The sequence below is a fragment of the Platalea leucorodia genome (assembly GCF_965183815.1).
Source record: "Platalea leucorodia genome assembly, chromosome: W".
NCBI classification, from domain to species: Eukaryota; Metazoa; Chordata; class Aves; order Pelecaniformes; family Threskiornithidae; genus Platalea; species Platalea leucorodia.
Window position 1 is genome coordinate 38,272,197 of NC_138859.1, and position 288,358 is coordinate 38,560,554.

General features: G+C 38.2%; 2 protein-coding genes across 2 annotated transcripts in view; one reads left to right on the plus strand and one right to left on the minus strand.

The window, feature by feature from the left end:
- Positions 1-31,000: 31,000 nt before the first annotated feature.
- Positions 31,001-201,092, plus strand: LOC309601852 (nipped-B-like protein). Its single transcript, XM_082335051.1, has 47 exons — positions 31,001-31,136; positions 93,790-93,933; positions 96,058-96,223; positions 97,390-97,520; positions 103,682-103,781; positions 105,430-105,581; positions 106,644-106,804; positions 110,029-110,122; positions 124,570-125,202; positions 137,802-139,340; positions 151,895-152,077; positions 155,859-156,056; positions 156,202-156,273; positions 156,359-156,448; positions 158,443-158,546; positions 159,907-159,993; positions 162,274-162,505; positions 162,813-162,964; positions 163,353-163,433; positions 164,522-164,622; positions 167,197-167,335; positions 167,541-167,623; positions 168,666-168,798; positions 169,715-169,858; positions 173,360-173,449; positions 173,697-173,911; positions 174,009-174,111; positions 175,055-175,153; positions 175,255-175,401; positions 176,590-176,724; positions 178,154-178,252; positions 179,437-179,490; positions 180,664-180,772; positions 184,915-185,051; positions 188,340-188,480; positions 188,806-188,899; positions 189,010-189,164; positions 189,425-189,515; positions 192,442-192,615; positions 193,150-193,340; positions 194,120-194,227; positions 195,589-195,789; positions 196,194-196,340; positions 197,811-198,106; positions 198,430-198,604; positions 199,184-199,369; positions 199,931-201,092. The coding sequence occupies exons 2-47, from the start codon at positions 93,870-93,872 to the stop codon at positions 200,294-200,296; spliced, it is 8,352 nt and encodes a 2,783-aa protein (XP_082191177.1). The 5' UTR covers positions 31,001-31,136; positions 93,790-93,869; the 3' UTR covers positions 200,297-201,092.
- Positions 201,093-276,581: 75,489 nt separating this feature from the next.
- The window catches only part of LOC309601968 (nuclear pore complex protein Nup155-like), a gene marked incomplete at both ends in the record, with an annotated part of 24,818 nt that continues 13,041 nt past the window's right edge, over positions 276,582-288,358 (minus strand). The window contains 17 exon segments of the mRNA XM_082335224.1: positions 276,582-276,720; positions 276,959-277,059; positions 277,844-277,980; positions 279,217-279,327; positions 280,267-280,387; positions 280,895-281,008; positions 281,277-281,406; positions 281,960-282,107; positions 282,110-282,113; positions 282,256-282,360; positions 282,643-282,796; positions 283,218-283,353; positions 286,413-286,513; positions 286,709-286,859; positions 286,970-287,032; positions 287,715-287,778; positions 287,782-287,803. Of these exon segments, the coding sequence (XP_082191350.1) occupies positions 276,582-276,720; positions 276,959-277,059; positions 277,844-277,980; positions 279,217-279,327; positions 280,267-280,387; positions 280,895-281,008; positions 281,277-281,406; positions 281,960-282,107; positions 282,110-282,113; positions 282,256-282,360; positions 282,643-282,796; positions 283,218-283,353; positions 286,413-286,513; positions 286,709-286,859; positions 286,970-287,032; positions 287,715-287,778; positions 287,782-287,803 (1,801 nt within the window).

The following is a 288,358-nucleotide window of genomic DNA, read 5'->3' on the forward strand; positions in this document are numbered from 1 at the left end:
GGTGTTCAGCCATCCCCAGGAAAGCAGGGCTCCATCACGCGTAATGGTTACTTGGGAAGGCAAAACACAATAACTCCAAATGTTCCCCCCTTCCTTCTTCTTCCCTCAGCTTTATATGCTGAGCATGACATCATATGGTATGGAATAGCCCTTTGGTCAGTTGGGGTCAGCTGTCCCAGCTGTGTCCCTTCCCAACTTCTTGTCCACCCCCAGCCTACTCGCTGGTAGAGTGGTGTGAGGAGCAGAAAAGGCCTTGACTCTGTGTAAGCACTGCTCAGCAATAACAAAAACATCCCTGTATTATCAATCAACACTGTTTCCAGCACAAATCCAAAACATAGCCCCATACTAGCTACTATGAAGAAAATTAACTCTATCCCAGCCAAAACCAGCACATTTACTCATACAGCTTGCCTACTAATTTGTAAAACTGCTCAGATTAAATCAACTGGTCTCTCTCCTCTAAAACAAAAAGTATAAAAGCAAAGCATTTCAGCCAGTCCCCCAAAGAACAGTGTTCCCTCCCAAAACTACAATACTTCATCATCCAAATTCTGTTCCAAAAGAATAACTGATATTGAGATGTTACAGTATTCTTTTCATAGCTAAGACTGATACCAGGTTACTCTTCTGCCACTTTGGTTTAGTACTATTGTAACCTGCACTGGTATTTTTCCTCTGCCTAGAAATTACAAGATGTACACTGAATATAAAGTAGTCTCTTCCTTTGACCTTTGAAAGAGAGTCATCATACTTTTTTAATGCAGAGCATCAGAAAATTATATGACTGAAACATTTTTATTTTGTTTCCTATTTCTTTGACCCTAGATCAAAGATAACTTTACTGGTCTGTCATAATTCCCGTAAGTTTCATTTCTTTGTAAATGCATGTGCTGTCTACATATAAAAAAAAATCTATGAACAAATGTTGATGTTCACAAATTATTGACTCAATTCTGCTTCTATTGATATCAGCCATTATTTTGCCATTGATTTGATAATATATATAATTATGATCTGTGCGATTACATAGGCATGGCACCTTCTCTTCAAATCTCTTCAGCAATTTCCACTTAAGGCAGATTACATGACTTTCTCAGCCATAATCAGGAGCTTCAACACTGAACTCTACCTAATCTTGTCCGATTAGAAATCTAATGCTCTGTGCTGGTGATTGATAGGATTTATTGTGTTCGAGATTTCAGCATGTGAGTGTCTCATGATAATTTCTCCTTTTAAATTCTCAAGGTGAAGATATTTTACTGCCCACATCATTAAATACAAGAAGAAACACTTATAAACTGCCTTCTAAATTTTCATGCAGCTGACAAATAGAATGATTTTATTCTTGATAATTAGTTCCTTCATTGAATTACAGGCTCAGCAACAGAATCTTCAGAAACCATGATTTGCTAATTTGTATGGGAGGTTTTGATAATTGTAAATATAAACAGAAAGGTAATCTATTTTTTAACAATATTTTAAAGGACTAAGGTATTTAGAAGATAAGATTAATTTTGTCTGTAAAATAATTTTTAATAATGTAATTTTTTTAGCTTACAGAATAAAGATAGTGAACACAATGCAGTATATAGTAAGATTTATATTAAAATTATGTCCAGTTAAATCTTCCTATCCTACTTGTCTTAGAAGAACTTCTGAGAAAAACATCCTACCACATTAGAACAGCTGTCACTCAAAATATGTGATGATCTACAACATTCTACTTGAATAAATATCCAGTTAAGAAGAGTATGCAAGTCCTCAGTGGAGTTAAACACAAAGCCATATTCATAATCAACAAGTACATTGGTATTCTAAATATGTTCTTAGGGCCTGTCCTGGTTTCAGCTGGGATACAGTTAGTTTTCTTCCTAGTAGCTGGTATAGTGCTCTGGTTTGGATTTAGGATGAGAATAATGTTGATGATAACACACTGATGTTTTGGTTCTTGCTGAGCAGAGTTTACACTAGTCAAGGACTTTTCAGCTTCCCATGCTCTGCCAGGTGCACAAGAAGCTGGGAGGGGGCATAGACAGGACAGCTGACCCAGACTGGCCAAAGGGCTATTCCATACCATATGACATCATGCTCAGTATATAAGCTGGGGAAAGAAGAAGGAAGGGGGGGACGTTCAGAGTGATGGCGTTTGTCTTCCCAAGTAACCGTTACGCGTGATGGAGCCCTGCTTTCCTGGGGACGGCTGAACACCTGCCTGCTGATGGGAAGTAGTGAATGAATTCCTTGCTTTGCTTTGCTTGTGCGCGCGGCTTTTGCTTTACCTATTGGACTGTCTTTGTCTCAACCCACAAGTTTTCTCACTTTTGCTCTTCTGATTCTCTCCCCCATCCCATTGTGGGGGGAGTGAGTGAGCGGCTGTGTGGTGCTTAGTCGCTGGCTGGGGTTAAACCATGACAGGGCCCTAACTTACATCACTGAAGTTCATGGAGTTTTAGTCATTCTGGTTAACATGAGCAGAATCAGCAGCTGTCACAGAGTTTTAACTCAAAGACAATGGTCTGTCATGATATTTATCTCAAGTTCATCAAAACCTTTGAAATTTTTGACAAAAGTATGTTACCAGTATAAAAGTTGGGTAATCAGGGAATATACTTAAACTTCCAGATTGAAAATTGACTCATTAATTTTAGTGAGGCAAAACCAACTATATATGAAGACAAAAATGATGATTATTATTTTTCTTATTCAGGAACAATTTTTGCTTTTCTCAGCCCCTAACTGAAAGTGTTTCTCACATGCATTATTCTTAATTACCTCAGTCTCCTTAGTTACCCTGCTGTAACAATGGGGATCATTGTTTTGTTATGGTTGTGTACAGCATTTCCCAGTGTGGGAGGGTATGAAGGAATGGGACTGACCTGCAACAAAACCAGTAAGCAGTAACTCTGCAGGAAACTTCAAACTATTAATTATGTTTAGGTGAAGTCTTGTAGTTAATGTTACTCCACCCTTACTTTTGGGTCTTTTCCCAAATAAGTTATTAACAGAAGAAAGGGATTCTGCTTTTAGCTTATATTTGAAAAATCATACTTTCTTGAATAAAATGTTATTGTCTTTAAAAATAAAAATAAAAGAAGGTGGACCTGAAGAAATCCATTTCTCAGAAACTGATGGCAGAAAAAAATTAATCCTTTCAAACAACAAAGTTCTTTCAAAATTCCTTTGCAGTAATCTCCTTATAAATTATAATAAAATAACTACAGTAAAATTAGATTATTGATAAAGAAAAACAGATGAGAAAATGGAAATATCAGAGCTTCATTAGCCAAGGCATTTGCATCAGACATTATCAGTGCTGGCAGTGGATGTCCAATAAAAAAAAAAAAAATCTGATTTTTTTAACAGATAATGTAATCTTTCTATGTGTCCAAGCATTGAATTTCACTTTGTAATATAATATAGTCTTCATCCACTCCTTGCTGTTTTGTAATATTTATAATATTCATAATATGTATAATATTATGAAACAATAAGGAAAGGCCAAAGACAAACAGACGGCTCTAAAGTGAGATCCAAAGATTTAGTTTCCTGGGGGATAAAGCACCATCACTAGTGACATCTCCTCTCTCACAGGTGCAAGAATCACTGAGAAGAGGATAAGATCAGAGAAGCAGAGGGAATAAAAATAAGAGATGGATACAAAAATTGGACTAGGGAAGGGGATTGTTATATAGATTCAAAAAAATTAGTACTCTACAAAAATACAAGAGAATTAAATAAACTAATATGGTCAGTCTCCCCAAGTAGCTAAGTAGTTTGTTTCCCAAAATTTAGGAAGGGCTTTTTTAAAGGATTGTTTTAAAGGGAGAACTGCAAGGTTGACAATAGGAAATACTCATGGAATGAATAAGGACTGCAGCAGAAGTGGAGGCAATATGAATCCACAGATTTAAGTTGTAGTCCAGAGGATAAATAAACAAATGGACACAACAGAGATGCTGAATGACAGAAATTTTGGGGGACTTGATTTTTCAAAAATATCATTAATATATGATCACAGATGAGTGAGAGTAGGGATATGAGAGATCAGAACCTTAATTTCTGAAGTACTTATTAGAAAAAACCTTCATAATATAGCAACCAGAAAAAGCAATAGGGATTAAACAATGATAAGCTGTACTTAACTGGAATGGTTATGTACAAAGAGCACATATTTAGATATCTCATGAAATATGGAGGTATCAAGTGAATTGCCCATCACTGCAAGCAAAAATTTACATATTTTTTTATAAATTAGTGGGACTGAAAAAGACATGCTTTCACTCTCACTGTTGTACCTTTATCACAAGATTACATGAGAAGCCCAACATTTCAAAGAATGAAACAAGTGCTGTCTGTGTTAACAAGTAGCACAGGGCAATGGGAGTCCATTTGTGCAGTGAAATCATTGATGCTGAGGACCAATGTCCTTTCTATCTGTGTTGCAGGCCTGGGTCCCGTGAACTGAATGACCATTAGTGGTTAGACTGTGTTAGGTGCACTGGCGTGCACATCCTGGTTCAGCATTCTCCAAGACTGTTTTGCAATGCAGAACAAAGCTAAATGAGATAGTTGCTTCAAAACTAAAAAAATAATGAAGGTGCACCTTTAATTTATTTGATGATGCTAAGTGAATATTGAACCAATACCATAGCCTAATGATAGAATAGTGTTGTAGAAAGCACTTTTTTAAAGAAACACCACCTTAATGGAAAGGCATTGTGGACACTGAGAAAATCAGGAGATGATGAAGGGAAATAAAAACCTGATAAGGTTTATCAAGGTTTACTTTTAAACGTGTCACTTCTCTACGGAGAAACTAATTCTTTTCATATGCAAGTTTAGGATTTACAGATTAATTTGAATCAAATTTAACTAAGTGCTAATGCACCCAAACTTGCTAACTTTATCCCTGGAAAAACATTGAAGATGCCCCAAAAGGAATATGATTAGGTAAGTTTTCAGACCAGATATTCAAATCATGTAAAGCACAATTTGAAGTCCCACTGAAACCAAGAAGGTGTCTCTTTTCTTGTTTACTATTATTATCTGGGTTATCTACCACCCAACAGCCTTGATCGTGGTCCTAAATAATGAGCAAAAATAAAGACGTTACCTGTTTTGAAAATATTACAGTATCACCTTCAAATACAAGGAAATTAAATAGATAAGGTGGGTGCAAGGAAAGGGACAACAAAGTAGCAGTTAAATAAGAAATAGTTATTCAAAATGATATAACTTGCTAAAAATGAGCACAGTATAGTCATTATAAGCATCATGGGAAAAGATTTGGAAAAGAACTGTGAAACAAATTACTTCATTGGTTTTGTCACAAGAGTTTTTCCCAATTACAGGGACCAGAGGAGAGAAAGCATAATGGATGCTGCCTGAAGGAGTAGATACTTGTTGGGCAGAAGAGACTGTGAATGTTGCTGGGGTGAAGACTGAAATCAGCTTTCCCATACATCTGTAATCCAGTGGAGCAGGACAGGTACTAGTAATAAAACCTCTAGAGGACAGGCAGTGGTTGTTTTTACTGCAATAAGTAAAAACTAAAAGAATATGACATGAGAATACTGTCCATTTTTTTCACTTCGGAAAATGCAACAGAACTGAGTTGCTACATAATTCTCTAGAAAATGTCTCCTCCTGTACTTCTTGAAGATGCATCCTCTACATTTGTGAAAAGTAAAATACAAAATAAGTTAAATATAGGTACTTAGTCATTTGCTTCAACTGGTCCACTGTAGGCACAAAAAACCTGTATCAAATATACAAAGAAATAAAATCAGATTAGTCTGGATTTCCTTTTATGGTTATCCTTCCTTGGAAAATGTTAAACAGCAGAAATAAAAATCATGAACTTGGAAAAAGTGAATTTCCATTCTGGAGATGACCCCTATACTCCTTGTCTTTCCTAATATCACAAACATACAAAGGCTGTGTTACACAACATGAGGGCGAAACTGTAATAGCTTGTTGGAATAATAGCTGCTCATTAAAGCCACGTTAACTTCTTTAGAGCCTAGCTCTATTTCCTTTTAAGTGCATAGGATATTCTTACTGACAGTACTGGATTTTAGGTCAGGCCCCTTATCATCCCTGAATGATTCATCAAGCAAATGCATCAAATACACAGAGCAAAACTACACCACAACCATAATACATACCTTAACTAAAACACAGAAGACGCTGAAATGTGTTATTTGAAATAGAATCCACCCAACACACACAAGAAAAGAAAGCAGACTAACCAGTGGGAGCTACTTCAATGCTTACGCAGGAAAGTCATCACCACCACCATTAGATTTAAAATCTACAACCCATGATTACCTTGGACAGTTCCAGGTTTGCTTACATCCTTAAACTATCACAGCTACCACACCACTCTTATAACATCTGAAATGTAGCGCATTAATAATAAAGTAAATATAACAATAAAGCAGAAAGTATCATAATCAAATTAATAAATCAAAGGCAATTTTTTATAGCAAACTCCTTACTGTTTTCAACTTGAGAAGGACTTGTATCATCTATATTCATGGGTTCACGAGGGGAAAGTCCTGCTTAACAAACTTAATTTCCTTCTATGACAAGGTTACCCACCTAGTTGACCAAGGGAAGCCAGTCGATGTAATCTTTTTGGACTTCAGTAAAGCCTTCGATACTGTCTCTCACAGTATCCTCCTGGACAAAATGTCCAGCATACAGCTGGATAAACACATAATGCAATGGGTGAACAATTGGCTGACGGGTCAGGCGGGTCAGACGGGTCAGGTAAATGGGGTTACATCGGGCTGGTGACCAGTCACTAGCGGGGTTCCGCAGGGATCCATCTTGGGGCCAGTGCTCTTCCATATCTTCATAAATGACTTGGATGCAGGACTTGAAGGTTTGTTATCAAAGTTTGCCGATGACACAAAATTGGGAGGAGCTGTTGACACTCTTGAGGGCAGAGAGGCCCTGCAGAGAGATCTGGACAAATTAGAGAGCTGGGCAATCACCAACCATATGAAGTTTAACAAGGGCAAGTGCCAGATTTTGCACCTGGGACGTGGCAACCCTGGATGTACATACAGACTGGGGAACAAGAGGCTGGAGAGCAGCCCCGTGGAGAGGGATCTGGGGATTCTGGTCGACGGCAAGTTGAACATGAGCCAACAGTGTGCCCTGGCAGCCAAGAGGGCCAAACGTGTCCCGGGGCGCATCAAGCACTGTACTGCTAGCCGGTCGAGGGAGGTGATTGTCCCGCTCTACTCTGCACTGGTGAGGCCTCATCTTGAGTACTGTGTGCAGTTTTGCGCACCGCAGTACAAAAAGGATATAAAGCTACTAGAGAGTGGCCAGAGGAGAGCCACGAAGATGGTGAAGGGTTTAGAGGGGAAGCCGTACGAGGAGCGGCTGAAGTCACTTGGTCTGTTCAGCCTGGAGAAGAGGAGACTGAGGGGAGACCTCATCGCGGTCTACAGCTTCCTTACAAGGGAAGGAGGAGGGGCAGGCGCTGATCTCTTCTCCCTGATGACCAATGATAGGACCTGAAGGAACAGCAGGAAGATATGCCAGGGGAGGTTTAGGTTGGACATTAGGAAAAGGTTCTTCACGCAGAGGGTGGTGGAGCACTGGAACAGGCTCCCCTGGGGGGTAGTCACAGCGCCAAGCCTGACAATATTCAAGAAGCATTTGGACAACGCCCTGAGACATATGGTGTGAATTTTGGGGTTGTCCTATGCAGGGACAGGAGTTGGACTCGATGATCCTTGTGGGTCCCTTCCAACTCAGGACATTCTATGAGTTGCTGTAGTCTGTGAAAAAAAAAAAAGTTAAGAGGCAAGAAAATTTATTATTCACTAATGTGTGTTAATGGCCAAAGAGCTTCTTGACTGCAGCTCCATACTTTAAATTTCATTTAATATAGTTTGATATTTTAAATGTAGTACCACAGTCAAGACCAGCCTCAAGACAGCCATTGCAGTGGCCAGGGAATCAGATTTACAAGTGATACTCTGCAGCTGTTGCCTAATGCAGAATCATTAGAAATAAATTATTTCAAGAAAGGTATAATCTGAAGGGTTTTAAATCAAAAGACTACATCAAATCAGTCCTCCTTGAGAAAGAATTCTGGCTTTACCTTCCTTATATTACTGTGGATCTACAGGTTACTTGGAGTAAATATATTCATATAGGCCACAAAAAACAAGTTCATCATCAATGTCTCATTAGGGAGATGAAATTTGTTTATATTCTTTCTTGCAAACTTACATTCCAGCTGGAACCTAAAAATGCAGGTGGTCTGCTTTTAAAATCACAATGCAAATCTTTACCTGCATTAATAGAGGACAATCATTCAGATAAAAACTATGTTTATTTACCTTGCCACTACTCTGTACCTTCTTCTCACAGCTGACTTCATTCTCTAAAGTAGATATAAAATCTAAGAATCATAAAGAATTGAAAGAAAACTCATTTAGTCCATTCTATTGCCCAAAGACAAGATCTAAACTATTCACAGCACCTGTCCTTAAACCTTCAGCGACAGAGATTCTACAATCTGACCAGGCCATCTACTCCAGTATTTAGCTACCTCAGTGTGAAAATGTTGGATTTTTTTTTCTCTAATGCTTAACTTAAATTTTCCTTCCTGCAAACTGAGCTGTTATTTCTTGTCCCACCCAGAGCAAACATTGGAGTTCCCCTTGCCATTTTCAGATACACTTTGCATATTTGAACACAGTTCTGAAAGCTTCCTCAAGCCATCCTTCTTTTGGCTGAACAGCCTGAATTAATTCAAAGTTGTTAGGTGGGTCATGTTTTCCAGCAGGTTATTCTCATTGATCCTTTGTAGGTTTTCTCCAGTTGTCCACAACTTTCTTGAAATACAGTGATCAAAACTGAACAAAATACTCCAGTTTAGGCTTTATCAGTTTCAAATACAGTGGACATATTACTTCATATATCTTACTGAGGATATTCTTATTTAAGCATCTAAATATTGTGCTTGATTATTGGACAGTAGCATGACAGCGCTGACAGATATTCAGGATAGCTACTAGTACTCCCTGATCTTTCTTTACAGATTTGTCATTCTCCACCCTGCATTTTGCATTTGATTATTCCAACCTCCTTCACTTTGAAATATTTCTCATTTATGCCCTTAATATTTTTTTTCTAAGTATCTGCTGGCATTCCTGAGCTGTTTTTTCCATTAGAATCCCTTCCTATGGGATTTTGTTTACTAATGGTATTTTTATTCTCTTCCTAGGAATCATGAATTCTAGAATTTCACGACCACAATCACCAATGTTGCTTTTCACCTTCAAATCCTCAAATAACTCTATACCCATGATTTCAACCTCAGATGCACTTCACCCTGTTTTCCTTCTTACTGTCCGAATCAAAAATTTGGCCAATACGTTCCAAGAACTTGTTCATACTTTGCATCCTGCTACATGCTGTACTTCTACCAAAGTTCAGCCTAGTCTGAAATGATCTCATTGCCTTGGATTGATGTTCTGTATTTGATTAACCATGAAAGCATCTTTGTTATTTTTCCCTTTTATCACCACTATGGACTTTAAACAGGTTTATCTCCTGACAGATTCTGCCTCTCAGAGCAAACATGTATGCCTCAATATACGGGGTAATATCTTCTTCTTCTTCTTCTGTCTGTCCTTCCTAATAAGGTTTACCATTCTATATTCATATTTCAATCATGAGACCTATCCTATGAAGTCACTGTTAGGCCAAACAGATCATAATCTTGATTAGGCAATAAGATTTCCAGCTTCTCTTTATTTTGATACTTTTTACGTAAGTATACCATACTAGAAGAAAATACTTAACATGGTGGTTTGTAAATAAAACAAACTCAGTCCTATTCCTATTAAATTGAATTTAATTCATCTTGGACAGTTAGTTTTTATCTGCTTAATTTGTTTTTGTTCTCACTGCACAAAAGGGTACTTTACCGACTAGGTTTCCAAACAGTGCAAAATGTTAGCATGTTTTTTAAACCTGTCAAACCCATAACACTAAAACAAATCATCCACATAAAAGAAATATTAAGGGTAATAGAACTTTTTCAAAATGAGAAAATGTCTGATGCAAATCTTAGATGCAAAATTTTTCAACAACTCAATAATGCTGGGAAAATGTCAAGCTATGTTAATGTCATTATTAGCCTATCACCAAATACCTATCCCAGTGTGAAAATATATTTATATTATTATGATGTTGTTACCTTAGGAAAAAAATATTTTGAAGTTGTTTTATAGACCTGTAATTCTAAAATATATCAGCTATAATGAATGGACTGTCTGGTACAATTTCAAAAGACTCCTTACACTTTCATTTAATTTCCCTTAAGATCATTTACAGCCCAACATGAAAACCTTTTAAGCCCACTGTTTCTTTTTGAGAGTTCCTTTAATTACTGTTTTAGTAAGATATTTAACTTACTAATATAAATTAGAATGTATCTGTCTTTTGTGGAAAGTGCAACTTAATTTGAATGTTATTTTAATGTATTGTTCATTTTAATGTATTTATTTTTATGTCTTGTTCAATGAATCATTTATGAACATTCTAGGAGGTAAATGATTTGGTAATAATAGTACAGTACATATATCTGAAGCAATAGTTACTCAGAGTCCTAGGGAAACTTAGGAAAATGAAATGGTCACAGAATTGCGAGCAAGAAATTTCTCTGAAAATCCACATTTCAATCCATAAGATTCCCTAGCAGGATATGCACTTAGTCAGTGAAATAGAAATTAAAGCAGTATGTCAGCATTTAACAAGCTCTTTTGTTGATCAGACTAGAGGGGAATCATACTGTCTGTAGCAGCTACTAAAATGTAACAATACAATTTTTAAATAAGCTTTTTCCTGGGTAAGACATACCACATTGTTCTTCCAAATTCTGAGGGCTGTTCATCACTGCAGGCATGCAGTATACAAATTAAACTTCTTTGCTCCAGCTGAGGCTGTACTATGCCCACAGAGTGATTCATCTTTGCAGGAGAGCGGGCAGTATTTGCACCATTAACCTTCCCTGAGATTTTACTGGAAGGAAGCTTTCTTCATCATTTTGATGTGATTACATAAAAGTCTTAGTATGGAAACTACCCTAAATAGAAACATCTTTGGATACGTCCTGGCCATGGACCTAGTATCTACAGTCTTATCCATTTGGGGCATAGCACAGACTGTATATGATGCTTTAAGACAATTGTAAACTGTTTTTACCCTTTCTTGTGACACTTTCTATTATCAGAATGCATCTGCTCTAAATTATATCAGCAGAAATTGACATAATTTAGGAGTATACATGAGTCCTAAAAAGTTTATTTGAAAGAGTAAGTTTATTTGAAAAATGAAAATCTCATAGTGAACACTAAAGTAACTGTTGCTCCCCTCCCAAGTTTGAATACTCTAATAGTCTAGAAATAAGATTTGTCTGGGGTACTAACATCAATAGATTATAGTCCTCCAAAATAAAAAAAATTCTCTAATAGAAAAAAGAGGATTTTTTTTTTTCCTCTTTAATATCTTGATTATAACCTTAAAGGCCCACATATGTGAGATCCCCTCACAATGGAATGTTCACAAACTAGTAAAAGGAAACAAAATACTCTGCATTTTTAAACTTCTAAGCAAAACAAAAACGAAACCCAAAACAACAACAACAAAAAATAAACAAAACAAACCTACAAAGAAAAAAATAGGGAACAAGCACATAAGAATTTAACTGAACTGCTCAGTTGTTCTACTTGCCCATTCTTTCTCATTTAGTCCTTCTTCCCTTGACTGTTTATCTAAACTGTAAACTATTTTGGGTGAGGGAGTTGTTTTCTCACTTTCAAATTTGTCAGTAAAGATTGCTGGCATTCTGTACTAACAAGTAACTGTTATAAACAACACGTATATTCTCTTTCATACAAACTCACTAGATTTATTAATGATCAAGAATGAGGATTAGAAAACAGATTCCATACTTCAGCCTAGAAAACTGGAAATTAGCCAAGATGAAAAGAATGAGAGCGCCAGATCCCAGGACTTAAGGAAGAGACGTTGACAGTGCCAACAGCAGCAGGAAGCAAATGTTAAAGGACTGGAAGGCACATAAAAGGTTGAAAATCGAACATGTAGCAAATCACTGCATGTCCCAAATCACTGTAGCATGAATGTGGCTCTCATTCACAAAGCTGAATGTTTCTAACTAGAAATATGATATTATGTAGCTCCCAGATATTTGAAATTGCCCAAGCCAAAATGTTGCTGGGAAGAAAATTTCAAGCTTTACAGTAACACTGTACAACAGCGTGCTGGTTTCGGCTAGGGTAGAGTTAATTTTCTTCATAGGAGCTAGTATGGGGCTATATTTTGGATTTGTGCTGGAAACAGTGTTGATAATACAGGGATGTTTTTGCTATTGCTGAGCAGTGCTTACACAGAGTCAAGGCCTTTTCTCACCCCACCCCACCAGCAAGTAGGCTGGGGGTGTACAAGAAATTGGGAGGGGACACAGCTGGGACAGCTGACCTCAACTGACCAAAGGGCTATTCCATGCCATATGACATCATGCTCAGCATATAAAGCTGGGGGAAGAAGAAGGCAGGGGGAGACATTCGGATTTATGGTGTTTTGTCTTCCCAAGTAACCGTTACGCGTGATGGAGCCCCTGATTTCCTGGAGATGGCTGAACACCTGCCTGCCAATGGGAAGTAGTGAATGAATTCCTTGCTTTGCTTTGCTTGTGCGCGTGGCTTTTGCTTTACCTATTACACTGTCTTTATCTCAACCCATGAGTTTTCTCACTTTTACCCTTCCGATTCTCTCCCCCATCCCACTGGAGTGTGGTACTTAGTTGCTGGCTGGGGTTAAATCACCACAGACAACAGTGACTGGGTCTGAAACACAGGATGTCCTTTCTCCAGTGGCCAGTTCACCAGTATCACAGAGAGACTATGACACAGTTATTTTACAGACATCACTATTTGCAGTGCAATCCATTTCTTTTTTAATGGAAAAATTTAGTATGTCAAGAGTACCCAAAAGTACTAGTAAATAAGTGATTTGGTTCAAAATGGAAATAAAGAATATGTGTGTGTTTATCACTGTATAATCAATAGATTATCGGATTCTGTGAATTGATTTAAAAAAATGATTATTTGCGCAATGGTATGTACTGAGTCTACTTAAGAGAGAAACATGATAGGGAACTTGTTCATTCATGCAAATGTCAGCTAGATGTTAAACAGAATAGCCACAATATGAGAATAATTAATTCATAGTTGTATTTATGGAATTTTTAAGAACATATTAAGAAAGTACAATTTGCATTTGCCAGTCTTAAAAATCAGGACTTAAACTGCATTGCAGAAGAGCATAAACTGGTTATTAGTTCTGAGTGGCAGTATTTATACCTGTTATGATACATAACCACAATTTTAAACATTGTGTTGATTAATAAGTTTGCCACTAAATGCAGCTGACTAAGGCTTGGTTCTCAGTGCATTTCTGTAAAATTTTGTGTAAAGCCATTATTTTCATCACTATAATTGGAATGATGTTACCTGCTTTATTTCAAGATAAAATTGTAAATAATTTTTCTTTTTTTCATCTTGTAAAAATCACATAATTCTCATATCACAACATAATCATCATCAGATAAAATTATTGTTATTAACTATTTTCCCAGTACAGCTCGAACCACAGCCTAGAAAGTCTGATGTTCACTGCAGGCAAATTGGTAGAAACAATACTAAAACATACAAATAATGGACACGTGGATAAATACTGGTATAGAGGGACGTGTGAACTTGGCTTTTTAGAGACAAATCACGTTTCACAAATCTTTTGGACCACTCTACGTATATCTCAGCTCTTAATTTTTCCATTACACGTGATATTCCCAGATCCAACTCTCCCTCATTCTTAATATACAGAATGCTCCTATACCCTTTCTTACATTATACTAAATATATTTTCAAATGCCAGCTAGCTCCTGGCACAAGCCCAAATTTGGCAGCAGGTGACACATAATTAAAAGATGGAAAAATCACTTCTTTGCTCAACACTGACTACTTTTTTTAATGCTGTTGCTTTACTGCTTTGTTAATTTACCTGCTATAGACTTTACTTTTTCACTTTTTTTTGCTACATTAAATCTGTTTCAAATTTGGAAATCTGATGTCCAAAACTGTGGTTCCAAAAATCATTTACTTCAGTAAATGTTAATTTTACCTGTATTTTTTTAATGGGAGGTATCTAGTGGTCTCTTGAAATGCTCTTTCTCAAATGCAAGACTACAGTACGTTGTAAAAATGAAGAAAAACTTTGGATTAGAAGCAGAAATGACTGTGGGAACTAAGTAGGGCATTAGAAAAATGTGCTAAAAATATACATGTTCCCAGAGTAAGAAGGTGGACAGGACCACTCTGCAGTAGCTGATGTCTGACCACTTGTATCAGTCAAGGTAAGAGGGGAAATGAAATTGTATGTAGAAATTCCAGCAAATATATGCCACAACCTTAAAGAAATGTCTGTATGGGATTTTTTTTGTTTGCTTGTTTTCCTTCCACTAGTGCAGCTCTATTGGTGTTTCTAACAGTGGAGGCTACAGTGGAGGCAGGATGAAGGTGTTATCACCATGTCATCTGGTCCTGCTCAGGGCAATACTAATAGAGAAAAATGCTTATCGATTTCTCTAGAAAAAGGCATTTTACTGCCTGTAAAGATGAGGTAATAATTATCAATGTTGTGAAGAGAACATTTTTACAATCATAAGAGATATGGTAGGATGGGATGAAGGATAACATCAAGGTACCTCTCAAGGAAGTCAAAAGGAAGGTCTGAACTAGTAAGGTTCAGACAGGATGCGTTGGTATCTGATGTTAATAATCATACTGATAACAAAACAATCCATACAGGCAAATCTCTTCTTTCCTAAAATGTCTTACTTCCTGCCTCTTTCTGATAGTAACAACTTGTACCAGGATGTTTTCAACAATTGCTAATATTTCAGAAAATAAAACTAGATGCTGACAAGGAAAACTGTAAAGCCCAGTTTAAATTTTTCAGTGCAGGAAGTGAAGCTATTGTTTGATTAGTTATCCACTCTGAGCAATTAATTTAGCCTCTCCATAAAAACTTCTAACTTACTAATGATTAATGAACTTTTTACAATCTGGTTTACAGTCACAGATAAAGTGTTACCCATAGAAAAAATTAATTAAAATAGCAGTAATTCTGTGTGTATACCTAATTCTGGAATGATAAATGCACTGATTTTCAGATAGCAGTATGCTGAAAGTGTAAACTTTTCTGTGGAACCTTTTCAGATGTTTTTAATTTCTCTGTAGGCAAGATAATGAAAACTAAGATATTATAAAGTCTGTTCTTCTTTCTAAACAGAAGTCTTTCAGATAACCTAATTTTAAGTGATTACAATACCACAAAAATACTAACTTTGTGGCATATATTTAACTCTAGTTTTCTCTCCACTGTTAATTTTCTGAAGTTGTACAGCATGTTGAATTCAGAGTTACCTATTGTTTAATTATTAAAATATCCAGTTCAGACTTAATCTATTTTACAAATTTAGTATATATTTGTTACAAACAGTATTATAAACATAAATATTACATAAACATAGATGTAACAGCATAAATATTAGCTATTCTTGAGGCCTTATGAGATGGGAAGGGAAATTAATGTCTCCATTATTTGGTTGACAGGATTCAGATTTCTTTTTCAGTCAGAGCAAGTTAAAGTAGGAATAAAACCTGATTCCCTATTTTAGAGATACTGAACTACTGCAGAGTAACATCTCAGATGTTCTTGCCCGTGGCTTGTAAAATTTCTCAGATTCATTTTTTTTTAGAAAATATGAATTATATCCTTGTCTCAGAGACAACCATGGTGAAAGTGCCCTTTGACTATGATAAGTTCTCAATTTCAGCCTGTATTTAGAGATTTCTCCTCTACTTAGATGATTTACTTAGATGCAAGATTATCTTTCTGGCCCAAAACCCAAGCTTTCCAAACTAATTTTATTATTCAATGCTCCTATATACCATGTTATATTTTCACAGGTGTAGCCTGCATCTCAGATAACCAACACCCTTTTAGAAGTACCAGGCCTTGAGAATAAGCACTTAGATAACATGTAGAAGATCAGAGGAAGGAGGAGGAAAACTACTGGGGAGTAAGAGCTGTGGAGTAAATCTTTTGTATGCAGCCCACACTTATAAAACTGCTCAAGTGAAGAGGATTTTTGTCTGTTTATTTTAAAGAAACTGAAATTCCAAATGTGAGAAAGAAGCGTGAGGCTTTGAATTGTTACCAGTTACTTTCCATATGTGCCATTACTTTCCCACACCCCTGTAACATCTAGTTGCCTAATGGTTATACTACGTATTTTTTGTTATAAATACATGTCTTCCTAAATATATTCATAGCTCCAGTTTCTGCTGCTGTCTTTACATACCTAAGTCCCTGTACAGGGACAACCAGTTCCACACACCACTCTTGGATATAACTAAGGCCCTTCCACGCAATCATTCATGCCGTATGGATTGACAGATTGCTATGTGCTGAATTAAGCCATTCTTTTTTAGTTAGGCAAAAGATTATGACTGATGCCATTTAGAATGCCAGATTTCTAAAATATATCTTCCTCCAAAGTGTCCTTATAAGTTTAAGTTTTACACATTAGTATTATCACCACACATATTTACACATTATTTTATTATTCAGACTCAAATACCTCCTCTCTCTTGAGCAAGTTCATCCTTCTTTATAATCTTATCATAGACTGCGCTTCCTACAAAACAGGAAAGAAGTTTGTTTGAAAGTACTTTTAATTGTCTGCTTACATCTAAGAGACTATGCATGAGTGAAAATATACTGCTTTTTGCTAGCCCATAGGAGATTAACCTGCTGTCCTTCAAATAGGGAAGCCAGAGCTTTTCCTCTATCACCATCTAGTGGGGAAGAAACAGGAAGTGCTGGAGGACCGTGCAGTGGCCGTGGACAGGCAGTCGGAGCGATTACTTTCTATTGACTACTCCTGTGAACAGCGCTTGGGAATACACTCAGTTCCTGTCACTTTCTACAGACATGCACATAACGTATCTGAACTTCATGAGTATGAAAGCAGATTCTTGACTGAATGCCCTAACTGATGGATTTCACATTACCTGCTTGTTGTGGTTTAACCCCAGCCAGCAACTAAGCACCACACAGCCGCTCGCTCACTCCACCACCAGTGGGATGGGGGAGAGAATCGGAAGGGCAAAAGTGAGAAAACTCGTGGGTTGAGATAAGAACAGTTTAATAACTAAAGTAAAATAAAAATAGAACAGTAGTAATAATAATAATAACAATAATAATAAAACCAAGTAATAATAGTACACTAGTAATACAAAGCAAGCGATACACTGTATACTTGCTCACCACCCGCCGACTGATGCCCAGCACGTCCCCCAAGCAGCGATCGTTGCCCCTCCCCTGGCCAACTCCCCCGCATGACGTCATATGGTATGGAATAGCCCCTTGGCCAGTCTGGGTCAGCTGTCCTGGCTGTGCCCCCTCCCAGCTTCTTGTGCACCTGGGATAGCATGGGAAGCTGAAAAGTCCTTGACCAGTGTGAGCTCCACTTAGCAACTACTTAGCACTACTTAGCAAGAACCAAAGCATCAGTGTATCATCGACATTGTTCTCATCCTAAACCCAAAACACAGCCCCATACCGGCTACCAAGAAGAAAATTAACTCTATCCCAGCTGAAACCAGGACACTGCTTTACCTGCATCTTTATATCCTGACATCAGATAACTCTCAGATAGGAGACTGAACTGAATGTTAGATCAGAGATGTTCAAAAAACAGCCCAACAGCTCTGGGTACATCACCTTTTTTAACCTTTTACCATTTTGGACAGAAGCTATCAGAGTATTTTTGAATGCCACAAATTCCATGCATGGAAGTTAAAAATTAGAAACTGTTCCCTAGCTGTTATTGGGAGTAAACATTCACTACAAATAATGGGTTTCTTGTAAATTAACGAGCCACAAAACTGGAATGATTATTTTAGGGAAATAAAACAACTGGACATAATTTGCTCAACCCCTGAAACAAGGACAAGAGGAAGACACTATGGAAAAACATGTCTTTGGGGTAAAAATTCAAAGAATAGAGGAAGACTTGTAACACTTATTTCCCTTTTGGCAACTTTAAAGCAATAATTCTAACAAAGTGGTAAAGGAAAAATGGATTTCAGGACAAATTTTATATCAAATAGGGCTAAAATTTAAAAGATTTATTGATATTTTCAGGGGCATTAGAGGGACATGGTAATTATTCAGAAACTTTTACTGGGGATAGGGTATTTTAGTGTACATGCGTCCGAACTAGATTTAAACTATTAAAGGGTGTCATTTCTCTCTTCACATATCAGTACAGAGTTCAGAGGTTTTTTTCTGACCTAGCTATGTATTTCCATACCTAAATTTCTTGTAAATATAATCCTAATACTGAATTTCTTGACATGAGAACTAGACAGAAGCTGACAGATGCCATGAGGGACATTCAGTTTAAAGCATTGCAAAAAAGCATTGGTATGGATGACCTTAAATATCAACCAAGGCCAAAGGCGGCTAAGGTGCCTTTTACAAGGAAAAGTTTATGGGTGTTCTGAAAGACTGAACCCAGAGTAGAAACAAAGGTTTTATATTATCTCCTTGTTTATTTCTGAAGGAAGAAAAACAAGTTGTGGATTTTAACCACCCCCCAAAGAATCATAGCCATCTGTGAGGCTGTAGTGTGAGAGAAAAGAAGTCCTTTCTGGAGTCTAACTGGAGGAGATCAGGAGGTCAACAGAATCAACCAGAACTTCAAAAGTTCCCTGTGCTCCCAACCCTTCCTCATATGAAAAGGAAAGCTCTACATTTGACTGAAGAGAACCAAACAACAAAATTCATTGAGTGAATACAATACCCTTGTTTACCTTTTTTTTTTTTAAACTTGCACAAGTTCTCCAAGCAAAAGCAGACATTTCTCATATGCATTGTATTAAACAAAATCTTGCAACTTATTGTTATTTTGCAAAATGTTTTCCTTCTCTTTTTACTTTTAAGGGTTGTGGTTGCAGTTGTACACCATGTGTGCTTTCTAGATTAGAAAACTAGGCCTAATGTTGAAATATAAACCAAATGTGCAAAATACTTTTCAGACAAGAAGTTATACAGATGTAATAAATTTAAATATTCTAATGCCTAGTTTGTTATATAAAATGTGATACCAGTATTCATGAATTGTCAGACACCAGTACAAGTAACTCACCTTGCTTGGCCTTAAGCAGTCTAGGAGCTGCAATTCATACATCCATTCATACAACTTAGGAGGCTTCTGGAAAAAGCTCTCCTGCAGTAGTGCAGGTGACATGAAGTTCTTGCAGAAGTTCTTCTACCAGAACTCTTTCCACATGTTCTCTGCTACCAAGACATGCCTAATAACCTAAATAACTTGAAGTAACAATTTTCTTCTGCATTTACTTTAAGCTATATGCCTCCCTTTCTTCCTAAAAAATGTAAATGTCTCTTACTGTACAGTTCAGTATGGTTCAGAACAGTATCCTTTGGGAATTAGAGAATAAAACAGAATGTAAAGAAAAAGAATGGTCCAAAGAAGGAACCTTGATCCAGCAAAGATGTCAGAGAAGGAAAATACTGAAAGAAAAACATTTAATTGCAGCCATTAAGGTTGGGGAAAATTCCAGAGAGATCCAGTGCTGTGAACCCAGGAGACTGAGGAAGGGAAATGGGGTTTCTAGAGAGTTCAGTACAGCCAAGAGACTGAAGAGGCTGAGAACTGAGAAGTCAATAGTTTTTTTTATACGCTTTATTTAGGATAACTGAAGCTTTTTGAAGGACTGAATTGCCACTTGAAGCTGAGGGGAAGCAGGAATAGAGAAATGGAGGAATAGTTGAAGAAACAGAAATTTTATCTAAATGACCCCTCACATTACATTATTTTAAAAAGTAAGTACATCTACTACAATTTTCTTCTGCAATTCTAATTGGGAAAGACTATATATCAAAATCCATAACATCTTACCATACACTTAAGTGCTTAAATTGAGAAATGCAGGTTAGGACCCCAGGTTTCAGGTCAGGACACCTCCATGTCTCCAGTTATTGCTCAAAAGGAAAAAAAAGTTGTTTCTGAAAGGTGACTTAACCCACCTGAGAGGAGCAATCACTCTCCACTGACTGAGGGAAACATATGTCCTTAAGGGATGAGAAGATTGCTGACCTGGGGCAGCAGGTATGCCGCAGGGTCTACAAAGTTTTCCACTGCAAAACTTAAAAAAGAAAGAAAAAAAAAAAATCAGTTTACCCAATCAATACTTAAGCACTGACACATATCTCCACAGTACTTACTAAGAAGAAAACACAATGGATGACTTTACCTGATGGCATTTAAGTCCATCTCGAGAGTCAGTAGTCGTTTCCCCCATTTCACACTGCCCATATGAGACAGTTCTTACAACCCTGACCTGTCTGTGGTGTTTAAGTGTGACAGAGCTTGAGACAGGATCCAAGTCTCTGAAAGAAATAACCTTCTACAGGGGGAGGTTGGGATTTGGCAGAAAAGGAGTTAAAAGTTGAGTGTCGGCGCCGAGGAACCCAGCGGACTGTTCCATTACCCGGGGAGGGGGGAATCTACTTCCACGCTATTAATTATTCGCTATAAAATTAATGACAAAATTTCAAAAGGAAAGCGATAAACAGTCATTATAAAGCACGAGGAGGAGATCTATGAATTAAAAGAGGTGAACCTGAGGTAAAATCCTGAGGGCACCTCTCTCCTTTCTCCTGCGTGGGCAAGTTCCACTCAGCAGCCGGGTTGGTGTCGCAGCCTGGTCTGAGGGAGGAGGCGAGGCGACACCCCAGTAGCGTGTTTGGGGCTGGCTGGGCGTTTTAGGAGCTTTTAGATCCACTTTTATTTCTCCTTCCAGCATCACCAGAATTTCCCTCCTCACTGGAGCAGTGGCTGCTCATAACAGGCTTCATTTACCTGAACGGGACTGGGAGGAAAGAAGAAAGGGAGGGCACGGGAGCAGTGATGGGAGATGGGGTTTGGAGTGACAAAGGCGCGGGCAGCGGCCACCGCGGGGGCAACCTGGGGTACCGCTCAGTCAGGAGTCCAGTGGCTTTCTTTAGTGCAAATAATAATATAATCTGACGTACCGAGACAAAATCTGCTCAGTAGAAGAGGTGTAACAAATAGGCTTGGCTAACGGGAGTCCTGAGCATAAATGCAAGTAACTCGACCAGATTTCATACAAAGTGTTTAAGAACTGGGGGCTGAGTGACTGAGACCCACCACAGGCAGTTCTTAGGAACATGCTCGGGCATTGAGTGCTTTTCCAGACATCTGATTACACTAATGTTTTGGAGTATTTCAGATATATTGATTGTGTTCTTTAAGATCGATTTAAAATGTCAGTGTATACAAAAAATACTTTTTTCTATTAAGTGATTATACTGTGGCATCTTTGATTTAGAGGCCCATAATAAAAATTTCCTCAAGAAAGTGAGGAACTGGGTTCTTTGATCTGCACCTAGACAGAAGGAAACTGAGGGCACTTAAAATGTTCATGAAGTAGCTGGTGTAAGAGCAACTATTAGTGATAAACATAAGATCTTTCCATACTACTAAAAATATTTCTGTTGAACCATAAGCATGTGCAGTGCTTCCCAGGCAACTATAAAATACCAAGCCCACTTCCTTTGAGAAACTCCGAAACTTAAAAGCAAACCAAAACCACACAGAATAAACAATTTAGGAGCATAAAATGAGGTGAATAGGAGGGGTATTGTCTTTGGGAAGCCCAATTAATTTTATGTGATATTTTCTTCTATATGATTAATAAGAACATTTCTTGTCTGCCCAATTACTCCTAAGTACCAGCTGAGTAGTAATACTGTGGTAACATGGTATATATGGAGAGTCCATGTACTAAAGGGAAAGAAGAGATTGAACTACATTATAACAATGGTGGTCCCTCTGTGGCACACCAGTGAAACAGCACCAGGAAGTTTGCATTAATCATTGTTCCTGCGCTATTTGGGTTGTTGGTTTGGTTTGGGTTTTTTTTGATAAATAAGGACTTCAGTGCACTAAGCTAGCAATCTGGAACCTTTCTTGAGCTCTACATTAACACATAACCAAAAATAGTATTTAATTAAGAAAAAGTTGCAGTATGTTTTTGCAAAGGGAAGTGTATACGCTGGAGGAAACCTATTAGATTAATAGTACTGTAACTTTTTGCTTGGCACATACATAGTTGTAAGAATTTGTCCTTTAAGTTTTTGCAGATGAAAAGAAAACATATTCCTAAAGGCAATAATTAGCTATTATTCTACAGCTACCAAAACATGTAGTTGTATTTCTATAGCCTGATTATTACAGCTCTATAACTTCCCTGAAATTACATGTGAAATTTTTTATTTCAGGCATTTTTGTCATCAGTATATAGCATTTTGAATGAAATTTTGGGGAACTGGACAAATTATATTTATTACATGTGAAGAGCACCAGCCATAAAGAAGTCTCATATAGACATCTTTGAACTGCTTTTAGAAGAGGGTAAAGCTGTTACAAGGCCTGGTAAGAAAAACCTTCATTTAAATATACACATTTGTTTTTTATTGTTGGGAGGGAAGATTATTAAAGGAGTGAGAAGGAGAAAAAAAGATCTAAGTAACTGCTAAGGATAATCAGTTTGATTGATAGATCGTGAATGTTCAACAGTTACACAGTTTTATACTAACTTCATAACACTATGAAGGTCATCAGAGTGCTGTGTAACACAATGTTCATGATAATGAAACAAAGCCTCAGAGGCTATAAAATATGTATGTGACACTCCTTCCCCCATAGGCCATGTTATATTTTTGAGTTAACCATCAACAATATAGGAATACTAAGCATTTTTCTCTTTTCAAGCTCTAGCTGGTATTAATGAGAAGATTTAGAAAATAAGGGGACCATAAGAATATCATGTGACTAACTATAAAATAAAACCTGATGCTTTGCATTCAAAATTCAAATGGACTAGAAAAAGCTGCATTTACCTTTATTAATCTAGATTCTAAAAACAAAACAAAACCCCAAACTTCTATTAGCACTTGTTTAGAAGACCATTTTTTCATGAAACTGCATTCTTAAGGAAAACTCAGATGAGGTTAACATCAAAGTACATAGCCTGTACAACTCTACTTAACATGCCCCTAGACTGGACAGTCAACTTCAGTACTTCTGAAGATTACGTGGAAACATCCAAGTTTTCATAGTATAAGTAATATGCTAAGCTCTTCACAGACAATCATAAACACAGCACATTTACATTTAAAATAAAAAAGAAATGAAACATTTGCACTCTATAGTCTAAATGAAGTTTCTGAAACTAGGTGTGAAAAACCTGAAAATAGAAAGATCATATTTTCAAGTCTGCACATATATAATAATTTTTCTGAAACAGTATTTTCATTTAAGTACTTTTTATGCTATACTATACCTTAAATATAAATTTTATATCAGGTATACATATTACAGCCTCTTTAGGAGAGCCACTATATCATCTTTCATACGAGTACTTGCACTGGATTGACATCTTTACTGGGAATACAGTAGAGAAAGTTGGGAAACCTACAAAATGGTCAACAGTAACTCAAAACTATAAATTAACAATGCTGTGCACACTAGTGTTCTTTCATTATATTCAAGATTTGTAAACAATTTCCACTTACCTATAACCTTTAAGAAAACTGCTCATGCTTATTCTGTTATTTCTCCAAATATATACCTCTTAAGCCAAGATTTTCTATGCTGTTCTTCTCTTCAAAGATGAATTATGTTTAGGGAACCTGAGGAAAGTAATGTAGGTATTTTAAAACAGCAGGAGGACAGAGAGAGACATTTAAACATCAAAAACTAGAATTTAAATACATCATGATACAGAAAAGGACATTTTTCATAAATAGATCATTTTGACTTGATTTTTAAGTTATGGTGTTACAAGCGAAAAGCAGGTGTGGATCCCCCAGGGATGAGACACAACACTCAGCAAGTGAAAGCTTTGGCTTTAATGAAAGTATAGCATTACCACGGTGGGATCCCCAGGACAGCGTGGCTAATCAAATAGGGACCCGACACAGTGGAGCCCTGCTAGGAAGTGAAGCTCAAAGGAAAGCACTGCAGGGGTGGATAATAAAACTTGTGCTGATTAACATATCATACACATGCAATGTCTTGTTTTGCTCATTAGCAAACTAGCTGATGTAATGCAGATGCTGCTGTTCGAATTCTGAGATCTACAGCTGGCCGCCCTTGTTGGCACCTGTGCAGGGGTATGTGCAGATGTTTGCGTGTGTGGGGAAGCAAACTATCCTGGGTTAATGTGATAACGAGATAAGACTTGCTTGGGACTCTACATACTCAGATGGGGGAGGCGAACTATCCTGGGTTACTGTAACAAAATCTTCTCGCACCCTACATATGGCTATTTGAAAATTCCATGCTAACCATTCCTAAAAGGTATATTCTTATCTCAGTCCTTTTTTTTTTGTCTACTGTAACTGAGTTGCACTACCTAGGCAGAGACATTTATCTGTATTTAATTGCATTGTAAAAGCCCGGGCAGCTTCTCCAAGTCAACAATTCAATTTTATGGACCACTTATTGTCCCCATCAAAAGTTTAAAAAAAAAAAAAAAAAAAAAAGGCTTTGTGCATCAGAATGCATGGTCTTGCAAGTCTGTGAGAAATTAAATCTGTGACAAGTTAATACTGGTTTCTGGGTCACTAATGGAGCACCCACACATCTTCTGAAGTGCTGACAAAGCAGATGAACTGATGTTTATCCCTATGATCACACTGAGAAGCAAGTTGCCAATATGTGGCCAGTTACAAAATGGATTTTTTTTTTAAAAGAAGTTATAAGAGGAATACTCAGCATTCAGAAAATACCCAATGATGTTTTATTTATCCTTATTCCTTTTCCATTTTTATCTTAAAATCAATAAATTACATTTTAGAAGTTATTTTCATTACAAATTGATGTTAACAGCCATAATTTAAAGGAGTGCAAAAGTTACTTGTGTTTATTTCATTTTATTGCACAATGTGTTTTCTGTTCCTGTTCTCACTGTAACATCCTTTCATAAGGGCCACAGGATGTCTAAAAGAAAGAGGGACATCTGCTGCAGGTTAAAAGGCTGTTTTAGCCACCATATAAGACTTTCTAAAATGTCTTCACATGAACAAATATCTAATTTGATAGCCAAATTCCAATCAACTTTCTTTTGTCAGGTTTCTAGATAAAAAAATTAGGTGATTAATTGCTTCAATAAAGAATTAATTGGAAATATGAACATGATTTATCTCTAGGTGGGAGACCACAGTTCCCTCTTACTTACCTTCCTTTTGGCTAATCGCTCCAAGGAGACTGCATTAGGTGTGTCTATAAAATGCAATGTAAATGAAACCACCACAAAACATTCACAGACATTGGAAATCATTTGTCTAAAAATTGTGTATTAAAATGTTCGAACAGACCTTGGCACAGGCTAAAAGCGTGCCAGCTAGTACTTTCCCAAACAATTCCTGGGCACAGTTTGGGAGTTAGTGTGGGTCAGGAGCCATTCCCAATGGGCAGTAGATGCATGTGACTATCCTGTTTTGAAGAATAAAAGGGTTTAATAATAAAGGCATAAAACATTGTATGGCTACCAGCCTCAATGCCAGAGAACAGTCCCAGGCATGTTTAACCTATTAGTTTATATGTAGCCATTTAATCTTTTGGCTGAGATGGTTAACACTTCAGTATCTGAAGAATGGAAAAGTTCTACTTTCTTTCAAAGAAGCAGTTTTTAAAGGCCTAAGCCCAAGAAGCTCTTTTAATATACATGATTTAGATAATCATCTCTCTGTCTTAAATCTTCTTTTTACTGGCAAGTTTATTAAAAAGGGAGTGGCAAGGCATTTTAAGCATGATATGATGTTCTCAGATTTCTTTAATCCATACAAGTGTGGCTTTCAGCTTGTGCTGAATACAACAGTCCATTAAGCCAATTTTTAACTTCTGTCCTTTGCCAGAAGATGAATGTCCACATTAACTTGCTGGCCCATGAAGCTGTATCGATTTACCTTTACACCTTAAAAAGTGAAAAAAAAAAAATTGCCTGAATGTTTTTATCTTCATCTCTCAAAATAATCCATAGTGGCCCTCACAGCTCTTGTATGAAATTGCACAGGATTTGTTCTGTAACTAACTGACATGCAGTTCTGTATCTCTATTATAAAACATGACAGTAAGTTGCTTTCCCAGTGCCTGTCCAAAACAAGACTTTTGAGAGGATAAAGTCATATGAGGCTCAGATTAAAGGAAAAAAAAAAAAAAAAATTGTGGGAAGTTCAGGAAGTTATAGCAGGAATGGTACCTGATTCCTTTCTGAAGTTCACCAATAGTGAATCCACAGAAAAGAGCCAAAAGAGCATCTTTAGCCAGATTTCAGATTTCTTTCAACGATAATGTGTAACTGATCATTTATCTTCCCTACAAAAACAACTGTTATTAGGTCTGTTCTTACAGCCCTAGTATAACAATACTGGGACAGTCTACTTGTCCAGAAGAGTAATCTATCACTGACCTCTTTTTCTGTTATATAATGTATTTTATTGTTATATATATTTTATAGTCTAAATTACATATTTTTACATTATCTATATTTTAACTTCATTCAGAATCCCTAGTGCCTTGCATAATCAAAAACTGACTGTAACATTCAAATGAAAATACTAGAGCTTTGTCTTCTATCATTTTTCCTCCATAGAGAACTGTTTTTTACAAGTTTACATTTTACAAGGTATATCTGCCATAGAATTCATATCCCTTCTTCATACAAACAGAAGCACATTCTTAACATGGTAGAGATAGTGCAAGTTTGTCACTTAGAAAAAAATAAAAAATGAAATAGTATTATTTCATTCCATATGAAATTCTTGTTGACAAATTATGCTAAATAATTAGAATTAGAAAAAAAACCAAACAAACCTCCATCTGGCTTACCAGAGAAAAAAAAAAAAATCAGTAGTCACCATCAAGTTGTAAACTTAGAGCAAGTACCAATACAAATATTTTACTCCTCAATCTGCAGGCTTCCTTGGCTTTTTATTTTACCTGTACCACTGAAGGCCTCATCTGATATTTAGGTTGCTTACTTCTCACAATGAATATTCCCCAGTGAATTAATTACATGGTGCTGTTATTTGCTCCTTTGAACTAAAGTCAATGCAAAGAACCTAACTTTATCTTACTTGTCATACAGCATTCATCATTACATTCTTCCTATTTGCTGTTGCAGTCCAGCCTTAACACCAGATTCCCAATTATTTGAATACTTAAATTTAGGATGATAGCTATATGTTTGCATTACTATATTACATTCAGATAACAAGCTGAGTTCTTTTCAATTATTTAAAAAAAAATTAAAAATATACCATCATAATGGTTTTTTATATATATATTTTACTGACACATCACATTTATTTAAAAATTCTGCCCAGAAATACATACTACCTATAAATTACTAACAGGTAAATATAACAATGTTTGTGCATCCCATTAACAACTTAAAATCACAGGTACCTGTATGTTATACCAGCCCTTAATGAGACAAAAATGGAAAAGCACAATACATTTTTCATTCATTCTATAGAAAAAAAAAATCAAATGACAACAAGCAACCTCTAAGAAAACATTGGTGTCAGGTGTGTTTTTACTGTAATATTACATGCTGTCCATAATTTATGAAGCTGAATAACAACATGTAGCTGTCAGGGAAGTTAACATCAGAATGAAAAGGGCAAAGAGGTCTCTTCACTATTTTCAACAGTGTACACACGCATACTGTCTTTGTAACTAGAAAGCTTTTTATCTCAGTACACAGTTGTAAACAGCAGCGAGAGGTACCTACAACTTAACATATTTTGTGAAAATTGCTTGAGAAATACATTTAAAAAACAGTACTGTCTGCATGAAGATCTTTAATTCCTGCCTTTTGAAGTTACACTAAAAATACTGAATTATTGGTTCTCTTTGAAGAACAAGAAGTTAGCATCAGAATAACTGACTGTGCAAATAGCTTAGATTTATGGGAGACCAATCATTTGTTTAGGGCAAAAGACACATTCTCCCTGGACATCGAAGGGAGCAGGATTAGGTTCTAAAGCTTTACCCTGAAACTTGCAGTTAATTTTCAGGACTATATAGGTGTAGATTTGTCAGGGGAATTCAGAGAGCTTTGCCTTCATTTGCACTGCCACCAGCTTTGTTCAGTGCAGTATATGCTCCTTAGTGTGCCACAGTCATGGTTGCATGACTGCATAGCTCCTCCCATACAGATTAGGACCACCTCCACCCCATAACTAAGGTCTGGAACAGAAATAAGGTTTAAAGTATCTTTTGATATGCTTTCTAGTAATATTCTGAAATACTTGGTTTTATCCCTTTTTCTGGGCATTTCAGGCATAATGAGATGAACCCCATGCATACTAAAATATTTTTAGGAACATAGTGAGCCTTCATTCCTTAATAAATTCTTGTGAGTGGACCTTTGAAGACAAAAGGAATACAAGGAACCACTTGTCTGAATGCAATTGAAGAATTTGCACTTTCCTTTTTAAAAGTGGATTACAGTAATATCTAATGGAATAATACGTATTTAAGTATTTAATTTCCCTTAATGAAAAAAAAAAAATCCTGATTTGCTCATGTGTGTTACAACACCACCTTCTAAAACAACTAATGACTTAAATTAGTTGCTTTCTTGTGCAGGTAATAACATCATAGTACTCGGACAAAATAGCCATTTCTACAAATTCTTTTAGTTGAATGAGATTTTAAAACCATAAAATGGTCCAGTGACATTCTCACTGGAAAATTCCAACAGAAACAAAGTAATCAAATAGGTGTTGTGTCTTATGATGATGTTTGTACTGGCTAAACCATATTTGATACAGAAGACACCTGGCATTTGAAAAGCAAAATTTCAGTATTTACATTTTATTTACACACTAAATCACCAATTAAGAAAAAAAATCGTTATATAAATAAGTTACTAAAGTCACATAAAGACTCCATCATCATGAATTGGTAACAATCAGAAGTAGATTGAAGTAGTATTCCTGGGCCAACTTTGTTATTTTAGCATCACATTTTCCTTTGAATTCATAGGTGTATATGTCCACATACATATGTGTATGTGAACTCTAAATAGGTAGTTTATTAAACTTTAGTTTGTTACCAAAAGAAGAAGATAAATATTTTCCCCCTTGACTTACAGAGTTGCACTGTATTAAGCACAGACTTATGAACATGCTTCATTTACTACACCAATTATTTCTCTTTATTTCAAATGGATAACTTGAAGTTGTGAATGAATAAACAAGGGTGTGTTTATATGTCACAGGATATTTAAAGTTAGCTGTGTCCAACTATGGCTGAATCCTGAAGTCCACAGACAAGGAAGGCTTCCTCTAAAAATCAAAGGATTTTTGTCCAAGTACTGAGGAGCAAAACAACATGAGTAGGAAAAGACATAGTTAATTCATGAGATATAAATGCTATTATCCCATTCTATGATTATTCACAGTTTTACCTGTACAGAGGAAAACCAGAAAATCTTTCAGATTAGGACATCCTCTTTCACCAAACACTCCTTCACGACCCACAATTAAAATATTTCCAGTAAATCTGGTGGTGGTGGGGAGCATCAGCCTCCAGCGAAGGGTCCTTCATCTGAACATCAGCATTTTCCACCGTGCTCGTCCAAAAAGGTTGTTTTTAAAAGCCACTCCGGTACGTCCACCTGGAAATTCCTCTCCCCGGCAATGCTTTCAGCATCAGGTGTTTCAGTTCCTTCGACGCGGCCTATTTACACCCACAGAGACGGACGTGAACGATAACAGTAACTCCAGCAAGTGTCCCAGGTCTGACACATCTCATCCGCTGGGGCAGGGGAAGTTGCCGCCTTTGCGGGTTCATTTTGAGACGCCTTTTTAAGTTTGCCTCCTGCGAGGTGGCATTTTGCAGTCCTCCTCCCCACCATCCTTAAGGAAGGCAAAAATAAAACCCAAAACGTGTGTTTTTTTCAACGGTCACTTCATCACAAATCACTGGCTGCCTTCCTCTCAGCGCAGGCCTAAGTGTAAACTCCGGTCTTGTTCCGCACACCAAAAGGGGAGAGAAAAGAGAAACTCGGGCAGCAGCTGAAGAGGTGGGGAAGGGGAGAGACAGCCACACAGCAGAGACTCAGCTGTGCCTGCCACTACCAGGCGAGGCAAGGCGGAGGAAACCACTCCAGCTGTAGCGAAGCTGGAAGGGGAGCGGCATGGAACAGAGCAGTAGCAGCGGCGGAAGCGATGTTGGTTGAACGAGTGAGAAGGAGGCAGTGGAGGGAAGGGGGAGGCTGTTGGTGTTTGGCGCCGGTGGAGGGAGTTATTCCTGCAGCTGCACTTCCGGTCGGCATTTTGTTCTGAGAGGGAGCGAGAGAGACACACACACAGGATCCTTTCCTTTTCCCCCCTCCTCCCCCTCTTCTTCTTTCTCCCCCCTACCCCCCCGCTCGGTACCGACTCACTGTGCCCAGGCTGCCACCTCCCCCACCCTCCTGCATTCGCATATACAGAGGGAGCGGCGGCGGCCCCGCGGCGGCGGCCCCTTGGCAGCTGCCTCCTCGGCCACCCCCCTGCGGCTTGGAGTGTGTCTCGGAACCGGTTCGGTTTGGCCCGGCCCGGGTTGATGTTGTGAAGCAGGCTCAGGGGGAAGGGATTTGTCTCGGCTGCTCACCCCCCAGCTCTACATGTTCACTGCACTGAGGAGGAGACGGAAGAGGAGCCAGCCCCCCTCCCGGCCCGGATTATTGTTTTTATATTATCTTCCCTCCTCCTCCTGCTCCGCGGCGGCGACGGCCTAACAGCGGCGGCAGCGGCTCCTCTGAGGAGGGAGGGGGCGGATTTCTCTCCCCCTCTCTCGGATTCTCGTTGGATTCAGACGCCGATTTGCTCAGGTAATCCCCCCTCCTTGTCTCCCTTTCCCCTCCCTGCCCTTTCCAGCAGCGGGCCGGGCCTCCTAGCCCAGGCGGCCTAGCGCTGCCGGGAGCAGAGGGGATTAGCTGTTATCCGGGGTAGAGGGGAATAAGTGGTAACCAGAGGTGTTTATTTCGCAGCCCCCCTTCCTGCTCGCTCGGGTTTGGCGGAGGAGATTGGTTCCTTCCGGGCTGCCGGGAGGCCTAGGCCCGGTGGAGAGCGCAGGCCCGCCGGCCAGCGCCTTTACTCTAGCTCGGGGATTAGAAAGGCGAAGCGGCTTCTCAGTGACAGGGCCTCAACCCGGAGAGGATTAGGAGGAGGAAACAATACAATTAGCCGCAAATGTGTACTGATCCTTTGCCATATTTACAACTTCACCAGGGCAAGGAAGGAAGGTCCCAGTGCAGACAGCCCTCTGAAGTGGGGAAGGAGTAAGCAGAGGAATAGGGGATGAGAGACAATGTAAATACCCAGAAACAAAAATACTAGCTCTCTTTGCTATTACCTTCTCCTTCTAACCAACTCCGTTCTGAACATTCAAAAGTTCGAGTGCACATGGATTTATAACGTGTAGAGGTTTAATCTCTAAATAATATAGCGATTGATTAGTGTGTTAATCACTTAGTATATTTATAGCATAAAACTAGCACTTGTGGGACACAACACAGACACCTGCAGACCCAGGAAATACAGATAGGCAAGCATATTGTGTCAGATAATACACACAATCTCAATGTTCATGTGCTGTATACATTACAGGAATATGTACTAAATTCAGACGAAATACTATTTTATACTCTTAACAAACAGAAAATGGGAGAGGGGTCATGTGTAAAGTGCTACGTTTATGACATTTCAGGGGCCAAGGTGAAGATGAGATCTTACCCTAAGTACTTGAGAATCAAGAGTAAATTTAATTAAGTGAAAAGTGTGGAACGCTTAAAAAGTGTCATCCTTTCTTGTCAGGCCATATCACTTTGAGATCCTGAGGTTGTTATTGGCTGTTTGTGTCCATTATGTTTGAATATGTAATTAGGTGTCATTTTAACAGGTCAAATGTGTTTTGTAAATGATGGTTGATTAAGTGTCAGGTCTTTATTTATAAATGGTAGCTAATTTACAGTAAAGTAAATCTTGGACTTACTGTATGGTACAGTTGAGAGTGTTATTAAAAATTGAAGTAGATTTAAAGCAAACACCCTGTGAACTAATAAAAATATTCCTACAGAAATTACATAATTAAGGGAAATTTTAAGATACCAAGTTTCATCTTTCATATAGAAAGGAAATTTGTAAATGGCAAGCAAGTATCAACATTACCTAATTTGTCTGTTTTTCAGTAGGTATTTTAGTTGTTCAGGCAGATCTGTTGTAATAATAAGTGGTTAATGTATCTAATAAAGTAATTTTCTGGTATATTGTGTTTAGAGTCTTATAAACTGTGCTATCATGTCTCTGAGTGCCCTGATACATGTTTAAAAGGGTGAAGTTAATATAGCTGTTACATAGAATGCATGTTTTTAATGCTGTAAATCCGTGTAGTAGTCAGTAGTGTGTCCGTGATTTGTATTGGTCAGGGAGCAGTTTGAATTTTAAAAGGCCTGAAGATCTTGCTGAGCCCCAATCCCGCCCTCCCTCCCACTAATCTCCTATTCCTGTCTTTGTGCTGCCTGGTCCTGTTAGACACTGTTTGCAACAGGGCCTCAGGCCTATGTGTGTGGAGAGGAACTATTTACACTTCGAAAAAGCAGCTTTTTATTTTTAAACTTTTTTGAATTGCAGAGGGAGCCACTAGTTGTCTCTAACTGTCCCTATCTCTGTGTGTAGATGAATTGCTGTTTTCTTTTGGTCGGTAGTATGCATATAGGCCAAGCGTAACTCTGCTTTACAGGAAAGAAAGGACTGTGCAGAAGTAGTTGTAGTTCTTGGGTAGTTTTCATCATCAGGAAGCGACATGAGCTCTATTGTTTCTTTTGTCATCTGTTTCAAACAGTTCTCATTTTATCAAAAATGGGTTTGTTAAGCTAACAGTAGTGAACTTCTCTGACTTATTTTTCATTTAAGGAGGTTCGCTTTAAATATACCAGATAAGAGCAGGAAATGAGCTACTGTAGTTATGTAGTTCCTGTCAAATTTATCTTGCCAGGGTTGTGTTTATGGTGTGCGCTTTTTTTTTTTTTTTTTATCAGAAAACATGCACTTTTCTGGTATGAAAAATAGGTGTATTTATTAATTTAATAAATTTATTTATTTATTTATTAAATTTAAGATGCTGCCTATTTGTAGTGAGTTCTTTTGGTTTTGTTCTTCTGAGCCATATATGGTTAATCCTGAATTAGTTGCATTATCACAGTTTATGTAGTTGTAAATTTCTTTATCTCAGAAAAATATATTTAGCATACAGAAATACTTAAGTCATCTTATAAACATTTCCACATTATTTTTGGTTTAGATTGTATTTTTAGCATGTTTAAGAGTGTGTGTGTGTGGGAAGCAGGACTGTCACTTTCATACTCCTTTTTCCCTAGTGTTGGGACCTACTGGTCCACTCACAAGCTAGCTGCTTAAGGAGGATGTAGTTATTTTATTCATGTTATAGAAATATAAAATTAATTATTCTCGAGGTGTTAGTTGTAACAATTATTTTAACTGAAAGAGGAAAATATTTTCTTCTTGTTATCTTTTATTTTGTGCTTTTCACTACCTTGTACATTTTGAATGTTTCCTGTGTATGGGGTTTTTTTTGTTTGTTTGTTTGTGTGTTTGTTTTTTTTTTTTTTTTTTTTTTTAGCCTTTTGCTATCTTTTAAAGCTGTTTTTATACTTTTTTTTTTTTAAAACATACCACTAAAAAATTTTTGTTTTGCATTTGAAATGTTTAAATTTTGATTTAGGAGAAACAGAACAGGATCAGAGAAGCAAAATTGTACCACTAAAACCATTTGCAGATCCCTGTTCTACATAAGAGTACGTGTACCCTGGTGCAACCTCATTGCATGTTTGAGACTCCATGTACATTAATGTTCATATGACTCTTCTTGCAGAATCAAGGCAATAGATGGTTCTAACCCAAGGAAATGACTATGTTTTTTTTGTTGTGTTTGTATGATGATTAAGGTAATACAGCCTTAATCCTAAATGTTTCATGTATATATTCCTCTATAATATAAATAAACTATATTTTGAAGGATACTAGATGAAAAATAGTCAAAGTGTGAATTAATTTGAGCCAGGAGTTGGTATAACAAGTTTCCTACTGCAATTTTCTGTGTGTTCAGTGGCAAGTGTGGTACTTTTATGTGTGTATTATATTACAAAGTGTTAAAGTCATGATATTAAATTTATATTAACATTTACTTCATAACTATTGCACAGAAATGCAAAGTTAGTGGACAATTGCTAGTAACTAGAAGGAAAAAATATACTTCTATGTTGAATATCTAGATGTAGAAAAGAAATTAAGTCCTCAAATTCAGAAATTTATGCTTTCTAGGAATTATTCTAGAGGAATATATAATATTCATCAATGTGTGGACATTTTGACAGCAATTATGGGCATACTTAATTAGAAAAATACGAGTCGTGATAGTTTTAGAGTTTGGTGGCTGGTAGGTGTGTGGTGGATCATCCAGTGTTAGAATAGCTATTTAGTGTTGCAAAATACATCACTAGAAATATTTAACGCTTGAAAAAATTGTCCATTTCAATATGATACTGCTTATTTTCAGTCTTGCCTTTCATATGCCTTTATTAGAAGTAGTACAGGTTAGGTTAGCTTCTGATTTTGAATCATCAGCAGTAATGAGCACTCAGTTGCACAGATACCTACAAGGAAATGCTCGAAATTGGTGATACGTGTGTATTATTGCTAATAACCCTGTATAATAATGATCCTTTTTAATAATTGAAAAAGGATGTCCTTTTGAAATGACAATTGTTAAAGGCTTGTATTCTAAAACCCTTTAATATAATTTGTCTATATTTGTGTTTTTATTTTATTAGTGTTACATGCATATTTCTTCGTAGCTGATCCTGACCCCCCAAGTATGTGGGAGAGAAGTGCTTTATATTGACATCTGATGCACCCCTGGAGTGAGGAGATTTTGCAGGACTCACTTCCTGTCCCTACTGTTCACTATGGAAAATCTCACTAGCAAAAGGGAGGGGAGAAAGGATTTTGGCCCAACTGTACGTAGAAACTAAAAGGAATTCCAGTCAAATTGAACACAGTTGTTGATACTGTACTTGAAGGTGACTACTGAGTTCACACAAATAACTAAAAAAAAAAAAAAAAAAAAATTGAAGAACATTTTTCATGTTAAACTCTAAGTTAGGAAAAAGTTCTAGAAGAGTTTATTGCTTTTAGTATGTGTATCAGTTGGTTCTAAGTGGTTTTCCAATCAGAGCTCTCAAAATTCTTTATATAGGTAGATATTTTCATTTTTCAGATTATTGCTGTGGTGATTTGAAGCACTTTGTTTTTTGCAGGAGCGTGTATGTGTAGACATGCAATGCATTTTACAGGAACAGTTAAAAAACGCTAGGCTGCAAAGTCAGGGACTCGGATAAGGAAACAGCAGACTAAGATTGCAGAAACAAACGTAGTCCAGCCCCCTTCTCCATATGCTGGGCCTTTAACTACATTACTGTATTTCCCCCTTACCCTTGTGGCCCCAATTCAATGCCTCATACAGTGCATGGGAAATTGTAGCTGACTAGTATACTGTTATAACCTAGTTTATATATTTGTTTTTCTTTGTCATTCAGTGTGCAGTCTACTGCCTTATTACCTGCTGTATACCATCCAAATCTTTCATGAATGCTGAAGTGTTTTCATCTATTCATTTGTAGGGATTATCTCAAAATACATATCTGCACTTCACAAACATTAGAGATTTTTTTTGCACATCTGTAAAATATTATTTCTATTTTACAGATGGAAGACTGAAACTGAGTCAAATTTTTAGAGTTACTTTACAGCACTTAGGAAGTTCATAACATTGTTTTCTTTGACTTTATTTGTGGTTGTGAGTGCCCTGCATTTCAACATATCATGCTCATTGTTTCTCATGGTGGATTCCTAAGAAGTATAGAACGGGTTTTTGCTGATGGCCTTAAACATCTATTCAGTTTCAGCTGTCTTGATCATGCCAACAGCTGGACAAGAATAGATTTCCTGTCCTGAAAAATTAAAAAGAATCATCCTCCATATTGTAAAGAAACCAAAATCTCTTAAAGTTTATCAGGAAGAACAGAGACAATAACTAGATAATAATCCAAATCCCGCAAGTAATTAAATGGCTTGCCTGCAATATTGGAGACAGAGATTCAAAATATTACTCTGTTAACTTCCAGCAGGAACTAGCAACGCTGGAGAGTATCCTAAGCATTGGTTATTGGCTGTTAGGGGTAAAACTCTGCCTCTTAAACTGATAATTGTTGCAGTTGATGTAAACTGGTTGAATGGAAACCTCTGCAGCCTAGTGGTCAGACCATTTCATTGCGATGTCAGTCTGTTGTCCAGCTGCTATATGGCTCTGTTAGGAAAGCAAGACTGTTCAGAGGTGTAGTAAGCGTGTTCCTAGCCACAACATTGCTTTTGGGATGTAGGAAGTCCAGGTTCAAATGCCTGATCTGTATCAGGCAGAGAAGTTCTTGAGCTTTTCCTCCCCCGTATGGCTTTTTATGTTCTAATCGTATGCTCTAGGCATGACCCAGAGGCTGTGGGTATATTATGGAACAGGTAGAATTTTTATTTCTTTCTTTCCTTGTGATGGAAGTTTTCTGTGAAAATAAGCTGTGTTTTGGTGGCGTTTTTTTTTTTTTTTTTTTTTGTTTTAAGAAGAGTTGTTTTTTACAAACTGGCAGTTTCCAGCAAAAGATCTCTTGGATGGGAAACTTTTTAAATTGATTTGATTTATTAACTACGTTTTATTCAAATTCTTTAGTAAAAAAAAATGTAATGTCCCACAGAAGGCATCTCCTTTTACTGTGTAACTCTGATTTGTTTCATGACATATGTCATGTGCCATATATGAAGCAGGGATCCTGTGAATAACAAAACCAATATATGGTCATTTAATGAATGACTATTAAAATATACAAGGGACTGAATTGTAGGTGTAAGCAACCATAATTCTGACACTTCTTAATACTTTAATTCTTGGTTTTATAGTTCTAACCCTTTTTCTCTTTTTTTTATAATGTAATTTATCAAGCTCCTTGAATGTAAACACGTGTCTGTGATAGTGCAACCCCTATCTCTCATGTTTGAGCTAACAGTCTCTCCTCTATGTTGACCGGGTACTCGGAAAGGATGAGGTTACAAATACTTTGTCTCTGAAATTTTGTTTTCAGATCTTGGGTTTTAATAGAGACTGTCCCACTGTCTTGTATGTTATTTTCCATTCAGACATGTTGCTTCCTCTTTTTCTTCAGATATGCTTTCTGGATATTAATGATGGGGGGGAAAATTTAGAGAGCCCTCATCGGATGCTATGTACAGCAACTACCTTAACACCCGTAGAAAAAATAAGCTGGAACATACTTTTTGCAGTCTAAAAGCTGGGAAAATTTTGATAAGACTCTAATAAGACTGTGGTGAGAATCATGGACAGTGATTTGTGGAGATCTAAAATCAGTTTAACTTTGATTTTGTTTTCTGAAGGGAAAATTAAAAATCTGCCTGATGATTTGTTTGTTAAATTCCTAGTTCAAACTAAGGAGATATGATTGCTTTTTACTACAGTGGATGCTAGTTTTTTGTTTTGTTTTGTTTTTTAATAATGGGAAATTAATTTTCTTCTGCTAGCGTTCTCAGCGATGACTGGTTCCTCCTGGCAGGTTCCTTAAAAGCTCTTGTTGAGGCATAACCTGTAACATAGAAAAATTTCAGTATATCCTATGAAAATTTGGCAGTTATAAGCAACTGAAACATTGCTTAACAGAATTGCTAGTCAACTTTAAGAATGCATGTTGCTCCCTGCTTGTTTTGTATAGGTGAGGCTGGTAGTGACTTCTCTGTTTCTTGACACTTACTAAAGGCACTGATTTTACTTCTGACTTTGCTAAACTTCAGTCATTTGGGCCGAAATCTTCTATGCTGGGTGACTGCCCTTTATTGACCGACTCTTTTAATAAAGCTTAAAGCCAAAATAGTTCAATGTCTCCTAAGGGTCATGCTAGAGGAAAAAAATGTTTAAAAAATAATTTCTGACCTTTTCTTCAAGTCATTCAAACACCCCCATTCTTTGGGAAAGGAACTTAAAATTTGAGTGAGGTGATTTTTTGCATTAGGGACATGCATTCTGTTGCCATTTCAAAATCTGTCCAAAAATTGGGCAAGTTATTAGTGCCTGAAAAATTAGCTGACTTCTCTGATTGTAGGCATTAAAGTTGAAAAATTTTGTATGTGCAACAGGACTTTCCTAATAAGTATAGTTCTAAGCAGTGAGATGTGGTACAGATTCTTAGTTTTCTGGTGTCCATTCCCTGCTTATCCACAGTGCTGATTTGTTTGAATGTGGAAAAGACAAGAACTGAGGTTGCAGGTGGCTGGAAGGGTGAACACATGGAGGAGAAGAGTGGTGGACTGGAACCAGATTTACACAGATGGGGAGGGAATGGGAGTTTGAAGGGCAGGAATTGGGAGGAGAGTAGGAGCTTGGAGTTCCTAAGGAAGTAATGACTGAACTGAGAGGGCTGGATAAAGGAGCTGGTGGGACAGATACAAGTGACCTTAGTGAAGATACAGGAAGAGCTGAGAAACAGCCTTAGCAAGAAACTGAGACAGAAGGGTACTCTGGAATTGGGTGTACAGTCAAGGGAAGCAGTTCAGGGATGGGAATGAGTGGGAAGTATGTATTGAGAGGGGAAGAAGAACAAATTGCCTGAGAAACCAGAAGTACAAAGCAAGGATTGGCTGGGCAAAGAAGCATTATTTCACACACAGGAATTTGTTGTTTGAATTGTATTTTTTTTTTTTTTTCCCCTGAGGAAATTGCATAGTAAAAAAAAAAAAAAGCTCAGAAATGTGGGATACTTCTTGTAAGAGCAAACAGTAGGGAATTCTGTAGTTCAGATTACCTGTATAGTCTGCATTTGGCATCTTTGTGAATGCATTGTGGTAATCTTTAAGTCTGTTGTCACTATTTTTTCCTACAACAGGATGTCTGTTTCACTGACTGTGTGGAATGAATGTAGCTTCCTTAACAGAGATTAAAAAAAAAAACAAACCCAAAAAACCCAAACCAAAACCACCAAACCACACCCCCTCCAATACAAAAAAAACAGATTATATTAATATCTCCTAGGATTGGCTTTAGATATTGTTGATTCTGCCTTGGGGAAAGGGATAGACTCTTGAGATTGCTTCCAGTCCTGTCTTATGATTTAATATTTTGATTTCTCTTTAGTGTTCAATGTGTGCCTTAATCACTTCACATCATTAAACCTTACTCCAGAGACAGAATTCTTAATTTCCTCATGGGCTTTTCTGTGACGTGTATTGTAATATTGGAATGCTTCACAAATACTTATTTGTTTAATGTTTTTGAGGGGACAGTATGTAATCATGCAGGTTGGGAACTGAGATGTAAAAGTTGGTCTTTATAACTTTGGAAGTCCAACTGGAGCAACTGTAGGACCTGAATTTTAAATTAACTTGACTTTTTTGTATCATAATGTGTGTGATAATATTAGAACAGATTTTGTTAATTTTGGTTATAAATATGCCTAATCAGTGCTTCTTCAAATAGGGCTTTGGAGCATGCAGGAAGAAAGGAACACAGAAATATTTATCATTAGTAATAGAAATAGAATCAGATTCCCAAGAGCGGCATTTTTCTGTTTCCTGTTATCTGATCTGCAGCCTCTTTCACTTCATACTTCTCTTTCATTTTTACTCGAAGTTGGAGAGTCATGTATACAACAGACCATACAGCCTTATGAATAGCCTCTGATTCTCTTCCAGAGCAGATCCTTCCTGTAAGCTGAATGAAGATTGGGCCTGGGGGTGGGAGGGGAATGTTACGCAATCATATAATCCAAAGACTGTGTCAGAATTCTTGAGCGCAAGGGGCGTTTATTAACTTTTGTCTGATTTTGCAAATGTGATCTTTCAGCTGGGGGGCATGGGATTTCCTGGTAGAAGTCTAGAAAGCTTTGAGTTGATACACAGAAAAAGTAATGTTTGAGTATTTGTTGATATTAACTTTTCTGTGTTGAATGTTCTGTTTTAGAGGGCTTTTAAAAAGTCAGATCTTCAGCATCATTTGTAATGATATGAATTTAACATACGGAAATGCATTTAATATATCTTTTTAAGTATTGGCTTGTAAAGTAGCTGTCACAGTGCAGTAAGTAAAATTTGTAATCTTGATTTCTGCATCATAAAAAGGAATTGGAGTGAGATCAAAAAGGGATTTTGTTGTTGTGATACTGCTGTTGAACAGATCAGCCCCTGAGTGTCAATCACAAGTTTGAGATGTGTGAGCATGCAAAATGGAACTCTCAACTCCTGTGGTGCTGAGCAAAGGATCCATATTGGCTAGTCAATAGAAAACATCGAAGATATTTCTACCTCCTGAAAGAGAGTTTAAATCAATTTATTTGATAATCATATTCTCTCAAGATTTTTCCCTGTTCTAATTAATTTTCTTTGCACTGTGATGTAGTACTCCATCAACAAGAGGAGAAGGGAACGCTTGCTACCCCATAAAATCTTAGAGCCAGTCGAAGACTCTAATGGATAGTGACAAATGCATGTTTGAACCTCCTGCTACTGAGGAGGATACTAGAATCTGGGTGTCCGATATCCTGAGCAAGTGCCCTTCCTCTGTCCTGCTGAGATTTTGAGCGAAGGGATGGAGGCGGTGGCTAGTACGCAGTGTGAAGTACTCAGTTTTGTGTGTTAGACGTGTTCAAAGCATGTGTGTATGACTGGACTTTCCTACTCTGAGGATCTTGCCCAGGCTTAGGTGTAAAACAGGTGTCGAACTGTTTAGTTCTGCAAAAATAGTGGCAGTTCTGGCATACACTGAAGCAAAGCTGTAGGTGAACTTTCCTGGTGATAATTTAGGTGACTAATGGCTTGGAGAGTTGTAGGAATACACTGTGCACTATTATAAAAGATTATTTAGAGTTACGGCTCTGCATATTTACTCGCTGTAGTAATTCCCCCTGGTTCTATCTAGCATGATGTAAAGTTTAGTCATGTTATTTACAGAAATAGATAATTTATTTTTACCAGGGAAAATATAATTAAAATATTTTAGGAATTGCAATAAAAATGGTATAGTTTAAACAACTGTTTTGTCTGTAATTCTCTAAATATCATTACACAAACAAACCATCATAATACTGCAAGGTAAACATTCTCAGTTTTCACATCACACTGTAATCTTAGCCTGCAACCTGGAGGAAGAATAATGAAAGCTACTTATTTAATTTAGTGACACATTAAATAATTATATTGAATTAGTAGACTTCAGAATAGGAATTCTCTCTTTTTCTGTAAATGTATGTTTATTCCTGACAAATCCTTTTTCTAGGCTCAAAGTAGACATATGATGTCATGGGATTAAGCAAATTCTTAATCACATCTTGATAAATAATTAGCCGATGAAGTCTTATAAAAAGCTCTGTAGATGGACTTCTGAGGATTCAACATAACTTGTTAAGTCCTGGCAATTTGAAGTTATTGCATGCTCAGCTACAGTGAATGTTCAATTTTATATATGTAGTCTGTGGCAATTGCACATAACTTGATTTAATTTAACCCTGTTTCATTGCTGGCTAAGGAAGGTTTGCATTTTTCATGGGCTAAGTGTATATGTGCAATTATTGAAAGTCAGCTGATGCACAGTAACTTGAGAGTCTGGGCTAATCAACTTGCCCAAATGTGGCTGAGACTTCATGTAACCCTATGTGAATTTTGGGAGAGAACAATATTTGTCTGAATCAAAACTGTTGAAGGTCTCCTACCTGCACCTAATTACTGATACAGGTATAAATTTGAACAAGTGTTTTGGGAAGGACAGTAAAAATGGATGAAATATCTCATTGTAAAATACACTAATTTTGAAATCCTGTTAGAAGATATCATAAAGCTTGTTATAGATATATGCAGATAACTATTTTAAGCAAGAACAAAAAAACCTCAAATGTTTTATGATCATGAAGCTTACATGCTTATGCTATTTTATAATGAAAACCAAAGAAAAATTAGAAGATAGTAGTTTATAGATGTAGTTTAGTTTTAAAAGTGACCCTATAGAAATAGCATCAGTTATCAAAGACATTAAATTTGCTGTAGAGAACTTCAAGGTTTTATTAGTAAAATGACATTCACCTTGATAGAAAGAATTCAGTTTAGTTTCATGTGCATGGTTATGACAAACAAATATTCTGTAAATCAAGTTGCATACAGGTTCATTAGTGGAGTTGTGTGTCAAATAACGCTTTAAAATTATACTTCTGCAAATGCATTGCCTTCAGTGGGTTTACATAGGTATAATTACTTGAAACTGATATATATCAACATATTTGCTTCCTGAAATAAGTTAGAATTTGAGTTGGACTTTAGGTTAGTCCCTAAATCTTAGGGTATTCAAATATAGTAAAATATTTATTCACTGAACTCAATGATTATAAATTGGTGCACACAACTACTTCAGAAGCATTTTTGGTTTTCTTTAAATAATATATAATAATTTTGTAGATTAGATTTACCCCATTAAGACCAACAGTAGCTTTAATGATTCTGTCATAGTTACTTAGCATTGTTCTTGTGGTTGATTATGACAAAACCCAAATTATTGTTAAGCATTTTATGAATCTTTGTGAGTTAACGATGTTTGTATTTTTGGGAGGTGGGGTAGATTGTGGCCTGGAGTGCTAATTGCCAAGATGTAGTGGTAGGCTCCCACTTGTGATGATTTCTTTGCAATAACTTTCTGAATTCTGAACATAGTTTAATAAATTCAGTATTCATGTAGCTTACTAACATACTTATCAGTGGTATGTTAATGTAGATGTTAATTAGCTTCAGATAACTTGAGAGAATTTTTATAATCACCTGTGTAAAAGGCTTATATATATGATTGGGTAATAACCCAGATACTTTTCCACTGAAAAGGACAGAGTCATGTTTGAAAACTTGCCTTAAAATCTTTTAGAAATAAGAAACACCTACTTGACAACCAATATCTTAGAAGATCTAGAAAAGGATGTTTGCTGTGAGTAAACATTAGGAATAATTAGCAGTGGGGGGAGCTCAAGTTCTTTGTAATACGAACCTGCAAAACACAAATGTAAATTAATATTGGATAATGTGAAATAGCAGTTTAGCACTCTACAGAATACTACTGTCAGTATAAATTTGTGTCTCAGATATAAATATTATCATGTGTGCCAAAGCATGCAGACAGTCATGTCAAATGTGTGGACTGGGAAGGCCACTTGTGGTTCTGCAAGCTCTAATTTATGGTCTCCCATGGCAACTGTTAAAGAGAGAAAAAAGGATTCTGAATTGAGATGTCTCCCTGGATCATGTCCTGTGCGTTTAATGTGAAGAGTTTAAATTTTTTTTTTTTTTTTTTTTATTGAGGAGGTAAACAGCCTGTTGTCACAGGAACAGATCTTTTCCTTGTTGCTACTTCTTAGCTGCTTTCCTCTCAGTTGTATGTTTTATCACAGAGGTTGGTGGTAAGTTAGATATTATACTACTGGAAAACAGGACAGGAACTCAGTAGTTTGAAAGCCTGGGTGAATAGGTAGCAAAAGATAGTGTCCTTACCCATATAGGTGCCTCGGCATCAAATGAAAAAAGGAAAGACAGGGAACTGAGAACTAGCTACTCCTTATTGCTACTTGAGTGTATATGTCAGTCTTGATGCAAGTTTAAGGTAGTTGAGGCCTGATACATTTCAGCTGCTTCTGGTCTCTGTTTAAATGGCATGTGAATGAAACTAGCAAGGTATCATGCGTCATTTTTAATGCTTCTGTATTGCCAGAATATTCCCATAAAGATGTGTAGTCTCTGGGTCTCCTTTGTGCTAAAGTAATTTCCAATTTGGAAAAAAAGCAAATTGATTCTATTCCTTCTACAATAGCAAAGCTGCAGAGAACTGAGAATCTTCTCCAAAATGAGCCTGTGACTTATGAAATAATGTTAATGTTTCACACTAGAAAGATTAAGCTACCTCTCTAAAAGGTGGGTGTATATCACCTGCATCCCAGGGAAGACTGCAAAGATCAGCTTTAGTTTTCCCTTGCAAATACTGCTCTACATATATATATATATCTATCTCAGTGCTGTGCTTCACATCTTATTTTGTACATACTTGTTTTCATTTGTCAGTGAATGATGGTAAGCAAAGAGCTATAACTGTATTTTTCTCATAACAGGATGACCTGAAATACATAACACTTACTTTAGGATATTTTTAAATGTTTAATTTTTAAGTAATTAAAAGATATAGTGATGATAATCCCATTGGGTTTTTATGTTTTATTTCAACATATGTAAAACTCTGTGACACTTCAAATATAATTTATCTGCATTTTAAAATCCATCCCCTTGCTAGGAAAAAGGGATACTTCATTGCAAATTGTTGCAGTTGAACAAATTACAAAAATAAAGTGCTCAGCATGCAACTGTATAAATTCTATTAAAATTAAAAAATTAAGCATGACCGAGTAATCTAGTCTTCAGTTTATTGATTTGATTTGATTTATCTGCATGGTCAATTGTGGCTGTTAATGGGCCACATGGGCTGTAGCATATGGGCCACAGTTCACCTTTGCCTTAGCAACAGCCGGGACAATAGTGCTGTCTGAATTCTGTAGTAGAAAGCTTTGTATTAAAGCCTCAGAGAAATTGAGGTCTGTAATTAGCCCTCTCTTTCACAGTAGTGAGTTTTAGATCCTTAAGAAAAGATGATGGTTGTCATTTGGAGTGAAGTGCCTGGAGAATAAGGTACATAGAAGATAAGCAGAACATCTGTAGGTTGGATACAGGCAGAGATGGAAGGATTCAGTGTAGATTGTCTTGGTGTGATCCTGTGAGGACTGATCTAACTTCATGGAGCAGTTCTTGGGCCTTTTCCATCTGCCCATAACATAGCTTGGCAGTTCAGTCAGTAACTTGGAACTGTGTCCCTGGCCTAAGACTTGCTTCTCTTTTAGCATATCAGTTTAGAGATGTATTTATAGGATGCATGTGGATTTTTATTTAATCAATAAAATTATATCTGTAACTCGTACAAATAAAGAAAATTCACAAATGGGAAAATGCAGTTTTTGCTGTTTCAGTCATTAATTGATGACCAACTTTCTCATATTGGAAGGTGTGACTTATATAAATCATGAAAAAATGTGTGTCATATATTAATGAATAGCAAAGTAGTAGCAATGCATTTATCCTCTCTGAGACTTTACCAGTCATTTCTTTGAAGAAGTAATTTTAAGAGCACTTTTTACCTTTTTTTGCCATATTTTTTATTTGTTAACCTCATTATCTTCTTGCTTTTGTAAGTGAGAGCTTGTATGTGTGATATAATTTGAATATGCTTTCTGGAAAGTCTACATGAATACTTCAGTAACTGAAGTTGGAAACAGGTTTAACTAAACCAAAATAAGCTGCTCTTACACTGAGACTTAATTTCTGTATTTCGTTGATGATTTTAATATTCTACTTAAATTTTTTTTATCCTTTTTCATTAGTAAAGGCTTACTTATCTCTCCCCCTTCCCACCCTCCCCCCAATTTTGAAATTGGCTGTTTAATCACTAACTCTCATAAGGCAGTGAAGAAGCCACATCATGAAAGACCTCTCGGGGGGGGGGATAAAAAAATTCTTGTCCTGTTTTACTTTGGAGCATTGACAGAAGAGGTTAGTTGGGTGGAGTATGAATGAGGCTGTCTTTCTCTGGTTTGTGTGTTATAAGATATTAGCAAATGAGAGCTTTGCAAGCGTGTGAGGTGAACAAGATGGAAAGGCTTTAGTCCCTTTCTCACCTTGTAAAATATGTACAGACATATTTCAGCTTGGGTGAGTTGGGTAAGTTTGTGGGAGAAGACTCGATTTCTGAGGGTTTTCTGAGGAGGCATGTTTGATTTGCAATAATTTCATCATTTGTTTTACAGTATTGCATTGTTTGATTAAAAATATTTATAAATGATTTAGGAATACTGACTTTCAAAGTGTGTTACTAAAATAGGTCCTGGGAAATGTTTTGGCTGATTGGAAGACGTTAACAACTTACAAATTTTAGTATAATAGAACAGATAGCTCTGCATGGATCTTTTTGTTTCAATACATCTCTTATTTCCTTGGCTTTTGGGGAAGTATGGATTAGCATATATGAATATGTTGTCTTGTTTGCTTACTTGTATTTAGTTTTAGCAGTAATGTGAACTAGTGTGAACCTTCTCTCTGTATGGTATGTTGTACGGTTTTCAATGATATTCTACTCCAAAGCAAAATAAAACCAATGTATGGCATATCTGCTCAAATTTCTAGAAAAGTTATGTCAGTAAAAATATTTAGATTGACATTTGAAAACAACATAGTGATATTTGTGGAAGAAAATCAAATCAAAGTGTACCAGACCTTAAATTACAATATAACTGAAGTGTTTTGTTTTTGAAATATTTTAATGGTATAAAGCTGAAACACCTTAGTTCTGTTATTTAAAAATAAAGTCTGTTTAAATGGAAGCATTTTTTAAGCTATGTCCACTTTGACAAATGACAGTTTTCAGTGAAAGTTTCTAATTTAAAAATTTCTCATTCAGTTTAATGGACAGCTGTCTGGGGGTGAGGATCCACATAAATCTTTTCTCTCTAGCCATTAATGGTGAAGGAAGTGGGATTTTCACCAGTGTCTCTCCCTTGTACTTTATTTTTAGGGGCCTTATATGCTGTAATGTAATCTGAATAATGTTCTTAAACTTCTGGCTATCAAATGATTTCTCTTTTGTACATGTATAAGATAGTAGCTGTTAGATCTCTTACAGATCTTGCATGTGCTTCTTGCTTTTCCTGTTATTTTCTAGATCCTATCACAGTTCACTTCAGAGAGCCTTAGACAGCTTTGATCTCATGGATTATTTTAAATTTTGCTAAATAAGCAGGTATACTAAGAAGATACAGGAGATGGCTAGGAATTTTGGAGGAGGTTCAGTCATCTTGGCGCTAATGTGGATTTTTTGGATATTCCTTTAGCAAACAAAAATTCTCTGTTTACCAGATGTGAATTTAGAGAATGCAAGACACAGAGGGTTAAGATGCCTATAGTTCAGTTTATCACCTCTCATCCATAACCCTACTCACAGTGCTTTATTTGTCAGGTTCATATGACAGGACGGTGGTCACATGGTTGTACAGCTTCCTGCCTTCAAGACTGCTACATCTAAATTTCTTTAAGCTTAAAAAAATACTATATGTGCAGTGATTATATCGAGGCCAGCTAGGGAAATTATGGCAGTCAATGAAGTATAGCTTTATAGCTGAATTTTCTAGTTTCTTGTACTATAAAATTGGCAGTTTAGTTATACAAGTTTGGCAGTGTAGTACTTGGAGAGCATAAAAACCATTAATATAAGCTTTTGTGGATAATGTGTGTTGTGGTTTCACTCCAGCCAGCAACTAAGCACCACATAGCTGCTCACTTACTCCCCCCCGGTGGGATGGGGGACAGAGTTGGAAGGGTAAAAGTGAGAAACTCATGGGTTGAGATAAAAACAGTTTAATAATTGAAAAGAAAAAATAATTTTTAAAAAAAGTAAGGGGGGGGGGAAGAGAGAGGAAAATAAAACCCAAGAAAGACAAGTGATGCAAATGAAAACAGTTGCTCACCACCAACCAACCCATGCCCAGCCAGTCCTGGAGCAGCGGCCCCCCTGCCAACCTCCCCCTAGTTTTATTGCTGAGCATGACATCATATGGCATGGAATATCCCTTTGGCCTGTCTGGGTCAGCTGTCCTGGCTGTGTCCCCTTCCAATTTCTTGTGCACCCCCAGCCTGCTCACTGGTGGGGTGGTGTGAGGAGCAGAAGAGGCCTTGACTCCGTGTAAGCACTGCTCAGCAATAACTAAAATGTCCCTGTACTATCAACACTGTTTCCAGCACAAATCCAAAACATAGCCCAATACTAGCTTCTATGAAGAAAATTAACTCTATCCCAGCCAAAACCAGCACAATGTGAAATTAAGTTAGTATCTGTTTTCAGAGTATAGGGGCTTATTAGGAGTGACCATGCTTAGTCAGTACACACCCTATCCTAAATTATTGAATAGTTAATTTGTTTAGTCAGTTTACCTGAGCAGTAATGCTTTCTCCACAATAGGTAGAGCAGGAGTTTTGAAAGTTATTAAAATTGTATAAATCTAGTTTATTCAAAGCTGTTGAGTTGTAGCGAGAAATAGTTGATATACAGGGTCATGATCTTCTGACTCTCTAGAACTGGAAAAGTAAGGAAAAATGCTTTTATTTAAAATTGATTAACCTCTCTGTCAAGTTTTATTTACTTTTTGTGGTAAGAACCCTCCTTAACACTGCAGTTTAATTTATATCTGTGAAAAGGACAGTCTTTATCACAGATTTTTAATCTACTTTTTAGTGCTGCTGCACGCAATTGTTACATATTGACTGAAGTGTCCATTCTGGATTATCTATTTCTCCCTTCCCTTGTTTTCTGTTTGAGGTGGAAAATATAGGGTTTTATGTTCATTTGTTTTAAATCATGTCACCAAATAGGTTGTCATATGCAAGAGTTTAACTGAGAGAAACACTCATGGAATCTGAAATCCTCTAATGATTTTCTAGTTTTGCAATGCTTTTTCTCTTAAACCTCGTTTTGATATTGCTCATCCAGCCACGCCTGTAACTACAGCTTTAATTTGCCTAAACTAAAATAGTTGTTAATTTAGGTACTGTTACTGGGGAGGTGTCACTGGCCAGAAACTTTCTTGATGGACTTGATAGCATTAATCCTGCTTGTGTTACCTGAGTGTGTGTCTATATATAATACAAAAAAACCTAACAAATGTATAATTTGAAAAACAATTTGAGTACCAGGCAGGAGAAGAAAGAAAAAAAAAAAAAAAAAAAAACCAAAAAAACAAAAAAACAAAAACCCAAACCCAAAAACCCCCAAAAAAACCCAACCCAAACAAAAAACAACTGGCAGGGAGTAGAACTGTGTCTCTAGCAAAAAAATGTCCCTTCTGATTCATAAAAAATAGCCTTTCAGAGTATTTGATTATTTTAGTATGATGTCAGTTGCCTTTCAGTCTGCTTTCTAAAACTATGGAGGACATGTCTTGGTGCATTGGAAATGACTTTTTTTTTTTTTTCTCATAAGGATTTGTCTATCCGACTGAATGTATTAAATCACTGAGAGAGTACAAGACCAGACCTTAATATTAGCAGTAATCATGTAACTCTTCTCTGTACTTCAAGTTACCTGTGCAGTATAATTTCTTAGCTTTTCAAGTTCCTGGCTTGAAGAGTAAGTGGCTAAAACATGGTAAGATGATGTAGAAGGTGGCAGTGTTATAAAAGAAAAAACCCAAAGCCTTGCAACTTTTAAAGTTTCCAGCACCTTATCAGCAGAGAGCATTTCTGCACCCTTTGTCTAGTCAGGTATCATACACAGCTTGTGCCTTATGACTCTTGAAATTGGATGACTGATATTAAATTGTAAAGAAATGCCTTTTTCCACCTACTGGTCGAGAGATCTCAGTCTTGTTGTGGCAGAAATCCTGACAACTGGATAACAATTTTTTTTTTTTTTTTTTAAGTTAACCAAGAGTTAACTTAAAAGAAAAAACAAACAAAAACCCCAAACCCAACCAAACAAAAAAACAACCCCAAAAAATCCCACCCAAAAAAAAACACCCCAGTGAATTGCAATACACTGTTTTTGGGAAATGGCATACAAACTGATATTTTTAAAGAATGTTTTCTTATAGTCTGTTGGTTAAGATTTGCCTTAACCATATATTTTGGATTTAACTTTGAATTTGCCACTTGCTTAGTAGGTCTCACTGAATTTCCTGTGTAAGGTTATACCTTAGATAAATTGTACCTTGATCTCCAAAACTGTCGATGGTACTTGATCTAGGCAGTTTCAAAGATTCTCTCAGTTTCTACAACCAAAGACTGACTTATAATGCTTGCTCATAATTTCTCAGAAGCATCAGGTGCTGGAGCATACAGGCTGAAATTGGTAAAAGTGAGGGAAATCTTTCTTAGCTGACCTAGGCAATGAAATTGCTTTTCAGAGAGATTAAAAACACAAACGAGTATTATAAGAATTAACTGGAAAAAAAAATAATGAAAAGCTTTTGGATAAGAAGGATGTTTTCCTTTGTGTTGTGCATTATCTAACATGTGGGATCTGTTCTTAATTGGACTCTGTTGTTAATGGGGCTGTATCTGATTGTGAGTAGTATAAAAACTGACATGGCCTATGATTAAATCATTTGCTGGACTAATGCAGTTTTGTAAAGCAGTCATAATTCTGAAATTAAGTGCCATATGTGCCTGGATAGGTTTGAGGTATCTTTGTTGATCCTACTCAAGCAAAGGCCTCTGTTTCTTCTTACTGCTCATGCCGACTGAAAGATTAGTATTGTTTTGAATATGTCATGCTGTGGTGGGTTGACCTTGGCTGGATGCCAGGTGCCCACCAAAGCCGCTCTATCACTCCCCTCCTCAGCTGGACAGGGGAGAGAAAATATAATCAAAGGCTCGTGGGTCGAGATAAGGACAGGGAAGGATCACTCACCAATTACTGTCACAGCCAAAACAGACTCGACTTTGGGAAATTAATTTAATTTATTACCAATCAAACCAGAGTAAGGTAATGAGAAATAAAACCAAATCTTAAAACACCTTCCCCCCACCCCTCCCTTCTTCCCAGGCTTAACTTTACTCCCAAATTCTCTACCTCCTCCCTCTGAGTGGCGCAGGGGGACAGGGAATGGGTGTTGTGGTCAGTTCATCACATGTGGTCTCTGCCACTCCTTCCTCCTCAGGGGGAGAACTCCTCATGCTCTTCCCCTGCTCCAGTGTGGGGTCTCTCCCACGGGAGACAGTCCTCCATGAACTTGTCCATCATGAGTCCTTCCCACGGGCTGCAGTTCTTCACCAACTGCTCCAGTGTGGATCCCTTCCACGGGCTGCAGTCCTTCAGGAACAGACTGCTCCAGTGTGGGTCCCCTGTGGGGTCACAAGTCCTGCCAGCAAACCTGCTCCAGCATGGGCTTCTCTCTCCATGGGTCCACAGGTCCTGCCATGAGCCTGCTCCAGCGCAGGCTTCCCAGGGGGTCACAGCCTCCTTTGGGCACATCCACCTGCTCTGGCGTGGGGTCCTCCACGGGCTGTGGGTGGATACCTGCTCCACCATTAACCTCCATGGGCTGCAGGGGAACAGCCTGCCTCACTGTGGTCTTCATCATGGGCTGCAGGGGAATCTCTGCTCTGGCACCTGGATCACCTCCTCCCCCTCCTTCTTCACTCACCTTGGTGTCTGCAGTTGTTGCTCTCACATATTCTCACTCCTCTCTTCTGGCTGCTGGTGGTTCTCATGCAGTTCCCCCCCCCCCCTTCTTAAATATGTTATCCCAGAGGCACTGATTGGCTCAGCCTTGGCCAGCGGCAGGTCTGTCTTGGAACCAGCTGGCATTGGCTCTATTGGACATGGGGGAAGCTTCTAGTAGTTTCTCACAGAAGCCACCCCTGTAGCCCCCCTGCTACCAACACCTTGCCATGCAAACCCAATACACATGCTACAAACAGCAATGCAGAAAATATAAGCAACTGCAGGTATTAATCTTTCTTTTAATAAGTTACTTAACAGGCAGGTCCTTTAAGTAATCAAGTTTTGCTCTGTTATGTTCATAACTTATATTTTTAAGCATTTGGTACAGTCTGTCTTTCTTACATGACCTATGTTAAATGAATGTAAGAAGATGAGAATTATGCATTCTGTAAGTTTATTTTTGTAGCTCTATCCATGCTTGTCAGTCTTGTGCTGAAGTGCTTTTGCTATTCAGAACGTGAGCCTGTTTTGAGCTGCGACTGCTAGTGATGTTTAATATATATGTTTAATTTATATGGTAATTTTTAGTTTGTGGTGTGTACAGGCTGCTATCTTTCAAGTTAGGGTATGATCACTCAATTCGGATTGCTCTGTCATTTGTTAAAAGTGGGATCACTTAGCTGTTTAGGTGGAGTGGCAAACCTAGGAATAAATTATTTACTTGCAATAGGTTATTCTTACCTCTGCCACTAGTGTGGCTTACAGCTTTGACAATTTTAGACAAAGAATATGAGGAAAATTCTGTTTAAAAAAAAAAAAAAAAAGGTACAAATGTAAACAGACAACCAACCCCAAACCTTGATACATTAAATTTTCCTTTATGAATGTGTTATATTAATTCTTTGGCATATTTCCCTGGCTTTTCCTGTCATCATTATGTTTAAATTTGCATATGTTTGGGGTTTTTTTTTCTCTTTTACTATCCTAATTGAGATGGTGATGTCATTTCTTCTAAGGCTTCCCTTTATTGGCTCGGGAGAACCTTGCTTTAAGAATGGTTTCCAGTATTTTGCTGTTACTGAATGCACTTTGAATTTTTAACACCGTGACATTTTCATGTGCAATATTTTTCTCTACTATTTTTTTCTTTCCTGAATGGTAAGAATCAGAGAAGGTTTTTTTTTTTTCATATTTTAATATTACAACTTTTAGATTGCACATGTTGTGTTCAAAATTATCCCTTTGTAATTGAGAGGAAGAAAAGCAACAAAACGAAACTGTATCAGAAGTTATGGAATTTGAAAATGCTTGTTCTTAGTAAATTTGATCATATGTTTAATTTTGTGATGGTAATTTCCAAAAAGATGGAAAGGAGAGAGAGGTTTAAGGATGCTGTCATTGTACGAGCCTTATTCCTTGTTCACAGAATTCAAGCATAAGAATTTTTTGCTAAAAGCTGGAAAGAACTACCTGCAGTTTAATGGACAAGTGCCTCTCCCTGTCCACCACATCTTATATTGATCAAGCATCTTTGCCTACTACCTTCTAAAACCCAGACAACTTTCTGCCCCTTGACAGGCCAGTGAACAATTCTGCAAGACCCATAAATATTTCTGAGAAATACTGCTACTCAAGCCTGGGCCTCTTCATAAAAGTGCTACTTATTTTCTAGTATTTACTAGTGCTGTTATTCGTGAATCATAAATCATCTTGGGTTCTTAAGCTTTTTGAAGAGGATTACCTGACAGTGTTGGAGGCATTGCCAAAGTATTCCTGAAGTTTCACCCAGAAGCTGTTACTGCTTTGAAGGCATGTATGCATAATTTGGAGTTGGAGATCAGGCTGTCCACTGAATAGAATTCAAGAGAAGAGCTTACCCTTAATATCTGAAATAGGAACCTGAACAAAATGAGCCATTTTCAGTGGACAGTGAGGATTAAATTTGAAGTATGCTATATATTAATGAGTGCTGTCTACACAATGTTACATAATGGGTTAACTATCTACATATATACAGATGTTTTAGAGGTCATCTGTGAGTTGTTTTCAGTCAGTCTGTTCAGTAGACCAAAACTTCTAATGAACTGCTATGGGTTTGTTGGCAAGTGAAACATGGACTGGAGTTTGAGTTTGTTGGTTTGGTTCTCCAGAGACCACTACAGGTAATTCTTGTATGGTATAAAAACAGAAGTAACTTGGTGAAGTACTAGATGTTTTTTCTCTACAGTAGTACCAGTGAAAATGGCCCGAACTTGCCAGTGTTATGCTGCTGTATTGCAGAAGGTGTAAGGTAAGGTTTTGTGGATTCTGCAGAACAGCATTTTAGAAATTCTTCAATGACCTAAGTCAATTTGAATAGTGGATGTTATAGTGATAGTATGTTTTTATTTTGATGTGGATATAGTATATGGTGTTATTTTAAATCCAGCTTATTTTACATGGTTCTTGCACATGATTTTTGACATACTGATGCTTGTCATTATATAATTATCCTGCTAGAGGTACAGGTAACCCTAGGATTGGGCTAGAATAGCTGAAGGCTTTTGTCTGGTGCAGTAGGGTGTTTAACAGTGGACTGAACGTTTGGATGTGAGTGTTTGAAGTGACCAATTTCCCCATGTAGACCAACTCTTGATAAGATGGTAGCGACAGGTGAAACAAAAAGAATCTATTTTAGATCACCCGATAGTCTCTGTAGTACTTGGAGATGAGAGGCCTTTCATTAGGGAGTAATTTTCATCATTGATTATCAAGTTCCCATGACCTTTCTCTGTGCTTCCCCCCCCCCTTTTTTTTTTTTCTTTGTAGCTTTTTGCCCATATATATCTGGGGTCAGGTACACATCTCAAGTTTAAATTATTACCGTATAATATTTATGAATTTGGAAATATTGGCAGACTGGGCAGAAGAATTCAGCATATCTGTGCTCTTAAAGATAATATCACTTTCTCACCACTGTTTCTACTAATACTTATATTGAGTACAGTGTTGCTCTCCTGTCCTGAGGGAGCAAAAGGAGCAGGATTAATCCTATTTTTTCTTGATATTTCAGTAGTAATAGTTTTTCTTGATCTCTGCATGAAGCAGTGAGGACAGCGTGGAAGGAAACCTGGCTAATGAATAGAACTGAGAGAAAAGGAAAGCAGTAAGACATAGAAGACATGATTTTGAGGAAAGATTTTTTGCAAAACAGTATTTTTGAAGAGTTGCCAGTAGCAACAGTAGTAGGAAAGGAGGCATATTTGGTTTCGCTTTAATGGTTGAAAATGCACAGAAGGAGGCAAAGGGAAATAAAGAAACGATTAGTACTTTTCTCCTGTTTCTCAATCTAACTCCTAATTGCATTAGAAATTTAAAAAATAGATTTCTTCTTGAGTTACCTCCTTTCAGGATAAGATTAGGTCATCTCATTCCTACCCTCCTCTTTGTTTACTATATCATCCTTTCTCGTTGAAATGAATAACAAATCAGAGAGAGTGCTGTGAGAGCAATAGCTTTCAGTGGCAGTAAGCCACTGAAACAGTTCAGCTGTTACATGGAACTTTATCCTGTGCTTTATGTCAGCACCTTTAATGCTACTACTTTTACTCAGCATCTTTGATTCTCAGGTTGTCCTGCATTTACTGTTTTTTATATTAATTTCTTTTTACTCTTCCTGTTTCCTGATGCGTTAATTCAGAGAAAGTAATGGGACTAACTTGTGTCAACTGATCATGCTACTTTTTGCTCCAGTTTTTCTGTTTCTGTACACAATACGTTAGGCAATTTCAATTAATTTATATTGTGAATGGTCTAAATTGAAAATAAGTGGGGGTGATTCAGGCTCCTGTGTCTCTTCTTTAATCCAAACTTACAATATGAAATACATATTTTAGGGCCAGTGCTCTTCAATGTTTTTATAAATGATCTGAATGCAGGAGTCAAATGTACATTAAGTAAGTTTGCCAATGATACTAAACTAGGAGGAGCTGTGGACTCCCTCGAGGGTAGAGAGGCCTTACAGAGAGATCTGGATAGACTAGAGAGCTGGGCAATCACCAACCATATGAAATTTAACAAGAGCAAGTGCCAGATTCTCCACCTGGGATGGGGTAATCCTGGTTATACATACAAACTGGGGGACGAGAGGCTGGAGGGGAGCCCCGTGGAACTGTGTCCTGGGGTGCATCAAGCACAGCATAGCTAGCTGGTCGAGGGAGGTGATTGTCCCACTATGCACTGCACTGGTGCAGCCCCACCTTGAGTACTGTGCGCAGTTTTGGGTGCCTCAGTATAAGAAGGACATCAGACTATTAGAGTGTGTCCAGAGCAGGGCAACCAAGATGATGAAAGGCTTTGAGGGCAAGACTTTCAAGGAGAGGCTGAGGTCACTTGGTTTGTTCAGCTTGGAGAAGGCTGAGGGGTGACCTCATCACAGTCTACAACTTCCTCAAGGGGGGCAGCGGAGGGGGAGGTGCTGATCTCCTCTCTCTGGTGACCAGCGATAGGACACGAGGAAATGGAATGAAGCTGTGTCAGGGGAAGTTCAGATTGGACATTAGGAAAAGGTTCTTCACTGAGAGGGTGGTCGGTCACTGGAACAGGCTCCCCAGGGAAGTGGTCATGGCACCAAGCCTGTCAGAGTTCAAGGAGCGTCTGGACAACGCTCTTAGTCCTATGGTTTAGTTTTAGGTAGTCCTGCGAGGAGCAGGGAGTTGGACTCAGTGATCCTTATGGGTCCCTTCCAACTTGAGATATTCTATGATGTTTTGATAATATGGATGGGAATAATATGGGCTATGGATGTGTTAGAAACCATGGAAGTGCCTGAGAACGGTCACATAGGAATTAGGACTTCTCCCCTCAAAAAGGTGGCAGGATCAATAGCCCAACTGAAGTGCATCTACACCAATGCACACAGCATGGGCAACAAACAGGAGGAGCTGGAAGCCATTGTGCAGCAGGAAAACTGACATAGTTGCCATCACGGAAACACGGTGGGATGACTCGCACAACTGGAATGCTGCAATGGATGGCTATAAACTCTTCAGAAGGGATAGGCAAGGAAGGAGAGGTGGTGGGGTAGCCTTGTATATTAAGGAGTGTTTTGATTGTCTAGAGCTTAATGATGGTGATGATAGGGTTAAATGTTTATGGGTAAGAATCAGGGGGAAGGCCAATAAGGCAGATATCCTGGTGGGAGTCTGTTATAGACCACCGAACCAGGATGAAGAGGCAGGTGAAATATTCTATAAGCAGCTGGGAGAAGTCTCACAATCCCTAGCCCTTGTTCTCCTGGGGGACTTCAACTTACCAGATGCCTGCTGGAAATACAATACAGCGGAGAGGAAGCAGTCTTGGAGGTTCCTGGAGTGTGTGGAAGATAACTTCCTGACACAGCTGGTGAGGGAGCCAACTAGGGAAGGCACCCTGCTGGACCTGTTGTTTGCGAACAGAGAAGGCCTGGTGGGTGATGTGGTGGTTGGAGGCTGTCTTGGGCATAGTGATCATGAAATGATAGAGATTTCGATTCTCGGAGAAGTAAGGAGGGTGGTCAGCAGAACTGCTACCTTGGACTTCTGGAGGGCAGACTTTGGCCTGTTTAGGGGCCTGGTTGAGAGAGTCCCTTGGGAGGCAGTCCTGAAGGGCAAAGGAGTCCAGGAAGGCTGGACTTCCTTCAAGAAGGAAATCTTAAAGGCGCAGGAGCAGGCCATCCCCATGTGCTGAAAGACGAGCTGGTGGGGAAAGAAGACCAGCCTGGCTGAACAGAGAGCTTAGGCTGGAACTCAGGGAAAAAAAGGAGAGTTTATGACTTTTGGAAGAAGGGGCAGGCAACTCAGGAGGACTACAGGGGTGTCATGAGGTTATGCAGGGAGAAGATTAGGAGGGCCAAAGCCCAGCTGGAACTTAATCTGGCTACTGTCATAAAAGACAATAAAAAATGTTTCTACAAATATATCAGCAACAAAAGGAGGGCTAAGGAGACTCTCCATCCTTTACTGGATGGGAGGGGGGAAAACATAGTGACAAAGGACAAGGAAAAGGCTGAGGTACTTAATGCCTTCTTTGCTTCAGTCTTTAATAGTCAGACCAGTTGTTCTTGGGGTACCCAGCCCCCTGAGCTGGAAGATGGGGACGGGGAGCAGAATGAAGCTCCCATAATCCAAGGGGAAATAGTTAGTGACCTGCTATACCACGTAGACACATACAAGTCTATGGGGCTGGATGGGATCCACCCAAGGGTACTGAGGGGGCTTGCAGAAGTGCTCACCAAGTCACTTTCAATCTTTTATCAGCAGTCCTGGCTAACCGGGGAGGTCCCAGTTGACTGGAGGTTAGCAAATGTGACGCCCATCTACAGGAAGGGCCAGAAGGAGGATCTGGGGAACTACAGGCCTGTCAGCCTGACCTCGGTGCCAGGGAAGGTTATGGAGCAGATCATCATGAGTGCCATCACGCAGCACGTACAGGACACGCAGGGGGTCAGGCCCAGTCAGCATGGCTTTATGAAAGGGAGGTCTTGCTTGACTAACCTGATCTCCTTCTATCACAAGGTTACCTGCTTAGTGGATGAGGGGAAGGCTGTGGATGTTGTCTACCTGGACTTTAGTAAGGCCTTTGACACCGTTTCCCACAGCATTCTCCTGGAGAAGCTGGCTGCTCATGGCTTGGACGGGCGTACACTTTGCTGGGTAAAAAACTGGCTGGATGGCTGGGCCCAAAGAGTGGTGGTGAATGGAGTTAAATCCAGTTGGCGACCAGTCACGAGTGGTGTTCCCCAGGGCTCAGTACTGGGGCCAGTTCTGTTTAATATCTTTATCAGTGATCTGGATGAAGGGATCAAGTGCACCCTCAGGAAGTTTGCAGGCGACACCAAGTTGGGCGGGAGTGTCGATCTGCTGGAGGATAGGAAGGCCCTGCAGAGGGATCAGGGCAGGCTGGATCGATGGGCCGAGGCCAACTGTATGAGGTTCAGCAAGGCTCAGTGCTGGGTCCTGCACTTGGGTCACAACAACCCCATGCAACGCTACAGTCTTGGGGAGGAGTGGCTGCAGAGCTGCCTGGCGGAAAAGGACCTGGGGGTGTTGGTTGACAGCCGCCTGAACATGAGCCAGCAGTGTGCCCAGGTGGCCAAGAGGGCCAATGGCATCCTGGCTTGTATCAGGAATAGTGTGGCCAGCAGGCCCAGGGAGGTGATAGTGCCCCTGTACTCGGCACTGGTGAGGCCACACCTCAAGTGCTGTGTTCATTTTTGGGCCCCTCACTACAAGAAGGACATTGAGGTGCTGGAGCGTGTCCAGAGAAGGGCAATGAAGCTGGTGAAGGGTCTGGAGCACAAGTCTTAAGAGGAGCAGCTGAAGGAGCTGGGGTTGTTTAGTCTGGAGAAGAGGAGGCTGAGGGGAGACCTTATTGCTCTCTACAACTACCTGAAAGGAGGTTGTAGCGAGGTGGGGGTTGGTCTCTTCTCCCTAGTAACAAGTGATAGGACGAGAGGAAGCATCCTCAAGCTGCGCCAGGGGAGGTTTGGGTTGGATATTAGGAAAAACTTCTTCACCGAAAGGGTGGTCAGGCATTGGAACAGGCTGCCCAGGGAAGTGGTTGAGTCTCCATCCCTGGAGGTCTTTAAAAGACAGGTAGATGTGGTGCTTAGGGACATGGTTTAGTGGTGGACTTGGCAGTGCTAGGTTAACAGTTGGACTTGATGATCTTAAGGGTCTTTTCCAACCTAAACAATTCTATGTTTTTATGATAAAATTACCATGCTAATACAAAAGTAAATGAAACGGAAAGCTTCCTGATGTATAAAGCAGATGTTTTCTAGGGCTAAACTTCCATTGTCAAAGTATGATAGCATAATTTCTTTGTATATTGAGAGAGACATATTTGCACTTTTACTGTGTAAAAGTTGTAAAGCTGCCTGAAGTCACATGCAGTTACCATAGCTCAGCTGATGCACAGTAGCCTAAGCCAGAATACTGACAATATATGGATAGAGAAAATCTTGATGACTACAGTTCTTGTACTGAGCTAAATTAAAACTCACTCAGCAATTCATCAGGGAAAATAATAAAATCTATTCCTGAAATAAGCGGTTTTCTAAAATGGCTAGAGAGTAGCTCATTACCTCAGCCGTGTAACTGCCTTCTAAACTAGAAGTTGCAATAACCTTTCAGGAAAGATGGGATCATTTGTGGGGACATGAAATAGGTAAATACCATTATGTTTACAAGTTTATATAAATAGGGTATACAAGTTGTACCTTGTGTATGACAATCAACAAATGTTCCATGCTTTTCAAGGAGAATATTGTTCACAGGAGATTTAAGGGTGGAGAATGCCAAGGACTTGTGAATCTAGGAAATGTGCTTTGTATACAGAAGACAGAACAAAGCCTTTGACTGTTAGTGTGAAAGGGGCTAATGGTAGAGGGACGTGGCCTTATTGACAGCATGGAGGAGGTGGGATGGAGCATGATGTGAGACAAAGTGTGTAAGTGATATGTAACATCAAGTAGAGAAAAGTATGCCAAGTCTTGTAGCTCTAATATAGTGGGGTAGAAATGGAAGCTGCTTGAAGGGACAAGATGAAAAGGTGGACTCAGAATGCCTATAAGACAGTTGTAAGAACGAAGTATGCTGTAGCCTGTGAGGACAAAATGGGTCTGAAACCAGAATGTAAATGACATGATCAGTTTAAAAAAAAAAAAAAAAAATGGTGACAAACTGGAGGGACTGTGACAGAGGGCCACTAAGATGGTTAGGGGGCTGGAGCATGAAATGTAGAAGAAAAATCTGAGGTAGCTGGGTTTGTTTACCCTGGTGAAGAGAAAACTAAGAGGGCTTGAATTGCTGCCTTTAACTAGCTAATGAGCATTTATATAGATAAAGACAAGCTTCTCTGAGGTGCACAACAAAAGAAGCAACAGCTGCTGTTGCAGTAAGGGAAATACTGATTAGATTTAAGGAGAACAAATTCACAATGAATCTCCATCCTTGGAGATATTCAGAACTTGACTGGGGAAGGCCCTTAGAAACCTGATGTAACTTTGAAGTTGCTCCTACTTTGAGCAGAGGATTGGTCCAGAGGTCCCTCTAAGCCTAAATATATCTATGATTTTGTGGTAACTTCTGTTTAGAATCATTATCTATGCTTGTGTAGCAACAGGAGTTATTGAGGGAAAGCAGTGTTAAAATACCGGACCAGCTAAATCTTACTTGGATGACATATTCAATATAATCCAAGCGTGAACGTAAAGTTTCATTTAAGCACAATAATTGGCAGTTATTCTCTGGTCTAAGATGAGTTATATGGTACCTGTTATGGATTTGATGAAATTAAATATTTCTGTTAGATTAAGATGTTTATCGAAAAGGTAGCTTTTAAAATGTATTTTCAAATTTCTGTATCTAATTTACTGTATTTGCGTATCCAGTTTTTGAAATTCTGTGTTTAAATGATGAAAGAAAGAGTGGGACTAGTTGTACTAAAGTATCTTGCGCAGAGGTGTTTTCTACAAGGTGTTACTCAAAGCAATCGTAATTACAAGTTCAGTTACTACATAAGATTTTTATTCTTTGTCTCCTGTTCCTATGGATGGACTTTTTTTTGTAGATAGAGGCTGTTGTATAGCTTTAACTCAGTGTTCTTTCACAGTAGTGATATTTAAAGAATATAATTTGATCTTTTCTAAAGAGCATATTTTATTCTCTTAACTACTGAAAAGTTATATGCTGGTATAGGATCTCATTTTGTAGGTAAGTGCAGGAAGGAATGCGCTTTTATTGTATAGCAGTGTTAAACATTAAAAGATTGTTAATAGTAAATACAAGTTCTGAAGATGGATCTACGAGCTGTTTAAAATTGTGGATTTGTTAATAAGCCATGAATAAAAAAAATAAGTTTATTGTATCAGTTGTAGCTTTAAAGTTGCTAACTATTGTCAGTACAAGGAAGGATGGGAATACCTGTCAGGAAAAATTTGATGACCTTGACAGCTGCAGAAATAGAAGTAGAATGAAATTTAAGTGCCAAATGTTGATACATTTAGAGATTCGTTACTAGAATTTCTGCTGTAAGCAGATAGCTTTTCAGCTGTGTATGAAAGCGGAAGCATAAGATCTGTGTATATTAATATTATTATAAAATACCTAGTCAGTCATCAGTAAAATTAGACTATCAAAAAGCATATGCAGTTTTTGAATCCATTAGGAGAGAGGTATGTCTGTGTAGAGATATTCAGGTATCAGAATATATGCATCGAGATTGCATCTGTGTGTGGTTCCTTTTTGCTCAGGAAAAAATAATCAGATGGTATCTAATGTAGAGGCTAGAAGATTGGGAAAATTTATTTTATGTGAAAACTTATTTTGTAAGAGGAGACTCTCAGCATAACTTACAGTGCAGCAGTCCGAACTAATTTGTTTACGTGGCTTTTGGGCTACAGCTGACTCATGTCTAACTAGCTCAGAGTGTTTACTGAGTGATACTCTAATATTTCACCTATTCATGCAACAATTCCCAAGCTTTTCTTCTTTCTTTTTCCATTTCTGAGCTTGTGACTGTGGTGTGTGTTTGTTGGGTTTTGTGGTGTGTGTTTGTGGTTTTTTTTTTTTGTCGTTTTTTTTTTTTTTTAACTGATTCTCCCGCTGTTAAATTTGTCATATCTGTAAACTGCATGTGTTCTACAGCTCCATCTTTAGGGGGTTGCTGAGGGGTGGTACAAATGAGCTCCCTAAATATTCTGGAAGGGTTCACATCTGGAAAGGAGAGGAGCTACAGGCAAAGATGATGGAAGAAAAAGGGGAATATAAGCTGGCTCTGAACAATTCTAGTCTGGAAATTGATATGAAGCTCTAAAATGCAGAAGAATGAGATACCAGAATTACCTTCCAGTAAGAACGATGAGGGCAAAATGTTTAACTAGTTAAGGAAGAAAAGTTGATGAAATTACTAAATGCTTGAAATATATTATGTGATATTATTGATAAGGGTGTAATAAATTGTTTAATAATTTCTGATGTATTTAATGTGAAAAAGATAAAATCTGTAAATAATGAAAGTAACAAGAACCTGAAAATTACATTACAGGACTGCTATATTTAGCCATATTCAGTGTCAGGGTATTACTGTTACACCTCCAGCTCCTGGTAGTTTTAGACTGTACCTCTCTTTGAAAAGGAACTTTATAAAGTATCTAATTTATTCAGATGACTTTCTAAAGTGTATTCTGAACATTATATTTTTTACATTGATAGCTAAAGTTTCTGTTCTCTTTTTTTCTGTTGGGAATATAGTCATTGCTATTACTAGGTGAGATGAATTTGTCCCCCTCACTTTGCTCAGTTGGAACTTTACTATTCATGTGTAAATCCATTGGTGCTAATAGGATTAAGGTTTTTGGATACCTTAAGGTGGAAATGAAACAAACATTTATAGTGTTGAACTGTTTTCATTGAAGGATTTGTGCAAGTGTAATGCAGAACCTAAAGAAGTGGTGTGCTTGAAAGGAAGAACCTGATTTGATGCTGCGGTTGTAGGTGGATGCTTGAAAAGACAAACCTACTTGCTTTGCATGTTGCTTTTTCTTTGAAATTAACATAATAAATGGTGGTGTTGATTGTAGTCATACTGCTATAGGAGCTATTTGTTCAAGATATGAGACTGGCATTGTGCCATGTGATTCACAAAAACATAGTTAAGACCCTGTTTTGGAAAGCTTACGTTCTAAACGTATATTGTAGTATTTGTTCTTTTTACCAAAACTATTTCTGTTGCTAAGGTGCATTCCTTAGTTTCAAAGGAATAGGCTTGTCTGTTTCATTTCTAGTCCAAAATAGTTTTAGTCTGTCCTCATGACTTTTCAGAGGGGATGTTTGTGAATGCTTTTGTGAATGACCACGTTTGATAGGTGTTAGAAATGTAAGTGTGTGGAGGGGATGAGGGAGGCTGAGGAGTTTTGTGTTCTGTTTCCTGTTTAACTTATGGCAGAAGTTTCTAGAGCCTCGAGCAGGCGTACCATTCCGTTTCTCTTCAAATTTGAAGAAATATAGACTAAAGGGATAAAGACAGAAGAAAAATTGAGGCACCAAGAGGCAAATTTGATTAGATCAAAATCACATAGCAAATTAACTGATAGCCAGAAAAGGAACCACGGTCTTTCTAGCCCAATTTAGAGCCCCATTCTTTTGCTATGATTTCAGTCCAGATGCTTGGAGCTAAAGAATGGGTTGGTTATGATCGAGAAACCTATAATCTATGAAAATCAGAGAACATGAGTTTTATCACCACCTTGGACTGCAGCCCTATAACAGAGGCGAAGGACTTAATGATGAATCTTCCCTTCTTTCCCCAGCAAGGTCAGAGCTCGTCAGCTGAGGAGTGGAAGACACTTCTCCAATTTCCCTATCCCAACAACTTACTAAAGAGAGTGAATAGCATCATGATACTTGGCTGTATCATTATTCTTTACTCTGTGTTAATATAATGAAAGTTTCAGATAGTATAACTCATTTTGTCTGAACCACTTGCAGTCAGCAGTACACAATTTCTGTCCCTGGCAGTAGAAAAAGCATGAAAACTTTCAAGTACTAACTGCTTCTGTTTTATGCTTTTTTTTTCCCCCATAAGTTTTTTGATTAGTTGGAAATTATTTGGAACTGGTTTGGAAGAAAAACTTTTAAGTCTGGCAGTTACAGAAAGATAAATATTTCAAGTTCTTGAAGTTTATAAAATTCATGTGAAACAACAAAATTTCTAGGTTTGCAAAAGTTCATGCAAGCAGTTTCAGTTGTATCAGTGAAGTAAAGCTACAAATGAATAGGGGTTGAATGAGACTGATTATATTACTTTAACATTCTAGGTTACCATTGTTTATACCATCTTCATTTTCATGACTTGCTAAATTGCAACAGCATTTCATCATGAGCCCTGTTCTTTTGAATCGGGGATTTGATAAGTCACCTCTAACTCTGAGTTAAATTGCTGGTATGTTAAACTTGCTGACTGTCGTATGTCACTTTCTGTAGTATTTCCCTATCTATCAATTAAATGTTTCTTAGGATCGTGAGTGCTATGTGATTCCTTAGCTTGATTTCTTACAGAAAGAAACACAGTTGTACCAAATTCTGAACTTTCTCTGCCAGTATCAGCTGTATCTGGAAGAGGAGTGCAAGTCTTAAGTTTTAAGACAATTTGTTATTGCAGGCTTCGTGAAGACTGTCTTGGCTGAATGTGTTATAAGCTCTAATTAGTCCTCCCCTGCCATGTTACCTTAGAATAAATCAGTCATAACTTCACTTTATAGCACTGATCAGCATCCATGTAGCACTGAATTAGGAGTAGGATGTTGTGTGTCTATATGTAGTATATCTAGATAGATAAGGGTTAAAGGGTGATGTTCAAGTTAGTGTGAAGGTAGGATATAAAGCTGCATGAAACAAGTTCTCCTTAGTTCTGCTGCATGTGGAACAGCTTGTTTTGTTCTTTGTATCTCCCTGTACCAGGGAGAGAAGCAGAGAAAGTGTCTTGGGTCATATCTAGAGCTTATGATGATAATGCCTTGCTTCTTTCTATCCCTGGCAAAATATTTGGACTTTATGAAGTGTGCCAGAATTCTCAGATTACAGGCTTAAACGTTAGTTGGTTTTAAACTGTTCTGGCAATACTGGGACACCACTTTGAGAGGGCAAACCCTACAATTTTAGGCTACTTTGTTACCAGGAGGTATGTTTAAATAGTAAAACAATCTTCCCCCCCCCCCCAGCAGTTTGGCAGAGCTGAAATACAGTTTCTAAATTCTCATGTGCTTTCTTTCTAAAATCTAAAAAATCCCTTCTAGTCTGTAATAAAATTGAGTCTATAATGGAGAAACATTTCTGACCAAAATTATGAAGACATCCATTTCCATTATTCTGGTTACTTTTTTTACATACAGAGTTCTGCTCAACTTGATGAGGTGTTTTTTTTTTTTCTTTTTGCATTAAACTCTTAAGTGGGTGTTAAAATTATAAAAAAAAAAAATCCATTCTCCTTTACACCTGTGGAAGTGACTACTATCAGTTTTCATTGGTAGCAAAGGGTAATTTATAAGGTAAACTGCCTTGACTTGCCTTTCTCTCCTACTCTGTGTAGTGTTTGTTGCAAAAAGTAAGTGCTTCAGGTTTTCATGATGTTGAAAACTTCCCAGCACTCAGCTTGAGCAAGAATGAATTTTGTGGCACTTGCAAGGTGAAGGTTGGGAGATGAGTTGACTGTGCAATGGAGGAGTACAATAGCTGACTTTGAGGAGGAGCAGATGATTTAAAAAAACTGTGGATTCTCCAACAGTGGCTCCCCTCACATTAAAAATCTTCAAGAATTATTGGTAGATACTCACCACTGTCATTATCATCTGCGCCATCCATGGTTTAAATCTGCTTTAGCTGTCATGTAAGGTAGAACTGGAAATGCTACATGGTGTTTCCATTTCCAACATGATAATGCTGCACTATATTCTTGAAATCTTTCTTTAGTTATCTTAGAATATTGAAATTGCAACAATATTGCCATCTTACATTAAAAAAAAAAAATCTGGATAGCATGAATTTGTGCAAGTTGTATGTTTTACTGATACTCTAAACTGCTTTGATAATATGTATAATTTCCATTAGTTTTTACTCTGTCTGGGATACCCACTGAAAATTTCTGTTGCCAATGACTTTGAATTCTGTAGTCAAAGTATGCAAGTTTAGTCTTCATTTTTTTCCACCATAAATTCCTCCCAGCTTCTAAAATCTTGAGTTGCATTAGTTTCCTCAGTTTTGACTTGTGATCAGGCAGCTGGAACTGTGTGAGTTATCATTAGTGTAAACTTCATGATATGTAAAATATGTAGCCTTATGGTCTTAAAATAGTAAACAAGAAAAATGAATGTTTTAGTTTTAAAATTATCAGAATGAAAAATATAGACTGTCATCATCCATGATGGTATACCTTTTGCATGTAGTATGTATAAGTTTAGATGGTGAGAGGATTAAATCTAGTTTACTTGAATTATTTTTTAAATGTTATATTAGTTACTGTTTTCAAATGTTACTGGGTTACTTAAAATTTATTTAAAGTTTATTTAAAGTTAAAATGTCTTAAAATTAAAGAACTGTGTCCAAAACTAAACCAAAAATTCTCAAGATTATGACAGTCATTTCTTGAGGGAGATTCTACATGGAAACAAAATTCAGTCCACACGGATTGAGATGAGGGGACAGACCTTTAGAAGTTGCTGCAACAATTGCAGGAGCTAAGAGGGACAAATGAGAACCAGTGTTATAGGGTCTAAAAGTTTGACTGCTTTTTGTTTAGTCCTCAGTAATCTGGTAAAGAAGAAAAACAAAATTATTAGTCTGTGCTGGTTATTGGTCAGTTCTGTAGTTTCTTACAAATTGTGCAAAGTATTGCTGAACTATGTCAAAAACACAGAATAATTTGTAAAAAATTCAGTTGTGTCCACAGGTAAAAGAAAATGTTAATATATCTCAGTATCTATACAGTCAGTACAAAGCAGCAGTACAGCAGCTGATGGTGTAATTCTTTGCATCCAGAAGCTCTATAGCTATCATTTAAAATTGAATCTTGGATAACTGAGTAGTTAGCTTAAAAAAAAAAAAAGTGTAAAAAAAAAACCAACCAAACCCACAAACAAACAAAAAAAACCCAAACACAACAAAACAAACAAACAAACAAACAAAACCTGTACAACCACAGAACTATCAGTTTTGCATGGGCCAGTATTTGTTTAGCTTTCTGAGGCAGAATTCCATCTGAAACCAATAGGAAGTGTGTAAAATAAGTGTCAGAGAATCATACATAGTTTTTTATCTTGACTGCCTAATGCATACAGACATTTCTTTTACAAAAAAAAAAAAAAACCAAAACCAAAAAACCCAACAACAAAAAAACCAAAAACATTTAAACTATATCTGATGGCTTTACCCATACCCAGAGAAGGAGCCAGTGCTGCGATTTGTAGGATAGGCATTTATTAAAAGAAGATTCCTGGGGATTATATCTTCAGAAGATGAAAGGATTTAACGTTTTGTTAATCTGTAGATAACTGATACCTGAAAGATGGAGAATGAAGCTTACTATAAGTTGATCAGCATCAAACCTGAGGAGGCACTTAATTTCCCTCTTATAAGACATTCTTTATCATAGAATCATAGAGTGCTTTGGGATGGAAGGGACCTTTAAAGGTCATCTAGTCCAACCCCCCTGCAATGGTCAGGGACATCTTCAACTAGATCAGGTTGCTCAGAGCCCTGTCTAGCCTGTCCTTGAGTGTTTCCAAGGATGGGGCATCTACCACCTCTCTGAGCAACCTGTTCCAGTGTTTCACCACCCTCATCGTGAAAAATTTTTTCCTTGTGTTCAATCTAAATCTACCCTCCTTTAGTTTAAAACCATTAACCCTTGTCCTGTCACAGCAGATGTTGCTAAAAAGACTATCCCCACCTTTCTTGTAGGCCCCCTTTAAGTATTGAAAGGCTGCAATAAGGTCTCCCCGTAGCCTTCTCTTCTCCAGGCTGAACAACCCCAGCTCTTTCAGCCTTTCCTCATAGGAGAGGTGTTCCAGCCCTCTGATCATTTTTGTGGCCCTCCTCTGGACCCTCTCCAACAGGTCCATATCCTTCCTGTGCTGAAGACCCCAGAGCTGGACGCAGTACTCTAGGTGGGGTCTCAGGAGAGCAGAGTAGAGGGGCAGAATCACTTCCCTCGACCTGCTGGCTATGCTTCTTTTGATGCAGCCCAGGATACGGCTGGCTTTCTGGGCTGCGAGAGCACATTGCTGGCTCATGTCCAGCTTTTCCTCCACCAGTACCCCCAAGTCCTTCTCCTCAGTGCTGCTCTCTATCCCTTCATCCCCCAGCCTGTATTGATACTGGGGGTTGCCCCGACCCAGGTGCAGGACCTTGCACTTGGCCTTGTTGAACCTCATGAGGTTCACACAGGCCCATTTCTCCAGCCTGTCCAGGTCCCTCTGGATGGCATCCCTGTCCCTCAGGCGTGTCAACTGCACCGCTCAGCTTGGTGTCATCTGCAAACTTGCTGAGGGTGCACTCGATCCCTCTGTCTATGTCATTGATGAAGATATTGAGCAGCACTGGTCCCAGTACGGATCCCTGAGGGACACCACTCGTCACTGTTCTCCATCTGGACATTGAGCCATTGACCACTACCCTCTGGATGCAACCATCCAGCCAGTTTGCTATCCAATGCGGCCATCCAGCCAGTTTGCTATCAGATGAGATACGGAATCATAAAAATAATAAAAAATTAAAGGATCTCTCATCCAGTTCATAGAGGTTTTCAAAGACAAAATTTCAGTTGCATGGAAAAGCTATTTAAGAGGTTCAGCGTCTCAGAAGAAATCTTACACTGAGATCCTGGCTGTTCATGATTGTTACTAATTGTGTTTGTGTTGCATTTATCTGCAATTAGAAATTGTGTATCTATTACATAACAGCTGACATGAAGCATGGGACAAAATAATTTTGTACTGTAATTTGTAGAATGAAATAAGTTCTGAGAGATGCTTCTTTTTTTGAAAGGCACATTATAAATGAGTCAATATCATTAGTCAAACACTTCAATGAGATTCTTTATTTTTACTAGTGTTTCTGTATATTAGAATTTTGCATTTCTTTCACAGTGCTTTCTGTTTTTGTTTGATCTTTGGTGTATTAAAGCCTGAGATCTCATGCACGTTGCAGAAGTATTTCCCTTTTTCTACAGTGTTTTTGATCTTTGGTTTTGTTATTTGCCAATATAACCAATGCTCTGTTGAAGTGAGCAATTTTATTTTCTAAACCATTGGTGATCAGTGTTTTCATTAAATTACATTTTTATTGTGGGAAAATACTTTAGTGGATTACTGAGTTGGTGGTTTTTTTTTTTCCCCCTCAAATGATCTTTAAAAGGTTACTGTTACCTCTTTCCTTTCAGATTACCTGTTAAATTTCATTAAACAATTAAGGAACTGAAGTAGTTCACCAACTAAATATTAACTCTGTTTAAGCCAAAGTACCTGTTTTAGATGGAGTAAGTAGGGATGTTAAAATTTAAAATAGTGGCTTTGATTCTGTCCTGATCATCCTGGCCAGGAAGGGAGGATTGCTATTCAGGGACAGGCTGGATGTCAGTTGGCAGGTGGTGAGCAATTGCATCGTGCATCACTTGCTTTGTATATTCTTCTTCTGGCTGGGGTTAAACAACAACAGATTCCTGTTTTGCTTTACACATTCTCCCCCTATCCTCCTTATGTCAAGCCTTTGTAGATAGTTTTTGTACTCGCTGTGTGTTCTTTTTATACGTGGCTTTGCTGTCTTGATGAAGCGTCATGGTTTAACCCCAGCCAGCAACTAAGCACCACACAGCCGCTCGCTCACTCCCCCCTCCCCGGTGGGATGGGGGAGAGAATCGGAAGAGTAAAAGTGAGAAAATTCATGGGTTGAGATAAGAGAAGTTTAATAATTGAAATAAAATAATAATAATAATGATGATGATAAATTGTAATGAAAAGGAAAACAACAAAAAAAGTGAGGAACATACCCCAGGAAAAACAAGTGATGCAACTGCTCACCACCTGCTGACCGATGCCCAGCCTGTCCCTGAGCAGTGATTGCTGCCCCCCGGCCAACTCCCCCCAGCTTATGTACTGAGCTTGACATCATATGGTATGGAATAGCCTTTTGGCCAGCTTGAATCAGCTGTCCTGGCTGTGCCCCCTCCTAGCTTGTTGTGCATCTTGGCAGAGAATGGGAAGCTGAAAAGTCCTCGACTAGTGTAAGCACTACTTAGCAACAACCAAAACATCAGTGTGTTATCATCAACATGATTCTCATCCTAAATCCCAAACACAGCACTATACCAGCTACTAGGAAGAAAATTAACTCTATTCCAGCCAAAACCAGGACATGAACTTTGCATTGTTGCTTCCCTGTGTAGAGCAAAGGAAGCGTACATACTGAGCCTGGGTGCCTCTGGATTATGGCCAGTAACTGTGATGTCATTCTTTAACAAAAAAGGAAATTGTGAGAACTTTGAAGTCAAGTAGAAGACTGTACCTTATGATGGATTCTCTTCTTTCAGAAGACTTGCCATGTGCATTTCAAGACACCATAGATTGTGTTTAGGAGACCAATTTATTTCCTGCATACCTACTGTGATTTTTTGCTTGTCTCTTTGCATAAAGTCTTACTTTAAAAAAAAGTATTTGCAGTCAGCAGGTTTTCTGAATCGGCACTGTAGAAGGTGTATGTGAGGATTTGATGATGTTTTGAAGAGCTGTGATGTGCAGTACAGGCACAAGGAAGGAAAGATAGCTGCTAGAAGATGTTATACTGTACATGTGTAGAGATGTTTTCAATAGGCTTACATGGACCTATGCAAGTGTGTTTGTGGTGACATGGTAGTGGCTTCTGGAAAGGAGCTCCTTGTTTTTTCTCTGTACTTGTTGACCAGAAAAAACTGCAGTTAAATAGAGTTTAGGTAATGCACGTTTTGTCATGGCCTACACTTACAGTTTATTGTCATGCAGTTTTATCTAACACAGGGTTGCAACACCTTTGGGAGAAGAACATAGGAAGGAATTAGTATGATTTCAGTTAATATCTGAACCTAAATAAAAAATAATTTAAAAGAAAAACTGATAGCGGATGCACATCTTTCATCACTATTTCCATATAATAATAATAGAATAGTTTGGGTTGAAGGGACCTTTAAAGGTCATCTAGTCCATCCCTCCTGTAATAAGCAGGGACGTCTTCAACTAGATCAGGTTGCTCAGAGCCCCGTCCAGCCTGACCTTGAATGTTTCCAGGGATGGGGCATCTACCACCTCTTTGGGCAACCTGTTCCAGTGTTTCACCACCCACACTGTAAAAAAATTTCTTCCTTATATCTAATCTGAATGTACCCTCTTTTAGTTTAAAACCATTACCCCATGTCATATACCCATTTCCGTTTCTGAAATTAATGCCAGAAGCCCCCAAACCCATCTTCTTTGGCAGTAAAGACAAGGCAGTTTAAATGCTGCTCTAGAGTGTTCATGTATGGGTAAAGCCTTTCACCTCCATCAAAAGTCATCCTGTGCTGGAAGGGATAGAATGTCTAAAGCTCTTGACATCTACACCTGCAATTTTTTGGTTTGATAGCCAAGGAAAAATATCTTTTGCTCCCTGTAATTTTTCCAAGAAATTAGGGTGACATAGGATTGGTGGGGGCTACCCGGGTCATCAAGTTTAGCTCCTGCAATAGCTATAATGATACAATGGTTGTCTACCTCGGAAGAAGCCACGTAAAATTCACTCCATGTACCGTTTTGTCTCATAGTTTCATTCTGACAGCATTACTATACAGACAGTATTACTCGTAGAAACAGAATTATTAGTAGAGCAAGATATTAAACAATTGGGGATGCAAGTATAAAACAGTGGATAGAGAGGTGATGGATGGCAGGGTATTCTTGTAGGGTTGTGTTTTTTTTTTTCCTTCAGTTTTTTTCATTTATCTTCCAGCTCTTCTCTGTAAGAGCATTGCCCTTGCTACTTCTTTGCTGCTGAATTGTTTGGTACACAGCTATGAAAGGTCCTGACTGGTGGTTAGTAGTTCCAGTAGCTATACCAAAACTGTTATGTGGACCAGTAAATCTGTTCCTATTGCAGCTGATTGTTCAAGAGACATTTTCTTTACTAATTTTAGGGGGGGTGGGTGGAAGTTTCTATTTTGGGGGTGGAATATTTCAGTATGTATTTATCCTTCAAGTTTTAAAAATCTATTATAGAATCATAGAATCGTCAAGGTTGGAAAAGACCCTTAAGATCATCGAGTCCAACCATTAACCTAACACTGCCAAGTCCATCTACACCATGTCCTCGAGCACCACATCTATCTGTTCTTTAAATGCCTCCAGGGATGGAGACTCAACCACTTCCCTGGGTAGCCTGTTCCAATGCTTGACCACCCTTTCGGTGAAGAAGTTTTTCCTAATATCCAACCTAAACCTCCCCTGGCGCAGCTTGAGGATGCTTCCTCTCGTCCTATCACTTGTTACTAGGGAGAGGAGACCAACCCCCACCTCGCTAGAACCTCCTTTCAGGTAGTTGTAGAGAGCAATAAGGTCTCCCCTCAGCCTCCTCTTCTCCAGACTAAACAACCCCAGCTCCCTCAGCTGCTCCTCTTAAGACTTGTGCTCTAGACCCTTCACCAACTTCGTTGCCCTTTTTTGGACACGCTCCAGCACCTCAATGTCCTCCTTGTAGTGAGGGGCCCAAAAATGAACACAGCACTTGAGGTGGGGCCTCACCAGTGCCGAGTACAGGGGCACTATCACCTCCCTGGTCCTGCTGGCCACACTATTCCTGATACAAGCCAGGATGCCATTGGCCTTCTTGGCCACCTGGGCACACTGCTGGCTCATGTTCAGGCGGCTGTCAACCAACACCCCCAGGTCCTTTTCCGCCAGGCAGCTCTGCAGCCACTCCTCCCCAAGCCTGTAGCGTTGCATGGGGTTGTTGTGACCCAAGTGCAGGACCCAGCACTGAGCCTTGTTGAACCTCATACAGTTGGCCCCGGCCCATTGATCCAGCCTGTCCAGGTCCCTCTGCAGGGCCTTCCTACCCTCCAGCAGATTGACATTTCCACCCAACTTGGTGTCATCTGCAAACTTCCTGAGGGTGCACTCAATCCCCTCATCCAGATCATCAGTGAAGATGTTGAACAGGACCGACCCCAGTACTGAGCCCTGGGGAACACCACTCGTGACCGGCCGCCAACTGGATTTGACTCCATTCACCACCACTCTCTGGGCCCGGCCGTCCAGCCAGTTTTTAACCCAGTGGAGAGTGCACTTATCCAAGCCGTGAGCAGCCAGCTTCTCCAGGAGAATGCTGTGGGAGACAGTGTCAAAGGCCTTACTAAAGTCCAAGCAGACAACATCCACAGCCTTCCCCTCATCCACTAAGCGGGTCACCTTATCAGAGAAGGAGACCAGGTTACTGAAGCAGGATCTCCCTTCCATAAACCCATGCTGGCTGAGCCTGATCCCCCTGGTTGTTCCGCACGTGCTGCGTAATGGCACTCAAGATGATCTGTTCCATGATCTTCCCTGGCACTGAGGTCAGGCTGACAGGCCTGTAGTTCCCCGGATCCTCCTTCTGACCCTTCTTGTAGATGGGCGTCACATTTGCTAACTTCCAGTCATCTGGGACCTCCCTGGTTGACCAGGACTGCTGATAAATGATGGAGAGTGGCTTGGCCAGCTCCCTCAGTATCCTCGGATGGATCCCATATGGCCCCATGGACTTGTGAGCATCCAGGTGGAGGAGCAGGTTGGTGATTGTCACCTCTTTGACAACTGGGGCTTCATTCTGCATCCTATCTCCATCTCCCAGCTCAGGGGCCTGAATACCCTGAGGATGACCAGTCTGACTATTAAAGGCTGAGGCAAAGAAGGCATTAAGTACCTCAGCCTTCTCCTCATCCTTTGTGGCAAGGTTACCTTCTGCATCCAACAAAGGAGGAAGATTCTCCCTGACCCTCCTTTTGTCACTAACATATTTATAAAAACTTTTTTTCTTGTCTTTAACTGCAGTGGCCAGTTTAAGTTCCAGCTGGGCCTTCGCCTTTCTGATCTTCTCCCTGCATAACCTCATGACATCCTTGTAGTCCTCCTGAGTTGCCTGCCCCTTCTTCCAAAGGCAGTAGGCTCTCCTTTTTTTCCGGAGTTCTAGCCAAAGCTCTCTGTTCAGCCAGGCCGGTCTTCTCCCCCACCTGCTCGACTTGCGGCACATGGGGATGGCCTGCTCCTGCGCCTTTGAGATTTCCTTCTTGAATAACATCCAGCCTTCCTGGACTCCTTTGCCCTTCAGGACTGCCTCCCAAGGGACTCTGTTAACCAGACTCCTGAACAGCCCAAAGTCTGCCCTTCTAAAGTTCAGGGTAGCGATCTTGCTGACCCCCTTCCTTACTTCTCCAAGAATTGAAAACTCTATCATGTCATGGTCGCTGAGCCCAAGACAGCCTCCGACCACCACATCGCCCACCAGGCCTTCTCTGTTCATAAACAGCAGGTCCAGCGGGGCACCTCCCCTGGTTGGCTCGCTTACCAGCTGTGTCAGGAAGTTATCTTCCACACGCTCCAGGAACCTCCGAGACTGCTTTCTCTCTGCTGTGTTGTATTTCCAGCAGATATCTGGTAAGTTGAAGTCTCCCACGAGAACAAGGGCTAGGGATTGTGAGACTTCAGCCAACCACTTGTGGAATACTTCATCTGTTTCCTCGTCCTGGTTGGGTGGTCTATAACAGACTCCCACCAGGATATCTGCCTTGTTAGCCTTCCCCCTGATCTTTACCCATAAGCACTCAACCTTATCATTACCGTCGTTGAGCTCTAGACAGTCAAAACACTCTGTAACGTACAAGGCTACCCCACCACCTCTCCTTCCTTGCCCATCCCTTTTGAAGAGCTTGTAGCCATCCATTGCAGCACTCCAGCTGTGTGAGTCATCCCACCATGTTTCCGTGATGACGACCACATCATAGTTTTCCTGCTGCACAGTGGCTTCCAGCTCCTCCTGTTTATTGCCCATGCTGCATGCAGCATTATAGTACGTTACTGTACCCTAACAGTCATTTAATAATGAATTTATGATTTGGTAATTCTTGAAATTAAATTATGTGAAATAACACTAAAAAATTAAAGATTTAAATGCAACTATATGACCTTTTCATTCTTAGCTCCTTTACTTCAGTAATGTGTAACATTTGCTTTTATAGCTTAATAATGAATTAAAGCAACACTATTAGCTTTTAACCCTTTTAATTAATTATCTTTCTTGTTATGGAATAAGCATATTGCAATTCCCAGCTGCATTTCACTTTTTACCTTAGTGGTTACCTCTGCAAAAGCTTATCTAGAGACACACTCTCTGTATATACTAAATTTTTCCTCATGGTTATAACTTTGTTTATTTTGGCCTTTTTCTTTCTTTGTTTTGTAAAATTAGATTTCCAAATGGAAAGCAGTATTTCAGATAAGGAGACAATATTAATTTGCCATATAGTTTACTAAGATGGAGTATGCACTAAAAACTTTTGCAGACACATTTGTTATTAATTTATATATGTATGATGTTTTCTTGGTGGTCCTAGTAAAGGTGCAGATTTTGCTAATGGCTAATTTCTGTCAGTGATTTGGTATAAAATATATAAAAATATGCTCCTAACAGAAGTTGTTGAACTAGGGAATTGTGCTTTTTTTTTATAGCTAAAAGCTTAAATGCTGACTGAAGCAGTAATCAGAGGAAAACTGATTACTTTCTGACTGCCCGCTCTTTTTTTTTTTTGGACATTTTGTAATGATGTATCTCTCTTCCCTAGTTTGTATTTATTTGTACTAGTTAAAGACAGACCGGGAAGTTCTGTACTCTTCAGCAGTGGACTGTGAAAGAGGGAAACATCAGATTTTAGCAGTGAAGGATAGGCCATTTCCTCCTCACTTTAACCTCTTAATCATTAGTTTATAGAAATAACTTAGTCCTTCTGATTTTTATTATTATTATTCTTTTCTGTTGATCTCCATCTTTCATTCTGCTACTTTTCTAGTTTTGGAAAGACATTTAATATTGAATGATGTAGTTAAAGCAAGATAAGGGAGCAATGCATGGCAGATTTTGATAACGCCTTTAAAAGTATTGCTGAGTTCCTGATAAGTGTCTATGCTAAGCTCTGATCATTTATTCTTTCTTCAGTTTTTGTGCCTTAATCAGCTTTTAATTTATTTGTCTCCTGCTTGGTCGCCAGTTTCTATTACCAAGTCTCTTACAGGTTGTTCTAGAAACCATTTGAAATCAGTTGTATGTAAATTATATATTCACAAGTACCATCTGTAGTCATACTTCTCATGCTTACATAATTCTTGCAGTTAAAATGCCATGACTTGGAATCTTCATGAGTTATGGAGTTTGGTTTCTTAGTATCGTAGTTGCATGTTTATTAGTTTTATATTTTAATGGGCATTTAAACTGCTTTTTCAGATACTGAAAGTAGGACTTGGTAATATAAAAATCAGAAGGTCATCTAGTGCCTTTTTGAAAGAGCTATGCAGTTTTGACCACTATGCATCTCTTGAGAGACCTGTTCTTGATCATTTGCATTTTTCAGTTTGTTCTTTGATCTTCAGTCCTTTCAAAACTGTCAGATGAATGCCACCAAATCGTTGTCATTAATGACACTGCTTGAAGCAGCTCCTGTATTTTGGATGGACTCCTGTATTTGACAATAACATGCTAAGAAGTGGGAAACTGTCTTACAGTTCTTGTCAAGACTCTAATGATGGTGTGAAATTCAGATAGTAATCTAAATTCTTCTGTACCTGGAGATGTTTTTGATTTCCTGATATTTCTGTATAGGACTCATCAGTGCTGCTGTTATCTAAAGGCTATAAATCTATTTAGATGTTTTATATTATTCATAGAATCAAGGATTTAATTTAACTGCCTCCCTCTTCTTCATCGCCAGTTTCTATTATAAAGTCTCTTACGGGTCATTCTAGATACGACAGATTTCACACTGTATATAAGTTATACACTCAATACTTTTCTAGTAATACTTTTCGTGTTTATGTAATTCTTGGATTTAAAAAGTCAGGAAGAAGTACCAGCTGAGGCCTTCTTTAGACAACTAGAAGAATCCTCACGTTCCCAGGCCCTGGTCCTCATAGAGGACTTTAACCACCCTGGTATCTGCTGAAGGGACACCATAGTAGGGCACAAGTAATTCAGGAGGTTTCTAGAGTTTATTGACAACTTCCTGACACAGATGACTGACTGGCTGATGAGTGATATGCTGTGCTGGACCTTGTACTTACAAACAAGGAAGAACTGATTGGAGATATAGGTTAGGGCAGCCTTGGCTGCAGCAATATGAGATGATGGAGTTCAGGATCCCAAGAGGAGGGAGCAAGGCAAATAGCAAGATCATAACCATGGACTTAAGGAGAGCAGGCTTTGGCCTGTTCAGGGGTCTGCTTGGAAGAATCTCTTGGGATGGAGCCCTGGAGAAAAGAGAGATCCAGGAAAGGTGGTTGATTTTTCAAGGATCACCTTCTCCCAGCTCAAAAATGGTCCATCCTGACATGCAGGAAGTCAAGCAAAGGTAGCAGGAGGTCTGCATGGAGACCTGACAAAACTCAAATGTAAAAAGGAAATATAGAAGTGTAAGCAGGATCATGTGACCCAAGAGCATGCAGGGATGTCTGAGCATGCCGGGATGGGGTTATAGAAGCCACATCCTATCTGGAGCTGTGTTGTGAAAATGTGAAGGGCAACAAGAAGGGTTTCTACAGGTGCGTCAGCAGCAAAAGGAAGACTAGGGAAAATGAGGACCCACTGCTGAATGGGAATAGGGACCTAGTGACAAAGGGCATGAAAAAGGATTAAATACTCAATGTTTTCTTCGTCTTGGTCTTAACTGGTAAGACTGACCTGCAGGAATCTTAGGCACTGAGGCCAGTGGGAAAGTCCAAAGCAATGAAGACTTACCCTTGGTGGAGGAGGATCATGCTAGGGAACATTTAAACAAACTGGACATGCACAAGTCCACGGGACCTGGCGAGATGCATCCATGAGTGCTGAGGGAGCTGGCCAGTGTCATTGTGAGACTGCTCTCAGTAATCTTTGAAAGATCAAGGTGATCGAGGGAGGCACCAGAGAACTGAAAGAAAGCAAATGTCACCCATATCTTCAAGAAGGGCAAGAGGGAGGATCTGGAAAATTAAAGGCCAGTCAACTTCACCTTGATCCCTGGGAAGTTAATGCAACAACTAATCCTGCAAACTACTTCCAAACATATGAAGCACAGGAGGGTGAACAGGAGTAGTCAGCATAGATTTATGGAGGGAAGATCATGCTTAATAAGCCCGATAACCTTCTATGATGAGATGACTAGCAGCGTGGATGAGGGCATGTTCATTTTTTACTTTAATAAGGCTTTCAACACTGTGTTCCATAACATCCTCTTAGACAAATCAATGAAGTACAGACTAGATAAGCAGACAGTGAGGTGGATCAAAAACTGGCTGAACCGCTGGGCTCGAAGCATTGTGAACAGTTTCGTGAAGTGCAGCTGGAAGCCAGTCATCAGTGGTGTACCCCAGGGGTTGATATTGGGGCCAGTACTGTTTAGCATCTTCATTAATGACCTGGATAATGGGACAGAGTGCACTCTCAGCAAGTTTGCAGACAAAATGGGGAGGAGTGGTTGATACACCAGATCAGTGTGCTGCTATTTAGAGGGACCTCAACATGCTGGAGAACTGGGCAGACAGAAACATCAGTCAGTTCAACAAAGGGAGATGCCAAGTTCTGCACCTGGCGGGTGGATAACCCCATGCAACAGTACAGGCTGAGGGACAAGCAGCTGAGAAGCAGGTTGGCAGAAAAGGACCTGGGGGTCCTGGTGGATACAGGGTTGAACATGAGCCAGCAATGTTCCCTGTGGCAAAGAAGGGCAAACAGCATCCTGTGCTTCATTAAGAAGAGTATTGCCAGGAGGTCAAGGGAGGTGATTCTTCCGCTCTACTCATGAGTGGTGAGACATATCTGGAGTGCTGGATTCAGTTCTGGGCTCCCCAGTCCAAGACAAACATGGACACACTGAAGTGAGTCCAGCAAAGGGCCATGAAGATTGTTAAGGGATTGGAGCATCTGGTATTTGAGGAGAGGCTGAGAGAACTGGGACTGTTCAGCCTGTGGTGGAGAGCGTTCAGGGGGATGTTACCAATGTATTGATAAGATACCTGATGGGAAGGCAGTAAAGAAGATGGAGCCAGATCCTTCTCAGTGGTGTCTAGTGGCAGGACAAGAGACAATGGGCACAAACTGAAATACAAGAAATTCCATTTAGATGAGAAACTGTTTGGCTCTAAGGGTGGTCAAACATTGGAATATGGGGGGTTGTGGAGTCTCCATCCTTGGAGTTATTAAAAATCTGACAGGACACAGCCCTGAGCAACCTGCTGTAGCTGACCCTGCTCTGAGCAGGGGGATTGGATTAGACAGCCTCCAGAGGTTCCTTCCAACCTTAACCATTCTATGATTTATTTTTCTTTTTTCCTGGCACTTATTGAGTACTGGCACTTAAAGCTGGAAGCTGAATCTTTTCCAGTTCCATGAATCTCTTAATAGAATAGTGATGACTTTGTTGCTTCCACTGACCACATAGGAAGAAATGCCTCTGTCATTATGGATACATCTAATTTTGTTTAAAAAGACTATTCCAGTTGGAGATGTTGAGTTACCCGTTTCTTTTTGAAAGATGCATTTAAAAAGCCTCCGGTGGTTTGTGTTGGGTTTTTTTGTTTGTTTTTGTTATTGTTCTTTCTTACAGTAAAAGGTTTTTGGTTTTGGTTTTGTTTTTTTTTAAATATGACTATTCTGTATACATGTCAACTCTCTTCAAGCAAGTAACTTAGTTTCTGCCTTCCATCAAAGTAATACACGAATAGGAATAAAAGCCAAAAGTAAGAACTACAACATGGAATAGCTTTGGGAAACAAGTAAACTTAAGTGTAGACTTAATTTTTTGCAGAATTTAGTGCAATTTCTAGATTTCTGATGCTCTTTTCTCTTGTGATGACACTTATAGCTGTATGTACTCTTGGCGTGTGGTTATGTGTTAATTGTAACTTACTTGGTCTAAAGAGGTTAGTGTGGTGAACTTAAGGGAAAGTTTTTGCTTTGTTACTGTCAATGTCAAGATTAGAAATGTTAGATGCAGCTTTCCTTGGGGCCTTTGTAATCTAGAAGTCTCACTATTTTTCTTTAAAATTAAAATGGAGAAAATGCCTACTTTTACAGGAGGAGTTGAAAAAAATAAAGTATTCTGCAATTGTTGAAAATATTAATTTTGTTAATACAATGTTACTCAATGGCTTGTTTACACTTTTATCTTTGGAATAGAGAGCCTCAGATTTTGGGAAATACTTTCTTCCTCAGTTTAATAAAATATGTTGTCTAAATGGCTGAATTGTCTTTGGATTAATTTTGTTGTAGAGCAATTCAGGTAGTTATATGCCATGTATAAAGATTACTGCTAAAGAAAATAAAATATGTAGTCAGTTTGAGTACACAGTTTTTTTTTTTTTTTAATTTTTTAATCCCCCCTCCTGCTTGAGCAGGAGGTTGGACAAGATGATGTCCAGAGGTCACTTCCCACCTCAACCATTCTGTGATTTTTGGGAGAAAAGCAGTGAGATACGCAAAATCATGGATGCATGTGCACATTAGTAGTCTTCTATTCCTTCCTTCCTCCCAAAGGCGGGGGGAGGGAAGAGAGAGGGGAAAACGAGTATATGCAATGTCTTTGGTATTTGTTGCCATGGACTATCTACCTCATTGGTACTAAAAGGCATTGTTCAGTGCAGTGGAGAGTAGTTGCAGTGTTAGCTTGATAGTAATTTTTAGTCCTATCAAATTTAAAGTGATTTGTTTTCTGCTGTTCCTTGTGTTGCATACTGAAAAGGAGAGCTCTACAGAAATATCTGCATGGGCAGACCACGTTTTATGGAGGAATGGGATTAATACATAAATCGTGGACATGAGGAAAATGATAAGTCGTTGGGGCGGGAGAAAGGCAGGTCAGGAAAAAGTAAGATTGTGTGTTGTGCCTTCAGTCACCTAAAAGCTGTGTTCGTAAAAGTTTTGGGAAGTGTAACTGTCTTCCTTTTAACTCATTTGTCTTTGTGCTGTCCATTGAGTCAGCAGAAGCCCTATTCTGTAAGAGGACGGGAATCCCAGTTGTAGTTACTGATTGCATGTATTTAAACTCATTCTTCCATCTTCTTCCCCAGTCTCTGTACAAGCGCATGCATGTATGCACGCACACCTGTCTGAGGAACTGAGCTGCTGCTTTCTTTATTCTGGGTCTCAGCCTCATAATTGGGAATTGTGAAAGACAGCTGGCAAAACATAGATCTAAAGGAGCAGAGCAAAACCAGACTAGAATAAAAAGACATGAAATAAAAAAAAAAATCTTGGATAGGAAAAAGGACAGTGAAGGATAACTTGTTTTGGTTGGTAATCACAGTAAGTTTCATAAACTGTTCTCTAAGCTCTTTAGCCTTTTTTGTCTCCTCTAGCCTTGTGCCTTCTGAAATTGCTGTGGAAGGAGGAGGTAGCCATTATAGAAGTGCCATGTTCTGTGTTTTTTCAAAATGGTCTGCAAATGAAGTGAAAACTTTTATTGCAGTTCCTCAGGGGGAAAGTTTCTCAGCTTTGTGTCATGGATTATGGTCCTGCTTTGCTCTTTTCAGTGAAAATAAAATTCAATATTGATCGCCCACAGTCTAATCTCTTTATATGACCTGCAGTGTTTTTACTTGGTCTCCAGTGATATGCCTTGGTTTTGACATTTTTCTCCCTCTAGATTGACAATTGATCAATCTTGAAATGTCATAATGAATCTTCTATTTTCTTTTATTTATTCTACCCACTTTTATTCTGATTGATAATTTTATACCAGAAGTTATAGAAATTTCCAATGTGATACTTCGAATTTTCCCTATTTCTTGGAAAACCAAAATTGAAGCTAGATCACAGATGTATTATTTGTGTTCAGCTGAACTATTTCAAGATGTGTGACTGACTTTGTCCATGTAATTAGAAATAAAGGGATTACTCAAACCTTGTCTACGTAAAGGCACTTAAGGCTTTTAAAGTAAATTAACAGGAGAAATTAATTTAAAGTGGTTTAGTTGAGCTACGTTAAACATTTGAGTTGATATTCTCATTCAGAATTAGTAGCTTGAATTCAGTTGTTTTTATTTTACTGTAAAATTAAGTTGCATTGAATGAACTACTCAATTTGAAGAAAATTTCCACCTGGTTTGAGGTGGTTAAATCTGTTAAAAAAAAAATCGGATTAGTGGTTTTGGTAATTTCTATGCATAAGGATATTTTCTTCAAAGTAGTGTTCTTCATTGTACTTTTATACTAACTGGTTTGTGGTAGTCTTTTCCACACAAATATTTAGCTGTTGTTTTGCTCCAAATTATTACTTCTACAAGAATGCTTTCACTGTTAACAGCTATTCTGTATTCCTTTGTATTGCTGCTGGGCTTGATGCCTTGTAGAATTATTCCTGCAGCACCCAGTGGAGGTGAGCTGAGTGTGTTTAACATGGACAGGTCAAATATTAAAAATCTCCAAGCCTTTTTGTGCATGGCCATCATAATTTTTAGATTCCACCTGATTGTTATTGATGGAACATTTGTTTATGCTGTGATATTGATAATTTTGGAAAATTTGAAAGTTGGGAAGTTTAAGCTTGACTGAAGTGATCATAGCCTGTGAGCAGCTTTGCAAACCAATTGCTGCAATTGCCAGGTAGCTTTGGTTTAGATTTGTGACATCTGCAGCCTATCAAGAGTAGGATATGGAAGATGATCAGTAAGGTGAAAGAGACACTGCTTTAGAGAAATGCTTTTCTTGGAACTGCGTCCCTCTTTTCAGCATGGTTTGCGAGCTTAGGAAACTTCTATTGCATTTGTGCTGCAGACATAGAAGAAACAACAATAGCAGAAGTTCAGGATGACATAGGACACTTTCCTAGATAACCGTATGAATCCTTCCCCAGATCTACAAAGGCCATACCCCAGTATAATAATTTTCCTAGCTATTGAGAGATACCTGATTGTTACAGTCTAGCCCCAGTTGCTCATGGTGAGCTGGTCATCATTTGAACTTAGTTGATTAACAGTAATTCCAGCACAATACCTCTAGATGTCGTGTGCTGTATGCTTCAGGGCTTATTAACAACTTTGAATATGTGTGCTTTCCCAGCTGTAGTCTCCATTTGTTTCCTATGCTATGTCTTTGAGTTCATTGTGCTTCAAAAGTTTAGCTGACTATAATGTTCATATGAAGAAAAGCCTTTAGTCACCAGACTGTGTGTGCAGTAGGGAAAAAGGAATATCTTGACTGACTAGTGATATTGTTTTACATGCTTGTTGATAATCTCTTTATTTATAATGTTAATAGGAATGACTACCTGGAAGATAATAAAAAAAAATAAAATGCCATAAAGTAAAGAGTCAGGGACTCCTGACACTAATCATACTTTTTTAGTCACAAAATCATGGAGCTCTACATTTTTAGGATTGCTAAATAGGATAGTGTGTGCCAAAAAGTTTATGTAATCCTGAATTTTAGAATATAAACGCTAACTAAAATCAGTTATCAAGAGATGAAATTTTTCATGTTTGAAGTATCTTACACAATTGTTTTATTTATTAGACACTAACACTGCATTTTTTTTTTCAAAGTTACTTTTGCTCTCGTGTTCAATCTTTCCAAGCAATGTGTTTTTGCAAGATGTTAGTAATCTTAATTAAAATGTTAAATTCTATTGATTATTTTGGGATTTTTTTTTTTTTATATATATTAGCATACTTTCCTTTAGAGGGAGTATATCTTATCTGTATGTTGCATGAGCAATATAAACTACCTCTTGTAAAATGAACCAAACGGAACAAATTTTGGGTAGTGAATGCTATAAAATTATAAAAATAATTGCATTACCAGTAATTGTGCAAATGCATACAATAGGGCAGTACAACCAAAGGTCTTTATGTGGTTCTGCACAGTCAGTCAAAACACTGATTTATTTAATAATTTTCTGCCTAATGATCATGTCACTTGTTTAACTGTAAGTCTCTGTCTCTCTCTCTAATAATTTTGGAAAGCATCAGCTAATTTCAGTTATTTTACAGGGGGTGAAAGTCTCAAGACAGTTTAGTTTGTGAAAATTGGTTGTTGGATAGAGGAGATACTCATGTCCCCATTGAGGAAGAGGCTGCAGCATGTGTTGTCTCTTCCATCTAGCAGCTCAGAGGTGTGGGAGTGGATTTGATGTGAGGGGAGGAAACTGGGTATGTTACAGAGGGCTGTTGTAGAGCTTTTGGATGGAGGAATTGCATCATTGTGGTGAGGGGATGAGGGGGAATAATACACCAATCCAGAAGAAAAGCATCTTGAACACCTACAGTGCTGTACAGCATCTCTCTTAGATGTGCGTAGAGCTTAAGTTGAAAAACAGGCAACAAGATTAGGACAAAAGGGAATAACATATCACAGGTCAATATTAATTCCAATATAAAAAGGCAGTGAGCTGCTTTTGAAATGCAACACACTAAATCTGTTTATATAGAATTTTCCATTGGCATTTATTGTGGATCTCTAAAGAAATGTTATAGTTGTGCATCTGTTTTCTTACTGTGTATTAAAGAAGCTTAGAGGTATTTTAATTGTTTTTCGAAGCCAAAAAGAGGCAAAAATGGTATGACTGCAAGACTTGTGCAAAATCAGCTACTGCCTCAGCAGGTATATTTCTTCCCAGTTTTGTTTTATAAAGGTTATGAATCATCTGAGAGAGTTCAAGGACAGAAGTGAAAGATGAAAAGTTGGAAAAGGCTCCTGAATTAAATAGGTTTTGGTCCAGTGTTTAGTCACTAGGTTTTCAGTCTGGTTAAGATCCAACCTAATTAAAGAAAGAAAAGTCTTTAAAATATAAGCAGTGTAAGTACACAGTTGTTTTTAGAAAAGGGTAACGCTACTACCAGCTAATGTAAATGAGCCATTCCAGAAAAAGTTGGGGAAAAAAAAACCAACCCACAAACAAGTTACTACTTCCTCTCTCATATCTGTCACAATTATTTTGTTAACAAAGATGTGTGTTGCAACCTAAAGTGCTCTCCATTTGACAAAGCTAACCTACTGAACCCTTTTAATTGCTCTTGCTCTTCTGCACATCTCTTAGCTATTTTCTTTCAATAAAATGAACCGTATCCAATATCAGCCGCTGCTTGTGTGCCTGAGCAAGCAAAAGGGCTGTGCTCACCAAAAGGAGCACAATTACAGATGTACTTTCTCTGTTGCAATAAAAGTTGCACGTGGAATATGTAGTGCAGATGGGAAATAAATGTATGAACTACTGAAGTAGCTCGGGGTTTTCCCTTTGTTTGAATTTCTCAGTTGTGCTTAATATCTTGAGTGCTTCCAGGCAAAGTTAGGTTTTTACAGTTTAATTCTATGTTCGCTTCTGCAGAACAAAAAGAATTCAGTAGCTCTCAGTAGTGTCAGAATCTTTGACATGGAGAGGCTCATAAAGAGGATATTTATTGTTTAAAAAGATGTAAAAGGAGCAGTAATAAACTCCCTGAATAACTGGATTCTCCCTGACAGAAGTTTTAGCTGCTTTATTTTGCAGAACTGGTGAACATAACTACCCTACTAAGGTATTTCATGTCTAATAGCTATTAATGTTATTGTGCCTGCAAAAATAACATGTATTTTATATAGCTTAACTTTTTGAAACATACCAGTTCTTTGGTTTAGGTTTTGCTACCTTATCAGTAGGACATGACCTTGTATCTTTTCTAATGAGAAGGAGCCAGTAGTATCTTTTGGAGCCAGGTGCAAGATTTCTGTTCCGTTCACTTAAATTTAATCCCCATGTTTTAAGAAGACAACTGAGCTGCTTAACAGTAAGGCTCTTTAAACAGATTCTGTTTTGCATTAGTTCTCTAATGAAATAGCATGAAATACACTTTCCTTGTGGAACAGTATTCTTGGTTATTTGCATAGCTCCATCGATGCATTGGGCATTTTCCTTGAAAATCAATAATTCTGAGATTTGCATTTTCCTCTTTGGCTGAAATAATCTACGCTTGTTGATCATCACAACACTTTGTAAATATAATTTGGTTTTCTGCAAATTTTTGGGACAGGTTGTGTTGCCCTAATGAATAGACTTTTACTTGATGGTTAAATGGCTTATTTGTGTATGAAGGACTTGATATGGGCTCATTTTAAAGAGTTCTTAGTGCTAAGGCACCTGAATTAAATATTTGAGATGTTATTTTTAAGTGGAGAACACTGTTTATAAGTGCTTTTCAATTTTTATATAAAATTAAAAGAATAAAAAGGAAAAGCTTCCTGTGCTTATGAGAAGGAAATGGCTTTAACAGAAAAAGGTACTAATGCTGTTGGGGACCTATTCCTTCTTTTCAGGAAACTGTGTTCTAGTGAATTTTCACCCTTTGTGATTGCAAGGTAGCAAGAAAGGTAAACATTTCCTGCTAGACGTTCATGTAGTGTAGATCAGGGAAGCCGCATACTGCCTATAGGTATCTGCTCTCTGCACATGGCTTAGTCTGGTTTTTTTTGTTGTTGTTGTTTGTGTGTGGTGTGGTGGTTTTTTTGGGGGTGTATGTTTTTTTTTTTTTTTCCTTGGTTTGTGGGGGGGTTGTTTTTTGTAGTTTTGTTTTGTGGTGGTCCAGTTGTGTCAACTCCTCTCCTCTCCCAGGAAGAGTTATTACAGGTGCAAAGCACAATTATGCTTTATTTTAGTTTGCCCTGGTAGAAACTGTGCATGCACTCCTGCATTAGGGGGCATCTTTCCTTGAATCCACAGACCTCTCATGCTGTGTATGCTTCCACTACCTTTACTGGGATTTCTCTTGCCATTTACTGTGGTGTCACTGCCACTACTAGCACATGGGCAGCAGAGGCATCAGTGTCATTGTTATCAAATAGAACAGCAGAGACCAAAGGAATGTGGCAGTAGCCACAGAGGAAGAAGCTGGTTGCTCTAAAATATTTTTCTAAAGGTTGCTTTATATTCAGAAGCAACTTACACTTGGCCCAGTACAGTACTTTTCACTAAGATTTCTTTTCTTCGGTAGTTGTAGTTTGTAATTATTTGAGCAGCTACTACTGGAATAGTTTTAGGAAAACACATTATGCTAATACTGATTTAGAAATTATACTAAATAATTTTTATCTAAAACTTTTTAATTTTTCACTTGCTTTGTCAGCATCACTCGGATTCCGCTGGCTGATCACTTTATGAACCAAACATATGGATTTCACTAGTACACTGAATTTCATCTGGTTTTGTGCTTCTGGGATTTCTGTATCTCTATTTTCAAACTTAATTTTTTGTAGCCAGTATTGTAGAAGGTGAAACTATTCTGTATATGCTGTGAACTTCCTGGTTTTATAAATGCCGATGTGTTTTCATGGGCTTTTATCGTTAATAATGAGTCTTCTGGATTTCTGACCCCCACCTTTCTCTTTGCTTCCCCTCACATGCTGCTGCCCCCCTCCCCCCCTTTGGTTGTTCAAGTTAGGTTCATATCAGGTTTCTTGCATTACTGTTTTAACCTTAGACAGCTGCATCAGTGATTAATTACTGTTCACTTCCAATACTGACTTTTTCTGAGATTGAATTAGTGTTAAGATGCTTTATATTGTGAATGTGTATGCTTCTTTTTTCCATGTAACTTAAGTGTTAGGCTATGTTTTGGCAACCATATCTTCTTCCTTAGTACTTTAAAAAGTATTTTTAAAAGCATTTCCCTCTGGAAACTTGTAACAGAAGTACTGTCATTGTATCAAACTGTAGCTCTGGTATGGAAACCAGAAATCTGCCCTCTTGTGGGTAAATCTGTATTATGTACTCAGTCATGGTATCTTATTTGAATGAGAACCAGAGGATATTAATTCATTTTCTTTCTGTCTCTATCCCTCATTCTTTAAGTGATTTATTTTTTTATTATTATTTTTTAAGACAGTTTATGGACTGATAACTAGCAGAGCTTCATGTAGTATCTAACAAGAAAGGTAGTTTATTGCAAAATGTGGAAGCTTAAAACTGGCAATGAGGCAAGGCTTCTTAAATTTATAATAGCATGTTTGCTGTTTTAAAAGAAAAGTCCACTGCTCACCTAAATTATAAAGTAGCTAATAAATGAGTTGTACTGGTTTACTTTGTGCAGCTGCACAAATCAACCTTGATCATGGTGCTGCGGTTACATCAATACAATGCTACTCAACATATAAGAAATGAAAACCACTTTTTAATGTATTTTCATTCTGACTAAAGATTTCATAATCTAAACTAAATAAAACATAACTGTATTTAAAGTATTCTATTTAATAGAATGCTTTTAAAAAAGAAAACTATAGAGACCTAATACCCTAGCCCTTCTTTAAAATTTAATTTTAATCCACCTAATTTTATCTCTCATCTTCTTCTCAGAAATATATTAGGTTAGTCATATATAAGTTATTTTTTAAATCTAAAGATATAATAAGTTAAAGAATGCCCTGGAGTATGGAGAATGAAACATTTAAACGTACATACTAAATTTCTGAATCCTGAGGTGTGTTACTTATCTTTGTGTTACTACTGAGCCTGTATATTACTGCACATAAACAGATTTTTCCCTTTATTTTATTTTCCACCATTCTCATGCATGTACATAGCTAAGCCATGGAAGAACTGGTATTTTTGTTAAGGAGACAAGAATGTATTTCAACCAAAAGGAATGTTTCATAAATGCAGAGCTTGAACCTTTGTATGATAACTAGTCATCAGAGTCCTCTGGTTGTTTCATTGATAGTCAGATGCTGCAATATCTGAAAAAAAATTGCAGTTTGTTTCTTTTTTTTTCTTGGCTTTTTTGTGGGTGTGTTTTGTTTGGTGGTGGTGGTTGGTTGGTTTGTTTGGTGTGGGTTTTCTTTTTGTTTGCTTGTTTTTCTTCCCTGGTTGTAGTCTGTCTGTCTTTTCACTGAGTGATCACTGATTCTTTACCTGAATTGTTCACAACTTACTTTCATCCTCTCTTCCTCCCTTAATTTTACCCATGCCTGTCAATTATCTCTAAAGAGATTTTTTTTTTTTCCCCTGTTAGTTTTCCACTCTGCCATTAACACAATACTATGGTGAGAAATGCAGTATATGTAGAGAGATGAGTTGTTGAAAGGATCCGCATGACATGTCCCAAACCTTGTGCCACTGAAGGCAGTCAGTATTTTCCATGTCCATGTTATGGACTGGTTTACCAACCACATATTTACTTTCTACTTTAAAAAAAACCAACAAAAAACAAAACAACCTCCCCCCCCCCCAAAAAAAAACCCACAAAACAACCCACAATATTTTAAATGTGTAGTTATTATCCATAGCATAAACTTTTTAAATATTACTTTCCTTGCTATCTTGGCTTGGCTTCACTGTTTTAATTGTGTCTTACAGTGATAGCTTTTTATATATGGTTCTCAATATATGCTGCCCTTTCACTGTTTTCCTTTCACTAAGGGTTCTTTGTATCACTTCCTTTGTGCACTGTAGTTCCTTCCTCCCTGGAATGTCTTTTACAATATCCGTTGTTTCTTATAAAGCAGCAAGTCTAAATATGTATATACCGAATATGCAAGACCTCCTTTGCATATATGTAAATTGGATTTCTACTTCTCTGTTTGAACTGCTACATTCTGATGCATTGTTTAAAAGCTTTCCAATGCAGCAGTTCTTCGATTTCCTTAATTCAGCTAATATTAACTAACAGTTTCATTTTTTTCAATCTAGAAGTAGAAATGCTGTACTGGTACTAGCTACTGTACAAAGCTGATAATGTAAAATTTTCTAAATATTGATAAATGTTGGTTCTTCTTGACTAATTGTGAGCTGCTACAATGTATTACCTTTAACTCTTGTTACAGTTGGGGAATGAAAAAACCAAAACACAACAAAACTTGTCTGTTGGTCAAGCCATTAATTGTTGCATGCTGTTCTGATGTTTTGTATGAAAGAATGTATCTGTCTTGACCTGTCGGGTTTTTTTTCCCTAACTGCTTGATATTTTGAATTCACTAAATGAGTGAGTTTAGTAATGTTCGCAGTGACATCAAATTAAAGTTCTAGTTTCACTGGACCTCAGTCTCTAGTTCTGGAATTGAATCCCACCTTGTTTGCCAGCTGTATAACAGATGCAGTTTTGCTCTCAACAGATGTAATATTTGGACCCAAATATTCCCATGTGATTTTTTTCATATTGTGTTTGTTGTATAAACTAATCCCATCACTTAATCCCATCAGTCTCTCTTTGTCTTTTGTTTACTCTCATCTGTTTACCCACATCCTCATGCGTACAAAAACTTCCTAGTGTAAGAAACAGACAGGCAAACCACATCCTGTCCCTTCTGTAACATCTGTATGATCCAACTTTAAAGTAATGGTGTTGCTTATCTATGCTACTACTCCTAATGGAAGGCTGTTCCAGAAAGTGGCAGCTCTGATGGTGAGAAGCTCTGTTGTGATTTTCTTCTTGCTTGCATTCATGACCCCATTTATTGTTATGTTAGCATTGCCCTGTAGCTTTCTTCCTTTGTAACCTTCTTTGCCTTAGAGAGAGCAACCACGTCCCCTCTTGACCTTTGTTTTGTTAGCTAAACAAACCAACCCCTTCTACTCTCCTCTTAGAAAGCTTACTCTTCACCTGACCTTCCTAGCTCTCTGCACTTGTTCCAGTCTCAGATCTGGATCTTACCAGTTCAGGTTTCTTATCATGTATCCATGGAGAAGGTTTCTAATTTAAGTGTCTAGTTTTGGAGGAATTTTTCCCATTGCATATCTATATAATTTAATTATTGTGGCAGTAATACCAGGAAAGAACTTGCATTAGTAGTGACTGCCTCCTGATGTTTACAGTTTTCCCAGGTGTTGTGGTTTAACCCCAGCCAGCAACTAAGCACCACACAGCCGCTCGCTCACTCCCCCTCCAGTGGGATGGGGGAGAGAATCGGAAGGGCAAAAGGGAGAAAACTCGTGGGTTGAGAGAAAGACAGTTTAATAGGTAAAGCAAAAGCTATGCACGCAAGCAAAGCAAAGCAAGGAATTCATTCGCTACTTCCCATTGGCAGGCAGGTGTTCAGCCATCTCCAGGAAAGCAAGGCTCCATCACGCGTAACAGTTACTTGGGAAGACAAACGCCATCACTCCGAACGTCGCCCACTTCCTCCTTCTTCCCCCAGCTTTATATACTGAGCATGATGTCATATGGTCTGGAATAGCCCTTTGGCCAGTCTGGGTCAGCTGTCCTGGCTGTGTCCCCTTCCCATTTCTTGTGCACCCCCAGCCTACTCGCTGGCAGGGTGGATTGAGAAGCAGAAAAGGCCTTGACTCTGTGTAAGGAGTGCTCAGCAGTAACGAAAACATCCCTGTATTATCAACACTGTTTCCAGCACAAATCCAAAACATAGCCCCATACTAGCTACTGTGAAGAAAATTAACTCTACCCTAGCCAAAACCAGCACACCAGGCAATCAGGAAGGGAAAGTGAACAGATTTCCCCCCCCCTTGTTTCTGTGTTATATACAGGATTTCCAGTAATACTGATTAGTGACTGGCCTCAGTCAGCTTTGATGCAGTTTCAGTCAGGAGAGGAGAGATCATCAGACGTGACCTTTTTCTTGTACATACAACTTATGTGTGAAAAGGCGTTCTTTACCTACTTATCTTTCAATGAAAACTTAAATTCTAAAAGTGTTGTTAGCTCTTGTGGGTTTGTTGTTGCAGACTCATTGTGGGAAAAGTTACTTTTTTTTTTTTTTCTTTAAGAATTGCTTATTTATGGAACTAAAGAAATCACTGAATTTCTATGTATATTGGTATTCGTATTGGGTAAAGAAACTCCAGTATTGAGTAGTATTTGAAACTCCTCTGGGTGTTGGAAGGCTGTTTTCTCCTGGATTAAAAAAACCCCAAACACAACAGCCCACACAGCATATCTATCTGTAGCAGTTTCCTTAACTAGATTTCTATACCTGTACTGTACTATATTTTTAATAAACAAATGTAATTTAGTGGTGGGAATGAGCCTGTGGCAGGTGCAGCAAAGGAAGTCAACTCAGTTCTGTTTAACCTCACTGTTGGGTGGGGGTTTTTTGTGTGTTGATTGTGTTGTCCCCTGTCACCACCCCCACCCCCCAAAGAATTCAGTTGTGTGTAGATAGGGAAACTTTGAAAAGTTAACTTCAGTGGTTCATGAAAACTTTGAGCAGGAAAAAGACTTATTCAGTTTCCTTGTCTTGCTTGGAATCTGTACATATGTATTAGTAGTGGTGTCCTATATATTGTCATTGGTGTGGCATAAGAAAGAATGAGATAAAAATTACTAAGGAAATGACAGTGATCTTTTGGTTTATATATATTGTATACATAATTTGCAAAAATGTTGGCTTGTAAAGTAAGTGTAAGCAAATCACGATTTCAGCATCTTCAGTAGACAACATAAATGCTGACAGATATCTTTCACGAACTTTTAACATAGGAGCATGTCTATAATAAGTAAATGTATATATATCAAGTTCCTTTATTTTGTTTGTCTTCAGAAAATATCATGCTCAATTTTTGTCATTTCATTAGTATAACAATAGTGGATTTTAATGTGTGATCTTTGTAAATTTTTGTTGTTTTGGAACTGCAGTTGAAATTATTGTGGGGATCTCTTTTTTGGGGGTTTTGGGTGGGGTTTCTTTGGTGGGTTTTTTTGTTTGTTTGTTTTAATAATGTGGACTTCCTTACAATTGGGATCTTTATAGTTAGTGAAAACTGGATGAACAAATTCCTTTTCAGTAGTTGAATATAAGCTGTGCTGTTTTACAGGAAATAAATGAGCTAGTTCAGCGGTGACTAAGATTTTGTGTTTGTCACTTTGTTTACTTCTTGACTTTTGCATCTAAAAATTGTTCCTTTTGTTTTTGCTAGCTTCTTATATGAAAAATATTTCCTTCTCCAAAACTGTGAAGTGAATATAGCAGCTAATTACTTAAACTGGTTATGCGTTAAGTGCTGTCCACTGCAGTGTGAACCAACAGAAGTTTTGTTACCAGTTTTTGAGTTGGTACTGCATAACCTGAGCAAATTTTCTTTTGATTGCCTTATCTTGCATCTTTTTTGGTGAAGTGCTCTGCTGCCAAGACCAAAAATTTGACTTTTGATTGTTTAATGCCATTTGATATTTAAATTCTACATTGTTCTACTCGCTTTTGACAAAATTTACTTAGTATGCAGCTGTGGTTATGGTCTGTGTTTCATTTATGTTATTGAATTTAAAATTCTTTTAAGTAAACTGAGAATTTTAATTTGGTTTTGTGTTTTTTTTTTTGTTGTTGTGTTTTTGTTGTTTTGTTTTTTTGTTGTTTTTTTTTTTTTTTTTCTTTTTTTAGTGCTTGAGAGATGGGAAGTAATGATAGCTGGCACCTGAACTAAAATATCTGTGTAGGCGCTACCATCCCAGAACTTCAGGATGAATGGGGATATGCCTCATGTTCCCATCACTACTCTTGCAGGGATTGCTAGTCTTACAGACCGTAAGTACTCTTCTTTTTTTCGTCTTTGCTATGTTCCCTTCTACCTCTTCAGTAAATACTTGCATTTTCAAAATACTAAAAATAGTTTTATTTTTAAAGTTCTTAAAAGTAAATCTGTTCAAAATCAGATTTGGTATTAAAAATGTTAATATTGTCATTGCTTGAATTTTAAAAATATATTCAAACAACATATGCTAATTTAAACATGAAATGAAATGTAGGTTAAAAAAAAAACCCTTAAGTAAACCTGAATCATAAAATATAGGAATTCATTGTTTGTTTGGAATATCATTCAGTAACATATCTGGGTACCCCACAAATAAAGAAAAACATATAAATGATAAAATACTTCTCTAAAACATATATATCATCATTTTCACCGAAGAGAGAGAAGATTAGACTGATGTTCAGCTAGAGAGAAATATGAAATGTGAAATATGCCAAATATACTTGAAACCTAGTTCCTTAGTTTTGGACAAAGTACAAAAAAGTTGCTCCAATTAACAGGTGGAAAGAATAGCTTCTAGAATGGAAATAAGCAGCTGAACCTATGAGGCTTCTTTCTTGTCTGTTGAGCCTACAAAAGGAGCAGATGAGGTGTGTGTGCTGTCTTTAAATACGTCAGGAAGACAAAATGCAAGGAAAGGAAAAGGACTGTTTACATTAAAAGCTGATACTGGCACAAAACCAAATGGTTATAATCTGACCAAAAATAAACTTCTAGTGGAAACTAAGAGGAGATTAATCATTACTATAATGAGGTCCTAGAACAACCATTCCAATAAGAGAAGTTGGGACAAAGATGCATCTTGTTTATAAAGCGTAAGCAAGAGTTTATAGCTCGGTTGTCTGTCTGAGGATAATTGGACTCAGTGACCCGAGTGCTTCTTCTCTTGTTTTTATTATTATACTGTTGAAATTTAGAGACTTTCCAAGAGACACCGAAAGTATAATTTAATTGCCTACAGTGAAAAAAGCAGATGTATTCGAGGGGAAAAAACCACTTCTTCATGTCTTTCTGGTATTCTGAAATATTAAATTGGAACATGCTGCATATGTGTATATATGTATCATTATGTGTGTCTAATAATGGGCCAAAAGATTATTTTTCACAGTTGTTTTTTTCTGAAGCTATTTCTAATGTAATCAGCTTGGGAACTTGAAGTCAGAGTCAGCTTGTTTTCATGGACCCATGAAAGTGACTTTCCTATGTAGCAGGCTTTTTGGCCTCTTCTGGCTTACTCTCATCTCTGTAGCCCTGCCAAATCATGTGGTCAAGGCTTCTTATTTGGTACACTTCCTTGTTATGCCTGTAGACCTAAGAATGCCCTCTGAAAGTATAGTATGCTCATTTATAATCTGATTGAAATATTGTGATAGGTGTTTTCATTAAAAAAATCTTTTTACCAAGATTTGCGAATAGGTATATTGACTGAATTGATATTTTAGTGATCATTCCAACCAATCATACTAGCCTTTTCTTGAGAAGATTGCTTACATAGAAATGAGTACAACAGGAAAAGAATAAACTGAGAATATAATTAATGGCTTAAATTGGTTGTTGGGTTGTTTAGTTTTTTTGGTGGTGTTTTTTTGTTTTGTTTTGTTTTATTTTAATCTACCCTCACTATACAAAGTGGAAACACTAATTAAATATGAAGGTCAGAGTAGAAAACTTAAAGTATATGATCAGTGCACTTACAGTACTGCGTGCAACTACAAGGATTTTGCATTTCCTTCCTTCTCTTTATCCATGCTTTCAGCTCCAAGAGAAAACTGCCATAACATTAAATAACTTAATATTCTGGAATGTTTAAAAGTATGTTTTTATTCATAATACTTGCCTTAGCACAGATAAATATTTACAATAATATAGTAATATAACTTATGGACTTGACTGCATTACTTTGTTTAAAACAGAGTCGTGTGTGTGTGTGTGTGTGTGTGTGTGTGTTTGTTTGTTTTCATGATTTAAAAAAAAAATATCCAGAAATCTTCCCTATATTTCAAATGTAGTTGTCAGGTTTTCTTTCTTAATCATGTGAGGGAGTAAGAAGGTGTCCATCTTTGTATGCTCGTGTTTCATGAAATGATTCTGAACTCCTTTTTGTTTTCTGACAACAGTTTTGAACCAGCTGCCTCTTCCATCACCTTTACCTGCTACAACAACAAAAAGCCTGCTTTTCAATGGACGGATAGCTGAAGAGGTGAACTGCCTTCTGGCTTGCAGGGATGAAAATCTGGTTTCACAGCTCATCCACAGTCTCAATCAGGTGTCAACAGATCACATGTATGTATTTTGAACTTCAGCTATATCAGATCACCATCCTTATTCCTTGAAATTAAAATGAGCTGAATTGAGAAGGGTGTTTGTGAGAATCTGAAAATTAGAACGTGCAGGGTTTTTTATTAGGCTTGCTTAGCAGATTACCACTGTATGAGTCAATTGTTTCAGTCAATCAGAATGTTAGTAATTGTCCGACAGCTCTTATGCATAACTATTTTTTTTTTAAATAGATCTGCTACTTGTTCTAGTCTTTCTAGTTAGGAGTGCAAACTTTGTGGTATTGATTGTGCAATAGTTGTTTGTGTTCCACTTTGGTTAATAATGCACATAGACAAATCATATACCCAGTATTACACAAAAAGATACTTTTTTGACACACCCATGTGAGATCCATGTCAGTTCTGATTAGATATTGAACTTAAATATTTTAAGAATTGAACCAGCAAGTATGCTAACGTATTCTCTTTTTGTTAATAGATATTTTGTTTTTTTCATTTTTCCCTGGTGTCCAATTTAAAAATTGCCTTATGTTGACAGCCCTGTCTTTTTCCTACATGTTCCAATCAATTGTTTTGACCAAATGGAAGTAGCTCTTAAAAGTCCTCAAAGCAAACAATAAGTGAAAGTACGGATGCATTTATAGAAAATCCATTACATTTTCGATGGTTTGAAGGGAGTCCTGTGATGTCAAAGATATGCCAATTTTCCTTTTTAAAATAAAAGATTCTCAAAGTGTTGGGCTGCAACCTGAATGTTATACATTCACACATATCTTATTTTCACTACAATAATACTTTCTTGATGTTATGCCAAAGCATTGTTCTTTTATGGAGAAGATCATGATACAAAAGTAGGCAGAAGAAACTTTTTATAATAGTCTGAAACTGACAGCCATGTATATATAAGTGCTTATTAACAGAAAATAATTTTGAAGGCTAGTTGGAATACCTCTTCTTCCATTCCTTAAACAAGAGAGGAACAGTGCTTTGCAGACTTGTTTTTTTTCTATTTTAACAGTAAATTGTTGTCTTTTTCGTTTGGTTTGATTTTGGTTGTGTGGTTTGGGGTTTTTTTTGTTTGGTGGTTTGGTTTTTTTTTTACTTGACTCATGATTTCTTATAATTTGAAAATGCATTTGCCTCTTTATTTGCTTACTTCCACAATTCCAGAGAATTGAAAGATAACCTTGGCAGTGATGATCCAGAGGGAGATATACCAGTCTTGCTGCAGGCTATCCTGGCAAGGAATCCTAATGTTTTCAGGGAGAAAAGCATGCAAAACAGATACGGGGTACAAAGCGGTAAGGATTTTTGATTATTTATTGATTGTGTTTTATGTTGTTCTGTAAGTTTAGGGGACTGATACTAACCACAAATATATATGGAGCACAACTGTGATATTTATGCCTTATCTTGTATTTGATAATGATATAAAGCTATATATCTTGACATCTTCTAAGAGTGATTGTATTAGAATAAGCATGGAAATAAACTCTACTGGGTATTTTTGTAAAAAATAATGCTTAATTTCACTACAAAGTTTAATTTCTGGGATGAGTGATTGGATTTTATTTTAAAGTAATTTTATTTGAGTTTCTTTATGGCTAGGTTCATATGTTTGTCTTAGTAAATAATTGAAGTTGGGAAAATATGCCTTGATATTACAGAAAATCTGTACTATTATAGTGAATCATTGTAGTGGTAGTTCTTAATAGTTCTGGGGTAAGGAATAAAGTTGAATGAACCATACTTAACAGCTCCTCCCTGCCATTCCTATTTACAGCAATTTGTGATGCCCTACAGATTTTACTGTTTCGACAGCTAATTCTTTCCTGAGGTTTAGTGAGATGTACTGCTGGATAGCAAAGATGGAGAAGAGGAGAGACCAAGCAAAGGATTAATCAGACAGATTCTACTTGTAGATCTGAAGACTTCTTTATTTGCATCTGAAATCTTTTCTTTAAATACTAAACTATGAAATGAGTAGGAGAATTTCCAGGAGTTTTGCAGTGTGAGAATAAAGCTTTGCTAGAATTGTAGAGATATAGATGTGTTACTGGAGTCCACGGGGGATAGAAAGTGTAGGGTGTTTTTGGAGGGGAAAAATAATAAAATGAGATTTGTTCACCTAGGCTAGTGAGTAAAAAGCCATACAGTATTTGAAAAGAACTTGCTAAGGACAGAACACATAATGTTCCTTGAAAGAATGCAGAAATTTCCTGGAATGAAAATGTGAAAGGCAGTGCTAAATATTTAGTAGCTCATTGATACATATATCCTGAAATTTAAGCTCTGAAAAGTCTCCAGATTCTGGGTTTGGTGGTAGCCGTGGCAGAGTATGATTTTTCCAGCTGTGGGAAGAGTTGTGACTGTCCTGCCAGTTTGCAGAGTGGTTCCACAAAGAATATATGCTTGAATCAGAGTTTTCCACCAGTTTTGTAGAGTAAAATATTTTTTTGCCAGTGCAAAAGGGAGACATTGTTTTTGAACTTATTTGTTCCAGCAGAGGCTTTTGAAAGAAAGAAGATAAAGCGAGTTAATTTCTTTCTAATTTTTGCTAATTCTGTGCCTCAGAGGGGGAAACACTTTTGCAGCTTGGTTCAATAGGTTAAGAATAATCCTTAATGAAATAAAAGCACCTCTATCTTTAGTAAATGTGCTTTGGCCTATGCTTGAAGGAAGGTACTAGTACAGAATTAAAAATAGTTGTCATGGTTTAACCCCAGCTAGCAACTAAGCACCACACAGCTGCTCGCTCACTCCCCCCTTGGTGGGATGGGGGAGAGAATTGGAAGGGTAAAAGTCAGAAAACTTGTGGGTTGAGATAAGAACAGTTTAGTAATTGAAGTAAAATAAAGTAAAATAGTAGTAATAGTAGTATTAGTAATAATAATAATAAAAATAATAATATACAAAGCAAGTGACACACAATGCAATTGCTCACCAACCCACCGACCGATGCCTAGCTCATCCCCAAGCAGCGATCACTGCCCCCCCGGCCAACTCCGCCCAGTTTATATACTGAGCATGATGTCATATGGTATGGAACAGCCCTTTGGCCAGTCTGGGTCAGCTGTCCTGGCTGTGCCCCCTCCCAGCTTCTTGTGCATTGGGCAGAGCATGGGAAGCTGAAAGGTCCTTTACTAGTGTAAACTCTGCTCAGCAACAACTAAAACATTGTTGTGTTATCAACATTATTTTCATATTAAATTCAAAGCACAGCACTATACCAGCTACTAGGAAGAAAATTAACTCTATCCCAGCCGAAACCAGGACAAAAATTCAACATGAAACTTAAAAGAATAGTTGATGATATTTTAATAAAGTTAACAAAGTGGTTTCAGAGAACCAGAAGAGATCAGACTTTAAAACTTCCCTGAATGTTTAATTTTATTTTACATAATTCTGAATACTTGTACCAGTGCAAACATTGCAATGTAAGTGTGAAATTGGAAAAATTGAAAGAAAGGGGGAAGAGGGGAAAAGCATAGCTGTAGACCAAGTATTTTGAGAAGGCGGCAGCCCTAGAATGAATGTTTGGAAAAGCTAGACAAGTGTGACTATTTTCTATGGAAAAAGGCCACACTCTTACCTGGGAATAGGGGGATCTTTAAGCTAGATGCTGGCAAATTGTGGTAGCCTTATTAGCTGTTAATATATCACATTCAGATCTCCAAGGCTAAAGGAGGATATACTGATGTGTTCTGGCAGCAAAGGTTGGGTTTTCTTCTGCTTTCTGAAGAGATTTTTTAATCTCTGTAGAGTCATGATTTGTAGAACAATTGGGGGTTTGGTAGAGATCTCATGTAATGCATTTTGCCAGCTAGAAGAATGAAATTTAGGTTCTTTTCTAATATTTCAAATTCATCTCTTCTGCTTTCCTTACTGTCTTCCTTTTGAATATTGTCCTTCTGCCTTCTGTTGAGCCCAGCATGCGGTGAAGTCAGTGCTGGGTACTGTAATCCAGTATTTGTAATGCCCAGAATTGAGAAGGAACAAAGGCAGTGGGACTCCCTGTCTATTTACTCAGCCTGGGGTGGGCCTCTGCACCATGATCTCTTGAGTATAAGGTAAAGCACAAGCAGAATTCTGTGCTGATGTTTTTTTTCCAAGGTCATATTGATTTGTAGCTCAACACTAAGTTTAGAGCAAGAATTGGTTTTAGTTATGATGAACAAATAGTGCAAGAAAGATATATTATGTGGACACTTTTTTTGCTTTGTGTCCTGGGTGCACTCCCCCCCCCCCCCCCCCCCCCCCAAAATTGCTGGCATATTTCATTTCAGGTAACGTAGTAGCAGTGTTCAAACTCTTATTCCCTGTCTTTTGATAATAGTCCCATTATTGAAACAGTTTTCATACAGATTAGATTTTTAGTTAGATTTTTCAGACTGTTTTCTATTATTAGGTTGTCTGAACAGACTGAGTCACAACACCATGTGGCATCAGGCCTAACTTTGTACAAGGGCAGCATGTTAATTTTATTTTAGACCTTTTTTATCAGATGACAGAGAAAGTTCTGGGTGCCATCTTTCAACTACATCTGTATTGCATCTTATAGTGTATGAGTGAAGTGGATTTCTTTTATTTATTTAAAAATAAGATATTATTTAGTTTCAGTTTTCATAATAATCTATTCTCTTTTTTCTCTCAATACTTTGGCTTTGTGTTTCAGCAGATATGTGTTGGAAGATCATCTAAAATAATGTATTGCAATAGGTTAGTATTCATAGCATAGCTTAGGGTGCAGAAAGGACTTAAAATTCACTTTAAACTATTTACCACAACTTGTGCATTTTTGAGGATTAATATCTTATGCATCTTTACATAAACGTCAATTACTTAGATAATTTTTTTCATTTATACAAGAATCCAAGTGCACATGTGCCTGTAAAAGGGAAAAACTTTGTAGATGTACGCTTTCAATAAGAGTGTACGTTTAACTGAAAAATCACCTGTTGGTGAGCTGTCCTAGCTTAAGCATGCATGATGCTGTAATACAGTTTAATCGTACAAGACTTTTTCTGTGATCTTCAGCTGTGTTTTTACATAGCGTGTTCTTTGGCATTTAGTAGGAATGCTAAAATGGATTTATGCATATCACTTTTTTCCAAGCAAAAAGAAAATTATAGTTAAGACTGGGAGTATGTGTTAAGGAAACTCATTCTAGGAATGTTATGACTAGGATGATGTTTTCTCAAAACTGAACATTGCCAACAATCAAAATTCAAGTTCCATTTAAAAGAAATTCTTATGTATTTTAAGGTATGGAAATGCAGTGCCATAAATCTGCTGCTTAGTGATATGACAACAATGTAAAAAATGTACAAGAAGATATTTTAGTGTTAAAGGCCACAGACTAATTTCAACTCCTTTTTAGACTAAATGTTTGGGGCTTATTTTTACTCCTTCCTCATTAAATCATTACTAGGAAGACTTATTATCTGTTTGGAAACTTTGGAGACACTGTTGTGGTGGGGCTTTTTTGTTTGTTTGGTTGGGTTTTTTTTAAGTGTTTTTTTTTGTTGGTTGGTTGGGTTTTGGGGGGGGGAAGGAGGGGTTGTGGGGGTTTTGTTTCTTTTTTTAAGTTACCTAGATTGCGTCCCCCATGTTGCCCCCCCCAACAGAGATAGAGAGGTGAGAACTGTTTGCCACAGAAGTTGTTTTAGGGTTTTTTAAATGGCATTAAAAATGGATTCATTTATATATTTTCTGTCATTCTTTTAAACCAAAAACTACTGCATCTGTGGTTCAAAACGTGTTTTAAATTTAGGGAGGAGAAAACAAATAGATATGTTTTTAAAGTATTTTAAAAGTGCAGTCTTTGCTTTAAGCATAAAATGAAACTTCGCCTGTGTAGTTCATACTCATACGGGCACATTCTGTCAGTTTTCTGTACATGAATGTTAAGGGTTAGTAGTTTGACTAACTCTCACCACGGCTAGGTAGTAGTGGCTGTGAGAGGCAAGTGGGCAGTGGGCAGGCCGGGTGCTGCCTCCAACACAAAACCCCGCGAGTTTCTTCCTCACTTGCCTCTGTGCGAGGCAACCAGTGTCCATTTAAACAAATTTTGCAGGAGTTGAGGAGTCTCCTTCTGTTACTCGGGACAATGAGATGTCCTCTGTCCTGAAGTATGGAGGTCTCTGATTTTTTTTTTTTATTTTTTTTTCTTTTTTTCCAGCACTACATGGGACTTTCACTCCTGCTGTGGGCTAGTTTTCATGTGCTAATGTACTTGGAATGCAGCACTTCATACCTACCGGGAGGTAGTAACTGCTGCATTCCTGGGGGAATATCACATTTCTTCTCTGCTTGGGAGAGGGGAAGAGAAAAGAGGGTTACAGGGAGGGTTTCTGAAACTAGCTTTGCTTGTGTGAATATTGCAGTAATTGGAATCGGTGATAGTAATTCAAGGGTTGATGGTTCCCAAACACTCTGGATTGGGGACTACTGTCAGCTTTCTGTCTAACCTTTTGTTTAAAATATTTGCATTACTGATGTGCTTTTACCCATGGCTGTGGATCACTTGCTGTGGCTTCCCAAGCTGCAGTGTGCACGTGAATTCTGACGCTGTTTTAGCTGCAAGACATTCAATTCTGTCATTAAAATCACTTGGTTAAAAGTCATATAAGTTTTTGTGTACATGCACCACTTCAACTACCAGTGTCATGTGGTGGTTAGGAAATTCTTTATACCTGTATCGAAGAGAGGAAAAAAAAAAACGATTCCTTTAAATTCTCCCTAATAAATATGTGAGTTAGTTTCAAGCACATTGGTACTTGTGGCTTGCCATCTAGTACAACTCCTGAATTTCCAAAGCATGACTATGGGAATCTACAGGCTGTAGGAGTCTACAGGTGGGATATTGGTGGTTCTTTGCAATTGAAAATATTTTAGCACCTTCTTTGATAACGTTCCTTATAAGCATGGTGGAGGTAGAATAGAAAGCTTTTGTCCCTGGGTAGAAAGGAACCACTAAGACGTTATGGGAGCAGGGAGAATATCTTGCACCGCTCAGCCCGAGATGATTGTTTGCTGTACTTGTTCTAAAAATGGGAGATAAGTTTTCTGTGTTCTTCTGACTTGCTGTGAAGTTTCCAAATCTTTTACTTATTGGCACAATGAGTACTGTACACACCATCCTGGGGTATGGAGTATATGTCCTGTTATAAAATGTTTCTATTTGCTAGCAGGTTTTTTCTAAGGAACAGAGGAAGGAACTACCGTTGATATTTATAATCGAATTAATACTGCTTTAGGGAACACTCTTTTTGTGTCATGGTGTAAAATGGACATCTTACATGGAATCGATTTATTTTTAATGTTTTCTAACAGTTGTAGGTAGAAGATGTTAATGACTGTAAAGTTTATAATCTCCTTGTATATAATAATTTCTGAAATGAGAGACTTCATTGATTAAAAAGGAAATGCATGTAAAGTAATGCTGCTATCTTCTTAATAGGGATGATGATGTCGCAGTTTAATATTTCTCAGAATTCCATGCGTGGTAGTCCTGCATCTTCCAATTATCAACAAACCACTATCTCACATAGCCCTTCCAGGTAATGCTTTTCTTTTAAATGGGGTGGGATGGGCAGTGAAATGCAAATTCTACCTACAGTGACAGTCAATTCTTGTTGCAAGTATGTGAATGGAAGATGATCAGTGTCAAGACAAATTTTGCATTTGTCTGACAGCAGGGTGAGTTTCTTCAGCTGGCAAAGAAACATCTTTTTGTTAGTGAATTAATCTTTGTATTCTAAAGGACTAGTCATGATTCCCTGCTCTCTTTCCCTCCCATAATTTTGGCAAACTTTCTTTCCTGCTTAAGGAATCGTCCTGCCTCCTGTCACTCCTCCAGCTCTTCTCTACCTGTAGCAGAGGCTGAGTGGTGGCAGGAGGATAGGAGAGAAGAGGCTATGTGTTCCGGCATGTGTAACAGTACCAATGTGACAGGAGGGTGGGAAAAAAGGCTTGTAAAAGCATGGAATACTGCTGTAACAGTTATACAAAAGGCTGCTCAGAGACGGATAGGCTCAGTAGTTTGTCCAGTCTTCCAGCAGCTTCCTCATCAACTTTCTGATTCTTTTTCAGACTTTGAGTGTCGGCAAGTAGCATGTACCTATAATCCAGGCCTTTGTTAATATAATAAAGTACTCTGGACTAGAAGAGAGTTCTGCATGTAGCTTCAACCCAGTTACTGGGCTTTAACAGATTTCATCTGCAGTTATTAGATATCATTATTAAAATAAACTTATTTCACTTCAAGTTAGTGTAATTGTTTTGGCAAATGAAATGCTCTGTATCTGCACAAAAAACAGTACACTTTTTTACTTTTATATCTTAAAGTGATATTGAAGAAGGTTTTTTGAATTGTGAATATTACAATGTGCTAAGTCTTCTCGAAATCCTTGCAAAATCCTTGTGTTATATACTTTGCTATTTCTTTCTATGGAAGCTTACCTTCATAGAGTTGCTATCTAGAACTGAAAGCATGTATTGTACTTTCTGAAGTATTTATTTGGTTTATTTTTATTTTGAAAAGCTGATATAAGAATGTAAGTTATAATGTACATGTATTATTTTCACAAGCCTATTTTATTTTTATGGCTTCCTATTTTTCCGATGAGTCTAAGATAAGGCCAGTGAAAGAATAAGTTGTATTCAGTGGACTTTGGGTCAGGTCCTACCTACCTACCTATCACATTCCTATATCTTGGCAGTATAGTTCTGTTAGATTAAGTTCTTTGAAATCTTACTGGAAAAATCCTATTTAGAGTAGATGGCTCCTTGTTAATCCTAGCGAGCTAGTTATATGATAATTAAACCTTAGCTGTCACTTTCATTCAAACTTCTAGGACTAACTTTTGGAAAATGCATATCTTGTTTTAGTAAACCTGAAGATCTTATTTTAATAAATATTTCTGTCATTGTTTCCTTTCCCTAGGTGGAGGTCTTAAGAATGCTTTTTATTCTGTTCTTTACTTTTACTAATGCAGTACTCAAGCTGTGGCTCTTAAGTAATAATTGAAGTTGGGAAGGTATCGATAGTTTAAAATACTGCTTTTGAAGGGGTTTCTTGATTGCATTGGAATTTTGTCTCTTACAGAAGTTATAATGTTCCAAAGGTATAATATTCCAAAAGAAAGAATAAATTTGTCTAAATTTGCTTTTCCAACTTAAATTTTTTTTATTTTATTTTATTTTTAGCCGTTTTGTGCCACCACAGACAAGCTCTGGTAACAGATTTTTGGCACAACAGAACAGTCCAGTGCCTAGTCCATATGCTCCTCAAAGTCCTGCAGGATACATGCCATATTCACATCCTCCAAGTTATACACCACATCCTCAGATGCAGCAAGGTAAGTCTGTGATGTTTATTTTATTCTCCTATCTCATGTCAGCTTTACCTTCATGTTCATGTTTCACGGCTCTCTAATTTCTTTGAAGGAGTCACATGCTTAATGCAAATCTTTGAGTTGATAGGGATTTTTTTGAGTATGTTTAAGCTTTGCTTTCTTGACTGAACAGAGTGGTATTATATACTTTATTAAAAAAAAAAGGGAAGAAGAAAAAATAAAACACGTGTTCATGTTACACTGTTCCTCCCCTATGTACACCCATTTTGCATAGTTGTCACGTATACATGACAATAGAAAAATCAAAACAACCAAAAAACACTTATTTATTAGCCATGGCAATCATTTATCTGTACTAGTGAAAACCTATTTTTTGACAGTGTAACGTAAGTTTTGCTGCCAGCTTATTTAGCCTTACCAAACCTTTGTAGTGTAGACTAGACTAAGTTGGCTAGAATTATGCTCAAGGTATGCAGTAACTGGCAAAGATGACCTTCAGAATGAATGGATTTCTTTGTTCTTCCCTTTTCTACAAACAGTCTTGAACAACATGAACACTGTTAAGTATCTAGGCTTTTTTTTTTTTTTTTTTTTTGGTAAGTAGAATTCTTGTTGGATTCTTTTAAATCATCTGTTCTTAAAGTTTAGCAATGTGCTTAGAATTTATATAGCTGTTCTGTATGTAATGTTGTGTGTCCATGAATACCTTGTAAATTACTAAAGGTAGTGAATACAAATTATATAGAGGAAAATAAAATTGTCTATAACCTATAAGAATATGATACTGACTGTAATTAGGATAAATGTGGAGAGAAGCTTGGCTAATCTGTACATGGAATTTAGTTGTTAAATCCTCTTGAAAATTCAAATCTTAGATGTCTAATTTTATTCAAGGTATTTGTGGCAAAAGGATTCAATCAAGAAAGTTGAATTCTTGTTCAGATTCCAGACCTCTTGCATCCAACTCATTAATATCCAATGTTATGGTGTTTTCTGTGAAATTTTTTAGAGTTAACGACTGTGTGAATATATCAGTATAGTTATTTATATTTTTTTGTATTTCAGCTTCAGTATCCAGTCCCGTTGTCACAGCTGGGATGAGGAATCTCCATGAAAATAAAGTTTCAAGTCAGTTGTCTGGAAATTCAGCTAATCATCATGCTGATAATTCTAGACATGGCTCAAATGAAGACTACCTACAGATGGTGCACAGGCTAAGTAGTGATGTATGTTACCTAGATCAGTTTATTATGATAAAGCAAATATTTACTATGATAAAGCAAGTATGTGTTTAGTTGCCTTAGAAGTCAGATATTTTACTATGTTGTTGTTGATGTATAAAACCACTGAAAATTATTTCAGTTTCAGATGTGTACACTCAACTGTGCAACTTTAATGTGTGAGATTTAATTTTTTCTAGATCTCTCTTTCCTTTGGAATGGTTTGTAACATTGATTCTGATGAAATTATGAAAACTAAAAAAATCTTACTCATGTGAGTTTATTTTAAAGAAATGGTAAAGTTTCTCTGCCATTATTGTAGCAATATGTTGATGCAAACAATACTAGATTCTAAACAGGTTTATAGTTAACTTGTCTTTCTGAAGATTCCCCATAACTGTCAATTAGACTTGACATATTTGAATAACCTATTGGGTAATATAGTAGTGTTGACAAAGGCAAAAATTACTTTGGATGCTTTTTCTTACTGGTCTATTATGCGCTTTTATAACCTGGTTTCTTTATAAGAAGTTTTCCCTTAGTGACTTTAGTTCACGTGGGAGAAATTCTTTCTGAAATTTTGAGTGTAAAGGGAAAAAAACCAGCAACTTTCTGTCACAGTGTTTTGAACTTCTTAATTTTGTTCTTAATGAGCATCTCATCCTGTGGATGAAGCATGTTGGGATTCTTCTTTATAAGTTTGGCACACAGTCTCTTAACAGCTCTTAAGGGGAGAGCACTGAAGTTTCATTTTTATTTTTTGACTTTAGCTTTTTGAACAGTGTGGTTATAGTGATGCCTACAACATAACAGTAGTTACAAAACTTATCAAAACCTGGTAGCAAGTAGGCCTTTGTGTGTGTGTGTGTGTGTGTTTTATTTAGCTTACAAAAACTGTGGGCAAGTCTTGTCTTCCTAAATTAGTTTGTGGAAGCAAAAAAGGGTGTTGTATTCAACAAGTGTACTATTAACACCAGGCTCCCTAAATCCCTTACCAGGATTAATACACTAGAACTCCAAGAGAGTTATTAGTTTTATTAGTCTTCTTTTTTTTAAATGCAAGAATTATGCTGATTAAAAATATTAGCTAAGAAGTAGTATCTTAAACAAGAGAGTTTTGTAATGAAGGAATCTATCATAATACACAATCATCAGATGTTTTTCTCAGTCTCTGCTTCAGCAATGCAAATTCTTCAAAATAAGAAGCTGTTCTTGGCATTAAGTGTACGTATATCCCCCAACTATGTTAACGGTACACTTTTAAGAGAATCTTGGTTTTGTTAAGACAAGATTTTTGGAAAACTTTTAATATTAGGATAATTTAATTCACAGTGTTTAAAGAGGAAGTATTTAAAAATATTCACCCCTAATTTTGTGATCCAAGCAATGCAACTGCATCCTAGTTCATGAGAACTTAGAAATGAAACTCATTCAAAGCTGACAGAATATGAAAACATAAAACATACCCTCATTGTTTGGTTTAATTGGAGAAATACTAAAGGTAAAAAGTAATTATACCTTAAAAATCTGATTTTAGTAGCTATCATGCAGAAAACAGTTTGAAGAATTTGGATTAATTAAAGCTTTGCATCTGTGTATGAATAATAAGCTTAATCATAATGTTGCAACCTTTTCAGAAGCAGTGTGACCTTTGGCATAGATAGTTATGAATGAGGATTATTAAATCATAAAACTTAAAAACTTTAGTTATTGTTTAGTCTTTTTCTTAGTTTTAGGATTTTGTTGCTTTAAAAATTATGAATAGTTACAGGATATTGTGTATTTGCAATATATGATTTTGCAAAATCAGCAAGTATACCCTTAAAGGCTCGCTGCGCATGTACTCAATTTAAGGACCATTTTTTGATAAACTTGAGAACGTTCCTAGAATATTAGTTCGTGCTTACATTTCACCATTGGATGAAGTTCTGAACTAGGAAACAGTAAATGAGCACTTCTGACAATTTGTCAGCTATGGTAGGAATGGCATGTGTACCTGAAAGGTCATTTACCTAGTTAGTCTCTTTAGTTAATTTAATAAAAGGCGGCTTTGCCTGTGTCCTTGACAATTAGTAGAGAACCTCTCCTGTCCTAATAAAACATATATACTAAAAAGTTACTAAGCTTCTTTCCCCCCCATATTTAGGGGTTTTTGAGATTTATTACAATTCAAAGATAAGTCAGGTTTGAAAAAAATCAGTTCCATAATTTCAATGTATTAAATAAACGAGTATCTCGTACATCAGGAAATTAATTAGTTTTGACTTGCAATAAAACACATGTAAGTTTAAGGTATAGTTCTTTTTATTGCATTGAATCTGAATATTAGATTACATTGCACATGAGTGCAAAAATAAGTGTAATTAATAGCACAGCATGAGTTTTAGATTCATTTTTCGGGGGGGGGGAATGGAATAGAATTGTTTTCTAAGTGCCCATGGATGGTGAAACTGATGAAATCTGGTTTCTTACGGATTTATATTCTTTGCCTTGTAAGCACCTTCAGTCCATAAATATCAAACTTTTTTTCCTTTTCCCTAAGCAGTGTGAACTATGCCTTCACAAGGCGTAACATGTACGATGACTAGTCTACTGCTATGCATGTGGAAATTGGCTGTTTGGCCATTGTCAGAGGGAGTGTGTAGTTGCCATCTGTCTATCTCAGCTGCTGCAATGGGAGTGCTGCAGATTTTGTTCAGTTGTAATGTGTGTATGCTGGAGGGTATAAATATGAAGTGTTAGTTTGCTTAACTGTAAAAGTAAGATGGCATTCTAATAAACTTTAAGGGTAGGTTAAGTGAAAAAATGGTGAGTTTGTTTTAAAAAAGCTACTTTTTATGCTCAATTTCTTTCAGTTGATATTGTATAGAGTTCATCTTTCTGCTTTTCAGATCTTTACTATGAGTGCATGTAACAAAAAACTTCTAAATGGGATCTTAATGTCAACCAAAAGTGCTTATTTAGCTAGAAGACATAAACACAGATTTATTTTTGTGTGCATGGTCTGGTTCTAGATTCTTCTTAAGGCTGATTGTGCTCTGGAATGTTGCCTACATAGTAGTATAATAGCAGTCTAAATTACAAAGATTTTTATATAAATAAATATTTTTCTAATATTTGTTGTATGTTTTTTCATCCAGTCCATTTAATCAGCATATGTACTAATTTCAGTCTTTATTTTATCAAGTGTTCATGTTCATAATGTTAATTTTTTATCATTGTCGCTTTAGGATGGTGATCCTTCAATAAGGAATGCTGCATCTTTTTCCTTGAGGTCACCACAGTCAGTCTGCTCTCCAGCTGGAAGTGATGGAACCCTTAAAGGTAGTCTAGCAGTCATATATATCAATGTATTTTTTTCCCAATTTTAAAGAACAGAGAATTTAAAGAGGTATTTAGTTACTTCTCCTGACTTCTGTATTCAAATAGTACTAAAGAGTATGTCATTAAGTTTTGGATACAAAATTATTTTGAGCCCTGATCCAGAAGAAATTTCTGAAGGTCCAAAAATTGACTAACCATATTTCAAAACAAAGCTCAAATTCACGGAGGACAGAAGAATTTTAAATCCTTTCCAATATGAGGATTAAATTCTTTATAAGAATGGTTTCAGTTGCTCTACATAAGAAATGGTTTAAAGGCAGCATTACGAGTATTGAACTCTTAACCAGCTCAAAAGTGTTTTAACATGCAATGCTTGTCTTGATTGCAATCATCAAATTTTAACAACGTGAAATTAAAAGTAGTTCAATGAACACAATATATATAGCATAAATGAAGCCTGAAAACCTTAGCTGTGGAGAAGGAATAGGGTGAACTGTCAGTCAGCTGAGAAAATAATTCTTTATGCTAAAATCTGGAATGCATACTGCTGTGGTAGGGGTTTGGGCATATTCTTGGTAATTTAGGTTTTCAGTGCTTATGTTTTTGCATGGCAATAGTAAAAAGATGCAGCAGTGCTTTCTTCTCTTTAGCACTGAAACAAAATTAAGTCTTTCTGGATGGTCAGGTTAGGTGGAGAGGGCGAACAGGAGATGGGGGAGATTCCAGAGAAGGTGAGGATATTGGGCTTGTGCAGCCTGGATGAGAGAAGTCTTGGGGGGGGGGGGGATGAATGACGGATGGGACAACACACAATGGACAGACATGACCTTAGAGCAGTCATAGAATCATAGAATGCTTTGGGATGGAAGGGACCTTTAAAGGTCATCTAGTCCATCCCCCCTGCAATTGGCAGGGACATCTTCAACTAGATCAGGTTGCTCAGAGCCCCATCCAGCTGGGCCTTGAATGTTTCCAAGGATGGGGCATCCACCACCTCTCTGGGCAACCTGTTCCAGTGTTTCACCACACTCACTGTAAAAAATGTCTTCCTTATATCTAGTCTGAATCTACCCTCTTTTAGTTTAATACCATTACCCCTTGTCCTGTCGCAGCAGGCCTTGCTAAACAGACTATCCCCATCTTTCTTGTAGGCCCCCTTTAAGTATTGAAAGGCTGCAATAAGGTCTCCCCGCAGCCTTCTCTTCTCCAGGCTGAACAACCCCAGCTCTTTCAGCCTTTCCCCATAGCAGAGGTGTTCCATCCCTCTGATCATTTTTGTGGCCCTCCTCTGGACCCTCTCCAGTCTCCTCATACCTATGAGGAGATTATCAGGAAGACTTGAGTCAGGCTTTTCACAGTTGTGGAGGAAGTATGAGACACAATGGACTTAAATTGAAATGTAAGGTTCTGACTAGGTATAAGGAAAAACCTTTTCACTATAAGGACAGTCGAGCATTGGAAAAGCCCAGAGAATCTGTGCATTTTCTATCCTTGGAGGTTTTCAAGACCAGGCTGGATAAAGCCCTGCATAATGTGGCATTGCTCACCCTGCTTTGAGCACAAGGATTGACTAAAGACCTCCTGAGGTCCCTTCTTAACTAAATTATCCTATGATCCTGTGACTGCTAAATGATCCTGTGACTGGGCCACCTGTATGAGATTCAACAAGGCTCAGTGCTGGGTCCTGCACTTGGGTCACAACAACCCCATGCAACTCTACAGGCTTGGAGAGGAGTGGCTGCAGAGCTGCCTGGCGGAAAAGGACCTGGGGGTGTTGGTTGACAGCCGCCTGAACATGAGCCAGCAGTGTGCCCAGGTGGCCAAGAAGGCCAATGGCATCCTGGCTTGTATCAGGAATAGTGTGGCTAGCAGGACGAGGGAGGTGATAGTGCCCCTGTACTCGGCACTAGTGAGGCCCCACCTTGAGTACTGTGTTCAGTTTTGGGCCCCTCACTACAAGAAGGACGTTGAGGTGCTGGAGCGTGTCCAAAGAAGGGCAACGAAGTTGGTGAAGGGTCTGGAGAACAAGTCTTATGAGGAGCGTCTGAGGGAGCTGGGGTGGTTTAGTCTGGAGAAGAGGAGGCTGAGGGGAGACCTTATTGCTCTCTACAACTACCTGAAAGGAGGTTGTAGCGAGGTGGGGGTTGGTCTCTTCTCCCAAGTAACAAGGGATAAGACAAGAGGAAACGGCCTCAAGCTGCGCCAGGGGAGGTTTAGGTTGGATATTGGGAAAAACTTCTTCACTGAAAGGGTGGTCAGGCATTGGAACAGGCTGCCCAGGGAAGTGGTTGAGTCCCCATCCCTGGAGGTATTTAAAAGAAGGGTAGATGTGATGCTTGAGGACATGGTTTAGTGGTGGACTTGGCAGTGATAGGTTAACAGTTGGACTCGATGATCTTAAGGGTCTTTTCCAACCTTAATGATTCTATGATTCTATGATCTCTGTGGTTCATCTTCTGTAGGCATATACTGTGTTAAACAGTGATAGAAGAAATGTGGCTCAAATGCAAGTGAGAACTACTTGTATAGCATGCCAGCAGCATCAGTATTTTAGGAGGTCTTGTGCTAAAGGACTTGTAAGACTTGTGTAAATGGCAAAGACTAAATGTGGTTGTTTTTCTTTAACTCAGTACACAAAATCCACATTTGTTTGAGCTTATCATTTTACCATTGTGAATCTAAGCTACTTCCACTCAAATATATGATTACTACTCAGCCAGAAGAATATTTGAATTATGTTTTTGGTTAAAGTTGCTGCTGTTTCAGTTGGTTGTCTCGGAACCCATTTTGAAGGGATATCTTTTCTTATTATTTCTGAAAAAAATCTGATTGTACAATTCAGATCGTAATGTTTCAGCATTAGAGGGGCTGAAAAAGTGCAAGAGGAGCTTTTTGATTTATTCACCTGTATGTTAGCTTTACTTTTCTCATTGCTAAAGCACACAACTGTGAAATACTGTTACTAATGGTGCTACCATTTTGCCTTCTTAAAGAGATTAATGAACCCTGATTGAGAGAACCAGTTCTTGATGCTGCAAGAATCTTGCCAGACATTTACTTCCTCTAATCTTGCATTTTAGAAATTTATTGAAGGGGTGTGGATAATTACAGTGTTACTTAGAATATGTGATCCCTGATAGTGAGTTTTTGGCCTATGATTTGGAGTAAAAGCGATTGGTTATGCTGATAAATTTTCCAGTGATGAACAAACAGCAAGTATCTATGCTGAGGTTTTTGTTGCTACTCTCATTAGTCCTTGAAAGTTTGGTGGACAAGTCGCAAACTTTGATAAAGAAAATTAGCAAAATATTTAATTTTTTGTTTGGGAGGACAAAAAGAATGTCACTAGACATCATCAGTCCAGAGAAAGATCACAGGAAGGGTGTTATAATATCTAAGCTTTCTTATATAACATAGAAATGTGAGGCAATTACCGAAGGTATGGGTACAGACTGCATTTCTGTACTTCTGATATGGAAGTAGCAAGGACTTCTGGAGACTTGGAGAATATGATTGTACAGCCTTGAATTACTTTAAGCCTGAACAATAGCTGTCTGACTGACAGAATCTGAATGAGGAAGAAGTTTTGTTTGCAACTCAGGCAAATATTTGAGAGATGGCAGAAGTTACATTTGTTCTTTTGGTTGGTTATTCATTTATGCAATGGAGTAAAATTTCTCTGTTACAGAAATTTTTGCCTCACTTCTGCTCCAGTAAAGGTACCAGAGCAGCTGAAGTTTTATCCAGAAGTTCTAGGCTGGTCTTTATCCTTTCTTTTTTATGTAAATTTTATATTTTTAGCTATGCAAACAGAATAGTGGCTCTGCTTTCATGCAGTCATCTGTTACCACATCTGCTTTCATAGAAAATTCATTTCTATGAATTCATCTATGAAGAATTAACATGAAGTATTTTCCTTCTGTTGTGCTCATACAATATTCTGTGGTATCCATTACCCAAGATCGATTAGTCATCAAAATCCTTTATCCATTAGTTCTACTTTCCCACTACTCTGGAATCTCAGAAAAGAATTTTTGTTTTGTTTTGTTTTGTTTTGTTTTTATTAAGACAACTTCTAAAGATCTATATAAAGGAAAGCCTTCCACAATGTTTTTAGTCCATTGCTTTCCAAAGAGAAGAGTTCATATATTTACAGTCCTGTTTCCATGCAGTTTCCTAAACTCCTGGGAAAACATCTGTAAGAATAGCAACAACCCTTATGAAACTATAAAATTTTGCACTCTTTTCCAGAAATAAGTTGTATTCCATCCAGAAATTTTTAATGGGTACTTGATTATTTTCTGTATAATTTGGAAAGATTAGTTTTATTTTCTTAGGGATTTATAGGACTTCTCCAGAGAGATTCCTCTACACTTGGTCTTTCAATGTATAGTGGGTGGCAAGAAGAATTAGGAATCTTCTCAAATCGGTAGTACAGACTTCAGTGCTTTCAAAGGTACTTGTTAAGAAAAATTATCATGTCACCCTCTCTCCTTCAAAAGAAAGGTGGAAGAAATTTATTCAAAGGTATTTTCTGACAGGGCCAAAATAAACATTCATTCTTGTTTCTTTCTTCAAGTCTTAACTTTTTACACAAGGATGCTTCTGAATACAGCAGTTCTAAGCTAGAACAGCCAAAGCTTAGGTTTTTCATGAGTCATTTGAAGCTCTGGAGAAAGTGGGACTCTTCCCTGAAAATTGTTGAAAGAGTATGTAGAAAGTGAATAGAATTTGTCCCAAAAAAACTCCCAAATGTATGTTGTTCTTTGTCTCATATGCTATCCCTTTAAGTTTGAATTTTAAATTAAGTTATGCTCTTTGAAAACAAATGTCAATATAGTCTGTTAATCAAAATAAGTAATAATTTCTTTATATCTAGTACAAAACTTGGGAAGATTTCCAGATTTTTAGAAAATACAGCAGGAAAGGGCTTGGAGGCTTCCCACCTTCTTACCTGCATGTTGGATGAGCTGTACCAGTATCGCTCCCAATAACTTCCATCTATTTTTTTTTTTTTTTGTTAAAATGTCAGTAATGGAGTTTCCTTAGTTTTGCCATGCAACCTGTTCAAATTCTTAGTGCTAGAAAGCTTTTCTCCTAATGCTTTGCCTGAATCATTTTTGTTGCAGTTAGGCATGACACTTCTTGACTTCTTTCCAGTGGGCAAGGAAGAACAATTCACATCTTTTATTATTTTTTTTTTTAATAGCAATCATTTACATATCAAAGAATGTTATCATGTCTTGCACTAATCAAATCTTCTATAGACTGAACAGTGCAGTTTCTTTCTGTCATCTTTACATAAGTAATAATTTCTGAGCTTTTAATTGTCTTTGTTTTTATCTGAATTCTAACTGGTCTGCATTTGTCTTGATATTGTACTGCCCTAAGTCATAGCTAAAACTCTATTTGAAGACTTAAAAGGATGAGTAGTCAGAAAAGTACTGTAGACGACCTTGTATGATACTACTGTTATATATGAATATAGCTGCTCTTTGGTGATAACTTAGATTTGTGTTGCAAGCTGTTATAAACATATTGCTGTCTTTCTGTAGAGCTTATCTGTCTTCCTCTCATGTTGTTACAATTGCTCTTTCTCAGATGAATAAAAAGTTTGTGCTGCTTCTTACTGAATTTCTTTTGTTTCAAAAGGTTATTCCAATTAATCAAGAAAACTGTAAATTTTGATTCTGTTTTTAAAAGCAGTTGTGGGCCCCTCTCTCAAACACTCGACGCCAAAAGCTCGTTATGATCTTCAGATTAATAAAATACTCTTTAATTCTGTTACATGACAAATATTTTATACTACTATTCTTAAGACAGTGCTCTGGAAAGCTGCACTTGCTCACCTATACTCTGTTCATCCATTTTTACCAAGAAAAACTGATATTCCGAACACAGTTTTGCAATAGAGGTATACTGCAATCTTGCAGTATTTTTGTCTAGACCATACTTCCTCAGCTTGTTAATGAAATTGTTATGAGAAGCTATATAGAAAACCATGCTAAAGTCTAGGCATGACGCTCAGTTCTCCTTAATCCACAAGACCTATTGCTTTACGGAATAAAATTATTTTGATTTGATGATACTTATTCTTAACAAATTCACTTTGGAATACTACCTCTTTGTTATTATCTCAATCCTTATAGAGAAATTGTTCTTCTAGTATGTACTTAAATCATACAGACTATATATAATACTCTGGGCAGTCCTTTACCATCCTTTTGAAGGGACCGTTTTTCCCTTTTTGAATCTGCCGGAGGCGCAAATTCTCCAGATGATTATTACCAGTTCTGAGATTGGTTTAGTCAGGGTTCCAGGGTGAATTTGTCTGATCCCATTTCCATGAAAACACTCAATTTATGTGAAGATGGTAAATAGGACCATATTAAATTAAAAAAAAGGAGACTTTTCCATTTACACATTGTAACTGCAGCCTCTTAAAATATTTGGTAATACTGTGTGAATGTTCCTCAGGAACTGTCATCACCAGGTTCTCAGCTTTTTCCAACAGACAAACATCAGTATGAGTGCAATATGGATACTCTACTCTTCTCCTTCTCCAGCTTCTGCCTTCAAGAACTTACAGAATAATTACTCAGATGCAAAGTCTAATAATCCACATGTAGAAAATATGCATTCATTAAACCCTCTTTCAAAAGACTTTTTCAGTAAAAAGTCTGGAATGCTGTGTCCAGGTTTGACGAACAACAATTTGGTACCCACTTAAATAATGTTCCTGAAGTCTCGAGGATCACTTTGCTGTGGATTTAAAAAGGCGTAGCACTTGAATGTTCCTGATGTTTCTCTCCAGTGTGCTATGAACCAAGTATTAGCCATCAGTCTTCATTTTGTTCACTAGTAGTTTTTTTCCGGCTTTCATGCATAGGGAACAATACTTCTGGCAAAAGAGCATGTAGGATGGGTGAAAGACTTTATTTCAACATCTGGGAACCTTTACCTGCAAGGGATTTAAAGGAATGTGGAGATATTATTTTGAGTGACCTTTTTGAAGTTGTTGTTGTGCAAGTGGAAAGCTAATAATTCTTTAAAATTCTTATGTGAATCCTAAGTTCGTAGTAACATTAATAGTTGGGTTTTAACCATGTGGATCACAACAAAGACTGCGACCAGTGGTGGGACTTTGGTGCATTGGCTTTAAAAGGCGAGTGGTCTTTGCTCTGAAGAGGCTCAGAGATGATCAGAGAAAGTATCATGAATGTTTAAATATGATGTGAGTATAATAGAATATTCCAGTTGGAAGGGACCTACAACAATCATCTAGTCCAACTGCCTGACCACTTCAGGGCTGACCAAAAGTTAAATTAAATTGTTAAGGGCATTGACGAAATGCCTCTTAAACACTGACAGGCTTGGGGCATCGACCACCTCTCTAGGAAGCCTGTTCCAGCGTTTGACCACCCTCTTGGTAAAGAAATGCTTCCTAATGTCAAGTCTGAACCTCCCCTGGCGCAGCTTTGAACCATTCCCACGCATCCTGTCACTGGATCCCAGGGAGAAGAGATCAGCACCTCCCTCTCCACTTCCCCTCCTCAGGAAGCTGCAGAGAGCAATGAGGTCTCTCCTCAGCCTCCTTTTCTCCAAACTAGACAAGCCCAGAGTCCTTAGCCGCTCCTCATGGGACATGCCTTCCAGCCCTTTCACCAGCTTTGTTGCCCTCCTCTGGAAGCATTCAAGGACCTTAACATCCTTCTTAAATTGTGGGGCCCAGAACTGCACACAGTACTCTAGGTGAGGCTGCACCAATGCTGAATACAGTGGGATAATCACCTCTTTTGACCAGCTGTTTATGCTGTGTTTGATGCATCCCAGGATGCAGTTTGCCCTCTTGGCTGCCAGGGCACACTGCTGACTCGTGTTGAGCCTGCTGTTGACCAGCACCCCCAGATCCCTTTCTGCAGGGCTGCTCTCCAGCCACTCCTCTCCCAATTTATACTTGTGGCTGGCGTTACTCCGCCCCAGGTGCAGAATCCATCATTTGGTCTTATTAAATTTCATGCCATTAATTGATTGCCCAATGCTCCAATCTATCTAGATCCCTCTGCAAGGCCTCTCATTCTTCACGAGAGTCAACAGCACCTCCCAGTTTGGTATCATCAGCAACCTTGCTAATGGTGCATTCAACTCCTGCCTCCAGATCATTGATAAAAATATGGAACAGAACCGGCCCTAGGATTGAGCCCTGAGGAACACCGCTGGTGACCGGTCGCCAGCCAGATGTAGCCCCATTCTCTACAACCCTTTGAGTCCTGTCGTTCAGCCAGTTCTTCACCTAGCGCACCATGTACCTCCTCATCTCACAGCTGGACAACTTGTCCATAAGAATGCTGTGAGGAACAGTATCATCAAAAGCCTTTCTAAACTCCAGAAAGACTACATCCACAGCCTTCCCTTCATCCACTAGGCAGGTGACCTTATCATAGAAGCATATCAAATTAGTTAGGCAGGACTTTCCCTTCATGAATCCATGTTGACTGTGCCTGATGACTGCATTGTCCTTTAAATGCCTTTCAATAGCGCCCAGTATTATCTTCTCCATAATTTTTCCAGGTACTGAGGTTAGGCTAACAGGTCTCTAGTTTCCTGGGTCTTCCCTCACACCCTTCTTGTAAATTGGAATAACATTGGCTAGCTTCCAGTCAGCAGGGACCTCCCCAGACTCCCAAGACCTGATCAAGAGGGGTCCTGCCATAACACTTGCTAGCTCCTTCAGTACTCTGGGATGAATCCCATCAGGCCCCATGGACTTGTGAACATTCAGCTGATGATACAGCTGGTCCCTTACAATTTCAGTGTCCACAAATGGAAAGTCACTGCTCCCGCACTCGTGGTCCTCCGACTCAGAGGACCAGGCAGCCCAAGATCTACCAGTATTATTAAAGACTGAGGCAAAAAAAGCATTAAAAGCCTCCGTTTTTTCTTCATCCCTATTTGTCAGGTGACCATCTTCAACAAGTATTGGTCCAATGTTTTCCTTAGACTTCCTCTTGCTATTAACATACTTAAAAAAGCATTTCTTGTTGTCTGATGCAACACTGGCCAGTTTCAACTCTAGTTGAGCTTTGGCCTTTCATGTCTTCTCCCTGCATGTGCAAACCATGGGTCTGTAATCTTCCTGACCTCGCTTCCAGAGATTGTACAATTTTTTTTTCCTCTTGAGCTCCACGAGGAGTTCCCTGTTCAGCCAAGCTGGTCTTCTGCCCCACTTGCTTGACTTTCGACACAATGGGATTGCCTGCTCCTACGCTTCTAAAAGGACCAGCACTCATGGACCCCTGAGTCCTCAAAAGCAGATTCCGAGGGGACACTGCCAAGCAGCTCCCTGAGTAGCTTAAAGTTTGCTCTCTTGAAATCCAGGGTAGCAACTCTGATGACCTTTTTTCTCATTAAATCATTGAAAATTTTAAACTCAGCCATTTTGTGATCACTGTGGCCAAGAGAGCCACCTACCATCACATCTCCCATGAGTCCTTCTCTATTCACAAACAACAAGTCTAGGAGGGCATCTTTCCTAGTTGGCTCCCTGGGTACTTGTGACAAGAAGTTCTCTTCCACAAACTTCAGGAACTTCCCAGACTTGCTTGTCACAGCAGGATGATATTCCCAGTTGATGTCTGGGAAGTTGAAATCTCCCATAAGGACAAGGGCTACCAATCCAGAGATTTCTCCTAATTGCCTATAGAATAACTCATCAGTGCTGTCATCCTGGCTGGGTGATCGATAGTAGACACTCACTATGACATTTGCTTTGTTTTCCACCCCCCTAATCCTCACCCAGAGGCTCTCAACCACATCTTCCCTAACTGTAAGGGCTGTGCAGTCAAACCTCTCCCTTAATACAGTGCTACTCCTCCACCTCGCCTGCCCTGCCTATCCCTCCTGAGCAGCCTGTAGCCCTCCGTCCCAGCACTCCAGTCATGGGACTCATTCCACCAAGTCTCACTAATACCAATGACATCGTAGCTCTGGCAATGGACCAAGGCTTCCAGTTCATCCTGTTTGTTTCTCATACTGCATGTGTTGGTGTACAAGCATTTCAGATGTGCTCCTGAACCTTCTGTGCTCCCAGGAGCAGCGTAAATGTTGCCACTAGCATTGCCACCCTCAGGGGATGCCATGCCAACCCTTGGCTTACCTTCAGCTCTCCTGATGGTATCTCCTTCCCCCATCGATTCTAGTTTAAAGCTCTCTCTATCAGTCCCGCCAGCTTATGAGCAAAGACATGTTTCCCCCATTGGGACAGGTGGATCCCATCAGGCCCCAGCATACCTTGTGTTTGAAAGACTCTTCTGTGGTTATAAAACCCAAATTTCTGGCAGAGGCACCAGTCCTGGAGCCAGGTATTGATGTCTTGGGCTCACCTGTTTTTTCTAAGGTCTCTCCCCGTTACTGGGACATTTGAGGAAAACACTACTTGTGCTCCCGAATCTTTTAGCATTCTTCCTAGGGGCCCTGAAATCTCTTTTGATCAACCTTGGACTTCTTGTTGCGACATCATTAGTGCCCACATGAAAGAGCAGGAGTGGGTAATAGTCTGAAGGCTGTACTAAGCTCGTCAGTCATCTGGTGACATCCCTGATTCAGGCCCCAGGGAAGCAGCAAACTTCCCTGAAAAGAGGGTCCAGTGTGCAAATGGGTGCTTCTGGTCCCCTCAGGAGGGAGTCTCTGATGACCATAACTCATCGTTGTTTCTTCTCGGTGCTTGTCTTAATGCAGGTCTTGTTGCAAGGGCTTGGTTGATCTGATTTTGGTGAGAGTACTTGCATAGGTTCCTCTTCTTCTATCTTATTATGTGCTTCGTCTACCATACCCAGGGCCTCGTACCTATTCTGTAAAGGTATCTGAGAGGGTAAGGAGGGGTTTCTCTTACAGCTCCGTGCAGAGTACTGTGGCATAATTAGAAAGTGTGCAGACAGAAATTGTAAGATTTAGATGTCAGTGATGTGTGCAGTCTCCTGGACAGAAGCTTATTTATTTGCTATCCAAGTTACTGATGTACAATGAGCAAGTGAAGCTATTCCATGGTAAACAAAGAAGAAGTGTTTTTGAAACTTTACGTTTTTAAGAAAACTAAGTTACTGTCAATGAAATGCATGTTATAGTTGCTTGCATTATAAAGGAGATGATAAGAAATCAGTCATGAGTCACAGGAAAAAAAAGTGTTTACAAATTGTTACAGCAGTTGATAAAACTTCTTCCATGCTTAGTGCTATCTACCACTAGGAATCAGCAGGAAAACTAATTAGTACAGAGAACCAGTCCCAGGGATTATCATGGGTGCTCAGGGTGACTGTTACTGAAAGACTATGGAGGTATTGTTGATGGGTGTATTTGTTCTCTGTAGAGGCCTTATTTCCTATGATGTTACCTGCTTCGCAGCTACATTTGGCATTATCTGGATGACCATCAGTATTTGCTGTTCGGTAATGATACAATGACCTTCCCAAATCAGTGGAGAATCTCTTTTTATCTCACAAGTTTTACGTATTCCTGCCATACAAAAAGAGTTTGGACAAAGTTCTTTTACTGATACTATGGAAGATCAGCTACAGAAAGTCAGTTATTTTTTCCTGATTTACTGCATAGCCCTAGATTTAGACTCAAAATCTGCCTACATATTTGTCTATTCTAAAAGAATATTCTGAAATTCGGTTCATTCCCAAAGATAATTTCCGAAGATCATTGTATGATTTACTACATTGACAGCATTTTGTAGAACAGACCTTCTCAACCTTGGAATCTCGACTGGTTCAGCAAACAAGGTCATACCTGTCTGTCTGTGTATTCTTTCCATAAAAACATTTCTTCTGTTATCAGCAAGTCTTTTAAGAGCTTTGTTCTCAGACACATAATGGCTCAAGCCTTTTCCCATAGGAAATATTCCAGACTGACTTCAACAGTAATAGGCAGAACTCTCTCTGTATAATGGGTGATGTTTTGTCTGAAGTCTAAGCATCCAACACAGTGTGGTACATGTTCAATGTGTGATACCTGATCAAAACTGTTAATGTCTGTGGTAGAATGAAACTGTTACAGAATGCTTCATCTTTTTCAATTTCTTTTCACTTCAGTACATAGTTATTGTAGCTTCTAAGCCCCTTTGTTGCCAGAGGCTTAGCCATCATTAGACATCTCGGAAATATGTAAAGTTATTGCCGGAACATGTACTCTTAAAATGCAGCTTATAGGCCTTACTGTCAACACCTTTCAGGAATTTCCTTTAGGAGGAAGATACTTTTAAATAGCTATTTGTAGTGCTGCCTAGGAGAGGGAAAACTTTACTTTTGTATTTTCATTTACTGGATTCTAAGTACGTTCAATGGAATGCGCTGAAATCCTTCTGACTTCCTCAAGTCTACCCAAAGATAAAAAGAACCACCTTATCTGTTGCTGCAGTGTTATTTTTCAACTTGAGGAATATCAAATGAATACAAATCAGAACAATCTTGTCAAATTTACTTAAAAGTTTAGGACAAGGGCGAATCAAATCTGTCTCCTCTATTTGAAGTGTAGCTGTGAAAAACGGTAAATGTTCCATTGTTGCAACTTCAGAAGTATTCATTTAAGAGATAATTCAAGAGTAAGATGTCAGTAAGATCTCTCTGAAAAGTTTTGAGCTGCCTCTACTATTTGTAGAAATAAAAATGCAGCCTGTATTTCCACTGAGTAGTAGTCATTGCCTTAAAAGAAATTAGTAGCTAACAGTTTCTGCTATTCATTACACTGAGACAATCTTGTAAATTATTGTCTAAAGAGACAGTAATTCGGAGAAGTGTGTATGTGTGTGGAGGGGGCATCACAAGAATAGGAATCTGGTGGAAGGCAAGTGAGAGATCTTCATAGGGTGTGTAGCCAGGTCTTCAATACTAGTGATTGAGTGTGGTGTCTAATTTGAGGAGGGGAAATGGAGTAGCGAAAAGATCTTGAGAATCAAGATGAGTCAAAACAGGGCTTCCCAACATTGTGGATTTTATTGACAGAATATGGAGGTGTTGCTGATGGTCAAGAAAGGGTAAGATAAACCCATTTTATACCCTGCTTTACATACAGAGGTTATAGGTCTTCTCACAGAATGTACTAGGGAGAGAAAATAAGTATAGTAGTCTGTGCAAAGAAGTCATCAGTAAAGGCATGCCTTTCATTTGAATTGAAGCTTTACTAGAGGTATCCATTATTTTTTTCATCTACAGGTCAGTACATTACTTAATGATTCTTAATATTTCTTAAAATATGTGATAGAAATTTAAGCTTCAGAATAAAGCAGCTTTCTTGTTTAGTGGTGTGTCTTGAATGAAGTACACGGGGACTTGTATTCCAGTTAGTTTTTGAGTGTTGTTAGAAGTATTGACCTATGATGACCTAAAACAGAATGACTAATAATAATCTCAGTCACTGCTTTCTGAACATCAGTATTCCCTAGTGGATGAATGGGATCAGATAAATGTTTGCTTTGTTTAACAAGAGGAGGCTGGCTCTATTGGTCCAGCCAATAGGCTTTTCTTTTTTTTTTTTTTTTTCTTCACACGAGTATTCCTTTTTAAGCCAAAAATTATAGCTCAAAATTATAATTGGGACAGGTTGAAAAGCTTCTCTGTTTTTCAAAGCTTTTTCTGGGCTAACAGTTATGGGGAGCTGGTTTAATTTGAGGAACAAAAAATTTAATGTGATTAATTGGAGAATGTTTTTAATAAAAAATGTCCTCTTTTAAAAATTTCTCTAGATAAAGCCTGAAGTAGGTGCATGTAGAAGTAAAAATTCATACATTTAAAAAAAGGAAAAAAAAGAGGGAAGATAAGGCAGGGCATGATAGAAAAATGCTCTAAGACAATTAGTGTTTTCTAGATAGTAATGAATGGGGGAGGTTGGAATGAGTTTACCTAAAATTACAAAAAGAACCAAAACAGTTGAAAATGAACTGTCAGAATCGAAGTTAAGGAGGTTGTGTATGTTTTGATTTTTTAATATATATATATTTTTTTAATAAAAAACGTGTGGCTGAAATGGCTAATGCCTATACACTGATCATTAAGTCTTCATCACTGGACCTTATTAAGAATCTTTTTGATATTTCCTTTTTCTGTAGTCAACTTGCTTTCATTAACTATTTTCTAATAGTTGATACTCTGAACCTGCAGGTACTATTTTTATTTATTCTTTTTTGGTGGTGGGTTTTTTGTTCCATCTTCTCTGAAATGATCCCTTCTCTACCTGCAGTGGATGGCTAAAATTCCTAGGAAATACACTGCAACTATCTGGATTACATCTTGATCTAGGAATGATGTGCTTCCTACCAATCTTATTTAGACCTTTTGTGAACACAGATATATGTACAAATACATATTAAAATTATGTAGGTTATATTTAGTGTGTTTGTATATAAACATGGAACAACATAACTGTTCAGTTTTTCTGAATTATTATTCTAGGATCAAGACAACCTTTAATCCAACAATCTCAGCCTCCACCTTATTCATCACCTAGAGATGTTCCCCCAGACATATTGTTAGATTCTCCAGAAAGAAAGCAAAAGAAACAAAAGAAAATGAAGTTAGGCAAGGATGAAAAAGACCAGACTGAAAAAGCTGCAATGTATGATATCATTAGTTCTCCTTCCAAGGACTCCACTAAGCTTACATTAAGACTCTCTCGTGTAAGATCTTCGGATATGGACCAGCAGGATGATATGCTTTCTGGTTTGGAAAACAGCAGTATGTCAGAGGGTGATATTCCTTTTAATGTGCAGTACCCAGGACAGACTTCTAAAACACCCGTTACTCCACAAGATGTTAACCACCCACTAAATGCTGCTCAGTGTTTGCCGCAGCACGAACAGACAGCTTTCCTTCAGGCACAACAAGTGCCTGTTTTACAGCCGAACACTTCAGTTGCTGCAAAACAACCTCAAACTCCTGTGGTACAGACACAGCAACAGGTTTCGCAACAAGGAACTATAACGTCATATGATGAAGTAGAATTGGATGCATTGGCTGAAATTGAGCGGATAGAACGTGAATCAGCTATTGAAAGGGAGCGATTTTCAAAAGAAGTGCAAGATAAAGGTAAAAGGATTGTGTGTGTATGCACTATATATATTATATAAATATATATGCATATAAAACCCATATATATATATATATATATAAACCTTCCTGTCACTGTCATATAGTTCAATTCTGTTTATTCAGTGTAGGTGGTTCTATGACATTCATCTCCATTCCCCTCCAACAATGAACTGTAATCTCTCATATATGCATATTTTTAATATCCAGTATTCTTTATTTGGGATCTTAATGGATGGAAAAATGAAGTTCTTATGTTTCAAAATTCTTTTTAAGCTGCTCTTATTTTGAACCATGAGACTGAATGAAGTACAATTTACGTTGTTTATAGTTTCGAAAATCCCAGCAGTACCATAAGTAAAAATTTGTAATAAGTTTTGGTAGTTGAATTATTAATTATGTTGCCTAATTTAAGAAAATACAGGAAACCTCTTTTATGCCATTTCTATTCATATCCTAATGTGAAGGAGGTGTTAGATTAAAATCACATCTATTCTTTTAAAGGCACTGTAATGATTGGGTAATATATACTGCTATATTGTCTCCAATGTTTGTTTAACTGGATGTTCATTATTATGTAGGCATTACAAGTTTTAGAGAACTACCATATATCTATATGGTCTCTAGCACAGAACCAGATGAGCCTCTGAAATGTTTGCTCTTCAGTAGGTGTACTGGTTGTCTTAACTGATTTCATTGAATCTATCCTCTTTGATTTTTTCTTTTTTTTTTCTTTTTTCCTTTTTTTTTTTTTTCTTTTTTTCCCTGTTGTTAACTGGTTTGAAGGTCTTAAGCTTCAGAAATATCAAAAGTGGATGCAAAACCCACATGTAAATCTTGAAGATAAGATGTGGTTTATAAAGTAGATAGTGATAGGTTAACAGAAGTATTTTTCAGAAGCTTCCTCTGCACTGTGTTTAACTTCTGAGAAATAAATCTTTTATAGTATAATGCTAATTTACTAGATACTCCCAAGAAAAATCTTGCAGAGTGGAAAACAGCACAAATTCTGATTTTGGAAGTTCATAGGTGAAAATGGTCGATTTTGGACATACTTGCGTGGAGGCAACTAAATTTACATATGGTTTGGGTCTTTAACCAGCAGAGAGAGCACAAGTTTTCTCCCTATTCAAAGATTTTTTTTTTCTGTTTTTAAAGATGCTTGAGGAGGGGAGGGGGGGAGAGAGATGGATGGGGGGGAGAGAGAGAGAGAGAGAGAGAATGAGTTTGTTGTGTTTGTGTGTGTGTAAATGTTCTTGTTGCAATTACTAAAAGGATTAACTTTTTAGGTATTTCTTATTTGGTAACTAAATCAAGTCTCGTTAGAAAACATTGTTTATGAATATACGGAGAAAATGGGTGCTCACCTCAAAAGAGATCTCTACTGCCTTTAATTTTGATTTAATGAAATGATGGAATTTGTTACTTTGCTTGCATCTCTTTACTAGTTTAAAATTTATTTATGGAGAGCTTGTGGTTTGTCTCCTACTACTTAAAAAGCTACTTTTATATCCCCACACTTCGAGTAGATTCTCTAGCACATTTTATCTGAGAAGCATCTCAAAAAATGCAGTGTATTTTTGAAGGTGCACAGCAGCCTTCAAACACTTAGAGCAAGACTAAAACACTCTTTCTCTTTTGTTCTGGTTTTCAGATGTTGAACATTAGTTGTGAAGTTTGTTTACCATAATTACATAGCCATGGGCAGACTCCAATTTGTTTCTTTTGGGGAAAGCAGTGATTTTTATAGAATGGGATCTCTCCCTTTCACCACTACTCAATAACCATCTTACCAAATAAGGATTCCAACCTTATGCTTCCCTTCTACCTGCATCCTCTGGCACGTCTCAGTTCTTCCCGAGTTCCTGCAATTGCTATGGATCATGTGCAAGAGTTGCTGCCTTATATTGGGACAAATGATCACCATTTATTCACTGGTGGTAAATTGCTCCTATGTTAGACAGCAGCTCTTTTCACTTTAGCTGCTGAGGTTTCAGCCATGAATGAATAGTATTGAGTAGAAGGATTTTCAGCAGTCTTGGGACACATTTCTTGAAAAGCTGTTACCTTGGAGAAATATGATTCTTATTTTTTGGTAATGCTTTTGCCATTGCTTGTAAGTTTGTACTATGTCTACAAGTTGATACACTCTGGGATTGTTCTAGTTACAGCCATTTGGTTTGGTGTGACTGCAGGAGGAAGCTTCCTCTATTGTTCCTATGGGAATATGTCTGTTAGAAATATATCCAGTAACTTCTAAATGTGTCATTCATTTTTGTGAAGTTGTTTACTGTATTTATGCAAAAGCCTGGCATTTGTGCATTTTAGTACATATACTGTAACTTCAGATCACATTATGTCAAGAAAATAGTGTGATTGTAGCATGTACTCGGTCTAATTAGAATGGGAACGTATAGTGCTAGCTGATGCTGTACATAGCAAGTGTCCCTCTAGAGATCTTACTCTAGATGCTAGCACATGCTAAAATCTGCATGAAAGCATCTTTGCTGCTTTTGTAATTGAGGCATGGGAATACATATTACAGTCACACTACACTTTCTGTGTAGGCATACGTTGTTGTCTTCCATAAATTACTTTGAGTAGAATTGTACTCACAAGTTTTGATAGAAGATTAGCAGTCTCTTCTGTCCTTTTTTTAGACATGAAATCTCTACAGTACTATGCTTCATCAAAGGTTTTCAGATGCTTCTTTTTTAAGAGTAAGGCTTTGGATAGATATGACATGTTCTTTCTGAGGTTGGGAACCAGTAGTGCGGTGGAACTGTTTATTCCAGAGGAGAGGCGGGGGGGTTCTTGCTAAAAATTATACAACTACTACACTTGCCTAAGGCAATGCTAAGTTCTTTTTTTTTTTAATGCTGAGGTCCTTTTATAATGTTTGGTACAGGTGGGAAATGGAGATTGGAGTCCTTTAGAAATTTATAGTACTTTTTGTAATAAATTCCTAATTCTAACAAGACTGTTAAAATATTTAGCTTCCACCAAACAAAGTCTCTCAAAGTAGGAGGCAGTCTCCATTCCAGAGGTGGAACTAACACAGGGTTTTGCAGATGTGCCACCTTCTTTGAAAAGCAGCGAATCTTTCTGGAACTTGATTGTCATGCTTTTGCTTTCTGAAAAAGGAATTCTTAGTGCAGAAATCACTAATGCAAAATCTGGCAGATTTGGCCTAATGTCTATCCAGATATGCATAAGGAGAGATTTTATGATATAGACCTTTTGCCTCCATATCTGGGTGCTTTTCAGAGCTCTGTTTTTATAATTCTATTCTTTTGGTCTATTTAGATCTTGGATTAAGTGGATTATATGGTCTTTTCATCATGATGGAGAGGTACAAAATTTGAAAAAGTTGGTTTTGTCCATCTCCTGTTCCTACTTTTTCCATCAAGGAAGTCTCTCTGTATTGATTAATTTTGCAAGTAATTTGTCTGTATCTGTTAATGAAAGGAATAATTGGAGATTTTGGAGATCAAGGCACTCGGCACCGAAAGTTGCATTCTAATACATTTATTATGTTTAATAGCCTCAGAACAAACAAATAAGTCCATGGAACATGACAAGCCTCAGGTTTTCAGTTCCAATTGCCTCCTTCACAATGGCCTCTATACCCTCATCAGATACAAGTTGTCAATCAATACTAGATCATATCTTCTCTTTTGAAAGGATGTGTAATATCACAGATAGATCCAGCTATTGTTTATCGAGACTCAGATTATTTGAGTTGAAAAAAAGTGATTCGGAAGGGTTAATACAGAAATCATTTTTCCACGACAGTCAACAACAAGTGAACCATCCTCTGCTTAGGTACATCAGGATACCTTTCTAAAGAAATTAGAAATAATGAAGCTTCATGCATGCTTTCTTCTAATCACTGTCAGTAGTCACATTTCCTGTACTACTTGGTGCTCTTGAATGCTTTCGAAACAAGCAGAGGTCCATATTCTGAACCTATTTTATTCACTTAACTGGAGCTGTGCTTAGTTCACATTCTGAAGTTGACTACTCCAAGAAAGTACAAGAAATCCTGTGGAGTTTTAGAAAATTATGTCCTTCTCAGGAATTTTTTTTTTTTTCGGGGGGGGGGGGGGGGGCGCAGCGTGGCTGTTGAGGGAGAAATTTCATTTTGGTAACCTCAGTTCTTTGCATTACCTCGTGATTTGCCACTGTTCAGATACAAGTGGGTTATTTTTGTTTATAGTCAAGTAGTTTAAAGCTAGTCAGTCACTTTCAGTCTAAACCTTTCCCAGAACATTACATTAAGTTCTTCTTGTTCTTCAAGATTTAGACCTTCTACTGAATTAATTTTCAGGTTCAAGGTTTCTACCTCAAGATCTTTCATGCTTTTCCAAAGACCCCAAATACTGTGAATCAAAAATATTTAAGATATTAATGTTAAAAGGAGCTCTGAGTCTTCTAGAAAGGGGAAAAGGGAAGATAACCTTGAAAATTACTTGAAAAAACAGAAAGCAACCCATCTTTTTTCAGAGACACTTTTTCAAATTGCATTAGTTTTTTATTTTATTCAGATTTGCTAAATTTTAATTTGAGCTCTTTCACACATAGTATTGTGTGTTCACTGTTAGATTTTAGGCTACTTCAAAGACACTTTTATATAATGCAGCTGCCTTAACAGATTAAGGGGTTCTACTTGTAAAAGGCACTGTTCTCTGGAGTTTGTGAGAAGAGTCATGAAATCATTAATCACTAACCGTTTCATTGGGAGGCTAATATATATATATATTTTTAAACTTAAAAGAATTAGAAGCATTTTTTAAATGAGACAAACCTACACGTTTCTGTGGGTTTTTTCCCCCTATATATTTTACCTCTGAGGATCCATTTTACCCACTTTGGAATCTTACTGTAGATTCTTTGAATTAGGAAGAAGGGAAGCTATAATAACTTTATTTCCAATAATTGGATCAGTTAGGGGGCATTTGGATGCCTGCTGTGGGCCCTTCATTTTTTAGTTCATTCCAAGCCCATAGCAGCAGACACACACATCCCAAGAGTGTGAATCTGCCGGAGCAAAACTCAAAACTACAGTTATAGGTAAGTAAACTTTTTCTCTTACCTTTTAAGTTCTTAATCCAGCTCCTCTCCCTTTCTCCCCATTACCCATCTCCCCCCAAAAGTCCCCCAAAGAGGAGACTAACAGAAGAACACTATTAAGAATTAATAGTTTGTTTATATCTAATTTTATGTAGCCAATGAATGAAATGACAGAACATGTAATTATAACCAGTATATTACCATTCATTTCCAAAAATATGTTATAGGGGGTTTATTTACTTAAACATGGAGATGTGAGTGTAGTCATTTGTATAGTAATCTTGCAGAAAATTGCAATCACTAATACCAGAAGATGAAATGAGACAGTGTAAAATATAAATGATTGTGTCTCTATGTAGTAGGACAGTGTGTGAATCAGGTATCATGTATTTTGTATATTCAAACTTTCATTAGGTCTGCATTTTGTAGTGTTATGTAATGGATGAAACTGGCACCTCATGTAGCTTTCCCAAGAAAAAGCAGGTTTGTTCCTATGGATGAGAGACTTTTTGTGTTCAGACGTGTTTTAAGAAAAGTAATGGGAAGAAATTCCTCTTCTATCTAGAGAAATTGCAATGAAGTGTTGCAATGTTTCCATCTATCTAGGAAAAAATTACTTTCTTTTATATTTTTTTAAAGAATGAAATACTGATTGAGTTAAAAAAACTTTTTAAAAAAAAAGTAGAGGCTTTATTTTTTAATGATGTTTACTTTGTTTTGGTGCTCTTGTGTAACATGAAAGCAAATTCCCATGTTTATCCCAGGTTGTGTTTTACGTAGGGTAGTGCAGAAACCTGCTCTTGTAAGCAGGTGTAGAAAATAACTAAAACCCAGAAGTTTGGTAAGAAGCGTATTTTATTTTTATCTGTAGCGTAAACTAAGATTAGAAAATTAAATATAATTTGCATGTAGTATATGTCCTTGATTGTACCTGTTAAATGGATGAGAGGATTTATAATATTACTTACCCAGTAAAGACTTCATTTTGTTCTGGGACAGTCACTTCTTTATAATGGATTTAAATCTTGCTAAAGAAATGGCATGTATAATTAATAAAGTTTATTAACAGTTTAAGCCCATCATTTCTATATTTCATAGTCACTAAGTTCACTCCAACATCAACCTAAGATGACACAGACTTTTTTTTCATTATCATCCCGTATAAATGTTACTGGATCTAGTTAATTGAAGATATTTTTGAATGCAAAGTATGATGTCAGAATGAAATCAACATCTGGAAGGGAGATTAAAAGTGTTCACCAATAAATTTCAAAGTCATTTGCTTATTTCTAAAGTTCGTTGTTCCTAGAAATGAATTTGAAGCTAATTGGATATGTTAATCTGTAAGTGATGCATAAAATAAGTAGTTTTCATTAAGTCTACTGTTAATGTGTTGCATTTTTCTTGTGAAATTAGGTGCTGCATTGTGTATTTCAAAAGTAATTGCACTTCAGGTTTTGCTCAGATTTTTTAACAATTGAGTTTACAAAACTATAATTCTTCACAAAGCAATCACATCAATAAAACCCACAATTTGTGTCAGAAAAATCTCTCATAAATAAATTGAAATCATATTGTTTGTAAAAGCAATATTAAATTCAGGGAGGTTAAATTACAGCTTCCAGTCTCTAAACAAGTGGAGATGCTTGATTATAATTTGCTGTAATTCAATTCTTGTTATTTTCTAGTGTAATATTTCTTTTGTATTACTATAGTTGACAGGGAATAATGAGTTACCAAACATCCTTAAGTAGAAAAATTCGTAAGATCATATTTCATTCTCCAGTTATGCTGATTACGTTATTGTCATATTTAAGAAAACAAGCAGGACTTTACCAAAATGAAGATTCTGAATTCTGCTATGCCCTAAGACATGTCAGAGACTCCTGTAGTCTTTTGGGGTTTTTGTTTCATGTTTGTTTGTTTGTTTTTTCCTGAAGAGTTTGGACATCCCTCCTGCTGGGCTTTCTTTTTTGCATAGTGACCAGAAGTTTGATAAAGTGGAGGAGCTAGTGCTGTGGGAATCTCTTCTACTGATAGGAAGGGGTCTCTTTGGTTGTTTAATTCTTTGCTTATTGGAATATGGTTTTGGGGGGAGGTCAGGTGAGAGCAAACTCTCATGGCTGGTAATGCTGAACGTTCATGAAAGAGTAGAAAGATAAGAATGGATATTTGCCCTCACTCCATTGATAGGTCATCCATCAGTACCATTAAAGTAATTTTAAATCTTCCTTGTATCCAGATTATATTGATTGGTTTAGATTCTTGTGGTCTACACAACACAGTTGGGGAGACAGGGCACTTGGACAGCTTTGAAGAGATCTGTGAAAAATAACTAGGAAAAGAAAACAGTTGTCAGTAAACATAGATTTGTTATTTAGGCATATGGTTATGTGTTATTTGTTGAAAATTCCTAGTCTTGACTGTTAGCTTAAATAAGATAAGCTTGTAATTAGCCTCTGGCTGGCTTGTCTTTGATGTTGTTCAAAAATGGAAGGTTTGACAATAAGTAATAACTGCTTAGGACTGGTATGTTTGGTATAAATTTATTCATTGTTGATTTAAATAATGCAAATAAATGGTATTTCAAATGAGTGGAGGCATATCCCAATAATCTCTGAAAAGTGTTAGAGCTTTAAAATATTAAACTCTTAATTGTTATGCTTTAAAAAAAGAAAGTTTGTACTGGAGTCATCAAAATGGTTCATCCAGAATTCAGCATTAGAGGATTAATCTTTGTGGTTCTGAAGAGGAGTACATTCACATTTAACCATCTTGGATATGAAGTCTCCAACCGAATCCCTTACAAGGTGTAAATGAGGAAGTGGTAATTTATCTGTTGTGTCTTCAAGATCATTCAAGATCATTCAGAAATCCCTGGATTTTAAAGTCTACCAAACAGTATTAATAGAGTGGAGTGTTACCATTCTGCTAAAACAAAGCTCAGCAACCATGCGTGTGGTTCTTATTTAGACTCATTACCTTTTCACAGGTATTTACAAAAGGCCCATTTCAGTTTGCTAGGACAAGCAGTTCTAGAAGCTTTTAGGCTATCATCCTATTATACTCATTTGTTGAAAGAGTTTAATCTGGGACTTAAGATAATAATCAGGTTTGCAAGAAAGCAGTAACATCGGAGTCTTCGGCACTAGTGGTGTTCTGGCTGCTGCTTTGGAAAGATTTCAGATTAAATGGAAGAATGGAGATACTTCTTTAATACAGCTCCCTTCATTCAGCTGCTGTCCCTAACACTTGCTCAGCTTCCGAGTACATCCATTTTCAGGATGGATATTCTTCAAATCATGATTGACTTGCAGTTTCAGCAGAAATGTATTCGAAGGTATCTGTGATTATTCCAGTGCAATGTGTTTTTGCACAAAGGTTCTGCAGTAATTAATTTCTAAATCTGAAAGTACTCATTGTTTTGACACGCAGATATTTCCAAAGATGAAGGCTACAACCTGTCTCCAGGAATACTGTTCATAACAGAACAGGTGAGACATAACTGCTTGGAAATCCAGCTAACCTTTTTTTCCATTTCAAACTTGTGGTTCCTGTAATAATTTTCTTGCACCACAGTGACCCATTTAATTTGACAGAACATCTCTGCTATTTTTTAGAATAAGGTAGCTTATGATCTTGCTTTGAGTACCAAGGTACTGCCTTTTGGTGAGCATGTTGCAATATAAAGAGAACATCCATGCAGATTTGCCAAGCCAAAAGAATGCATACATAGGAGAATAACTGGGATCAGACTGTACTCTGAACTGTCATAAATTTATTCAAGGAATTGAACAAAATGTAGATACTTTTTGGATGTATCTACATTCTTGGGGGGGAGGAGTGAATAATGTTTCTAAAAAGAAAAGAATCTGAAAACAACAAACTTGGATACCTGGATACCTGATCTCTAATATAGTCAGAAAGCTCTTCTGTGGCTTACTACATATTCCTTTTATTACGAAAACTGTTACAAAGAGTGAAGCAAAAAGATCCTGATCACACTTTATTGGTCTCAAGAACTTGTGAGCCTACCTGTTCAGAACTGTGGCAAGCTTTGAACCTAGGTCTGCAAGATTTGAAAGAAAAATATTAGTCTGATATTTTGGCAAAGTCCTAGATCCTGATAATAAAAAGAAATTCTACTGTCTATGGAATGAAGTGGATGAAGCTTGGATACTGATGCCTTGAAGGATATGAAGTATATTTGAATGGATATTGTAAAAGTTCCTAAGTTCATCTGTTCATTAAGACCCTAAGGGGTCTTGGGTCTCATGCCTTAACAAGGCAGATTTATGCAAACTTGCATATATTTGATTGTAAAAGAGAAGACCTGAAGACATCTGTTTTCAGAGGTTAATTACTCTCTCCTCACTTCTCTGATACTCTATTGATTATTCTCATATAGTTCAAAGTGAGTTCAAGATTTGATAAAGCCCTTGAAGCTCGATGGTGTTTTTCACCTTTCATATTTCTGCAGCTATGATGGCAACCTAAAAAGTTTTTGTGCTTGTTCAGTGGAGTTTTTCAATTATGCTCAATGACGATAGTGGTACTATGTACTCATCCTACTCATGCCCTAGTTCAACCTGATATTTTCATATGCTTGGGCCAGCTTTTTTGTCCTAGATCCAGAAATTTCATAGAGGCAAAACAGTAATGATCAAGTCTAGTTCTGAGGATCGCCATCAAGATGCACTGGAAATATGAAGAAATCTGTGAGTAATCTGCAACTCCATCTGCAATCACCTTGCCATTTAGGAAAAGAAAACTTTGAAGGCATCCCTTTCTTCTCAGATAAGATGTCAACAGGTTGTGGTTATAACTTACTAAAACATCAGTACTCAGTTGTCAAGAGAAATGAAGAAGGTGCATCAGAAGAGCTCTGTATTTAGAGGGAATATGCCAAGTTGTGATGTGATCATCTATTTATATGTTCTCAACTTAAAATTTGACATTTTGAATGATGATGAAGAGCAGCATTTTGAGCCTGGTCAGTTATGGAAGTTCAAGAGAGAAAATTGGTCCTACTTGAATGGTTTTGGTTGTTTAATCTTGGAGCCCTCAGCATGAGGGCTCTGAAAGGTGAGTTTTGGTTGATCCAGCTACAGCGGTTTAAGGCATCACAGCTCCTGACCTTTTGCCTTGCTCCTATAGTAGGGGTAGCAGAAGGAAACATTTGCTTGGCTCTTAGCTGACTTGTTCAGTCTGGTAGGTTAATGCAAACCATCTTCACTAGTGCCTTAAGCTGATGCACTGGACAATGAAACACACTTGTGGAAATGTGAATGTGTGTTCCTTTCTGCTACAGGTGATAACCTCAGTTAAAGGAATGGGGCAGATAACTGGTAACAGTAATGTCTTAAAGGCTACTGTTAGATCCACCATCAGAGCTTTACAGGACTTTTTCAGTGTGGCTGACATTTCTGGGTTAAAATGAAAAAGCCGACTGACTTTTCCTAAGAACACAAGTTTTTCAATTTGTGTTTCAAAATTTAAAGAGTTTTAATTGAGAAATAAGGTAGTGATATGTGTGTGTATGTATGTATATTAATGTATATGTTTTAAAAAAATAATCAAATTTGAAATCTATTAGTCTGGAAGCTTCTACTTCATGGCCATTCCTAAGACCTGCCATGAAGCTCAGTGAGGTCAAAGCCCTCTTAGTCACAGGGAGAAAAAGAATTTTTGTCACTGCATGAAGGTTTCAAAAAAATACATTTGTTTTAATAAGTAGTGTAGGGAAGTTAATCTATATAAGCTCTCATATGAATCCAACAGTTGTTGTACAGAAAAAGCAAAAATCGCCATGCTAAAAAGCTGCACCTTCGATTCGGCAAATTTATTTTGCTTCACATGTCTACCATAAAGTTGGCAGGTGTTCCTACAGGTTTTTGTTAAACTTTGAAAAATTCCTTATTTGCAGTTGACCAATTTCTGCATGGAGTTTATTGTATCTGTCTTTACTGTCTTCCAGCCATTAAATGTTGTACATAATTTTGGAGTTTTAGGAAGTTAGAGATGTACAAATAGATTTGAGAATGAAAATGATGGGGAAAAAAAAAAAACCTGTTCACATCACTGAAATTGACCTTGTTACTACTTGTTACTGTGTTCTAATGTTAATTTTGGAGATGATCCTTCAAAGTTTTAATTCTTCTGAATAAGAATCTTCTACAAGTATAGAAGAAATTGGAAGTCATATGTTATAATTCTGGTCTACAACTTGAGATGTTGGGATGTTTTTTCCTTAGAGTTTAATTCCCTCTTCCTTGATTGCATCCTCCTTACACTTCCCCTGCTCCCAAAAAGAGAGCTGGCTCATTGCATCTGGTGATAAGGCACCACAAATCTAGGCACAAAATAAGTTATTTTCCTTATATTGCATTTGTGGTTTAGACATTTTGACAATAGATCTACAACAGAATTTCCAACCTATTTAGGTCATTACTTAGACTTAAAATCATATTCCCTGATTACAGAAAAAATCATTGCTTTTTTTGACAAATTACAAAATGATAGTTGAGAAATGAGAATATAAGCCTTAGTGCAGGTAGGGCTTTTGAGTTTCATGGCAGAAATTAATTTTGGTTTAGAGTACCACGTTGCTAATATAAATAGGTTGTATTTTAAATGAATAGAACATACTCTTTTTGATATTTCCATGTGCTTCTCATTTCTATGAATTCTACAAAATTACAGGGTGTGTGGTTGGCTCGCTTTTTATTTTTTGGTATTCTACTCTTAATAATTTTATTTTTTTAGTGTAAACTGAAAGCATTATTAAAGAGTCAAGCTCTTGACACTACATAAAATTATCACTGAACTTTTTATTTCATCCATTAAAAGCATTATGGTTGCAAAGGGAAAATACTCAAACTTTTAAGTGTGTAGTGGCCCCCTACCTAATACATATGTGTTATGGTATAGACTCCAACTCTTGATATACTCCTTGTTTCAAAGAGAAGCGTGGAGTGTTGGAGTTATTTTAATCATTTTTGTTCATTGTTTGTGTGTTCCCTGGCTACAATATGTGTGAAGTCCAACTGATGCACTGAACCAAGTAGGGAGAACCTCTGTCTTAATCATTGCAGATCCTTGCCTAGTTCATGTATAATGAAGCAGGCTGAATCTGCAGAAGAGAATCTTTTATAGTAGTATTCCTCAAAACTTGCTTCAAGTGTAAATTGATTTTTTTTTTGTCGTTATGTATTGCAGCTGCTTTATTAGATGGTTCTCTTGGGAATTTTACAGGGACTTTGATTTCATATGTTTTGAGGTGTTTTTTTAATGATTAATTGGCATATGTGGTAGACTGACAATGAATGATAGTCTGAATACGTTAAAAAGTATTAGAGAAGTTCTATTCTTGCTTTTTTTTGCAACAAAACAATGGATTTTGTTGTGTGTGCACATACATGCTGAGGAGGATTAATTGGTGGGGGTGGAGGGGAATGGACATTTTTGCTTGGACATTTACCTGTTTCTATATATAGCATTTGTGATTTTTCTCTTTTAATTTGCAGATAAGCCTCTGAAGAAGCGAAAACAAGAAAACAAACCACAGGAGGCTGGTGGTGCTACTGGAGGAAATAGAGCAGCTTCTCAGGAGACAGGTTCTGCAGGAAATGGGGTGAGGCCAGCGTTGATGGTTAGTATTGATCTGCAGCAAGCAGGAAGAGCAGACTCTCAGGCAACAGTAACTCAGGATTTGGACACCATCAAAAAACCTGAAGAAATTAAGCAGTATAATGACGGGTTTGTGTGTGTTCCCCAAGAAGACACTGTTGGAGTTCTTAAATTTAAACCTGAAAACCATCCCGAGATTTTTAGGAAAAAGTCAGACTTTGAGGGTCAAAAGACAGATATCCAGCAAAATGAAAACAGACAAATGGAATTTCAGCAAAATGTGAGCAGGCGGTTGGAAAGTAAACACAATGAGAACAAACAGATAGAAGCTAAACATGAAAGCAAGCATGAAAGCAGACAAATGGAAGTGAAATACAATGAGAACAGACAGACAGAATCAAAACAAAACGAGAGCAGGCAAATGGAGATGAAACAAAATGAGGGAAAACAAAATAATGGCAAGCAGGAAATAAGGCAGAGGCCCGAAATGCCAAAACAGAAGAGTGAAGGCAGGCCTGAAACGCCGAAACAGAAGAGTGAAGGCAGGCCTGAAATGCCGAAACATAGACATGATAACAGGAGGGACTTGAGTAAACCATTGTCAGATAAGAAAATGGAAATATCTAGGCATAAACTAGATGTGAAATCTGATCCTTCAAGGATAAAATCTGAAAGTAGATCTGATCCAACAAAACAAAGGCCTGATGGGTGTTCAGTTTCTGATACACCAAGGCGTGACCATGATAGCCTTAAACAAAGATCTGAGGACAGGGAGGAATCAGAGAGATACAGAGGAGATCCATCCAAGATTAGAAGGCCTGAATATTTGAGATCCTCAAACAAAAATGAACATGATTCTAAGCATGGTATTAAATCTGATGGTTCAAAAATTGAGAAATTTGAAAGGAAACATAGACATGAGTCTGGTGAATCAAGGGAAAGGTTTTCTTCTGGGGATCAAAAATCAAGACCTGACAGCCCTCGCATTAAACAGGAAGGTAAAGGAGATTCTAGTAAATCAAGACCTGATAAACCTGGTTTTAAATCACCCAACAGCAAGGATGAACGAAGGACAGATGGTAATAAGAGTAAAATAGATAGTAATAAAGCACATGCTGACAATAAAGCAGAGTTTCCCAGTTATTTGTTGGGGGCAAGATCTGGTGCATTGAAACATTTTGTCATTCCAAAAATCAAGCGTGATAAAGATGGCAATGTCACTCAGGAGTCAAGGAAAACTGAATTTAAAGGTGAACAGAAGGACAAAGTAGAGAAGATTGGGCTAGTTGAAGATCTAAATAAAGGAGCTAAGCCTGTAGTTGTCCTTCAAAAGCTTTCTTTGGATGATGTGCAGAAATTTATTAAGGATAGAGAAGATAAATCAAGGGGCTCTTGTTTTAAACCTAACAAGAACAAGTCATCCAAATCTAATAAAGGTAAGATTTTTTTAATGTTAATTGCATTATATCTTGTACACTCCTGTTCTTTTAGATTTGCTACTCCTGTGGTTAGAAATTAAATGCAAACGTTTGATAGTTAGTTTATATGCTTGCTTATATGGTGATTTTGGGGAAAAAAGTGAAACTTGTCTATGGGATTGTCATTATTGGAAATCTTGCTACAGCGTAACTGAAATTATTTGTTTACTCCAATGCAAGTTCCTAATGTGGGAACACTTAAATGGTCTTAAGCTGTACGTCAGCTACATTAGTTTAATCTGGTAATTTATCTAGTTAAACATAACTGCTATATGAATGATTTAAACTGGTTTAAGTGTGTCTGCATAAGGGACTGGTACTACTGTAACTAAATCAGTGTAGCTGGAATGGTGGGAAATACTATGTATACAAGCCCTAAGATTCTTTTCTGTTTTTAATTGGAAATGAAATGTGGTTTTCCAAGGGATGTTTTGACATGATGAAATAAGAAGGAAGTTACAAAGTCCCATCTGCCTCTTTTACACTATAAATACAACTCTGTTGGGAAGCCTCTACACTTTAGGCTGTGTGACAATAAGCTTACAAAAAGGTTCTGTCTTTAGGAGAATTCAGATATTGTTGTCTCTAGGGTCCAGTGTATGTGGAAAGAGGAAAGGAACTGGTAAACAATGGGCTGGCATTTTCAAATTAGTAATATGAACAGGAAATTATTCAGAATAGTGTGTAGGTTTGATATTTGATTGATTGTCTCTTCTGCAGATTTAACACTTTTTTTTATAAGATTGCTTTTCTTCTTGGTGCTATAATTTTGGCTTCTTTGGTTTCAGACTAAAGTAGATCATTTGACATTGTGAAATCAATGTTACTAACTGGTCAGGGTTCCTTTCTTTTTTAATGTTTAGCATTTAAAGCATTTAAATTTCTTACATAGTTATGTTTATAGAGCTGTCATGTCTCAAAAATAGACAAATAAAGTGGTAGGGGAGAGGATTTCAGCTGTATACAGGATTATTTATGAATGCAGTTCCAGGTATATCATTGCTCATGAATTTGAGATTAAAATGTTCTCTTACAAAGTTGATCTGATAAGAAATGATGTGGAAATCATCTTTGTGAATGTATAACTATGTTTATGTGCATGTGTACAGAGTTGATATCCGTATAATGAATTTATTGTGCTACGTCTGTTCTCTATCTACTAACCTGATTGTATTGACTCTTAAAGACTTAATAATTCATGATGAATATTACTTATTTGTAAAATATTAGCCTCCTTGTTAAATGTTTTCTGTTTATCCTGGAAATATGAACATTTCCCCTCTCCCTTTTTGAGGTTCAGAACAGGAAAAATTTCCATTTCTAATCATAATAGGTATCTAGAGTTGGACATAAAATTATGACATCTTTGCTGTCAGCTTAGTCTGAAGATTTCAGATGAAACTTTTATGTTCTTGATAGGGAATACTGAAAACTTTCTGATGGAATTCAGCTCTAGTCTCAAAAGGATAGACTTTGAATTCACACAATTTTATGTGCAGGAAATCAGTAATTTTTAGAGCCCTCAGAGCCATATACAGTGCATGTATGCTTTCTAAAATGTTTCTGAAGTAGACTTTTTTGTAGTCTGTATTGTATGTGGTTATTTATATAGTATATTTTAGTAATGTGTAAAGGTTTGAATGACTCTTATCCGATTGGCATGACTCTAGTAGCTGTGTTGCACATGAGCAATGCATTCATTTTAAAGTCAGGTTTATAACTTTTCTGCAATGTTACTGTGTATTTTGTGTTTTCTGAAGTAATATATTTCTTACATATTCTGAAATAACTTGGGACATATTTTCCAGGGGAAAAAAATGTTTGAATCTGATATCAGTCTCTTTGCTATTGTATCTAGAATAAGATTCTTACAATGATACTAGAAATAAGTTTCGTGGAAAGAATAATGTTGTAACTATGTTTCTCTTACAAATCAAGTTTTGAGTTTTCAGCCAGGCAGATTTCAGAGAAAGTTTCTTTGAACTTCAGATTTTTCATGTGTATTTTTAGTTTTACATTTTTTTGCCCAACTCCCTGTTAATGTACTTCCTAGGATATTTTATGCTAAATAATTAGGTGAACTCCAGTGTTTTAAAAGGCTCATAATTCATAAAGATATCTCTTCATAAGCCAAAGTCTATTTGTCAACAGCTGACTGATATAGAAAATATTCATGTCATTCCAACAATGTCCTCACTCCAATTGAGAGAAATAGCATTCACTGTTTTACTCTGTGCCATTTTTAGTTATAAACATTTTAATACACTAGGAGATGTAATTTTCATAAACATTCTTTATTTAGTTCATCCTATATTTCTTAAGATTGTAGCAAATCTTTTCTAGTGTTGCCTTTTAGCATCATTATTCCACTTCTCGCATCCCTCTTATTCCATGTAGCTTAGTATATTTCACTTTATCTTTCCTTCTTTTACCTCCTTGTATTTCTTGTCCTTTGTTTTTCCTTTTTCATCCATCCCTCCCTCAAGAAAATGTCTTCTCCTGGCTTTGTCATGTACAACATCATTCCTGTGATTTATCTGAAATCCAGTTTAAAATAGGATTAGTTCAGCTAGTTCAAAAGACCATTTAGATAGTCATTCTGTCTTAAGGGACTAATGCCCATTCATTATAAAACTCAGTAAAATTGACTTGTTTTAAGCTAAAACTAATGCTATGTATACTGAAAGTCTATACAACTTTTTACGTTGTTTCAATAAACTTTAAATTTGAAAAGCATACCTTTATTGTGCACGTGGATAAGCCTTGCATTGTACTGTAAAAAAAAAAGTAACATTTTAATCAAATTTTATAGACAGGTTTGAAATTTTGATATTATGTGAATGGGATAGCTGTAGTACACGATTGTTAAGATTGAACCATCCAAACAGTCCCTTTTGGCATTTACAAGGAAGAAGCAACATTTTTCTCTCTCTCCTGATCTTTGAGCAATTTTCTGAAAGATGTACTCTAGCTCAGAGGAAAGTTATGGAAGTTTTTTTTTTGTTAAGGGGTCTTATGGTGAAATTTTGTGGCCTGTTTTGTCCAGGTCAGAATGAATTGCAACACTTTTTTTCTTCTGGTTTTAACATCTGTGAATGCCTTTTATCCTGGTTTTAATGCAAATCTATGTGGTTGGGGAATCCATGAAACTTTTCCCTTCAAGTTTGTGCCTGTAATGAGGAGGTCATGTTTGCTGTCCTTTCTTTTCAGAGCTTCAGCGAGTACCTTCTCTGCTGCTTCTTATAGCTATACTGATCAGCTATGTTGAGATGGGAGCTGTTACCAGTTTTACAGTTACTGCATTCTGAACAAGACAAATTTTACTTTGTTAAAGTATGAAACAGATATGAGTAATGAGAGAAACTGTAACTGTCTGTGTTAAGGAGATGTCTGAGTTGGTTTATAATATATTTGAAGGATTGGCTTTCCAAAATAAGCACCACATATGTAATGCAAGTTTTAGTTCTAGGACAAGTGAGTGCACGATTTTTAAGACTTGTGCAGCAACACCTTTTGGGTCTTCAAATATCGCCTAAAAAGACTTTGTTGTTTTTAAAAAAAAAAAAGAAGTGATAATTTCACTGCAGAATCTAATGCCAAATGCTACTCCTTCATTGTGTAGATTGTTATTATAGGATTTCATTATCTGTACAACACAGAACTTTAAACACAAGTTTTTGTTGCTCACTACAAGTCTTCCTAAATATACTGTGTTCTCTGCTGCTATGATCTGAAATTTGAGTGAAGATTTGCCATTTCTTCAAAGGTCCTCTTCATATTTTTACAATTGCAACTAAAAAATTTACTGCTGCTTAATCATCTTTATGTTGTAGAGTTAAAACAATGCTTCTAGATTTTTCTGTGTTCTATGCTTGTGTTTTGTGGGGTTTTTTTTGTTTGGTTTTGTTGTGGTTTTTTTTTTTTAATTCCAGATGACTTTTTCAGAGTCTATAATAACTATAATTTGTAGTCAGTGGTAGGTTGTAGCAGCGTAAAATTCCATGGCATTTGTGTAACATGATGGTCCATCTTTGAGTTCTAGCACTGCTGGAAACAGTCTCACTTGTGAAGCAGAGTTATCAATTAGGTGCTCATCTTCTAGATAGGAGTGACAATAAAGGGAGTATTCCAGGATGAAAAGCTGTATCCAGATTGTGTTGGCTCAGTGAGCCAACTTCTGATGCTTCTCACAGTGTTCCGGGCAGCACAGCAGAGCTACTCACCAATACTTTTTGGTACAGCTGAAAATTGTAGACAAAAAGGGAGTATCAATTTTAAACATTTGTTAAATCCCCCCTTCTACAAAGACAAAATTGGCAAACCTTTGAAAAAAATAGCTTATGGATATTAACTTATCAAGAAAACTTTAGAGTTAAACTCAAATTTATTTCGAAAATAACAATGCTGAAACAGACATATTGTTGTACTCACTGAAATCAGTGGGGCAAGCAGCTGTGCTGCAAGGAAATAACTGGAGTAAAAGCATATTTCCTTTGGAAAGGAAAAGACTGCAACTCAGCTTGCTTACTGCAGATTGTGCTTTTGTAAAGATAACCATTGTGAAAGTCTGTAATTCCACAAATCTGAAATTTGGAATCACTGTTTTAGAGTTCCTGGTAGCAACTGCAATTGCATGTGGGAAGGCCAGAGTAATAACCCACTAAGCATCTTGCATGTGCATGCACTGCCAGGTGGATCAAGCATGTCATAACTTTCTCTGAAGTTCTCTAGTAAATTATGCCACATTTCAGAGAAATGAAGGATATATTTCATGGTTTACAGCAAGGAGTTTGTCATGAATCTTCTCAGCTGAAGTCTTTAAAGCTTCTCTTAAACTCTAAATTTAACTGAATTGTAGAAAAAACATCACTTTCATAAGAATTCTACAATCTTCCTGGTTTTCCTCTTTTCTGAGATATTAGTGACTACCTCTTTTCAACTTAACTAGTCTAGAAGAGGAGCTGGCTGTCCCTCGTGGCATTAGAAGTATTTAAAGATATGTTGGGTTTGTAGAGGATCCATTTTAATATACACTTTGTCCACTTAGCCTGAATTAATTTTTTTCTCCTTTCTGGACTGAGCAGGTTCATAGTTTGGAAAATATTCCAGGCATTGTTTAGTCAAAAGCCAAAACCAAACTATATATCAACAGTTAAATCCAATAGTCTAGGAAGATCTCAGTTCTCTAGCATGGATTGTTCCTACTTGCAGGGATTTTTTTAGGCATGGTGCGTCTGTCCTATCCCAAAAAGTATGTTGAGATGTGTGTGGGCATTGTATGTACTCTCTGGGGCCTTCATTTTTGGTGCTAGTTTTTCAGAAGTAGATGTTGGATAAACTGATATCGGTAGACAGCAGGAATTCAGCAGTTGCACACTGGAGTCCGTCCTTGTGTTGGTCTGTTACCAGTACAATAGGAGACATTTTCAGCACACTGCTTTGCCTGGAGGATGCTTGAGTTATTTCCTATTTTTGTCTTTGCCACTAAGGTAAATATTTTGATTCTTGTTCTCACAGTTGTTCTTAATTCTTCTCTGGATAATAAGAGTGAACCTTACATGTTGCATGTCTAGTTCTTAGCAGCAACAATAAACTTGACCAAATCTACTAGTTTTATTGTACTTTGGTTCATCCGAAATATGATGCTTTGTCTGTTTGCAGATTTAGGAGTGCGTTGTTTAATTAGTTCACTTTTGAAAAATTACTTTGGCATATGTAAGTGATAGAAATTTATTATCTAATTTGTCAGAGTAGTTCGTTGAAAGTCTGAAACTGCCTTTGGTTCATGGGCTTGGATGCTTGATCAGGTTCCTCTTATTTCTGGGAAAAGCTATAGCTATTTTGCATGATTTTTGCAACAATGCATTGCAATATGTAAAAATGTGGGCCAGCAATTTGTCTGACATTACAATATGCAATGCTGACCTGTTCATGTGTCTAAGTATCTAAATATGGATGTTATTTCTTGGCTTATGTGCAGGGATATGTGATCAAAATTTTTGGTTTGAATTTTCTTCTAGACAAAGGGTAAATTGGTAAAATACAAATAGGGGAAAACCTCACATTTGCTTCTCGTAAATAAACTTTTCTGTTGCTCGACATTTTCAACCATTTTAGGTGACTGGGTTTGTGTAAGAAAATTTAAACTATTTACTTGAAATTTGCAATTTATTTTTGCTCCATGGGAATTACCAATGAACATAAAAGAAAAGGATGAGACCTTTTTTGTTCTTCAAATTACCGAACTGTTGTTTGCATCAAATAAAGGTTCCTTAAATATACTTACTGTTTAATTATATTCTGAGCAACTTTCTTGTAGTATTTTATATTAAAAGCTAAAATATCAGCAATTTTCTTGTTCTTGTTGTTAATGTAATTAAGTTACTTTGAAGAAGCAAAACAAGAGTAGCTTCATGTGATATTTTCAGTGATAAAGGCTGATAATCTTTCCATGATATAGCAAGGTAAAAGCAGATCTTCTTGATGTGCCTATAGTCACAAATCAGATATAAATCACGGTATTTGTTTTGCTTGTTCTCTGCAAAGATCTTGGTTATATTATATTGATTATATAGGAGTTTTTCTTTTATGAGAAGAAAAATTGAGGTTTAATTTGATTTTATTTAATGAAGGTCTTTTTTCTTAGGTGAGGCCCCATGGCTCAGTTTTTAAGTTAATCAGAATACGTGGTTGGGAAAATGCATCAATCATAAATTTCAGATTCCAAACATTTATAGTAATGGAAAATTACATGCTGTGTTTTACAACTGTACAAAACACCTTAACTTTTTAATACAATAAATTGAGTTGGCTTAAATTTCAATGCATATGTTCAAAAGCAATGACAGTGAAATCCAAAAGCAGTCCCCTGACACTCTGATTCATAAAAGTGAGGTTCTTTGTGCAGCACTGCATTTATTTCAATTGCTGATCTTGCTACATTTTACTCTGAGGACTGCTATATTTTTTGTCAAGTATCTTGCAAAACTAGACTGCTCTAGCCTTTTACTGATTTTTATAAAGACGAGAAGTCAGTGAATAGCAATAAGGAATAAAATAACTTCTGGCTATAGTTGCTGCAGCAATTGGATAGCTTGAGGAAATAATTGATATAGATGTAATGTGAGTTCTCATGCTTCTTGGCATCTTTGGAGAGTGTGTGTTGGGTATATTCCTTGCTCTCTGTCTGGATCCTTCAGGGTGCTCTTTGGAAATCTCTTCCCTCTGTCAAAAAATGTTTCTTGCTTCTAAGAGTTTTTTGTGCTATTGTAAAATCCTTTTTGAATCTGTGCTGCTTAGCCATAGGCAATGATGACCTCTACTACATCATGGAATTATTCAGTTGCTGTGTCCAGATTCTTCTCTGACCCACCAACCTGGCTGGGTCCCATTACTCAAGGCCAGAGCTAAGGACTGGAATATAAACAGGGAGCCTGAACCTCTCCTTTTGTTTAGCCCGAGGCTGAGAGCCTTCACTTTGTGCCAGTATTGGGGTAGATAAGGAAAAATGATTTTGAAAGATGTGTTCAATCAGGTTCTATGGAATGATATAGGACATGCTTCTTCCTAACACTACTACTCTCCCTCCCGCCAAATCCATTGCAACAGAGAATCCTGTGGGCGCAGTCCCTTGGGCAGTGGTGAGGGGATCTCAGTCTCCCGCTCTCTTTCAGGTGTGTCTGTGTGAGCTGAGCTCAGGAGTTATCCCTTCATGGATGTAGTCAAAAGGTGAGGGTAAGGGGCTCAATAGAGGGTTATATCCTGTTTATAGGATGTAGCTGTATACCCTTCCACAAACTTTAAGGCAGAGAATGGGAGAGGAAAGAGGAAGGCCACTGAGGAAAATGGACGACTACTCAGATTATTGTCATCAGCATTCATTTCAATGGTGTGTTTTTCAGCTGATGATATGGCATTGAGATAAAAGTGGAACTTCTGTCTTATGAGCAGATGTACTTTCCTCATACCTTAAATTCCTCTTTGAGAAAAGGATTGTAATTTCCCTGTGTTTCCCCTTCTGCTCTTAAACCCCTTGCAACGCTACAGGCTTGGGGAAGAGTGGCTGGAGAGCTGCCTGGCGGAAAAGCACCTGGGGGTGTTGGTTGACAGCTGGCTGAATATGAGCCAGCAGTGTGCCCAGGTGGCAAAGAAGGCCAATGGCATCCTGGCTTGTATCAGAAATAGTGTGGCCAGCAGGACCAGGGAGGTGATGGTGCCCCTGTACTCGGCATTGGTGAGGCCCCACCTTGAGTACTGTGTTCATTTTTGGGCCCCTCACTACAAGAAGGACATTGAGGTGCTGGAGCGTGTCCAGAGAAGGGCAACAAAGTTGGTGAAGGGTCTGGAGAACAAGTCTTATGAGGAGCGTCTGAGGGAGCTGGGGTGGTTTAGTATGGAGAAGAGGAAGCTGAGGGGAGACCTTATTTCTCTCTACAAGTACCTGAAAGGAGGTTGTAGCGAGGTGGGGGTCAGTCTCTTCTCCCAAGTAACAAGGGATAGGACGAGAGGAAACGGCCTCAAGTTGCGCCAGGGGAAGTTTAGATTGGATATTAGGAAAAATTTCTTCACCAAGAGGGTGGTCAAGCATTGGAACAGGCTGCCCAGGGAAGTGGTTGAGTCCCCATCCCTGGAGGTATTTAAAAGAAGGGTAGATGTGATGCTTGAGGACATGGTTTAGTGGTGGACTTGGCAGTGCTAGGTTAATGGTTGGACTTGATGATCTTAAAGGTCTTTTCCAACCTAAACGATTCTATGAAAACTCTTCAGGGCACAGAATTATTTGGAGGAGTGTGATGCTGGTGGGCAAGGGACTCTGATCACCAAGGACTCAGATATAAAGAACATACTGGAGCATTTTAAGGGAGAGCACAGTGGAAATGATATAATTAAATTTGCACCCTAAGGGATAGCTGAAAATTTTCAGCTTTAACCAGTAAGCTGTTCATCACAGGTAGTCATGTGGCCCTTTGCACTGTAGTGCTTGAGTGCTATACTGTAACAGTACTTAACTAATTTAAAAGGGTGTTTATTTTCCAAACATCTTTTTAAAGTAGGGAAGTACTTTTATCCCCTCTTTTTTCTTTTAGTTCTTAATCTAAAATAGAGCCTTATCTGCATGAGTGGTTGTAATAGAATTAAGCTGTGAGTCTGTACTGTTGTAGTTACAATGACATGGCTATCCAACAACAAGACAGACGACGCTCTTGTTACAGAGTAAGAGTGTATTTTATTTGATTTAGCACAGAAGTTGTTTGAGCTAATCCAGAAAAAAACTGCTTTCCTTCCTGTATATATGTCTGACACAGGAGGTTTTATCAGTGTAGTTATAGCGGTGACCCAAAATGACTTGAGAAAGTTAGACAGTAAGCTGGTGATACATAAGGGAGGTAGACCCAAAACCACTGGAACATCCTCTATCAAATGTTCAGAGAAGACACTTAAGGAAGGTGAGCTTGGCCTCTGTGGAATAACAGCAAGACTGGATATACTAGTGTCATGGTTTAACCCCAGCTAGCAACTAAGCACCACACAGCCGCTCGCTCACTCCACCACTCGTGGGATGGGGGAGAGAATCGGAAGGGCAAAAGTGAGAAAACTCGTGGGTTGAGATAAGAACAGTTTAATAACTAAAGTAAAATAAAAATAGAACAGTAGTAATAATAACAATAATAATAAAACCAAGTAATAATAGTACAATAGTAATACAAAGCAAACGATACACTCTACAATTGCTCACCACCCGCCGACTGATGCCCAGCACGTCCCCCAAGCAGCGATCGTTGCCCCTCCCCTGGCCAACTCCCTCCGCTCATATACTGAGCATGACGTCATATGGTATGGAATAGCCCCTTGGCCAGTCTGGGTCAGCTGTCCTGGCTGTGCTCCCTCCCAGCTTCTTGTGCACCTGGCAGAGCATGGGAAGCTGAAAAGTCCTTGACCAGTGTGAGCGCCACTTAGCACCTATTCAGAGACAGCTTAGCACTACTTAGCAAGAACCAAAGCATCAGTGTATCATCGACATTGTTCTCATCCTAAACCCAAAACACAGCCCCCATACTGGCTACCAAGAAGAAAATTAACTCTATCCCAGCTGAAACCAGGAGAACTAGTCTAGAACTAGCTGAAGATTCTCAAATGTCTTCTCTAAGAAACCTTTTGATAATGGCAGTCAAACAAAAACAAGCATATGTTCTTCCTCCAGCAAGCAACTAGTAAGTCATGAACAGCATTGCATAGGTTTGGAAAAGCACTGAAGAAGTGGTTGTTCGTTTATGCAGTTCTTCAAGATGACTTGTTGATGAATTGTTCTTACAGCTACTCTGTGACTCGCCCTTCAATTTCACTAATGTGGAGTTTATCAGCATTGTGATTCCTTACAGTGGAACAAAGATTGGGTTAGGAGGACACTTTTCTTGTGTGGTTTTTTTTGTTTGTTTTAATAGTTGTGGCAGCTTTGAGAGTATGCATAAGTGATGTCTGAAGAACACTGATGCCTATAGTCCATTTCAGGCATACTGTATATGCTGATCACATGCACTGCTAAAAATTGAGTTATTCTGTTGATGAGGACAGTTTTTCAGAAAGCTTGGTTTACTGGGGCAATCTTATTAACTTGTGGAGTAACTTTTTAGTAAAGTTACTTTCTCCTTTGCTATTTAAAAAGCCATGCAAACTAGAGTTGAATGTAACTAAAGTGGAAGCAGGAAAGTAAGTACCAGGTCTTAGCAAACTTATCAAACAAATTGAAAAACTGAAGGTGATCATACATGGGTTTGTAGATGCTTTCAAATGGTTTTGTGTTCTATAGTCTTTTAATCGTTTTTGAAAAGTATCCTGTAAACTGAAAAGGCATTAGTATGGGTTTTATAACCTAATGTTTGTTGCCATGTGACTGGATTCTTATGGTGAACTGGATTCTCTTAAGTATTTCTTTACTACCCTGAACAAATAAATAGTACATTTATTATAAAATATGGAGCTATAAAAAAAGGAATTTAGTAAGATGTTTCTAGTGAAGATTGTGTTGCCCTGACTCAACATAAGTAATGAAGTAAAATAAAAATTAACAAGTTCTTGACTGGAGTCACACAGTATATAATATCCCTGAATTTCTTCAGAAAGGATTTTAAGTTAAATCTTTTTTAAAAAGGCACTTAAATGGGCTGACTTGCTGAACATACCTGAGAATTATAGAAAAATAATTTTCTGATCATTAGTTTCATTGCTTATAGGCAGTTTTTATGGATGTAGAAATATGTGAAACCAGTAATATGAGATTTTTTTAAAATTTTTGTTGCTGGAAACTATTTTCTCATATTAAGACTCTTCTAATTCCAGTTAAAGTTGTTTAAGGGGGGGGGGGGCTAAGCTTGGATTAGAAGATGGGATATTAGTGTAAAAATGGAAATAAATTTTAGAAAGTTATGTTAGTGATATAGCAAATGCAATTAAAAAGCAAATTATCATCCAGAAGATGATTTCTTGGAGGATTTGTGTGTGTGTAATTGGCAGGTGATTTCCTCTCTATCTAAATAATATAGTATGACTTGGGAAGGAGAGAGAGGCACTTATGACAAAGGCATTTGTTCTGTTGTTGGAAAAAGGTTAACAGTTTAGTCCGATAATCTTAAAATCTGTGCATTAGGTTCTTTGATAAATAAAGATAAGACATCAAATAAACAAAACCCCAAGAAATACTTTTGAATTAATTTGGTTTCCTTGTGTCACTTGCAAAATATTTTGACTGTAAATCTCCTTCATACTGACTGCATATGGGCCTAATCGTAGTTTCAAAATGTGATGAGAATTGTGTGATGATGTCTAACTATTTACCTCTGTGGAAAAGAAACCTGATGTGGTCCAGCTTGCTGTTTGTCTATATTAAATAAAAATCTTTCAACTATGCTTTGTAACAAAATCAGGCAAAAATTCGGGTTGCACTATAAAACTACTAGTAGGAGGTAAGAAAAAAAATCTGAGGCAGAGGTTGGGATGTCAATGATTTGATCTGTATTTAGGGATAAGACCCCAGAGATTCTGCCACAGATTGTCTCTACCTACTGGAAAAGGGAAGATTACTCTCTTGTGTACACTAAATAATATGAATGAGAATGAACAGAACTGTTTATGAGGCATAACGAATCCTTAATTTACCTACACTGTTAGAAAACCTGTTGAATTCAGAGGATGAACCGTAATAAGACTAAATTTTGTGGAAATAGAGCAAGGATGTCTTTTTACAAAGGAAATTCACCAATTTGAATTTGTTTATATGCCTGACAAAATATTTTATTGAAGGAGATGTGTATGCAATTTATTATGTTAATTTCTAATTGCAGTGTGAACAATAAATGCAACTTTAGAAAGGGCTGTCAAATACATTCAAGTATATCTAATTGTGATGTTATTTTTTAGTGGATATACTGTAAGCAGTTCCTGAGAAAGGACTGTAGTGTTGGGCCCTTATTATTATCTTCAGGTTCACATTTACTCTTCTTCCTCTCCATTAATAGGTAGCATAGATCAGTCAGTGTTAAAGGAGTTGCCTCCTGAGCTCCTGGCAGAAATTGAATCCACCATGCCGCTTTGTGAACGTGTGAAAATGAACAAGCGCAAACGTAGCACAGTTAATGAGAAACCAAAATATGCTGAAATCAGTTCTGATGAAGACAATGACAGTGAAGAAGCTTTTGAATGTAAGTAGTACATCGTTCTGTTCCTACTCCTAAAGAAGGCTAATATTTTGCTTTTACAAAAAGATATACTTTTTTTTTGTTGGCTACCCTAAAACATATGAAAACAAATTTGCTGTCCAGACAACTACTTGGCCAAGAACCTTTTTTTCTTTTAAAAGAAAAATTACTTGATTTCAATTTGTCACTCAAGATGAAAAGCAGCTAGTTGTTAAATTCCTTTCCCTAATTACCTTATGGGAAGTCACTGCCTAGATTTTTTTTTTAAGTTGTGCAATGAAACATTTTTAGCCAATCAGATTAAAGAAAATATCCTGTAAAGCAGCTCAGAAAACTTGCACAGAATGCTATGCAAAGAAAAATTTCAGTAAATATATTTTAAATTATTCTGAGTTTCATTGATAAGAAAAGCAAAGAATCCCCTCTTGAATTTTTCTGGCATGATACATTAAGAATGTTAGTGCCCAGAAGTTTCTTAAAATATTTCTTCTTTTATTATTTCCATGGTATATTGCTTGAAAAACTGGAATTATTGCCGATGGTTTCTCAAAATAGCATTTGCTGATGATGCTATTTTTGAATCAAATGATTCAAAGGAAGAGAGAAAGCTTGTAGTTAGACTTTTGCTGTGCAATCAGGTAAAGTTCATAAGTGTAAAAAAAATTGTTATATGCCTCTAAGTTAGGAAGGGATTTCCTACTTGTGAATAAGAGTGTCGTTAGTTTGTCTTTGTGGTGGTTCAGTTAGCCAACACTGAAAAGAAATTCCATTAAAATGGAGTGAATCAGTTCAGTCTGAGTAACATCTTAGCTGTGTTACCTATGCAGGGCTACAGAAGTGCCTGTTGCGGTAACCTGAGAAGGCATCTTGCTTATAATGATTTTTTTCCAAGTTTAGCCTCTTTCAATCTTTGCTTATCTAAACATCTTACTGAACTTCTGTAAAACATAACATTTTGCTTCTTAGTCTTTCTTTGGGTCCAAAAGAGAAAGATTTGTTTGTCCTGCTTTTTTAATATGTTTCAAGTTCTCGTCCAACAGATATGCAATGCATATGCACACATACACATAAAAATTATAATAGCAATACTCCTGATCTTTATCAAATAAGCAGAAAAGAATGTCCTTTTGTTTGTTTGTTTTTCATTTAAAATATAACTGAATAATGCTGCTTTGACCGTGAGTATGAGATCTTGAAGTAACTTGTAATCAGATGATTTGCTTCATTCAGGATTCTATATTCTCTGTTTACCGTATCATTTTGCCTGTTTATGATGTTAATAATCTGGAACAGTGAATTAAAAAAAGAATAAGTAAAGCACAATTATTTAAGTTGGCTGGGAACGGAGAGGATTGTTAGGAATTTCAGAGAGATCTTAATCTACCTATTAGCCGCAGCGGTTGTTGAAATTCTTAAATGCAAAGTAAAGCAAATTAAGGAAAACTTTCACAGTAATTATATGCTTTAAGGGATTCTAGGTTCACTGTATCCACTCAAGAGATCTGGCCATCATTCTAAATAATTCATTGAGGACATCTGGTTTAAAAATAAATTATAATATTTCTCAAAGGATACTGTAGAACTGAACTGAGTTAAAACAAGAGACAAAATGATCAAGAGAATGAAAGATTTGTGACAAGTACACCGAATAGATTTGTACTGTTACAAATATGTATTTCAGAATTCTTTTGGTTTTCTAAAATTGAACTTTAAAAAATATGAAATAGTGATTGTTATAGAAGAAGATAAATTTGAGTATCTCATGAAGAAGGGGCATTCCATTAAATTAAATTATGAGAAATTAAAATTTGATTAAATCATTCTCATACAATAAGTGCTAAATGTGTTATTGCATAAATGTTTGGCACAATTCAGAAGGAAATTGGGTGTTTATATTCCAGATAGTCTTTATTTATGTATAAATTAATAATAACTCTTGAAATATTATTAATACTTACATATTTAGTCAATTTTATCTACTTCAAAATAAACTTTGTAGAGCAATGACTGATTGTGAATAGCTGTTCCCGTGTTCATCTTATTTGCCTTGCAGAGCCAGCACAACTGTGACACATTCTGTTTTGTCGTGTAGCATTGATAAACTGGTCAATTTAAATTTCTGCTGGAAAGCAATATTGGAAGTTACTTTTCTCATGGAGATGTAGCTGGGGTCAGAATTCGTCCTACAGAGCTTAAATTGATACTGATGATTTGGAAACTGTGGAGACAGATTTCATCTACCTCCACAGAATACGATCTCATGGGGGGAAAAGAATCAGTTAAGATGTGTAAAGTCTTTTCCCATAAACCCCCTACTTTCTTCTCCAGTATGCTCACTTCAGGTATCCCAGACAGCTCTCCATTTCTTCAATCGCAGTTAACTCTCAACCATTTTAGAACTGACAATGTTAATAGCTCAGGTGTCATGAACATGACCGTACTACCTCCAGAAGCAAGTCTGATCCATAAGCAGAACAGCTCAAAGCATGAACTAAATTATTACCTTAAACACTTGGGCCACCTCTGTGCAGAAGTTTCGTATTATATTTTCAGAAGTGGGAACCCTCTAGGGTGCAGTGCGGAGCATTAGTATCACCACAGGTTCAATGTTGTTGTTTTTATTAGTTCTGAGCCTGGGCTGACTATTGACTATATCCTAGTACTATACCAGGTGTGACTATATCCTGGTATGTTTCCTATGCTTCTCAATAAACTGGGGTTGTGGAAAGAACTTGTCAGTTCTGTTCCAGTTCTGTATGAATGCTTGGAGCCATTTTGCTCAGAAACAACCCTATGTATAGTCATACCTCTCTCAACTTCAGGAGACTTCGGTAGAGACACACAGATGTCAGGGCTGTTATATGCAAGTTCACAAGAATAATAAACTCTGCTAGTCTAGAATGTAATGTTTTGGAGCCGTTTTGATCTTCACAGAACAGTCTGTGTTAGACATCTCTTTGCTAGCCCAGTTATCCTGTTACCTTAGATAATGGAGAGTTGGCTGATTTCATGGATGAAATTACCTCCTCCTCCATATCCTTTTTCTGTTACATCTTAGCCCCCTCTCCCCTTCAAGACTGTCTTTGAAAACAACAGAGAACTCTCAATTGCCCCCCCCCCACTTTATTTCCACCAAGTCTCTGTTTCTGTATAGAACGTTTATCCCAGTTTTTCAACGTTCAGTTCTGTGGGGCTTTTTGGTCCTGACTGAAAACTGGTTATAATAACCTTCTGTGGTATATACTCGCTGCCTGGCCTAGAATTGTGACTCCAGCTTTCTCCTTTACACTGAATTTCCTGCGATATATATCAAGACAAAATTTTAGTTGTCTTGGCAAAACAGAATATCTTTAAGCAACCAGGTTGCCAAGTCTCATTGGAACTTGCTATGTTAGATGGGCAAAGCAATCACTGACTTGGAACATGGACACCCAGTAATAGTCGCAATTTAGATAACTGAAGAAATTATCTCAATGTTCTCTTATGAAAGGATGAAACTGATTTTGATTTGTTCTACTTTCCTTACTTTGTTTAAAAAGACAAATGCCCTGTAAATTTGTATTTTTAAATGTTTGCTGGTGTCTTTGCCAGTTTCAGGCACAGTTTTCATGTAATTCAAAAGAAATTGTTAGAATAATGCCATAACAGAATTTTATGATAGTTTTAGAGTGTTCACTTGTTCTACAGAACATCTATACGATAGTGTTTAACTTGCAAATGTATAATTTTGAGCTATTAAAAGTAGAATTTTTGTACTTATAATGAAAATGCATTTCATTTCTAGCTTCTCGTAAAAGACATAAAAAGGATAGAGATGAAGCTTGGGAGTATGAAGAACATGACAGAAGAAGTTCTGGTGACCATAGGAGAAGTGGTTATTATCATGAAGGAAGGAGGACTTCTGGTAGTGGCCGTTACCGTAATCGCAGTCCCAATGACTCTGATATGGATGATTATTCTCCTCCTCCTAGCCTCAGTGAGGGTAACTGATTTTAAAAATTTTAATTTCTTCCATAATACTAGTGCATTTTTAAAGGATATGTTAAACATTTTAAAATAAACATCTTTACATGCAGTATTGAATATGAGCTCAAGAAATGTAAACAATCCTTTATTCTCTTAATTAGTGGCTAGAAAAATGAAGAAAAAAGAAAAACAAAAGAAGAGGAAAGCTTATGAACCTAAACTAACACCTGAAGGTAATTTTAGAGAATTTATTTTCTACAGTTTGTATTTTCTGTTTTATATATAAAATAATTATATATACATTTATTTTTTCACCAGAAATGATGGATTCTTCGACTTTCAAAAGATTTGCTGCTTCAATAGAGAATATTTTGGAAAATTTAGAAGACATGGATTTTACAGCTTTTGGTAATATGTCAGAAATTTTCAAAATGCTTCCCCCAATTAGAAACACAAGAAACAAAAAAATTTGCACCTCAGTATTTTCAAACTTCCTTCTTTGTGATTTAATTGCATGCTACGGTATACTGCATTTATATGGCTTCTGTCTTGAGTGGAGGCCTTTTCCTTTACAATTTCATTTGCTGCTGCAGGAAGAAGATCCTCCTTCTTGTTGCCTGTAGAATCCAAAAGGGACATAGAATCATAGAATACCAGGTTGGAAGGGACCTCAAGGATCATCTGGTCCAACCTTTCTAGGCAAGAGCACTGTCTAGACGAGATGCCCCAGCACCCTGTCCAGCTGAGTCTTAAACATGTTCAGTATAGCTGAGTCAACCACTTCCCTGGGGAGATTATTCCAATGATTGACTGTTCTCATTGTGAAAAATTTTCCTCTCATGTCCAATTGGAATCTCCCTGGGAGTAACTTGTACCTGTTACCCCTTGTCCTTACCATGTGACTCCTTGTAAAAAGGGAGTCTCCATCTTCTTTGTAGCTCCCCTTTAAGTACTGGTACATGGTGATGAGATCACCTCTAAGCCTCCTTTTCTCAAGGCTGAACAAGCCCAGCTCTTTCAGCCTATCCTCATATGGCAGGCTTCCCAGACCCTTGATTATCTTGGTGGCCCTTCTCTGGACCCCCTCCGGCCTGTCCACATCTTTTTTTGTATAATGGGGACCAGAACTGTACACAGTATTCCAGGTGTGGCCTGACAAGCGCCGAGTAGAGAGGGATAATGACTTCTTTATCTCTGCTGGTGATGCCCTTTTTGATGCAACCCAGCATCCTATTGGCCTTCTTGGCCGCAGCAGCACACTGCTCACTCATATTGAGCTTCCTGTCCACCAGGACCCCCAGGTCCCTTTCCACAGAGCTGCTCTCCAGCCAGTTGGATCCCAGTCTGAGCTGCACTCCTGGATTGTGTTTTCCCAGGTGCAAGACTTTACACTTGTCCTTGTTAAACTTCATAAGGTTCCTGTTAGCCCACTCTTCCAGCCTATCCAGATCTTCCTGCAGGGTGGCTCTCCCTTCCAGAGTGTCTAAATCACATAAATCACAATGAGACAATTAATAGTCCCCTGGAATGGAAAGGATACCTCTTTGGGATGTCATTAGGGTGCTATCTTCTGTCAAACATATCTTTGTAAACAACACTAACGTAAGATGGTTCTCTTGCCAGTAATGTCTGAGGCACATAATTTTGCATCTGTTGTGGCCTTTGGCCCAACAGAGCTTGATTCTTCAGTTCAGCAGCAGAGTGCTTATGCACTTATGTGTGAGGCACTGAATCACCGTATGCTCCTTATCCATTTCAGTGGAAAATAAGCCAGCTTAGCTTAAGTGTCTGATAAAGTACTACAGGTTGACCAAGATGACTTTCTATTGAAATGGATAATGGAGCATTCGTTAATTTTTTCCCTACCATCTTTGTCACAAGATTAGAACAAGGGGAGGAGCATAGTAAACACATCACTACAGCAATGGTGTCTACAACCTTGGATTAAAAAGTGAAGTAATTGGTTCTTTCTATATGTCTTGTAACATTGTGGGATTTTTTGTACGGGTAAATGTGATTAAGCAGCAGTGTATCCCAAGGTACTTAATTTCCTATGTGTTTTTCATCTATTGCCCTTCCCCAGATTTGAACTTTAGAATTAGGACTACAGTCATTTAAGATTTGTTTTACTGAAATTAGGGTAATGGCACAAGAGGTACAATAAATGGATTTTGTTATATTAAAAATATTTTTAATTTATGTCTTTCAGTCATATTTAACAAGTAGTTGTTTTAACACAACCAAAAGTTGTCATCATCGGTTTTCATTAGATGGAACTATAAGATGCTAGCTATTTGGAAAATCAGTTCTTTTTCTTCAGTTGGCTTTTTCATATTGGCTGTAAAATACTGATTTCCTTGAAGTCTTATTAGAAATATGATTGTTAATTTTTTTTTTTTAAGGTGATGATGATGAGATTCCACAGGAACTGCTACTGGGAAAGCATCAGCTTAGTGAGTTGGGTAGTGAATCTGCAAAAATCAAGGCAATGGGCATTATGGACAAGGTACATCTTCATAGTATTTAACTCTTTTTTTGAACATTTAATTTTGTTAAACATACAAAAACTTGTGTCCCCTGTAATATTCCGCCTTCTTCAGGTGTGCATGTGACAGATACTGTGAACAGTTGTGCTTCTGCTGACTTAGCTGAAGTGCTTAAAAAGTTACCACATCTTAACTGTTACTGTCTCTGAAGCTGAGATATTTTTGTTGAATGGTCCTTCTCTGTGTTAGCGCTGACTCAGAGCACTATATGCCAATAGGTAACACATGCCTGAGCAGTAAAATCTAAAATAATTAATCTACTTTCACAAAAGCACATAGACCTGTAGGCTTTGCTCCTTACAGCTAGTGTTGAGCAACTGCAGTAAAACAGAACCTGCTGGCAAAGTAAAAAAAATCCACCCTTTCTGATATATGCCATTAGTGCAATATAAATATATGATGTCCAGCCAGCATCACACTGAATTGCCTACTTCCTTCCTCTCTCCAAAGAGCCCTTTCAAACTTAGAAGATTTAATGCCCCAGGTGATAAGAAGATTAATTTTCTGTAGACTGCATATCGGGGTTTCTTTTCCATACTCTTCCTGACTTCAGTTCAAGGGAACTCTGTTGGTATCACACCTCTAGAAACAATGTTCTTGCTTTCCTTATCTTCCTAGAACTCTTGGCTTTGGGCAGTCTTGTGTTAAATTCTTACTCTGCCTGCTCATGACCACTTACTATGTTTATGAAGTGTCTGTGAAGCCACTTATTATACAAGTCACTCTGAAGGGTTTTCTTTAATCCAAGATTTATATATTCTTCCTGGCCTTTTCTTCGATCTCCCTACCTTCCTTTGTAGCATGTTATCAGCATCAGAGTGTTTCTCTTTCCTGATAGTTCTCACCCTTAATCTCTGTACCCTGTTTTTTTCACATATGTACATACATGTATACATAAAATCAGAATTTTGTTGCTTCTGAAGGTGAGCACCAATAGTATCTGGATGAATGAAATTGACTCTCCTGGAGTTTAGCATATTCTACAGATTATTTAATCATAATTCTGTAGAACATCAGTAAGTGAGTTTGAGTTACTTTTTTTCAACATGTTAATTTTTCAAAGTTGACACAGTTATTAAGAATACATTTCCTTTTTATTAGCACTCAAGTATCAGGGAATTTTATTTCTGCTTGCCCACAGAATTTGGATTTTCTCTTAATAAAGCTCTATATGGTCAGTTAAAATTTGTGATTGATACTTGGATTTGGTAACTTTTGTTTGTCAGATTACATAACATGTTCTGTCCTTCATCCGTGGACATTTTTTTCAGCAATTTGGAAGCCTTTATGTTGTTTGATGTGTTTTGTTTCTTGTTTTAGCTCTCAACAGATAAAACAGTAAAAGTCCTGAATATTTTGGAGAAGAATATTCAAGATGGATCAAAGCTTTCTACATTACTTAACCATGTGAGTTTCAAATTACATCGTTTCACACCATTGTGTTGAATAGGATTTTCTTCACTTGAGTCCCATATAGTGATAGTTTCAAATACTCTGTGTGTGTGTGTGTGTGTGTGTGTGTAAGGAAATTCTGATTTAATATGTATGTGATTAAGAGATTGCCAAATTTTAAGATTTGAAGTAAAATTTAATTGATTATATTCTTTCAGTACTAAACATGTTTTACTATAGTACTGATAGCTAATAGATGTGTTGGGAGCCATTGAGTTGTCTTTTGACTTAATTTTAAATATTATAGTTTCATCCTGAAATATTCATGGTAACTGGTGTAACTTGCATTACAATATTTACATTACATATTACATTACATTGCATTTACATTACATTACAATGCATTACATATTACAGCTTTCACGTAGAGCATATTCTTCTCCTGAGCATTAAGAACTGAGGAAGTGCTTTATTTAGGTCTGCTGTTATGCTGCAAAGTTGAAGTTATCAACATAAACAAAATTAACAGGAAGTTTAAGATTTTAGTTTTTTTTTTTCTGATATACCTAAAACTACATGAGGATTTGGAGTTTTTTATGAGGCTAAAATGTGATATTACACATTGTATTTATTTATTTCTACACTTTCTAGTCAAAACAATATTCTAGCAAGAATAGAGTTCTTGAATTTTATGGAAAAAAACCCTTGATCTGCAGAAATAGAGAGTAATTATGTATATTGGAAAGGAAGAATTTGAACTTGAAAATGAAAACCAGAGACACATTATTTGTACCTAAATATTTTCATCTATATTGTTGGGTTTTCAAAGATTCAGTATATGGTTCTGAATGTCTTTAGCAGTATGAAAAGAAGGTGCTGATTGACCTGCTCTAATTCAATATGATTGAGTCTTTATGCCAATGCCTTTAAAGTGATATTTTTCTTTTAGCTTTTTGTAGTAAAACTCAAGATTATTAAGCAGTTAATGAAATTGTCCAATGATTGCTATTCAGAGACAAAGCTTCAACTAAAAAAGAAGCAATCTTTAGCCAATCAGGTTTTAGATTTTTCTTAAATCCCATTAAACATGATTCAGGTCACTGGCAAAGAAAGCCTGTGCTAAGGAGTAAGCTTACTTCTTTTACAGTGCAGTGAAAATTTCCTACCTCCATGTCAGGATATTTTTCAGAGGCAGATTGCACTTGCAGATTCTTTTTATTTCCAAGATTAATGAGAAAAAAAAATAGAAAAGATTTAAAACTACTTGGGTTTTTTGTTTTATGGGGGTTTTGGTGGTTTTTGTTTGGTTTTGTGTTTGTTTTTTTTTTAAGCCTCCTTTGTGTAAGTAGCAAATGATTTAAAGCCATTCTATGCAAGAAATTTACAGGGATCTCCTGATTTGCAGATTTCTGTTGATTTTTCAAATATATATATATCTCATATATATATAATGCACTGTGATATTTTTAGATTCTCTTATCCCAAAGGGAAAAAGCTGATATGGTTTCACCAACCCCTTATTTTTACAAGGAAAGCCAACAGTGTTGAACCGTGCTGTTATACAGGCAGGAAAGATTCTTTTTCTCTGTAGGCTATATCTGCACCAGAGAATTTATTAAAAATTCCACCTGGTTTTGCTATTAATAACATTATTACAATATTTCAGTAGTGCTGGGTGGTCATAATTAACCTCATATATGTTTGGTTTTATAACTTGTACAAACATAGAAATACAGAGATTCTATACCCTGTGCTAAATCTAAATGGTCATATTTGATAAGACATGTTTTAAACTCATTGATAATAGATGAGTTGGTCTGTGGAGAAAGTTGTATTCTCATGAGAGTTTTGTGTGACTTAACAGTCTTTTTGTGTAAGAATTCCTTCTAGGGGCAAAAATTAGACTGATCAAAGCAGCAACTGGTGTGCACAGGCCACCGAAGAAAACACTAGATGACTGAGTTTAGATTTTGATTAAGGTACATCATTCTTAAGTAGAGAATGTGGCGATCTTACTTCATAGTGCTTCTCAATGACACACAGAAAGCTGCTTTGTGTTTTACCAGAAGAATACAGTGAGATATTGAAGACTTGTAACTTAGGGTTACAAACCTGTTGCTAGTAAAACAAACATTAGTTGATTTCTAAAACAAACTATTTTTGTATCATAAAGGAAATACAACATTTTGTATGTGTGTGTATGTAAGTATATTAAAATAATGTTATCTTTTACTTGGTAAGGATAAAAATTTGACTTCTTGTTCACACTATCTTGATTTTTCTTGCTTGTTACAGAACAATGACACTGAAGATGAGGAGAGATTATGGAGAGATCTTATTATGGAGAGAGTGACAAAATCTGCTGATGCTTGTCTTACTGCTATCAATATTATGACATCACCAAATATGCCTAAAGCTGTATATATTGAGGATGTAATAGAAAGAGTTATTCAATACACAAAATTTCATTTGCAGAACACTCTCTATCCTCAATATGATCCTGTGTATAGAGTGGATCCTCATGGTGGTTAGTATGCTAAATGTTTTGCATTTAGCGTTTTGTTGGCATATACATACCTTCAGATGTGGGTGTCCAACTTCAAGAACTGTTTTAAAAATCCTGGATCCAGAATTCAGAGCAATTATGAAAATATGAAATTTTTGCTTTCCAGCTGGTTCTACTAAATAGTTTTTCTTCTGTAAGCAATTGCATTTACAAATCTGTAGTCATGCAGTTGTTTTGGGGACATTTTTGGAGGAAGATGATCATCTTTCTAATATTTGATATAAGTGAAACATCGAAAAAATTAATAAAGATATTTTTTATTTTCTAGGTGGTGTTTTAAGTTCAAAAGCAAAACGTGCCAAGTGTTCCACCCACAAGCAAAGAGTTATAGTGATGTTGTATAACAAAGTTTGTGACATTGTCAGCAGTTTGTCAGAGTTGCTAGAGATACAGCTTCTTACCGATACCACTATTCTTCAGGTGAGTTTTATCAGAAGAATTTCTGTATGAGAATGTTTGTTTTTCTTTTCCCAGAGTGACTGTAAAGTGTGATTGTCTCAATGACATGAAGTATGAAATCAGTACAAACTTTTGAATTATTAACATCAGTGACTAGTTTGTTGTGTAGTATGTAATCTGCAGGAGAAGAGCATTTAATGTTCAAATCTTTAATGGCTTTTATTGTACACTTAAGAAAAGTTTAACCTGATTGCATTCAAATATCCTTTAATAACTTTATTTGCAAATAATATGAAGTAATATATGTTGTTGAATACCTTACCTGCTGAATGAATAACCTGCTTGTGAAACTGCATAAATATCAGTTTGTTAGTCAAATATACTTACAATAACTTCTTTCTGTTGATAGGTATCATCTATGGGAATAACACCTTTCTTTGTAGAAAATGTCAGTGAACTACAGTTATGTGCCATCAAATTAGTGACTGCAGTAAGTAATTTTTAATTTGCAGTTTCATGTTCCTGTACTTCTGAGAGTTATTAGGGCATTTACATAGGCTGTATTTTTGCTGGTAGAGAATTGGAGTTTAGAACTAATTTTATTCTTGCATGTTTTTACAGTTTGGTATCATAATCTAAGAACAGTATTAAATCTACCTGAGCTGCTCCTATTTGCAGAGTACTCTATAGGAAGAAATAGCCTACTTAACCCAAGGAATTTACTTAATTTTGGTTATGTTGTTTAAAGTGTAAACACAAATCCCTTCCTCTTACCTGTCCTTTCTTGTCTTAAGAAATCTTAACAATGTGGTTTTCCTTATTTCCTTTGTTAAGATTTGAATTTATGCAATGGAATAAGCTACAGAACTAGTAGGATACTTCTATATAATAGAATAAGTCCTTTTCCTCAGAAGAGGTGGCTATGTGAAAAATTCATGGGGTAGATAAAATATTATTTCAGGAAAACTGCAGTGCAACACAGCTGTGCTTGTTCAAGTGGAAGTGTTCGATCTTTGTGAGGATGATGTACTCCAGTATTTATAAAAGTAATTCTGCCTAAACAAAAGGAGAGGCAAACTCTACAATCCTGACCCTGTAAATTGAAATAATATTTAATGTCAGGCAAACATTAAAGCTTAGGATATGAAGTAAAACTGGTTTCTCAAATGTGCTCTAAAACTATACATGTGTTCATGTTAATTTATGTTACCATAGAGTTTTGCTCTATACTGGAATCTGAAAGCTTAGCATTACACTTTTTGACTTTCTTATACAGTGTATTGTATCATTGGCAGAAATTTTTAAAACATACAGTATTTTTAAGAGCTATTACACATTTATGCTATCTGAAGATTTTTAAAAATCTATATTTGAAAAAGTTTTTATGTATTTTATAAAGAAATGCTTGCTTTGAAAAAACAAAGCAATGCATTACAAACAAGGTATGCATTAAATATAATTTATTTAAATGTCATCTAAAGTGTATGTTTCTATATATAGTTTTTAACAATCTATTTAACAAGCGATATTTTACGTAACAATAAATAATTTTTTAACAATCCTATAACTGTTAAATAGGTGTTCTCCAGGTATGAAAAACATAGACAGTTAATACTAGAAGAAATTTTCACTTCCCTTGCGAGACTACCAACTAGCAAGAGGAGTTTGAGAAACTTCAGGTAATTTTTGACATAGATTGATAATTTGTAGACAGTAGCATTTATAGTTTTGTAGATGTAGGATTTTAGGCTTCAGTATTAACAACTTCTTTAAAAATCTGTGAATCCACAAGCTGCGCTTTGTTAGAGGTTGATATTTCAAAACCTCTACAGTGAGAGCAGAATTGCCTGAAAAATGTATTTTGTAATAATCACTGTTTCTTATGCCATCATATTTATGCCTGCTTACAAAAATAATTGAAATATCTTATTATTTGTCTCACTAAGGATGTAAATGAGTGTAATTTTAGTGTGCATTCAAAGGTTTTTTGTTGGAAAATTCTTTGGTTCTGTTTGTATGGATTTTATATAATTTCTTCATTGCTAAAGCTTAATAGGAAAATTCTGGCTGAACTTCTTTGAGGACACACTCAGAGCACTCTTTTCAGGAAATCAATCTAATACTTCTTTGAATGAGTTTTATTTAGGAACTACTCAGTTCACTTTAAATGTCTTTTAAGTGCTTCAGCTGGATTTCAGTGCATCTTCTGAATAATAGTATAGGTTCAGGTACAATTTGAGAAAGAATCTGACCTGAACTGGATTTCAGTTAAAATTGAAGTTGGACACTTGAAATGATTCTAAAACATTTGTTGTTGGCATTGATTTTGTTCCTTGCTTGCATACATCTTTTCCCCGGAGACAGACAAATTGTCAATGAAATAGGTTGTCTGATCCAGGGTGGATGAACAGGAAATATCCAGGAAAAGAAATTCACTGCAACGTTTAAGTTGAATTCAGCAACCTTAATGTTAACATGAGTGCTTGTTCCTAGTATTTCCTATTCTTTTGGTTATAGACATCAGAGAGATCTAGCAAATAGGAAGGTGGTAGGCATAGGAGCATAAATGGTAGATACCGTCTTTAAATTAGGACCTATAATAGAAGGAAGTCACTATCTCAAGGCCACAATGACTGCACTGTTTATCTCTAGAGTCCTAGCTCTGATCTGTTGAAGGACATTCCCTGTCTGTGGCTACAGTCATGAAGGGTACAGCTTATCTAAAATTTGATATGAAAAGATTTTCTCTATACAAGTAGTCAAAGATAACTTCATAAAGATAATAATTGCAATCTGTTTTGTGCCCAGTTATTATTTTGATAATTTGGGGACAATTATGTCAGAGATTATAACCTTTTCATATTGTTAAGGGTAGGATTAAGTTGTGTTGATGTACGTATGGGTAGTAAACACCGTACTATTTGTCAGGTTAAATCACTTGGAAGGGGAGAAATGTGAGGTGGAATGTATTCATACTGGTCGTACCAACTTAAAGACACTCTTGCATGCTGAAGTTTATAGAACCATAGAATCAGAGAGTCATAGAATCGTTTGGGTTGGAAAAGACCTTTAAGATCATCAAGTAAAAACATTAACCTAGCACTGCCAAGTTCACCACTAAACCACGTCCTTAAGCACCACATCTACCCGTCTTTTAAATACCTCCAGGGATGGGGACTCAACCACTTCCCTGGGCAGCCTGTTCCAGTGCCTGACTACCCTTTCGGTGAAGAAGTTTTTCCTAATATCCAATCTAAACCTCCCCTGGCACAACTTGAGGCCATTTCCTCTCGTCCTATCGCTTGTTACTTGGGAGAAGACACTGACCCCCACCTCGCTACAACCTCCTTTCAGGTAGTTGTAGAGAGCAATAAGGTCCCCCCTCAGCCTCCTCTTCTCCAGACTAGACAACCCCAGTTCCATCAGTCGCTCCTCATAGGAATTGTCCTCTAGGCCCTTCACCAACTTCGTTGCCCTTCTTTGGACACGCTCCAGCACCTCAATGTCCTTCTTGTAGTGAGGGGCCCAAAACTGAACACAGTATTCGAGGTGCGGCCTCACCAGTGCCGAGTACAGGGGCACTATCACCTCCCTGGTCCTGCTGGCCACACTATTCCTGATACAATCCAGGATGCCATTGGCCTTCTTGGCCACCTGGGCACATTGCTGGCTCATGTTCAGCTGGCTGTTGACCAACACCCCCAGGTCCTCTCCAGCCACTCTTCCCCAAAGTCTGTTATGCTACCTGAGATTACCATAGGTGTAACTCTTGTAGAAGTCAATCCAGGTCATGGTCACTATTTTCTATTGTTTAAAAGTCCTGCACATTTCACATACATTAAATAATATATAAGTAATAAATTATTAGGACAAGTTCGGCGTATTTTTTTTATAGTGTTGGAAATGGATATGGCATTATACATAATAAGTCTATTAGTAAGTGCCTTAGCATATAGGTGTTTGATTTATTAAACATTTCAATAGATTTTTCAGCTGCTGAACTTCACAGATACTCTGATAGCCCATCTGTGAGCTGTTTCAGTTCACCTCTTCGGCCTGAGAATAATACTGTTTTTGTTAGACCAAATCTTTCACTGCATAAGAGAGAAGCAAATGACTAGATAAATGTCTAGAACACAGATTTCTAGCTGTGGTAATAATTTTAGAAAGATTTTATTTAGGACAAAAATTTTTTGTTTTGTTTTGTCTTTTTTTTTAGTTTTAGTGTTAATGCTGTCTTTTCTTATTAACAGGTTAAACAGCAGTGACACTGATGGAGAACCTATGTATATTCAGATGGTAACAGCACTAGTTCTGCAGCTTATTCAGTGTGTGGTGCATTTGCCATCAACAGAAAAAGATTCTAATTCAGAGGAGGAATCAAACAAAAAAGTAAGATTTTTTTAAAGAGCCATAATATTTTTTTTGTGCAGGAATGACTTTGTCTGTAGGTATGATATTTTATGATGGTGCTCTAGTAATTAAGCATTGTAATTTTATGTCTGCTGTAATTATTTGATGAATGAGAAATGCTGATCTGGAAATCATATTTCTGTGTATGCTAAAATATTAGACAAATAAATCTTGTTATTTTTAGGTGGATCAAGATGTGCTTATTACTAACTCGTATGAAACAGCCATGAGAACAGCACAAAACTTCCTTTCTATTTTCCTTAAGAAGTAAGTACTGTTGTGTTCTTTAGTGTATTGATGAAACCAACTCTGAATAAAATCTGTCACACCTTAAGACAAACCAAACCACTTTGCAATGCTAAATGCCTACTAATAAAGTTACTTATAACAATATACTTTATAGATCCCTAAGAGAGCTACCTGTCTGGACAAAAATTTTTATGGAACAGAAATTCTGCAGGGAGTTCTTTACACGTTTAAGAATATGTCTGATAGTTTATGTAGGATCCTTTTATCAGGGGTCTTTTACTCATCTGAAGCATGGAAGAGAAGGCTGAGTAAATATTTAAGTGGTGAAACAAGATTCTTTCAGTCATCAGAATGACAAAGATATAAAAAACCTAAAATTACTTTCATTTAGATAAAGTTAGTAAAGGCAATAGCTCAACAGGGAAAAAAAATATACCTGAATAACCAAAGGATTTGTAACAAAAAGTCCTATTTTTGTCATGTTAATTTCTACTGTTAAGCCAAAAGGCTATTTATGAGCCATCTAGCCATCTCTCTGCATACTTCTGGTATCATTAAAGTTAGGGATGCCACATATAAGCGAAACACTATCAGGTATGTTATCTTTTGATTTTTTTTACATTCTGATTTTGACCTTTGTGGAGCATAATACTGAGATGTCTTGTCACTGTGAGATAAGTCAGACCAGATTTAAGGACGCAACACCTCCTAAATACCCCACTCTAGCTTGAGCTTTAGAATTTTACCTACTTCTTTGTCCATCCAAGTTAATGCAGACTTTAACTCAAAACAATAAATTAAAAAAATCTTAGGAACAAAATTCTACTGTCCTGAATTAGCTGCTTTACTTGCAGTGCAACTTGGAGTGATAACTGTTTAAACTATTTGTCCGTAAATGTATAAAACCAATTTTTCTGCTAATATTTCGGCTTTTTTTTTTTTTTTTAGAATTGCATAAAACTGGTTTTCTGGTTAAACATAGGATTACTTCTGTTTACATCAGAAGAAAAGTTTAAATGGCTCTTAAATTCACTTACAAAATTCGTTTTCTTTTAAACAGGTGTGGCAGTAAACAAGGGGAAGAAGATTACAGACCACTGTTTGAGAACTTCATTCAAGATCTTCTTTCCACAGTCAATAAACCAGAATGGCCAGCTGCAGAGTTGCTACTTAGCTTATTAGGAAGGCTATTGGTAAGGGATTCTTGTTTTTAACTGTTATATTAATTTATTTCTTATTACAATGAACCTTGTTTATTTCAGCTCAAACTATTACAGGAATGCTTTCTGATTGTCGACACACACATGCAGCATTTAAGGATTTTCTTACATGTATCACTATTATTTAATGCATAGAAAATAAAATTTAGGTCAGAAGATCATTGATATGGAACTTAGTAAAGGTTATATGTATACAGTTTCTCATGGAAGTCCACTTGTACTATTCCATGTCATTTTCCACATTAAAAAATGCTATTGTATAGCATCTAATAAGTGTAGATATTCATTGGGAATAAAGTCAGACTAATGGCTGTAATTATTCATGTTAAATACTTCTCTGGACTATTCCTTTAGCACAGAACTTGAAAACAATTAAGTAGTTTGGTCTTTTACCAATAATAGTACGTTTACTTATGGAATGTGACATTTTACAGAATGTGAATATTTTCGTTGACATGTTTTTTGAGAGTTGTTCTTCAGTATTGCAATGTAATTTGAGCTGTTTCTTGGAAAAATATTTTATGGTCCTGTTCCTGGTAAAATGTAGCTTGCTTTATACTTGTGTGAATAATGAGGAAGTTGCATTATGGTGCTTAAGATCTATGCTATTGCAAAGGATATCTGCTCTACTAGATGTCCAGTTTATTTAATAAAAATGTATATTTTTAAAAAACTCTAACAGGCATATTTGTAGAGAGAGAGACCCAATAAAGGAAAAAACATTAATGTAAAGTAAGGAGTGTATCTGTGATGTATTAGTAAATTACATAATTTTATGCAGCATGGAATTTAGGTGGAATTTTTAATAAGGTCAAGCAACGTCTTGTGAGAAGAATCTCAGTTGCATAAATAAATAATTTTTTATAACAGTTTATTCTGCTTTTCTTAGGTTCACCAGTTCAGTAACAAATCTACAGAAATGGCATTAAGAGTTGCATCACTTGACTATCTTGGAACTGTAGCTGCAAGACTCAGGAAAGATGCAGTTACTAGCAAAATGGATCAAGGATCTATAGCCAGAATCCTCAAACAGGTGTGTGAGAGATCCTGTGCCAGCTGGATTGAGATGTATCCATTTAAAAATTTGAACATTTTAAAGATGTGTGAAAAACTGGCATTGTGGAGAATGAGTTTATATACTCAATTTATAAGTATCACATTTGTTAATTCATGTCTTTCTCACACCATCTCCTTAATGATCATATTGGTTATAATCACACCATCTCCTTAATGATCATAGTGGTTAATTACAGTGGTAAAACCAGTTTTCTTGTGACAATATAGAGGAAATAATGGAGCAACAGTTGGATTCTATCTTAAGAGGCCTTAAAAATATATATGTGTGTGTATATATGTGCATTTGTTATTGCAAAGTGGTAATTGGGCTTATAGCACTCATACACAGGCTTTAGAGAGTTAAACTGTTAGGCCTGTAAGGTTAGTTTTTATGTGATGTGGCTGGTATTGGTCTTGGTCTCTCTCTCTCTCTCTCTCTCTTTTTTTTTTTTTTTTTTACTGGGCTTGCATATATCTTTCATTAGAGAATGCATATTTGCATTTCTGCTAATGCTGCTTATCAAAATGTCTCCAAATCTGCAAGGGTGGCAGCAATTAACAAAACATATGTATGCATTTGGGCTCTCTGTAGTACATAGTATGATGAGAAAATCTCAGGTCTTATGTGTCCTTTTAAAAATGTAGACTTGCACATTTCTTATGGATGCTATACATTTCTTTCTGAACTACTAATTGTTCTCAGCATGATTAGATCTAAAGTTGAGTAGTCATTTCAATTCATTTCCCTTTCAGTTACCTGAAAAGACTCCAGATCTATTATATGTATTTTATAATGACTGTTACAGATTTATGTTGAAGGAAAAACTTGTGCAATTTACAGGCATTCAAATAAAGAATCAAAATTCATCTATTCCTTTATGAGGCTGATACTTCCCATAACTTTTGTCAATTAGAATATTGTACTACATATAATGTCAAATCTTTATGTCAGTGGCTTAATATAATTTATACTTCTATGTGCTAAGGGGTTATAATTCTCCTCCGTTGGCAGGGATTTTGACCATTCTACATTAGACTTTGTAGGGAAATATTTTAGAAAAATCCTTTTCTCTTTCCTTATCTCCAGAAGTTATATAATAGTATTGAAAGATATTCTAAAAAGATACATACCCGAGTGGTGACCTGAATTTTTCTATTTGTTTTGGGTTTTTTACAGGATCAGGCAGTAACTAGGCATTGGCATCTACAGAAAATAAGATTGCTGTGGGCAATTGAGTGCTAAAAGCATTTTTTCAGTTATTCAGGAAGCTTAACATCAATAATGGAAGACCATCTGTACATTGTGGAAGGTGTATACTATACGGTATCATCAGTCAGGGTAGACAGTGTGTTGTTTATAAATGATTTGTAACATAAGAACAAATAACAACTTGGAAATGTGTACGTGACAGCTAAGGTTCACTTTGTTGTTCAAATGGCAAGAAAATAAGATCCATTGGTAGACATATTCAGCTTTAGTTATCAGAAAGATCTTAAATTATTGTTTTCATTCAGAAATTAACTTAAACCTCTACAGATTTTTCTTTTCTGCTGAATTGAATACTTAGACTCTGTTGGATATTTCCTTCTACCCTCTGATATCATTACCAGGATATTCCCCAGTGATTGATGAATGCTTATGACTCTGTCTACTGTGGTTTGGACTCATGAACTGTAGAATTAGATTTAGGAGAAAATCTAGTCTGTTTTGACATTTTTAAACAGTAAATTTTATTCATAGAAATCTGTCGTAGATTGTCAAGTTGATTTGAACACTTGTGCATGCTTTTCATTAGTTTCTCTCTTGATACACTGATCTTCTGGATTTGTAACTGTACCTTTTTCCACTTGCTGATGTTTGCAGACTATATTATATGCTGCATTTGTGACAAGATTCTCAATCTATGTTGTTCATACAGAAGTTAAGATGGTTATAAGTTACAAGTTTTATTGCCAAAGAAGAAAAAAGTTTTGTAACTGAAGAAGTTTAAGCCAGAAATTATTCTTCTACTTTTATTATCAATATTGAATATGGTTTGTTGTGGGCTTCACAGTTTCTTTTTGTTTGTTCTGGGTCTTTTACTTGTTTGAAAACAGTTAGGCAGTTAAGGTTCATCAAGCAACTTTTTTTTCAGCCTTTTATCCACAGAATTTAACATTGGTTGAAGGCCAGACTTTCAAATCACAATTTGCACATATATTAGGGTGCCAAATATATATTAATAAACCTTTATTAGTATTATGTACACTGTAGACATGTTTTGAATTCTTTAACTCATTCATTTTGGGAAAAAAAAAATCCTTTTTTCTGCTCTAGCATCAGCAATTGTAAGGACCTGCATATTTCAGTATATACTAAGGAAAAGTGGGTGGTTTATGTTTTTGGTTTTATGCTGTCTTGTAGATGTTGAGAAAGTTAGTTTTTGATTCATTAACAAGTTAATTGATACTGATTTATTCTCTCTAACCCCTATATGGGGAGAAGTACACTGTCTGATGGTCATATACAAAATCATTGTTCAGTTTGCATAGGCTAGAACTATTTAAGAGATCAGGATATACATATTTCCTCTTGGAAAAAATACATTCTGTTCTTAACATTCATACAGTTTAGATATTTACAAAACTGATACATAGTCTCCAGCACTAGTTCTCAGATTAATATTTCATATGTAATCCTTTTTGTGCATCTTAAAAGTGCTTCGCAGGAAAATTAATATTACCCTATTCTGTAGATAGGCTTTATGCACTAGGTGGCATTTTTATAAAATGTATGTTTGTTCTCAGGCTTTTTGACTGATAGAAACTTAGTTGAGTCTCAGACAGCATGATTCTTTAGTGCTAGAGCTCAGGGATGTTTGGGAACAACCTCTGTAAGTTCTTTCCTAGATGGATTGAGCATACTTGCTGCACTTCCTCTGTATGGATGCTTTATCCCTGAAAACAGTTATACCAAATATTTTTTGCAAAGGGATAAGTTATTTTTATTTCTTTTATGTTTCCCATATGTTTTTACTGTTGTCTGTTTCATATTTATTTTCATTTGACTTTTTTGCCTTTTATCCCTTGTTCACTTGAGAAGTCACTGTTTCAGTATTTAATATTGGTGAGAGAACTAACGATGACTTTTATATGTTAAACCTTGTGTCAGTCTACTATGTGTGATTTCAGCCCTTCTTTTTTCCTGAGGGACAGAGGGTCTTTACACAAGATCATAGAATGAAAATTAATCAAATCAGTCAGTCTGTTTTAAAACCAATCTTATTCTGCTGCTAATCTTTTTTAGACTTTGGAGCCACAGTCTAATTTGATTTAGTCTGTACAAAGTTTAGAAGTAATTGATTAAAAAACTGTTAGTTGTATTGATAATTGCAGAACATTAACTTCAGTGTATTTTATATGTGGACATGCAGATTTTCAGATGATAATTACCACTGTGCAATATTCTATTTTATAACTAACTTTCTATTTCTGATAGGTTTCAGGAGGAGAAGATGAAATTCAACAGCTGCAAAAGGCTTTGCTAGATTATCTGGATGAGAACACAGAAACCGATGCATCATTAGTGGTAAATTTCAGTTTTCTGATGTCAAGTGTATATAAAAATAATTTCAGTAACATGTACTGAATAAAATGATTTTTGATCATGCATATTAGTGCTTCAATTAAATTGTCATCCTAACATATACTATTGATTGTGTTTTCCAAAATATGGTTGATGCATTAGACTCACTTAATCTCATTATAAATCTGTTAATTTCACTCTTCTATATCTGTTGTTTTTGTTTTCTGTGTATCTTGCTGTATTTCTCCAGTTTTCTCGGAAGTTTTATATAGCACAGTGGTTCCGTGATACAACTATGGAGACAGAGAAAGCAATTAAATCTCAGAAGGATGAGGATTCATCTGAAGGAACTCATCATGCAAAAGATGTTGAGACAACAGGACAAATCATGCATAGAGCAGAAAGTCGCAAAATGTTTCTTCGCAGCATCATTAAAACTGCTCCATCTCAATTCAGTACATTAAAGTACGTTTCAGCACCACTGATTTATTAACCATGCATTTGACATTTTTTAATCATTTTTGATAAACGTGTCCTAATTAAAATATTGGATTTGTTGCAGGATGAATTCTGATACTGTGGACTATGAAGATGCATGTTTGATTGTTCGCTACTTGGCCTCTATGAGGCCATTTGCCCAGAGTTTCGATATTTATTTGACACAGGTAAACTGTGCTGGAAGTCTTAGTACAGTGAAACAGAGTTGGTTTCTGATTCCACACACTTTTGCGGTAGCGTGCAATATCTGTTCATTGTTGAGCACAGGTATTTAACAGGCCATGATAACACCACGTGATTTCATATTCTGTATTGATGACAGAAGTGCTTATATTTCTTTTTCTTGCATGCATTTCATATGTCATATTGTACATACATTATTTTATTTGTCTGTGTATGTATATGGCAAAATCATTATCTTAGATGTACACAGAACTATAATCACAAAATGTTGGAATCTTTTTTACAGTTTCTGTAAGCTGCATGCTCATTTGGTAATATTAACTCATTAAGTTGATCTTAATTTGATTTGAAAATACAAGCCAACTTGGTCAGTTGCTTGCAGTGCATGTTACTGTCACTTTGGAAGCTGTTGTTTGACTAGTGTGGTTTCTTTCCTTTTTCTGGGAGAAGAGCACTAACATGTTGTCATGGTGACATGTTTGAACTCCAGTACTGGTTTAGTTGTTTAGTTTAGTTTAGGTGATGTTACTTATATTGATCTGCATACAGAGCCATTCTTAAAATTATAGTGCCCAAATCCAACTCTCCTGTTGAAAGAACCATGGTGAAAGCCACAACCGAATGGCAAAAGTAGAGTTTAAAATGAAGGGACTTAAAGTGAACATATGGACCCTGTGTAAATCCTGTTTGGACCAGTCTTAGAGATGTAGCAAATCCTAGTAAATATCCATGCTCAATTATCAGTGCCACAGAACATCACTTGCATGTGCCTTTTTACTGTCTGAGAAGATATATACAATTTTTAGTAGACAGATATTCTTATTTTAGTTAAATCATTTGCATGTTGTTCTGCTGCATTTTTGCCTGTTAAACATTGTTTGCTACCTTCCCAAAGAAATTGAATCTTTGTTTTTGTTCTCTTATTAGATTCTGCGTGTACTTGGTGAAAATGCAATTGCTGTTCGAACAAAAGCCATGAAGTGTTTGTCTGAGGTTGTTGCTGTAGACCCCAGTATTCTAGCCAGGGTAAAAAAAATGAAATATCCATCATGCACATGTGTTCTTCTGTCACGCTTGAAAGAAATCTATTTCTTATTTTGGATCTGTGTTTTATTTGTTCTTTTTAGCTGGATATGCAACGAGGTGTTCATGGACGGTTAATGGATAACTCCACTAGTGTACGAGAAGCAGCTGTGGAGCTGCTTGGCCGATTTGTGCTCTGTCGTCCTCAGCTTGCTGAGCAGTATTATGACATGCTGATTGAAAGAATATTGGTACGGTGACTTGTGATATTTATGATAAAATAAGTGGCATTGGAAAATTTGTTTTCAACTGAGTTTATATGTTTAATAATATGGAATGATGATCCCAAGAGTAAATTATATATTATTTTAATGGAGAGCATCATGCTTTTGAGACCAACCTTGTAAAATGCATCACTTGTTTCCAGTGAGACTTTGTTACATCAAAAGGTAAACATACATAGAAAGTTGTACCGCATCAGAACCAGGATTATATTCCTTTTGATTCCTTTATTAAGGCACAAATTAGGTGAAATGAGGAATTTTTCCACATCTCTGAAGTCTGATATATGGGTCATTAAGGGCAGTTCAGTAGTGTAGATGATGAAGAAAGATCTACAACACAGTAATCTAAAGTTGCCATTTGTAATCCAAAAGAAAAAAAGATAAAAATATTTTGTTTTTCTGTGCTATGTTTTAGTATTTTAAAAGGCTTCTTATTAGAGTTTTTGTATAAAAAGTGTTTTTTGTCTGGATGTTCAGATAAAATACAATGTTAATTTAACTGTAAGATAACACTAGCTTTTAGCATCCATGTCAGGTTTTTAGTCAAATACTACTCATTTGCTATAGTTACATGATAAAATATGTTTGTGAAGGGTTTTGGAGATGTGCATATGAGCATGCATAAAGCTGTTCATCCTGCATTCAGATTAAATGGGTTTTGAATAAGGTAATATGAAATGAAACTCTTCATCCATCTCCTTAGATGAAGCCTAGGAAAATGGAAAAGAGTTGCTGCACGTATCTTATCCATAAGCTTTATCCAAAGGCTTTTGAAGTATTACAGTCCAGATCTACAAAGGGTCTTGTGTGTTCCAACAAAGTAGCTAAAGCATCATCACATCTAGCTTGTAAGCTCTTGAATTAAGAAGTGGAATTATACATTTGCAACATCATGAGCTCTTAAATGGGAGGGTATAAATGGAGGAAGCATTTCAGTGTTCTGGGGACTCAGCCAGAACCTTTAGAATTGTTGCAAATAAAGTGGTGTAAGTTATGCTGACCTTTTGTATAAATGAACTCCAGAATATTTTAGCTGCCTTTTCTAAATATGTTTTGCAGGTCAGATTGGGTGATTTTCAAATATTAATTCGTATAATACTTAAATTAATTAATGTCTGATTTGTTTTCAAGAGTGTAATGCTTTTCTCCTCACAGGATACTGGTATCAGTGTCAGAAAGAGAGTCATAAAGATACTTAGAGATATCTGCATTGAACAACCAACATTTCCCAAAATTACAGAGATGTGTGTGAAAATGATTCGGAGAGTCAATGACGAAGAAGGCATTAAGGTAGACTGAAACATATCCTTCAGGATTTTAATTATCATAATGTGTTTCTATATTTTGACCAAAAAAAAATTAAAAAAGTATTTAATTGCTCCTCTGTAATTTTTATGATTTTTATTCACTTTTAATTTTTGAGAGCAAGTATCTTAGCATTCTACATTGCTGTCTGACTTGGTTTTCTTTCTTTTCTTCTATTTTCTTCAAGTTCTTGCTGACAATCAAAAGATTTTTAATAGTTATTGTTTAGAGGGGTTTTTTTCTTGCAAGTGTTGTCTCTGGTACTTCTCTTTTCTAACAAGTAAAATTGGCATATAAAACTCCTTTCTGCAAACAAAATAAACTTTAAGTCAAAATTAAGTACTTGATGTTAGTATATGCCAGATTTGTAAGTTCTGCGTATAAAAGTTATAAAGTATTCATCTGTGCTAATTTTACATTAATTCTGAATGTTTAATGAAACAGTTATTCCCCCTAAAATGTTACTTATGTGATCATATTCTACTCTTTGTGCAATGTATATGCAGAAGGGCATAAAACTAAGATTATGCGTTGAATCATAAACCTGACACTGATGTTTTTTGTTTGATTTGGCAAAAATAATTTTAAAATTGCTGGGTAATTAAGAATACACCTGTAATAATTTTGTATCAAACTTTCAGTGGGATTTGAAATCTGCAACTTTAAAGCTGCAGCATATATTTTTACTACTTGAGATATGTTAATGCCAAGCAGCTTTCAGAGAAGACTGTTAATCAAGAAGTAGATGAACAGTTGGATCCAAGGTGCTGCTAGGAAAGGAGGATGACCTTGTTCTCTCTCCTCCTTTCCCTTGCCTTTCCAACAACCTCAGAAAGATGAGGCAGTATCTGCAATGTATTTTTTTATGTCTCCATGGATGAGGAACACTTCTTAAAACCATATGCTTTATAAGTAATTCAGGAATAATAACTTTCATTCTATTCCATCTTTTCCTCCATCCAAAAACATTGGAAGGGAACCGACTTCCTATGTTTGGGTAGGGAGACTTGGCTTCTCTCTCTTCCCCACCTTGTCACAGCTGTTCTGAAAATGCCTAAGTAATCTACAATTGCTGCTAATTCTGCTGTAGAAATTGTAATCTTGTATTCGGTTGTCAGCTTCTCAGGGTACTATGTTTTCCTGAGGAATGCAAATTAGTGCAGGAAAGTGGTAACTCCATTTTCTGTAGCATCAGTTCCCAGTGATCATTTTAGTGAAGCTTGCTTAGAGGCCAGTATAACTGCTGTAATAGTAGATCTGGGTCTGTCTCAGATCAACAGTCTCACTTAGGTTGAATAATTCCTTATGAAATGGCACGTATCATCAACAAATCTATTTTATGGATGTATTAGAAATAATACCTATGTGCCAAGATAAGCTTATTTATTTCTGCTAATATTTTTTTTCCATTCAGAAATTAGTAAATGAGACATTCCAGAAGCTCTGGTTTACTCCAACTCCACACCATGACAAAGAAGCAATGACTAGGAAAATACTAAACATCACTGATGTGGTATGTTAAACAAATTTGAATTAAGTTGCGTGCAAAATTTGATTATGTTTTTAATATCTTTGAAATATTGTCTGTAGTCTTTTAGAATACAAAAAATATGCAAGTAATTTAATTATCAGATGGTTTTCTTTATATGTCTCCTGACATTAAATATATGCTAGAATTTTTCACCTGGTGGAACAGGCTGTAGGAAACTTTAAATGCTCACTAATCTGCTGGCAGTGATAACTGAGACCATGTTATATTCAGGTTGTGTAAAATACTTGTTCAGTTAAAACACAACAAATTTCTGTTATATTTAACATTTTCCAGGAAATGCTAGTAGCAGCATATAGTTAAGCCTAACTAAGAAGTTGTCTCTTAAAAGAAAAATTTCCTCAGTTGATAACATTTATTTTGAAAGGTTAATAAGCTGTTTTAACAAATACAGGGTCATGTTCTTACTCGGGGTAAACTAGTATCTGCATAATTTTATCTGCTTTTTAGGAGCAGCAAATTAAATAGCATGTCTCAAAAAAAATCTGTTTCAAATAAAATGCTTATACATTTGTAGTGAAAATGTAGAAGGTATTTTAATATCAATTATACCAAGATGTAAATATCAAATAAAAGTACTTTCTTCACTACTTAAAATTATGGGTTTAAACTCCATCCTACTTTTCAGTATTTTTACTAAATGGTACTGTAGTGTGCATTTTTCCAGACTGAGAAGTCAGTCGATTTGACTTCAGTTTAATTCTCAGTTCTCCTGCCAATTCTATTTTGGAGCACCTGTGAGCTGTTCCTGACATATGATACCAGTGAAGACTTAGTTTGTTTGTATAAAAATATGTATATGCATATATACACACACATTCATTTTTAATATGTCAGGCTTGTATTTGTGCTTTAATCTGTACAAAATGTTGTTCTGCGAAACCAACATTTGGTTTACATTAGAGCCAGCAATCTCCATTAAAATGTGTAGGCCTTGTGTTGTATGGGATACAAATTCTGGGATCACTTAAATGGTGAGACTATTTTTCAAATGCAGAAGACAGTTTCTGATCTCCAAAGATATTGTACTGAATGTATACGAAAATATATCTATGCATGTTTACTGATCTTTTAAGATGACATCTGTATTGAAGTAATTTTTCTTCAGATGCCTTTTTTAACCAGTTTATTCTCAAAACTACTTTTAGGTTGCAGCTTGTAGAGATACAGGGTATGATTGGTTTGAACAGCTTCTTCAAAATGTAAGTAATGAATTTTGAATGTATGGCACAATCATTGTAAGAATTTTGACATTTCTTTTGGTACTAATACACATTGAAGGGAGACTACAGGACCAGTCCTTTACAGTAGATAAATTCAATTCATGCCCTTTAAACATCTGACCTTTTTTTAAATTTTCATTGGTGTAATTTTCTTTGTCTCCAACATTAGTTTCTTTCTTTCAATATGATCTGTTTTAAAAATACTTCACTTATTGTTTTGGGGAGGGTTTTTGTTTGTTTTTAATTTCATGGTCTCTTCAATAATGAGTGACATAACATGAAGTCCGCAGCTAAGATACTTAATTCTGAAATGAGGCCTCTAGTGTAATGTAGATTTTTTTAAATGGTAGATAAGTGTATTTTCACGTCCAATATATTTGTTACACAGTTTATAGAAGCAGTGAATCTTCAGAGTATAGCTTACTTCTACATTATATTTTACTCTGATTTTTCTAAGAAATGAGCTTGCTTTGTTTATATCTCTCAGCCTGTGTTATCTTTCTCCTCTACAACTTGTATGCGCCCGTTAATTTTCAAACAAAATTAACAAAAGCATGCATGGGGGAATTAGAGGTCTCCAAAGATTTTACTTTAGCCTGGAGTGCCATGAAAATAGGTAGCCAAGTAAACCAAAGTGCCTCTTAATGCCTGCACTGAAGAAAAAGCTATAGTATGGGCTCAATTAAATTAACTGATTAAAATGTTCATAGAACTATGTTTCATCTTAGTTTGATATTTTTGCTTAGTGTCACAAAAAATGTTCCTTTTGAATTTGCTCTTTTTTTTTCCTAAGCATTTTAAAAAGCCTTCTAACTCCTATTAGTTACTGCTGGCAAGTGTGACTACATTATTGTTTTCTGCATTATTTCATTAAGCGCAAATTTAGCTTTCATCCCAATGCAAAAATCATTAGAACTGTTCTCTTCTGTCTTTTTGTCGCAGTTAATTTTTCTTTACTTCTCTTGCATTTTGGTTTGATTTTTTTTACTTCCCTTAATTTTTTCTTCACCATGTAACTTTTATGGGGAAGTTAAATGCTTTTGTAGTGCAAAATCCTTGTGTATCTGTAGTAATTGTTATAAAACCAGTATGTATCCAATGTAAATAAATGCACGCTTAATACTAAATCATTTTCTGTTTCATTTGCTATAGCTGTTAAAGTCAGAAGAGGATGCCTCCTATAAACCTGTGAAGAAAGCCTGTACTCAACTTGTTGACAATTTGGTTGAGCACATTCTTAAATATGAGGAATCCTTATCAGGTAATACTGTTTACAACCCAGTAGCTCCTTTGAATTTTATATGATACTGTAACAGTGGTTGTTCAAATTACTATCGCAAAAAGTTACTGTTGCAGAATTCCTATTATGAAACTGATGGTAATGAATTATTGCATTTAAGATCATTATGAACTTTTGAGCACTGTATAATAATAAAGCTTCCCTAATTTTCTCTAGCTAACCACAATAACAGAACTACTTTTAAAATACCTTGTTGAAACTTTTAGATCACTAAAAACAAAACAAATGTGGCAAGCTTTATTTGCATTAATATGTGGCAATTAATCACGGACTCCACGTATGAGTTTAGGCAAAGACAGGCAAAGACAAGCGAAGAACACGACGACACTTTATTTTTACAATCTATCCCTTTTATAATATGATCTAGTGTTCACGAGCAAGCAAAACCCATCTCATTGGCTACTGTCTTGCGTCCACGCGTCTCTTCAGCGTTACTTATTGGTTCTTCAAGCTGGTGCACGCAAATTCCTCTTTCAGGGATGTATCCAATCTCATCCTTATTTTGCTGCCTCTAAGTTTCACAAACTTGTTTGTAACAAGCCTCAAGGCCACAGCTGCATCTCGTCAAAGTAAAACACTATCTCATTTATTCCCACAATTCCCCCTTTTTGTTTTTCTACTACAAAAGCTTGTTTAATCATATTCTATAGCATTTTCTGTACCCAAGACACTAGACAAGAAACTATCATTATTATAGCGCAAAATATTAGTAACAAGAAAAGACCCATTTTGATTAGAGACATTATCCACCCGCCAATTCCCCAACTTGTTAGTAAGTGATTCAGCCAACCAAATCCATCACTGACTTGTAATTTGCTAACTTCAAATCTTTGATTGCTTTATGGATTAATTCGGGGTTTTCTGATAAGTCATTCCCCATCAGTCTTCTCGGAGTTCAGTGTCTTCTGCTGCTCGTTCTTGTTATCTGATGCAAGAGCCGGTCTTACGCACCTTGCAGGTACCCACTTAGGTCCTACATCTGTTGAGACACAAGCATACCCTCTGCCCCAGGTTAGCAGATCAAAAGGACCTTCCCATTTACCTGTTTGTAGCGACTTTGTAAAAACTCGGGCCTTCTGTGGTGTGGCTGTTAAATCTTTTGATTGAAGAGACAGAAAATGAGAGATAATAACAGGAATATTATTTTCAGACATGTTCAGGTAGTTTAACACATACACGGCTTTACTTAGTCTGTCTGCTGGAGTGGCTCCTGGCACTCCCCCTTTTTGTTTTTGCAGGTTCAATTGTTTGTTGCAAGATTTTCCAGCCCAGATATTTCCAAGGCTCAGTTTTTTGCACCTTTTCAGGGGCTATTTCAAGTCCATATCTGTTTAGAGCTTGTCGTATCTCTTTTTCTTAGTTGTGGGCAATCTCTTTTAAAGTGTCCGGTTTTTCCACAGGAGAAACATGATTGCTGTACTTTCATTGCGGTGGCAAAAGCTGTAGCTAATGTTTCCATATTATGAGACATTGACCCCACCTTCTGGGTAGCTTCTATCATGTCCATTAAGGAGGGATTTTTTAGAGGCAATAGCACTTTTTTACAGTCCGTATTCGCATTTTCAAAGGCTAATTTTAAGAGTAGGACCTCTCTTGCTTCTGCATTTTCGACTTGTTTTTCCAAAGCTTCTTTAAGACGATCTAAGAATGAGATATATCCCTCTCCTGCCCCTTGCTTTATTAATGTAAATGATTTTGTCGCTCTTCTGGCATCCGGCACTCTTAGTAATGCCTGTAAAGCAAGGTCTCTGCCTTGTGCTAATATCTCTGGTCGTAACCGTGCCTGTAACGTTGGGTGATTTAGCGGCGGATCCCCCATAAGCTGTGGGAGTCCTGCCCCTTGTAAAGGGTCGCCTTGTTGTCGCTGCATATTGATAATTGTGGCGTTTTGACAGGCGGTACGCCAGGTGCTTTCAAAGATCACCTTTTGCGTTGGGGTCAATATAAGATTAGTAAGCGTGCATATATCAAATGGTACTATTTCATTTGTAAATATTCCCCGTAGCAGGGATTGTGCAAAAGGAGAACCCAGTCCATGCGCAGCAACTGTTTGTCGTAGATCTTTTAAAACATTATAGCCAAAAGGTTCATGCTCATCGGGGACATTTCCATTGCCGCGTATGACGGGACACGCTACCGCTGAACAAAAAGCTGTATCTCCCGCTTGCAATGCTTGGTGACTAATCTTTTGCCACCTTGTAGCAGCGGCTGACGCCCCCCATTCCTCGGGCGGCAACTGATTATGGGTTTGTGGAGTATCGGCATTAGAAGCAGTAGAGAAAGGCGGTAAGAGTGCCGACGCAGCAGGGGCCGGGGGTGGGCGGGGGAGTGGAGGGGTACTGATTGCAGGGATCGGAAGGTCTAGCAGAGGTGTTGAAGCCATAGGAGCAGGTGAAGGAGAAAGCGGCGCAGAGGGTAGCGGCGGCGCGGGGGGGGTGGAGGGTTGTGCAGCCTGAGCACCCGCGAGCAAGGGCATGTCGGAGGACGAACCCGATGTCGGTGTTTCTGGCGTGCCCTGCGGGGTTAGCTCCGGAGTGGTAGCAGACGCTGCAGCCTTTCGGTCTGACTCTAATTGTTCTAAAGTGTCTTTCAGTAAACGCCACGTCGTCAATACACTTGTGGCATTACTGTCCCCCCGGTGGCCGCTTCCCATAACACTTTTCCTGCCTCCTCCCAAGTCTCCACCTGGAACGCGGTCGCTGCGGTCGCTTGTTGCCCGTTTTTTCGCAGCCAAGTTAACAACAACCGAACCTTGCCTTCATCATAATTTATGCCCCTTTTTGCAAGGATTCGCAAAAATATACGCAAAATAGATTTTTCTTCCGAGGGCATTTGCGCCCCCATTTTCCCGTTCCCAGCTGCTCACCTCTTTTTCCCGAGGCGATTAATTGTTGACAAGCAGCTCTCTGGTCCGCTGCAATAAAGTTCAGCTGGGCTTGCCACCGTCCGCTCTCTCATCCGTGGTTCTTAGGACTGAATCACGTCGTAGGACCGAATCATGTCGGGGTCACCATTTGTGGCAATTAATCACGGACTCCACGTATGAGTTTAGGCAAAGACAAGCAAAGACAAGCGAAGAACACAACGACACTTTATTTTTACAATCTATCCCTTTTATAATATGATCTAGTGTTCACGAGCAAGCAAAACCCATCTCATTGGCTACTGTCTTGCGTCCACGCGTCTCTTCAGCGTTACTTATTGGTTCTTCAAGTTGGTGCACGCAAATTCCTCTTTCAGGGATGTATCCAATCTCATCCTTATTTTGCTGCCTCTAAGTTTCACAAACTTGTTTGTAACAAGCCTCAAGGCCACAGCTGCATTCCTGCGAACCTGTTTGTAACAAGCCTCAAGGGCACAGCTGCATCTCGTCAAAGTAAAACACTATCTCATTTATTCCCACATTAATATGTTCTACAGTTGTAATAGGAATCATTGGCTGGGCCAGTGTTCTGTGTACAGTAAGTAGTTTAAAAACTAGTGATGTCTTTGAAGCATCTTTGCTTCTTATTTCACATATTTTGTGATCACATACAAATGTTAACACATTATGTTCTCATCTCTAATCTAATAAGAATATTCTGTATTGATCTTGAAAGTTATGCTATGAAAGGGTCTGGGAAGCCTGCCATATGAGGATAGGCTGAAAGAGCTGGGCTTGTTCAGCCTTGAGAAAAGGAGGCTTAGAGGTGATCTCATCACCATGTACCAGTACTTAAAGGGGAGCTACAAAGAAGATGGAGACTCCCTTTTTACAAGGAGTCACATGGTAAGGACAAGGGGTAACGGGTACAAGTTATTCCCAGGGAGATTCCAATTGGACACAAGAGGTAAATTTTTCACAATGAGAACAGTCAACCATTGGAATAATCTCCCCAGGGAAGTGGTTGACTCAGCTATGCTGAACACGTTTAAGACTCAGCTGGACATGGTGCTGGGGCATCTCATCTAGATTGTGCTAGAAAGGTTGGACCAGATGATCCTTGAGGTCCCTTCCAACCTGGTATTCTATGATTCTATGAAAGAGATATTCATATGATGTTTTGGCCATATGTTTTTCATTGCTCAAACATTACTTTGTGTATTTTCTAATTTTTTTGCAGATTCTGACAACAAAGGTGTGAATTCTGGTCGCTTGGTTGCTTGCATAACCACTTTGTTCTTATTCAGCAAAATCAGGCCCCAGCTAATGGTCAAACATGCCATGACCATGCAGCCATACCTGACCACTAAATGTAGTGTAAGTAGAGAAAATTAGAAAATCAGTCCTTTTTTTTTTTTCCCAGATAATTAAGCATGGAAATTAATGGCTGTCTTGTATGCTTGATGAAATTGAAGGTAGGAAAAGAGAAATAAAAACTGTGTTTCTGTTTCATGAGCATCATATCTTCTGAAGATATTAGGTCCTTTTGATGATCTCTGTAGCTTCTATCCACCCGAGGATACTGAGGGAGCTGGCAGAGGAGCTTGCCAAGCCACTCTTCATCATTTATCAGCAGTCCTGGTCAACCGGGGAGGTCCCAGATGACTGGAAGTTAGCAAATGTGACGCCCCTCTACAAGAAGGGTCAGAAGGAAGATCCGGGGAACTACAGGCCTGTCAGCCTGACCTCGGTGCCAGGGAAGGTCATGGAACAGATCATCTTGAGTGCCATTACGCGGCAAGTGTGGGACAACCGGGGGATCAGGCTCAGCCAGCACGGGTTTATGAAAGGGAGATCCTGCTTCACTAACCTGGTCTCCTTCTATGACAAGGTGACCTGCTTAGTGGATGAGGGGAAGGCTGTGGATGTTGTCTGCTTGGACTTTAGTAAGGCCTTTGACACTGTCTCCCACAGCATTCTCCTGGAGAAGCTGGCTGCTCACAGCTTGGATAAGTGCACTCTCCACTGGGTTAAAATTGGCTGGATGGCCGAGCCCAGAGAGTGGTGGTTAATGGAGTCAAATCCAGTTGGCGGCCGGTCACGAGTGGTGTTCCCCAGGGCTCAGTGTTGGGGCTGGTCCTGTTCAACATCTTCACTGATGATCTGGATGAGGGGATTGAGTGCACCCTCAGGAAGTTTGCAGATGACACCAAGTTGGGTGGAAGTGTCGATCTGCTGGAGGGCAGGAAGGCCCTACAGAGGGACCTGGACAGGCTGGATCAATGGGCCGGGGCCAACTGTATGAGGATCAACAAGGCTAAGTGCCGGGTCCTGCACTTGGGTCACAACAACCCCATGCAATGCTACAGGCTTGGGGAGGAGTGGCTGGAGAGCTGCCTGGCGGAAAAGGACCTGGGGGTGTTGGTTGACAGCCGCCTGAACATGAGCCAGCAGTGTGCCCAGGTGGCCAAGAAGGCCAATGGCATCCTGGCTTGTATCAGGAATAGTGTGGCCAGCAGGACCAGGGAGGTGATAGTGCCCCTGTACTCGGCACTGGTGAGGCCCCACCTTGAGTACTGTGTTCATTTTTGGGCCCCTCACTACAAGAAGGACATCGAGGTGCTGGAGCGTGTCCAAAGAAGGGCAACGAAGTTGGTGAAGGGTCTAGAGAACAAGTCTTATGAGGAGCGGCTGAGGGAGCTGGGGTTGTTTAGTCTGGAGAAGAGGAGGCTGAGGGGAGACCTTATTGCTCTCTACAACTACCTGACAGGAGGTTGTAGCCAGGTGGGGGTCAGTGTCTTCTCCCAAGTAACAAGGGATAGGACGAGAGGAAATGGCCTCAAGCTGCGCCAGGGGAAGTTTAGGTTGGATATTAGGAAAAACTTCTTCACCGAAAGGGTAGTCAGGCACTGGAACAGGCTGCCCAGGGAAGTGGTTGAGTCCCCATCCCTGGAGGTATTTAAAAGATGGGTAGACGTGGTGCTCGAGGACATGGTTTAGTGGTGGACTTGGCAGTGATAGGTTAACGGTTGGACTCGATGATCTTAAGGGTCTTTTCCAACCTTAATGATTCTATGAATCTAAGATGCTATTCCTCACCCTCTACCTCCACATTTTACAGCCAAATGAAACTGAAACCTGTGCTGCCTCTTTCCCTTGAGGACTAAAACCTAGTTTTTCACCTGCTATGAAATAATTTCTTAAAATTGTTTTGTTTTATAGTCACAGTCTTAAAAGTAGTTAAGAATTAACATATGAATCAAGACTAACGGTATGGTTCCATAAGATCTAACATATAGCAAATGATATATATATATGATATATATATGATATATAATATATATATTTGCTATATGTTAGAGTGATCTAACATATAGCAAATATATCAGAAGGAAAATGTCCTGCTCTGTCCTCTTCAGCACTTCACCTCTCCCTTCCCTAGCTCTGGTGTTTTGTATTCCCCTGTAAGACAGTTTAGCTCACAAAAATAGTAGAGCGCTATAATGCTGAACCCCCCACTCTGGTAAAATGCCCCCCCTCCTCTGAAACATTGTGTTGCTTTCTGCCATTTTGATTAGCACAGTTGGCTCAGTGAAGTTTGTGATGAACCCCTGATCTGGCAGAAGGAGCAGGGCAGGATCATGCAGCCATGGCTCAAGGAAGAGCTTGGCTGGGTGGGTGGCAGCAATCCATTACATTAGGTCAGCTGCCTAGGGAAGGGCAGACTTGAGAATACTTGTTATCGGCTTAGCTTGTAGGTATAGCCTAGCATTTTACAGGTTCAGCCCTGGAGCATTCTCTAGGCACATCTACAACAGACTTTTAGAGCTGCTTCTGATCAAACAGTATAGGAAAGGGTTATCCGATTATTTACTTGCTGCAACGTCTCTTTAGTGCATTACATAAGTTTTGTATTTATACAGGTTGAGATGAATTGTAGAATTACCAGTCAGCTCAAATATGTTAAATAGCTTTGATAGTAGCATTTGGGAATTATCCTATCATGATTAGTGAGCTTGATTTGTCAAAAAAGTCAAAATTTCTAGCAGGATGTATATTTAATATATAAATGTTTTCCATAGATTCCTCACTTACAATACATATACAGTCATGATAATGTAAACCAGTAATCATTTTAATTGTAATTTCTATATTTGTGCGCATTATTATCTATTTTGTTTAAGCCGTAGCACAACTTCATTTGTTGCCAATACCTGTTGCCAGGTGTTTTGTGTTCTCTAGTGTGCATGTGTCAGGAAGAGTTCCTAGATTTGTTGTAGGACTCCAAAAAATTATCAGGACCAAAAGTTTTCAGGTCTGTCACAGCCTTGATTGAGAGGTGAAGTTGTACTTCTACAGACTTTTTTTTCCAAAAGTTTTGTAGAAAACAAGAACTTGCTTTCAAAATAGTATGTAATTTCAAAGCAGATGTAAACTATATAAATATTCTTTTAAATCTTTACCAAATATATTACATAAGATACATAATTGTATTATACTGTTATGTAATTGTATTATATTAATATGTATTTTTATGCAATTGTATTATATTAATATGTATTATGTAATATTAATACATACGTATTACATAATACATATTAATAATACTTAGCTTATAGATAACACAGCCAGAAATGTTAAATGCTATAAATACTGTTGTTTCAGACCCAGAATGATTTCATGGTGATCTGCAATGTTGCAAAAATCTTAGAACTTGTAGTGCCACTAATGGAGCACCCAAGTGAGACCTTTCTTGCCACTATTGAGGAAGACCTCATGAAACTCATCATCAAATATGGCATGACGGTAAGCTTTTAATTGCTACTATTCAGTTGATTCCATTTCACATTGTGAAATACATGGTTTTGATTTTAAAAAAGTCTGTCTTCATTATGAAGAGAACTTTTGAGCCATTAAAAAATCAATGTTCTTTGTTTACTAGTGTTTGTATGTGTTGTTGCTATATTTTAATAATTATAAGTTTGGGCAGGTTTTCAGAGCAGTCTAGGAGATGGACATTACATCTGTTAGATCGTTAGGTTTAGTTCTGCATAGCTTTTTCCTACATAACTTCACAAAAATCTGTTTTAACTTCTAAATATGTAACTCATTTGTTCTTTCTTGCTCCTAGGTTGTTCAGCATTGTGTGAGCTGTCTTGGGGCTGTTGTGAACAAAGTCACCCAGAACTATAAATTTGTGTGGGCCTGTTTTAATAGATACTATGGTAAGTAAAATCACAACATGTAATTGTCATTTTTCAGTTTTGGCTACAAGTCTTGTCTTAGGGATACACCATGATTAAATACTGTGATCAAAACTTTTATCTTACTGTAGGTGCACTTTCGAAATTAAAAAGTCAACACCAAGAAGACCCCAACAGTACAATACTTACTGCCAATAAACCAGCACTCCTTAGATCACTTTTCACTGTTGGAGCATTGTGTCGGCATTTTGATTTTGATCAGGAAGATTTTAAGGGCAACAGTAAGGTAAAATAACTTGTATTTACTCTCCATGTCTTATGTATGTTGAATGCTCCACTTCAATTTGAAAGCACAGTATTCCTAGTCCCTCTAAGCTCTGTATTTTTTCATAATGCATACGATATAGCTTTTTGGTTTGTAAATACATGGTTTTGCAAAGGCCATGCAGTAAGATTGTGTTTCTCCTTTTTGATATTTATGCTTTTTATATTCAAAACATCTGTTTCATCTTCAAATAGCTATTATTTTTGTTTTAATTTCCTCAGGTTAACATTAAGGATAAAGTACTTGAACTGCTGATGTATTTTACAAAGCATTCAGATGAGGAAGTACAGACAAAAGCCATTATTGGCCTTGGTAAGAAATATTAATAGTTTTTATTATTCTGCTATAGTAAAAATCCATGCATTTCAGCAAGAATTCATTTATTTGTGTAGTGGCAGGGGAGTTTGTTTAAAATCAAAGTTCACTGTATGTTTTATTTGAGAACTGGCTATAGAAATGTAGTCTAAGGGATACTTTGAAGTTGCATACTTCTGCAGCAGAGTGGATGATTTTGACAGTGAATGCCTTTTTGATGCGTGACCAAGTCTTTAAAAGCATCAGGTTTCCAAAGTAATGGAGATGTTATTTTTTCCCCACGTGCAAGTATATTGTAACTCCAAATCTTGTTTTTCAGTCCACAAGGTATGGTTAAAGGACAATTAGAAAAAAAGTTGGAAAAACTTTGAGAGTTTTAAGCGTAGGGGCAGATATTCTGCAGGAGTCAAGGGAACTCTGGCAGTTTATACCAACTGGGGGATGCTCTGTGAGATTTCATGAGGCATTGAGATGATGTCATAGTCTAAATATTACAGTTTGTTTTGGGATTTTGGCAGTATTTAAATAGATTCTTTATCTGAAGGCATTAATATGGTATCTCAGTGACTTGCAGTCGTACATGAACTGCCATTGAGTGGTTTGTATTATGTTCATCCTCTGCTCAAGGACAAAAACTGTACATGTGAGAGAATCTTGTTTGGGCAGATAGGCCTTGGTTTCTGGAAGAGTTCAGTTCATGGTTATGGCTTAGACTAAAGAAAATTGTCTCCCATATGTGTGAGCTTGCATTGTATGGTTTAACTGTGGACAAGAATTTGCCTCCTTATGCTGCTGTTTAGGTGGCTTTTTAGATATCCTGCTTCAGTTCAGGCTAGGGAGGACTCTGAGGATAAGGACTGAGACTGAATCTTGATTTGATATTCTGACATTCTGACCATTTCAGACAGCTGAGTGGGATTAATGGCTTTAGAGTTGCCTCTGTTGCAGGAGCAATGCTACAGTGTTCTGGACTAGCTGGAGGTTTTTCTAGGTGTTGTATCAAGATGCACAACACTTACTGCAGTCCATTCTAATTTAATTGTCCTCTACAGAATATTGCATGTGGGATAGGGGCTGTCTTCAGTGAAGGCATCACATGAAGAGTGTGTGCTTTCCTATTGGTAATTATTAGTGTGTCCTTTCAGGAAGGACGCTCAACAGTTTTAGCCTTTGCTTTGGGATGTGTCACTGCTGTTGAGGGATTAAGCTTAACCATAAGCTTAATGGTTATGGTTATGCTTCTCTTCCAGATGTGTACTTGCAAGGCAGATTGAGGATACAAAATTTTGTTAGTAAATTTAGCTAAACCTGTAAGTATCTAACAAGTAACTTAGCCAAGTTCAGTGCTTACTCTTAACAGAGTGAAAACAAAGGTATGAAGAGAAGTGGTGTGAGGGCAGCCCCTAGATGTGAAGTCAGTCCTTAAAAGAACATAGCAGATGCCTTTTTTTCATCTCCTATGACAAATTCTTATGCCAAATAAGATTTCTTCCCTGCTTACATGGGATGGAAAAATAAGAATTTACCTGAGAATACTGGTAGTTTTAGACTCTTTTAAGTAAGTGAATGAAGGAAAGTAAGTTATGGATTGTTACACACATGCAAGTGCTTTTCATTTTTAAAATTAACCTTAAAAAATGAGTTGGACTTTCTCAGAGGTAGTCAAGTTATAAACATCAATATACACCTGTACAGAGTGCACAATTATACTACATACTCCAAAGAGGAGCATCATTCCTTTTTCTTTCCCCTCTTTCCCCTCCATCTCCTCTGTCTTCTCTCCTCTTTCTGTTTTGAGACTGAAATGAGATCTTAAACACACTGAGGTCTTGCCCTAGACTTAGCCTTTACCTACACTGTCTGTATGCACAGAGCCAGTTTGAAAAACCTGACTCAGTCTTCCCTTTATTAAAGCCACTTTTATACGTTGCTTTTGCATAATTTTATTTGCTTTCATTTTTTCCCTCATTCTTCTTTTATGTTTATATGTTTTCTGTGTGTTCATTCAGAATCTTAGTTTCCTGTGATTGTGAAAGATACACTTAATGTCTGCTTTTCTCAGTCTTAAAAAAAATGAATCAAGTAGTTAAACATAGTTTAAATTGGGAAGTTATGTTCCTATTACTGTTTTTTATGATACTCTCTAAGAGTTTGTCAGCAGCACTTCTAAATCTACATACGTGATCTAAAATGATATATACTGTCACTAATTTAGATCAAAGTTTTTATGAAATAAAGACTTCCCTGACTAAAAATAACCAGTTCTTTGGCAAGGGTAAGGCTGCAGCTAACAGCAGTTCTATAGTGTGTATCTTCCAACAGATGTAGTCTTGGGAATGCTTCAGATAGTTTTCAAGAGAAGACCTTAATGGGTATATGAACAATGACAGTGAGAGGTATAAATTTTATTTTACTGTGTTCACTATGTTTTTTCTTTTAAGATTTTATTTTTTAAATATTTGTGATAGTTATCAATTTTTCCACATTTGCTCTGCCTCCATATGAATAACTTCACAATTTCAGCAGAATGTTTTTCTCCAAAATGTATTAGAAAAACAACGGGTAATTTTTAGCAATGTTCCTCCCTTGCTCTTGGGAGAGCTCCTAGTCATTCAGATGCAGACCAGTACACTGGACGTGCTTCCAGACCTGTATAACTCTTCTTAGTGCAACTGCCCTGGGTCGGCACCCCATCTTTATCTGTCAGACAGAATCATGGCTAATAGAACTGTTATGGCTAATAGAACTGCTTATAAGCTTTGAATGGTGTCCATATGAAAAAGCAATACTATTTGTACTAGAAAAAGCTATGCTGTTGGGAGGAGATAAATTTCATACCTTTATTTTGAAGAAAGAGTTAAAAAGCAGAAATACAATTTCTAGATAATAACATGGAATATTTCCTCTTTTCTTCCACCCTTAGGATTTGCATTTATACAACACCCAAGTTTAATGTTCGAACAGGAAGTGAAGACTCTGTACAACAGCATTCTTTCAGATAAGAACTGTTCAGTAAACTTAAAAATCCAGGTGTTAAAAAACCTCCAGACCTACTTGCAAGAGGAGGATACACGTATGCAGCAGGCAGACAGAGACTGTAAGTGTTGAGTTCTGTGCTAATGAGGCATGCAAAACCTAACTTTCTTGCATACAACTGCTATATACGTGAACTGAGTCATTTGAGATTGTTATCTAATCAATAATATTGTATACAAAGTATCTTAGAATAATTTTTAAAATTCATTATGTGCATAGGTATATTGAGAAGTGTAGCTTATTATTTACTTTCAAGATGTATAAATCCTGAAAGCAATCAGGAATGCATAATTGCTGTAATGATGGTAGTAATACTTTTTATCAAAATCTTCTCTAAGGTTAATTTGCAGATACAAATTAAGAAATTTTAAAAATTAAAACCTTTATTGAGGAACAAGACTTTAAAGTTGTGTCTCTAGCTTTTTGAAGTATATTTGCCATCAGACTGTTCTATGTTTTATGAGATCATAAACCCATTCTAAAACAGCTGAAATGTGTATGTATTGTAAAGCTTAAAGATCAGTATGCATCAAGTAATGGCAAAGTAAATGATTATATTGTGGTGAGTGTGCTATTGCTTTTGTCCTTTTTACAGGGAAAAAAGTAGCAAAGCAGGAAGACCTGAAAGAAATGGGTGATATTTCCTCAGGGATGAGTAGTTCCATCATGCAGCTATATCTCAAACAGGTCCTTGAGGCTTTCTTTCATACCCAGTCCAGTGTACGCCACTTTGCTCTAAATGTCATTGCACTGACGTTAAATCAGGGTCTCATCCATCCTGTTCAGGTATGGTAGGCTTTTATGATGGGGGTTTTTGTTGTTCAGGTTTTCAGAGGTTTTTACGCTTGCTAGATACATTTCTAGATTTTCTGTTACAGTAATTTCTTATTGTAGCAAGGGGCCTTTACAGAAAGCATGTTTTGAAATCTGTTTTATGTTGTTTAGCCAGTGAGATTCAAAATTTTGTATTTTCTTGTCTTTGGATCAAGATGTAAAAGCCCAGCCAGTGCCTAAAGAGCACTTACAAATGTACATTGGAGCATATTTCTGTTATACTTAGAAATTTCAGGTGTATGCCAAGCTGTTTTCTTTATTTGATTCTTTATCCTGAAAACTGTGTCAGCTTGCCTCCACCTCAATTCCCATGTTCTCCAAATACTATGGAATTCCAGAGTCAGTGTCAGAACTTATCATCTCCATTATTCTTAGCTTACATAATATTTTTGTAATTATTTTTTTATACCACAGCCATTGTGCATGTTCAGTCATAAGTGGTGGATTTTTTTAAATGGCATTTTTTGTAGTGTAAATTGACTTTAGAGTTTGAGAGAAATGGAAATACTACCTGAAACCTCACACAACTTCTATCGTTTATAATGCTGTTCTCTTGTGTATTTTGTACTATTTGCTTGCAAAAAGTAGTCAGGTAGTAAGTTGCATAGAGCTTCCTATTCTAATTTCTGCAGTAGTCAGAATATAAAAAGAACAACAGTGTAATAGAAGAACAAAGACTGAGAAAGAGGAGGTACAATGACTCTGAATAATCATTTCATTTGTTTTTCAAGTGTGTGCCATACTTAATTGCTATGGGCACAGATCCAGAGCCCTCTATGCGAAACAAAGCTGACCAGCAGTTGGTGGAAATAGACAAAAAATATGCTGGGTTCATTCACGTAAGTAATTCTAATTTATCATTTTAAAAATACTGTTACGTTCTCTGGTGACTTAACACTTGAATAGGCCTCAGCTGCAGAAAAAGAATATAAAGTAACAAATAAACAATAACTATAAGCAGTTTTAAAGAAAATCCTGACTCTTTCCCCTGTTTGGAGATTTCTGTTCTTAGAAATAGAAAGGATATAATAATTTGAAGCATATCTGCCAGTCTAAAATTTCCTTTAATTTATAATTCACAGTAGTGTTTTCCTCACTGAATAGTACATAAGAGCATTTATTTGATAAGAGGTAAGGACAGCTGTTTCATAATGTTTAGCAATGATTTTCCTGTATCAGTAGACTAGGGAAGAGAACACCTTGTAAAAGTAGAGGTCCTTAGTGTATATGTATTAGAACGTTAAGGCATCATGGCTTTATAAATTGTAATCTAAGCAGAAGGAGCATAGGAAGGTGTTAAGAACTGGGGGATCTTGCTGAAAGGAAAATCTGAGGGCTAAGTGAGGACTTGTGGAGTTGTGGCATAGTGCCATTAGTTCTGTTTAAGATCTGAAATTGAGCTGCCACACCCTCTCTTTATTTCAGAAGGCCCCAGTCTTGGTTCAGTGTGTGTACTACATTGTGGGACTTCCCAAATCTGATTCTATTCCACTGAAATTGGAGTATTGCACTGTTCATGGCATCCAAACAGATACCTAATCCAGTAGGTGAAGGCTAGCAGATGAAATTTGCTGTGTAGGCAGCTGGGATTTAAGACAATGTATAGATGAAGAGACAACTACGCTGAACAGAAGCAGAGGTGGTATGAGGAGAGTTGGATATGCAGCCTAGCTAGAGTTTGTTTGTTCTGAAACTAGAGCAGAAGCCTTGAAGTAAAATCAGCTGGAAATTACAGAATATATGCAAAAAAACTCATTTTCTGTTTGTCAGTCCTATTGTACTAATATGGACTCAGTTGTTGGTTTCACTACAAGTAACATCAAGCATACACATTTGGTAAAATATTCTGTTCATGTATGAAAACATTTCAGTATTCTTGAAAATTGTTTAAATTGGAATATCTGGCTGCAGTGGGTAAACAGATTAGCTGTATGTTTCTAACAGAATTTACAGTGAAAGCAGTTCAGAAGACATTTTGATCTCTGCCACAGATTCTGTTTTAATCTGCCAACTCAAAAAGTAGTAGTGCACCTCAGTACATGTTTGAAAGTTAAACTTCAGATGAGCATCCACTTAAAAGGAAATAAGCTAAAAAATGAGCTAGCAGTTTCTGTTGACAGGCATTTGTTTAATTTTCCACTTTCAGTTTTACTGCTTGAAAGCAATGGTTTAAATAAAAATAAATACTTTTCCATTTCAGATGAAAGCAGTGGCTGGTATGAAGATGTCTTACCAGGTACAACAAGCAATCAATACCTGCCCAAAGGATCCTGTAAGAGGTTTTAGACACGATGAATCATCCAATGCATTGTGTTCACACCTATACTCCATGATCCGAGGGAACCGTCAACACAGACGAGCGTTTCTAATTTCTTTACTCAACCTCTTTGATGATACTGCAGTAAGCATCACATATCCTTTACTTGAAAATAAAATATAGCATTACAAGCTTAAATTCTCCTTTTACAATGTATTTTTATGACATAATTATTGATAACTTTGTTTCCCTAAGGTGTTTTGTTTTGCTTTGTAATATAAGGTATTTACCTATATAATAGAATGCATTTGTTACTTTTGCATCATTCTGTACCTTTCTGTACTCAGTTTGAATTGATCAGAAACAATGTATCTTCAGGTATGAAAAAATTTTGCAGATATACATGTTGTTTAGAGTGGGTTTGGGGGGTATGTAGAATAAAATTCATGATCATGTTTTTGCTCTAGACTGTTAGGAACACAGGATAAGTGTATAAATCTAAGATATTTGTATGTATATTTATATGTACTTTTTTTTTTAACTTCCAGAAAACAGAGGTGAATATGCTCTTGTACATAGCAGACAATCTAGCCTGTTTTCCTTATCAAACACAGGAAGAGCCACTGTTTATAATGCATCATATAGACATTACACTATCAGTTTCTGGTAGCAACCTACTACAGTCATTTAAAGAGGTATGTGCATTTATATTTTAGTATATTTATTATGGTGGCAACATAAGCTTCTCTATAATTTGGTCAATTTTTCAGTGAATACAGTACCATTATTATGATATGAACCAGTAGTGTTACTTTGTAACCAGTAGTTAAAAAACAAACAACCCTTTCTGTTCTGGCCTGCATCTGGTAGACACTAGTTAAAAACTTTCCTTACATTGCTGCTTATGTTATTAAAAAAGAATGGCAAATTTTGAGATCTTAATATTAAATCTGTATCATTCCCTAATATTGCTGAATTAATTGGAATTAATATTAATTGCATGCATCTGGGAAGTACGTGAACCCAGAATCATCATGAAATATTGGTTTATTGTGGTCATTTGTATAATTTTAATAATAAAATCCAGTTTGCTGTTTCTTTTGTTGTCAAGTAGCTGATGGCAGTTGCATGTGAGTCGCCTGGGAGACTTTAAATACATTGTTTATTTCAAGAAAAGAGTGCACGATATGTCTTTTCTTAAGGTAGCATATAAGAACCCCAATAATGGTATAGTATCTGTTGTTATGGCAGTACATAACCCTGTAAGAAAAAGGCCTCTGTTTCTTAAAGACTTCAGTGTCTTCATTTCCTGGACAACTTTAACAGTAGAAGGTCCAAACTGTCAGGAAAAAAACCCATTTCCAGAATTTCCAATCCAACTAGTAAGTACAAGTCAGAGTTGATACCTGGAAAGTACACTGCTTTGAATTCTCACCCTACCAAAGTTGATTTTTAATCTGCTAGAAAGGTACAGTACATTCTTTAGATGGGGGACCAGTGTGTAGCACCAGCACATAGAGGATGAGATCCTACTTGGAACATCTTAAGTCCTGTGTTATGAAAAATCATACTATGTGCAGTAATAATGCATGTGTGAAATTCTGTAGCTCTACAAGTAGTAGAACTGATTATTAGTAATACTATATATGATGACTTGGGGGTTTCTCTGGTCAGCAGTGTAATTAGTGTCATAGAATTTTAACAGAGACAAGGATTAAAACCAGCTTGGACTCATCTGTACCAAAGTACATATGGAAATATATGTAACACGCAAAATTTATATTCAGGTGAAACAAAAATGGAATTTTCTTCCTGATTTATTTTATTTGGCCTTCTACTGCATTTTACTGTCTCCATTAACAAACTTGAGCAGTCTTTTTAAGAATAACATGCCAGTGGAGTACTTATTGATTCAGTTCCTTCTGTAACCACCTTGCAAAACATTGTGGAGTTTGGATCAATTTTTCAGGGGCCTTGGGTTATAATTCAGCATCTTTTTGCCATAAAAAATTTTAAGCTTTGAATATCATGTTGTGAATTAATAACATTGTTCAGGGAATTCTTCCTAATTTAAGCCAATAATGATTTTGGAAAGATTTTTTAGAAACGTACATGATGCTACTTACCCTAATTTTGGAATGTGTGTTAATTTCTCTGTCTCACAGTCTATGGTGAAAGACAAAAAAAAGGAAAGAAAGCCTTCATCAGACGAGGAGACTGAGAGTGACAGTAACAGTGGTAGTGAGAGCGAAAGTGAGGAGGAAGCTTCTAAGCCTCGGAGGTTACGGAAACGAGTAGACTCTGATTCAGATTCTGATGAAGAAAATGATATAAATGCTGTGATGAAATGTTTACCAGAAAATTCAGCTCCTTTAATTGAATTTGCAAATGTCTCCCAAGGCATATTATTACTTTTGATGCTGAAACAGCATTTAAAGAACCTCTGTGGATTCTCTGATAGGTAAGGATATTTAGATAATAGGCCATCTTGTTATCTAGTGAGTTCTTTGTAAGGATTAAGTTTGGAAGTTGTTTTTTTTTTTAAGTTGATTGTTAATAAATGTTTAAGCAATAGATTTGTATAACAGAAAAAACATAAATGTAATAGGTTGAATATAATGAAACTTTGGCTTAGAAAAAGCAATTATTTCATTTCTTACCAGGATACTATTGTATACAGAATGATTAAAATATAACTACTTATATTGAAAATTTTAAAAGCTTTTCCTTGAAATTGCTTTGGAATTTCCTTAAAAGCTCTTCCCTTTTGTTTTCTTTAAACAGTAAAATTCAGAAATATTCTCCGTCTGAATCTGCAAAAGTTTATGATAAAGCGATAAACAGGAAGACAGGAGTTCATTTCCATCCAAAACAAACTCTGGATTTTCTGCGGAGTGATATGGCTAATTCCAAGATCACTGAAGAAGTGAAGAGGAGTATAGTAAAACAGTACTTAGATGTAAGTAAAGTTGATTTGCAGAAAATCTGAAATCCTTTCAAACTAGGTAACACAGTATAAACTTGAAAGTAGTTGCCGATGTATTGGATGAACAATTCAAAATGTTAAGTCCCTAGTAATCTTATGTGATATACTGATAACTCACCATTTCCTTTCAGGATGTTTAGCAGGATTATCTTTCAAAGTTTTCTAATAAATTTAAACACAATAAAAATTAATTACAACTAAAGGATATTCATCTTTACAGAGTATTTTCTAATTTCTGGTATCCATCTTGTATACCTCTACCATATAACTTGTTCACTTTATCCCTGACTTTTTCCATCATAGGAACAGAGACTAGATCTAGTGCATTTACCTCCCACAATTCTTTAAAATATTAACTAAAGAAAACTTGCGATTTTGGAAACACAGGACAAAAGATTTACATATCTACTAGAAAATGAAAGTAAAAAGTTTGAAGTTGTCTGCCATTTGTTTTACCCTGTTTCTTTATCATTTGTTTTTTTATTTAATATAGTGTGATATGAATGTCTATTTTTAAAGTTAGAATGTGGACTGATCTAGTTTTCTTAATAGTTCAAGCTCCTTATGGAACATTTGGATCCTGATGAAGAGGAAGAAGATGGAGAGGTGTCAGCTAGCACAAATGCTCGGAACAAAGCAATTACCTCGCTGCTTGGAGGAGGCAGCCCTAAAAACAATGCAGCTGAGACAGAGGACGATGAAAGTGATGGGGAGGATAGAGGAGGAGGCACTTCAGGGGTGAGGCGGAGGAGGAGTCAACGTATTTCGCAGCGTATTACGTAAAATTATTTTTATGTGCTTATAAATGTCAGTCTATTATATTAAATGTACACCAAGTAATGTAATCCACATGAAAGAAAGCATTTTGTAGATAGAGATTCTCTACTTAACCGTTTATACAACTTTTGTAGAAAGTTTAACAGAAAAGACAATAAAAAAAAACAAACTAGAAAATGAGATTTATCCCGTATAAAAATTTATTAATTTTCCTTTGGAATGTACTGTGTGTTATCCTTTTTATTGTTGCCAAGTTTTTATGTAGCTTTATGATTCGTGTGTATATATAATTTTATATATCAATAAGAGATAAAGACACGGGTACAAAATAAGAGTATGTGGTTTTACAAGGATATGTTAACCCCTTGGCGCTGGCGGTCACGGTGCGTCTCATTGCCGGCAATGGAATGTGTGCCGGGAAATCCCAACTCCCGGCGTCAAGGGATTAAAAGCAATAAAAGCAATAATTTCACTAAAGTTCTTTTGTGTAACACTTGGTCTTTTTTCCCCCCAATGTTTTAGTCATTGAGAAGGTCAAAACGAAATTCAGACTCTACGGAGTTGGCAGCACAGATGAATGAAAGTGTTGATGTCATGGATGTCATCGCTATTTGCTGTCCAAAGTACAAAGACCGACCACAAATTGCAAGAGTAGTACAGAAAACCAGCAATGGCTTCAGTGTTCAGTGGATGGCAGGCTCCTACAGTGGCTCCTGGACTGAGGCTAAGCGCCGTGATGGCCGCAAACTGGTGCCTTGGGTAGACACTATTAAGGAGTCAGACATTATTTACAAAAAAATTGCTCTAACGAGTGCTAATAAGCTGACTAATAAAGTTGTTCAGACTTTACGATCGCTGTATGCTGCCAAGGATGGAACTTCCAGCTAATGAATTTGTACATGCAGCCAAATTTACAGGAATTGAAATAACAGAAAAACTTGAAATATCAACTTTCTGGCAAAAAAAAAAATAATCAGTTAAATGAAGAGTAAGAATGGAACCTGGGACGCAGGAAAAAAGGAGGAAATGTTTGGTAAACATTTTTGTGGGAGCTTCCTTCGCTGTTGTGCAGCAGAAACTTCTCAGTTCATTTTTACTCCCACTGTATTATAGTTTAACAAAAAATTGTTTATATCTTGAAAAAAACTTTCTGTTTAAAAAAATAAACAAGTGAATGTTGGAAATTAGTCTGTTAATGTTCTTAATAAAGTGTTCTTGGAGTTTAACCTAGCAGCGGATGGCTTTCTTTAGCTTAGTCCAGTTTCCAGGGAAGCATTGTTTTTCCAGGCTGTAAAATGGCAGAATCTCCTGGATATATAATTTATTCTGTTGAAGAAAAGAAAAAAAAAAAAAGAAGAAAAAAAAGCATGCAGTATCTATGACCTATCTGCAGGAGGAGTTTTTGTAAATGTAGATTTTGATGTATTAGGTCACCCTGAAATAATACAAGAAAAGGGATCCCCAGCAAATCTGGTGGAACGAATACTGCAATAAATTTTTTTACTTCTCTTTGTTACTTGTCTGTTTCCATTTGAATTTCTTATTGTAAAGATCTGTTTAAATCCATTTATATTATTTTGCAGTCTTTTATGTAAAATTTACTATATTAGTGGTTTTCAAAACAAGACATAAAATATTGTTTATACAGTTTGTATAGGCTGACTTCTGAATAATTGGTATCTTTTTATTTTTATCCCTTAAAGGGTGTAAACACGAGTTAACTCCAGGGTTTTATTGTATCCTGCAATATTTAGTATTAACTATATGATTTAGCACTGTGCCAAACACATTTCGAGAGTACATTTTGATATAAAAAGAAACTATAGTTTATTCTTTGTATGCTTCAATTTCTTTCTGATGCTGTCCAAATGGTAATTTATGATAGTTTAAATTTGGGGGAAGCTGAATGACTATTCTGCTTGGGCTAACTGGCCATGTATGCATTTCTCTGGGTTAATATAGAGAGGTTTGTGTGAAAAGGAGATAGCTACCAGTATCTGAGGAGTGAATGGGTATGAGTCTGGGTAATTACGCTACATTCCTTCACAAATGAATTTTTTAAAAAATGTTTGTATATTAGCCTATTTTTTTTACTAATTGAAAGATGTTTTCACATTTTGTAAATTGAAAAAATGCTATTGAAAGCTTTCAGAAGCATTTGTTTTGACTACGTTGCCACAAGCCTTTCATAAGCAGTTCGCCTTTCTAGAGAGTAACAAAAGCAGCAGATTTGCAAACAAAAAATCTAAAACGACTAAACTTTTTAGGGGAGTATTAAGCCCTGCTGTATTTTCAAATGTGTTTATCTAAAACAGGTGTTCCTCAATAAGTAAATCTTTCTCTTATGTTTATTTTCTTTTACAAATTTAATTTATGGTAGGAGGCTGTTTTTATGAAACTAGCTTGCAGAATTCTAATGCATTATTTGATTTCTTAGGAATAGTAATAGTATTCCAAAATATTTTCATGTACAGAAAAAACATTAAACTGAATTGATTAATAACTCCTCAGAATCTAGTTAGTAATTGTTCCTATGGGAAATGCCTTTTTGCTGTTTCACCACTGGAATTTTTCTGAACAGAAATATTTTCTCACCTTTTTGTTTTCACTGTTCATGGTATTTTCTTCACTGTACAAAAAGCCACATCTCATGCTAAGATAGGTATTGTTAAAGTAGGGAGAAGTAGAAAAAGCAGAAGTCACCCCTGCAGCTCTGGAAGCAGGACATTTTTGTAGCAAATGATGAAATACTGTATTTCTCAGGGCCAGGAGCAGCTTTTATAGTGGAAATTTCATACTTTGAGAATAGAGGGGTTGTATGACATGTCTCATGTTACTAGTAGAAAGAGTTGAAAATACTTCACAAGGAAACTCCTGAATGATAAAAACAAGAATTTCATACAGATGCAGTCTAAAATGAAGTTGTCAGTAGTCTGTTAGCCTTTTCTGATGCTATTTATATTAAAGAATCTTATTTTTAATAGGTAATACATATGTTTCCTTGTTCATAAACAAATTGTTTCCTGGTCACGTGTCTTTCCCAAAAGCAAAGAGGTTTTTTATTTCAATTTTCTTGGTATTTATTAGAATAAAATTATCAGAAAGAATTTATAATTAAACAATAGAAACCTGAAGTCTAAAGTTGTCTTAGTTGAGAGGATTTGGACCATTACTATATTGTGTAATATGCTAAAGGGCATACATGCTCCTTGATGGGATCTGTTGGCTGTAATATATAATATAGACTTATAAAATTAATTATAGATTATTGAATAAATTGAATAAGTTTCTCACTAGTTAAGAGTTGAATTTTCCCCTTCTGTACTACCCAGAGTAACATCTAGTTTTGTTTTGCCTATCACAAGCACTCAGATTACTTGCTGTGAAAGAAAAAGGTAGCAGAGTTCATTTTTGGGAAACAAATTCCTGTTAGCTGTGTATAACATGGGCTGATGATTTTCAGAGATATGAAATAGAAAGTCTGAGGCTGCAGCTGTAATCTGTGCAGTGCTCAGTCTCTGAGTAGCAGTCGCGGGTTTACCAACATGAACCACATTATTGGCAACAGGACTTACCAAGATAAGGGTTTTTTTTTACATAAAAAAAAGTTGGTTTTTTTTTTAAAAAGTGCTGCAGTGCAGTAATTGATACAGTAACAGAATTTTACTCCTTTGTGTTGACATAGCTTTGTAGTATTTTTTTCACTGTATGGCTATAGATTTTTATATACATAACTATAATGATTATTGAATTTTTTTTATTCTTACTGCTTTCTCCCTTTGAGTACAAGTTCTGTACATGGAAAGTTGTTGCAGTAGCTTACCTAACAAAGAGATATTGTCAAGTTTTTAGAATTAACACTAACCATATTGTACTCTTTAAGAAAACATGGACACTTCCACAATCTAAATAAATAAGAATTAAATTATTATTTTTAATCTTCCACTTCAGTACTGTAAAATTGCAGAATAATTCTTGAGTATTTTCGTTATCTGCAGCTATAAAAGATCACAATAGTTTTTGACAAAACTTTAATTACAAATAAGTATTTTTTTAAATGATTCAGTAATGCCCTTTTGTATTTTTTTTAAGTTCTCTATTGCTTATATTAACGACTCTAACATGTATATTAACGACTCTAACATGTATAAAGGTAGGCATGGGCAATATTCAGCATAAATATTTTAGTGAGGTGTGGCCATTAAAAAGCTATTTAAAATTTAAGTCAAACTTTAGCCTTTGTTTGCTGTTGTGGTGTCACTAGTGAGAATATTGTTCCTGTGAAATAATTGGATTGTGCTAAACATTAGCTCTAACATGAAATACCTTGTAAATAGTGAAATAGTTCTTAAATGTATTTGTGGCTCATGACAAAAAAAATTTTGTAATCGAGTCTGACTCATCTGGTGCTAGTTAAACAGCAGGATGTTCTGCCTAAATGCAGGTGTTAAAAATGTTCCAGGGTAATGAACGGATCAGTTCAATTGATCCTTACTGTAAAGCAAACACATTAATTCTGAGCCCCAGACAGATATTAATGGGGTTGAACTCAAACAAACACCTAATGCTTTTGTTATATGCCCGATGCTCCGAAGTCTTATGCATTAGAAATAGCGAGAGCACAAGACAAGAGTTTGCTTCCACTCGCCAAAGAGCCACACCATAATCATACAAGCGTTTCCATATCCCACAGAGAATTTGTCATCTTAGCATTAAAGTACTGAGTTGTAATGGGTGAGTTCTTAATGTAAGTAAGTAGTGAGTTTTTAGATTTCATGATTCCTTGACTAAATATTAAAGTATTATTGTTATATACAAATAAATTAATAGTATTTTTATATTTCATTTATTTAAAATAAATGTAAGAGTTCTGTTTGGACCCTTCCAAAATGAAACTTACAAGTTTTTATCCTAGAATGCGCATACACTTCGTTGATCTCTTTCTCATTGTGCTCACAATGCTCAAATTTTACCTGGGGCACCTGTAAGGCATCCAGGGAATCCATTTTTGGATTATTCTGAGAGAATTCTTGCCAGTCTATGTTCAACCCATCAGACATAACTACATAGTTTCTAGTTTCTACATGATTCAAATGCAGTTTCCCACCTAATTTTGGACTTCTCTGTATTAGGAAGGAATAATTTTCATTGGCATACATGCAACTGCATACACTGCTTGCAGCTACTGCATTAAATGTCTCTTCCAAACATCCTCTTCAAAAAAATCCTTAACCTGAGGGTTGGGTTGGGGGGAAATGAGGGGGTGGGAGGGGTGAGTTTATCCTGTGTGGAACAGCAATGGCTCGGGCAACCAAACACTAGTGTAGTGGTTGTACAAGTGTGTGGCATGCATTTTAGCAATCATCTGTCCAGGCAAGGGAGTCTGTAACACTGGAGTTGTGAAAGTATGTTACCAAATAACTGACTGTCCCAGTTACAGTTTGTGACACAGAGTGGCAGTATTTCTCAGTATTTCAGTGACTATTTAAAGAATTTTTTTGTTTTGACTTCAAAAGAGCTTTTCTCCATAACTGTACTTGGTGAAGCTGTGTTGAAAGGCTCATGGTTTTGTTTTGAAAACAAGTATCCTGGTTCCTAAAAGCTAGAATGGTGATTTAGCTGATTTCCACCCCCACCTTCCTAGGGGATTGACTATTAAACAGGATACTACTACTGTGTTTTTGATGTAGCCTCTGTCTTTTGGAAGCTGCAGTTATGAGCACTAAACCATGTCACATGGGACACCTCTTTGCTAGGTTTGGATGTAACCCCCCCTTTTTTTATGTCAATCAGCTCATTTTCAAAGCAGTTCCTCCTTATTCTTCCCCCAAAATATTTTCTGAATTTGTTTTACCTATCCCTTATTTGCAATACTCTTCCCAATTATAGAGGACTACAAAATATTTTGGAAACAACCTAAGTCTGTCACTACAGTTAATTTAGTTTTGAGAAACCATACAGAGAATCATCTGTTTCTTTCTCATTTTGACTTCACAATCACAGATTGAAGACTTATGCTTTCTTTGGACAACAGCCTTCTTTCTCTCTCTTATTTAGTTCTCTTGTTAGGGTTTATGCTTGTACAGAAATAATACAGAACCTGAACTGCACTTAAATTTCTATAAGCCAGAAATACATGTGTAGAGGAGAAATTCAATGGATTTTTGCTTCCTTCTTAGACTAAATGTGCTCTGTGAGCACAGGCAAATGAAGTGTAATAATTCCTTGAGAAAATCCATTTGTTTCAAATTCATGAGAATTTTTTGATTCTGAAGAGTTCTGTGTGGAGATGGATTTTCAAATTCAAGGTCAGCCTTGAACATCTCCTGTCTGATGCATCCCTGCAGTTCTGAACAGTACCATTTCATCTCCAGATAGAAATCTGCAGGTCAGATTCATGTAATACTAAGTTCTCTGTGATTTGGATCACTCCTCATCAGTTCTTTTTATTTGCTGTCCAAAAGTACTGGTTGGAAAAAAAATAATAATGCACATAGTGGGATTTTCTAAAAATCCAACAGCTGTTACATATTGTATAAAATTCTCAGTTCTGACCAGCTCAGTAGCAGGTCAGAAAACTCAGAATTTTAACAAAAAATTATTTTGGAACTCAGTTTTTCAAAATCAGCATCTGTGATGATTTGATTAAACTTGTGCCCAGTTGTCAGAGATTTCTGGAAAGGCAGAAATTTATTCCTTAAATAATTTATTCCTCAAATTATTTATTCCTCCAAAAGGTATGTCTGCTATGTTCTCAAAGTATCAGTGGTATTTTAAAACCAAAACACCACAAGGAAGGGGGAGGATTATGTTCTGAACTAGAAAGCAAATTTCTTTTGAAGGTACTGCTCTACTTGAGAGAGAGAGAGGATTCCTTTCCTTCCCTTCATATTGAAATCCATGTGAAATAATTGAGGGCAGAAGTTGTCACTAAGTCTGTGTTCAGCCTTCAAGTCATCCAGACCAAACTTTCCAGAACAACCATGTGCAGTCTTCTACACACCTACTCTTTGGGCAACTCTGATTAGTACTGGATGCTCCATGGTTAGTGGAATTTTTTCCTACCTTCAATTTTAAATGGTGGCTGAGAAACCCACTCAAACAGGCCACTTCCTTAAATGTCATATTAAATACTTTTAGGAGGGTGCACATAGTTGGTCATCACAAGGCGTGTATTTCTCTCAGAAGGTCCTTTTCAACTTTGTCTTTTCTGAACTTGCCTTCCTTCTATTTATAAATCAGAAAAAGAAAAGAACCCTTCCATTATTTTAGCTGCTTTAAAAATATTCCAGTTGAGGATCAAAGTAGCCTGTTGATGCCTTACCTCTTCTGCCTTACATTAAAGCTGTGCAATGTGATTTCAAAAGCAAGTTTCAGGGTTGTATTTATTCTGTGGGTAGTAGCTATTAATGAATACTTGTTCATTTTTCTTACAAATTTTTACAAGTTGTAGTGCAGACTTCAGCACATGTTCCAATGCCAAGTACAGTTTCTTGAAGCCTGTGTAGGACCTTTAAAGTAGTTTGTTACACAGATAAACACACTCTCTTCCATCTTCAGAAGGTATGAGCATGACTTTGTGGAGCTAGGAAGCCCAAAATGCACCTACCTTTCCTTGTATGTTCCCTGTGAATAATACCTATTTCTCTTTCTTTACTGAGGCAGTATTTTTGGAAATAAAACATAGATGCCAGCCCTGTGTATTTAAGCTGTCTTTTCACATAATTTGACATCTCTTTAGTAGTCCCTTAGTTTAAATATCTCAGCCAGAGCTCTGACAAAGAGACAGACTTCTGAAGATGTATAGCTAAAGACAGCCAATGACTAGTAAGTACCACTTTCTTTATTACTCTGAGTCCCTTAATAATTAAGATATCATATTAAAGAAGAAAGATTGTCAAAGTAGTATCTTCTTACTTTTATAGCTTTGTCTTTTTCCTCTTTCTATTTTAATTCTTTTGTTTCCTTGGGGTTTTTTAGTTGGTGGTGGGTGGTTTTTTTGGTGTCTCTTTCTGTTGTTGGTTTTTTTTTTAACTTCCTGGAAGAAAGTTTTTTTCTGGAAGAAGTTCGTTTTGGTTTTTTTTAAGCTTTCTGACTGAAGCTATCAAAGAAACCAAAGACAAAAACAGATATTAAGTTGTCAAATGTGTGGAAGTACAAAATATAGAAAAAATTGTTTCAAGCAGGCATTCTTATAAAAAGGATATCTAAATTCAAGTTTCTAAGTCTATGTATATGATTTAACCCAATAAAATAATCTTATGCTTAAAGCTGTGAAATTTCAGTATCTTGGAATCAGATGGAAACGTCTTACTACTAGACTGCTAAAGGAAATTTAGGTTTCTTCAGGTGGGACTCCAAAAAAGTGTTACTGTGCTTTCAGAAAATAAAAATTGCTGTAGCTTGTGCCACTTGAGCCATTCTAAAAATTCAACCCTTCTTTTTAAAATACTTTTTCTCCATTTTTCATTTTTCTATTAGGTTATTCTAAGTATACATGAGATTATACAGATTCTATTTCCCACATTTTCCTCCTCTGTATTTCCGTATGTATTTTCTTATGTGATACTTCCATCTTTCTGCAACTGATCTGTTTCATAACATACTCTATTTGGCTTATGTGCAGAGCCTTTTGGTTAACAAGCAGACAGATAAATCAGTTCTTTCATGAAAACAGGACTGTGTGCTAGTATTAATTTTTGCTCTTCCTTCCTTCCTTCCTCTGCATCTCTCTCCAGCACACACTTGGAAAAAGGAAGAGGTGATCTCTTACCATGGATGCCACTTTCAAAGAGTACAGTAAAACTGAATTTGGAGTTAGCCCTTCCAGTCCAAGGTTCAGCCAACTGCAAGCTGCTGTGTGGCTCTCTGCTCTTCTTTTCATAGATAGACAATATCTCTGTTAATTTTTCTAGTAGGACCAATGGGATATTTGCTCTCACTGAGGATTATGCTGTTGGTGGATTTTCCAGAAGTATTCCTATTTTGCTTACATCTTGTAGCCAGAGCCAGTACACAACCTCTGCCAAGCCTTTCAGTGATCTTCCAAAACTTACTTGCTAGTTTTCCTGTTATGAGTCAGAAGTATAGGTGTTTATATTCATCTCAGCATCCTGCTATGTTCCTACTAAGTCTGGACCTCCCTTTGCTCATGGGATAGCAGAGGGAAATCCAATTACATCAGCATTTCTCAAGGAAAAAAAAGGAATTACTTCAACTGATTCACAAGAGAATATTTTTACAGATAAGGATTTTTAATACAGAGGAGCATTGTTTGCTCCTGAGGCACTAAAATCTTTTTTTGAAGAGCATTTTTCTTGACCTGCCTCACGTGAAAGCATCACCTACTGTTGCCTCCCAACTGTTAAGTTCTCAGAAGAGAACGATCAACAGAATATCAAAGTACTCCAACTGATAAAGTATCCAACCTGTTCATATGTGTTAAAACAGCTCCTTTTGGCTTCAAAAGGATGCCTTGACCTTGCATCACGCTGCTGTGTCCATGTTGACTTGAAATCTATTCTTGTGATAGACAGAGGTTATCTCAATCATCAGGAAGACCAGTGTAGCCACCTACCCTCAGTTAAGAATTTTAAGGCAATTCTAAACTTTTTTGTTAGCAGAGCATTGCTGAGGTGGCTGCATCTTGCTTTTCTAAGTAAAAATTGTCCATCTCCATCACACAAGTTACTGCACACATTTAATTGCTGCTGATGCACACCTTTCAAGATTCTGACTTTACAGAAACCTGCTCTAGTCTAGTTAGAGAATAACAGAGATGGTGATTTGCATCCCTCTCTGTCCACTTATCGCTGGGACATATTTTTCTTCTCTCAAAGTTCCTCAGTGACCTGTGGAAACTCATGGCTGGGGAAGATTGTCTCAGCTGCATTTCACAGAAAAGAGCTTCTGTTCACAGCATCACAACATTGGATTGTTTTGCATTCGATAAAATAGAAATGACAAGTCACTACTATGAAAACAAAACAAAACCAAGGCTAAGCTCTTAAGATCTTTTGTAAGAGATATGCACCTCATAGCAAAAGAGAGAAATTTGTACATCTTTTTTCATCAAATCCCAGTCACAAAAGGTCTTTTTGCTGTCCTTCCTGAAGAAAGTAAAATACTGGGCAGTTTTTTCCCTCAACTGGTCTTTGCTCCTAGTATCCTGGCAGTTTACCATTAAGAACAACTCTAGGAGGCTAAATAAATCATCATAGTCTTTCATCTACAGCTTTCTCAGGTATGGGCTATCAACCCATACCAGACTTCTACTCACCTCACTTCAGAGTCTACCTGGTGAGTAGAAGTCTGGTCAAAGATCTTGTGGCATGTTACAGCATTATGTGTAGAGAAGTCTTTGTTCAAGAGTGGCTTAGTTTGAAACTGCTTTCAACTTAACTGGAAGACATTCCATTTGCAGCCTTTTATTCTAACAAAGTGATCCTGAAATTGTTGCGATCATCAGCTGTTGCATTAGCAAAACTTTTTACTTTAGGTTGGAGCTGATGAAAGGAAAGACGGGTTGTGTATTTTCTTGATACAACAGAACCCTTCATTACTTGGAAGGAACAGCTCTGCTTCCCTCCTGTGACGGATGCACTCGACTCCTTGACCAGACTGGCGGTGGTTTGGTGCAGGCTCTGAAAGAGATAAAGCCCTGAGCTATAGCCGGGCCGTGAATTCCCCTAGTGCCAATCTGTTCTCTGAAAACCCACAAAGGAGCAGAGTGACTGCTTTATCAAGGAACATAGTTGTGGGTACAAGGAGTCTCCTGCATGCCTTTTCTATCGCATGTAATTTGACTACAAGCCAACCACTTTATCCTATAAATATGACAGCCTAAGTGAGCCTTCTTTGAGCTCTCCGGTGATCTCCCCTTGAGCTGGGACGCCTCTCAAGGTTGCTCCTCGAGGCAGAGACCTTTTACCAATGACAGATCTTTGGTAAGCGACCAATATCACGCATAACCCTGTAGTATGGTAACTTTGATTTTTTCTTGGTAACTTTGATTGCATGCTGAATTGATGCTAATGAAACATTATATAAACTTTGCATGTACAATCCCTTAGACATAAACCATTGCCCAAGTCTGAGACTAAGATTGGACCTAGCCACACCTAAGCTCCATTAGGAGTTTAGAAAGCAAGGGGGTCTACTCTGAGCCTTGTGACTCAACAGGAGGGTCTTCCTTATTCTTTGCATCTCTGGTCTCTCTGTGAATCATTCTAACTCGAGTGTAACTCAATTTTCCTTTGTATGATTCTTCCATGCAGTAATTAATAGAGCAAACCTTGCCATTGAACTTTGTTAAGTCTCACTTTTACAACATCATATTAAAACCACTTTTGCTAATATCTTTGTTGGTGATTCCTTAAGTGTTGTAAATCACCCATTCGTGACACCTCCCTTTTGAAAACAAACAAATATCACTTTTATTTGGTGCAACATACAATGACATTATGATATAATTTCTAAAGTGTTAAATTCTATAATTTCTAATTTTCCTGATTACTTAACAGCAAATTTTAACACAGGGCTCACCTGGGGTATGTTGGGGATTTCTCTTGGATAAGAGGGATGTGATGTTTTTGAAGAGATTGCAATGCTATCTACCTCCTTATGAAAGGTAGATGTTAGCATAATGGGTTAATTTGGGTTTCTTTCTTCAATCCACTTTGGTTTTGCAGCACTTACTTAGAAATTACATGAGAGCGAGCATATATGTCAGGCTGTGCTTCTTCCACTCCTAACTGGATTCATTGATGTATATGTAAAGCTCATTAGACATGGGTTATAAAATGCTATATTTCTGTGCAAGCATTTCCAAATGCAGGCCCAATTATTGCTGTTCAAAGTAATGACATTGCTGATCAAGGTAAGGAAGGTGAGAAATATTTACTTTCTGCTTCCCAGGACCACTAGCTAATAAGGAAATCACTGTTACAAGGAAACTTATTTTATATTTTGATTCTCTGCCTGTTCTTCCTGTGTTGAAGAGCATTTCTCTATTTGATGTGCAACAGAGACATACCTGTAAACAAAAGCATGAAACAGGTAGCTTATAAAATTTAATAATAGGTGCATGTAGTGCTGTTACCAAGTTTCTGGTAAAAGTCTGGAGGGAGGTGGTGAAGAATATGACCGTTACGTGAATAAATATATGGTTTATTGGAATTGCTTGTCATTTGCTCTTTTTTCCTCTGATATATTACATTTTACTGGTTTTTGATCTCCAACTTTTGCTCTTTCATATTTCCTGCCCTCAGAACGTAGTCTTGCTGGTATCATCTAGAGAATGACTGGCCCCAAAGAATCATCAGATTATTGGAAAACTACCAGGTGGAAGTCACATTTGCATGAGAATCTGATGAAGAAGGAAAATTGTGTTTTTTCTTGGCTGTCAGAAGAAGGGAGAGGTGTTTTGTCAGTCAGGATATGCAATTATAGAATTAATTGGAGGACAGTAGCAGAGGGGAGAATTATAGAGGAAAACTGAGGCTAGAGGAAGCCTGTCAAAGGAATATCAGACTGCAAGTGAAGGGGAGAACACATGTAAACAGGTAAGAGGCTATGACAAAAAAAAAAGGAGGGGGAATGGCAAATGTGAAGCAGACTTCAAAACAAAATTAGCAGAACGAAAGTGAGCTGGATAAAGAAAGAAAATGGTATTTACCAACTTCCTTGTTGTTTTCCAAAGTTTCAGTTTCTGGAGTTTGGTGTTTGTTGAGAATCTTAAGCCTTCACATTTCAGTGTGAGCATTAACTTCTATTTCAACTCTGCAAAAGAGACTTAAAAAGCTTTGATCCCAAAAAGTTAAGAAAATAATAATAAGGCAACTAAATTGTAATATGGGATTTATAAATACATTTATAGTTGCGTTTTGACTAAAAATCTTTACAGAGACATCAGAGAAAAAATATTTTAAAATATGTTTCTAAAAGGATGCAATGATTTTAGGAAATGGTTTAAATTTTTTTTTACCTGTTTGAACCTCATAGCTTCTATGAGAACAGACACCTCCTGGAGGTATTTCTTAATGTATATTTTAAAATTTCATTTAGAGAGTGACAGTGTAGAAGAAAAAAGACTATCTGCTCCTCTCAGAAAAAGACCTACTAAAAAGTTTCATCTCTTGCCCTAAAAAAAGAAAAAAAAAAAAAAAGAAAAAAGGCATCATAGAAGAGGAAAATGTAAGTAAGTGCAAGAAAACTTCTCTTGAGTCTGCGGGAGCAGGGGGGTTAAGAAAGGTCTTGATGATCCTATTTCCATGTGTAGGAGTGCTTTATCATACTGCTGTGACTCTGTAGATGCAGCTCTGCCCAGGTACCTGATTCCATCATGTCTCAGGCAAAGCAGAAGTTCAGTGTTGATCTCGTGGTTGGGAGGTCTCTGCCCTTGATTTGTGATGATATGGATCAGGAAGTAGTTAAAGAAAGGATTTCCTTCGCCACTGTTAAAATGAAATGAACTGCTCATTTGCATTTTTTTCTTCTTTTAACACCTGGAGGTACATTGCCTGAAGAAAGTGGACGAGCTGTCTTACTCCTGCAACCCCTCAGTAAGGAACAAGCAAGTGCTGCACCACCCCAAACAGTAAAGTGTGTATTAAGGAATGCGATATGTGATGAAAGACTGTAAAGGTCCTTCAAACATCTTCAACATCCTTTTTATAAATAGAATTCTTGTGCCTTGTTTCTGCATTTCCTCCCCCACCAAACTTATCTGAACATTTTGATCTTCAGAGATCTACTATCAAGGTCTGCATTCTTTACAAACAAGTTTTGTTTACAAACAAGTAAAGCCCCTTTAGGGGAGCAGGTACACTGTCTTGGTAACCTGTATAACTCAACTGCTAGCAAACTACCATGTTTGTTATCTCCAATCTTGTCTGGAGAGTTTTTTAAATTATTATTTTTAATATGTTTGTGCATCACAGCATATACATTAACATTTAATGACTGTGATGCTGTAACTATCATCAGAAACAAAGACTGAGTCTGATACAGTTTTTACAAGCCTTTTAGGCCATGGTTTATGAGTGACTATCTTGTCCCTGACTGCTTTCTCTTCCTTCTCACAGCTGGCTGTGATCATAAGGAGACTTTCATACTTGGCTAAAATAGGATTTTTCAGAACAGAAGGTACTTACTGATGATTTCTTTGCTGCCACTCTGGAGACAGACAGTTTGAGACACTGAGTAAAGTCACAGTTTCATGCTTTGGACTGGCTCTTTGAAGGTACTTGCCCTTTTCATTTGGAGATGATCAGTCCCAGTACTGAGTCTTGCACTCTGGCCATTCCTGTGAGGACAAGCTGATGCAGACTCTGAGGACTGCTAAAAATACACAGCCAGTTTTGATCTCTGAGCTTACAGAAACTCAATTCTATCCTGATATGTGTGTAATCCTGTAACAGGCTTTCTTTGAAGCATATTTCTTGATGTTTGCCAAGATGTAGCTTCACTCTGAAATATGCAAAAAATAATTTTTTTTAAAACTATTACAGTATTGTGTGACAGTAATTAAACACTGGAACTTAACACACTTTTGAATTCCATGAAAAATTCAAATTTCTTCACTACAAAAATAAAAACTGCTGCTATTGGGAAAGAGTCACCATAGCTGCATCTGTTTGGGCTACTACAAATAGTTTATGGCCACTGAACATATGGGAAATTTTTTTACAAACATATGGGGGCTACTAGAAGAGCTCTAACAAGACAGCATTATATAGATGGATGAACAGTGATATTTTTCTTTACCTCAGTAAGTACTTGTCCTTAATGTCTTATACTGGTGTCTGATTTTCCTAACAAAAGTCTGTATTTACTTTATTGCTGCCTGACTATTTGTACCTCTTTCTATCATTCAAACTGTTTTAAGATTTCTCTAAACTATTGTACAAGTAAGCCAGGTTTAAAATACTAGGGTAGTGCACATGCACATGTACAGTCATAGTGGTACACAGCAATAACAGTGCTCCATGTGTAAATCACTTTACAGCAGAAACTAATGAACTCACTTTTATTAAATCAGTTTATCACGATTGTTAAGTTACAAAAATCACTTCATCAGTAATGATGTTAAATATTAAATACAAAGGTAAAACAGTTGTGCAGTGCTCTTAAAATAGAATAAAACTTTTTATGTATTTGAGAGGGGCAAAGTAGCTGACCCAGATGTTCTTGTTTAAGACCATTGGTCTGCATTTACCAGCTATATTTAGTTCTTGTTGACTTGAAGACATATGGAAAGCAAACTACATGTTAAGGAATTGAATTTCATCTAGGCAAGACTGAAAGCAATGAGAGTTTCTGTGCTGCTTAAGACGACAATTAATGCAAGCCTCAATCCATTTTTTCCTTCGGCTGGGGCTGCACGGCTAGAAGGCGCGTCCCCTGGGTGGTGGATAGGGGATCCCTCTCTGGAGGGTGCACCGGATAAAATTGAAGAAGGTGCCGCGAACCAACGCAGCCTAAGGGAAGGCCACCCTGACAGAAAAACCACTGGCCCTCCAAGTCATGGGGGTTGGGCAGGAGGCCAACTACCTCCTCCCGAAAAAAAAAAAAAAAAAAAAAAAGTTGCAGAAACGACGAGCATCAGAAATGGCGGGGATGGAGAAAATCGGTAACGAAGTGAGGAGGAGGAGATGGAGCTGGATCGGTCGTGTCCTGAGGGGGAAACTGACAGAAGACTGCGCTGTGGCCCTTGACTCCAGAGCACGCAGCCGCAGACCGATCGAAGTGGAAGAACGATGTTTGCGCCTTGTGTGCCTCCTGGCACTGAGAGAATTCAGATCAGATCAGATCAATCCATTTTAAGTAGAATAATGATTATTTTAAAAAAATGAAACCAAACACCAGCAACTGTTTGAAAGTGCACAGCAGCTGAGAAATTTTATTCACTTGTCTTCCACATCTGCTACCATAGCCTCAATTGCATTCCAGTCCAGTTTGCTGAGGATACTTCCCGTGCTTTCAGAAACACCATCAGTGTTGATAATGTTGAGAGGAGAGAAACTAACAGTATGCAGTACAGAGGCCTATTGGAGGAAAAGAAGATGAACCGAATCATTGCATATCATTCATGGACAAGACCTCTGTGTAGCCAGTAGAAATGATCCTGCTCTTTTCAGACGTCCTAATCAAGTTATGTATCTGATCATTCTGCAACAAATGCAATTTATGTTCCTGTTTACACACTACCAGTAGTGTCTGTTGCCTGGACAGACAACATGCCTATACAGTCGTGATAAAGAACATTCATTTGCAAGGCCCACAAGAATTACTTTACTTGTAAAGACAAAATGTAGCTCTGTTGAATCACCATCATTTCCCTCTGCATCTATCCCACCCACACATTTTGAATAGAGAACACCGTTTTAAATACAGCAGAAGTAAAGGAAGGACCAGTGTTAAATGGCAGGTATCAAATAATTCTTAGAATAATTAGACATCTTACCCGAAACAAGGAGTCATGAGTATCTTGAAGTATTCTTTGGATATCATCAGGCACAGTCCAAAGACTTACTATATCTCGATCAGTCTCTTGATCAACACCTTCTGTCTGAACTGCAGTGGCAACATGTGGAGGCTTTTGTTTTGATGTTCTGCCAACTCTGTACTCAGAAGCTGAGGAGAAAACAAGCCAACCATAGCACTGTAACATTTCTTGCTGTTTTCTTCTGAATGTCTTGAAACTTCCCCAAGAACAGAAGCTCCAAGTTCTAAGAAATGAAGCCATGTGTAAACACATGTAAAAACAGCATGCCCTGTTATCTTGAACTGATGCAGGGTTACGGTGAGAAAGTGCTGCTGGTCCCTTCCAGCCTCATGCTCTGAACTGTCTTCCCAGGGTGGTAGAACACAAAGTGGAATAGGACTATGCATGGTGCCTACAGCATCCAGGTCCTGTAGTGCAGTCCCCAAAAAGGGACATCATTGCTACATTATTTGATAGAGGAATAAAACTATGTAAATCCTGGATTTATGCCTCTTAGAAGACTTGGAACTTCAGTGAAACCCTTAGCAGTGATGGGATATGCTGGAGAAACACATACAAGAAGGTGATGTGAAATCAGAGATAGATCAACCTGTATTTTTTAAAATTATTTTAAAATGAGAATATATGGAAAGGAGGAGGAGAATGACTTTCCACATGTGTAGAGGTGAGTGATTCAGAAAAATGCCTATCTGCTCACCACTGCTTCTCTCCCTTTCCTGCATTGCCAACTCAAATAAATTGACATTTGACTAGCCAAATAGGATCTCTATAATGCCACTAGTATAATACTGGTGTAAGGGAGACTGGAATCAACCCACAGTATTTCCTAAGTTTCAGACTGATTCTCTCCTCAGTCTTTTTCAGTCTGCTCAGAAATTCTGCTCTTGTAATCAAGTCCTGCATCTGTTAAAGAATTTGATTAGGAGGAAACATTTATGGGAGGACACTCTTTTGTGGATCCAGACCTACACAGATAGGCATAGGGAAAAAGCATCACTAAAATCCTATTTTTTTTTTTAAACAGGTTCAGTCATAGATTTTTCCTCTCTAACATTATGACAAAAAAAAAACATCTTAAATAGATACTCTGGGAAATTCCTGAAGTTTGTGGAAGAGAACTTCTTGTCACAAGTACCCAGGGAGCCAACTAGGAAAGATGCCCTCCTAGACTTGTTGTTTGTGAATAGAGAAGGACTCATGGGAGATGTGATGGTAGGTGGCTCTCTTGGCCACAGTGATCACAAAATGGCTGAGTTTAAAATTTTCAATGATTTAATGAGAAAAAAGGTCATCAGAGTTGCTACCCTGGATTTCAAGAGAGCAAACTTTAAGCTACTCAGGGAGCTGCTTGGCAGTGTCCCCTCGGAATCTGCTTTTGAGGACTCAGGGGTCCATGAGTGCTGGTCCTTTTAGAAGCGTAGGAGCAGGCAATCCCATTGTGTCGAAAGTCAAGCAAGTGGGGCAGAAGACCAGCTTGGCTGAACAGGGAACTCCTCGTGGAGCTCAAGAGGAAAAAAAAATTGTACAATCTCTGGAAGCGAGGTCAGGAAGATTACAGACCCATGGTTTGCACATGCAGGGAGAAGACATGAAAGGCCAAAGCTCAACTAGAGTTGAAACTGGCCAGTGTTGCATCAGACAACAAGAAATGCTTTTTTAAGTATGTTAATAGCAAGAGGAAGTCTAAGGAAAACATTGGACCAATACTTGTTGAAGATGGTCACCTGACAAATAGGGATGAAGAAAAAACGGAGGCTTTTAATGCTTTTTTTGCCTCAGTCTTTAATAATACTGGTAGATCTTGGGCTGCCTGGTCCTCTGAGTCGGAGGACCACGAGTGCGGGAGCAGTGACTTTCCATTTGTGGACACTGAAATTGTAAGGGACCAGCTGTATCATCAGCTGAATGTTCACAAGTCCATGGGGCCTGATGGGATTCATCCCAGAGTACTGAAGGAGCTAGCAAGTGTTATGGCAGGACCCCTCTTGATCAGGTCTTGGGAGTCTGGGGAGGTCCCTGCTGACTGGAAGCTAGCCAATGTTATTCCAATTTACAAGAAGGGTGTGAGGGAAGACCCAGGAAACTAGAGACCTGTTAGCCTAACCTCAGTACCTGGAAAAATTATGGAGAAGATAATACTGGGCGCTATTGAAAGGCATTTAAAGGACAATGCAGTCATCAGGCACAGTCAACATGGATTCATGAAGGGAAAGTCCTGCCTAACTAATTTGATATGCTTCTATGATAAGGTCACCTGCCTAGTGGATGAAGGGAAGGCTGTGGATGTAGTCTTTCTGGAGTTTAGAAAGGCTTTTGATGATACTGTTCCTCACAGCATTCTTATGGACAAGTTGTCCAGCTGTGAGATGAGGAGGTACATGGTGCGCTAGGTGAAGAACTGGCTGAACGACAGGACTCAAAGGGTTGTAGAGAATGGGGCTACATCTGGCTGGCGACCGGTCACCAGCGGTGTTCCTCAGGGCTCAATCCTAGGGCCGGTTCTGTTCCATATTTTTATCAATGATCTGGAGGCAGGAGTTGAATGCACCATTAGCAAGGTTGCTGATGATACCAAACTGGGAGGTGCTGTTGACTCTCGTGAAGAATGAGAGGCCTTGCAGAGGGATCTAGATAGATTGGAGCATTGGGCAATCAATTAATGGCATGAAATTTAATAAGACCAAATGATGGATTCTGCACCTGGGACGGAGTAACGCCAGCCACAAGTATAAATTGGGAGAGGAGTGGCTGGAGAGCAGCCCTGCAGAAAGGGATCTGGGGGTGCTGGTCAACAGCAGGCTCAACACGAGTCAGCAGTGTGCCCTGGCAGCCAAGAGGGCAAACTGCATCCTGGGATGCATCAAACACAGCAGAACCAGCCAGTCAAAAGAGGTGATTATCCCACTGTATTCAGCATTGGTGCAGCCTCACCTAGAGTACTGTGTGCAGTTCTGGGCCCCACAATTTAAGAAGGATGTTAAGGTCCTTGAATGCATCCAGAGGAGGGCAACAAAGCTGGTGAAAGGGCTGGAAGGCATGTCCTATGAGGAGCGGCTAAGGACTCTGGGCTTGTCTAGTTTGGAGAAAAGGAGGCTGAGGGGAGACCTCATTGCTCTCTGCAGCTTCCTGAGGAGGGGAAGTGGAGAGGGAGGTGCTGATCTCTTCTCCCTGGGATCCAGTGACCAGATGCGTGGGAATGGTTCAAAGCTGCGCCAGGGGAGGTTCAGACTTGACATTAGGAAGCATTTCTTTACCGAGAGGGTGGTCAAACACTGGAACAGGCTTCCTAGAGAGGTGGTCGATGCCCCAAGCCTGTCAGTGTTTAAGAGGCATTTGGCCAATGCCCTAATAACATGCTTTAACTTTTGGTCAGCCCTGAAGTGGTCAGGCAGTTGGACTAGATGATCGTTGTAGGTCCCTTCCAACTGAAATAGTCTATCCTATTCTATATATTACAAACTCATATTATTTTATTTGTAGTTGTAACAGTTTAGAAAGACAGAATATCTAAAGGATCTGCCAGTTCACTGTCAGCTTTAGAACTGTGGCTAAGATGAAAGGGAAGCAATTTTAAGTACTTCACAATAATATCCTTCAAAACATCTCTCCCCTGATGAACACGGGTGCTTGGTTGGCAGGAATACTTACAACAGGAGAGCTATTTCTTTGGAATAAAGATCAGGACTGCTTGAAAATTGCGCCAGCAATCAAAGAGACTAGGAAAGTAGTTGTAGCAGCACAAGGTAGGTTTTTTTCAATTAGTCTTTTGAAAAATGGAATAGAGTGAAAGCATTTTTCCTTTTGTTAAATGTTATTGCTCAAGTAAAAGCTATATTCTCAGATTGGTTTGCATTTGTATAATTTGTGTGCTAGTTAAGCTTTGACAAATGTCATTTTTGTCACTTGAATGGTACTTTTTTTGCATTTAGTAATCATCTCCTGTATAATTTTTAAATACAGTAAATACTTTATTTTTTTAATTTTAATTTTTTAAAATCTTTTTCTGGGAGAGTACCGAACATGAAAATACATCCTCTTATAAAAATTCTTCTTCTGGGTGTTGGACACAAATTCTGCCTGATGAATCAGTCATGTTGCCTTCTACTGAAGAAAAAGATATTGGAGTGCATGGTGCTGTCATACAAAATGAGGTAAAAAAATAACCCCTAAAGCAATCATCTAATCTCTTAAGTAAATTAGAGCCGCAGAAGCTACAGTGAATTTTGAGAGTGATGTCTGCGTCTTTGCTGTTGTGTGTAGGCTTAATCATTCAGTTGGTATTAGATTTAATGACAACATAAGAACAGCCATACTGGATCAGATCAAAGTTCATCTGGCCCAGTAATATTCTTGCCAGCCTTTATATTTCTGAATGACAACATTATGTTATTTAATCTGAATTGTAGTAGCTATTGATCTAAATATATAAATAATTAAAAAAGAAATTGTGTGTAACCAGGTTTTGGGGGGGGGTTGTTTTGTTTTTGGTTTTTGGTTTGGTTTGTTGGTTTTTTTTCTCCCACAGGTACTGGGTGATTTCTGTTTGTGCTCTTTTATGTTTTACTCTGGAGAATGTTTGGTGCTCACATTTTTGATTTTTTGATGGCATGAAAATAGCTTTAAATACATTAGGTAAGTTCAAAGATATTTGAAGTTACATTAGCTTAAGAGGAAGATTTTTTTATAATGAAGTGCTTTAGAATGGGGATTCAGAGCTGCAGTTTAACACACTTACATTAACATCCAATTAGCTTATGGTTACAAGCACCTACTCGTGTTTGCGTGTGTATGTTCACAGCATGTCACACTATATATGCATATATGGACAAGATGGTCGTTTTCAAGTATTTAATGTGGTTAATGCAACAGCATTTATGTATGTATCCCATACTTCATTATTAACTTACACCTAAATAAAATTGAGTGTATTATTTATCACTGTATGTTGGTGGCTATGTATACATACATGTGCCTGCACACACGTTTGTGTTAGTGTCAGGAAGTTTTTTGCATAGTGCTATGTCGTGGTTTAACCCCAGCCAGCAACTAAGCACCACGCAGCCGCTCGCTCACTCCCCCCACCCCAGTGGGATGGGGGAGAGAATCAGAAGGGTAAAAGGGAGAAAACTCGTGGGTTGAGATAAGAACAGTTTAATAACTAAAGTAAAAATATAAATAGAACAGTAGTAATAATAATAACAATAATAATAATAACAAGTAATAATAGTACAATAGTAATACAAAGCAAACGATACACTCTACAATTGCTCACCACCCTCCAACCGATGGCCAGCCCGTCTCCCAAGCAGCGATCGTTGCCCCCTCCCCCGGCTAGCTCCCCCAGTTTATATATACTGAGCATGACGTCACATGGTATGGAATAGCCCCTTGGCCAGTCTGGGTCAGCTGTCCTGGCTGTGCCCCCTCCCAGCTTCTTGTGCACCCGGCAGAGCATGGGCAGTTGAAAAGTCCTTTACCACTGTGAGCGCCACTTAGCACTACTTAGCAAGAACAAAGCGTCAGTGTATCCTCGACATTGTTCTCATCCTAAACCCAAAACACAGCCCCATACCAGCTACCAAGAAGAAAATTAACTCTATCCCAGCTGAAACCAGGACAGTATCCACCCCTTATTCCATAACATTTACGTCATGCCCAGGTCCCACATTATCCAACATATCCTCATTAACGACCACCCCCTTCCTTTCCTTTGATACAATACACGAGTATCATTCCCTCTAGAACATTTGTTGAGTTCATTTAGTTTATGACTCTGGGATTCATCTGTCATAACAGTCTTTCTGGGCAGGAGAGGTAGCGCGTGGTGTTGGATTGTAGCATGCTGAAGCCAGGTCTAGTTCTACCATCTCTGCGCTTTGCTTGGTTTCCTCAGAGCTCATTCTTCATTAGTTTGGGCGATTCTTGCTATATACTGTTGATGTGTCATATAGTAATCACAGAAGTGATGACATACAGTATTATACAGCAACAAACATTATATAATTCAGTTCATTGGCTATTTTCACCCAAAATCAAATCTCCTTGAGGTACACATCGGACCTCCCCATCTTCCCGCATCACCCACCAAGTGCACCCAGGTCCTTGAGCAAAAGCAATCCCACGAATGCATTTACCTTTGCCTAAGGTGGGATTAACCCAGACTCTCTTTCCCATCATATTTTTTATGTGCACTACAGGGACTTTATCCCCTTCCACAGTACGTATAAGTTTTGATTGGGCAGGGCCAGCTCGATTGGCAGATCCCCTGGTGTTGACTACCCAGGTGGCCTTTGCTAAATGTGTATCCCAATGTTTAAATGTTCCAGCACCCATTGCTCTCAGTATAGTCTTTAACAGTCCATTGTATCGTTCGATTTTCCCGGAGGCTGATGTATGATAGGGGATGTGATATACCCACTCAATTCCATGCTCTTTGGCCCAGGTGTCTCTGAGGCTGTTTCGGAAATGAGTTCCGTTGTCTGACTCAATTCTTTCTGGGGTGCCATGTCGCCATAGGACTTGCTTTTCAAGACCCAGGATAGTGTTCCAGGCAGTGTCATGGGGCACAGGATATGTTTCCATCCATCCAGTGGTTGCTTCCACCATTGTAAGCACATGGCGCTTGCCTTGGCGGGTTTGTGGGAGTGTGATATAATCAATCTGCCAGGCCTCCCCATATTTATATTTCAGCCATCGTCCTCCATGCCAGAGGGGCTTGAACCGCTTGGCTCGCTTGATTGCAGCGCATGTTTCGCATTCATGGATAACCTGTGCAATAGTGTCCATGGTCAAGTCCACCCCTCGATCACCAGCCCATCTCTATGTTGCATCTCTTTCTTGATGGCCTGAGATGTCATGGGCCCACCGAGCTAGGAATAATTCACCCTTATGTTGCCAGTCCAGATCCGCCTGAGCCACTTCAATCTTAGCAGCCTGATCCACCTGCTAGTTGTTTTGATGTTCTTCAGTGGCCCGACTCTTGGGTACATGAGCATCTACGTGGCGTACTTTTACAACCAGGTTCTCTACCCGGCCAGCAATATCTTGCCACAATGTGGCAGCCCAGATGGGTTTGCCTCTGCGCTGCCAGTTGCTCTGCTTCCATTGCCGCAGCCACCCCCATAGAGCATTTGCCACCATCCATGAGTCAGTATAGAGATAGAGCACTGGCCACTTTTCTCGTTCAGCAATATCTAAAGCCAGCTGGATGGCTTTCACCTCTGCAAACTGACTCGATTCACCTTCTCCTTCAGCAGTTTCTGCCACCTGTAGTACAGGACTCCATACAGCAGCTTTCCACCTGCGATGCTTTCCCACAAGATGACAGGACCCATCAGTGAACAGGGCATATTGCTTCTCATTTTCTGATAGTTTATTATACGGTGGGGCCTCCTCAGCACGCATCACCTCCTCCTCTGGCGATATTCCGAAATCTTTGCCTTCTGGCCACTCCATGATCACTTCCAAGATTCCTGGGCGACTGGGGTTTCCTATTCGAGCCCGTTGTGTAATGAGTGCAACCCACTTACTCCACGTAGCATCAGTTGCATGATGGGTAGAAGGGACTCTCCCTTTGAACATCCAGCCCAGCACTGGCAGTCGGGGTGCCAGGAGGAGCTGTGCTTCAGTACCAACCACTTCTGAAGCAGCTCGAACTCCTTCATATGCTGCCAATATCTCTTTTTCAGTTGGAGTATAGCGGGCCTCAGATCCTCTGTATCCCCGACTCCAGAACCCCAGGGGTCGACCTCGAGTCTCCCCCGGTGCTTTCTGCCAGAGGCTCCAGGTAGGGCCGTTCTCCCCAGCTGCAGTGTAGAGCACATTTTTAATATCTTGCCCTGCCCGGACTGGCCCAAGGGCAACTGCATGAACTATCTCCCGTTTAATTTGTTCAAAGGCTTGTCGCTGCTCAGGGCCCCATTTAAAATCGTTCTTCTTGCGGGTCACTTGATAGAGAGGGCTTACTATGAGACTGTAATGTGGAATATGCATTCTCCAAAAACCCACAACGCCCAAGAAAGCTTGTGCTTCCTTTTTGCTGGTTGGTGGGGACATGGCTGTGATTTTGTTGATTACATCCATTGGGATCTGACGACGTCCATCTTGCCATTTTATTCCTAAAAACTGGATCTCCTGTGCAGGTCCCTTGACCTTACTTTGTTTTATAGCAAATGGTAGGGCTGTGTTTCCACCCCTGGGGCAGTCGATTCCAGGTGTACTGGACCCCCCTCCAAGTGAAAGCAAACTGTGGCCTGCACTCTGCTGCCAAAGGGATTGAGAAAAATGCATTAGCGATGTCAATGATGGCATACCACTTGGCTGCCTTGACTCCAGTTCATATTGAAGTTCTAACATGTCCGGCACGGCAGCGCTCAGTGGTGGCGTGACTTCATTCAGGCCCCGATAGTCTACTGTTAGTCTCCACTCTCCATTAGACTTTCGCACTGGCCATATGGGACTGTTAAAGGGTGAGTGAGTCTTGCTAATCACTCCTTGGCTCTCCAGCTGACGAATCAGCTTATGGATGGGAATCAGGGAGTCTCTGTTGGTGCGATATTGCCGCCGGTGCACTGTTGTGGTAGCAGTTGGTACCTGTTGTTCTTTGACCCTCAGCAACCCCACAACAGAAGGGTCCTCCGAAAGACCGGGCAGGGTAGACAGCTGTTTAATTTCCTCTGTCTCCAATGCGGCTATGCCAAAAGCCCACCGGTACCCTTTTGGGTCCTTGAAATACCCTCTCCTAAGGTAGTCTATACCAAGGATGCACAGTGCCTCTGGGCCAGTCACAATGGGGTGCTTCTGCCACTCATTCCCTGTTAGGCTCACTTCGGCCTCCAATACAGTCAGCTGTTGGGATCCCCCTGTCACTCCAGAAATCCAGATGGGTTCTGCCCCTTTATAGCTTGATGGCTTTAGGGTACACTGTGCACCGGTGTCTACTAAAGCCTTATACTCCTGTGGGGCTGATGTGCCAGGCCATCGAATCCACACAGTCCAGTACACCCGGCTGTCCCTTTCCTCCACCTGGCTGGAGGCAGGGCCCCTCTAGTCCTGGTCATAGCACTCGTTACTCACTTCTTGTAAATGCGAGTCAAAAATCCCTTTATTAGGATCGGAAACAGAATCAGCCCTTCTACCCTGTCTGAGGAACTGCTCGCTGGAAACTGGAGCCGCAATTTTCCTGGGAGAACCACCTTTTGTAGTTGTTTTTCCTTGCAACTCACGTACCCGTGCCTCTAGAGTCGAGGTAGATTCTCCATCCCACTTCCTCATGTCCTCTCCGTGGTCACGCAGATAAAACCACAGGGTGCCTCGTGGTGTGTATCCACTGTATCTTCTCTCTTGAACAGAGGGACGCTTACTCCTAATGGCTGAGATACTGCTTCGTACAGGTGAGGAGTAGGATATATCCTCTTCGAGTTGCTGGACCTTCTGGGACAGTTTCTCCACGGCCGATACGCAGGCCTGTAGGGAGGAAGAGAGACTTTCTTCGTATTGTCGGAGCTGGCCAGCCATTTCGTCCACTGTTGGTCCCTCTTCATCTTTCCAGGTCATTATTGCCAATGAGTTTGCATGTGATGATGGTGCGCTCCGTACAAACTTCCGCCACATGGGTCGTGTGCATTGGACTTCGTCTGGATCTTTGGATAACTGCTCGTTGTCCAGGTCATTATAAATCACTTCCAGCACAGCTAATTCCCTCAGGTACTGGATACCTCTCTCCATGGTGGTCCACTTGCCTGGGTGACATATAACATCTTCCTTGAAGGGATACCTTTCCTTCACACCTGACAGGAGTCGCCTCCAGAGGCTGAGGGCTTTTGCCCCTTTTCCAATTGCTTTGTCAATGCCTCCTTCCCTAGAAAGGGATCCCAGCTGCTTGGCTTCCCTACCCTCTAATTCCAGGCTACTGGCCCCATTATCCCAGCATCGGAGCAGCCAGGTGATGATGTGCTCACCTGGACGACGACCGAAATCTTTTCGCATATCTCGCAGCTCACTCAGGGAGAGGGATCGGGTGGTTACCATCTCATTTATGGGTTCCGCCTCTTCCTCCTCCTGTTCTCTTGATGGCCCTGGCTCATCATCAGCCCTTACTAAACGAGCTGATTTCCTTGTGTATTTTTTCTTCTGTATAGGGGCAAGTGATACTGGCACGGATTGGTTCTCTGGTCCAGCCGCAGTGCCTATCGTGGGGGCTGGCACAGCCACGGGGGCCGGCGCAGGGGCTGGCACAGCCACAGTGCCTGTGGCAGGGGCCGGCACAGCCATGGGGGCCGTCATTCTGTCATCCAATCCAGAGACCTTCTCTTTCCCTTGAGGGTACTGAATAGTGTTGAATAGGGCTCGGTAGGCATGGGCCAGGCCCCAGCACGTTGCAGTGATCTGTGTCTCTCTGGAGTTGCCAGGGTGACAACATACATTTTCCAAATACTTTACTAGTTTTTCAGGATTCTGCACTTGTTCGGGGGTGAAGTTCCAAAACACTGGAGGTGCCCATTGTCCTAGGTACTTGCCCATACTCTCCCACACACCCTGCCACTCATAACTATCCAGCCTTCGAGGAGATCTCTGGATGATATTCTTAAGCTGCTTATTAACCTTAGATAAAACTGAAACAAAATTCCCAAGAACTATCAACGGATATATCTTAACTACCCAAGGATGCTCAAGATAATGAAAAATTGTTGTAATGAAGGAGAAAACATCATAGAAGAAAGTAACAAAGGTGCCATCCTGTATTTCCTCCATAAAAAAACTCTCAGAAGAGGAGGTATAATTGCTAATTGTCTCCATGAGGTGGTACCCGAAGTACAGTAATGGCTTCACTACAGAACCCAAATACCAGATAGCACTCAAGGCCAGTGTTTTAATAACCAGTCTTCCAGGCAACACATCACTCATTATGGCAAAGCACAGCAAAAACAAGAGCATGGTGCAGATCAGGTAGACTAGTACCGAGAACGGATGAATAAATATTACAACCGATAACTGTTAACAGAATGAAATTCCTTAATACACTCTAGTTAATCTGTTATTATCTCAAACCCTTCGAGCCCCACGTTGGGCGCCAAAAAGGACTGTCGTGGTTTAACCCCAGCCAGCAACTAAGCACCACACAGCTGCTCGCTCACTCCCCCCACCCCAGTGGGATGGGGGAGAGAATCAGAAGGGTAAAAGGGAGAAAACTCGTGGGTTGAGATAAGAACAGTTTAATAACTAAAGTAAAAATATAAATAGAACAGTAGTAATAATAATAACAATAATAATAATAACAAGTAATAATAGTACAATAGTAATACAAAGCAAACGATACACTCTACAATTGCTCACCACCCTCCGACCGATGGCCAGCCCATCTCCCAAGCAGCGATCGTTGCCCCCCTCCCCTGGCTAGCTCCCCCAGTTTATATATACTGAGCATGACGTCACATGGTATGGAATAGCCCCTTGGCCAGTCTGGGTCAGCTGTCCTGGCTGTGCCCCCTCCCAGCTTCTTATGCACCTGGCAGAGCATGGGCAGTTGAAAAGTCCTTTACCACTGTGAGCGCCACTTAGCACTACTTAGCAAGAACAAAACGTCAGTGTATCCTCGACATTGTTCTCATCCTAAACCCAAAACACAGCCCCATACCAGCTACCAAGAAGAAAATTAACTCTATCCCAGCTGAAACCAGGACATGCTAATAGTTTACTTTTCTTGTTTTTCTTATATTACTAGTGCATACTGTGCAGCTATGAATGCCCTAAATATCTCTTTCTCTTCTTTATTATGCATATTTGTATATTTTATTTGTTTTCTGTTCCCCTTTTCATCTCTTTATGCCTAGACTATGTAAGAGTGTGTGTGCGCGTGTGTATACACACACACGTTTCTTTATCTGGGCTGGGACCATAGTTATACTAGTATAGTTATACTGATACAACCACTTAAAAGTGCAATTGAATAATGATCCTGAGTACGTGTATAGTCCATTCCTCTTCCTCCTGAGATACATGTATGTGTGAGTTTAAATGCATATGTCCTCTGCAGGTATAACTTGTGTAACTTGCTAAAATTATGCCCTACATTTGAAATGGTGCAACTGCCTTTGTTAAATGATGCCCTTTTGATATTAACTTAGTAATGATGTCCTCCTTGCCCTGCTAAGCAGCATCACTCTTCACTCAGTTTGTCAGTAGCATGGTAATGCCTTTCTGGTAATACAAAAAATGAAATAGAACATACGATTCCCATTGTACAAGTGTGTATTGGGTTTGCGTGGCAAGGTTTTGGTAGCAGGTGGCTTCTGTGAGAAGATGCCAGAAGCTTCCCCCATGTCCGATGATAGAGCCAGTGCCAGCCGGCTCCAAGACGGACCCGCCACTGGCCAAAGCTAAGCCAATCAGCGACGGTGGTAGCGCCTCTGTGATATCATATTTAAGAAGGGGAAAAAAAAACCTGCTGTGCAGCAGCAGCCAGAAGAGAGGAGAACATGTGAGAGCAACTACTCTGCAGACACCAAGGTCAGTGAAGAAGGAGGGGGAAGAGGTGCTTCAAGCACCGGAGCAGAGATTCCCCTGCAGCCTGTGGTGAAGACCATGGTGAGGCAGGCTGTCCCCCTGCAGCCCAATGAAGTTAACGGTGGAGCAGATATCCACCTGCAGCCCGTGGAGGACCCCACGCTGGTGGGTCCGATGCTCAAAGGAGGCTGTGACCCTGTGGAGAGCCTGCACTGGAGCAGGCTCGTGGCAGGACCTGGGACCCCATGGAGAGAAGGCCATGCTGGAGCAGGTTTGCTGGCAGGACTTGTGACCCCGTGGAAAGGACCCATGTTGGAGCAGTCTGTTTCTGAAGGACTGCACCCCATGGAAAGGACCCACGCTGGAGGAGTTTGTGAAGAACTGTCTCCCGTTTGTGGGACCCCACACTGGAGCAGGGGAAGAGTGTGAGGAGTCCTCCCCCTGAGGAGGAAGGAGCAGCAGAGACAATGTGTGATCAACTGACCGCAACCCCCATTCCCCATCTCCCTGTGCCACTTGGGGGGAGGGGTAGAGAATTCAGGAGTGAAGTTGAGCCTGGGAAGAAGGGAGGGGTGGGGGGAAGGTGATTTAAGATTTGGGTTTTATTTCTCATTACCCTACTCTGACTTTTGATTGGCAATAACTTAAATCAGTTTCCCAAAGTCATGTCTGTTTTGCTTGTGACGGTAATTGCTGAGTGATCTCCCTGTCCTTATCTTTACCCATAAGCCTTTTGTTGTATTTTTCTCCCCCTGTCTAGTTCAGGAGGGGGAGTGATAGAGTGGCTTGGTGGGCACCTGGTGGTCAGCCAAGGTCAACCCACCACAAAGTGCATATATATACTGTAGTACTTGCAGCCTGAAATTGTAACCTCATTTCTCAGTCATGTTACTCATGATTTTTTATGCCAACTATCACTCAATTTCATTACTTACTATTATTTACTTCATTTTATTATCTTAATGCTTTTTTTTTTTTTTTTTTGTCTGTTAGGTGGCATGCTTCCAAATGGAATCTCTCTTGTGTTTTCTATCATGTTTTGAATCTTTTTAGAATCATAGAACCATAGAATGGTTTGGGTTGGAAGGGACCTTTAAAGATCATCTATTCCAACCCCCCTGCCATGGGCAGGGACATATTTCACTTTCATGATCAGGTTGCTCGAAGCCCCATCCAACCTGACCTTGAACACATACAATGATGGGTTATCTACAACTTCTTTGTTTAGAGCAGCATACCATTGATTTTCATTTTTGAATGCTGAGTATTCCTGTATTGGATGACATTACACTGTCTGAGGAATCTGTTCCTAGCTAGAATGCAAGTGCCTTAATTATCTATATTTATTTGCATGTTCTATACATATAGCCCAAATTCCTATCCCATAAAAATAATTCTCGTCGTTCAGACATAATTTTTAAACTTGTGTAAATATAAAATTTTTTTCATTTGTAAGGTTTTTGAAGAAAATTTGATTATTTTTTTTTTTAATTGTACATGCTTTATGTGTCTCTGTCTTGCATGGTTTGTTTGATTTTTTTTTTTTTTTACTATGTACGAATCATCCCATTCAGCATATCTGAGTAACCTCTTCGTTTTGCTGTCTTTTGGTATTCAGTTCTTTGCCATACCAGATCCACTGGGTGCAGCAGACTTGTTCTCTTGTTAATTTGGTTCCTCATGTGTGTCTGTAAAGTCAAGAGGAGCTTTGCTATGTGCATTTGCAAGAGATGGACTTTTACTTGCAGTAGCTGTTAATCAAAATGATCCAAAGGTATGAATGATAGACAGTATGTCACTTAAGCTAATAGTTCAGTTTGAATGAAGTCTGGTAACAAGGATTTAATAACATTTTTAGGAGTGATTTTTCAGCATTCATATTGATACATTTGATTATATTCACATTGATATCCATAGCTAAGAAATTCTGCCACAGTTTGTAATTTTTTGAATGCTGCTGTTCAGTTAAGAAATCAGTGTCAGCTCCTCTCTTATTTCTAATCTCCAAGAAATACAATAATAAAGAAATTAAATTCAGTTATTACACTGTATCTGGATGATTCTCAATCAGGCCTCAGCCTAAGATATAGAAGAGGTTATGTTCCCACTTCATAATGTTATTCCTCCTAACAACTCAGAGGCCAAATCTCAGGCTAAATCTTTATGTAGTTTTTAGTGCTAATGATGACAGGGAATACGGACCAGCTTATTTAGTGTACTAGGATGGGATGATGCAGTCCTTCAAGGCTCCAGTTGTTATTTACCAACAAGACCAGAGAAGATTGATCTTACGTTATTTTGAGGGTTTTAGAAAAAGTTATGTTAAAAACAATATTGAATTATATATTGAGTATATAATAATCTTTAATTATTTTTCAAATGTAAAAGTAGGTATAGAATTAATAAATACTCTAAATAGTAATAAGTGCAATGTCACTTTCATATATAATAATGTTTCCAATATGTCAAATGTAATGCATAACTTGCTAATAGAAATTGTTTTTTACAATAATGACATTTTAATAAAAACGCTTACATTTTCTTTACATTTTCTTTCTAGGCAACTCAGATTTTTTTTTTTAAACACACTGAATTTTGTAACTGTTTCAAGCAGCCTTTAAAGGTTGTAGTAGCAAGAATAGCATGGTCACATCCAAGTTTATCGAGTCTGTAATTGATGTTGTTTCTGCTGCTGTTGTGGGTGTTTTGGTTTTGTGCTGTTGGTTTTTGGGGGGTGTATTTTGTTTTTTGTTGTTGGTTGTTTTTTTCTTTTTAATTATCCTAGTCTGAATAATGCTTATTAATGAAATAATAAGAAAATACTGAAAGCTGTTTTTATTTTCTTTTTTTTAAATTCAGAAAGTTGCAACTGCAGCAAAATACTGGCATCTTGCAAGCATATATAGTGTTATTCAGAGTGTTCATCCTGCAAAAATTTAGACACTTTCTTAAAATTCTGAATGGATCTATTGTGACAGTAGTGTGAGTGGTATTAAATGTTCATAAGTTATTTCTTCCTTATTCCATTCATGATTATTACATATGGTAGTTGCTTCTTATTTTTTTGATGTATCTTTGTTTTAGACAGCAGCACTCTTTCTGTCAAGGCACTAGTCATTCTCTTGGTTCTTCAGCTTCTGAAAGTGACCTTATGAGACAGAGATTCTTTGTTGCTTCACATTCAAGATTACCCTACCTCATTGTCTCTGATGGATACATGATAACAGTGCTTAGATTTCCTAACGACCTTTCACCATCAGGATTTATAAGATCCCTTTTGCTTGATTCAACCCAACAGCTTGAAAATATCCGTCAGAATTTGATGAACTCCAAGATAGGGTTATGAATTTTTTTGTAGACTTTAAGTAGAAAAATTCATGTGTATAAAAATCCACAATTTTTAAACTGAGTACCTCAGTTTACTGTGAAATTTTTATAAATTCCTTTGAATTATAAAGTTGTTTTGAGAATAGTGTTGATCTGGAAAACAATGAATACAGTTTTCTCTGAAATTTTATTCCTTTGATGTCTGGGTGACATTTCAGTAAAATGTAGTAAAGGGGACAGTCTCAACTGTCGCTATATGTTCTTTCTGGAACTGTAAAAGAAATTGGGATTTCTATATCTATAGAGTTGGTTCAGAGCATTGACAGGTACGCTACTCTGACTAACTCATCCTTTCAGAATGATGCAGAAAGGATTCTGTAAAACCCCTCTATCTTAGGCCACTACTGTTTTAGAGCAGTCAGCAGCAGTCCCAATGGTGCTGTGTGCATGTGTCCACGAGGTCCTCAATTGAAGTTGTCAATTAAAGCTTGCTAAAAGCTTTTTCATTTATTTTTCTGTCACTTCTAAGTTGAGCTAAGTCTGTGAGAAGGGAAACCTTTGAATGAGGAGGTCCTGCAACTGTTGCCAATGTGGTTGTTCAGAATTTTTGTGTTTGCTGATGGAATACCTCTTCTCTTCCCATTCAGTTTGTATTTTGGATTTTTGGAGAAGTGAGATATGATGGTATTCATGCATAAGCTAGAAGAGTGGGCAAGGATTTGAGGATTTAAAGAGATATGTCACTAGAAGAATGCAAGAAAGTCCTACAAACTGGCAAACTTGTAGGATCATTTGAGGGATCAAGCAAGCAGATTCTTTCAGCATGAAGCAAAATAAAGTTGTCTGGTGCTGAGAAAATTCTGCATTCCCAAAGCATGGTCAAGTGATTGTTTCTGTGCAACAGATGCCTGCTGACCTGTTCTCCCTTTCTGTCTGGGACTTTTAAACTGAAGCTTTTTACAGAAGGGACCAGTTTCCTTGTTTTGTTTAGAAAGTGCCTGGTTTGATCTTTCTATAGACAAATAATATGTTTTGTGTTATTGTTATTTCTTTTAGTCTAAAGGGAGACATCTGTGTTTATGATCACTGTTGTCTTTAAAAGGTAGTCTTTTAAAACACACTCAAAACCAAAGTTCCATCTTTTCCACTATTCCAAAATTCCTGGAAGAGGACACAACAGAAATTGAGAAAATCATGGACTTACTGGTACTTAGTAGCATTTTTCCACTTATAATTATGCAAATGATTTAATTTTAAGATATTCTATATGTAAAGAAATTTTTTTTTCCCCAAATAATATTTTAGGTATATTTGTTCTTACTAGGTATATTTAAAGTAATTAAATATTGGTTAAGTTCTCATTTTCTTTATAGGTGTGAGGAATATGGTTATTTTTCTCAATTGATACTTGATTTTTTTTTCAAACATCTTTCTTTCCGCAATGCATTAACATTTTGAAAAATACATACTAAACTACATATGCATCAGTTTATTGTAGTTTAAGACTTTAGCTTCACTGTATAATAAAATGTAGCATTACTAAATATATGGGGGCTGTAAAGTATATTAATTACTGTTTTGTACTGGCATTCAAGAGCCGGTCTGACTGGGCACGTGGCAAAGCTGACATTACAAACTTTAAAACTGATGCTTATACAGCAACAAGATCAGTTGTTCTCAAAAAAACCTTTTGGTGTGCTTCTGTCTTTTGAAGATGGTTTCTCACACTCTAAGTAGTGTGTGCATACTACAGTATGAGAATTTTTTTTGCATCTCATGATGGTAATAGTCTTGTGCAGCTTGACTCCCTCACTGTGCCTATTTTCCTAGTTCTTGATGAGAGTATTACTCAGCAATTCATATCTCTGAAATCTCTGCTTAGAGAGCCTTCTCAAGCAGTAAATAATGATTGAAAAAACAAAAACAAAACCAAAAAAGGTATGAATGATCTTTGCATGAGGGGAAAAAATGTTGGAACAACTATTTTATTTTTCAGTTATACAGTAATTACAACATACTTTTGCTTCTTTTCTGTGCCATACTCTATGAAAAAATGTGATAATCTATTAAAGCATGCAGATTAGGGCTCAGACCTGTAGTTGAATAGAGTTCAGTTATGGTGACTTAGCTAATTACTGCCAATCTTCAGAGATAATTGGTGGGTTAACAGCTCACACCAGGTCTGGTAGTGCAGCATCAGTCCAGGCATTACAGTTTAAGATGTATTTATAGAATCATAGAATCATAGAATCGTTAAGGTTGGAAAAGACCCTTAAGATCATCGAGTCCAGCCATTAACCTAGCACTGCCAAGTCCACCACTAAACCATGTCCTCAAGCACCACGTCTACCCGTCTTTTAAATACCTCCAGGGATGGGGACTCAACCGCTTCCCTGGGCAGCCTGTTCCAATGCCTGACTACCCTTTCGGTGAAGAAGTTTTTCCTAATATCCAACCTAAACTTCCCCTGGCGCAGCTTGAGGCCATTTCCTCTCGTCCTATTGCTTGTTACTTGGGAGAAGACACCAACCCTCCACCTGGCTACAACCTCCTGTCAGGTAGTTGTAGAGAGCAATAAGGTCTCCCCTCAGCCTCCTCTTCTCCAGACTAAACAACCTCAGTTCCCTCAGCCGCTCCTCATAAGACTTGTTCTCTAGACCCTTCACCAACTTCGTTGCCCTTCTTTGGACACGCTCCAGCACCTCGATGTCCTTCTTGTAGTGAGGGGCCCAAAAATGAACACAGTACTCAAGGTGGGGCCTCACCAGTGCCGAGTACAGGGGCACTATCACCTCCCTGGTCCTGCTGGCCACACTATTCCTGATACAAGCCACGATGCCATTGGCCTTCTTGGCCACCTGGGCACACTGCTGGCTCATGTTCAGGCGGCTGTCAACCAACACCCCCAGGTCCTTTTCCACCAGGCAGCTCTCCAGCCACTCCTCCCCAAGCCTGTAGCATTGCATGGGGTTGTTGTGACCCAAGTGCAGGACCCGGCACTTAGCCTTGTTGAATCTCATGCAGTTGGTCCCGGCCCATCTATCCAGCCTGTCCAGGTCCCTCTGCAGGGCCTTCCTACCCTCCAGCAGATCGACACTTCCACCCAACTTGGTGTCATCTGCAAACTTACTGAGGGTGCACTCAAGCCCCTCATCCAGATCATCGATGAAGATATTGAACAGGACCGGCCCCAACACTGAGCCCTGGGATTTAATTCCATTCACCACCACTCTCTGGGCTCAGTTTTTAACCAGGCACAGAGTGCACTTATCCAAGCCATGAGCAGCCAGCTTCTCCAGGAGAATGCTGTGGGAGACAGTGTCAAAGGCCTTACTAAAGTCCAAGTAGACAACATCCACAGCCTTCCCCTCATCCACCAAGCAGGTCACCTTGTCATAGAAGGAGATCAGGTTAGTGAAGCAGGACCTCCCTTTCATAAACCCATGCTGGCTGAGCCTGATCCCCCAATTGTCCCACACTTGCCGCATAATGGCACTCAAGATGATCTGCTCCATGACCTTTCCTGGCACCGAGGTCAGGCTGACAGGCCTGTAGTTCCCCGGATCCTCCTTCTGACCCTTCTTGTAGAGGGGCGCCACATTTGCTAGCTTCCAGTCATCTGGGACCTCCCTGGTTGACCAGGACTGCTGATAAACGATGGAGAGTGGCTTGGCAAGCTCCTCTGCCAGCTCCCTCAGTATCCAAGCACGCTGTTCCTTTCCAGATATTTAGAAGCCTACAAATCATTATAACTCACAAATTTCATCTTATTACAGTAAAATGTATTTTTTCAATAAGCTTAAAATATAATATTGTGTTCATTGTAAATTTGATAGGCAACTTTCAGTTGTCTCCGAGAAGATAATCCATGTTTTGGATTAATTGTGCTCCAGGTACTGAGCACTGTGCATGTATTAATGACTGGCTCTGTATGTATTCATAATGGAAGCAGTAGTGCTGGAGAACAAGATGCAAATGTGTTAGAGTTCTGTGCAAGCTTTCTCAGGTCCCTGGCAATGTATATTTGCTTGTATCAGCAAGCTTATTGCATATCTGAGCTGGTATATCTAATAGTACCATGCTGGGCAGCAGGGACTTGTCAGCCCTAGATACATGCTCTGCAGTCAGCTGTTCCCCTGGCTTTGCTTTTCTTTATTATGATTTCATTGTATTTTTAATCAGTCGTCTTGTTTATAAAGACACTGATACCTGTTTTGAGGTTTATCTAGGTTGTTTCATTTCCCCATTGCTTAGATAGCCAGGGATTAATTTTGAAGCTGGATTAATTTTGAAGCTTGATTAATTTTGGGTGCTTGAAGTAGGTTGCTATGTTTACGCAAATTCAGAAGATTCAGTGTTTGTTGGTCAAAAAAACAAAAACCAGGGCAAAAAGTGTTTCTTTTTATTTTCCACTTACTGTAGTCAAGAAAATAGTTGTTAACATAAAATATAATTTAGTTTTCAGATACATAATGCAAAATATAAGAAAATAGTTTAACCTGTATTATATACAGAATAGATGTAAGAAAATTTGTTAACTTTTGATGTTTTTTGTAATATTATACTTCTTGAACTATAGGTTGATTGTACTATAGCAATCATTGTATAAAAAAAGTGGTTTGGTATCAGATGCAGCTGAACAGAAAAGTGTACAAGAATGCAGAAGAGTCTGTTGTCTTATCACTTTTAAGTCATATACAAGCAATCCTACAGTCTTCAGGAGTGACCTTAGAAACAACATTTAAAGATTAATTCTGTATGTGGTTAGTACTTTGGAAAGAACTACAACTGTTAGGTAGTTGCATGGTTAACTGAATACTAGAAAATTAGGTCCAACTTAATGACAATCAATAACTGACCACCAGATTAAAAAAAAGTTAATAGCAGAACTTCTCTTAAAATTCTGATCAGAACTCTCTCTTAAATATTTCATGTCCCAGTACACCTGTAGATTGTATTATGTCCTTTAGAGCTTGTTGAGCTAAATAAAAAGACTATATTGACTTCAGTTTGCTTTGAATCATGTCCTAGAGAATTTGAAAGCAGGATCTGAATTCTGATCACATTTGTACTGTTATTTCCTCTGAAGTAGATAGGCATCACAATGCATCTTACTGGATTTCTATGCAGAAATCCTGTTCACTCCATGCGATCACTGTGGGCATGAATATGTCATGTGTATACGAATGTAGTCAGCCTCAGCTAAGCATCTAATTTAGTGTAACCTAATGTAATATACTTAATCTAGTATATTTATTTTGCATATAGCATATAGTTGTAGCCTAATTTCCTATACAGTAGTGTACTATGTTTTATCTTCCTTTCCCCTTCCACACAGTAATAAGCCCAGCTTCCCACTTATGTCTCCCACCACAATTCTGTTTCCTCTCTATATTCTTGATCTTCCTCTCTTAAATGTTACTTCTAGCTTTTCTTCCTGCATCACTGTACAATACATTAGCTCCTTCATGTCTCTCATCCTAACAATACATGCAACTTCCCACCCTTCCTTCCCACCCATTCCTTATGTTCTTTATTTACATTCAGTTTGCCAAATAGATATGGCACATTTTATGGGTGATCTAGAGTAACATATATGCTGATGGGCCAGCCAATATCTGAACTGGCTAGCTGCTGATAAGCAGGATTGAGTGGCAAATTTGTCCTTGCCTTTTCTTCTATGGTAGCACTATTTTTCCCCTCCTTCTCTGTGTGCTCTTTTACAGTTTTGGGATGTTTTTCTGTTTATTTCAGCTTAACTTCATGAAATATAAATACGGGTGTGAGAATCTACCTTTTTGTCAAAGTATTTTGAAATTGACAAATAGATTAAAAATAGGAATGGGAATAAAGGTGGAGAGGTGAAATTTAGAGAGATGAAATGTGTAACAGTCCATAGACCTGTTGTTTGGAAGTGCTTTTACAGTGAAACAAAATACATATGTTAAATTTGCTAAACAGTTTTACAACTACTTTTTGCAATGAAAAAACTTCTACATCATAGGAACTCTGAAAACAGATAAGAGAAAATGCTTTTCCCCATTAGTAAACTATTATGGGTTTTGAATACTGAAGTTTCCAACTATATTTAACATTTATAACCTTATTGTGTGTAATCTAAAAAAATAACCTAATTACTGAAAACCTTGTAGGAGTGACTATAACCTGAATGGATTTTTTTTTTTTAATTTAATAGTGACTTAGCAATTTAAAAAAAAAGGGGGGGGGTATTCAAAGTCATCTTCTCTCAGATGCTCAAAACTTAGATTTAGCTGTGACAATAGAAATTTGCTGGAGACTCACATATTTTACTCTGCTTTTCATAAATCTGTAATACTGAAGTAAGTGCGTGTGTGTTTGCACATGTAAAACTGTAACTATGTAGAGCTTTTAATTTGTTATATATTTGATTTTTAAAAGTGAGAAGTTCCTTTTAGGCTCATACAGAGAATTTGTAGAAATTTGAAAAGATCTCTTTGTGAAATCAAGGCAAAAGATAAGGGGTCAAATCGTTCTTTTTTGGGGGGGTGGGGTGTTGAAGTTTGTCGTGGTTTAACCCCAGCCAGCAACTAAGCACCACGCAGCCGCTCGCTCACTCCCCCCCAGTGGGATGGGGGAGAGAATCAGAAGGGTAAAAGGGAGAAAACTCGTGGGTTGAGATAAGAACAGTTTAATAATTGAAGTAAAATAAATTAGAACAGTTAAATAGGCAAAGCAAAAACCGTGCACGCAAACAAAACAGAACAAGGAATTCATTCACTACTTCCCATCGGCAGGCAGGTGTTCAGCCATCTCCAGGAAAGCAGGGCTCCATCACGCGTAATGGTTACTTGGGAAGACAAACGCCATCGCGCCTAATGTCCCCCCCTTCCTTCTTCTTCCCCCAGCTTATATACTGAGCATGACGTCATATGGTATGGAATAGCCCCTTGGCCAGTCTGGGTCAGCTGTCCTGGCTGTGCTCCCTCCCAGCTTCTCGTGCACCCGGGAGAGCATGGGAAGCTGAAAGAGTCCTTGACCAGTGTGAGCGCCACTTAGCACCTATTCAGAGACAGCTTAGCACTACTTAGCAAGAACCAAAGCATCAGTGTATCATCGACATTGTTCTCATCCTAAACCCAAAACACAGCCCCCATACCGGCTACCAAGACGAAAATTAACTCTATCCCAGCTGAAACCAGGACAGTATCCACCCCTTATTCCATACCATTTACATCATGCTCAGGTCCCACATTATCCAATACATCCTCTTTAACCACCACCCCTGTTGTCCCAAAAATGTCCATTGAGCTCGTTTAGTCCATGACTTTGGGCTCCATCTGTGATAGTGGTCACTCAGGACAGGAGAGGTGGTGTGTTGCGTGGAGTTCTTGGGCACCAAAGCCAGCTCAGGTCGGGTCACTGCTGCACTTGCAGTGCTTCTTGTAAGGCTTCTCCTCCATTGGTTCAGGTGGTTCCTGCTATGGTAATTCCTATAACATGCAACTCAGATCATGGGTTACAACAATTTAAAGGTATTTCCATCACAGTCTCCACCCCTGGCTCCTTTGGGCCAGGTTTAACATTGCAAGGAACTCCTCCCCTTACTCCTAGCCTGGCTAGCAACAAGGGGTTCCTGCTATAGTAATTCCCATAACATGCAACTCAAATCCCGGGTCACAACAATTTAAAGGTATTTCCATTACAGTCTCCACCCCTGGCCCCTTTGGGCCAGGTTATAGGGTTTAACACTGCAATGGAGTCCTCCCCTTGCCCCTGCTCCGGCGTGGGGTCCCTCCGACAGCACAGTCTATGAACTTCTCTAATGTGAGTCCTTCCCACGGGCTGCAGTTCTTCACTAACTGCTCCAGCGTGGGTCCCCCACAGGGTCACAAGTCCTGCCAGCAAACCTGCTCCAGCGTGGGCTCTTCTCTCCACGGGTCCACAGGTCCTTCCAGGAGCCTGCTCCAGCACAGGCTTCCCATGGGGTCACAGCCTCCTTCGGGCATCCACCTGCTCCAGCATAGGGTCCTCCATGGGCTGCAGGTGGATCTCTGCTCCACTCTTAACCTCCATGGGCTGCTCTGACATGGGATTATCCACGTCCACAGACGCTTTGGGGTGTCGTGCTCCCGCAGGGACTCGTCCACAGGTCACAGTCCCTTCGACTCGAGTTGACACTGGAGTTCCAGCCTGTCCAGTACAGCAGCACAGAAAAACAGCGATGCCCTGGCCATCTGCCAGCCCGGGTACGTGGCCATTGCTGTTATCAAAATGTTCCCAGGCACAACACAGTAAGATGACTCTAACATACAGTAAGGCAAGCAAGCCCCATGGCAAGCACAGAAGCCTGCCGATTAACAGCTAAACAGCAATAACAACTATAAATTCGATCTAGCGCATTCCAATTAAATCTGTTGTTATCTCGAACCCTTCGAGCCCCACGTTGGGCGCCAAAAAAGGACTGTCGTGGTTTAACCCCAGCCAGCAACCAAGCACCACGCAGCCGCTCGCTCACTCCCCCCCAGTGGGATGGGGGAGAGAATCAGAAGGGTAAAAGGGAGAAAACTCGTGGGTTGAGATAAGAACAGTTTAATAATTGAAGTAAAATAAATTAGAACAGTTAAATAGGCAAAGCAAAAAACCGTGCACGCAAACAAAACAGAACAAGGAATTCATTCACTACTTCCCATCGGCAGGCAGGTGTTCAGCCATCTCCAGGAAAGCAGGGCTCCATCACGCGTAATGGTTACTTGGGAAGACAAACGCCATCACGCCCAATGTCCCCCCCTTCCTTCTTCTTCCCCCAGCTTATATACTGAGCATGACGTCATATGGTATGGAATAGCCCTTGGGCCAGTCTGGGTCAGCACCCCCCCTGGCTGTGCCCCCTCCCAGCTTCTCGTGCACCCGGGAGAGCATGGGAAGCTGAAAAGTCCTTGACCAGTGTGAGCGCCACTTAGCACCTATTCAGAGACAGCTTAGCACTACTTAGCAAGAACCAAAGCATCAGTGTATCATCGACATTGTTCTCATCCTAAACCCAAAACACAGCCCCCATACCGGCTACCAAGACGAAAATTAACTCTATCCCAGCTGAAACCAGGACAAAGTTGTATAATCACTTTATGTAGTTATTTGTGATTCTCTCTTTGCCCTTCAAAAAAAAAAGGCAAAACAGATAAAGGATGCATATTTGAAATTAAGCTGGGATTTGAACAGAGACCAGTCAAAACTTAAGTCTGATTGCTCCCTGAGAAAATTCCATGCATTTCTATGTTGATATCAGAGTTTTCTTGTGAAGTACTTGGTACAGAAAGGTTCTAAGTATATTTCTGAGCAAGAAAGAGACAATGAAAAACAGATGAACAAAAATAAATTCATTTAGTTGCTGTAAAATCAAAAGTCTTAGTGTTTGGGGAGTAACAAAACAAAATAATTTGTGACAGGTGTTTATTTGAAACAGCTATTCCAGAGTCTCTTCCCAGGCATCATGAGAGAAAAAAAAATTCTAGTTATTGTGATGAGGAATACCTCATGCAGAAAGAATTCAGGATATCGGAAGTTTGGTGGATGTCTAAGCAATTTCATTGTATTTTAGGCATCCCTTCTTTAAAGGCTAGGTTCCCTTGAGCTGTCCTGTCTTGCATCTTAACAATTATATGCTATATTGATTTGAAAACTGCCAGATCTCTAGAAGTAAAACTGTTGTGGATGAGCATTAACTCACTAGTAACTTATAGGTTGAAGGAGGATCATATCTCCCAAAATAGCTGCTCCTCAGTTCTACTCCTTCTCAGAGTATATGTTTATGTAGATGTGTTTCTGAAGAGGGAGGAACTAGTACTTTCAGACCTGCTGTGTCTGTTTGCGTTAATTGTTTCTTTTCCAGCTGGACTTCTGCCCTTCTTTTCTCTTTTAATGCAGGAGGAAAAAGAATGTTTTTTCTTCAGAGTAGTTATTATCTTGCAATATTATTTTGCCACCTGTATCAATGTAACTTGTGTGAGTATCATGGTTTAACCCCAGCCGGCAACTAAGCACAGCAAACAACTAAGCACATAACAAGCACCACACAGCCGCTTGCTCGCCCAGTGGGATGGGGGAGAGAATTGGAAGAGTAAAAGTGAGAACGCTTGTGGGTTGAGATTAGAACAGTTTAATAATTGAAACAAAATAATACAATAATAATAATAATAATAAATTGTAATGAAAAGGAAAATAACAAAAAGAGAGAGAAATAAAACCCAAGAAAGACCAGTGATGCAAATGGAAAAACAATTGTTCACCACCAACTAACCTCAAGCAGTGGCTCCCCCCACCCAGCTTTCCCCTAGTTTATATACTGAGCATGACATCATATGGTATGGAATAGCCCTTTGGCCAGTTTGGGTCAGCTGTCCTGGCTGTGCCCCCTCCCAGCTTCTTGTGCACCTGGGAGAGCATGGGAAACTGAAAAGTCCTTGACTAGTGTAAACTCTGCTCAGCAACAACTAAAACATCAGTGTGTTATCAACATTATTCTCATCCTAAATCCAAAACACAGCACTATACCAGCTACTAGGAAGAAAATTAACTCTACCCCAGCTGTAACCAGGGCAGTATCCACCCCTTATTCCATACCATCTACGTCATGCCCAGGTCCCACACTTTCCAATACATCCCAATTAATCACCACCACCTTTCCTGTCTTTTGATATATACACACATATATCATTCCCTAAGTCTATGGGCCATACCTCTAAAATGTCCGTTGAGTTCATTTAGTCCATGACTTTGGGCTCCATCTGTCATAACAGTCTTTCAGGGCAGGAGAGATGGTGTGTGGTGTTGGATTGTTGCATGCTGAAGCCAGTTCTGGTTCCATCACCACTGTGCTTGTCCGGTTCTATCATTGCTGCACTTTGCTCGGTTTCATCAAAATTCCTTCTTCATTAATCTGGGTGATTCTTACTGTAATAGCATTGATATAGCATATAGCAACCATAGAAGTGATGACATACAGCATTATATAGCAACTAACATTATACAATTCAGTTCATTGGCTACTTTCACCCAAAATCAAATCCCCTTGAGGTACACATCGGACTTCCCCATCCTCCCACATCACCCACCAAGTGCATCCAGGTCCTTGAGCAAAAACAATCCCACAAATAGGTTTACCCTTTCCTGAGGAAGCAATAACCCAGACTGTCTTCCCCAGCATATTTTTATGCGCACTACAGGGACTTTATCCCCCTCTACAGTATGTAAAGGTCTTGATTGGGCAGGGCCAGCTCGATTGGCAGATCCCCTGGTGTTGACTAACCAGGTGGCCTTTGCTAAATGTGTATCCCAACGTTTGAATGTCCCACCACCCATGGCTCTCAGTGTAGTCTTTAACAGTCCACTGTATCGTTCGATTGTCCCAGAGGCTGGTACATGATAGGGGATGTGATATACCCACTCAATGCCATGCTCTTTGGCCCAGGTGCCTATGAGGTTGTTTCAGAAATGAGTCCCGTTGTCTGACTCAATTCTTTCTGGGGTGCCATGTCGCCACAGGACTTGCTTTTCAAGGCCCAGGATACTGTTCCAGGCAGTGGCATGGGGCATGGGATATGTTTCCAGCAATCTGGTGTTTGCTTCCACCATTGTAAGCACATGGCGCTTGCCTTGGTGGGTTTGGGGGAGTGTGATATAATCAATCTGCCAGGCCTCCCCATATTGATATTTCAGCCGCTGTCCTCCATACCAGAGAGGCTTGTACCGCTTGGCTTGCTTGATTGCAGCGCATGTCTCGCATTCATGGATAACCTGTGCAATAGTGTCCATGGTCAAGCCCACCCCTCGATCACGAGCCCATCTCTATGTTGCATCTCTTCCTTGATGGCCTAAGGTGCCATGGGCCCACTGAGCTAGAAATAATTCACCCTCATGTTGCCAGTCCAGATCCACCTGAGCCACTTCAATCTTAGCAGCCTGATCCACCTGCTGGTCGTTTTGATGTTCTTCAGTGGCCTGACTCTTGGGTATGTGAGCATCTACGTGACATACTTTTACAACCAGGTTCTCTATCCAGGCAGCAATATCTTGCCACAATGCGGCAGCCCAGATGGGTTTGCCTCTGCGCTGCCAGTTGCTCTGCTTCCATTGCTGCAACCACCCCCACAGGGCATTTGCCACCATCCATGAGTCAGTATAGAGATAGAGCACTGGCCACTTTTCTCGTTCAGCAATATCTAAAGCCAGCTGGATGGCCTTCACCTCTGCATACTGACTCGATTCACCTTCTCCTTCAGCAGTTTCTGCGACTTGTCGTATAGGACTCCATACAGCAGCTTTCCACCTCCGATGCTTCCCCACAAGACGACAGGACCCATCAGTGAACAGGGCATAATGCTTCTCATTTTCTGGCAGTTTATTATACAGCGGGGCCTCCTCAGCACACATCACCTCCTCCTCTGGTGATATTCTGAAATCTTTGCCTTCTGGCCACTCCATGATCACTTCCAAGATTCCTGGACAAATGGGGTTTCCTATTCGAGCCTGTTGTGTGATCAGTGTGATCCACTTACTCCACGTAGCATCAGTTGCATGATGTGTACAGGGGATCCTCCCTTTGAACATCCAGCCCAGCACTGGCAGTCGGGGTGCCAGGAGGTGCTGTGCTTCAGTACCAACCACTTCTGAAGCAGCTCGAACCCCTTCATATGCTGCCTATATCTCTTTCTCCGTTGGAGTATAGCGGGCCTCGGATCCTCTGTATCCCCAACTCCAAAACCCTAGGGGTCGAGCTCGAGTCTCCCCAGGTGCTTTCTGCCAGAGGCTCCAGGTAGGGCCGTTCTCCCCAGCTGTGGTGTAGAGCACATTTTTTACATCTTGCCCTGCCCGGACTGGCCCAAGGGCTACTGCATGAACTATCATCTCCTGCTTAATTTGTTCAAAGGCTTGTCGTTGCTCAGGGCCCCATTTGAAATCATTCTTCTTCCGGGTCACTTGATAGAGAGGGCTTACAATCAGACTGTAATTTGGAATATGTATTCTCCAAAAACCCACAACGCCCAAGAAAGCTTGTGTTTCCTTTTTGCTGGTTGGTGGAGACATGGCTGTTATGTTGTTGATCACATCCATTGGGATCTGACGATGTCCATCTTGCCATTTTATTCCTAAAATCTGGATCTCCTGTGCAGGTCCCTTGACCTTACTTTGTTTTATGGCAAAGCCAGCCTCCAGAAGAATTTGGACTATTTTCTTCCCTTTCTCAAAAACCTCTTCTGCTGTGTTGCCCCACATGATGATGTCATCAATGTATTGCAGGTGTTCTGGAGCCCCACCCTGTTCCAATGCAGTCTGGATCAGTCCATGGCAAATGGTGGGGCTGTGTTTCCACCCCTGGGGCAGTCGATTCCAGGTGTACTGGACACCCCTCCAAGTAAAAGCAAACTGTGGCCTGCACTCTGCTGCCAAAGGGATTGAGAGACACGCATTAGCGATATCTACTGTGGCATACCACTTGGCTGCCTTTGACTCCAGTTCATGTTGAAGGTCTATCATGTCCAGCATGGCAGCACTCAGCAGCAGCGTGACTTCATTCAGGCCCCGATAGTCTACTGTTAGTCTCCACTCTCCATTAGACTTTTGCACTGGCCATATGGGACTGTTAAAGGGTGAGTGAGTCTTGCTGATCACGCCTTGGCTCTTCAGTTGACGAATCAGCTTATGGATGGGAATCAGGGAATCTTGGTTGGTTGGTGCGATATTGCTGCCGGTGCACCTTTGTGGTAGCGATTGGCACCTGTTGTTCTTCGACCCTCAGCAACCCCACAATAGAAGGGTCCTTTGAGAGACCGGGCAGGGTAGACAGCTGTTTAATTCACTCCGTCTCCAAGGCAGCTATGCCAAAAGCCCACCGGTCCCCTTTTGGGTCCTTGAAATACCCTTTCCTGAGGTAGTCCATGCCAAGGATGCACGGGGCCTCTGGGCCAGTCACAATGGGGTGCTTCTGCCACTCATTCACAGTTAGGCTCACTTTGGCCTCCAGTACAGTCAGCTGTTGGGATCCCCCTGTCACTCCAGAAATCCAGATGGGTTCTGCCCCTTTATAGCTTGATGGCTTTAGGGTACACTGTGCACCGGTGTCCACTAGAGCCTTATACTCCTGTGGGTCTGATGTGCCAGGCCATCGAATCCACACAGTCCAGTACACCTGGTTGTCCCTTTCCTCCACCTGGCTGGAGGCAGGGCCCCTCTAGTCCTGGTCATAGCATTCGTTACTCACTTCTTGTAAATGCAAATCAGAAATCCCTTTATTAAGATCAGGAGTAAGATCAGCCCTTCTACCTTGTCTGGGGAACTGCCCGCTGGAAACTGGAGCAGCAATTTTCCTGGAAGAACCCCCTTTTGTAGTTGTTTTTCCTTGCAACTCACGTACCCGTGCCTCTAGGGTCGAGATAGGTTTTCCATCCCACTTCCTCATGTCCTCTCCATGGTCACGCAGATAAAACCACAGGGTGGCCCATGGTGTGTACCCTCTATATCCTCTCTCTTGAGCAGAGGGATGCTTACTCCTAATGGCTGAGATACTGGTCCGTACAGGTGAGGAGTAGGACCTATCCTCTTTGAGTTGCTGGAACTCCCGGGACAGTATTTCACACAGTTTTTCCACAGCCAAGACGCAGGCCCATAGGGAGGAAGATAGACTTTCTTCGTATTGCTGGAGTTGACCAGCCAATTTATCCATCGTTTGTCCTTCTCCGTCTTTCCACGTTATTACTGCCAGTGAGTTGGCATGCAATGATGGTGCACTCCATACAAATGTCCGCCACGTGTGTTGTATGCACCTGACTTCATCTGGATCTTTGGATAACTTCTCATTGTTCAGGTCACCATAAATCACCTCCAGCATAGCTAATTCCCTCAGGTACTGGATACCTCTCTCCATGGTGGTCCACTTGCCTGGGTGACATATAACATCTTCCTTGAAGGGATACCTTTCCTTCACACCTGACAGGAGTCGCCTCCAGAGGCTGAGGGCTTGTGCCCCTTTTCCAATTGCTTTGTCAATGCCTCCTTCTCTAGAAAGGGATCCCAGCTGCTTGGCTTCCCTACCCTCTAATTCCAGGCTACTGGCCCCATTATCCCAGCATCGGAGCAGCCAGGTGATGATGTGCTCACCTGGACGACGACCGAAATCTTTTCGCATATCTCGCAGCTCACTCAGGGAGAGGGATCGGGTGGTTACCATCTCATTTATGGGTTCCGCCTCTTCCTCCTCCTGTTCTCTTGATGGCCCTGGCTCATCATCAGCCCTTACTAAACGAGCTGATTTCCTTGTGTATTTTTTCTTCTGTATAGGGGCAAGTGATACTGGCACGGATTGGTTCTCTGGTCCAGCCGCAGTGCCTATCGTGGGGGCTGGCACAGCCACGGGGGCCGGCGCAGGGGCTGGCACAGCCACAGTGCCTGTGGCAGGGGCCGGCACAGCCATGGGGGCCGTCATTCTGTCATCCAATCCAGAGACCTTCTCTTTCCCTTGAGGGTACTGAATAGTATTGAATAGGGCTCGGTAGGCATGGGCCAGGCCCCAGCACGTTGCAGTGATCTGTGTCTCTCTGGAGTTGCCAGGGTGACAACATACATTTTCCAAATACTTTACTAGTTCCTCCTCCTCTTCTTGTGATGGCCCTGGTTCATCGTCATCCCTTACTAAACAAGCTGATTTTCTTGTGTATTTCTTCTTGTGTATAGGTGCGACTGATGATACTGGCACGAGTTGGTTCCCTGGTTCAGCTGCATCCCAAGGATATTCAAAATTCTCAAGAGCTGTTGTAACTAGCCTGAAGGAGAAAGGGAAGGCAAAGGAGCAGGGGAAAGTGTCCCTCCTCTGTCTCCTCCATAGATTGGTTCTCGAAGGAGAAGAGGTAAAAAGTGTAATTATTAATAGTTTCTGAGAGATGTCTCCCGAAGTACAGGGATGACAGCAGCGCTGAGTACAATCTCATGACCGATAATTTTATCATACCATAAGCCAGTGTTACACAGTATAACAAAGCAATAACTTTAATCCAGTTCCCAGAGGTGATTGATAAACAGCACCATAGGGAGTGCATATGGCAAGTAAGGTGTTACATAACACAGCTCTGAGAACAAGCACAACAACTCTGAGAGCAAATAAATCAACATTGCGACCAGCGACTATTAAACTAATATAACGATTGCTTATCACAAATTTGTTTTAACATGCTCTGGTCAGGTCTGTCGTTATCTCGAACCCTTCATGCCCCATGTTTTGCCCCAAAAAAGGACTGTTGTGGTTTAACCCAGCAGGCAGCTAAACACCACACAGCTGTTCGCTCACTCCCCTCCCCCGCAATGGGATGGGGGAGTGAATCGGGAAAAAAATGAAAAAAAAAAAAAATAGAATTCATGGGTTGAGATAAAGACAGTTTAATAGGACAGAAAAGGAAGGGAAAATAATAATAATAATAATAATAGTAAATACAAAATAAGTGATGCACAATGCAATTGCTTACTACCTGCCGACCAATGCCCAGCCAGTTCTTGAGTGGCAGTTCAGCCCTAGCCAGCTCCCCCCCAGTTTATATGCTGATACCATCATATGGTATGGAATAGCCCTTTGGCCAGTCTGGGTCAGCTGCCCTGGCTGTGTCCCCTCCCAGCTTCTTGTGCACCTGGCAGAGCATGGGAAGCTGAAAAGTCCTTGACTAGTATAAACACTACTCAGCAACAACCAAAACATCATTGTGTTATCAGCATTATTCTCATACTAAATCCAAAATACATCACTATACCAGCTACTAGGAAAAAAAAATTAACTCTATCCCAGCCGAAACCAGGACACATGGTGTTCAGCAGTGACTCAGACACAATATTGTTAAAGGTAATGTGCATCCTTCTTCAGGAAATATTAAATGAACTTTCTTTTTTACCCTACTTCGTAATTAACTTGTGACTATACCTTCTTTCATAACCCATGTAAAATATTTATTATAGTTTTCAGTTAGATAACTTTGAGAGAGTTTTGTGGCAAATTCTGTATTTTCTTTCTGATATGTCTATACCAATAACAGAATATCCAAGTTGATGGTATTTCTTCACTTTATCACAGTTTCTGTTTGTCTTTCTAAATTTATGATCATTCAAAGTTCATTATGTCTCAATTTGAGAGAATAAGTGAAAACTGAGAAGTTTGCATTTAAAATCTCTTGGGTTTCTTTCTTTGAGTAGGTCCTGAAAGTGAAGAAATGATGTCTGTTGTTATACAGGCTACTGAAAAAGTGAGAATGAAGTCCTTGAGATGTGTAATAAGGAACATAGGCCCCATAGAAATTAATATTTGGGAGCCAAAAGAAGAGGGAGCAGCAGATGATGCATTTTTCTGTTTTCTGACAAGTGCCACTTGTATTTTACTTACAGCTTACTGCCAAAATGTTGTGTGTGTTTCTAACTATGCATGATTATGTATGGGGTTTTTGCCTCTCATACTGTCTTCAGTGATAATAATTTGGAGTAGTTTGATACCAGTTTTGTATTACTGGTGCTGAAGGTCAAATCTTATTGTATATCTTTGTATAGAGTATATTTAATTGTCACATAGCATCAATGACAATTGACACTTAATTGACGCTAACAAATATCTCTTATTTCATGATTCCTTTAGATAATTCAGAGGACCATTGCTTCACTTAATGCAAAAAGGGGCAAAACTCAGGTTCCACAGGCAACTGTAAATCCAGAATTTCTCAGTTCTATAATAGAGAAAAGGATATGAAGTTAAGCATAAACATACTATGTGAAATTGTATTTTTTTTAAAGTACCAAGTATCTTTTTTTTAACTATTATTATTAATAGAGTCCAGGTAATCAATATCTGAAAGAATTTGCATCTCTATCAGAAGCCTAACCTAGGACAGAGAAAGAAAGTGTGGTTGACAGCTGATATCCAGAGCATACAAGCCTATGACGATCTCTGTGAAACTGGTTTTGGGTAATTTTTCTTTTTTTTAAACCTAAGAACTCTAGTTGGTTATAATTCCTTGGCTAAACAGCATGTCAATATGAAGAATTCTACTGTTATTACATGTTATATACATGTTTAATTTTGAGTGCAAAGTCAAACACACATATTGTTTACAGCTGCCTGAAGCAGTCTGTTACTAGATGTTATTCCCAAAATATGATCCTTAGTTTTTATATATATTCTGTATCTGTATAAGTTAGTAATTCCACTAGAAATTTTAAGGTGTTCTCTTCTATACTGTGATGCCTATTATTTTTGAGAGTTGTTAGGATTAATAGCCTTGCTTAGTACTAGAAGCTAAAGTAGTTGAAGCCTTAGGCTGCAAGAGCTGACCGAGAGTAAACTTTTTGATAAAACTAATACTGCAAACACAGAACTAGCTGAAGCCGGCAGATACAAGCAGAATGAAGAAGATAAGGACCAAGGAAACAATTCCAAGAGAATGAGGTAACTTCAGAAGGCAGCCAGCCCAGCGACCAAGAAAACCAATAAGAAATCAAGAGACCACCAACCAGAATTAAGTGATTGGACTTGGGGATCGAGTGATGGGTGGTATGGGTATAATTGGAGTGCGCAATCTGCAGTAGGGGCCCCTCTTCAGAGGCACCCACCTTGAGCTTCTCTGCATGTCTGATAAATAAACCACTTATTTACTCAGCAGATTGATGACTCGTCTTCTTCAAGCAGGAACCTAGGGCTGAGCCTTGTTGAGGTGGCACCCACATAATTCCTACCATGGTCTAGGTGATGGCAGCATAATTCCTGCAACAGATTTGATGACCCAGATGGGGGAGGTGGCATCCGCATAATTCCTAACATGGACTAGGTGGCAGCTGCATAATTCCTGCTACAATTATCAACTTTGTAAAAGAGAATCCAAATTTTATTATGCCTCATAATATCACATGCAATTGTGTCAGGTCTTCTCAAATAAATGACCAAATTTATAATATGAAATGTTCAGGAGATCTAAATGATTTTGGTGATTCTGTTCTGTGCTCCTGTTATTTTTCATGAAAATATAAAAAAAATCTTAGGTGCCCTCTTTAAGCATTATTAGCATTAACAGTGTTGGAAACTGACAGTCTTGAATATTGTTACATAGTTGTTACAAGACTTCACTTTTTGTAGAATTTCAGTAGTGAGACATAACATAACACTTGAAAGACAGAAAAGCAGATTATTCTCCAACAGCAGATGTATCTCTAGGTAGAAAACAAAGTGACTGTTGCATATGAAGTGAATTGTACATGACTTTATAAACTTAGTGATGTGGAAATGGGCTCTAGATTTCTGATATAATTGATATCATGGTTTTCTCAAAGAATTCAGAGAACTTCCACTCTCTTCAGTGTAATTTTCTTTATGCTGGGATGAGAATTCACAATGTTAGTTTATTTTTTCCCTGGATCTGTAATCTAGCTATGTTCATATGTGTGCACATCAGAAAAATAGATGGAAAAGGCAGTAAATATTTTATTTGTTAATATCTTACACAGTTCTGGAGATGAAGATTCCATAACCTAAAGGCGTTTGTGACATTTCTTTTCATCTTCTGCTGCACTAAAGAAACAAAAGATCTTTGGTATTAGTATTCTAAGACATTGATGTGTGTCTTCTCTGACAAGATATTTTTTTTAAAGGAAGCTTCTGTGAGGGAGATAAATGTATTCTTAACTAGATGATTTTGAAGTCATGGTGCAGATTACTCCTTCCATTTTCTTTTTGGTAGATCATGTGTGTTGGTTACATTTTTCTGGAAACAGCCCATCTGAAAGACTGTACAATTAATGTCAAAAAATATTATAGCTATACAAAAAAAAAATTAATCTTGGTGTATTGGGTTTGTGTGGCGAGGTTGGGGGGGGGGGGAGGGCTACAGGGGTGGCATCGAGCCAGTTCCAGCCGGCTCTAAGATGGACCTGCTGCTGGCCAAAGCTGAGCCAATCAGCGATGGTGGTAGCGCCTCTGTGATAACATATTTAAGAAGAGGGGGAGGGGGAAACTGCTGCGCAACAGCAGCCAGGAGAGAGGAGTGAGAATATGTGAGAGAAACAACTCTGCAGACACCAAGGTCAGTGAAGAAAGAGGGGGAAGAGGTGCTCCAGGCACCACAGCAGAGATTCCCTGGCAGCCCCTGGTGAAGATCATGGTGAGGCAGGTTGTCCCCCTGCAGCCCATGGAGGTTAATGGTGGAGCAGGTATCCACCTGCAGCCTGTGGAGGACCCCACACCAGAGCAGGTGGATGCCCGAAGGAGGCTGTGACCCTGTGGGAAGCCCACGCTGGAGCAGGCTCCTGGCAGGACCTGTGACCCCATAGAGAGAGGAGCCCACGCTGGAGCAGGCTTGCTGGCAGGACTTGTGATCCTGTGGGGGATCCACGCTGGAGCAGTCTGTTCCTGAAGGACTGCACCCTGTGGGAAAATAACAGAAGATTGGTGAAGAGGATTGTAAACATGCTCAAGTGACTTGCAGCTGAGGTGTCGAAAAACACATATATCATACTAATCATTGTTTAGTCTTGTGTGTTGGACAAGTAGAACATCTGTGTTTAGATAACATAGGCCTGTGATAGACTCAGAGGCACCCTATCAAACATGCTTGAGATTCCTGCCCTGCTGTGGGAAAGATCAAAGCACAGTGGCAAACTATGACTGTGTGAATCCCTGATATACAGGTGAAAACAGCAGGTTCGGCAGTCCTCTAGCATGGACTGAGCTCCGTAGTGTATGCATCCCCGCTTGTGTGCCTCTGCCTGGGTGCTACTTTGGGGATCCCCCGATTGGCGAGGTAACGAAAATAAATTTAACTCTTTGCATTTCATCCGTGGTTTTGTGGTTGTTCCTGCATCCTGCCTGTGCCGGCTCACACAAAGGACCTGCGCTGGGGCAGTTTGTGAACTGCAGCCTGTGGGAAGGACTCATGTTGGAGAAGTTTGTGGAGGACTGTCTCCCGGGGGAGGGACCCCACGCTGGAGCAGGGGAAAGAGTGTGAGGAGGAAGGAGTGGCAGAGACAACGTATTATGAACTGACCGCAACCCCCATTCTCCATTCCCCGTGCTGCTCAGAGGGGAGGAGGTAGAGAAATCGTGACTGAAGTTGAGCCCAGGAAGAAGGGAGGGGTGGGGGGAAGGTGTTTTAAGATTTGGTTTTATTTCTCATTACTCTAATTTGATTGGCAATAAATTAAATTAATTTCCCCGAGTTGAGTCTGTTTTGCACATGATGGTAATTGGTGAATGATCTCTCCCTGTCCTTATCTCAACCCATGAGCCTTTCATCGTATTTTTTCTTCCCTGTCCAGTTGAGGAGGGGAGTGATAGAGCAGCTTGGTGGGCACCTGGCATCCAGCCAGGGTCAACCCACCACACTTGGTTTAAGTGAAATTTAGAGAGAAAATTTATATGAACGTTGATTATATCACAGCAGTGTTTATTTTCCAATTACTTACTAGCCTGCAATCTGAGAGGAACAGCGTACTTAAATTAAGTCAGATACTTACATTATTTCTACTGTTATTACCTTTTGTAATTTTAATTACCAGAATGTCTACAAAGTCAACATATTTTTATAAGAAGGAAATTAATCATGGGAATTATTCTGTACCTCATATGACTGAAGATCTTAATGAAGTGGGACCATTTGTTCAGGAGGAGTTAGATGTAACATCAGAAAGCGGATATATCTTTTTACTATGGTCTGACATATAAATAGTACAAGTTTTGCATGAATAGGATTGTATGTATGTCCCTCTGTTTCTTTAATTAGAAATGGAAATAAGTTTTCATTGTTCTATTGAAATGATTATTGTATTATTATTGTATCAGTTTTATATTATAACTAAATTTTATACAATTGCTTTCTCAAAACTTTTTCTGATCAGTTTTTCACTTATGTAACTTTTTTGCTATAGAGATAGGACAATGTATATTAACATATTTAATTCTTTCATTTACTTTCATTCCAAAATATTCATGCGAATACGATTCAAAAATTTTAAGAGCTGATTATGCATAGATTAAGTAAGTAAGTTTATCATATTCCTACCATGAAAATAAACTTCTTTTCCTTCTGGTGCATGCATCATCACTAGTAATAACACAAATTTTGAATTTGCTGAGAGAGATCTCAACTCCTTTCTCCTCGCTAGGGGAAAAGTGGACTAATGTGACCAGTTGGCAGAAATCACATAACAGTGCTGTATGTCATGTATTTTTCTGATTTAGAGTAATTGTGTTTATTTTGTAGAGTTCTTTGAGGAGCCATATGAAACTCCAAAGAGCTCCAATAGCTCTGTCAGGATCAAACCTGTAGAATATCAAAGAGGAAAAGCAAGTTACCATCTTGCATAGAAGCAGCAAATTATTATCAATACTCTTTTCAAAATATCTTGAATTCCTCAACATACTTAAGAAATGGAGGGCTTAAAACATTTAGAATTAGTGAAAAATAAAAGTCACAAATAATTAAATAGTAGTAAAGTGAGATCTGCTGTGAGCACTTCTGAAAACTGATTCATTGTTTGTAAAACTAAATGTGTGTGTCCTGGTTTTGGCTGGGATAGAGTTAATTTTCTTCCTAATACCTGGTATAGTGCTGTGTTTGGGATTTAAGATGAGAATAATGTTGATATCACACTGATGTTTTAGTTGTTGCTAAAAGTAGTGCTTACACTGGTCAAGGACTTTTCAGCTTCCCATGCTCTCCCAGGTGCACAAGAAGCTGGGAGGGGGCACAGCCAGGACAGCTGACCCAGACTGGCCAAAGGGCTATTCCATACCATATGATGTCATGCTCAGTATATAAACTGGGGGAGTTGGCCAGAGGGCAGTGATCACTGCTCGGGGAGGGGTGAGCATTGGTCAGCAGGTGGTGAGCAATTGCATTGTGCATCACTTGTTTTGTATATTCTACTATTATTATTATTATTATTATTATTATTATTATTATTATTATTATTATTATTATTATTATTATTATTATTATTATGGGGCCAGACGGGATCCACTCGAGGACACTGAGAGAGCTGGCAGAGGAGCTTGCTCACTAACCTGATCTCCTTCTATGACAAGGTGACCCACTTGGTGGATGAGGGGAAGGCTATGGATGTTGTCTACTTGGACTTTAGTAAGGCCTTTGACACTGTCTCCCACAGCATTCTCCTGGAGAAGCTGGCTTGGATAAGTGCACTCTCCACTGGGTTAAAAACTGGCTGGACGGCCGGGCCCAGAGAGTTGTGGTGAATGGAGTCAAATCCAGTTGGCGGCCGGTCACGAGTGGTGTTCCCCAGGGCTCAGTGTTGGGGCTGGTCCTGTTCAATATCTTCATCGATGACCTGGATGAGGGGCTTGAGTGCACCGTCAGGAAGTTTGCAGACGACACCAAGTTGGGTGGAAGTGTCGATCTGCTGGAGGGTAGGAAGGCCCTACAGAGGGACCTGGACAGGCTGGATCAATGGGCCGGGGCCAACTGTATAAGGTTCAACAAGGCTAAGTGCCAGGTCCTGCACTTGGGTCACAACAACCCCATGCAATGCTACAGGCTTGGGGAGGAGTGGCTGGAGAGCTGCCTGGTGGAAAAGGACCTGGGGGTGTATTGGTCAACAGCCAGATGAATATGAGCCAGCAGTGTGCCCAGGTGGCCAAGAAGGCCAATGGCATCGTGGCTTGTATCAAGAATATTGTGGCCAGCAGGACCAGGGAGGTGATGGTGCCCCTGTACTCAGCACTGGTGAGGCCCCACCTTGAGTACTGTGTTCAGTTTTGGGCCCCTCACTACAAGAAGGACATTGAGGTGCTGGAGCGTGTCCAGAGAAGGGCAACGAAGTTGGTGAAGGGTCTAGAGAACAAGTCTCATGAGGAGCGGCTGAGGGAGCTGGGGTTGTTTAGCCTGGGGAAGAGGAGGCTGAGGGGAGACCTTATTGCTCTCTACAACTACCTGTCTCTACAACTACCTGTCTCTTCTCCCAAGTAACAAGCGATAGGACGAGAGGAAATGGCCTCAAGCTGTGCCAGGGGAAGTTTAGATTGGATATTAGGAAAAACTTCTTCACCGAAAGGGTAGTCAGGCACTGGAACAGGCTGCCCAGGGAAGTGGTTGAGTCCCCATCCCTGGAGGTATTTAAAAGACGGGTAGATGTGGTGCTTGAGGACATGGTTTAGTGGTGGACTTGGCAGTGCTAGGTTAATGGCTGGACTCGATGATCTTAAGGGTCTATTCCAACCTTAACGATTCTATGATTCTATGATTCTATTATTATTATTTCTTCCTCCGCTGTCCTATTACTGTCTTTATCTCAACCCATGGGTTTTACATTATTTTCCGATTCTGTCCCCCAACCCACCAGGCGGGGGTAGGGTGAGCGAGCAGCTGTGTGGTGATTAGTTGCTGACTGGGGTTAAACCATGATAGTGTGTATGCCTATATAAACATATATATATAATTACGTTAAATCTATATAATGTATAACACTATAAATATATAAGATCATGCATGTGCACATATATACAAAAGCATGTAAATTAAAAAAATACACATGGTCTTCTGGTTAATAGACCAGATTCTTATGTGTATTTTGTTATATTAGCAAGCTGTATTAACAACTTTTTTTTTTTCTTTAAAAATGTGTGCTGTCTCTGAAGTTGTCACAGGGTGATTAAGTAAAGACTACCACTTGTTTGCTTGCTTGCTGTCCTGGTTTCAGCTGGGATAGAGTTCGTTTTCTTCTTGGTAGCCGGTATGGGGCTGTGTTTTGGGTTTAGGATGAGAACAATGTCGATGATGATACACTGATGCTTTGGTTCTTGCTAAGTAGTGCTAAGCTGTTGTTAAATAGGTGCTAAGTGGTGCTCACACTGGTCAAGGACTTTTCAGCTGCCCCTGCTCTGCCGGGTGCACAAGAAGCTGGGAGGGGGCACAGCCGGGGGAGGGGGGGGGTGTGTGTGTGTGTGCTGACCCAGACTGGCCAAAGGGCTATTCCATACCATATGACATCATGCTCAGTATATAAGCTGGGGGAAGAAGGCAGGCAGGCCGGCAGGCCTTTGTCCTCCCAAGTAACTGTTATGTATGATGGAGCCCTGCTTTCCTGGGGATGGCTTAACACCTGCCTGCCGATGGGAAGTAGTGAATGAATTCCTTGCTTTGCTTTGCTTGCGTGCACAGTTTTTGCTTTGCCTATTTAACTGTTCTAATTTATTTTACTTCAATTATTAAACTGTTCTTATCTCAACCCATGAGTTTTCTTCCTTTTACCCTTCTGATTCTCTCCCCCATCCCACTGGTGGCGAGTGAGCAAGCGGCTGCGTGGTGCTTAGTTGCTGGCTGGGATTAAACCACAACACTTGCTTGTTTTTAAATTAAATGCATAAAGATGTTTATTTCGCTCCTGTCTGAAAACTCAGTCTGGATCTGTAAACGAGCCATGTTCTCATGCATCATCTTTGGTCATGTCTCTTATCTTTGAAATTGGTGAAGGGCTATTATGCTGAAATGTGAATTGCGGTAACATTGGTTTGCTTGCCTGTAGTACTCTAGATTCAGTGCAGTTAATAGGATTAGAAACAATAAATGTATTGTGCTCTTCAATTCTACAATGCATTTTATTATTGTGAATCTCTGTCGTGTAAAATCCTGCATTTGTTTTTAATTTCTTAGTTTGTAAATAGTTTGTGTATAATAGGGCTGTTCCCACGTTTTCATCCTTACCTGGGAGGTGCGAGATTAGCAGAGTGTATTTCCAGGGTACTATATGGATATGAATTTGAAAATAAATACTCATAATAATGACTTTAAAAAAAGATGCTTGGATGAATCATTAGGATATCTCCTTATTTCTGGTCTGTAGATGTCCTCTGAAAAGTATATAATTTTGATTATTTGTCAGTCAGATTTTTTCAAGTGGCTGATTAATCAGAAGTATGTTTGCCTTAGGCTAATAAACTAATACTTTATTGAAGCAGAAGGAGGATATAAAAATATACAAGTTCAGATGCATCTTTTTATATTCCAGCACGTCTCCATTTCAGATAGTCCCCAGGAAGACCAAAAGGTGGAAAAAACAAAGGAAGGAAAGGCTGAAAAGAATGTGTGAGACTTTCTATTGTTTTAATTTCTCTTTTAACTTTGTTTAAAAATCTAAACTATTTTTTAAATTATGGAATCCAGTCCAATCTCAATGGGTTCTTGCTGTTGTTTATAGCAACAGAGTCATAGTTTGAAACAAAATTTAAGTCGTCTTCTATTTCACATATACAGGCATTTCACATATACAAAGTGCTGGGTGGATGAGCGGTTATTTTAGTAATGAGCAAGTAAGAGAGGCATGGTTTGTTGGAAGGTGTATTTCATATCTGGGCAAAGGATAGAGAATAACTGGAATAGCTTTCAGATATACAATTCCTTCTCCAGATCTGAAATAGGAGCAGCATCTTCAGGCTAAATACAGATGGAGAGCTGTTATCTGTTAAATTTCCTAGAATAATTTCTTACACACTTTAGAAGAAAGAGATTGGTGTGTAGGAAGCAGAAGGTAAGACAAAAAAGGATAGGTTAGTTCCTGTCCCGATCCAATGTCGGGAGAGGTTTCGATACAATCCCAAGGACGAGATTAAGACGCAAACGAGGTCAAATGCCATACAACCTTTTGACTTTATTTTGGCGAACGAAGGGGTGAGGACCGGGTAAGGAGATTGGGGGGGGGGGGAAGAGAGAAAAATAGAAAGAGCGTGCTCAGGCGGGTGAGAAAAGAGCCACGTAGGGGAACTAGCTACCGCCACTCCGAGTCCGGCGTTGTCCCGTCGATCAAAGGTCCAGTCGGTCCAGCCTCTGTGTCCGCAGGAGCAGCTTCCAAGGAGGTGCGTGGGGTAGGACAAGAAGAGAAAGAGAGGAGCAGAGGGCGAAGAGAGGGGACTTCAAAAGACCCACACAGTCCTTTTATAGGGCCATGCACATGCGCAGAACAGGTCTGCGTACATGCAGTTTGCGCTTCTGCTTTTCGCGCCCTGGTCTCTACGCAGGCATGCGTGCAAGTTCATGGTCCCACCTTTCCTGTCCTGGTCTCTGCATGGGCATCCTGTGGTGGTTTCGTTGGGGGCTGGATGTCGGACCCAGAAGATGGCGATAGAACGGCAATGTCGAGACAATTCTGGTTCCATAACAGTCTTCGACAGCTCCTGAAAGAGGGAGGGAGATATTTTACACAACTTAAGAAATTCAAGAAATTTACTTCATTATGATCTCTTTTCAAATTTTACGTTTTAAAATATCTCTGCATTTATAAAATAATATATATTAACATTATAAATTATAGTTTGATTTCTCTGAAGTTTTTCAAGAGAAGAAACTCTGTGTTCTGTGAACACAGGGTTCTTTATGTTTACCATGAGGAATCTTGGTGTTTTGAGGTTTTTTTTTTTTTTTCATTTATTTTAATGATAGAAAAATATCAGCCTATTTTTATCATTTCAGTTAGCTTTCTTCTTGAATTCACCAAATTTGTTTGTAATAATGAAACCTTTTCCTCTGATATACAGTGCCTGAATGTCTTAATATTTAGAAAATCTTATTAATTGTGATGGCATATAAATAAATATTCCTGTGTATGTACAATGTTTGTTAAAAAGTTTAAAATGGCCTAATTTTTAAAAGACTTGGAATTCTCCATGATTTTAAACTGATATACTTTTGTTTTGAAAGAAACAAAAATAACTGCACATAAGATGCCCCTCAAAGATTTCTTATTATACTGGCTTTTCTTTTTTAGGAATGCAGATTGTAATCAGATTAACAGTATTGCTTAAATTGGATTTTTCTTTTCTTTTGTCAACTCAGTCATCAACCTCTTCTTTTGCCTGCTGTTTGTGTTGAATAGCAAGAACCTTTTCAGTGCTTTTGTTTAAGTTGCTGATTGCTAGGGAGACAAAGCATTAATGTCAATATTTGCCAGCTCAAATTGTAGCATAATGCAGTAATAGAAGCAACATAGATCAGTATAGCTCTGATCAGGTGGCTTTCAGGTATTTTTATCTCATGCTAATTAAAATATTTTTTCAGGAGGATATATATATGCATATTAAAATATATGTATATAAAATGAAAATAAACAGCGTAACAAATTATTGTAGTGTTTACAATGCTAATTTTTTTCTTTCTTTATAGCATGACTGAGGTTGTTACTAGCACCATTTCTCACTCATTCTCTTTAGAACAAGATGCAGAAGTTCCCGGGTAAGATAAACAATAAATAATGGATTACCTCTACTAAATTTTCAGTCTCAACTAACATGATTTGAGCACAAAATATTTGCAGGTATAATATATTATACCTGCAAACTATAGTACTAAGTAGCCTTTTCTGAAACCTCTTTGTATTGTAATCCTTGAGGATCATGTACTCTTGCATGTTGTCCAGAATATCACACGAATCAATCATGTTAATTCAGAGCTACCAGATTTCAAGAGAAGTGATACTCTTGTTTTCTGGTTCCAGACAGAATCATTATAATTATATAATATTACTATAGAAGATATATTGCTACATAAAACAATAACATTATAAACTTATATTCATTTTTATTAAAATTATTAAAATGTATATGTCCTACAGTAACTGCTAGATACACATAAACATATACCTAATATTTCTATAAACAGGGAGAAAGTTGGAACTGGGAAAAGGGGTCAGGAGTCAGTCTCAGGCTTTTGCTTCTAGAACAGTCCTTTATAATATGAGGGCTTTTTCAGTTTAGAGGAAGATCTGAAGTACACATCCCTTCAGATTCCATTTTCATGTGTCTCTAGTCTCATTTCCTTCTTAAGTTTTTCATGCCAGCTTTTTTTTTAAAAAACCTTTCTCCAACTTTAGGCTTTCGTGCCATGCTTACACATTCTAATTGTCTTCCAAAAGATTTCCTGTGCCCCTCTCACCTATTACATATCCAAAACCTTTCCAATATTACTCATTAGCCATTGCTTTACACTTCTGCTTTATTTCTTCATATGTTTGGAGACCATCCTGTTCAGTTGTGAAAAATCCTCCAAAGGTTGCCTGTACCTGTAGCAATGTCAGCATTTTCCTTAAGGGCCACAGCGCAGTCTTCCGTCGGTTTCCCCCTCAGGACACGACCGATCCAGCTCCATCTCCTCCTCCTCACTTCGTTACCGATTTTCTCCATCCCCGCCATTTCTGATGCTTGTTGTTTCTGCAACTTTTTTTTTTTTTTTTTTTTTTTCGGGAGGAGGTAGTTGGCCTCCTGCCCAACCCCCATGACTTGGAGGGCCAGTGGTTTTTCTGTCAGGGTGGCCTTCCCTTAGGCTGCGTTGGTTCGCGGCACCTTCTTCAATTTTATCCGGTGCACCCTCCAGAGAGGGATCCCCTATCCACCACCCAGGGGACGTGCCTTCTAGCCGTGCAGCCCCAGCCGAAGGTCAGTTTCTTTATAACTTCATGTAAATCCTAAGCCTCTCTTCTTCATTTAAGTGCTTCATCTACTTAACAGTCTTTACCTACTATAAGATCTAATTATTTCTGTGAGTTATTGGGAAAATTCAATATATTGTATCATCTAGTACATGTTATTTTAATTTTAAATGTTTTCTGATCTGAAATTTTGTTGTTGATTTTTAATTCCAAGTAGATAAAGGCGCATTTAATAATTTAAGTGAAAGTAAATCTGCCATCTCTCTTATTTCAGCTAATAATGTCCTTATCCATTTTCCATCACCTGTTTGGTTTTATGACTAACAGGCCCTCTTTCTGTCAAATCATTGGTTTCTGCCTGTATCTAACAAAGATAACATTTCAGATACCCCTCTAAATAAAAAAATCAGATAGAGCTTATGTCTTTACTACTGGTTTTCATTCAGTATATTAGGAATCATTAGGAAAAAGATGTCATACATGCTCTCCAATGAAGATTGTGCAGTGTTAATTATTAAATTGATCCTACAAATTAATTATGCTTTAGAAAAATGAAGATGTCTTTAAAATTTTCTGGATCGATTTAAGACAGCCTAGTATAGGTGTTCTGAACTACAAATGTTTTCAATACTTTTGTTCTTTTCCTTCTGGTCTTAAGTAATATAGAGATTTCTCTAAGTGATGGTCAGCCTTCTCAGACTGTTGTGTCAACTATGTCAAGTGTTGCCTCCAATACTTCCATTTGTGCAAAGAAGTAAGACATCAAGAAGTCCCTACAGAAGATAAACTAAACACATCAGAAACTGTCAGGCAGATGCTCAAAGATGAAATGTTTAAGTTAGTTTAGGCGAGAGCATCTCATTCTTGAAAATAGCATTCACAGTATAAACGATGTTATTTAAAACAATGGGGATGCTTACCATTTTAAAGGTGTTCTGTGTTTTGTTGTTTTTAAAAGAGATTTCCAGTGCCACGTAACTACTGTGAAAACTTATTTTAGACTTAACTCTTGCTTCTGACTCAAGAAAATGAGTAATATTATAATAAAAGTTTGAGTGTGTTTTAGTTCACATAACTTGGTGTGCTCTAACAGTATAGATTAGGAAAGATTCTGAAGCTGTAATAACTTTGTAGCTATACTAGAAATTAATTTTTGTTAGTATATTGAAACAATTCTATGTGACTTTTCATTTACTTAAATTTCACAAAAAAAAAAAGTGAAGGAATTTGTCTTGCTTTAGCATAACCTGTGGCAGGTATTTAATGTATCTTAAAAGAAAGTCCAGTACAATAAAAATCATAGAAATGAATCATTATTGAAACTTTGGGATGTTGTTTATTTTGTCACCTATATTAACAGGATAATGAACAGTTATAGCCTAGACATAGAATTTTTGCTAAGATCCCTGTTAAAGGTTTTTACATTGTTAACTTTGTGTGCGTGTATCCAGTTACAGCAAATCAACTTCATGAGTTTAATGCAAATAGTGCAGTCATCCTTTGCCAACCTGCCAAATGTGCAACAAATTTTGCAACAGTATCCATCTGTTCACCTGGAAGGAAGCCAGCCTGCACACATTGCCAAAGGTAATGGCCCTCTAAAAACACAACTGCCCACTCAAGAAGATAAAGGAAAAACTGGTCAAGAGAGCTCTGATTTTCAACCAAGGAATAGTTTAAGAGCTGAAAGGAACAATGGCCATATAAAAGTAGGCATATCAAAGTGTCGTTTATGAAGACTGTTCTGTATATCTGCTGTTATCTGTTCTGTTAAATTAGGAAATGTTTTTGTAGTGATTGCTGTAGACAAAAAAGATTTATAACATTTTTGTGCATATTTAGTGCATGGTTGCTATTTCAAGGTACTTCTAAATGCTGTTTTGTTTGCTTTTCTCATTTAGAATCATCTGAATGTGAATGTTTCCTCAAGCCTATTAGAAAGCCACAGCAGAGAAATAGGATTTATGCCACTGTCTCAAGATTTGCATTATTCAGTACCTGCTAAACCACTTCATCTCCTAGCTCCTTCCTCAGGCATCCAGAAAACACCCAAGCTTATCCCTATTGAAAAAAAACCTGAATTACTCAACTGGATTTCCTTTGCTTAAGCTTGAATCAGGTTATCATTTCAAACTAGCATTTTTTTACATCCAATAAAAATGTCGTCAGCTTTTGCTAGACCACCCCCAGTACTATGAGTAGCTTGGCATTCATCAGATTCTTATGGAACCATCAATCATCATACACATCAAGAAAGAGTGTCAACAGCACATTTGAACATGAGTAGATATGACTCTCAAGGCAAATGCATGAGGAAGAGAGAAGATGGACAGAAACTGTGCATAAGGGACCTCCCAAACACCTGAATCTAGATCAGTATGAGGGACAGCAAGAAGTTTCACTTCAGTAGCAGTTCTCTGCAAATGTGAATATGGACAAAGCACTGATTACCCAGAAACCTGCTGGTATTCCACTATTGCACTTGCAATTTGACCCAGTACCTAGAGGTCCACCAGTTGTAAGACAGCTTATCACTACTTTAATTACCTGTTAAACCTGTAACAAAGGAGACTGACTGCAGAAAAACACTACAGCACACAGGAATATCACTACTCCATGCTAATTTACATCAAAAAAAGAAGGCACTGGATTTTAATAATATATTTTTCTAAGTTGCAGGGATTTTTTTTTTTACAGTTTCATGGTTTCTTATTCATCAAAAATAAGTTAATGTTTCCAGAGTATGGAATTTGGAAGTGTTCAGCACAGTTACCAGAAGGGATCGGGAACTATGGTACCTTCTTATTGGCATGTCAATATGAGATGGGCTGCAAGCTTGGAAATGTTTTTAACAACCTTAGACTGATTCCACATTCCATAGTTCATCAACATTCAGACCACTAGTACTGAATGTATAAGGAATCTACTAACTAAAATACTGGATAATATTTCTGTGACAAAAAATAATTGTTTTTACAGAAATTTAAATAGAATTATTTACAGAAATACAAAGAATGCAGTAAGAAATCCTCTTTTGTAAGGGCAGAAATGGAATGCTAAAAGGCTTGGTAAGAAAACTTCATCTTCTGGATGTTGAGAACTTGATGTTTTGAGAAATGTTGTTCTGATAGACTCTCATATGTTGGCCCATTACAGTTGAAAAGAATGGAAATGTTTTTCCTTGAAAGCTGCTTCTTCACTCCTTGTCTATATTGCACACTTCCTAACTTCATCCTCGACCACACACATTAGAAATGCAAATATTAGTGAAATACATTCTGTGGAGAAAATTCATACCTTTTAAGTTACGTTCAGGAAATAGTTTACATATGTACACCTTAGCTGAGATTCTGGTCTGATGCTGTTAATATTACATTTTCACTTTCTCCACAAATTGCTGCAGGAGTTGTGTTTATATAATGAGATCCAAACTGGACGTGCTCTGTTAATCCAATCTGACTGGGGTTCCCCCCTGTTTCCTTTATCATTGTTTCATTTTTGCTTCTCTCTCTCTCTGAACGCTTTCAGGCACCAAAACTCATTCCACTTCAAGATCTCATTGCATTTGAGCAATGCCACCAGCATCATACTGTGCCCAATACTTCCTTTGGGCAAGACCAAACTGAACCTAACCAGTTACTAAAAACTGACATTGAACCATTTGAACTGAGAGATGTCCAGAATAATAGAAAAAGGCAAGCCAAACTTTTAAAGTGGGTCTTCATTTTGAAAGACTTACTGGTAACCTATAACTTCTAGCTTTGAAATCAGTGGGAGGTTTTACAATAGCTTCAAAGTGGGATTGGATGTAATTCTATTGGAGGAGAATAACATAGCAAATATTAGTAAAGACATAGCAGAAAATGTATAGCATTAGGGCATGAAGGGGTTGTTGCTGTTACCAGGCTGATAGGAAGAAGATTCAAGGGGAAATGTTTTTCATACCTGTATCTGTGGTTTAAAATGTTGCTGTCATCTGGCTGTTTGCTATATACTGTTTATGAAATGCTTTGCTGGTTACACAATGAATCTTAATAGGCTACTGTCCTCACTGCAGATGATCACTGTTAGTAGTAACCTTCAAGAAGGAAAGGGTTACACTCTTTTAATATAATTCAAGATATAAGCTCTGATTCTGAATCCAGACAGTAATCAGCAAAATTTCTGCTGAAGGGATATTTTATTTTGTTTTGATAGGTATGTTATTCATGACTATTGAAATTTGATTTATACTTTGCTGATTGCACAAGCAGTTAAACCAGCTTGCTTAAGCTGCATCTATATCTTTGTTTAGTTCTTATATAATGTCAATAGATTCCCGATGTTTCACAGATCCATGTTTTTCAGGGAAGAGTTAATGGCATCATTGCATCTAGAACAGAACACTTGCTTCTGATTATGATGCTTTTAACTCTGGCAGTTGGAAACAGACTCTAAGATGAGTTTTTTCACTCAAAGATGAAAAACAATTGATGCATAAGTAACTGCAGCTGGAGTTTAGAGTACCTGTTTTGATATTATCAGTTAAAACGACTGAAGCTACAATTGTTGTCTTATAATCTACTTATCAGATATTAAAGACAATTTGCAACTTTTTTAGTAAAATAGTTAATTAGAAAGTTTCAATGATAACAGAGGTTTGTTTCTTGCTGGAGTATTTCTTATAGATTCCTTACAGGCATTTTCTGTAGTAATTATTTTTTTATTATACACAAAATATAGATATGGAATATTATGCAGTTTGTAATATTTGATATAAATAGCTTATTAGACTATTAATAGATTTCAGTGTGATTGTTGAATATTTTTATGAGGTCCTGCAACAATTTTAGGTAGATTTCTGGTAGGCAAAAGTAATGCTTTGAACTGTATGCAACAGTTGTGTTTTTGTCTTTTCCACTTTTATTTCCATGTATATTTCTTAGAAAACAATGATATTGTTATTATTTCAGTGCAGTCATTTTTTATTTGCAATTAATATGTTGACAGACAAGAGAGGCATGATAAGAAACAAATGAAAGAGAAGGAGGAAAAGAAGAAACCAAGTGTGTCCTTCTACCCAGATGACTCCATCATCAATATTAGCGATACAGGGATGGTTGTTGAATCAGAGACTGGGCTATAGACAAATGTTTTTTCTTTGCCTTTTTCCATTCAAATATTAACAGGAAAGAAAAAAGCAGCAAACTGTAAACCAAAACAATCATGTAAATCTCTTCCAGGCTCTACCCTAGAAAAAAGTATACGTCTTTCATTCATATACTTGCATTTCCTGTAAACAAGATATATTTTTATAAAGTATTCCAAGGTTGCTTTTGTTTTTCCTGGGACACAAACTTGTCTATTTTGATAGGATATTTGTCTCTATGTACATTTAATGTAAATATATACACAAACACTAATTGCTAAAAAAAATATTTAGCCTAGTGTGCTAGTTTCAGCTAGGATAGAGTTAATTTTCTTCCTAGTAGCTGGTATAGTGCTGTGGTTTGGATTTAGGATGAGAATAACGTTGATGATAACACACTGATGTTTTGGTTGTTGCTAAGTAGTGTTTATACTAGTCAAGGACTTTTCAGCTTCCCATGCTCTGCCAGGTGCACAAGAAGCTGGGAGGGGACACAGCCAGGGCAGCTGACCCAGACTGGCCAAAGGGCTATTCCATACCATATGACGTCATGCTCAGCATATAAAGCTGGGGGAAGAAGAAGGAAGGGGGGGGGGCACATTCGGAGTGATGGCGTTTTGTCTTCCCAAGTAACCGTTACGCGTGATGGAGCCCTGCTTTCCTGGAGATGGCTGAACACCTGCCTGCCGATGGGAAGTAGTGAATGAATTCCTTGCTTTGCTTTGCTTGTGTGCGTGGCTTTTGCTTTACCTATTATAGAAAAAAAAAAACACAACACAAAAAAACTGCCTTTAAACTGACTTTATCTCAACCCACGAGTTTTCTCACTTTGTCTTGGAGCTGGCTGGCATTGACTCTGTTGGACATAGGGGAAGCTTCTAGCAGCTTCTCACAGAAGCCACCCTTGTAGCCCTCTGCAACCAAAACCTTGCCATGCAAACCCAGTACATGAACATAGATCATTGTCCAGGACAAGATCACCTCAAGAGTATAGAAAATGGAATATTGCATCTCCTAAAGGGTAAGAACTTTAAGCATTAACCCTGCTCTGATGTATTGGTGTCTCTACCACACTTCACATTTGTCTGAAATTTGTAGCACTAGTTGGTATAGGATTAGCTTCACAGAGGCTTTATATTCTGGCAGAATCAAAGATATACTTTGTCGGGATAAGAGGAGTCTTGAGTTCCTGTACTAATCAGAAGCGCTAAGGAATGTCATGCAGAAAGACACCTTAGGAGTGGCAGTAACTTCTAACTAATAAGTTTTGTTGGACCTAAACTGGTTCTTTGTAAGCCAATTTGATATGTCTTCACCATGATTCCCAGCACTTCTGGTTCTGATGAGGCTTATTGGCCCCACAAGCAGTGTGTAATGCTGATCTTCAGCTAAGTGGGCTGTAGGTGCATTGTCAGCCTTTCTGCATTGTCTGAGTAAGCCCTGTTAGATGTAAGTTGTGTGGAGGAATGGTATGTGGTAGACAGTAGACAGTATTGGGGTTTTGTTGTGTTTTTTTTTCTTGTTGTAGAGGGCATCCAAATAGTCACATTCTGTCAGAAAGGAACAGAATTTCTGCCAAACCCAGCCTGCCTCACCATGGTCTTCACCACGGGCTGCAGGGGAATCTCTGCTCCGGTGCCTGAAGCACCTCTTCCCCCTCCTTCTTCACTGACCTTGGTGTCTGCAGAGTTGTTGCTCTCACATGTTCTCCTCTCTTCTGGCTGCTGCTGCACAGCAGGTTTTTTTTTCCCCTTCTTAAATATGATATCACAGAGGCGCTACCACCGTCGCTGATTGGCTTAGCTTTGGCCAGTGGCGGGTCCGTCTTGGAGCCGGCTGGCACTGGCTCTATCATCGGACATGGGGGAAGCTTCTGGCATCTTCTCACAGAAGCCACCTGCTACCAAAACCTTGCCACGCAAACCCAATACACACTTGTACAATGGGAATCGTATGTTCTATTTCATTTTTTGTATTACCAGAAAGGCATTACCATGCTACTGACAAACTGAGTGAAGAGTGATGCTGCTTAGCAGGGCAAGGAGGACATCATTACTAAGTTAATATCAAAAGGGCATCATTTAACAAAGGCAGTTGCACCATTTCAAATGTAGGGCATAATTTTAGCAAGTTACACAAGTTATACCTGCAGAGGACATATGCATTTAAACTCACACATACATGTATCTCAGGAGGAAGAGGAATGGACTATACACGTACTCAGGATCATTATTCAATTGCACTTTTAAGTGGTTGTATCAGTATAACTATACTAGTATAACTATGGTCCCAGCCCAGATAAAGAAACGTGTGTGTGTATACACACGCGCACACACACTCTTACATAGTCTAGGCATAAAGAGATGAAAAGGGGAACAGAAAACAAATAAAATATACAAATATGCATAATAAAGAAGAGAAAGAGATATTTAGGGCATTCATAGCTGCACAGTATGCACTAGTAATATAAGAAAAACAAGAAAAGTAAACTATTAGCACTATGCAAAAAACTTCCTGACACTAACACAAACGTGTGTGCAGGCACATGTATGTATACATAGCCACCAACATACAGTGATAAATAATACACTCAATTTTATTTAGGTGTAAGTTAATAATGAAGTATGGGATACATACATAAATGCTGTTGCATTAACCACATTAAATACTTGAAAACGACCATCTTGTCCATATATGCATATATAGTGTGACATGCTGTGAACATACACACGCAAACACGAGTAGGTGCTTGTAACCATAAGCTAATTGGATGTTAATGTAAGTGTGTTAAACTGCAGCTCTGAATCCCCATTCTAAAGCACTTCATTATAAAAAAATCTTCCTCTTAAGCTAATGTAACTTCAAATATCTTTGAACTTACCTAATGTATTTAAAGCTATTTTCATGCCATCAAAAAATCAAAAATGTGAGCACCAAACATTCTCCAGAGTAAAACATAAAAGAGCACAAACAGAAATCACCCAGTACCTGTGGGAGAAAAAAAACCAACAAACCAAACCAAAAACCAAAAACAAAACAACCCCCCCCCAAAACCTGGTTACACACAATTTCTTTTTTAATTATTTATATATTTAGATCAATAGCTACTACAATTCAGATTAAATAACATAATGTTGTCATTCAGAAATATAAAGGCTGGCAAGAATATTACTGGGCCAGATGAACTTTGATCTGATCCAGTATGGCTGTTCTTATGTTGTCATTAAATCTAATACCAACTGAATGATTAAGCCTACACACAACAGCAAAGACGCAGACATCACTCTCAAAATTCACTGTAGCTTCTGCGGCTCTAATTTACTTAAGAGATTAGATGATTGCTTTAGGGGTTATTTTTTTACCTCATTTTGTATGACAGCACCATGCACTCCAATATCTTTTTCTTCAGTAGAAGGCAACATGACTGATTCATCAGGCAGAATTTGTGTCCAACACCCAGAAGAAGAATTTTTATAAGAGGATGTATTTTCATGTTCGGTACTCTCCCAGAAAAAGATTTTAAAAAATTAAAATTAAAAAAATAAAGTATTTACTGTATTTAAAAATTATACAGGAGATGATTACTAAATGCAAAAAAAGTACCATTCAAGTGACAAAAATGACATTTGTCAAAGCTTAACTAGCACACAAATTATACAAATGCAAACCAATCTGAGAATATAGCTTTTACTTGAGCAATAACATTTAACAAAAGGAAAAATGCTTTCACTCTATTCCATTTTTCAAAAGACTAATTGAAAAAAACCTACCTTGTGCTGCTACAACTACTTTCCTAGTCTCTTTGATTGCTGGCGCAATTTTCAAGCAGTCCTGATCTTTATTCCAAAGAAATAGCTCTCCTGTTGTAAGTATTCCTGCCAACCAAGCACCCGTGTTCATCAGGGGAGAGATGTTTTGAAGGATATTATTGTGAAGTACTTAAAATTGCTTCCCTTTCATCTTAGCCACAGTTCTAAAGCTGACAGTGAACTGGCAGATCCTTTAGATATTCTGTCTTTCTAAACTGTTACAACTACAAATAAAATAATATGAGTTTGTAATATATAGAATAGGATAGACTATTTCAGTTGGAAGGGACCTACAACGATCATCTAGTCCAACTGCCTGACCACTTCAGGGCTGACCAAAAGTTAAAGCATGTTATTAGGGCATTGGCCAAATGCCTCTTAAACACTGACAGGCTTGGGGCATCGACCACCTCTCTAGGAAGCCTGTTCCAGTGTTTGACCACCCTCTTGGTAAAGAAATGCTTCCTAATGTCAAGTCTGAACCTCCCCTGGCGCAGCTTTGAACCATTCCCACGCATCCTGTCACTGGATCCCAGGGAGAAGAGATCAGCACCTCCCTCTCCACTTCCCCTCCTCAGGAAGCTGCAGAGAGCAATGAGGTCTCTCCTCAGCCTCCTTTTCTCCAAACTAGACAAGCCCAGAGTCCTTAGCCGCTCCTCATAGGACATGCCTTCCAGCCCTTTCACCAGCTTTGTTGCCCTCCTCTGGAAGCATTCAAGGACCTTAGCATCCTTCTTAAATGGTGGGGCCCAGAACTGCACACAGTACTCTAGGTGAGGCACTTAACCATTTCTTGATGGTGTTAAAACAACTACATTTTTTGACAATGACTGCAGTCAAGGGATTTTCTTTGTCTTCCCTGATGCCAGGTTAATTTCATTTATATGTTTATTGTCTAGAAGAAAAATAGCCTCTTTTTCCTATTGAAAGAAAGAAAAAAGAGCATTTCATTTTTTAAAACATTATTTTCTATGTAAGCCTGCAAAATAATGCAGACAGAAATGAAAAATGTTAGGGAAAAGTAATTTAAAAAAAACCAAAATATGTTACAGCTGCAATTACCACATTAACTTCATTCTTTGGCATATTTGCTTTACAGTACAACATCATATCTAGCATCAACCTACACTTATGACAAATTTGGTTCACAGGTTTCAAGCTATTAAATTAAATTTACAATCATTATTAAAAAGTTCATCAAAGTACCTCAACTGAACTACTTGCCAATAAATGCAAGATTAGACACTAGTTTTATCTCATCTTGTAGTGTTTAATTCAATGAGATTTTTGCCAGCGATGTCAACAGAAGGAGGAACAGGCCTTAAATAGTTACCTACTTAAACTCAAATCATATATTAGAAGAGAAGAAAAAAAAATTAGTCTCATTTTTATCAAAAAAGCTTAAGAAAGCACATCTTTCAACAGATGCAGCAGGGAATGGGAAAAAAATATTTTTGCTCATGATTTCCAGTAATGTACTGTAAAAAAAAAAAAAAAAGGTTATGAAAAACTAGAACCATCAAAATGAGAATATCATGTAAGGGACATGTTTTTTGAAACAAACCAAAACAAAAACTACCAAACCAAAACCCAAACCCACACCAAAACCAACCAACCACCACCCCACCACCACCACCACCACCAACAAAACCCTCCCCATTGTTTATCTGGGAATCTCGGAGCCACCTCAGGCCGCGGGGTGACAGAACACGGTACACCCCACAACCGAAGGGCACCAGTGACCGCTGCTAGGCTACTGCCTTATTCGGAGGGCGGCACAGCTCCCGAAGCAAGGCAGAGTGCGGGCAAGCCGCTTCCCCCTGCGCGGGGGGGAGGGGAACACGGACGGGACAGACTTCACCCGCTCCTCCGAGCGTCATCCACAAGAATACCACCACCACTTTTGCCCGAGTCAGTGCGGAGACGGTCCCTCAGGCTAACGCCAGCCCTCAGAACAGAGACAAAGGGAGATCGTGCGTGCCCAAATCGCTGCTCACCACAACCAGCAGAGCCGGGGTACTGATGGGCCGCCACAACACCCGGGAACCGGAGCCCCAGCCCCAGCCAGACCCCGGCACCATCCGGGCCTCACTCACTCCGTTGCTACGCGAGCCCTGCCACCTGCTGCCGAGTCAACGGCCGGAGGCAGGGCACGCGTAGCGCAGTCCGCAGGCGCGAGCCCCGCCCGACGGATTGCCACCGCCCCGGCTGCAAGCTCAGCCCTCACCCCGACAGCTGCCTTCGGGTCGTCTCCCTGACTAGAGCTCTCGTCATCGCAAGAGTGGATTACTGTTTGTCCCCCCGAGTCCCCTGGCTGGGCTCAAAGTACGGTTTCCCTCTGTCCCTTTGCTTCTGAACCTGCCGGCTTTGGCAGGAGACCACAGAGACCTGATGTCCAAGTGGAGATCAGTGACAAGTGGCATTCCTCAGGGGTCGGTATTCAGACCGGCACTGTTTAACATCTTTGTCGGGGACATGGACAGTGGGATTGAGTGCACCCTCAGCAAGTTTGCCGACAACACCAAGCTGTGTGGTGCGGTCAACACCCTGGAGGGAAGGGATGCCATCCAGAGGGACCTTGACAGGCTGGAGAGGTGGGCCCGTGTGAATCTCATGAAGTTCAACAAGGCCAAGTGCAAGGTCCTGCACCTGGGTTGGGGCAATCCCCAGTATCAATACAGGCTGGGCGGAGAATGGATTGAGAGCAACTCTGTGGAGAAGGACTTGGGGGTGTTGGTTGATGAGAAGCTCAGCATGACCTGGCAATGTGTGCTTGCAGCCCAGAAAGCCAACTGTATCCTGGGCTGCATCAAAAGAAGCGTGGCCAGCAGGTTGAGGGAGGTGATTCTCCCCCTCTACTCCGCTCTCGTGAGACCCCACCTGGAGTACTGCGTTCAGCTCTGGGGCCCCCAACATAAGAAGGACATGGACCTGTTGGAGAGAGTCCAGAGGAGGGCCACAAAGATGATCAGGGGGCTGGAACACCTCTCCTATGAGGACAGGCTGAGAGTGTTGGGGTTGTTCAGCCTGGAGAAGAGAAGGCTCTGGGGAGACCTTATAGCAGCCTTCCAGTACCTGAAGGGGGCCTACAAGAAAGCTGGAGAGGGACTTTTCACAAGGGCACATAGTGATAGGACAAGGGGTAATGGCTTTAAACTGAAAGAGGGTAGATTTAGATTAGATATAAGGAAGAAATTCTTCACTATGAGGGTGGTGAGGCACTGGTTGCCCAGAGAAGTTGTGGATGCCCCCTCCCTGGAAGTGTTCAAGGCCAGGTTGGATGGGGCTTTGAGCAACCTGGTCTAGTGGAAGGTATCCCTGCTCGTTGCGGGGGGGGGGGTGAACTAGATGATCTTTAAGGTCCCTTCCAACCCAAACCATTCTATGATTAGCACCTCTCCCCAAGGGGGAAAGCCAGGCCCTACGTACCACGTACGGCAACAGCTCAGAGAGAACCTGCTGAGGTAGCCATAAGGGAGAATTTGTATCATCATCAGCATTTGGGCATTGGGGGATGAGTGACAGTAGGAGACACAGCTATAAAGGATATGGTTGGCTTTCTGGGCTGTGAGAGTACATTGCTGGCTCATGTCCAGCTTTTCCTCCACCAGTACCCCCAAGTCCTTCTCCTCAGGGCTGCTCTCAATCCCTTCATCCCCCAGCCTGTATTGATACTGGGGGTTGCCCTGACCCAGGTGCAGGACCTTGCACTTGGCTTTGTTGAACCTCATAAGGTTCACATGGTCCCACTTCTCAAGCTTGAGGAGTTACACTGGGACAGAAGAAAAAAAATTACCAACAAAAGTAATCATCTAGTTATTGATAATTTTGTTAATAATCTACTCACTTGAGAAATGGTTCACATTGGTCAGTTACTTCCTTGTACTTGTCACTGTGTTTCATCTACTGCATTAATCCACCCCACTGCTTTCCTCTGATCTCAGGTTTCCACATCCCTCAAAATTTAATTTGGGAAACAGAACCTACCCTTTCTCCATGAGAGCAGAGCAAGTGCTATGAAAACAAAAGGCAATGTCTACATGTGACGGATGTACTCCTGTTTGAACTAACTGAACTTTGGTCCAGGCAGATGCTCAGCAAGTAGGCCTAACCAAAGTTAATCCTATTGTGTGAGGCTATCAGTGAGAACTCAGCACCAAACCCAAAAAAATGGTTTGGCTGGAGACTAGGCTGATAAGCGGCCTAAACACAGCAGAAAATCTGACTACGAATCAACTACTTTTTAGGCTATAAATATCTGCAGCCATCAGGGTCTGTTGAGCTCTCCCTCCATAGCAGCTGGCTGTGTGGTGCTGATCTCCCCTTGAGTAGGGATGCCTCTCAAGGTTACCCCTCAAAGCTGAGAGATCCCTTACCTGACACCAGACATCAATGGTTGGTAAGTGACATTTTTTGCATGCATGTCACATTTAAGATACGTATAGTAAGCTTACGTGATAATCATTGTATCCCATACTAACTTTAAGTGTAGTATTGACTGCCAATCCATCTGTACTCATTAAATATTTTACATACCTAAATTTACTGATTAGAACTAAATAAACTACTAGCTTAGATCTGCCCAAATGATCTGACTTTTCTCCTGCGACACTACACTGAAATTACCTGCAATCATCTGAAAATATCAAAGATAAGAGTATTTCAAAGTGTATAAAGAGTTGCTTTGATAAACTTGTAATAGTGCTAGAGGCATTTTTACTCTATAGGAAAAAAAAAAAAAAAAAAGAAGAGCTGAACCTCAAGTCTGTGACTTGTGCCTGTTCCCAACTCTTTGGTCATTTCTCTAGATCTGAAAATACAAATCTATTTATCTAGATTACAGAATATGGCTCAATACAATATACTTCTGTGCAAATATTAAAATTTAGAAAAAAAAGTTAAATACATCAGGCAAGACTTGAGACGTCACTTGTATGGGGTATGAACACAACTGCAATAACAAGACTAGGGTAAATGTACATGACATCCTTGGTGTGAAACATAGCTACCAGCAGAAAATAACTTGTAATAGCTAAAGATAATCTACTATATATGGAAAGATACAAATCTTTTTCCCAGGACATAAAGTAATTCCTCTATTTAAATAATTTGTGAGGAAATTTCAACACCGACAAGAGAAAAGCCAATATTAAGATTTCAAGTCTATTTTGATTTAACAAGAGGTAAAAACCAGATTTATTTTAATTTACATATTACTTCACTGGGTGCATTCTCTGGCTGAAAACTATCAGAATGTACCTGGCAGTTCACAGGGAAAGAAATTTAATGGCTGCACTTTAATCAAAACTTTAGAGCATAGTAATCAGATCTGGTAGTAAAGGCTATAAGTAGATAACTTGCATGTAAATAAATGTCTTAATCCATAATACTTTTTTCTGTTTTTTGAACACCTGTGATGTGTATCAACTACTCATTCTCCTGGAAAAAAAATACATTAACCTACTCTGTATACCTATATAAAGATATTTGCTTCTTTCCCCCATTAAAAATCTATCCAAACTCTTTGATTATTTACTTACATGAAAAAGTTATTTGAGGAAGACTAAAGACCAACATGAACTGGTAATTTCTTGTGCATGGTGTCCCGATCCAATGTCAGGAGACGTTTCGATACGATCCCAAGGACAAGATTAAGACGCAAACGAGGTCAAATGCCGTACAACCTTTTGACTTTATTTTGGCGAATGAAGGGGTGAGGACCGGGTAGGGAGATGGGGGGGGGAGAAAAAGAAAAAAGAGAGAGAAAAAGAGAGAAAAATAGAAAAAGAGTGTGCTCAGGCGGGTGAGAAAAGAGCCACGTAGGGGAACTAGCTACCGCCACTCCGAGTCCGGCGTTGTCCCGTCGATCAAAGGTCCAGTCGGTCCAGCCTCTGTGTCCGCAGGAGCAGCTTCCAAGGAGGTGCGCGGGGAAGGACGAGAAGAGAAAAGAGAGAGAGAGGACCTCAAAAGGTGCACGCGGTCCTTTTATAGGGCCATGCACATGCGCAGAACAGGTCTGCATACATGCAGTTTGCGCTTCTGCTTTTCGCGCCCTGGTCTCTGCGCAGGCGTGCGTGCAAGTTCATGGTCCCGCCTTTCCTGTCCTGGTCTCTGCATGGGCTGTGGTGGTTTCGTCGGGGGCTGGATGTCGGACCCAGAAGATGGCGGTAGAATGGCAATGTCGAGACAATTCTGGTTAGTCCTCGACACATGGTATATAGAGTTTATGTTGTTGAATATGTATACAATACATAGCAGTATTCAATTCAATTTGTCACATTTACATTCTACAATTTGTAGATACCTTTAGAATAGCAGGAATACAGGCCACACAATCAATAACTGCAGCAGGAGATACAACTTTCTCAGAATTTCTTTCTGAGCATTTGTTCTTCCAGAGATTCAGTGCAGACATCTGAACTTTTATTTCATAGTTCATTTTATCTGAACTAATGATTCTTTTATTATATTAGTCTATCAGTGAAGCTGTTCTAGTTTAGCCTGTAGTGATTTAAAATTCCCAACAGTAGTCCGCACCATTAGCATTGGGCTCATAGACTGAAGTTCAACCAAGTAGGAACTAACAGCATCGAAGCAAACATTTGTGAATTGTCGCCTGTAAAGAAAACAGAATAATAACAAGCTCCTTTTTGTTTCCATATATTAGAATTCATCTTAAATAGAAAGTGAGCATTCTTTGAGTTTTAATGGAATAACATATCAGCAAGACATCTGTCAGCTACTTTTAAGTATTTAACTGTTTATTAGAAAATTCTTTGGGGATTGTGGAAGTGCACTGCTTTAGGATATTTCATATATTTTACTATTTATTAGGATATAGTTGCCTCTCTTACCTCAGAAGTACTCTGCTTGGATCATGTACATATCCTGATAATAATACATGAACACACTCTAAAAGGTGTAAAGGCTTTTTCATTCTATTCCAATATGGGTCCTACAAAAAGATTCCAAAATATTAAGGAGACAAGAAATACATATATGTATAAAAATGGTATCAATATACCATAACATTTGTATGAGTATACAAATTGCCAACTGTGGTAATTATTTATTAATTGTAACAAAAATGTAAGAGAAATGGGAATTCTATCTTAATCTATATTAAGTCTATGTTTTGAGTACTATTTTGACTTTTGAGTACTAAAACATACATGAATTTAACTCAGTTTTCCATTGCCTAACAGTTTGTAAAGTAATAGATTTTACAAAGTTCTGAATTCCTTACACTGTAAGGAATCTGGGTAAAAAGAACCAAGTCAATTCTCTTTGTTTTAATTCAGAAATCCTGTTCTACAAACCAAAAGTTAAAAATATGAATTCTTATTCTTTTTGCCTATTGCATCTAATCTATCATTAGAGAAGATGCAGTAATATAGCAAATTTTAATCATGAATAGGAAACAAATACAATTAATATATTCAAGATATGCTGTTCCTTCTGCAGCATAACAATTCTAATCCTACTTAATCCTAAATCAACTTTAGGTGATGTAAAAGGATTAACAAAATCAAAACAATTTTCCTCATACTTTAGGACTGAAGTTAATAAAATCAACAGGGAAAAAAACCCCCAACATTAAGAACCTTTGAGTAAAAAGGAACAAAATCTATGAAGTTGATATTTTGATATATCACACCTTATAGTATTATATGTTTCCCGCCAAAGTAAGACCTTGATAGTAGTTGAAAATAAAATTATTTTGTGGCTATTTTCCTTACCCGTGCTTTAAACAACTGGTCATATACTTCAAGCAGCCTTGGCAATGGCAATCCAATTTCTTGCATGGTATATGTTACAAAACCTACATCCCAGTTCAAAGTGCAGACCTGTTGCTCTAGAAACTGCACTAAAAAAACTGGAGGAAAAATATAACGGGATGTTTGGATTCCAACTTGTTAATGGTAGTCTAGCAAAGAAAGGCATTTGAAAGTGATTTACTAGCTCCAAGTTTGATTTTCTGTCTTCCACACAGTTGGTACCTTTCACCTGTGAAGCAGATGTAAGTTTCCCCCAATCTGCACAGAGGAAAGGATATGCAAAATGTAATTACCTCCAAAGATGGTATTAAGCTATCAGCAATGCATGACAGGGATTACTTACACTAGCACTTTATTACAGTTCTGCCACGGAACTATGCAGTTAAGAAAAGTTCATTAACTCTTGTTTCATCACAAAAGAACATACTATCATTTCATTTGCCAGAATAGCCAGCTCTGTCTGAAACACTACTGCATCTTTATCATGTTTAAGTGTCAGTAACAATATTTTAGTATTGTAAAAGAACATTTAGTGCTGTAACAAGATATTTTCCAGCTTTTTATATAATACCAAGTCATCAGAACATTTGAGCATCTCAAAAGCAGAAAGAAGCTCCAAAAGGATCCAGAAATCTCCTGAATTGTTTTTAGAATCTGCCCCTGCAGATAGCAGTAGATACAAATAAATTTGGTTGCCTAAAATCTTATTATATGTATAAATACACATTTTTACTTTGTACTTTCATACAAAAAAACTTTACTACTTTCTAAAATGCGATCTGCACAGCCATCCAAAAGTAACTGTTGCTGCCTTCTAAGCTTCATTCAGGGTGAAAACTTGTAAATTCTGGTTAAATCCCTAGATAAACTCTAAGAAAAACTGCACCTGTAAGAACCGTAATGATTTTGTAAACATACTACTTTTACAAGATTAGAGGCAATAGAAATTCTATTTCTACTTTTTGTCTAACCTCCCTCTCCTCATTCCCTTGTCAAAGTCACTGTAATATCGAGCAAGTATCACAATCCTTTTATTCTTAATTTCATGGACAAAACTGAAAAGCACCACCCAGCCACCCTCAAGATCAACTCCATCACTACTGATGGTTGAAAGAATTTGTTGCTTCAGATACAGCGAAAAATTTCACAAATAACTACAGTAATTATGTATCACAAGCATTAGAGGAAATAAAATTATCAATATTCTTTCCTTTTAGATTCTAAAGAGAGAGACATTTCTTAGGTTAGAATCTTTTTTTAAGAGGCTAAAAAGAAAGCTGAGACACATTCATGTAATGCATATGTTTATTCACTATGCAGGCTAAACCACTTGCCTAAAGGAAAGTAACGAGATGTGTCAGCGTATATCTTTCCAAGCAATACCATCTTCAGACTAAGTGCTTGCATTCTGTCAGCAGGGCTCAGAGACACACTATCGCTCAACTCTGAAAGAGAAAAGAAATAATTTAGAGAGAACTTCAGGAAAAAAAGTTCCACATTTATTCACAACTACACTAAGGTACTTAAATTTACTACTAACACATTAAAATCTTATGCTATTGTCAGTGCAAAGTCAGCACATGGAAGTGAAAATACAGCTCTTTCTGGTGTGTATGCACATATATTCACAGATTTTTGTTTCGTTGAATTTCCATGCAAATCTACTGAAAAAAAGCAACCACCAAAACCAACACAAACAACACTACCACATAGCTTTTCCCTCAAATCACTGTCAATGTTGTTTGCACAATGGCAACCTCAAGCACAAAATCCAAGGGGAAAAAAAAAAAACAAACAGGAAGAGAGAGTGAATTACCCACTTATGGTAAAGGTCGAGGCAGATTATCACAGCTGAGTGGCTAGGCTTGCAGAGCTGTGCCCACTACTCTGCTTCTCTATAAATGGACAAAAGCCTTAAGCTTCCACTCCTGTCAACATTATAAAAATGCTGAACTCCCTGAAGATTCTTTAATCTTTGTCACAATAGATTTAACATTTTTATTAGAATTTCCTAATATTGAAACCTTCAGACAAAATTTCACAAGCATTCTGAAGTCCATATATAATGGCATCTAAGAATGAGAAGGGATAAAAATGACTTCTTAAATGTTATCTGGAACATGATTATTCAAGCCATACATGTAATATGCTCCAACATATACGTAAAAATATTACTTTTCTGTCCTTTAGGCGCACAAACCAAAGGTAACATTAATGAATTACTAGTAAACTACACTTACCAAATATATTACAGAATATTCCAGAAAAGATGCATCTCACCTGGACAGCATATCAGTAGCAGCACATAATCAGTCTTAAAAGCTTTAATTGTACCATTTTCCTATAGTTCTAGCTTGTACCATTCCTAGTCCATTAAGACCTACCTTTCTCAATGATTTCTTGCCAGAGAGTTTGCACCAAGACAGGATCAGAATGACCCGCACAATGTATAATTGCAAGCTTACACTCTGAGAGCTTAAAAGGGTCAGCAAATTCTCCATACAGATGAAAGAAAAATGATCAGGTTTTATATTTCAAGTAGGATAAAAAGGAATTTTTTAAAATCAACTTTTCTTTATTTTGTATGGTAGACATTAGACTAGTAAAGGTACAACTTAAGTAACTTGTCAAACACTAAATGAAAATTATTTTTATTTACTACATTTAGTTTTACCTCTTAAATACAATCCCCAATTTTATATGAAGTTATAATTAATACCATTAATTTTCTAACATGACACTCCCAATAAATCAAGAAATCTAAGAGGCTTAATAAAGAAGATAAACACACGAAAGAAATTAAAGTACTAAAAATTGAAGGAATATCAAAGTACAGAAAAAGACAGTCTAGGGTAACACAGACTTTCTGAGACCAGGAATGCCAAACTGTCTATCTATTACTTTTCCTAGTCAACATAAGTTCATTATTATTCATTGCAAAGCATTCCCCCCCCCCCCCCCCCCCCGCCAACGTGATAAATTGACATTTAATACAGAGAAATTTCTAACCACCTTGGTTATATCCATCAGCTCAGCATCAAGCTGGGAGACTGCATCTTGCACTGAAGACTGATGGGAATACCGCCACTGTAATGTTTCTTGTATTTGAAGATGGATCCTTGCAACCTTGTTTAAAAAAAAACCCAAAGAAGATTGGATTAATTTAATCAAAGCTTAAGAACACACCCAGAATTAACTTTAACTTATTTAAATGTAGAAATGTTACTGTCTTACACCTCAAAGTCTCCTATCAATCAGCTGCATAACTTTGCCATGTTGTGAAGAAAGCACAGAAAACTGTTTCTACAGAACTGGTAATAAAAATATCATGTGCCAACGAGATAAAGCGAAATAATACATTTACAATGTAGCTTAGATTAATATTTTTTCGTACTTCCATTTTCTCTTCCAGTTCATGTAGGAATTCACCATCTGCAGCTATACAGGATATGGCAGTGGAACTTTTGGCACTCAAAATGGCACGTGCAATGTATTCAAGACGCTGCTGAAGAGAAATTTCTGCGCTGCAAAACAAATATTCAAAGTGTAAAATGGGTACTTAGTATAATTATTTGAGGGTTAGTTATATTCTTACTAGATCCTGGGAATGTGACTTCTCCTGATTTTACTAAATCATGCATGAGATTACCCACCCATGTAAACCCCATCTTTGTGCAGGCTCAGTTTTAGAGTACTTCTCAATCCACTGCTCCGCAGTTACACTATCACATTATAAAGTTCTGTGTAAGAAATGACCACTTAATATATGGCACTTAAAACAGGAAATACATTGCAAGCTAATGAATAATACATAAAATAAATATTTATTTTTTCCCAATAATGCCATGGATTAAAAACTAACATATTCCATTCATTTAAATTTTTTTTTGCAAATGTCCTTGGGCATCGTCCTTTTCTTGTCCTTGTCCTTTTCTTAATATACCTAAATTAGGTATTTTAAAATACCTAAATTAAGTATTTTAAAATACCTGTTAGGTATTTTAAGAAAACCTATTAGGTTTTGATTTTATTTTTCAATTACCTCAATATATGCAATAGATCACACATAATCCATACCTATGCAGGTTGGCTAACTTAGCCAAGACTCTGGCTGCATTACTAAAATTTCTGTTCTTTTCAAAGTATCTCCAAAGTAAATCTATATAATCGACTTTGTTTGGGTCAATCTTGGTCATCTGCACAAGGCAGGGTTCCAAAAAGGGGCAGTCACCTGCAAAGGTCATAAAGATAACATTTATATTCTTGCGCTCTCCTCTTTTTTTAAAGCATCAGCATTATTACTGATAATACTGATACTTCCAGCCCAGTGGAACCATCCAACAAATTATTTCCTTGAATAGAGATGAGCTCACCTGTAACAGTTTGTCAGCCAAGTCAACTTGTATCAACCAGTTATAAAGTGAAATACTAAAGAGTTCATCTGTTGAACACTGAGCCAGCTTTAGCATTTGTTCAAACTAAGGGAAGAAAAGGCCAAAGCTGCTATTCCAGAAGTGGTTACATTACATCAAGCACTATGTATGCATGCGACAATATTTAGGTTCATATGTTATTTGCATATCATCATTTTTTATGAACACTCTGTACATAAAGAAGCCAATTCATGACAAATCTTGACGATTATCTACTTCACTAAACTATTCCATTTTTTTTTTTTAATAATAAATTCTACACCCCTTCAAATCACACTATTTCTGGAGTGCAGTCATGATTTTTTTTTTTGTAAGTAAGTTTCTTACATGGTGTCCTGCTTCTTCATTGCTTAGCATGTTGGGGTCAGACGACAGCACTGGAGGACCTGGCTTTTTGGGTACACTGGGAGACTGAGGAGCAACTTTACTTTGATTCACTAACTCTTGAAGGGTGTCAGTGATACACTTGTAGCTATTCATTCTGTAAATAGAGCAAAAGAAAATAAAAGCCTCACAATTTTCATTGCAACTATCTGAAATGCTCTTCTCAAATGTTGTTATTGTATGCCTTTGTAAACATAATTACTAAAATGAAAAAAGGTCATAGATTATTGTCAGCTAGTTGCCACAATCTAGTTTGTTCTCAATCATCTAATATTTCTGTAATGTTCAGATCACAATGTTTTCTGCATATATCAGTTTACCCTCTGTTCCAAATTAAGTTGGTGCTGTATTAATGATAATCAAGGAAATAATGTTGGGCAAAACCATCTATATTCTGTCCCTTATTATAAAATGCTTGTTTGTCATTACCTTCCATACCTTCCCCAAAAGAGCTGCTTTTCCAGTCACCTGAAATAAAGCACCCCATATAATGGTAACAAGGTATCCTGAAAACTTGCCTCTCTTGAAAAGCTTGGAGTCCAACAACATCCTCTTCTGGTTCTCCATTTTTATAGAAATGAAGGCCAAAACCTTGGGGATCTTTCTTCTCAGCAGCTGTAAGAGAGAGTTCTACTACTCCCTCATAGAAACGCACTAGGAAAAAAAAGACCAAATAGCACTGTTCATTACTGTATTAAATCTATTACAAAATAGTAAGTGACATCAAACACTTCCCATTTTAGCAAGCAAGAAAAAATAAGCCTTATTCACTCTGGTCTGTACCTTATGAAGGTTTATGTCTGTGCTGCAGCAGGTATACCTCTGAAGGGACTGTGGCCCAAGGATAAGTCCACACTGGAGAAGGTACACCTCGAAGCACCTGTGGCTGTGGATAAGTCCATTCTGCAGCAGGTACACCTCGAAGCATCGGTGGCTGTGCATGAGGTCATGCTGGAGCACCTCAAAGCATGTGGCCATGGATAAGCCCATGACAGAGCAGGTACTCCCCTGGAGGGACTGCAGCTATAGATAAGCCATGTTGGAGCAAGTTTACTTCTGAAGAGACTGTGGCTGCGGGTAAGGCCACGCTGGAGCAGGTATATCTCTGAAGGCATTGTGGCACCCCAGAAAGAATTGAGTCAGACAACGGGACTCATTTCTGAAACAACCTCATAGGCACCTGGGCCAAAGATCATGGCATTGAGTGGGTATATCACATCCCCTATCATACATCAGCCTCCAGGAAAATCGAACGATACAATGGACTGTTAAAGACTATACTGAGAGCAATGGGTGCTGGAACATTCAGACACTAGGATACACATTTAGCAAAGGCCGCCTGGTTAGTCAACACTAGGGGATCTGCCAATCAAGCTGGCCCTGCCCAATCAAGACCTTTACGTACTGTAGAGGGGGATAAAGTCCCTGTAGTGCACCTAAAAAATATGACAGGGAAGACAGTCTGGGTTACTCCTGCCTCAGGCAGAGGTAAACCCATTCTTGGGATTGCTTTTGCTCGAGGACCTGGATGCACTTGGTGGGTGATGCAGGAGGATGGGGAAGTCCGATGTGTACCTCAAGGGGATTTGATTTGGGGTGAAAATAGCCAATGAATTGAATTGTATAATGTTAGTTGCTATATAATGCTGTATGTCATCACTTCTATGGTGGCTATATGCCATATCAATGCTATTACAGTAAGAATCACCCAGATTAATGAAGAATGAACTTTGAGGAAACCGAGCAAAGTGCAGTGGTGACAGAAGCAGAACTGGCTTCAGCATGCAGCAATCCAACACCACACACCATCTCTCCTACCCTGAAAGACTGTTATGACAGATGGAGCCCAAAGTCATGGGCTAAATGAACTCAACAAATTTTTTAGAAGGATAGCCTATAGACTAAGGTAATTATATCTGTGTGTGTGTGTGTGTGTATATATATCTATCTATATCTCACTCAAAAGACTGGAAAAGTTGTGGTGATTAATTGGAATGTATTGGAAAGTGTAAGACCTGGGCATGACATATATGGTATGGAATAAGGGGTGGATATTTTCCTGGTTTCAGTTGGGATAGAGTTGATTTTTCTTCCTAGTAGCTGGCATAGTGCTGTGTTTTGGATTTAGTATGAGAATACTGTTGATGATAACACACTGATATTTTAGTTGTTGCTAAGTAGTGTTTATACTAGTCAAGGACTTTTCAGCTTCCCATGCTCTGCCAGGTGCACAAGAAGCTGGGAGGGGGCACAGCCAGGACAGCTGACCCAGACTGGCCAAAGGGCTATTCCATACCATATGACGTCATGCTCAGTATATAAACTGGGGGAGTTGGCTGGGGGGCAGCGATCGCTGCTCGGGGATGTGCTGGGCATTGGTCGGCAGGTGGTGAGCAATTGTATAGTGTATCACTTGCTTTGTATATTATTATTGTATTTTTTATTATTATTATTACTATTATTATTACTATTAATACTATTCTATTTTATTTTACTTCAATTATTAAACTGTTCTTATCTCAACCCACGAGTTTTCTATGTTTTGGATTTGTGCTGGAAACAGTGTTGATAATACAGGGATGTTTTTGTTATTGCTGAGCAGTGCTCACACAAAGTCAAGGCCTTTTCTGCTTCTCACACCACCCCACCAGCGAGCAGGCTGGGGGTGCACAGGAAGTTGGGAGGGGACACAGCTGGGACAGCTGACCCCAACTGACCAAAGGGATATTCCACACCATATGACGTCATGCTCAGCATATAAAGCTGGGAGAAGAAGAAGGAAGGGAAGGGAGGGAAGCTTGGAGTGATGGCGTTTGACTTCCCAAGTAACCGTTACGCGTGATGGAGCCCTGCTTTCCTGGAGATGGTGGATATAGCAATAGCAATAATAATAATAATATACAAAGCAAGTGATACACTATACAATTGCTCACCACCCACCGACTGATGCCCAGCACGTCCCCAAGCAGTGATTGCTGCCCCCCGGCCAACTCCCCCCAGTTTATATACTGAGCATGACATCATATGGTATGGAATAGCCCTTTGGCCAGTCTGGGTCAGCTGCCCTGGCTGTGCCCCCTCCCAGCTTCTTGTGCACCTGGCAGAGCATGGGAAGCTGAAAAGTCCTTGACTGGTGCAAGCACTCCTTAGCAACAACTAAAACATCAGCATGTCATCAACATTATTCTCATACTAAATCCAAAACACAGCACTATGCCAGCTACTAGGAAGAAAATTAACTCTATCCCAGCTGAAACCAGGACAATAATCTAACATAAGAATTTAATTTGGATGAAAATTAAACATTCAAAAAAAAGTTAGAATTAAATATTTCTGAATTGTACAGATATAGATCATTAACAAAATTTCAAATTTTAAAACTTTAATCAAGTGGAGTTTGACGCTCTGAAATATTTTATATATGGGTCAATATTATTCTCTGGAAACATAATGTAGTGTCATAACAAATATTTCTTTCCCAACCAGCATACAGAGAGATGACCAGTGCATGAAGAGCTCTGTTCTTGCTTGGGGTGTTTAGTAACACAGGACCCAACATCCAAGTAACAGAATCCTCTTTAGTCTTGCTTCATTGCTCTGATTTGAGCATGCTGTTTAAAGCTTCTTAACAGAAAAGACTTCAAGCCGGGATTTTGATCCTGTAAGTCCTTCTGCATTTCTGTTTCGTCCTTTAATAGAAGTTGGAAACATACAGCTCATAAGATTGGAAAATAAACCAGCAGTTTTCAGAGTTGTGCATATACACTTGATTGCAGGATCAATGTCTAAGCAACTTTCCTGTCCTAGCCGTTCCCTGAATGTATTATTAATAGAGTTATAAAGAGAACCTATTATATTCAACAGGTACTTCATAAGCACAACATAAGTGTACTTACTAGTTTCAAATTTAAATGCTATTAAGATAGAATTTACCACCTACAAGCATTAAAGAACAGAAAACTATGAAACAAATTGAGTGACAGAATCTCTTTTTACACAAACACCTCACCCTATAATCCGAGCGAAGTATATGCAGATGCCATTGTGTCTTCCAGAAAATACTATCTTGGGACCCATCATACTGCTAACAGACATACCAGGGTGAGACACGGAATTCTCAGAAGGAAACATGGGGGTTGACATACTAGGAGGTTGTAAACCTAAGGTAAAGGTAGGCAAATATTACTCCAACTATTTTTGATGCAAATAAAAAAAACTAGTTGAAAAAAAAAAATCTCCATTTCTCCAGCAAAGGAAAAGAAGTCCTTACCTTGCCCAGGTGTTGTCAAAAAGCTAGGATTAGGATATGGACTATCAACGGTCAAATGGGAAACTAAAAAGGAAAAGAAATAAAAGTAAGTTTGTGTAAAAAAAAAAAAACAAAACAGAAAACAAACCCTAAAAACCTTGTGCAAAAGCAGCAAAGTTGTCAAATCACGTACTTTAAAGTTAGAAAACACAGAATTTAGTAGCTATACAGGACCCTTCCACAAATCTGTTCCAACAGCTTTTAGTTATAGTTAAAGACCAAATTGCACTCATTTCTGATGGACCCAACATTCCATAAATGACCCAAATGGATATGATTCTTTCAATGGCAGTTATTAAGCATTTTTTCAGCATTCATGTGTTATTTATTGCACACCATCTGTTCCCTGCATTGAATATAATACCGTCCACATACTTTTTCTTGTTCTTCATCTTCTGACTGCTCCCGTACCTGATATGGGCATCTACTCTCAAAGCACTCACTTTTGGTCATTAAGATCTTTTCAAAGAATACCAATTTTACCTTCAAAGCATTCAACTGAAAGAAACTAGTATTATTACTTTGATTTTTTTTACATAGGGCAGTTGGACAAACACTGCAGCAACACTGTTAACTTGGGACATTCAGTTTGAGGCATCCCAAGTCTGCTTTTTTGCCCAAATGAGTCTAGAACAGAACTGTCCATGGCCTCAGATTCAGCTGTGAATACTCAACTGTCCAAAACCATGAAATGCTTGCTACTCACTGGCAGGAACAGAAGAACTGAAAATAGGTCCAACGTTGCTTGGAGGAGGCAGAGCTGATGGAAATCACATTTGTGCTCCTCCACCATACCTAAAGTTTACATGCTAAGACAAAAATTCCTCACACTTCATACACAGTCCATTTAATTTTCATGTCTTTGAGAATTAACAGCAATTTTGGCGTTCTTCTAAAATGAGGAATAAAAATTAAAAAAAAAACAAAACAGCATAACTTTTCAGAAATATTTGTGACTGATACTTTTGGCACAAGAAAAGAAAACTAACATAATACATGTTATATGAAAAGCATTAACATATGCAATTGCAAAGATAAGTTAGATGAACAACTAATATTTTTGTGGATGTTTTAAGTTCTGTGGTGATATGATATGATCAGGCTTTAAAGAGAAATTTGCCAATTCTCAAAATCAGGCTTATGCTTTAGTATCTTTAACCCTTCACTGAAAGGGTTATCAAGCACTGGAACAGGCTGCCCAGGGAAGTGGTTGAGTCCCCATCCCTGGAGTTATTTGTGTAGACATGGCGCTTAGGGACATGGTTTAGTGGTGGACTTGGCAGTGCTAGGTTAACGGTTGGACTCGATGATCTTAAAGGTCTTTTCCAGCCTTAACGATTCTATGATTCT

What these genes read in the sequence shown, in the direction of transcription:
- LOC309601852 (XM_082335051.1), top strand. Translation starts at nt 93,870, where the DNA reads ATGAATGGGGATATGCCTCATGTTCCCATCACTACTCTTGCAGGGATT. An exon ending in CAGATACGGGGTACAAAGCG is followed by an intron (nt 97,521 to 103,681) that starts GTAAGGATTTTT and finishes TCTTCTTAATAG; the next exon opens with GGATGATGATGTCGCAGTTT. An exon ending in ATGACGAAGAAGGCATTAAG is followed by an intron (nt 176,725 to 178,153) that starts GTAGACTGAAAC and finishes TTTTCCATTCAG; the next exon opens with AAATTAGTAAATGAGACATT.